Source organism: Diachasmimorpha longicaudata, chromosome 2 (assembly GCF_034640455.1).
Source record: "Diachasmimorpha longicaudata isolate KC_UGA_2023 chromosome 2, iyDiaLong2, whole genome shotgun sequence".
Classification (NCBI taxonomy): domain Eukaryota; kingdom Metazoa; phylum Arthropoda; class Insecta; order Hymenoptera; family Braconidae; genus Diachasmimorpha; species Diachasmimorpha longicaudata.
In genome coordinates this window covers 5,842-254,976 of record NC_087226.1, presented here as the reverse complement: position 1 = coordinate 254,976, position 249,135 = coordinate 5,842, and the positions used below count along the sequence as shown (strand labels likewise).

Genomic DNA, 249,135 nt, shown 5'->3' with positions numbered 1-249,135 from the left:
CGATATTTTGAATCGTTGTAATTCTGTCAAGGGTATTGACTTGTCATTGTTCAGATTGGGAATGGCCGAGATTCATGTTATCTAACTGTGAGTTGGTGAAGGAATAGCTCACCAACAAACAGATCCAGAAACAATAAGTCCATGGAAAAAATAGCCGGTACGGTTTCGATTCCTTTGGCATTGCAGTTGATAGTGCTTTTCCCAAATATTTCACCTCTGGAATTTTTATTGGCAAAGGGGTTAATTGATCCATGTAAATGAAGAAAAAATTTTAAAATGTGGCAAATTTTGAGTGGAAATTTTTATTTTTTAGGTTGATCCAAGTGTTGGAACAATCCTTTTTTCCATGTTCTAATTCTGTTAATTTTTCTTTAGCATTATGTCTGCAATTTTTTTTTATCATCCATGTTACCAATAACAAAGGTTTCTGGTTGAATGGGGAGGGGGAGGGGTCTTTGCCCTCCACCGGGGCTGCGTCCATAGATTTCAGGGTGATTTCTTGTAGTATACGGTAGCTTAGTTGGTAAGGAGTCTTGGCGAGATACTGGGAGACCCGAGTTCGATTCCCGGCTGGGTTAAAGCGGAAATTTATTTTCTCTAATTCTCTTCGAAGTTCGTTCCCCATTGGGATTCCGCCCGGTTTTATTTTATTCAAATTCTTTATTTAACATCCCAAAAAACCGTAATTTACGAGGTCGGATCTCATAGTTTACTTTTTCGAAACGAAAATTTACAGTTTTTTTAGACGTAATTTGTGTTTTTAAGGTCGTAAATTATGTTTTGAGTGGGGTATTTCACAAGTAGTTTTCTCTATGTGAATGTAAAATACGTATAAAAAATAATGAATATTTACGTCAGAAATAGAATCTCAAGGAAATCATTATTACGCCATTCGATTGCCGATTGAATACACTTTTCTACAGACTGTATCCACAAAAAAAGTGCGCAACAATTAAATGAATATATAAATCAGTATCAAATTGATCAAACTAGATAAGTTGACTCATCTCTCAGGCTTTTTTTAGCGTTAACTTGGAATTTCTGTAGTACAAAAGGAGTAGAACACCCTGGTTCAAAAAATTCAATAAATTTCCTGGCAGAACAATTAGTTGGGTCAACAGAACTATAGTACACCATTACACCTTAGCTGCTCCGTTAAAAGGGTGGGTGGGCATTGTCGATTTTTACTCCTGTAAGTGTCTGCTCTGGTTCTGCCCTGAGTATGATCTTCATCGAATAGGAGCTCCTACAAAGGGAGAAAAATCTGAACGTGAATTTGAATTTTTATAGTGTGATTCCGACGAAAATTACTGTGCTACCTTAAAATCTCGGTGTAAACAACTGTTCTCAGAAAAAGTACTATGCCGCCTAGTAAAATTTCTTTATCGGCCTCGTAAAAATTCAAAGTCTAATAGAGGACGAGGAAATGGACGCTAAGCGACTGATGCAACATGTCTCATCTCACAAGGCACAATAAAATAAACTGACCAACATCGGAATTTCTAAAAGATGTCCATCATTTTTTCATTCAGACTTACATAAACAATGAAAGACCTTCAAATTTTATAGTGCTCCTTAGTAAATTTAACGAAGGCACATGTCATTAATTTGGCAAAATGTATTACAAAAATTACGGTATTGATAGGAATTTTCATAGGTGAGCAAAATACATTCTGGTACTTTAGCATTTTGCACCTCGACTCTAGTGCCCAGTACAGTAATTTTTCGTAGCCTTTTCTGTCCATGTGGTAGTATTGCAACGGGAAGGTTACCACCCACCCTACAGCATCAGTTCTCCATCACTTCAGAGCTTGAATTGTAAAGTTCTTTTACCTGCTGACTCCTTCCTGAATTACTCTGGATTAAACATTGAAGTATATCTTCTTTGTTTAGTGAAATAAAGCAAATGGCTAGGATGGATTAAATATAAAAAAAAAACTTCAAACTGCGGGAAAGGGCTAATTTTTTGTATTTACCTTTGCTGCAGCAGGGAAAGAGATTATATAAAAAAAAATCCAGATTCCTGTAGATTGTGAAAGCAAAAAGAGGGTATACATGGTGAAGTATATTCCTCCATAAACTTCTCATCCCAAGAATCCCCTAATTATAAATATCCCCCCACGAACTATTTCGCATTCTCAAGAGCCTATTCAATTCACAACGACGCGAGCCGAAAACAGTCCGGGGGGAAGACATAAATCTCCAATTTTTGCATTTTTTCTTCTCCTCTACCTCCTAGCGTTATTTTCAGAATACAAGTGCGTATAAAATCATGTCGACGAAGAAAAAAAAGATGAAATAATTTTAAACTCTCTCCCAAGGATTTCCACGAAATAATTCGTCAAACTATAAGATAAGTCATGTCGCAGTTGACTCTTATAATTTTATACACATTTTCGAAGGAGAGATCTTGAAGAAAGACTCGGAGAATTAATGATGATTCTCCTTGACATCTTGTTTAAAATGACAAATGATCTCTCCATTCATTTGCGATTCACGATCCGACTAGGCTTCAGCAAAATCCACTAATCACTCTTTTGTCTCAGCAAAGTTTGAAAAGAAGGAGAGAATGTCATCGATCGTGGTCCCGGATGATTTATCGCGGAAACACATCCTCCTCGTTTTCTGGCTGATTATTTGTGTTCCCGTATATTTCGCTACTGCTCACTTGCTCTTGTCTATTTTTTCGATCGTCTCGTAATTGTATCCTATTTCCCGTCTCCCCTTCGGAGCAATTACTCACAGTACATTAGTTTCTACATTTCCTTCATCGATGCTTTTAAATACGAGACGCTTGGGAAACGGCCGGGGGATGTGGGGACGGGGACTAACTGGCGTGTCAAAAGAAATCCGATGACGGATAAACAGATAATTACCAGCTAAAATTTAGTGGGGGGGGGTAGAGCCACTTTATTGTGTAGAGAAGATATTGTTATACCTTAGTACAGTAGTTACCGATGGTCTCTGCTTTGGGTCAAAGCAAAAAATTGGCCGCGTAGAGTCCCTATACAATATATACGCGCGGAAGAATAAGTGAAACTTCTGAATGACATTCCAAGAAACGCGTATCATTCCGCATAATAGAAAAACACCGAGGGAGGATGGATAAAAATATAGTGGAGTGACTAACATTTTTTTCATTCACTTTTTATAAATTTATTATTATCGCTGGGTCCTGACAGATTAATGTTGATAATATTTACAATTGGATTGTCATCACTAAAGTACGATGCAAAATACATCACAGCCGAACGACTGTGCTTTTGTACTCCCTTTCTCTTGCTCTTAGCTCTCCTGGCATGAAGTATTAAACGATCAACGCTATTCCCTCTCCAAGGGAGCGTTAAACGACTTTCCAAGTCGCCTAAAAATTCTCACATCAAAAATATATTATTTGGTCTCGGGAGCCAGATAGATCTAGGTCTAATGTCCTTCCGCGATGCGTTAATGCCTTTAGATGATCCGAATTTATCGATGTAGGATTGGATGAGTATGAGGATGGTTGTGGTAAAATTGCCAAAGAATACCGTATTTGCCGATATATTAATTTAAATTCCTTCAAAAAATTATCCGTAAAATCACAAATTGTTAGATGGGCTATTCCGAGTGAACTCAATGAAGGTCACACTCTTACCTTCTTCGCTGGTATCGTCTATTTGTCCCCGTATTACATACAGACTGTTTATCAAAAATTAATTTACAGTTGGATTGAATAGATTTTTATACGATTTGTATTTCTTCTATTCTCATGTTTAGACTTCTAGATGCTTGAAAATTCGAAGAAATTTGGGGTATGATGTGTATGCTCTGTTTTCTTGGGTCTAAAGAGAAGTGCATGAGTGGGACTATTGTTAATGTGAGTCGTCAGGTCCAGGGGGTTGTGGCCCTTTAGTCTTTTTAGTTAGTTCCCCTAAGGAAACTAACCAGAGCGGTTGTGCCTTTTGAGCGTATAAAATAAAAGAGAATAAAATAACATTCCCACGTTTGAATCATTATAACTATCCCATTTCTCATAGCCCACTATGATTTTTTTCACTTTTTCAGTTTTGAAACCACAACCCCCGTAAATATTCATTAATGTAGAATTTTTTTTCAACATTTTCTTATCGCCGATAAATGAAAATGCATATATTTTTTTGTATATCATGCCCCATGAAATTTTATCAAAAAAGAGAAAAAAATCCCGCTTCTTCGGACTTGGACCCCATCATTTTTTTTTCAAAGAAATTCCGTTAATTTGTGGTAGTGAAAAGGAAGTTTTCATCGCAAAAAATTGTGGTGGTTCTTCCATTTTATCACACGCCTTTGACAGATATGTCATTGTTGAATCTTTCCTGTAACTATACTCCTGTACTATTCACGGAAATCCGTGAATAATTTTCGAGTTTGTGAGGTACAAAATTATAATTCGAATAACGATGCAATTTTTTTTTCTTTTGAAGCAGATTTGATTTCTTAGGAAAAGGAAATGAGCAAATCCATAAATTACAGGAGAAGTAGAATTAAAAAGCAAATTATATTAATTTTTAATCAAAATTTATAGTTACTTGAATCTAACAATCAATCAGAAATATTCATAGTTACCTTAGTGGATCTGGGTGTAGAGTTTTTGAATAATGGTAGATGAAAAAACCAAAACTCCATCTATTAATGGATGTCCTAAGATGAGTTATTTTTTATTCACCACGATGTATAAAAAATTGTCTATTTTAAAGATTCTGCTTCCATTTTCTCTGACGACTATCTTAAGTGTAAATAGCGACAATAAATACCATCACTCGAAGAAAATAAAACTCACAATATTTCAGTAATTATGAAAACAAATAGGTTTGTTTCTAAAGTCTAAGCAAAAATGTCAAACATTTGTCAGTTTCGAAGATATTTGTTCTTCTTGGGAGTTGTCATTGATGATACATCGAGACTACTAGGATATACGAAGAGTAGAATGATGGGTTTATGGATCGTGGACGGTCTTGATGGAGACTCTCCCATTGTCGTTGATGCCAGTGGTTACACTCTTACGAGAATGAATCTGACCGTCTGGTCCGACCCCAGAACTGGAGCTCGAGCTGGAGAAGCTGCTGTATGAGTTACCACCTTGGGACGGTAGGTCTTCGGCGAAACGCGATTCAAATCCAGGTGCGACCTAAAATTTCACACAATTAGGTTGCATTTTCCTCGGCTAGTGGGACGAAAAAAAATATTTTCATTTTATTTTTAATGGCATTCCATCCAAGTCCTTGCGAGAACTCATTATAATTGTATTTCGCGTCGCTCCACATAGTAATCTTTCTATCGATCGAAATATCACAAATTTAAAGCTAGAAACCAAAAATTTATCGTTCTTCTTTTAGTATTGTCACCTCAGAATGGATTTCTTATCCATCTTTAATGGAAAATGGTACCAGACGGTCAGGCAGACCGTCAAGTTGACTAGAACACTAATAATGGAGAACTTGAAGTTCTTATTGAAGATCGAGATAATGTAATTCGACTACTCTCATAACTCCATTAAAAACAATCTCTAAATACGATGCCCAGAAACAAAAATTTGGAGAAAAATTAGACCTCTAGAGAGCCAAACGTGGGACGGAATGACAATCAACCATTTTCTATGTCAAGCTTTCTAGGAAAAATTAGACTTAACAGAAATGTCTTTTTGATAAATCGATTAAAAACAATCGATCCTACTGCATCTTCTTTTTTAGTAATACTGCTAGCGTGGGGCGTTGATGCCGATTTTGCCTTTTGGTTTTTCATTAATGCATTATCGATTGTCAAATGATCGATAATGACTATTACATATTCCATTATCTCCATCAAATCCGCCATTTTCTATTATTAACTCGTGTTGCTTTTTATATGCGTAGACTTATTGATTACTTATATCTGATTATCAATTGTAATAAAAAATCATTTTCTTCTGATAAATTGCAAATAAGGTGACAATTAGTGATTAATTTTATTCTTCGCCATTTCCTTTTGCTTTTCATTCACTAGATGAATGTTGAATAAATGTCCACTCACCGGTCCTATCTCTCCAGCTTGTGAATTACCACCTGGTCCTGCATTGGCAACTCCCCAAGCCCAGGATCCTCTATCACCGCCTGCAGATGGAAATCCTCCAGCGGATGGAAATCCTCCAGGGGATGAGAATCCTCCAGGGGATGGGAATCCTCCCGATGGGAAACGCATATTATCAAATCTGAGCAGAGAAAAACAAAAACAAAACAATTTTAATTTCTGGGCATCGTCTTCACTAATAATTCAACAACTTATTTACATCCATAGAAAACAATTTGGAAAAAGACCATCACCTATCGTAATGATTCCCATAGTGCGTTGGATAAGTCAAGCCCCCATAACCACCAGAATATACCGGAGAATTCCCGTTACGTTCACCGATATTCATCGGCAGTTGAGGCTGGAAACCCTGATTAACTTGAGTATTGCTGTATAATTGGGAATTAGGATCAATAGGTCTGAATCCATCATTTATGGAAGCCATAGCCGTTGACCAAGAACCCATTGCCCTTGGAAAATACACAGAAAGAAAGAATGGTAGAGCCACATACATTGCCATCACCAGAAAAAAGGTAAATTAAATATTAACAATCATGTGTTATGCCCATATATTAATAACAATTACGAAAGGCTTTAGCTCATGTTCATACTATTTATTATCTATTGATGCACTTAGGGAAACATTGAATGAAAATTGCACATGTTCTGCGTAATTCCGCAGCAAAGTGGGTAATTTAAGGAAAATTTTATAAAACTTTCCCAGGTTGGAATGGACGATAGAATGAAGATGGGATCAAGCTTGATTGAGAATTGAACAAAGTGGATCGAGCCTAGACTTTCAAGGTTGAACCGAGCCTGGATAAAGTTCGATAAGTCAGGAAGTATCGAGGCTGGAATTTCCAGCCTCAACCGAGGCTTCATCAACAATTCTCGATCTATCATTTCCCAGTAATTAATTATCATTGATAACTCCTTGAAGTATTTTGGTGGAATATAATTGAGTCGATTGAGGTGCGTAATCTATGAAGCTAATAATTATATCGGCTGAAAGCAACATTGATTTGTGAGTTTGAATCAGCCATGGAATCGACAATGAAATTAAGCTTCATTCCATCCTGGCCCCCTCCAGCCTGGAAGAACAAGACGCTTTCAATATTGGATTGAAATTCGATGGAGCATATATAGTTCAAGTGGAATCAATATCGTAGTCAACGATGGAATCAAGATTGCTCGATCTCCAATCCTGCATCTACCTTGTTCCCATCGTCAGGATTGACATTTTTTATTTGGGTGTGGAACTATACCAGAATTATTTCAAAGGGTTTTCTGATTTTTATCTCACCTTCCTGTAAAACATTATGATAAGGCCGCTGAAGTTTAACTAATCGCTTTAGTACTCGGCAAGGCCACTTGAGTTCCGTCATTTTTACGGAACATTTATTTCTGTACATGCTTATGAAATTAATTGTTGAGCTATTACAAATTAGTTACCTCTGCCATATAGACAGATAAATTTTTAATAGATATTAATTAACGGTGTGCTAACAATGCTGTATTTTGGGGGATCTCGGAAAATTAGTGAACCGCTCGGTACTACATGTCGACTGCTTAGTCAAACTCCTCTAGGGTTCGAGAAAAGCAATGTAACAGATAAAAACGATCTCTTCAAGCGGTACGACCGTATTTTCATTGTTCCCCGGGACCGTCGCGTGGCTGGAGCCAAAGGCCACGGCCACTTCCGGTTCTATCTTCAAGACCTGTGACTGCGAACGAGTCCAAGACAAAGTTCAACATCTCATTATGAACTGTCCGATATAGACAATAGGGGGAATCTTCAATGACACCAAGCGACACAAGCTCTTGTCTCACCTACGGAGTGATTTGTCGCGTTCGCGGGACTTTGCAGAGCGTGCATGTGGCTGAAGTACGTACCTGTCTACGCGGTCATTGGAAAAAGCGACCTCCTCAAAAATGGAGGATATGAATGATCATCTTCTCGAGGTAACCGTGTCCTGGTTGGTGGTATGAATGACAATTAGCTTTAGAAAACATTCAATTTGGCGATTCTAGAAAGTATGCATCAGGCGCGTTGGACTGTACTTTGGTCAAAGTTTGCGGTCCAATTCAAGTACTGAGTTCAACGAGATCCTTGTGCTCACCCTTCAACATTTTGCCACTGGTGCTCTTGATTCAATAACCTTAAATTGTAAGATCTTTCCCGTTTACCTGATAATCGTTACTTTCCCACTCTCTCACTGTCAGTGTGGAGTGTAAAATATATCATGTAGTACCCACCAAGGGGGTATTTACGGGGTTAATTTGGGCCTACGCTCAAAGATATAAATCCCAGTTATCGTTTATCGCTATTTAAATTATGAAACCGATTCGATATTCCATATCGTAACTGGGACATCTGGCTGACAACAATTCAGGTTTAATCCACGGAAAATGCCAAGGCCGTATTTCAACCAGTTTTGGACCAATAATGAAAAACTTCTATGCATGACGTTAGCATGAGCTTGTGCTTTCATAAATAGAATTACCAACGTCGATAGCTCAGTGGTTAAGCGTGAGAATAGGTTTGAGAAGGTTGTGAAAGCAGGTAAATAAATGAAAGTAATGAAAAAGCCAGACATTTATAAAAATTTTCATGAAATAGAAACTCACTGAGCCTGTTGTTGTCTAATCTGCTCCTGAATTTGACGCTGAAGGGCGAGGTTTTCTTGCTGAATGCGATTCAAATGCGCGTCGAAATCCGCTGGTCCATAAGCAGCTCCTCCGCCGACTGAAAAAAGACATATTTATCGAACCATTTCGTATGAATCGAATTCTACAACACTAATTGTATTAGCTGACAAACATATGTATAGACATCCGCATAAGAAGGCCCATGTTATCGATATTCAATTGTGCACTTCGATAATGTTGATGATATTTCGTACAAAATTAGTTGTTTATGAATTGTAAATCTTTATTTCAATAATTTTCTAGTAATTTATTGTCGATTAAAAATATTGTAAAATAGTCGAACTCTTAAAACCAAATGAAGGTCAAATGAAAGCGGTGCGCGATGAAGTTTTTTTTCTAAAAGCCTTCAACTATTTGAGTAAACAAAAAATAGTTAAAGCACATGGATATCCTTAATAGGAGACTATTATAGGTTTTCAATGTCTTCGTACTTTGAATTCGTAATACAAAGATCGATGATATCGATACATACTATATATACATACATCTAAAAACAATAATAATAACTCGAAGACTGCTTGGTTGTTCTAAGATTAATCGATTTTCCCATTGTAATTCATTCGGAGAATACTTAAAACGTTTAAAATGATGTTTCTTTTGAAAATTTCGGGAAAAAAGTCTACAACCATAATAACTACTAATAGTGTCGGAAAATTTGCTTCCTCCATAATTCATTTTGTTTTTTACTATAAAAAAATACCGAATTCATATAAAAAATCTATCGCTAAAAAAATGATGTCAAAGAGTAAATTAAATGAATAATAAATAATAATAATTAAGTCAATAAATACTAAATATTGTGAGAATAGTTATTTCGCAATTTTACACGACTGCAGTTTTTTTTTAATTTTAATGAACGGCATTTGCTATCGAGAAGTTAAATTTATCGACCTCAAACTCATAGTCATCTTTTCCGGAGTACTAACTTAACAATGAATAAATATTTCGTAAACTGATGAAGACTGGAAAATTGTTATCGAAGAGTTTTTGCAGAGTTCATTGACAATAGAAGCTACTCAAATCGTTTGACACCTCAAATGAAACACGATCTTTAGTCTTCGTTTTAATCAAAGTTCCGCAGAAGAAACTGAAAATTTACTGAATATTAGAATATCTAAATGGGGCCTTTTTATGTGGACGTCTACAAATATCTCCACATTCACATGCAAAATTATTCTTAAACCGTAAGTCGAAGTGCCAACGCTTTACGCAACTTCGGCTTTTTGTCACTGAAAAAAGAAAAAAAACATTCTAAAAACAAATAAAACCTGTTTCATTCACGAGCTCACGTTCATATTTTTCAGGTTTTAAACAACGCTATAGCCGATAATTAGTTAGTACTCATGCAGATTGCCATCTCCACAAACATAAATTCATTTAATTATCATGCAATCACATTTAAGTTTCGTCATCATTCGGATGGATTAATAATCGCATGCATTAAAAGATAGAATTAAAAAAAATTTTCTCGTGCACATAAATCTACAAGTTATATTCCTCATTCCTCCCTCTTCTCTCTTCTCTCTTCTCTCTTCTCTCTTCTCGTGTCCTACCCTTCTCTCCATTTCATCTCAGAGTGTCTCCCTTGATTGTGTCATTTTTTAAAATCATTACCTGCCCCAATCCCGGTGCGTCCACCAATCTCATTGTTTCCTGGATAACTCCCGGTATTCAAACGTGATGGAAAGCTCATGCTTCCACCATTTGAATTGGCACTAGCCCCAGCACTAGCAAAACTCCCGGCACTAGCGAATCCCCCGGATGGATTACCACTGTTGTAATTGGCATTGGAATGGTCATTAGGATTGTAGCCCATTGGATTTGAATTTACTGGCGATCCAAAACCATTAGCCGGAGTGGGAGGGTAGGTTGGATAATTGGCATTGGCGTAGGATGGATTGCCTGGTTTTGTAGATGAAGTGCTTCTACAATTTGATGAAGAGCAGCTTGAACTGGAGTATGAATCTGCACCAAATGTTGATGGATTATTGGAATTGTTGGGAGCGTCGAAGGTCCCGGAGATGCTGATGATTGGTGTATAGCCGGAGAGAGGTCTTGTCGGTGTTATTCCAGTGGTTTTTTTTTCATTTATTGGAGGACATCCTGAGGTGCATCCGATGGGTGGATTCTTCGGACTGGGGATTGGGGGGTAAGCCGATGCCCAGGGATTGGGGAATGGATTGAACCCGAGTGGGAAGGCCTTGGAGGGAGCTGGATATGGTGGAGATTTTGTTGGAGACTTGACGGACTTGTTTGGGGTGATTGGTGGAGTGGAGGGTGATCCTGGAGGTTCCCAATTGGGGAGTTTTGGATTTGGTCCCCATGAGTTTTGGCTGGGACTGTATGGACTCACACCCCAGGAGTCCGACGGCAAGCCGTAAGCTCCTGCACTTGATGAGGCACTCGCACTTGCGCTGGCCATCGCTCCTGATCCCGCTCCGAAGCTAGATGCTAAACTAAGTGCATTCGTGTTTGCTGATGACGGGTCGCTTGGAATCCCGGAAGGTGCCTTGGCTGGGGAAGTGGAAGGATGACCTAGGGAATCTGGCGAGTTGCTGGAGGGTGATTTGGCAGAGTCATCAGGATCGGAGTCCGTATCTCCGAATCTAGAGGCGAACAGAGGATTCTGCCCTGGGGAATGAGGATTTGGTCCTCTGGGGGGTCTTGTTGGAGAAGTCTTTATTCCTGGTCTCCTCGTCACAACAGGATCTTCATCGTCTGGATCTGGGAATTGAGGATTTTCATCGGGGTTTTGAGTATTGTCTTCATCAAGAACTTCGGGATTACGAGGATTTGGTCTTCTGCTAGGAGTCTTTGTACTAGGAGGTCTCGTTTTGGTAGGTGGTCGGGGGGGAGTCTTCCTCGTCGATTGGGGGTCTTTTTCGGGGGTTTCGTTCTCGTCAGGGGATTCTGCAGATGCTGGATTATCTTCAGGTTCCTCTGGCTCTTCGTCAGGGTTCGGTTCCGGAGTTGTTGGTTTTGGTCTTCTGCCGGGTCTAGTTATGGTCGATGGTTTTGATCCAGGTCTTTGTTTAGATGGCGAGGGAATGACAGGAGAGTTTTCAGGGGCGGTTAAATCATCCGTCGAGTTTGGGGATTCGGGGTTCTGGGAGTCGTCCTCAGGCAATGGTTCCGGTGGTTGGGGTTTGGGTGGTCTGATGGGTCTGGGCGGCCTTGTTCTAACGTTAGTATCTGTGGGAGATGGACTTTCTGGGGGTAAGTATTTATTAGGAATTGTGCTTTCATCAGAAGGGTCTGAATCTTCCGGATTTTCAGAGTCTACTTCAGGATTAGTTTCTGGAATCGGCGGTGTTGGTCTTTTAGCAGGTCTGGATGGGGCAATTCTTGGTCCGGGTCTTTTTTTAAAGAATTGACGATCATCATCATCCGGATCCGGAAATTGAGGATTGGCATCGGAACTTTCTGGATTTTCCCCAGGAACTGCTTCAGGATTACGAGGATTTGGCCTTTTGCTAGGAGTTTTTGTGCCAGGAGGTCTGGTTTTGGTAGACGCTCGAGGAGGAGTCTTCTGTGCTGATTGTGGGTCTTTGTCGCGGTTTCCATTATCGTCAGTGGATTCTGGAGATTCCGAATTGTCTGCAGGATCCTCTGGCTCTTCGTCAACACTCGATTCTGGAGTTGTGGGTGGGTCATTGCGCTTTGGTAGTGGTTGCGATGGTCTTTTTGGACGCCCGGGTTTCGCTTTGGGATTTTCATCGTCGCTGATTGGTTGATCATCAGGATTGTTGTCAGAGTCTTCATCTGTTGGGGGTTCAGGAGGAATAAGTGGGCGACGAGCAGGAGGGAGTCTGGGAAGCGGTCGCCCTTTTGGAAATTTGGGATTTGGTGGCCCCGAAGGTCGCTTTGAGGGGGTTGGCGGTTGTTGAGGGGGTTTAAGCTTCGGTGAGCTGGGCTCTTCATTTTCGTCTTCTGTTTCTTCGTCAGGCTCTTCAGGTTCTTCCGGCTCTTTTTCGGATTCCTCAGGTTCCTCAGGCTCCTCAGGTTCTTCAGGTTCCTCAGGTTCCTCAGGTTCCTCAGATTCTTCCAGTTTGTCTTCAGGTTTTTCAGCCACCTCTTTTGGTTCTTCGGGTTCTTCCTCAGGTTCTTCCAATTCCTCTTCAGGTTTGTTTTCATCATCCGATTCTTCAGGTTCCTTTGGCTTAGGAGGAGGGGGTCGTCTGTGATTAGGCTTAGGCACCGGAATAATGTTAATGCGAGTTATACGCGTATCACCACCAACAGCATTAGGATCAGGTGGAGGTTTGAGTGGACTTTTAGGATTTGGTTTAGGTGATTTGACCAGTGGGTTCGGTATAGTGCCAGATTTATTTGTTCCTCTATTTTTCGTTGGTGTTTTTGAGGACACTGACGGTTTAGTTTTAGCGCTAGGAGGGAGAGCATCAGGAGAATTCTCATCTTCTATTTCAGAATCAGAGTCGTAGTCGGGAATAGCTTCATTAGACTTTATTTTTCTAGTATCACGTGGTAGCACACGTTTCCATGGCCTTGTTTCAAGGTCACCAGGGTCGATTGAATCCATCGATTCCACGGGTCGTTCACCTTTTTGGACAAAGGAAAGAGGAGGACTTTGTTTACGTTTTAATATGTGACTAGTGAAATCAACGCATGCTGTTAAGTGTATTCATGTGAAATATTTCTAAATTATTAGTTGGATCAGTCAAATGATTATCCGTGAAACTTTCCATTCTTTATCTTTCCTGGGACTTGAGTTTTCTATACTATGTTTTATATTGAGTATTAATTTGGTTCTAACCATCCCATCTTATAATAAACCAGTTACGACACCTTTACCATCCTACATAAACACGGCTTTTTATTTTACATACCTAAACTGAGAGAAAACATTTACTTTGTCAGATTTTAGTTTTTTGCGATGGTCGTCACATTCCACCGAATGCGAGAGAATAGCAATAGGTCGAATAGGTTTGATTGGACTAATGGAAAATGATATTTTTCGGTTGGTTCAGTTCTCTACAAAAATTATTTTTAGTTGTTGGACACTCAACTATCTTAATTATCTCAAGTTCTGATTATCTTTGGATTTGTTTTTGTATTCCGGCGCTTTCTGCCTTCTTTTCGGCTAATTCGTCCATCTTTGCAATTCGAAAGACAATAACATTCATTAATAGGGTCCATGATTTCATACATTTGCTCAAGGATTACATTCTCAACAATATCATGTCATCATGATATTATTCACCAACAATTATTGTTGTTGCAGTGTCGGTAAGTAAAGTTAAATTGTATATGTATAGGTCTAAAAAATATTAAAGAAAAGTAACTAGGAGCAGACTAGATCACTTAGGAGAGTACACGATCCATAATAGAAAGGTCCCGGGTGTGAATCCCGATCTGGAATATCCATTTTTTTTAGTATAATTCTCTTGTACAATTATATCGAGAATAATCCTGGTTCCTTTCCTATCTAGCCACAAAATCCTATTCAACAATTTCCGATGATCTAACAACATGTGGGACGCCGTATACAACTCCTAGTCAAAACAATATTCGGTAAAAATGGCGGAAGAGTTACGCACTTTTCCAGTGAACTCCCACGAAAAAGTCCAGAACGTCCAAGAAATAGTATATTTCGATACAAATTCAACGCGGTGGCAACGAGTGTGAAGTTGACAGCCCGAGGGCTGTCAATCACACGAGTTAAAACATCCAAACTATATTTTTTATCATTTACTAGTAAACGAAAAGTCTTTTCGTTGACAAGTAAATGGAAATGTACTTTTCTACACGGGCTGAATATCGGAGCAGTGTAATTTTTACTGACTATTGTTTTAATAATCAGATTACGGACGAGGCAGAGCATTTTTAAAGAATTTATTTATTTATTAGAATATTTATAGGACGATATTACGACGATATATTTCGTATCGTTCATATAACGTTTTGTCCGGTAATATTTAGTTCACTAATAATATGTATAGTAATATTCTTAAATAATATTTGGAGCTGTAATGCTCAATAGATATTCTTGTCATCACCTGTAGAATGAGGGAGATAAATGAATCATTTAATCGAAATAACAAAACTTGCTGATAATGAATAAGGTAAGTCAAATTCTCCATTCTATGTCTTGGGGAAATTGAAGATTGAACAGACTATTGTTGTACTCATTCTGTACGGCGTGAGCACTAGCGGATGTGATGGAGATATCGTCGATAAGAAAAGGAAAGTACGAGTCTTAAGGTGACAACCGAAAAAACAGGTCATGGTTTCAGTAAGCGATGACGTGGGGTCTTATTCGTGTGTATTGAATTCGTTGTTTTTGTAACGCATCGATATTTCTGGTAACAGATATCGTTTCCATTTGTTTACCTTTGCCGGTGGTATAATATTGGCGAAAGGCTGTTCCATGAATACAGGATTTTTTTATTGTTGGAATTGAGGAAATAATCGAGGTGGAGCTGAGTACGTGTAATTATGTAATTCCTCGAATTTAAACATGCCGGTGAATCTACAAGGGAGTACCTGAGAGAAGAATAGTCATTTCATCATGCCTGAATCTCTTTTTGACTTATTTTGCTTCCGAATAGAAGCCGCCTTGTATTACACCGATTTTGCCATTCTATAAACTCAATCGCAACTTATCTAGAATATTGTGAAACGCGAAGAAACCATGTTTTTTAAAGGAATGTCTGTGTGTATGTTCTGTAAAATTTGCACTTGTGAAGGCTACTTTCCAGCAAATTGTAAAAAAATACGGTAAATTTGGTAATAAAGCTAATCTGAATTTTCAACTTATATTAGCTATCATTAAGATTTACCCTTTTAGTAGTTTTAGTAGTACTGCAAGGATTTCCATTTTTCTAAAATACTCGTCTCAGTGAGCACCATACAAAGCTATGAAAATATGTATATCTGTTGGTTCTAAAATCGCGAGATATTGCCATTTTGCCTTTTTTTCATATTCTCAGTATTTTACACTCAATACTATGATGAAAAATTGGGATAGCAAGTTAAAATTTAGTATGATCACAGTTGTTACGATATGGATACATCAGACGTGTTACTAACAAGTTAAATAGATTTTTCTGAACTCCCTGGTTAATGGCAATACTATAACTAACTCACGTCCTGAATAACTACCTTTTCATTTTTGAAATCGCATCCATACGTAAGAATACTAGCAAACGAATTGCTTCTAAAAATTGAGAAAAAAATGATAACGTGTAAACTATCCATCGATAGCATTACTTCGATCGAATGGCGTCGGTCGGTTGGCTATTTTCGTATATTTACTAAGGATTCTTCTCAGAATCATTTTATTGTCCAGCGAGAATGAAAATCTTCACATAAATTTATTTCTGCCTAAATTAAAATCAAATTCCAATATCAATTCAAAGTTACGTCTAATTTAATCGAAAAAAGAAACCTGATTAATTTAAGGAAAAAAATTGCTCTGATTTCAAAAAGATGAGCCCACTATGGGAATCAGCATTAGATTCCAATAATGAATTTGAAATGATGAGAAGGTGCGGTGAAAACGAATCCTTAAAAATAATCTCTTAATCATTCAAAAAGAAATGTTTGAAGGCTCTTAGATTTAATATCTTCAGCTAAATCAACTAAACATAGTGATGCGAACCTGAAGTCTTCATTTCATAGAAGATCACCGAGGGAGTTTACTCAAACCAGCGGTCCTCCATCAGGTGCAATTCAAATGCATTTTTCTTCCCCACATTACAAATTACGTTCACATAACAAGAGCAGTACCATAACGCCGTTTTGAAAACTATTCCTGTACATAATTTACAAGCTAACGCCGGAGGGTTTTTGCAAATTTGTTAATAGTTTTCATTTTCTAATCACAAACTAGTTGATTTTTTTCGTAAAAAATTGTATTTTTTCCTCTAGAGTGTTCCAAAAGAGTGAAAAACTGAAAGGATGAAAAGCCCTAGCAGCGTTATCTGTGTAAGACTATTATCTAACGAATGAACTTTGTTTTTTTTTAATCTCAGATAATCCAACACCAAGTTACGAGGGGCAGCTCAATTCTAATCTTTTCAATTTGCTAATATTCTTCGAATATCATACTTTGATATACCATTAATTTGAGTTTTAGTGAAGAAATTGAAACTGTATCGTAACGAAAAATCTCGAAAAATATTTCTGCAATGAACAAATGATTTGCTGGACCGGAAATTGTTGTATTGTTGGTATATTATCTATAGAGGATGCTCATCATTTTTTAAAATAACAAATTGCACATTATCCTCTCAATTAAATAAATCTCCACTTAAAGTGCAATAAAAACAAGTATTTTCAAATTATGTCGTCAATTAAAGAAATGTTCCTTGATATCATCAGGCCCGATAAACCCGAATGGCAAACTTGCTTCGCCGGGTTAGATCTCGATTTTCTGGCTCAAGAACATATGGCATACGGCGATAAAAGTATCATCTGACTCATGCGATTAAAGGCCTTCGGTTCGGATTACGAAGCCACCTTCGTCTGATAATACTTTTATTGCCTGATGCCACGATATAATACAATGGTATACTATCGAAATTCTAATGTAGACCTGTCAAGTTTAAATAGTTCAAAATTTTTGTAAAATATTAGAAAAGATAGAGCCTAATGGTCGTCAAACCACAACTCCCATTTTCGATGACAAAAGTCGAAAAGGATTTCGTCATACAGGAAACAAAATGAGTAAATCAGAAAAATATTTGGTTGGACAAAGAAATGAATTAATTTTCATTTTGATAGTATTTGTGGTATTTTAGGGGAAGACATTTTTCGACATGGCTAATAATAGATCGAAGCAAACAAAGTTACATTGATTTAAAAAAATATTGTTTTTACCTTATGGGAAGAAATATTACTTTGGTTTTCACTTGTGATTTCACTCAGTGTAGCCGAACAATAGCTAAACCATTTGACTATGTTCAGCTACATTTCCTAATTTCCAAAAAACTTTCTTTTCAATTTATCTCTGTGAATGATGTATTTGAGTAATTAGACGACTTTTAGGACAATATCATTATTTGGAATTAAGTGGAATCAACAAATAAAACAAAAGAGGCTTACTTCAGTAATACTATGGTCTAACTACAGTTTTTAATTTCATTCGCGTTTTCAATGTAATTTCCAAAATCCAAAGCATTGTATCAACCGCAAGATTTCACACTCTTTTCGATTGATTATCCATTTTTATTGAATTTTTTTTTAATTGTGTAAAGTTCTGGAACCGTAAAGTTGATTTATTTATACTGTCCTCATTTGACATTTTATGTAGATTATGTTAGTTTGAAATATTAAGTATTTTTAATTCTTTAATCACCAGCTTTTCGATATTTACATATCGCTTCGATGTACTTGTGGTTCATTTAATTTCATTAAATTTCATTGAATTTTTCTAAGCATGCATTCTATACATTGTTAGAAAAACGTGAAGTTTCTTAGACAATTCATTTTTAGGCCAGGAGCATTGAATGTGATTGTGGAGTAAAAAAAATAAAATTTTTTTTTGAGTTAAAAATATAATGAAACTTCAAATTTCAAAATTGCAATAATCAGTCAAATTCCCAACATTTACGTGGCATGAAGATGAAAATTATTTTATTCAGTTCAATCTTCAATCTAAACTGAAAACGCAATGTCAATTTATATTGAATTTTCAAGGAAAACGAAAATTTACAGATTTTTTTCCGCCTAAATTTTTATTCAGTACCATGTTTGCTAAATTTGAGAATGATTTATTTTTTAGTTTTAACGAAATTTGTTGCAAGTTCCCGCGAGAATTTGCAGCTGGCCATCGCCCAAAGGTCTCCAAACAATAATTTACATTTCATGCCCAGCATAGTAATTGATATGCATTTAAGACTATATTTCCGCGAATGTTCTAGTTTTCTATTGATTTTCAGGAAAGACAGAACGAAAATTTCCAGTCGTTGTTAATATTTCTATGCAATTCTGAATTGTTAATGTGAAAAGGTTCTGAAATTTTCGTCGACCTCCAAGACTATAAAGATTTCCGGAATTTTAGTCGGAAAATTCAAACAATATTGCGCAACACTGTTCGGATAAAAGGTAATTGACGTATTTTGATCCGACGAAAGGTCCGGTCCAATGATTGATATTTCTAGCGAACAGGAGGGGGGGGTTGTTCTTTCACCTAAGTTGTGTTTTCTCCGAGTCGAAAATGTGTTAAACATTTCAATAAAATTAAATAAAAGTCAATAAAATTTTTAGATGAAGTCCAAAAATATTACTAGCGTAGCAGAATACTTTAATTTGCATCATAGGTTTAATTTGCATACCATTAGTAAAATACAAAATTTCAACCCTTAGGAATTAGGTTAAAATAATTTTAAATTCTTATCGAATATTTCCCTTAAAATTCCCTGATGACCACTATGGATTTTTTGTCTAGCCAAGTCAAATATTCTTCAGCGCCGTATGATATTGTATAAGATCCCCCTCATTGCCAGACTATGATTATGATATACCAATTAATTGTTACCATACCGAGATCAAATTCCATCTCATTCTCGTTTATTTGTTATCACTATAGGTATACGATGCTCATTTCTTATTTTCTTAGTTCCTCTTCTAGTGTTGAAATTTCTGTTAAACTTTGAAATCGAAGAGTCTTATTGTAAGCAGCAAGAGAAAGGGCTTAGGTTATCAATGTAATTTATTAGCAAAAAATACCCAATGACTCTAGCTACAAATTATGATAAAAAGTTACTATAAAGAGAAAATTGTCATGCAATACACAAAGAGAAAAATTCAATAAAAATTCTGTATCTTTTCCTTAATTTCGGAGCGATATTTAGTGGAGGAAAATTTTACGGACTTTTTTTTAAGCGTTTCATAATTTTTATCGAAATTTTCCGTAAAAAGTTGCGATATCATCATGTAAATTTTCTTAGTAACTTTTGAAATGGGTAAGCGAGCTTAAAATTTTACTGAATATTCCCTTCCGTGTATTCACCAAGACTATAAAATCAAGAAATGGCCTGTAGTCTAAAACATAAATAGAACTGGAATTTTTTTATTAAGCATAATATTGGATTTTTCATGAAATAATTAAATAGATAGCAAAAATCAATCTCATTCTCTTCTGAGTGTTTATGCTTTGAAATGAATTTGAAACATTTTTTAGGACTGGAATTGATTAACAGGTCGAGAGTGTTGTTTTCCTATGTAAATCTAGTTAGTTCTTCTAAGGTATTGGTACAGAGCGGATGTGTCTTCCAAGCACAACTATTTGAGTTATATAATCAAGTAGAGAAAGTGTTAATTATGTCCAGTGTTATTATTTTAAATAACCCCTTTTTCAATAGATAATCTCTCAATGTTTCTAAGAGAAATCGTGAACTGAGAAAAGAAATGATTTTCATCCAAAAGATACAATTTTTTGTCTTCTCATAAACTGAGGGAACAGTGTCGTATATTAGACGAAATATATCTTGTTGGGCGCATATTCTTTTGTATAAAAATACAATTCTATTGTTCCAACGTTTTAATTCTCCATTTTTCCAGTGGTCTCCCAATAAAGTGCAGACATTGAAATATTTTATTGAAAATGGCTCATTATTGCATAAAAAATATCTCTTTGCATGCGATTCCATTAATAAGTTTTCAGGTTACCGAAAGGCGACACCTTCAAATAACAATTAAAAGTCGATGAAATATTCAGGGAATATAAACCAATATACGATAGATGCGAAGCCTCATTTGATCGAAATATGAGGTTGACGTTTGGAGCCCTTGGAATCACCGATTAGAATCTACAGTTTAATCCGACAGTCCTCTAAAAGTGCCGACATATTTCAGTAGATCAATGAATTATTCTTATCCGTTGTCACTAGTGAACAGGACCATGTGGTTAGGTCAAAAAGTAATTGTTTCGCTTTACTAAATTTTTCTCTCAGTTTAAGTCTTAGCAGACGAAAATATCTCTTTTGGGCGGGAAATCTTCAGGTCAGTCGCTTCCAAGTGAACCAAATACAATTCCAGACATGAGAATTATATTGAACTGCAAGATCAGGATTCAACAAATGACCTTGGATAACGATTCAATAACCGTTATCATTATTGAGAATTGCTCTGAATTATTCCGCCGAAAAAATGACTAATTTTGGAAATTTGTAAGGTAGCACGACACAATATTACAGAGACGTTATATTATTTTAAAATCATATTATATTTTATTTCTCAACCAATTTCCGAAGATCCAATTTAGAGAACTGGAAAAAAACTGACACTATGATTTTAAAATCAATATTTTTTTTCCATCTGTGATATTTCTCTTAATAATGTGTTATCGCGTAATACTTTCTCAACAATAATTTGACGTTTGACGTATATTGACGTGTAATATTCGTCATTTGTAAAATAAAGTTGTTTTGTCAAGGTCATGTACGGTATAATGATCTCACATGTAGAATATAACAATAATAATAATTAGATAGGTACAATATAATTAATCAAATCGTTCAACATAATTAAAATATTTGGAACTGAACCTTGACTTCCTGAACATATCGCCCTTGAAGAAGTACCTTTCCTAAAAATATTTTCGTCTGTCACGAATATGATTCCTCAGCTAAAATATTGTTTTTTCTCAGCCTGTCTGTCTGAATCTGACTCGATGAACAAATTCACTTGATTTCAATCCTCATAAACTCACCATTAGCCCCTCTCCTGAGTCTAGCTCCATCGGAATTTCCCATGCACACGAGCGCCAGCACAACACAAGTGATGACCTTGGTATCCATGATCATTCCAAATGATAATGCAATTATAAAAATATTTATAATGTAATTAATAATGTGTCAGTGGTCGGCGATGTACGAGGGTATCAGGCACTTGGTGCGCACTCTTTCAAATAAATATTTCCGTACGTCGCAGTTCGCAAAATGAGAATGACTAATATCGACATCAGGCGTGTTCATCTTATATAGCGTCAGCGCCGGCAACGACAATACATGTCTCCTGATTTTCCTCTCTTCTTTATCCGAATCCTCATGATGAGGATTTACATCGATTCAGCGGTATATCGAATGTATGCGATAAAATGAGTGAGCGGAAAAGAGTTGGTCAGTCAGTCGTACACACAGTGATGATTTTTGTATTTTTCGGCCGGTGACCTTGAGATTGTCTCGTTACGTATTGTTTCTTTTCCTTCTACGACGCTTCGAGATCGGTCAAACTATTTTCAGTCGAGTCTTCTCGTTTTTTTCTTTCTTTTGGGAATAGATTTCGCAGAGAGAATTCGGTTGAAGGACTTGAATAATTGAAGAAATAATGGAGTTATTGGTGCACTAAAATTTCATTATAATCTGATGCAATGAACACCTTGGGAAAAATATACGGCGGGAAATTTTAAATTAAAAGCAAAAAAGTGAGTAAAAACGTGGAAAAAAGTAAAAAAATTAAAATGAAGAATTAATATATGACGATTAGCCATTATTTGAGGTTAGGGAAATTTTATTCTGACACATAATGAATTTTACTCTTCCACGTCGGTAATTTTTATGCAAATGATGACAATTCTAGAACTTTTGATTCATTTTATCTTACTGATCGAGTCATTTTTACTCCGCCGGTACACACTGTTAAACATTTTTGTGTAAATTTTTCGTGGCGAAATTTCGGAAATTTATATCCCCTCATGTAAATTAGGAACAATTGTAACAGTCAGAATAAATTACAGTCCTCCAAAATAATTAAACCAAGACAGCATGTACCTCAAATCTACTCATGCAAATAATAATTTTCGCGTTGAAAAGTCATTATTTTGAAAACCCCTAAAGGATCACTGGATATTTGAGTCAGTCGAGTGCTAGGTGACGGTCGTTTCATTCTTTGATTATCGATGGAGGAGCGATCGACCAACAATTGACCATCGACTGTCAATCGACAAATTATCGACTAATAATCTCCCAGCAATCAACCAATCATAAACCATCCATCGACTAATCATCTATTCAGTGATCAACCATCGATTGACTGAGTGTACCCAGCCCATCTCCTATTGCACTGACAGAAAAACATAATTTTGCCAATTAAACACTCTTCTGACAAGAATTTAAACGGCGATTGTCCAATGAAAATGTCCATCATTTGTTGGTCAAAAATAAATATAATTGGCAAAAATTATATTTTTCTCTCAGTGCGGGTCCCCATCGATCGATTCGCCAGGGTATTGTATGAAGAATTACTCAATTCAATAATTTACAATCTCGAGGGTATGACAATTCATTTTTCGCTTTGATACACTTGTCGAAAATATCCTGAGAACAGCACGTCTGGAACTATACCCCTTCCATGAAGAATATTTTACCGAATAATATTCATCATCGTTCATTTCGATCGTTACATGCATACACCGAACAAAATTTTGGATAAACATTAGACCTCTGGAGGGCGAGACGTGGGATAAAATGACAATCAATTACTTTGTAGATCAACTTTTATTGGAAAAATTAGAGTTGGGAGGCGAATTTTTGTGATTATTTTTCCCACCCAAATTTCAGCCAATAGAATTGCACCATTTGTTGATATTTTGTATAGCCTACCTCGAATATCAGCGATAATTTTTTGAATATTTTGGTAAACAAACGACACTTAACCAAATAAACCTCTTTTCATGTCATGGCACAATTCTCTTGGCCGAAATTTGGATAGGAAAAATAATCCCCTGAATACCACTCGAGCTTCAAAATTATAGAATATTTCCCTCTAGGTTCCCTGCATACAAATGAAGTCGTCAAGTTTTTCAGGAAAAATCACTCGTGCTTCGCACTCGTGATTTTTTAGCCTGAAAAACTTGACTCCTTCATTTGTTTGCAACGAATCTATCGGGAAATATTCGATAATTTTGAACCACTTGTGGTATTATATGTGATTATTTCTCTCCGAATGAGAAAAATGAAGAGAGGTGAATAAATCAATGGAAGAGAAGGAAAATAAAATATTTTATGGGTCAATGGAAGACTTAGAATTCGGTGTCAGTAATACATAAGTAAAATAAATAACTCTCCCCCCCCCCTGTCATTCTTTTTATCTGAAAAATAACTGAACGATCATTCTTGAGATATTGGAGTTTACATTTCGAATTGTTTATCGAAAATTAATTTTCATCTGGATTGAAAACGTCTTTGTACAACTTGTATATCTTTTATACTTGTGATTCCACTTGAGATTGAAAAGACATGTTTATGGGCGAAAATTTTTAAAAGTTTAGGGTATGCTCTGTTGTGTTGGCGCTAAACTGGGTTGCTTAAGTGGGGATCATTGCGAATGAGAGTCATCAGGTCCAGGGTGTTGTATCGCTTTTATCATCATTTTTATTAGTACGAATGCAACCATTTAATACACTAATCCCCAAGTTTGAATTATTTAAAACTATCGCATTCCCAATACTAGTTAGAGGAGGGCTCATGTCACTATAATGCTCTGAACTTAACCAACTAAACGCACAGATCATTTTTAAAAAACTCAGAAAACTTCATTTCCTATGAATTTTGTTATCAAAATGACGGGAAGTTTGCCTGAGTTCTGTGATGAAATTCGAGTTTCCAGGAATTTAGAAAAATAATTGAGGGTCATGGCAGGGTGTCTGCGTGACCGAGGGTTATCTCAATTAATGATAGGCAACATATTTGTAGCCATATTGGGAATGAATTTTCCTCGTTGAATGAGGGTCGAGTCTATGGTCACGGAGACATCAATGTCAAGGGCGTTTATAATGAGATTACGGTGATTGTTTTCCGTAATGTTTGCGACGAATATATATTTTTGAGATTTTTGACATTTGATGGCAATACTATACAATCTAGGGCCAACATTTTTTCGATAGGTCACCCCTACGTCCCCGTTAGTGGACGTAGTTCGTAGTCGGCCTTGGAACTTTCTGTAGTAAGCCTGTAGTGAGTCATAAAATCATGGAAAATTGATTGGGGTTGATTATCTTTAATTTTTATTTAAAAAATCTACTATTGTCTTGTATTAATGGTTGATTAATTTCCAGCTGATCAATTAAATATACATCACCTGCACGACTTAATGTATGCAATATGAAGTTTTTTATACATTATCTTGAAGGGTTTGATAGTACATTTCTATGACAATGTTATAAATAAAAAATAACGTAAATATGTGTTAATTTTGATTTGCAGTCTATTTAATTCCAAGGCCTGGTTGACACCAGAGTTCGGTTTAGAGTAGCTCGGATCAGACCTGCTTTATACTGGTGGGTCTGTGCCGGGCCTCACCCTCGGACCAAGCTCAACGTTCCAGTCTCCAGTCCAGTCAACGTTCCAGTCTTTGGTCCAATTGCTCATTTATAACGGGGTAACTCGAACAACGGACCCGCTGCAAACGTCGCAGAGAATAATCAAAATACTTCGGCTATTTATCACCTAAACAGCTTAAAACGTGGACCCACCCCAAGACAAGGGTCTCCTTTGGAGACAGACCTCAGCTTGAACGAACAGAGGGGGACTCCTTCAACGGTCACTCGAGCAAACCACATTGGATTATCAACTTGGAGATATTTCTTTACAAAATGATAGGCAAAGAATATCACTTACAACAAATAATAATAATTAGTATTACGGGTTTTGATTATATTTTTCATTCATTGGTCCTTATGGTAATCTTCATCGAGTCATTATATATTACTAAGATAGTGACTAATATCAATTTGACAATTGAACTTTCTTCTGTAATGGACATTTTGCACGCTAACATGACTGATTTTCACTACTCCTAATGACTAACTGCTTGATGGGAATTTTTCGGGTTTAGCATTTTTCCAATGAATACCGTGTAAATCTCCGTCCCTTACATTTGCCCCGAAATTTTCGGGGTACTGTATCGGAATACATTAGATAGTCACTAGTCGCACCGGCTCTCATCGTGAAAATATTGTTTTTTACCATTTAAAAAGTGACAATCTGCACAAAAAATCTTGAAAATGTAGTGAATTTTGTATATTCCGTTATGGAGCATTGGGAGTTTTATAATAATCTTGTCAACCAAACTATTCAAATTTGTGCCTCGCAGAGTCCTGAATCTCATTAGATGTTTTTTAAAATAAGACACCATTTGTGGATTTGCGAAAGGGAGCATTGAGGGGCAGTTTTCATTGCCCCTTAATGTGAAATCCTATAGGTATCTGAGTGCATGCCATGGACTCCCGCCCAGACGATGAGAGTATTTTCCCAAAGGTGGTAACATCAACTGGCAGATCTGGATTTTTCCAATACCGAAGACACCCTGTGGGGGTTCCTGGATTCGTTCGGCAACCATAACCTGCAAGGTTGTTTTCATATACAAATTGCACTGGATGTGGATTATTAAAAAAAGGAACTCCTGTCCTGTAAAAAAATTTACAGATATTCCAGTTTTTGTTTCCGAATGGAAAGACTTTTTCTTACTTCGAACTGAATTTTTCACATTCCACAACAGGAACCAGCATAAGGATAGGCCGTTGAAATTCCACATGACAGTAGCCCAAATAATATTAAATGTTAAGATTTTGCATGAGTGTAATCGATTCAATGATTTTGGCGATTTTTTGAAAATGGAAATATCTCCTTTTAAACAGCCTGTGAAATTCCATTCGAAGGATTACTAACAAGACAATTGGTAGGAATAAAAGGAAAATAAATGCTAGTTTTCATATTAATTAGATATACACTAAAGGCGCTGCATTACTCATAATTAAAAATTGTATAATCTATTTTCTTAATGATAAAATTGTTGTATGATTATTTCTCTCACGTCCAACGATGGTCAATCGCCCTGCGATCAGTTGTCGTATGATGTATTGTCGAAACGAGTTATCCTGTGGTGAACAAAGCCACAATCCATTGTAAGACTATATCCGTTTATGATAATTGTACCTGACTGGTGGATTTAGGTGGTGCAGTGGATGTGCGCTATTCATGATTATTCACAATTGCGGATCTTGAATATGTGAGATAATTGATTGTAACTCAACGCCACTGGAGTGTGAAGTTTATCGCTCATTTAAATATGTGTTTTTGTGGTGTCACGGAGATTTGTGATCATTCAGATAATCAGTGGTAACTGGGTTCTAGCTATTGATTATTGCTGACGATGTTGGATAATATCTTGAATTATTGACGTCTTTGGAATTTCCTTTTCTGAATAGATAAATCTAGTCATCTAATTTGTGGAATGACCAATTGGAATTAATTGGATTATGCGTTCTTTGAGCTAGTGATCGCGTCACTTAGAAAAACCGAACGTTAATTACATTTTGTTCGGCTTAACATTCTAATAACATTATTCGCCTATTAAAGGCCTATTTTGTCGGCAGAATTTATTATGGTAAGTTGGATCGTTTCCCCCTCATCAGTAGCATATGGGCTTCAAACAAAAACCATTTAGCAAATAAATTTTAAAGTCATTGACCCGGTGCCATAAATTACATTTATTGAAAAAACATTGAATAACCCAATCGGCAAGTCATTATGGGAAAATTGATAAGCATTGAAGGGTTGAAAGCTCTTCCAGTAACATGTACATGGAGAGAAAAATTTGTAAATTTTTATGGTGCGCTTCCGATAAAAATTACTATGCTGCCTTACAATCTTGACGCAAAGTACAGGCCTGGGAAAGAACATTATGTCGCCTAGTAAAATATCTTTTTCGGCTTAGGAAAACGTCTACATCGGTCTTGTAACAATTCAATGTCTAATGGGCGACGAGGAGATGGACATATTCGACATTTATCGCTAACCGATCATAATAAGTTCACGAAAGTTGCTATGCTGCACTGTAAAAAATCCAGAAAGACACAATAACATCGACTAATCTAGATAGGCATTTTCACAGGATTTCTATCAATTATTGATAGCAACAGATTTCGTAATGGAGTTGTTATAGATGTTCATATAGACGATGACGACGATTTTGAAAGAAGAAATTTGATAAATTCTCATAACGTCAAAATTTGAATATATTGGCAACTACTGGTCGGATTTAAAATGAAAATATTGTCATCTTTTCTACGATGAACCGTCGAATAATCATAGTGAGTTGCCACAAACATCAATGAAATTTCGGGAAATTAAAATCCAAAGACGTTTCTCACACGACTTCCCACCATTCGCTACGGCATAGATGACTCACCAGTATCAAAGAGACCCCGAGAGCAGACGAGTAAATTACATTTTCTCCCTCCTGGCCGTTTTGAGTGAACAACCTCTTCTGCAACAACGAGCCGACTGAAAATGGAATGAAATTACTGAAGAAGCGGATCGAAAATCTCGACAAGTCTCACAAGTTCACAGCCAAATCGTTGGGAATAATAACTCGCGGTAATTAAAGCTCCCTATTCCAAATAATTATGAAAACTTTTAGCCCCAATAAAATTAACCCCTCGAGTGATACAAAAAGCAAAGAATTCACCTGAAATTTCTTTAGACAAGTGAAGCCAATTCAGCGTGTAATACGAAGGAGAGCCCTCCGACTAAAAAGCCGATACTGGCACCGAAAAACGAATAAATTAACAAGAAGAAGAAGAAGATAGCGATGAAAGCTCCAAGTTCTTCAACTTATCCAGTCTGAACGGCCATCGATCATTTCCATGATGAGGTGGAGTCGACGATTCATCCGTGGGCTCAACTCCAGAGTGAAAACGGATATTTCAATTGCTAGCGAAAATACGCTAACTAGTACCATCCGGAAACCCGTGAAATACGAATGGTTTATAAGACTAAATGGTAACAACAAAAATTTATTCCATCAAAATATATTATCTGAAAATATATTTTGGCATAATTATACTGAAATATTGCTATCTTTGGCAATAACATCTTGTCATTCAATATATTCAACAATAATGCTTTATCCGAAAGTACATTTTCTCAAAATAGATCGTCATTGTTTTTTTAAACCGATAAATTCAATAATTATTTATAAAAGAAATGTCATATTGAGCGAAATCATTCTTGATTGAATGAAATTTACCGAATTAAAAGGGAGGCATATCAATATTACTTTGAAAGTCTTGAGAAATTTTTGCTCGTCAACGAAATATATTGTTATTAATAATAGGGGCGGAGAGATTATTAATTAGAGAGAATCCAGGCAATGGTCTCTCCAATATTTCTAAAACTGGAATGACGATTCAAAAGACAGTAAAAAGATCGACTTGAAATTTGGAAAAAATAATCATTTTATCACTATGACAGATGATATTGAACATAAGCTTAATTGAACTATGGTTTTCGTCGATATTCAATTTTTAGTGTAAACTCATTATCTGGAATATCTCTGAATTAAGCTTTCATTATCTGAAAATTTTAGTCTTAATCTCCCCTATCATAATCAATTGAAACTTTGGCATTCCCAATTGAATAAAATCGGGAAAAATGGTGGAAATAATCAAATAAAGATTTCATAGCCACATAATTACATATTATGTTCATTTTTTCATTTTAATTTATTCATGATACATATAAAGTAATAGCAAGAAACATATCATAAAAGTCCGTCGGAAGTTCACCATCAATTTATTGACAAAGAACATATTTCCACACATTTCAATAAGTCATTTATCTCAGTCGTATAACTGGTATTGCCTGTTCATTTTAATCACCTCATTTGACGCATGATTAAAGTACCTTCATCTTTATTTGACCCTTTATGGGATTTTTACAACGTATAGGTTTTATGCACACTTGTGTACACACAAATTACGATGGTTATGGAAAAAAATCTTGATGAATTAAAGCCATTGTGAAATCAACATCCGGGTGGCTGGAAAAATAAACTGAACAGTTTGATTATTTTTTTTTACCGTCACGGCTCCTTTTATTCCAATGACATGTTGAATCACAAGTGGGTTTTCCCCAAGGACCCAGTCGCTTCAATCGTTCTCCGTGTGTGAAACCATGTAAGAGACACTACATCAATTCATCTTAATCAACGAGGTAATGCGCCACATAAACTCAGGATCAATTTCCCCAGTTGTGTTTTATCCTCTCGATTAAATGTCCGATTTAAATTCATCCGAGAAACGGAAGATAACTATGAGGAGTAATTGAAGTGCGTCAGTTTTCGTAAGATATAGTTTCTATCATTGTAATCGATAAAGGGCGTTTCTTTGCTCCATTGAAAACGCCTTTCTGGCGCTGATGAGATAAAATAACATCATATTCACAGCGACAAAAGCGATGATAGCAGCCTTCAGCTCGGACTATAAAGCCGCATTTGTCAGAACCACTTTTGCCGTCGGTCTAGGGATGAAAAAACTATTTCCTTATTGATGACTATTTTGAGACTTTTGTCAGTCCATTTTAGGGAAGTAAGATGGCCTTTTTCTATCTTGATCGGGATCAGCTGTTTGCCATATGTTAAAACCACATCAATCGTCCTGGTACTGATGCGCAGTGCATCATACTCTTCTCTCAGACTGAACACTACGTGAAGTGAGGCGAGTTGTAAAAGACTTTTTCAAATATTTTATCTGCTTCACCGTAAATTCAAGATGAAAAAATGGATGAAGGGAGGCATCACTGAAAATCCTCAGTGGTAAATCCTTTTAGTGATATTTTGTTGGAAAATTTATCTGTCATCTATAAGAGATTGATAACACATATTAATGATAAAGGTTTCCGTGCTTTATAATCTATTCATAGTAGATAATAACCCGGTATGAAAATCAATTGGTTATCGGTTTTACCACTGAAAATCAAATATCCCTGAAATAAGTATACTTTATACTTAATTTGAGGATTTTGTTCGGTAAATGTAGAAGGGAAATAGTATATTACGTAATTAGGATGGTAGACTTTTTCTGATGAGTCTGAGAATTGGAAAATGAGCCGCAGGCGAGATTTGTAACCACTCGAATGAGATATCTGTATCACCAGCACTTGGTATACACGACACATACATATACGACACTTTGCATAACTACCGGTGTAAAAAGTGAATAACGTACGCGTCAGCGCCTAATTCGCCATTTACTGCACGGAATGATGTAATAGTAGATTAAAGTACAAGAGCCCTAATATCTTTTTCGATGATAGTGAAGTTTAAAGCCCGACTAGGCAGGACAATAAAGGATCGTTTTCCAATTTAGAAATGTGGCATTATACCCAATGTTACACCCAATGCCCATAAAAGAATTTTGTGTTTCCTTATCGCGCATTCAGGGGTAAATATGATTATGGAAACTATTCGATTATAGATAGAGATTGTTAAATGATAGCAAAATGATTCCGCCATGAACTTTAACTTTTATGTAGGTAAGTATATGTAGGATCAATATAAAATGAAGGGATTATAATTAGTTTATTTTACGAAAGTTACAGAGTATTATAAAAGTAAAACACTCAAAATTATATTAGGAGTATGAGAAGAGTATCCTCACTGGTTAACGGTCAAGTCATGACTGAAACTAACAACTAAACTCATACCACAGCTCACACCCGAAAATGCACTGCTTTTTTATCCCTTTTTTTATCATTAGTTTTCTTCCCTGAGTCCTTCGACAATGCAGGGTCTGTCCTATGAGTGATCCCACATGGCCGGACACCACTCACCATTATTCTAGAAAAAATCCTTAGAACTTGAAATATGTCCATTTCCTCGCATTCCTTATATTAAACAAACACATAAATTACATTAAAATCCTAACGTCTAAACAAAGCTTAACGTCCACTAAAGTTAAAACGACAAAGAACTCACTCATTCATTCGTCATCAATTTCACACATTCTACATATATCTTTCTCCTATGATCCCCCCAGAACAACTGACTCTTAGCAATCAAAGTTTTCATGCTCGAGCTATTTGACCAAAGGCCCTTGTTCATTCATTCCTCGCTATTTCTTCTGTCACAAAGTATCCTAAATATTTAAATGTTGATCTGAGCAACACTATGGAATACTGACGTGGATAGAAAACAGCTATGGGCATACTTTTAATTTTTGCTCACACATACCAAGTGCTTTTAATAGAAATCAAACCATTCAAACCAACCCTTCGCTGAGTGTAGAATTCCATCAGATGTTTTTGGAAATAAAAACATATCTCTTGTGGATTTGGGAAATGGACTGTTGAGAGGCCGTGAGGTTCTACATATTTGAGAGTAGGCCATGAGTTACCAACGCAAAAACTAGTGCAGGGATTATTTTTTTTTTTCTCTAAGTATTCGTCTCAGTGGGTCTTCTCTCTAGCGATGGAAATATCCACATTTTTGACCTCATACTTAAAAAATCATGGTTGTTGCCAGTTATTGAAATTTCATCGAATTGTACTAATTGACACTGTCGAAATTTCTCAGTATTTTCTCTTAAATATGAAAATTTTAACGTTTTTACCCTAATTTCAGTGAACAGTTCCCGTCTCTTACGAAAGATTTTAATCAGAAAATGAAATTTCGTGGTTTTATGGAAAAATCCATGTATCATGTGCTAATCTACAAGTCTTAGAAAATTAGAGTTCAATAATATGTTGCATTCCACGATTGAAATAATTCACTTTCTGAAATTTCCTTCATTTTAATGAAAGTATTACAATTTTTCAAAAGGGATCCACGTTACAACTGAGTACTATATTCTAGAGAACTATCTGCTAGAGTGGTCAGAATAGGAGTGATGATGCTTTGGGCGTTACAGGCGTATATATATATATGTATATATATTATTTGTCGAAAATGCTTATTTTCTAAGAGATATTATAGCGGGGTCTCTGTCTTGCACTACGTTTAGGCAGCTCCATGCAATTAGTATGGAAAATGCATTTATGAAGTTTATCTTGCTCGATGCTGAGCAACGGGCAATTCAAATTATCACATGAAATTAATTTTCAGACGTTATTGTTAAAAATTCGTTACAATTTCTGGTGAATTTTACGTGACGAGACCTGTATTTTTTATGGTTCCAAACACATGACCCCGGCTGCCGAGTTGACTCATTTCTAGTGTGTTGTCGTGACGATCGACATAGTAACAATAATAAACCTCTGGTGTACGGGTAAGATGCTTGCCTGACACGCCAAAAGTCGTGAGGTCAAATCTCGTTGAGATTAAGAAAAAAACGCTGCAGTAAATTTTACGCAACTGATTCATAAATTTTCCTTCTCGTGCAGTACTTTTTCTCATTTCGCCTTTCGCCCCACGTTTGCGTTTCTAGCGGTAAATTCTACGAAACATCTCACGTCCTCTTTTCAGTATTTTTCCTTTCGTGTAGGAGTGTTATATTTCGATTACCAGCGTATCCCCTGACACGTCATCGTGTTCGTAGCTAGCACACTAATTTTTACTGAGATCTTCAACGAGATTATCACGTATTTTTCTCTCCGCATGACACAGAACAGTTAACTTCTCATTGATTACGATGTGAACGTACCTGGTAATAAATTAGGTAAACATCGTAAAGAGAGAGTCCAGTTTTCGGGCGACTGAAGACTCTCCATGAATGACTAACATGTGAATTTTAGGTTCTCCATGAGATATATCGCATCTCATTGTGGACCGACCATTCATGAGCTGGGTGAAGTTGGCACCCCGCTTTGACTGATTAGAAAACTCAGCTGTCTATGCCAAGTAGCTTAACGGGTAGATGATGGTAATAAAGTTTTTTTATTTGTAGTCGAGCTGTTACCCTCAAAACGATTTTTTCAACACCTTATGGACGGCATTAATCGATTGATCGTCGTAATTGTCCGATCGCTTCCGGATTGACCCTTAAACTACCCTAAGGATAAAATCTGTCGGTGACTCCCTGTTGTAGGCTCCCTACAACAGATGGCTAGTTACGTACATCGGAAACGACGGTGGAACAAAGTCCTCTGATCGTCCTCTAATCTAATATCGTTTTGTTCAACTTATAGAGGGGTTTCAAATCTCTGGGCACCTTCGCAATCGACCTCTTCGCAACCACAATGCTAGCAGTCGTCACGTGGTAAGTCTTCCTAGACTCCAGCGATCAATGCGCATTTTCTCATGACGTTACCCACCCAAGTAGGAATTGACGATGGAAACCGGGCTCATCAAGCCTTGAAACAAGGCTCACAAATGCTTACTCAGGCTTGGGATTCACACGTGGATAAGGCCTCATCCAGCCTTGCAAATGATAACCCGAATTCAGGCTGGGAACGAGAGGCCTCAACGAAGCATAGTAAAATCAAATTGCGATGGCTGGAATAAGGCCCAAATTAAGATTTATGAAGGCTCCACAGCCTTATTAACGAGGGTTCTGCCAGGCTCGTTCTAAGGCTGATCTAAGCCTGACTTTCGTTCACAGATAGTGTCGTTTGACACACGTTGGCCCAATATTTATAATAGTGGACAGCTGCAAAATATGTGAAACAATTGCAAAGTCACTTTGAAGGAATTTTGGGTCCATGACTGCTGTCATTTACAAAGATAATTGACGGTAATGATACCAATGAGATGGAATTTATTTATTAGCAAAATTTACCATCGGAATGCAAGAGAGGAAAAATAAGTACATTATTTTATTGTTAAGAAGGTAATCCGAAATCAATCTCTTAATCGAGGAAATTTCACTCATATCTTGAGAATAAGGTACCTTGCATCGCTCATCCTTGTCGTCAATATTCCATAAGGGTTAATACTTATTAATATAAATAAAAAATAAATAACTAAAGAGCAGGGAAAAATGAGGACTGATTCAGCCTTTGTAAAGCCTTGATAATTTCAGCCTCAAAGTTCAGAGCCCTAGCCAGGCTTGAAATGACCCTCGAGAATTGGATCATCACTAGCCCTCGATTCAAGCCCGTTTCTGACGATGGGGTCAGGTCTGTTTCAGGCTTGTCATACGCCGGCTTGTCTAAGCAAGACGTGTACAGGTCTGTTTCGATCGTCAGCCTTGGTTTTTCTTACCTGGGTATGTATAATTAAATTGCAACATCATTAAATCCCTGTTTTGAAGAGCAATTTCGACCAGATATTTGTTTCGTGGATATTATTTCTATCGCTATTTTCTCCAAGATATTTTGACTCGGATATTCTTATTTCGGATATTATGACATGGAGCCACACCGACTACCGATAGTTCAATTGAAACAGCAACATATCACTCCTCTGGAGCCGTAAGTTCGATTCCTGTGAACTCTCAGAAGAATGAAAATTTTGAGGAGACAACGATAACGAATATTCACAAAATCCGTCCTCTAAGCGCATGAAATTCCCCAAACATGGCAAAAACTGTTTATTCTAATTTTTGGGAAGAGCGTCAGAGTCTATATTCACCAAATAACTTTTCCCCGATAAAAATCTACAAAGACGGTGAAAAAATTTAAGTGTTATGTAATTGCTCATCGATGAGTGTGTCGAATAAACGTACGGGTAAAACCGAAGAAGCAATAGCCTGGAACACTTTGCGCATCCTAATGAATCTCCTAAGGTCGAATTTACTTGTTAAAAAAGGGCGGTAGCACGTCGTTCTCCGATCAGAATGTGTTCAGTAATGGCGTGGCATAGAATAGTGGTTTTTTTGCTCATCTTGACGAGTATAACAGACGCAGGTAAGGAGATATTCAGTGTAACATTCGCAAAAAATCTTCTGTGGATTGTGTAATTAGAGATTGCAGCTATTGTGTCAGCGTGAGAAAAGTTTGAGTGATTTGTGGAATTGTTGATTTGTCGTAATTGAGTTTGCTACACAGCTTGAGGCGGATTGACTCAAGAATGGAAGTGCAATCGAAATTTTGTAACCGTTCGACTACTTCTATTTTCCTTCAATTTACTATAACATTCAATTTTACATGAATTTTATATTTGAATTCCGCGAAAAACAAAACATTCTCGCACGTTGTATTACATACAACGTATGTAATAAAACCCAACTTTGCTATAATATTCCAGACATTTAGGACTAGTGAAATAATGCATATGTGCATATGTGTTTCCTGAATAATTCGTATTAGAAAATAATAGTATACCAGCGACTTGAATAGTTATGTAACAATTAGGAACGGTAAAAAAATTTCTTTTTACAATATTTCTTTTGCCCTTTTATTCGCATTTCATCAACTATAATGGAACGCGCGCACAATGACTATTTTCGACCATATAATTCTCTCTGCAGAAATAGCTGCAGACAAAATTCAATAATGACATATCTTTCAAAAGGGTGTAATAAAATGGGAGAATCACAATTTCCTATGGTGAAATTTTCTTTTCGGTACCACAAATTTACTGCATTTTTTTCAAAAAAAAAATCCAAATCGGCATACTATCGACTGAAAACTGAAAGTAATGTGACGATTTGGATGCGGGTAGTAAATTATGACTCAGTGTCGTATCATTGAATTAAATATATATATTCGTTGGCAGGATGTGTTTGCATCGAAAGAATTCATTAGACTCTCTGTGGTGTTGTGTAGCGCACCAGATGAAATACCTTCATTTATCGAAGGTTCTAGAATCATCCGAGAATTTTGTGAGGGATAAGGAGAGATAACATTTATCTCGAGTCCCGGTGTTTGTAATGATCGAGACGCTATGGAAATAACATGTAGAAATTAATCTATTGTGAGATAGTCATCTGATGATGTGTGCAATAGTGGGACAAAGGGTTGGAAACTGTAACACATAATATATGTATGTACAATATATACATGAAAAAGGCTTAGACATGAAGTTGGCCGATGACTCGTGTAGCTAGAGTAATTTATATACTTTTATTTTCCAACTTGAGACCGAAGCAGTTTTAAAATCATGAAAATAGCAACCAGAAAAATTCAAATAAGTTCCCGTCCATCTCTTTCGTTGGACGATATTCCAATATTAAATAATCTAAAGATATTCTAGACTATCATCTCTCGGCACTCCATCCATCCACGGATTTCTGTCTTCCAAGCCACGTAATCGATTAGAGTTGAAGGGTAAAGTTCGTGATGAATAATAAACTTTTCGTTAAAGCGAACCCTCTGGGAATAACCACATGAAACATTTAATAGCGATATTGTCGATCCTCTCGTAATTGAGTTGTAGTTTATAACAACATGGACACATAATCTCCAAAGCCATTGCACGGAAAAAACAAAGACAGCTGCAAGCCCGTTTCACGAGATGCAACAGACGCGGGTTCTTGTCTTACTGCTATACGATTCGCTGACTATCACTTCAGAGTTAGTCTTGCCTGGAAAAAACCCAGACCTGTCATCAAGCTGTAGGATTTTACGATATTTAGGGCTTCATAGCAGTAAAAACTGCTACTCAATGCTCCATTTTCCGAAACTTATTATCAAAAATATCTAATGAGATTGAGGATAAAGCGAGGTACCATTCAGAATGCTGTGGTTTATATGATTATATTGACCTCCCAATACTTCATAATGAAACACACTAAATTCGTTATATTGTTAACATATTTTGTGGAGATTGTGACTCTTGGAGTGGGGCGCTATTTTGAATAATTTGACCACCATAAGGTTCGAGGCACATTGGCGGAATACATGAAGCGTAACTATATTTTGAGATGCATTCGTCAAAGCCGCGAAGCATCCGGTTATTGGAGATTCGAATTTTCCAATACCTCCTTCATTCCTCTTTCGGTTCTCCATTTCTAGTATAGGATAATAGTAAGGTACTATGTCCAGTAAGCGATCCGGAGATTTATCATTCAGTGCAGAATTATAAAAACAACCTTTTACGATTATGGTGATTTTATAATTCACTCTCCAGCACCTCCTCACCGAAGAATGTTTTGAAGCTAATTTTTATTCATAGCTCGAACCATGACAAGGCTATCTGGGGAAGATGACCAACCCCGGTTTCTGACAACGGGGGTTCGTTCATTTCGTTTATGCTCTTACTCTTCGATGACATAGTCATTTCCAATATGGCCGCGTAGACAGACACACACTTTAGCCACACCACACCACACGATTATTTCACCAATGGATTTCCACTGCAGTGCATATGTTGGACTGTGTCTTTGATTTATTCTCAGTTACTGGGTCTTAAGTCAACAAGCTACCAAGAGGGTGCCTCGTTAGGACCTGTGAGATCCAGTAGTCCCAGACAACTCATTTTGCATCGAGCAGAGATTGATGAATATCATTACGGCTCAATTGACAGTTGAGCGAATGTCTCGGAAGCTCTTTTGAGGTTCACGGAAGAATTGGGCAAGTGCCAGGAATGATCATATGCGTTATCGTGTGCGAGATTAAGCCTGCTTTCGGCCAGACATGTAATATTAACTCGGATTGACATCTCGTAGAAATATATTGGGTTGATAGTAGGCAGCGATATTAGCTCGCTGTTATCATTCCAGGGTCAGTCGACCATTGGACGCCTTTCGCTTGGGACGATTGGTATGGTCCACCGCAACTCTGGCTCGACCTTCGGAACTCACCACCGTCTCTACGACGTCATTGTTATTTTTTATCTGATTAGTTTTTTATTTTGTGTAAAAATTTTATATTCACAATCGCCATAATCGCCAACAACTCCATCAAGTTTTATTAATAACTTTTTTCTACATTTTTTTGGCAGTACACCAAAAATTGATTAACATTTTCAGAATTATTCTCTCCTATCTACAGAAGAATTGGATGGAATGGCTTCTGGCTTATAACTTACGTAAAATATTGGAATATCGATGCAAGTGGCTAGATAAATCTCGTAGAGGAATGAAACATTTTATGAAATAGTCCTTGTTAGCACGAAGCAGGCATATCTTCAACGACGAAAGGTTATCCTGAGATTAAACGCTGCAAAATCCTCACTGAGGTACCTACCGGGAAGTTTAGGACTCTAGAAGGTAGAGTCTCTCTCGGAATTTCAGCACACGTTTCAGATTAAATCGCTCTCGGGTTTAGAGTACAGCTGATCGTAAGAGAGTTCTTTCTGAAAACTGTTTCCTTGGGGATGTCAAGAATATTTGCCACGTATGTTTCATGCACCAATGAAGATTCTGTGCTCTGATATCCTAACATGAATAATTAATCAGTACATAATTTTTAGACAATATCCTAGTGCGTGTAGGTCTGCAAATATTTCAATCTCACATGTCCGCTGCCCCAGAGACGCTGTCCAGCAAAACTGTGTGACGTTAAAAGTCAGAAATTCTTGCTCTTATAAAAATACCAAAATACTAGCGACAATGATATCACATTTCAAAAAATGATCCTCAAATATTGGTAACTATTTGGAAAGTGCCGAATCCATAAAAAAAAAATGTTCTCTCAGTCCCAAACTCTCCAACTTCATACTCTGCCATAACTTTGTCATCCAAATGGAGCTTCTGCGGGAACGATAATGCCACTCGTGTAACAACACCTAGGGCACTACTAGCCATGAACAATATCCTTGCGCAGTGATCTTCGAGCTTCCCTGGATGAGAAACAGTCCATATTAATTTGGAAAACTCTCTTCAACTTGAACTTCTCTCTATGTCCTATAAAATAAATAGAAGGCATTGTCGTTAGAGAAATTTCGTGACAGAATTTTGAGAAAAAGACAGTCAAAATTTGGGATTGGGATTCTCGGTAGATCGTCGATGTTTGAAGATCTGTTGTAGTTGTTCAACGGCTAGAAATCCCCTCTTTTTAAAAAAATAAAATACGAATTTTTGATGGATGACGGGAGGTAGGACTTTTCTCCAAACTTCTCAACGAAAATCAATATTTCATGAAGCATTTTTATCGCAGGTTCCCTCAACATATCTTCCTCAGGTGAACTGATATTTCTTCTGCGTTTCTCGTACTACAAAAATATGTTTCTTTGAATATTTTTTTTATTCTAATGGGTGACGAAGCAACTATTGCATTGGCATATTCATCACTTCTTCATATTTATCGTAACCCCCAAGCATTGAATGTCCACAGAGGATGGCGTGTACTTTAATGATGAAACCGAGAGGAGGTGGAATACACCACCGGAATTAACGCCAGAGGCAGCCTCACCGAAGAATGAAAATTCATCCCAAGGAAGATTTCTACCATTCTCGGCGAGTTTCTCCCTGAGTGCTGGCGGGAGTAATGCTCATTCCTTGAGTGTCGGTAGTACCAAGGATGGTATCAGTCTATCCCAGAGCCAGAGTAGCAGTTCAGGGGACTTCGGTCATGTTGGGTGAGCGATTGACGAGGGAGACCAGAAACCTCGATCGTTTTTCTTTTCTTCTTTCCTCTCCAGTCATCTCAAGCTTTGATAGTCCTCTAGTGCTTAGTACAAGTGCTGGTTCTCATTCTCTAGATTGATACACACGTATTCTCATATGAGAATACTACAACAACATATGGTCTACCAGAAAGTAATGACATATCTCTCTCTCTCTCTCTCTCTCTCTAGATGCATGAATAGAATTCTGAAAAATTCAGACACTGTCAATATTATCTAAATTACATTTCCCAAAGTACTGATATATTTTATATTTCCTCGTTATAAACATATAATACAATTTGATTCTCAAACGGTGGATTATCTTTCATGAATTGTCAACGAATTCCTTTAATTTTTTTTACGTCTAATGATCAAAAATTGAGATTTTATTAATCTTTGTAATTTTTAATAATCTTTTTGAATTTACTGAAAGGGCAGAGCTACTTCAAATACAGAAGCTCATTTTCATCTATATCATTTCTTTCCATGATAATTTCATAAAAATAGATGACCAATATTGAATGGTTATCAAAATTTTTCTTAAAGTTATTATATCGTGGCTTCAATTTTCGACAAATTTCGATGAAATATATAAAAAAATTGCGGAACTAGTGTCAACCAATTTCCAGAAAAAAAATCTCATCTCCTCCGTCTAACGCCGACCCTTCATAAAAAATGTGTGATGTAACTATTCTTTCCAGTTATCTAATATTTAAATAAGAGTATTAGGTCTCTCACTAATTTACAAGATAAGAAGAATTTGCTGACTCTTATTCTCTTTACCATTTTCATTTAAGCTCCGGAATATCTGCCAGTCAATCCAGCTCTTTCTCTGCAGGACTCTCGGGAATATCTGCCTCGGATGCAAATGCGTTCAATTTAAATCATCCGGTATTCGGAGGACATTCTCAGGCTGAGAGTAATTCCTTTGCACTAGGTCAAGCGAATGCTGGGGCTCATGGAAATGTTGTCAATAATCAGGCGAACAGTGGGGCTCATTCGAGTGTAGGTAACGCTTACTCCTCAGCAACATCTGGGACATCTTCAGTGGTGGGAAATGGGGTTGAGTTTGGTGCTGATGGAGCGAAACGTCGCCAGACTAATCGAGGTGAAAAACCCTCTTGGACGAATATTGGCCCCAACTATGATATAGGAGGTAATGCTTTCTTCATTGATTGTGCATCAATTATCTGATGGATAATCAAATTGATTATCAAGTAGATAGCATGAAGTTTGCTGTATTTCAATGAGAATGAGAAGAATGAGTCCCTACGCACGGAGCAGGTCAAACCCCTTAGTGATATTCCAAGAAACACCTATAATTTTGTAGGAGAGACAAGTAACGAGAAGAAAAGGATAAAAATATGGTGGGGTGACTCACCGTTCTTTCAATTCACATTTTATCAATTTATTCTTATGCAAAGTTTAAATTAATTATCATCGCTGGTCTCTGACAGATTAATATCTACGATATACAGTTGTATACAGTTGGATTGTCATAACTAAAATACCATAGAAAATGTCTTACGGCTATTATTTAAAATATATCTCGGGAATACCGTATAGCCGGCTACCTAGGCTTTACTCTCTGTTTCTCGCACTCTAGCTTCCGAGTGGCGTTAAAAGTTTAGAATTTGGAATTTTTTAACACATTCACGCACATTTTTCCTTATCTATTTTCATCATTAACTTTACATAAACTGCAACAAATTCCGTTCTATTCTACATCTATATGTTTCGTTGATCATGACACTCTTATTTTCCTATGTCTAATTACTCCTAATTGACATTAAGTTCCGTTTACGGTAAGAACCATCTCGATTATATGACAAGTGTTGAAAGGATACTCTCTCCACTAGTGTTGAAAGTCGATTGCAGGATGCTTCTCTTCCCTTTATCCTTGTTCCTTCAACTCATGAATTTTCAAGAACGGAGTCTAACATTTTCAGTTGGATGTTTCTTGTATTGTGTTCATTTTAATTGAAAGCTAGTTGAAAGAGAATGAAAATTTTTATTTTGCCATTTTCTTGTTGGTCGGTGCCGGGTCCGAAAGGGTTAGTCGGCAAGGACTGAGGCCCTGTTGGTACTGAGATAAAAATTTCGAGTGCTAGGAATATTTACTAACTACAAGCATATTTACTTGGCATATTTAAATAGATTTACTAGTGGTATGTAAATTTATTTGGCAAGAGAAAATTTCTTTCTGAATGTTGTGTGCGCACACGTCTTGACACCACCTCAGATGGAGGATTCTGCGAGGGTTTTATGGCTGCAGCACGTGTTATGTTAGAGAAGTTTAGACATTTCGTCTGCTCATAAACTTGAAAATTAGAAATTTCCCGGAATAACCCTTTTTTACGAACGGTCGGTTTCCCTCATTTAGAGGAAAAGCGTCAATAGGAATAATTTATGTGCGAGGCAGCTATTTGAGAGAATCCAAGATTTTTTAATTTTAAATAACTTCATTCAAAAAGTGGAGGAAATATTTTGAATTAGACGGTAATGAAAGCTTTTTGTTGTAACACATGTTAGTTGTTATGAAAAACCAACTGAAAATCAATTTTCATCGAATTGAATTTTAAAGAATGTCAATTCAAAGGTTTGGGATTGAAGTCGATACCTTTACACGTCTCATCTTAAGGCCTGGTTAGAGATCGGATCCCGTGATCATAAAGTGCGAACGGAAATGAACAGTTGAAATAATCGTTTTATTAGAATCAAACATCATCAACAGCCTATGCAAAAACATCAATGAAGGGGGATAATAGGGTTTGGTAACTATCGAAAAAGTATTTTAGTTGCAATATAATGGCAGTTTTAAGTAATGAACTGTTCAATGGTTGCTCGATGGTTAACCGATTGGGAATTGACTTGAGCACATGGTCAATAGCTAGTGATATTTAATCAATGTCTCGGTGAAGATTAATCAATCGATGATCGAGCGCTGGTCGATAGGCCCTTGACTGAAGGACTTGTTTTTTTGGAAATTTCTGCCACAGAGGGATTTTGGTCATGGGAATTATGTTCCGGAAAACGTTTTGAAGGCAGAAGTCATTAAAAGGATTTTATTACATGGGAATTACAGCGCGGGCATTCTGACGAGGGAAATAAGTCGGGTTACTAATGTATGTTTTCTTTTTGGGTGGGGGCTGAATACTCTTCATGTCACGAAACAGTTGCACATATTATTTATACGCCTTCTCATTCTCTTTGATCGATAAAGCATTGGAGTACATCTATCAATCCCTAAATTTCGAGTACAAACTAAATATTACATAATAGTATATTTCCTCCTTGTTATAATACTTTAGATTTTTCCGCATTTATTAGTTGCCACCGTAATTAATGATTACAAATTGTTGAAATTAGGTCTGTATACTCCCTCGACTAATGATCCAGTCGTCAAGATCAACGCTCGCCCTAAAAATCCTCCCCCGCTGCGGCTTCACGTGAGCGTCAGTGATGACAGATTCACCTCGCAGCATCCATCGCTCCTGATAACCGAACATCACCCACCCACTCGTCATTATCGACCCTTTCGAGCTCCAAGACCCCAAGTGAAGTTTCCCAGCAGACGGGATCAATGGATACAGGATCCATTAACGGGCCCAAGTCCGCAAGAGTGGTCCCAACAACATGAGTTCAATCCTTCACTCCAAATATCCGCCGTTTCTGCTTCATCCTCAGCCGCTTCCAGTTCATCGGACGGGTTTTCTTTTAGTCAGTCATCGTCTCAGAGTCAGGTAGGATCCGCTAGAGAACCCTCTTCATGGTCTACAAACTATGCGGAGAGCTCAGGAAATGCTCACAGTCATGCTCAAGGTGCAGCGGCAGCTGTTGATCAGAATTCTAGAGGGCAGACTCAAGGCAGCTTCAGCTCTGGCGCAATTTCTGCATCATCAGTCGGTAATGGGTATTCTCAAGGTACCTCGCTCACTGCCAATCGAGGACAGGACTCTAGGGGACAGGTTCATAGCACATCAGTGGGAACAGCAAGTGCTCATGGAACAGCTAATACTGGTCTTGTCTCGTTCGTTAAATTTCCTACTGGTGAGCGGCAGAATATTCCTAGGGAGTTTATACGAAACGGCCTGGGAAGTTCCAAGAATCAGTCGAGGACAAACATGAAGAATAGCAGAAGACATCCTATCGATCAGTTCTTCACAGACGTTACTGATACAGTTTCTAGTATTTTCGATATTTAAATATCAATTTTTTATAGGTAATTAGCCATGAAGATGACGGACGCGATGAATTTATCTAAATCAGTCCAGTGATCAGAGATATAAATGATTATTTGTACGAGTTGCTAATTACAAATGTACATTTTCTCAGTTCCATGGAGTGCTTGTTCGTTTGATTCAAAGTATCATCTGCACAGAACTCTCATTAAAACAATAGATTATTACAATAATGTTAGAAACATATTGGTATGAAATATGCGAGCTTTCTTTGGAGATGTAATACGGAAAAAGCAGTAAAAGAATGACCGCGTAACTCATGTAATTTTAGGGTCGCGTGTATACTTCATTAATTTGCTAGAAAGGGAGACATATAAAGAATGGCTGTTCGTGGCTAGGATTTTTATTTAATTGAAGCTCATACACTTTCCATATCAACATCAGTAGTCAAATGCTAAGCCGAGATAAGATAGTTTGACTGTTAACAACTTTTCCGCCTTTGATTCTGGGCAGATGGTCCGATGGCTACTCGATGGCTAGTCCATTGGATATCGACTTGAGCAGTTGGTCAATGGTTGGTCGGTCGTCATGCAATGGCAAAGTGATGATCGATCGTGGTATGGTGAGATGCTGGTCGATAGGCAGTCGATCGTTCGTTGAACGCAGTCAATAATCGACGGCTATTCGATTACTAGTCGATTCATTGAACAGAGATCGGCTAGTGCTTGATTGAGTGAACAACTCCATCCCACTATTGAGTGATTCGATTTCGTACCTGTTTGTGATATGGTATTCTGAATAAAGGGATACGAAATTAGCATTGCAAACCACCTCGTCGAACTATCTCAGGGGTTAATAGAGTTGGCTGAAATCGTTAGCATCTGGCCGTTTCCCTGAAGTACAGAAGATTTATTTATTCTGCCGTTTGTAGATGTAATTATCTGAGCGAGGACTTCGATCATGTTCTCTGGGACTATGAACCGCGCAGAGATTCCATCGGCCAAGGCTTTTTTCCCGAAAATTCCGTAATTTTCGGCTAAAGCGATTGTGAAAATTACGATACTGTCACGTAAAATTTCTCAGTAGCTTCCGTAATCGGTGAGCGAACAGGGAGTTCCTTAATTTTTACGGAATATTACTGGCTGTGTAGATAACATGGCAAATGATGGTCTGCCAAAGTCAGCGTGGGGGAGGGTAAGATGAAATGGCTAATCTTCTGATACCCTGCACATAGATCATCAATAAAAAAACGGCTGTTTGAAGAAGCTTTAAAAAAATCTGAATTTTTTAAGCTCACTTTTATGATGGAATCCAAAATGTCTACTCATGAGAAAAAGCGTGGTAGAAAATTCGGTTTCCATTGAACGGGTACTTTAAACGATCCGTGTTATCAAGCGTTTCTTTAAAAAGCCACTTCAAGTGACAGTGATATGGGTATAATCCAAGCGCAATTGCTTTTCCCTTTAGAAAATTGAAGAACCAACAATTGGACAATGGAATTCATAAGAAAAGACAATTTCGTTGAACGATATTTCCCATCGTAAAGATGATGATTCGATTAACCAATAATATGCAAATATATTTCCATCAATAATGAAAAATTCGATGCAACCGTTTGCCAAGTTTTTCATTTTTCGTTGATTACCAGTCTCCCTACACTAGACGCTACATAACTGTTCTTCGATTAACTTTTGCCATTTCAGGGAATTCCAAGTTTCTACATTCGCACGCCTCGAGTCCTGGAAGTTTTCCTTAAACTTTACCCTTCAGCGTGTCACGTACTCACTTATCCCCATCTTAATACACTAAATCCAAAGAACAACCTCTAAAACGAATCCCCTCTCCACATGCATATTACCAGTAGACCCTCTAAATTCCGGGAAATCGGAGCTGAAAGTGGCGGGGGGGAGGGGGAGGGGGTAGCGTTTTCAAGTGTCGCTTTCGCGGAATTGCGATCGATATTAGTCGTGACGGGCGATAGTTCACGACAGCCAGCTGTATAGTCCATGCACCCACCCTAATTTTATGGTGCAAATGAAATCTCTGAAAAATGGGGGTGCTAATCCATATATTCACTGAATGAACGACAAAACAATATTAATTTACATTAATTTATCAACGTACAACACGAATATTGTAATTATTTGTTTCGCTCGAGTTGCCTGTCATATCGGCACAAATAATCCAATTGTTTGAACGATCCTGTCATGGGAATGTTTAGAGACAGAGAAAGTTCCACACAGAACATGTTTGAAAGACAAAAAGACATAATTTATCTGAGAATTCTTTCCGTGATAGGATATATGTATGTACATATAAAGAATTATCGAGGGTGGACTATCTCGCCATGTGGTGCGTTACCATTTATCGATAACTGTGATCGTGATAGAGTAATATTATCTAAACGAAACATGCTCCTCATCAAATTTCTTACGTAACTAGATTTTTTAATGTTTTTCAAACCACCAGCTAATAGAGTACTTTCAACCCAAATGAATACATAGAAATAAAATACCAAAAAAGTCATTACTATTTTTGTCAGTTAATGTGGTATATATCCCACCAGTATATTTGGTCTTATTGTATTCAGTACATCTCCAAATTATATTCTTCTTATCTGAGTGCAAGCACTACATAAAATTATTTAAAATCAGTCGTTCGCCACATTCAACAGATTGAACGAATTTCAATGGCATGATAATGAGTTTATTATTCCCCTGTTACACATGAACTAAAGGCCCGTCAGATGATATTCTTAAATACTATTGAAAAAAGGACAAACATTGATATTATCGATATCTCCAAAATCTGCCAAGCTGATTGCTCAGAGATTCACAGCTGTCTGAGACTGCTAATTTGAATTTACAGTCAATTTAATTTTGAAATTTGGTATCATTACAGCGCGCGTCCGGTCTCGTACGCTCGCATAGAACAACAATTATCAAAGCAAAATATAACCACTTGAGGCCACTAATAATCAATTATGTGGTGCCAATCTCTCTCTATATATCACCCAAAGTTTCATCATTCCCTATTGTTAAAAAAAATTTTGCAAACTAATTTTCTTTCCGAAAAGTGCCGCAGGGAAATTGCCATTACAGGAATTTTCTCGCAGAGGGACTTTTTGAGAGACAAATTACTATAAGAAAATTATTGTCTGTAAATTATGTCGGGAAATTATTATATGACAAATGAGTAGGGTCGCCGTAAAATCATGCATTTGTAATATTCTGTGTAAAGGCCACACTTTAGTCATTATTAATTTTCCAGTTTTGTCTAGTCAATGCAGCAATTAATAGACAAACTTAATGATTCAAAGTCTCTGCACGAAAAGAATGTTTAATCTAATTGATTGGGCATACTTGTTAAAAAAAAAAAATTCTCTGTGCCGGAACAGTCCTGAGGTCGCGTTTTATATTTCAATTAACGCCAAGCAACAAGATCAACGCTTCCGCTACCATGAAAAATGATTATTCAACGTTATTTTATTTTATTCCTGATAATTTATGAATAGCTTTTCATAAGGTTGTTCTGAATGTAACGATAATCATCTTCGTCATTGAAATCATGTGCATCCTGGATGACGTATTTACAGCATCAATTCATTAAGACGCTACTTCTGTTGAACACCATCAATAACACTATTGTCATAAGTTATTTATCTGTATACAAGGTAGCATGCTGCCGTTTTCAGAGGAAATCGAGGGAGCAAATTTTTTTCCAGTTCAACAGTTCTGCTGATGTACCAAATAGGATGTTCTCGGTCACTTGCATTACGACGGTGATTATGGAGAACTTGATGACGCAATTCCTCATCATCTTCGACATCTGCTTATCGGTGACTTGACGTTAGTTCCGAGAAAACGATGGCTCGTCGGATAAGGCAATTTATGGCTAAAGGAATTTATCACATTATTCTTAGAAGAAAAACACATCGATGCTAGTCTGAAACATCAATGAACATGATTGGAAAACGACAAAAGAATTATTCATTCACTGTTTTACTTAGTTGAAGGTTAACCCTAGCCACCAATTTTGTCTATTCGAATGTTGATTTCATCTATAGAAATTGTAATCCTGATATTACAATAACCCGTTCGGCTTAGTTTTACTATCGTATTATCTGAGGCGGCTATTTTGACTTCAGAATTATGTAATTTTAAAATTTTCAATCCTTTCCTCATCGAATAATAAGGCACGGGAACGAATGGGCGCTCCACGCGACTTATTTGAATTTCCCGCCTTCAATACATTGACCAATGATGACAAAATCTTACGCCTGAAGTTAGGAAATGTTTGTACTTTTTTGAATACGACAAGTTCTGGACAAGGTAGGTGTTTTTTCCAGAAATATATTTAAAAACTACCAGATAATCATGAAAACCTTGAAGCTGGATGTATTACGTTCTTATTCATTGTAAGATCACCCTCTGAAATTCTCTGCTTTTCAATCCAATAACAGACATACGGTCGTTTCCCCTCCTTCAACTCTGTTTATATGAGGGAGGTCATTGTTTCAATTTCAAGATTAAAATTGACTGATCGGAGTGAGTTACCTATCAGTCAATTTCTCAATCGAACCTGAAAAATTCTCGACGCGGAGTGTAAAACCACTTTGCTTCACAAGAGCGGGATTTTTAAATTAAATGATCGAACACAAACACCAATGTTATAAGATTATAATATAGAAATTTCTATTCACACCGTGTAGACATAGAAATATTTCTAAGAACTTAAATGTATCTTTTCCGCGTCTAAAGTCGATCTGCCCTTTTAGCCTAAGTGTCTGAACGAAGGGCCTGTTCCACAATAAGGAGTAGGGGACCCATCGTGGCCTTGAGCTCAGTCAAGGGGTTGGCTCTACACCCCCACGATTCTCTCGGCCTACTCAGCCTTGACTCTACTCGGTGGGAGAAATCAGGAACATTTCGTATTTCAGAAGGAGGAGGTTAAGTGACAAGTGTCACACCACCTCACGTGAGAATATTAATAAAGTCTCCCAATAAATTTTCGACATAGCTAAAGGTAGCCTCCAGGTTATGATCAGACAATTTCCCATTGGTAGTCTCTCTGAAACTCAAGGATCGAGGCGGAGAGCCTTCTTCGGCCGTTATGTCCTGGCCATAATTGAGATAGGAACAGTTGTACTGAATTTCTGAACAAACGGGAAAGTACGAGATGGTACCAGAAGGAGTTATAGCCCAATTTTACGGAAAATAATGCCTACCAATTTACAAATATGTCTAACAGTTATTTGTCAGCGCAAATTTCGAGGAAAAAGGTCGCTCAACTTCATATGGAATATTGATGATAGATTGTGCCATTGAATGTCCTTAAGCTTGGAATTTGTTTTTTTATTCTAAGTATCCAATTTTATTTGCGTTATTCTGCTAAGAAAATTATATATTTTGCATTCCAAAGAAACATCAATTTTCAATACTTGAATGTTTAATCCTGAGGACTTGAGAAAAGAATCAATAGATAAGAGAACTTTACGATTCAGACTCTAAAGGAATAGACTGATTCTGTAGGATGCTACCAAGAGCGTTATTCGATGACGACCATACTTGGGGCAGAACCAGAGAATGCGATCAAGGTCATCCTTGGCAGCTCGACGCTCGACGCTCACAGGAGGAAGAATCCACGAAGCCCGCCCATCTAAGGGAGCTGACTAGACTGCACTCTGGGGTGTGCTCTGGCTCTGTTGACCCATGTATTTGTTCTGCGAGAAAATTTATGGAGTCGTTTGAACGAGGGCCTTGTATTCTTTCTATAGAAGAGTCACTATTGGGGGTAATTTCGCTGATAACCAGGACGTTATCATAACTCAACTCCCTTTATACATTTCTCCTAAAGGATTACCATCGATGATAGTTTTGTCGGTAATTTGAATCTGCCGATGGTACATTTCTCAACTGTGACGTCTACTGATCCATCGACAGGACTTAAAAAAAATTATACAGTTACCGGCTGGCGATCAGAATATCATTGCCTCACCCCGTAATTGTAGATTTAATCCTGTACCTTCTCTTCTATATCGAACTTTGAACTCAGTATGAGCCTCTGAATTTATAACCATTAAAAACTTATTGAATTGTATGATTCACTTCTTCATTTTTTCTCATTCATTCAAATTGCTGAGATTGTAAAAGCGAGATTCCTTGTAATTTATTATCGACTGTTGGTACCTTCGCCTCTTATATTTCCTCTAAAATGAATCTATCAACGTATTACCGAAGATAAAGTAAATCCCATGCCCACTTTATGGCTAATTCTTTCACAAATTCCGCCATAAAACTTGGCGATGAAAATTAAAGCAAATCAATGTTCTCAACTCGCGGTTCTCTCCCATTTACGAAGAGTGATAATATGATGAATGACTCTAAGAGCTAGCTGGGGATTTCCAAGCTCTTCGATTCAAGGAGTGATCATTATTCAACTCCGATTGCACCTGTAACAATATAGTGAGCAAGATCGTTAAAGTAATCTATTGCCTATAAATTGAAAACCTTTTAATTCTTGTAATGGAGCTCTTTCAACAAATTATTTCTATTTTTACAACCGAAAGGACATCTGTCTTATATTATCTTTAACCACATCACCTCCATCGCGTCTCCTTATCAACTTTTTTTCTTTTTTTTTAGCAGTCACACTCAACAACAATGAACGACGTATTGTAATAATCGAAATCTCCTTTGTCCACAGCCACATTTTTCTCTCGCCAACTGTCTAAGTAAAAGAAAATTATCTGTGTATACTCAATCCATGTGAATGCTCAAGGTAAAATCTAAAATTAGCATTCTTTAATTGTTTCATATTAAATCGACGTTGTGCATGAGACGCCATAGTAAGTTTACGGATGGGAGGCACGTTCTCGGGAAGACGCGTCAATTCCACTTAATTTGTTATTCTTCAGAATTCATTTCCAATGTCTATGCAATTTTTTATAACGTCCTTTTATGATTTATGTGATGTTTCTCGTTTTTACAATGAAATGAAAAGAATGAGAGTGGTTCATTACGGTTTGAATTGCCTGCAGATGATTCGCTGTTGTTACATTGACTGGAAAACTTTTCTGGAATTTCCTTTGAATAAAACTAGATTAGTAGACAAGTGATGAATTTATTGAGTGGTTTAAAAAAAATTAGTTTTGACGTGCATAGATTTTAAGAGGTATAACGCCTCTGCTGCAATGTAATGTATCCTGTTGTAATGTAACACTGAGGCTAAGTTAGACATCACCTTTGACTTTGAGGATTTCCCCCATTCAATGGATCGCATTCGTTCTACTCAATAATACACTCCACTTAACAATTAGCACTTGTATCAAAACAGGGGGAAAAAGAGTTTTCCTTATTGGACATATCTGATGGAACTTTATGTTTTCTTGACGATAATACTTTCAAAAGGCTCTGACAGTGGTATGATCAGCTATGCAAACGTGTTGTTGTATCCGAAGAAAGATTGACAACACAATTCACGACAACGGTTGGGGCGCTTTCTTAATTTTTTCTTCAATTTCCACCTATACAACCTATCGGGTTGTACATTTTCTTTCCATCCCCTATATATGCTATCATGGAACGAACTTTTTCCCCAACGGTACCGTTCTGCGATGCTAGCTATAAGAATACACCGATGTCTTCCTTCCCCTGGCTTTGTTGAGTCACTTGTCTTCTTAAGCCCGTACCTATCCAAGTACTAACCTAACGAAATGTTGCTTAGCTTGGATCTCCAACGGGACTACCATTTATTCGCCCACTCATTATATTGGCGGTCGGGGAGCTCTATTAATACCCGAGTAAACTTTTCGTCAGGTTAACCCGACCAACATCCACGCCTGACCGGGATCCGCTGCGGTAATCCCCATGGGAGAGAATCTGATTGATACCCAATCGGGAGATGATCATCGGACAGGGCGCACCGCATTGAGAAAACATATGTAGAGGCATCTGCGGGTTCACCCGGCGGGACTCGGAAAAATTTCAGTAGTCAATAATGCAAATTTGTCCAATCAGTGATCGTACCCAATCAATCAATTGATACTATCGATGAAACTATCGATTAATTATGAAAATTAAAAGAAAAACCCGAGAAATCAATGATCAATGATTCAATCAATGATTTTTAATGAGCCTCATTAAAATTAACAGAGCCGACCCAAATAATCTTTGGTTTTACCAATTCAAATTTAATTAATTTGTCCAATCTTTCAATAAGTTGGACGGTTTTCAATGATGTTGAACACGGATAATGGCGCCACATAATTTTGACAATTTTTATTATTATTACCGGTAAATACGCCGCCCCCCCCCCTCCCACAATCGTGCCGTCCGAAAAGGTATACAACAGGAGCGCAAGTTGAAAGACAGAAAATTGAGCCCGAGCTTTTGCACGTTTTCATTTCGAGAACTGTCTTTAAAATCATGAAAAATATTGGAACATTTTTTGTATGGAATTTTATAAAGAATAATTTTGTATCAAATTATTTTTTGTTGGAAACGATATTTAAGAATATGTACAGAAGAAACGCTGAAAAGACCACTGTAATTTGTTTAAACAACCTATAGGGAGCAGATTTGAGAAGGTATTTTTAACATTTCAATTAGTTAGTATGAATAATGTTTGCCATCCTCGACGCGCGGAAGAACTTGAGTTGAAGCGTCTGCTTTTAATAATTTCTTGAACTCAAAGGGCGTTTTTCAGGAATATCTGAACAAGGCTTGAAAATTTTACAAATTTAACAACACTTTTGTATTCCGTCGGAACATCACTAAGATTTTCTCTCGGAGTTTACACCTCACGACGCAATAATGCTCATAAATCATTGTACATTTTAAAATCTTTTATTCCAAAATAAAAAAATATTTTTTCATTTCGTAATTATTCAAGGCCATCCACATAGCCACGTATCCAGGGTCATAATCTCTAATCACCATATTTATTTTCATCCAGTACTGAAGAATAAAATTCTCGATATGCAGTAATCGAAGGTTCACCTTCCGTAACGATATGCAATGCATTGCATTGCAAGCATTAGTTGGGATTAATGAGCAAGAGCAATCGGTTTGGTTTTCCGCCTCGGGAATTCCTAAATAGTGAATGAACCCATGATGAGTTGCTGGGAAATAAACAACAGCAAGGTGTTACTCATTGAATATTGGTTATGTAAGCTCAGAATCATACTACCACCAGTTGTATTGATGATTATCGAGCTATAAAAGAAGAAGACATCAATGATTTTTCATAGTGCACTTTCCAGTGGCTTCACACCCAGAGCCTGCGCTGGATTGACTTGTCAATATGTTTAAAGTTTTTCTCGTCCTGGTGCTTGTGCACGAGTTGTATGGACTGCCACTCACCCCTGAGTCAGGTGAGATCAGCACTAATTCTATATCGTCTACCTCGGAGATTAATCAACTTTGCGACTCGGTATTCACACAATCGCTTTCCTTTTGAAAGTGCGATTTTTTGTTGGCAAATGTGTGTGCGTGGTTACTTTTGATTGACAATTTTTTATTTAATTAAGAAAATCTATTGATGGGTCAAAATCTTCAAAAAAATTGGATCATCTTGTCAAATAGTAGGTAGGAGCTGTCTCGTCTTAAATGTAATTTTATTAAAATTGATAAGGACTGAGACAACCAAGCTACGATATTTTCACTTGGTGTTTTACGTTTGGTTTTAAACGGGTTTAGGTATTTTAATGGTTAGTAATTAATAAAATGTTCTGAGTCACTCGAAGGATCACTATTTAATCTCACTAAATTCCTTTATACACTTTCAACTACACTAGTCTTATAAGTATTATATTCTCTTAATTTTAGAATTCTAAGACTAACATGGGCTGAATTCAATAGAGTTAAAGACTTGGCTAGGTCGATTTAAAGGTGAAATTTAAGGCGCGAAGTGATTGTATGAAAGGTTCGATGTAGACTGGTTTGAAAAGGTTTCACAGGGAAGTTCTTCGTCCTGACCACGAAGAGTGGGAAGGAATTTTCCTAAAATTGGTTGGTCGAAAAAGTATTTCCTGAGCTGGAATTGGTCAATCAGAGGGATAGGGAAGACATATATAAAAAAAAGGAGAAAATGCACTTATGCCCGATGCGCTCTCGCAACGCAACGAGTGTCACCCATATGCTGACCACCCGGACAAATTTGAGTTGACCAAAAAAAACTATTGTAGAGAATTTCTCCGTACGTGCTTTTCGGAGATTTCGAGTAGTTTCCCAGAGCGATTAAAATAATTTATGGGGGATTTTACGCCTAGCCAGTCTTTTTTTTCTTAAAAATGATAAATGTTTAAATTCTAAATTTTTCTGTACTATTGGTACATATGTTGGTACGCAACAGGAGCCATTTTTACATTTCAGATCATTTTACATCTTTTCCAAGCAGAAATCAATTTTTTTTTAAAGCCCGAAGTGGACACTTGCAATTCTTCCAAGTGGAAGCAAAAATAGAAATGTTTTATAGAAATGTGAATTAGCCGAAAGATGACAGAAATGTTCGGAACATAAAAACAACAAAATTCCCATTTTGATGGCTCTAACCGCTTTACGACTAGATTTTTATTCAATAATGTTGTCAATCAAATACTTTTCTGACTCGTAATTAAAGTGCATGTTCCAATGAGGCTTACCTGGCATCTAGGTGTCTGAAACAAATATGATTAGTGACATTAAATTTTTTTGTTAGCGCTGTCACAGTAATGATTCTTCCTCACAGTCGACAGACTACTTGAACATTTCCATTTAATTGCTCTAGAGAAGCTTTTTTTTCATCATTGATTAAATTCAGATAATTTTTTTTTAGGCCGAACAACGCCGAGAATTATCGAAGAGCCAGTCTCCCTATCTTTAGAATTGCTGCCACCAAAAGAAGATGCTGAAACCATGAAATTCAATGAAGAATTTGATACAGATCTTGTCAACGAAAACATTAGTCCAGCAACTGAGTTATTACCACCTAAGGAGGCTGACCAGAATCCCCGTGGAATGGTCTTTATCGTCAATCTCTTCGCAGTGAAGAATGAGACGGATGGAGAAGACCCGGAAGAAACTCTCACTGATGACATCAAGGCCAAACTTCCCTCACTACTCGGTAATTACCTATTTAACGCATCTACATAGGCGTTAATAAAGTTCTCATCATGACGGGAGAACTTTTTGGTTAGTCCAACCACAGAGCTTGCCTTGCTGACTTATGAACTGCGAACAAACCGAAGACATAGCGAGAATGCATTGCGGAAATAATCGGGAATTTTCGATGGCTCTAGGCGGCACAAGCTCTTGTGTCATCTAGAGAGTCATTTGGTGCGTCCGCGGGATTTCGTAGAGAGTGCGTGGTGTTGGAGTGTGTAGCCGTCTACGAGGCCATCGGAAATGGCGAGCGCGTCGAAGAGTGGGGGTTTGAATGGGATCAATCGAGCCCCGCTGTCGAAGATGGGGGTCGTGGTCATCTTCTCCAGGCAACCCTATCTTGATCGGTGGTATGAATGAGAATTGACAATTGACTTGAAAACATTTGCTGCTGGCGTGGTACCGGGGTCGACCTTGGACTGTTCCCGGAGGGTGAATTCCGAAAACGATAAACCTAAATAGTTATTTTCATAAGTATGGAGTGGGGTTACTCTAACCAAGACTATTATAATACACAAATCTATTTACCGGTATTTTCCGGATGGTGAAAATTCACTATCCTTATACTAGAATATTTTGTGCGTTATTGATATTTAAAATGAGTCAAAAATAATGAGATGATGATGATGATGATGATAAATTACATCGGTTATAATGCTAGCTGCGCATTGGCAAGAGTTTTATTAATTTCTCCGCCGCAGAAAATGACCGCATCATATGTGATCATCGACAATATTCCCCTCGTTTGCTATTGAATGTGGAAATATTTGGAAAAACCCTGAGTTTGCATAATGACCGTTTGATTAACCAGAACGACTTTTAATTATAGAACCTGTGGCGACGATTCTCCTGGTGGTCGAGGAGGATGACGAAAGTGTGCCCGTCAGCCTAGACGAACTCGCCAAGGAGCTTGAGGCAGAAGGCATCAAAGTTGAAAAAATTGGAGATGAGCTGGACCCGAAAGCCATCAGAGTTGACTTCGATGGGGAAGTGTCTGGGGAAGATCCTGATGTCGAGAAGCTCCAACCAAGGAAATTGAACAGAGTTCGGAGATCACCACATCTCATCAGTAAACTGTTGCAAAAGAAATTCGGCGGTGGGGATTGTTATTCTTGCCAACAACCTCCGCCACCCTGCAATGGCGGATGTGGGGGACAGCGTGAGTTTATTTGTCTATTTGTTTATTTCTCATTCTCAGGCATGACAATGACTGAGATGATTCAGATTCAAATTAGTTTATGTTGGCAGCCATTTTCATAGGGATGCAACGTATAATCGTGTTGTCTTCTATCCGTTCAGACAAAATTATTGATTCTCTCGCAAAAGTTTGTTGACGGTTCTGTACAAGTTATGCAGCCGTTCAGCAAGAATTACCTCATTGCTCACTAAAAAGGATATTTAATGAAGAATTATCTGGCTGTGTGTTCAATTCGTTTAAATAATGCTCCATTATATGTGCATCTAATAACTTTTTTCATAAGCACCTGGAATGCAATACAATTAACAATTAATGGGGACAGTACTTTTTACTGATGATTTCTCCTCAGTCGTGGACGATAAAATCACAATAAAAAACAAGTTCAAGTAGTTGTGTAATCGATCAATTTTTGAATTTTCTACTTTGGCTTGGCCATGATGTAGAAGAGTCTGAAAAGTAAAAATACAAAATTTCAGGAGCATGTGGAACTCTTTTAGAAAATTAAAGAAATAAATGGATAGACTTGTTCCGGAAAATGTCAAATTTCGTCAAATCACAGCTATTCCTAGGGACTAAGTCTGTGCGAAAATTCAGCTCGATTGGTCCAACCGTTTTTCATAAATGTCCATTTTGTTCTGAACAGGTTTTTGGAAATATCTCACAAGCTATAGAACCGATTTCAGTTTTCCGCTTGTCAAAATATTCGTTTCGATGTACACTATCTCAATCATTCTGAACATGTGTATCCGTTCTCACGAAGTTTTCGAGCTATTCCAATTTTTCGATTTTGTCAAAAAAAAGTTTGTTAGCAACGGTAATTTTGCGGAAAATTTATCAACTTGTTTTAGTTGAAATTTTCAGATTTTTTGAAATTGTATTTCCATCAACCCATTGCATCATTACTACACCGCAATTTTCAGTAACATAATTGTTATGCATATGATGAATAATTCCTTGATATTTTGATTGTCGTAATCGACTGCATGTACGTCGTAATATTTTTTCCCACATATATTTAGGATATATTTGATATATTGGATTGTTTGCTGAAATAGATGAGCGTATACTCACTATATCTTTCACATATACCATTCACCACGTCGGAGATTTAATTTTTAATTGATTTCTATTATTCCAGAGCCATACGTTCAAGTTATTCCGATTTATGAACAGCCCCGTCCCCACTATCAGCCACAACCGCATTATCAACCGCAGCCTCAATACCATCCGCAACCGCATTATCATCAAGGTGGCGGTCAGTGTGACATCTGCAATGGTCGTGGCGGCGGTGGGTAAGTAAAGTTAACGTCATTATCGTCTATCGATAAGCTTTCTCTCACGTAGCAAACCGAGATAAGTTGGTTCATATCTCAGTTAACTCTTAGGAAAATCGCTGTGAATGTAATGAAGGTAGCGGAATTTTTATGACTATATTAGTTCTAGAGCTTAACTCGCTCCATAAGCGGTCATATGACTTACCATCAGAGGAAAGTTGTTAATTTCATCATTTGCTAAGATAAAATGTTTTTTTTTTCGAAACGAATTCTTATGTCCTCACGAATGACTTTACTCAGAGCCTAACAACTTGTCTTTCCTAAAATAAACATTTTACCCTAACAAATCATCGGATTAACAATTTTAATCTGATGATAAATTACATGGTCATTTTAAAAAATTTTGCTAGTTTCATTAGATTGTGATATATTCGTTAAAAACTATTTGAGAATATTTTCTTCTTATGAACAAATAATGCAATTGAAAAATGACAGTAACAATTAAGAAATGATAATTAGAATGATGAAAAAATAACGATTCTAAATGTGATGGAGTGTTCTATAAGTTTTGTGTAGTTTTCGATGACTTTTGAGTGTAGTCTAGTGATAGGCAATGATAATAACACCCCCAATTTCCAGAAACCACGGATCATACAGCCAGGCCTCTGCCCAGTCCTCATCCAGCAGTTGGTACGTGAATAAAAATTAAAAACTTATATTAAAAAAATTAATGGAATTGTAGTAAATATTCTTTCATTATTATAGGTAGAACAACACTCTGAGTTGTTTCATCTGAAGACTAATTTATCTCAACATCTTTAATGATCCATGATTATCCTCGATTCATCAGTGCATCACGCAAGGATTCCACTCCAGAAGACAATTTTAATCTCTGTAAAACAAATTAAATAGCACGAATTTCGGTTGGAATAAAAAAGAAAACAAACAAATTTGCGAAAATGACTCTTCTTCACTGATGAATATCATAACTTCAATGTCAATGCAATCAAAAAGATCAAATCAGGCGTGATACCAGACTCGAGAACAATTTCGTTGGATTGCCTATTCGTGCTGAGTATATTCGTAACTCAAACTTGAATTTTCAACTTGACAGAGAATAAGAAAAAAAAATGAAGTAAGAACGTAAGAACTTGGTATTGCGTAAATCCTCGTTCATGCTCGTCAACTATAATTATTTGTGAATTTAGTTGATACAGAATTAAGAGGGTAAATGACAGTGATGTTATCCATCTGAGATCTCAGTAGTTGGAATTAATCATATCGGGGCAATGTCATGACAAATTCGAAAAATATATGTTTTCAATGGATGCGATTTACTCGAAGCTTAAATCGTGGACTAGAGAGTATGAGGGGTAACAACAACATTGTGAATATGACTCTTGGCGGTGTAAACAATGGTGTAGTTGGCGGACGTTATGCAATAACATTCTAGGATGATACATCCACCAGGGCAGATGATTATCGGGGTATAAAAGTAGCAAGACAAAATACTTCCTGCTCAGTCTATCAGTGATATTTCGAGGCGATCTTTTAACGAGTATTTTTATTGAAATGTCCGGCAAAAGTATTCTCTATATTCTTTATCTTTTTGTTGCTGTCTCCTATGCGGTACCGGCTCATTACGATTCAGGTACACTCCTTGGATTAATTTTCATGGATTTTTCATGTATTTGGGGAGCCAGGGCCATGATGGGGAATACCTCGAGCACGAGGGGGCTTCACGAAAATGTTTCAAATATTGGAAAGTCGAAGATTTATCTTGTCTTATGAGGAGAGAAGACATGGAATAACTTCCTCCGCATTTTATTAGGAGAATTTTCATTCGATCGAATGGATCTGTAGTAATTCAATAATAAAAATTAGAAATTAGATATTGGAGATGAGGTGGGAAAATTCACAACAAATAATGTCCAATTTTTCGAATACAAAACTATCATTATGATTTTAAAGGGTAACTCAAACGACATCTTTAATAGTTTGATGAAATGGCCTTGTACAAAAAATTAAATAACAAGCAGATAATGAGAAAAATTCATTCAAAATCATATCTGAATTCACTATTTGGGTTTAGTTCTGCAATTAAGTTGTACTTCCGTAAAAAGAGTTCTCAGTCGGGCCTAATAAATAGCGCATCCACATTTAAATCCAATCATACCGGATGACTATATTGGAAGAGAACCATTCTGAAAAAGTTAAAAGAATAAATATGATAAATTCTCATGATCCAATCGATCTCAAGAACATCGAGGCGAATATTTTGAAAAACTATAGATAGCGAGGTGAATTTAAAGATATTGCATATAATCTATTTCGTGCAGCCGGGATCGTCGGACTTGATATTTTTGTGTTTCAGACCAGTCTACATAATTTCCAATGAAAATTAAGAAAAGTTAAAGGTGGCCCACTATTATAAAATACAATTAAAAGAGTGGGAAGGAGAGAAATTAATGAAAATTAAATAAAATAGAAAAATACACTGAATCATATTAGGAGCGAAATGGTAAACTGTAATAAGTCAATATTAAACTGTTTTCTAGTTGAGCATTTAACTCCGAAACGTGAAATTTTATAAGGAAATATTAAAAAAACTTTCTGCAGGAAATTTCATTAGATACAAAAAAGATCTTTCGATATTTTCTGACTATATAATCATGAAAAATTTACGTTTCAGTTTGTTATAGTTTTGCACTTTGATACCGAAAGAAATTCTGACTAAATCAATGTTGAATTTCGTAAATGATTGAACATTTAGATATTGAAAAAACTTTTCAATTATATAAATGTATATGAGCAAACGAAAAAAATTTCTTTTGCTGATGTAAATTTTTTTAGTACCCCATTATGCCCCAGATTGAACTAACAATACATTCAACCCTGTGAAAATTATTCATACAAGTCTATAATACATATCACGATACTTCATTCAATCATTTCTGTCTCACCGTCTTTGTTACGGCAAATGAATTTAAATGGAAAAACTGTTATTATTATGTACTGTTATTCGAAAAGTACACATTTTCACAATGAAGAAATGTTGAAAGCTTTTAGTATGAAATTTTATAAGAAATAATTTTATATTTGTTTTGCGCTGCAAACGATCTTTACGAAGATATTCTGAGAAGCCCACATATAATAAATATTCTCTTGAAATAGTGTCCATGGAAATTATTATGGATTTCATGCACTTGCTGATTTAAAATGTTTTCACAAATGCGGTTTGTTTCAGGTGACAGCGCAGAGGATGGAATCGTCTACGTTTTTAATCTCTATGCAGTAAGAGACACCAACACGAAAAACGTTGCCAAGATATTAAACGGAGAAGCTCTCTTTCAAATTCCTGCCAAATTTGGTGAGTATACCGGCCATCGAAATATTGAGTTGTATGAATTATTTACAGTTATTTTTTTATTCTTTTGAAGTTGTTTAAGCCATTATTTCAGGTTATTTACTCCATCAATATGATTACAGTACATGATATTTTTTGGTTGGATGATTATATTTTATATCTGAACATTGCAATTTTCCAGGATGGATGTATTGCTTCTGTTAAATCAAGCAGCAATTGACATAGGGTACACCGGGATATTTCGGTGAATCGCAGCTGATTTTATAAATTGAACATGTGGATATCATTTAACACTCAACAAATATAAATTTATTCGACTCGCGGTCGGTCTGAGTGCGGCTTTTACAGTATTTACAAAGATTGCGTTACTGATGAGTTTTCGATTGATTTAATAATTGACTTAATCGGTGATTTAATAGTTGATTAAGGAGATGATTTAGTAGTTGATTTCACTAGTAATTTAGTCACTGATTAGAGGATTCCAGGAAACTGTGGAGTGAGACTAAAAAGAATGGGACTGGTGGCCATTGATCGATAGGTTACAATCATTGAACTGAAATTCCGTCGTGGTTCAACAATATATTTCAAACAGTTTAATTGACATTGTCTCAATAGTATTTTTTTTCAGCGGAGAAATGTAAAATCGAAAATCTCTTTATAATTATCAATTTGATTGTTTGATGATGTTTCAGAACCAATAGGAAGTGTACTCCTAGTCGAGGAGGATGAGAGTGAGCCCTTCACAATGGAAGAAGTAAGTTCATTTCTCGAGATGGTGGGCGTGACAGTGGAGCAGTTGAATGATGGAGATGAACCCAAAGTCATTGAGATCAAAATCGCCGATGAGTTCGTTGATTTCAATGTACTCCCCGACTTTGAAGAAACAGCGAAACGCTTTCAGAAAGAGGGAATCATGGTCAGTGTGACACTTGTCAATGGCACTATGAATTTTTCATTTGAAAGTGATCCGGCAGTGGAGCATATCGATAGAGACATGACTCTTCAAGGCATTGGTGAACTCTTCGAAATAGAAGGATATCAAGTGGATTACGTTGTTGTTGGAGATATGATAAGAAAAGTTAGCATAAGGACCTCATTTTTTGATGATGAAAGTAAAGAACTCATCGAACATCCGATGGGGAAATCAAACGTTGATAAAAAATCGGAGAGTAAGGAAAATAAAATGGGAAAGGCAGAGGAGAAACCGAAAGCGCGGAAGAATGAACTTGATGAACAATTTCAAAGCCTCGATTTCACTACCAAGTCCGAGGCTATGAATAAGATCAGGAGGCGAAGAACTGCCTGTCCAGAGTGCAAAGCCATGGATTTACTCAAAACGTACATTCACCAACACGAACGTCGTTGAAGAGTTGGTTTGGGGAGGGGGGAGACGTTTTTTCGTACCAAAATTTATGATTTTTCAACACATATGACTAAATGAAAATATGTTATTTTTGTATGGATTTATCGATCAATAAAAGACATTGGAATATTATGTGATATTAGAAATTCATAGGTCATTCCGTTTGTCTTTAAGTTTGGACGGTGTAACGTACACGTCTAGAATAATATCAAAGGTTTCATTCAGAAAATAAAATCATCGGGAAAAAACTGAAAAGATCACTTCAATGAACGAAAAACCCGGACTATTTCGGATATTTTTTATTATCCCAAGTAATTACTTCTAGGGTATACTTCATTCTATTTGTCGAGTATTTGGATTTTTATTCCATCGTGATTTTGGGAAAACTAGTGGATGACACATCGTTTGAAATTTTCTTCTGAACATTCTGCGTGGTTGATCGTTTTGGAAGCGCGGGACGATACTTTATATTCTCAAAATAGAATCGACAAATGACAATACTCTTGACATCACCAAAGTCTGTCATACTGATTGCTACATACATGGGTTCATAGTTGTCTCTGGGTGGCTAATTTGAATTCAGATGTCATTTCATTTTCAAATTTTAATCATGATTTTTATAATTTCAGGATGTGGTAGGATGTTCAACTCTGGTACATTTCTTTCGTTTCCCCTAAGACTCTTATGTAATTACTTTAATTATAATTACAGGTTAAATGCATAGTTGGGAAGACATAAATTTACATCGAGATGTTTACGCCTGCACAGAAAGTTCGTGCTTTGCTCCCTGATCAGCGGTAGGAAAATCGATATTTTTTCCACCCTAAGGCGAATAAATTGACAAATATTTATTATCCTTATTCTTACAATTAGTAGCAATATTACTATGATTTCTCTCTGCCCTGGGGCGGAAAATACAGACTTTTTCCCTACTCTCCAGGTGAAAAAATACAATTTTCCTTGCAGCCATGTTGAAAAATAGCAGGATGCATATGCACCTCGGGTGGGAAAATATGATTTTCCGTCTTTATTGGGGCAAAATATAATTGCGGCATGATACACAATAAATGAATTTCATGAAATCTATTTTCATAGCGTCTCCAACATTACAAAAGCCGGAATCCGAGACAAATATTATTTATCCCTGTCCCTCACAAATTCTAGGACAATTTTCCAACCTTTGAAAAACCAAGGTATTTTAACAGGTGCACTACACGGCACCAGGAGAATGTATCTAATGCATTTATTCCATGTAAACACAACTTGCCAATGAACAAATATCTTTATTTCCTACTACGATTTCCAACATAATATTTTATCTTTTCATATTTTACTGGATAAAATATCGTCACAGTTCTTTTCATTACAGTAGACCATGCATCATGAAATAAAAAATGATTTTGTGTTTTTGCATAACAACTTGGATTTTTTCATTGCAACTTGGTAATGGGGACATTTTATATTAGTCCAGTTGAATGGACACAAATATTTGAGAAAAATTATGGTGCTAGCACAGAAAATGAAGCGCAAAGTGCTGGTCAGGTAGCAATGCTAGCAATGCAAATCTTATTAGGATTAGGTAAAACGTGAATTTTTCATAAACTTGTGTGAAAATTCGCCAGAAATCACCAGAAATTTTACCTTAACAATATTAGATTTGTTAACACTTGAAGTATTACAATATTTTCTAGTACCAGTACTGGAATTTTTATAGGAAATTTCTCTGTGTGTACTCCATTTTTTTCTGCAGAAAAAAAAAGTTTTATTGATTTTGCTGCATTTCCAAACTTATAGAGAATTGTTCATATTTTTGTTCCAGAATTTCTGATTATTTATGTTTTCTTATGTTTAAGGCACGTGTCTTCCGACATGCGAAAGCAACAGTTTTTTCTGAGATTTTTGTATTGTTTTTCTTTTTGCGGAAGCTGCCTTTTGCTTTCAAATTGGAGCTACGCGTTTGATCATCTTCATGGGATTTGTGAGCGAAAACGATCAAATTTCGTCAAATCACACGTATTAATTGGTCAAACAATTTTTCATGTATTTTTATTGGGTTCTGAAACGGTTTTCGCAAATATCTCGAAAACTATCTAATCGATTTCACTTCTTCACCTCTCAAAATATTCATCTCGATATACTTCATCTCAATTAATTAAATTACGTATATCCATGGATATTAATGTTTTGGGGTATTCCAATTTTTGAATTATCTTGAAAAAAAAACCTCGTTGCCATGGCGATGGTAGAAAAAATAAATAATTGGGTAAGTGGAGTTTTTTTTTCAAAATTAGGAACTAAAAAACTTACAATTCGATAGGGAAGTTGTGATAAATTCAGTAATGAACAGTGCACAGTGGATAATTAATATGTTGTTTGTCAATACTACTACTACTTCCGCTCCACTGATCTTGCAAAATTTTCACTCAACTCAGAATAATTTTCAGACGACCTGAAAATTCTGTTATTCAAGTCCAAAACATTTTCTTTATCATTTTGCCGTCTCAGACCACTCATAAAGGGGATGAACGGCGGCGCTACGATCTTTCTGTTTTTCGATTTTCTGTTTTGAGATAAAAATGATGCTGAATGCAACGCTCTGCAACGCAAACATACGAAACTTTGCCTTGTAGGTGGGTGTGGATGTTCCATTGGTTATTATTTTTTCTAGCTTATCTCAGCACTTTTAAGACCACCAGCAAGTTATTGAACGAAATCATTCATTTTATCAAAAGTTGGTATGAGGTCATGACGTTCACAATAAACCCGACGAATAAAAATGCAGGAAGCATTACAGTATTAATTCTATTTAAAAAGAGAATGTGATTATTTTCCGATATTATCCCGACTTTATCCTCAATTTGGGTAGAATTTTTAGTCTTTCAAGCGGAGATGTGTAGTGCAAGCTGGTGAAGGTCAACTTGGCGATCGGACGGTTCTAGGATATTATATTGAGTCGTTCAATAAATTCCTACAGACATTGAAATTTCCAAGTTGTACAACATAAAACCTCGTCATATCGCACAAGCAACCAGTAATACATAAAACTGAATTTTCTCATAGATTGTTCAGTGTGGTGCCTACGACGTCGGCGAAAATGTTTTTCGGAAACCTGTACACAATTTCTTTCCTCTATATCTCCTTTATATTGTACAATGTTGTTGAAGGTAAATTGTTAAATTTATTAGTCTTCTACATGTTCTGTTAAAGTTCCAAGTCCGCAGCTTATCGTGAAAAAAATTGAAATCCTTACAGTAGTTTTTGAGATACTGAGGAAAAACGAGATTTTTAGCTAGAAATTTTATCGTATTTTTTGACAATTTTTTCAGAATCAATCTTCAAAGTTGTGAATGTTACAGGACATGATATTACCCAGCTAGCCAAAATCCGACTTGCTGCCTTGTCACTGTCGACAAAAATTGCTGACCCACTGTCCTGGCACTGTCGACAGTGGCAAAGTAGAAAGATCGATAGTACATCGACAGTAGTAAGCGGATTAATTTCGAGGATCATTTTTTTATGGGGCCCCATTAGACCTCTCTTACGAGCCAGGCTCGATGACTCAGAAGGGGTGGTAGACCCTTTTTTGAGAGATCCACGATAGATGACACTACCGTGAATTTCGATGGACCAGTAGATGGTAGTAGGTTGGGGGATGGTAGGGAAAAAATCGGGGTCCGTTTTTCATTTAGCAAAATTCTTACAAAAGTTATGAAACAGGGCTGCTAAATGAGTTAGATGAATAGAAAAAGAAAAACAGTATGATGAGGGAAGAACAATGGATGAGGAATCATTGGAAAAATCGCCAATACCCCTGCGTCCATCCATTTACTCAAGCAGCCCGCCTGCAACTAACGCTCTGGTGTATCGACCGCCGGCGACCAGAACGTGGAGATTCGAAAAATTGATCCTACGTCATCTACTGGAAGGTTTTCAGAGCAAAAGGTCATAAAACAATAGTAGTAAAAGGCTTATGAGAGGCCTAAGGATGGACCCTTTGACAACGATACTTTTTTTTTTTTATTCTCCCTCATAATCACCCAACGACAGCGCTGGATAGCTGGGTAAAAATAGCGTTTTGTTGCGTTTCATAACATTTTCGATAATCGAAAAAATGGTCCAATACAAGATTTCCATTTGGAAGAAAAAAACATTTGAACGCATCATTTTACATGAATTCTAATTATAGACGTGTACGGTGATCGAGAACCAAGGATGGCGAATGGCGATTATGCTACAGCTGAAGAATTTCCATCAAATGTCTTCATCCGTGCTGAATCCATCCAGCGTAAACGATATGAAACAGTATTCTCTACTTCTCATTGTGGTGGATCACTGCTTACCCTCTTTCATATTCTCACTGCTGCCCACTGTACTTTGAGCTCCAATCAATCTCTTAGCTCCGTGTACCACTACCTTCCACATGAAATTTTTGTCGCACTAGGAGTTAATAGTGTGCAGGAAATTGTCGATCAGTACAGTGTCAGGCGAATATATAGACACCAACAATACCGCATACCTACCCATGCTAATCCTTGGGGAATTTACGATATAGCCATTCTCGAGGTAAATAACTCATTCACAACTTGGAAATTGACAGCTTCCTAATCGCCCGATTTTATAATTTTTTCATTGGGCGTGGAAACGATGTAGAAAGGCTTCCACCGGAAAAATACAAAATTTACTGGTGCAGCCGTTTTTTATAAATTTTTATTGGGTTTTGACCCGGTTTTCGCAAAAATCTTGAAAACAATCCACCCTTGTTTAATTTTTCATTTCTCCGAACTATCATCCCATGCACTCCATCCAAATTGATTAATACATATATCTATACCCTTTAGTATTAAGTTTTTGAAATATTCTAAATTTTTTGTTTTGTCAAAAACAAAGTCTGTCACATTGCGAAATATTCCTTCACCAACGTGAAATTTGCCATGAAGTTTGTGCTTGTTCCAGATACATGAACCGATAAATCTAGGTCCTAAACAACACATTATTAATCTGCCATGCTATGATCCAGAGGTGGGTGATGAAGGTATAGTGCTGGGATCCGGACTGACCTCCTCCGATCTCGCTTCAATGGGAAAATTGAAAAAAGGTCTATTTAAAGTAGTAAACTGCCAGGATTGGGTGATAATTGGCATTATCTGCGTTTCGAGCACAACCGCTCAGGTGATGAAAGTAAGTATAGACCTGCAGAATGGCCGCAGCAAATACCTAGCGAATTCTAAGGCCAATCCAATTATGGTTTGAGAGTGAATCACATTTTTTTCATTGAAAGTTTTCCTCATGCGAATTTCTGCCAAGAGAATTATGCTATCCGACTCCTATTTCAACGGTCAACATAAGTAAACTGATAATTTTTGACAATGCACCTGGCTTCTCTGCCTCAAACTTGGCATAAAAAACCATTACGAAATGGTAAACTTGAAGATAGCCAAGTATTCCAAAAAGTTTTCATTTGCCAAAATCCCATTCAATAGTTATATACAGGGTGTCCCAGAATTGCACGTCCAAACTTTAAACTTAAGTTGGGGGTGAAATTCTGGATCGAAAAGTCCTGAGCGACTTTTTGATCAGATGCACCCTCTTCAAGTTATTGAGGGTTGAAGTTGGACGAATCAGGGCCGTGGAATACCCAGTCGCACGTCGGTGAGAAAAACATGCGAGTGTAGTGGTGTCCCCACCATACCGTACTACTCCCCTGCAGCGGCAGAAAGAGATGACTGATGGCGGAGGGCAAGAGGAAGGGGAGGGGAAATAAAAAAAATGAACACCCGCCCGCTACATAATAGTAGATTATGACATGAGGACGATAGGTGGAGGATTGTGAGAAGTGTGAAGTTTGCAGCACGAGGCGTGACAAGTCGCAGTCGAGGTGAGCCGGAGGCTTCGCCCCCCCCCCCCCCCCAGGGAAAAACAGAAATAGACTTAATTAAAAAAAAATTATTCTTTAGAAAAATACATAAACAATATCAACTAAAGAAAACGAATCTTAACGTTTTGCTTAGGTTCTATTGTCCATGGTTGTGTTCATCGAAAGAAGAAATCATACGATTGCAAAATTTATTCACCAAAAAACATTTTATAATTTGTATCAATTTAATTTTATAAAATTTTATAATATTAAAGCATTATTAATCTTTTAGTATTTGGATTAAGGTTCGTTTTCTTTAATTTATCTTGTTTATGTATTTTTCCAAAGAATAATTTTTTTTAAATTAAGCCTATTTCTGTTTTTCACTTTTCATGTTAATCGAAATACCAAAAGATTAATAAGTGCTTTAATATTATAAAATTTTATAAAATTAAATTGATACAAATTATAAAATGTTTTTTGGTGAATAAATTTTGCAATCGTATGATTTCTTCTTTCGATGAACACAACCATGGACAATAGAACCTAAGCAAAACGTTAAGATTCGTTTTCTTTAGTTGATATTGTTTATGTATTTTTCTAAAGAATAATTTTTTTTTAATTAAGTCTATTTCTGTTTTTCCCTGGGGGGGGGGGGGGCGAAGCCTCCGGCTCACCTCGACTGCGACTTGTCACGCCTCGTGCTGCAAACTTCACACTTCTCACAATCCTCCACCTATCGTCCTCATGTCATAATCTACTATTATGTAGCGGGCGGGTGTTCATTTTTTTTATTTCCCCTCCCCTTCCTCTTGCCCTCCGCCATCAGTCATCTCTTTCTGCCGCTGCAGGGGAGTAGTACGGTATGGTGGGGACACCACTACACTCGCATGTTTTTCTCACCGACGTGCGACTGGGTATTCCACGGCCCTGATTCGTCCAACTTCAACCCTCAATAACTTGAAGAGGGTGCATCTGATCAAAAAGTCGCTCAGGACTTTTCGATCCAGAATTTCACCCCCAACTTAAGTTTAAAGTTTGGACGTGCAATTCTGGGACACCCTGTATAGAGGGGAGTTCAATATTTATTTCAAGCACAATTACAACCCAAATTTCCCTAGATTTTAGTTATAAAAAAACTCTGAAAAAATAATTATAAGCCAATTCCAATAAAGACAAAGCATTTTCTCGCATTTTTTGGCAGTGTTGGGGCGGTTGCACTTAAGTTTGTTCGTTATGTTTTCAAGAATTTTCGGGAAAATCGAAAAATATCCGTTCAGGACAAATAAGTGAAAAAAACTTAATTAAAAACTCTCCAATTTGATCAGTGGCCATATTGGATGGTTTGAATCCGGGGGCTTCATTCTTTTGGCAACATGGCATTCCCTCCTACTATCCGACGTTTTTTTTAATATGAACGTAACCCTCTCGGCTAGGTTATAATTATGTGGAGTTCGATATAAGTTAGCTTAGAGTCAAATACGGGTAGGGAATTAGGGTGAGGTACCGCGTAGGTAAAAGACCACAACGCTCATACCATCTGGCGCCACCTAATTTATTGATAATTTATGAGAAATCAATGATCCATTGATAAAATCGCTTTAAAACACTTTACATTTAAAAATTTTGAATGGTAACTATTCAGCCAAGAATAGCTCTTTTTCAGACACTATTATATGAGAGAAAAGGAAAAATAACATTGAATTTGTCGAAACAGGGTGACAGCGGTTCTGGCTTCATAATCAACAATAGAATTGCTGGCATAGTCTCGTTAGTACCACCCGGGGAGAACTATTATATTTTAACGAATACCTTTCACTATTTTGAATGGATTTTGAAAATTATTGGCCTACCGGATGAATTCGACTTCCTGAGTGGAGTTTACTGACGAGTGGGGATGCATACAGTAAAGTGAATCTTTGTCACACTGTGTCAATTCGAAATTTGTAGAGATGAATTGGAAATAAAAAACTCTTTTTGTTCCTTTATGCATTGCTATATTAAATGTTAAACAAAAGTTCTACCTGACGAAGAAAAATAGTTGAAGGAAAGGAATATTGAACAATCAAACGAGTCCACCGAAGGCAAATAAGGTAAATACTAATATATTTCATTTAAACTATATGATAAGCCTCGTTCAAAGATGATAATAATTGTAGTCACGCCAGTCATGCCTTAAATCACCGCATTTAGTGTTTTAAATTTAATTTTTTTACCGTCCGGCGCCAATTTCATTTCGTTTTCTTTGTTCAAATTCGAATTATTACTGTTCGAGAAAAAGATGATAGCACGTATTTGCAGATTTTTTGTTTGGGAGGGTATTTCCATCTTCGAATGAGACTTTTCATATAATTTAGATTCGTCCGCCTTCGGCGGGCTCGTCTGATCGTTCAATTATATTGCAAGTCTCGTTCTTGATGATCAGAATTGTAGTACTTTAGATTGTGTGATAGTTCGCAAAAGGCTCTTTATAGTGCTGTTTCAACATTTTATTCAACTTGAAAATAATAAAATAAGTATAACGAACTTATTATTATTCAGGAGTACGAATTGGTCATCGGGGGGTTGACTGGGTCTGTTATAGAATTTCAAGAAGATTTGAGATCCAGGTGTCTAACAAGCAGTGCGTCTGATTGTGTCAATATCCACTCCTCTTTTGTGCGCAGTGGATACTGCAGCATCTCTTGTGCTGTATGCAGTGAAAAGATTCATATTAATTGCTGCTTTGCTTAGTAAATTCTTGATCCAAGGACCAATCGGTTGAGCACTCACCGCTTCCGACGGCTTAATTGTTCCAATAAATAGACTTTTTGTTTTTTAGCCTCGCATGCTTTGGGTAAGGTTAATATATTCTAATATACCAGTTTTAGTTAAACTTGTGATGGAGTTGTGATGCCTACATATATAACTTGTGATGGTCCTAGTCTTTGGGAATTCGGGCATTTGCAGTTTTTGGGCCTGTGAGCGTTATCAGTCTACTTCCGGAACTGCGGGCCATAGCATCTGACGTCTTAATTTTTACTTTGAAAATGAAATTATTTAGTTTATATCTAAGAATTTCTTTAATATTCATTAAAATAGTTTTTTTTCTCTCCCCAACCAGATTAGTAAACCTTTATGCTGGCCAATGTCACTATGTAAGACATACAATAAAATCCAAATTCTCTCCATCATCCTTCTTGAACTCGGAACCCTTTTTAAAATGCACTTATGGACATAATCCTCCCTACTTTCTCAATTTCTGAAATATTTTAGGATGCCGTTCTCCCATCGGCCTATTTTACTTGGTGCTATTATTTCCCCTCATTCCTACTTGTATTATAGTTGCCCCTCCTTGACAGACGTTTCGTTGAATCCTCCAGACAGACACGTTTTTGGGGAATCGTTTCCAAGAGACATTGACCTCTATCTCTCTCCTCTCTCTAATTGCACCTCGCCTATAAATGACATTTCTCGAAATTTTCCCTTTCCATTTTCTCATCCCTCTCACTTTTGTTCCCAAGTTGTCTCCATAATTGGTACTACTCCTCAGTATCATCCCAACTTCGAAAATAGTTATCTCATCGAAGGTCTTCAATATAATTGTATTTGTTATAAAATAAATTCAATATTCAATAGAATCGTGAGTGTGATTCACCCCCTTATTAAAAACAGCTACACAAAGAATACTTCGGCGTGTAGCAGAATTGAAAGTACTCTGTTGTAGAGATTAAAACTCTAGAGCTTACAATTCTAGAGTGACTCAACAGTGACTTTAGCTTGGCCATCCTGAAAAAATACTCCCCAAACCCGAATCCCGCATCTAACAGTCAGTCTATAACTATCAATGACGATTAAAAGTTTTGAAGAGGTTATTTTATTCTTCAGAAAATGTTATGTTTCCCGTTTATGTGAATTCATAAAACGGAAAGAATTTTCGCATCGGAAAATATGGGCTACCTTATCTCATCGCTCTTAAGGCCACCAACAAGTCATTGGAGAGAATCATTTACTTCAATAGAATTTCGTATGTCACAGCGTTCACACTACATGCGACGGATACAAATGCAGAAGCATTATAATATTGATTCTAATTTGAATAAACAATAGAATTATTTTTCGATATTTTCCTGAATTTATCCTCACTTAGGGTAGATTTTTTAGACTTTTAATCAGAGGTGTTATCAGGGGTAAAGGTCAACTTGACGATTGGAGGCTTCTACTATATTTTACTGAGTTGGTTTATATAGTAATACAGACATTAAAATTTATCAACTTCTCAACATGAAATCTCGTCGTATTGCACAGATATCCAGTGATATATAAAACTGGATTTCCCGATCCATTATTCAGTTTGTTGTCTATCGCGCAGATGAAAATGTTGTTCGGAAAATTGTATACGATTTCTGTGATCTTCATATGCTTTATATTCTACAATGTTATTACAGGTAAATCTTTAAAATGATTAGTCTTACATTTATGCTATCAAAAACCAAAGCGGTTTCTCGGGTAAAAATAAGAAACATAGATTAGAATATAATAGATCCATAATTAGTCTGAAGTTTAATAGCGTTTGGAATAACACTTCGCAACAAAACAATAAATTTGTAACAACAACCGGACGGATTATACCCATCCGAAGTTTGATACTTTCACATCATGAAAGCCAATGTTTCATCCATTGATTTAGTATTAACTATTGAAAATAGTACAAAAAGGAAAAAATGGCAATATCTTGGGATTTTTATGACAACGAGTATGGATATTTTTATAGCTGTCCTTGGTGCCGACAGCGACGTGTATTTTGCAAAGAAAAAATGGAAATCCTCGCAGTAGTTCTTAAGATATTGAGGAAAAATGAAATTCACAAAAGTTGGTATATCTCAGGAACTACAAGACTGATCAACCTGAAACGACACATCAACGTTGAGATTAATGATAGCTATCATAAGTTGATAGTTCCGATTTTTCTCTGGACCGTATTACTTTGCCATTTTTTCCAAAACTAATTTTAAAAATTGTAAATTTTCCGGCAGATACACAGCCACAAGGGATAAACATTCTAATTAACTCGCAATTGAAATGAGGGAATCGGAAAAGACTTCGATTCGGAAATTAAAAAAATGGAAATCAACGTTTTTTATAAATATTAATTACAGACGTGAATGGCGACCGAGTACAGAGGATGATCAGTGCCGATGATGCCACAGCTGAGGAATTTCCATCAAATGCCTTCATTACTTCTGAATACATCCTGCGTGATCAAGATAAAATAATAGCCGTTACTTGTATTTGTGGTGGATCACTTGTTACTCTTTTTCATGTTCTTACTGCTGCGCACTGTGCAGTATACCAGAATGAACCTCAGAATTCAGTTTACTACCGTGTTCCAAATAGAATCCTCGTTAAACTAGGGATGAATAGTACAGAGGAAGGTGGCTACCAGTACAGTGTAAAGCGAATATATAGACACCCAAATTACAAGCCGATTTTCATGCAGAATCGTTGGGCCACTTACGATATAGCCATTTTTGAGGTAAATCAATTATGGCCAGCTTGAAAATTAAAAACTTGTCAAGTTTTCAGCTAAGATTCGCGGACGGTGAAAACTTTGTCATTTTTGCTTGTGAATGGAAGGTCTGTAATGGTCCGACTCTCAAAGTTTCTCATTTAGTTTGGAAATTATATAAAATGGGTGAAAACATAAAAATTCAAAATTTGAACACTATCGCTATTGGCTTACTCCTTTGGAAAAATTAAAAGAATAAACGGCGAAAGTTAAGCCGTTTCATCACATCACAGGTATTACTATAGGTTAAGTCTCCGCCATCAACGGGAAATTTGTCATGAAATTTCCGTTTGTTTCAGTTAGAGAAACCGGCAGAACTAGGTCCTACACAACAAATTATTAAATTGCCATGCTACCAGCCAGACCTGGGTGAGAAAGGTATAGTGGTGGCATCCGGACGCACAGCTCCCGACTACTCAGGAGCGGTAAAATTGGCAAAAGGTGTATTTACAGTAGTAAAGTGCGATAATTGGGTGGTATTTGGTGTAATTTGCATCTGGAGCGAAGACGTGAAACTGATCCGAGTGAGTACACACTTGCAGAATTTCTACAGGCTATACTTGGCGAATTCTCGTGGCAATTTAATAATGGTTTGAGAGCGTATCACATTTCGTTGGTTGTGTTCCTCATAAAAATTGCTGCCAAAAGAATTATGCTATGCGACAGTTTTTTTAAACAGTTAACATAAACCTTGCGAATGTATTTACATGTTTAGATAATGTCACTGCGTAGGAGAAGTGAGAATAAGAAAGCTTCAAAAACAAGAAAAAAAACGTATATTTGCAGCTTCATCACGTTTCAAGATACATTCGTATAAAATTACAGCTAATCCTTCAATGATTTCACTAAATATTCACGTATTACCTCGTCTAACCTTCTTTAGACCAATATTCAACTAATAATTTTTGACAATACGGCTAGCTTAGGTTCTTCGTCTCTGATCTGCCGTAAGAGACCATTCCCAGGTAGGAAAAAACGAATGGGCCAACCTTGGTACAAGCACGGCCGCCGAGCTGCCGTAGCTCGGCACCCGGGCTCCAGCCAAACTCGCGCCGAACTTGGCTAGACCCTGGGATGATAACACGGGGCCAGGCCTGGGACCGAACTTTGGCCAGACTTCGGTCGCCGTACTTTGGCCGCACTCTGGGCTTACCATTCGGCCCGAAATTGGCCCAGACCTATTGCCGAACTTTGGCCGCATTCTGGGCTGACCATTCGGCCCGAAATTGGCCCAGATTTACGACCAGAGCTGTGGCCAGGCTCCAACCGTTGCCTGTATTGGGTTCAGAATCACCAATAAATATATGAACGGTATATCTGATAAGCAGACATGTATTTATTACCTTCAACATTATACAGAAAACAGTTTTATTATGTGACAAAACTTATATTTAAATTTATTAAATCTATTGACAAAAAAACTCAGCCAATCAAAAACTTTTTTCCTCCTATCGACATAGTACATGTTTTCATCCGATTTTGGTTGAACAGTTAAAGATATGCAGTGTTTGTATCTCCAATTTTCATGAAAGATAATCACAACTATGAGATTTTTCCGCGAACAGAATATGAAAACTCAAAAAAATGATTGCAGGTATAAATTGTAGAAAAATCTTTTGTGGATTATTTTCATCCGCTTTTAAAATAAATAATCTACGTAGATCATTTGAATCCGAAATTTAATACGACATACCATATTAAGTCTTAATAAACTCTCTCTTACAATCTAATAATATTAGCAGTCAGTCTTCAGAATTCGAAGATTGTATTAACAAAATATCCAACAAAATAACGCACCAATGTTATTTTTTAAATTAGTAGTTTAGAATTGATAAATTATCGTGCTTCAATTCAAGCATGAAAACAGTCATTATAATAGCAATATTATGGATAATTTATTCCGCTATGGATGATAAGAATTAATTCTTATATCCATAGACAATTGCTGATACGAATTATCCTGATAAGAATTATTTTTTCATCTCGGAAAGACGTCCTTTTTTTACAATAATGTCTTCTCCATCTGCAACTCCGGAACACAGAATGATATTTAGTTGCATTGATTGTGTGCTAGTTCTATATAATATTGCTTATTATATTCACTCTTTCAAACAAACTTAGAAATATAAAAAAGTCTTGGATAGGATTACATATAACTAATTAATTTCAACCCTTAAATTTGAAATCTTTGGGGAATATGGACGCAGTCCGATTGTGAAACTTCAACCTTATAAATATTATTTGACTTGAATCACCAAATACTGAAAACAGCTCTCAATGGCTGAAATTACTTTCATTAGAATTTTTCTTAAAAATTAAAAATCCACTTATTATTTTTCCCTTTAAACTTTTGGACATAATATTTAATCCCTGAACCAACAACGGATATTTATTCCCGTGATCTAACTTATGAGGAAATGACATAGAAAATACTTTATTATGCTAAGATACATCACATTTTCCAATTGTTATTTCCATCTTCTGGATTTCCGACCTCGCCAGGAGAAATATAATAAATATAATTAATACTTCAATGACAGCCGAATACTAAACAATATTCATATATTAATATATATTCTGCCCAATGAAACGCCTCGCGATAAAAATATATTGATAATATAAACTTTTCCTATTAATCGTACCTTTTATCAAGAATATCACAACTAATACAATTACGAAAATGAACTAATGGAGTCATATTAACACAGTGATTTTACAATTCCATTTATCCCGGAAAAATGAAGTATTATCGATTGGTATCAAAGGAACAAACTGAATTATTCTCGTTATGATGACTTGACCCGCGTTGTCGTTCCTTACGCCCACCCTCTCGATCGCCAGAACGTGACAACCAAGTACTTACTTCTGACATTATCTTCTTCTCATCAGTGCTGGATCCTATTACCTCAATTATCACATCAATCAGTACTTTGCATACTGTAGTGTTATAAAAATTTTTCTTTTTCTTTCCGCCAGCTTCCTTATTTCCGTAACCAGAATAGTGCAGTGACACTGTCTTCCTCAGAACCGCAGATAGGATAGTGGAAACACATATTTTCATCTCTTTTTTATTGCTTATCAAAACTCTCATGAATAATCGCTAAAAATAAAAGAAGGGAAATTTTTTTGAATTTATGAACATGAGAAGACATCTTTGGGCTCATCGCCAGCGGGTTGGTTCTATAACCAAAGCGTTCCAGTGACGTAGACTTGAGTCCCGGTGATGAAAGATTTTTTCATCACCAGAAAACGAACCCAGTGCATGTGTCACCGCCCAATTTATTGATTTTACATAAAAAAGAAGAAAAACGATCAATTTCAGATATATTACCAGTGTTTCTACGAGATTTGGGTCCGTTGTCAATATCGCTTCGTATTCCTGGAACTTATCATCCATTTCAAATGGTAGTGGCGTAGACATCTGCTTCTGTATTTCAAGCAAGCTAGGACCAGAAGCTGGGGCTAGATTAGTGCCAATGATTGTGGTCTTGAGCTCATTCATAGACTGCTTTAAATCGTAAGCCATCCTGCGTCTTAAATTTTCGAGCTTTTCATCTAATTGCTGATCAAAGTAATCTCGAAGGGAGTTCAGGATTCGACGTTCATTATCAGCATAATGACTAGATGACAACTGGTTTTGTGGTCCCAGCATTTTTGGCATCTTAGCAGGGGGTACCATCATTGATCGTGAAGTTTTTGGAGTTCCTGGGCTCACAATCGAATTCAATCCGTCTTCAGCGCGTGTAGTAGACGATGCACGCCTTTTTCGGTTACCTTATGAAATTAAAGGAGGACCAAACGATATAAATTGATGGGTAGCAGCATCAGATGAAAAAAAAACTACCCAAGCCCCCACCAAAAATATATAATATAATCTAATTCTATATAAGTTCCGAATTTTGTAAAGAATGTTCAAAATATAAATTGGACCATTTTCAAATATTTATAAATATAAATTTTTTCATGCGGGAGGAACTTGGCCGATGATTGGTCATGGAATATCCGAGCCGATTTTACCTGAAGCGTTATGGACTAGTGGTGAAGGAGGTGTCAAATGAAGTTCTTTTCTTGTATTTCTCGCTGAGTCCATCGATTTTGTAGGTGACTGCAGAATTCCATCGGAGGAATCATTGCTCTCAGATTCATCAGTTTCGACGTCTTTAAGCAAAGTAATATTCTTCCTTGACCGCTGTTTAAATGATAAACATGCACCTGGAAATTATTGAAAATGATGATTTATCCCTGACCGGATCATTTAATTAACACGAACTTAGAATTACGTGCTACAGTCCCATATTACCTCAAAATTGATTTATTACCTGTTGGTACAGATCGCGATTTACTCGACATTTGCAAAAAGCCAGAATTATTTTGAGCCTTTGAGGCTCGAATCTCCTCAGGATTAGCTATAAGACAATCATGATTTTCGTCTTCAGAGTCAGATCCACTCTGGTAAATGCTTTGAAATCTTGTCTTTGGTTTTGCTTGTATACCTACGAAATTTTACAAGTTTGTAGTGAAGTAGTAACACAACGTAAGTTGTCTCCAGCCTTTGTTTTTTATAGCTATTTCAAAGTGGGGAAAGAATGCATGCATTTGAAAAAATATTTTTTTTGTAGAACCTATCGCTCCTACAAAAAAGGTTTCTATCAAAATTTTACCATTTTCCGTAGATGTTCACTTTGATTTACCTCTTCACAACAGAATTATAATGCTTTCCTACATAAGAGATGGTGGGGAAAAATGGAACGTTTCTCGTCCCCTCAACATTCCAATGCTTTTATGTATAAACAATCATATCAAGTGTAAATCATAAATTTTCCACTTTATCTTGTTCGCACGTAGTGATTTCTGTTAGCGACTCAATTTTTTGATGAGTAAAGAATTGCAATAAAAAAAAATAACCTAATATTTTTCGACCACAACATAATAAAAATTTTCTTATAAAATCATTCAATGCGATTCTCTCTTAAAACGATGTTTCGAGACAAATACACATGTAATGACTGCACAGATACATAATTAATATTTATTTTGTAAAAGATTTCAAAAATTCGGTCAATCTAATTCCCAATTTAGGGAACGATGGGTCTTTTGATGTTAAATACGAGAGTTGAATAAATTGGGGATGAATAATTGGGGTTAAGAGTGGTTATAATTGTTGATAATTGACTTTTACTTCATATTAACAGGACTTACCAGACTTTGGAGTTTGATTTCTAGGTGGAATCGGGATTTTAGTACTAAAGATGTTGTTTAGTTGAGACTTTGATGCAGTTAAGGGTTTTGCTGAAATTTTTGCTTTCGAGGAAGTTTCGGACCTCCCCCCCTTTCGATCATTTTCACCATCGGTTGTCTCACAGTTGAGAGTTACTTGGGCCTTTTTTAATCTTCTGCGACCCTGATCCAAATCAGCTGAACACAATCAACATATGATCCTTTAATATTGAAATGAACCCATCGAGCAATTCATCAAGTTATAAGTGGAGTCATTTCAATTTTTGTACCTGCTCCGGTGATGAAGCAAAATGGATAACTTTGCCAAGAGTCCTTGGGCGAGTGCAATTTTTCCAAGTAGTCGTCAAGTAGATGATATTCAGTTGTCGGTGGGAATTTACAGGTGTCTTCTTCTGCACTATTAAACCATTTTTTCGGCACCAAATCAATGCATGGTAGCCCTTTTTCGTTTTTCTCGAGAAATTCGATGACTGCGAATGGTTCGCTGAGATTTTTTGGATCGCGAGATGGATGTGAGGTTTCCGACATTTTAGGTTATGAAAAAAAATCACGATTCGTACAATTGAACCTGGTGTTTTCGAGTAGTTTCATATAAACTGATAACTTTGCAGAATGATGCATATAGCTTATTATTTAACAGAAAAAATTGCGTTTCTATTTCCATGTGTTTTGAACGGTTTTTTGTCATCACCCCACTGATGCTTCTTTTTTAGCGCCACTATTCCTTCAAAACGATTATATCACAAATATCTGTCAAACACTTAACACACATTTAATTCACATTAAATTCTCACTTCTTGTAATTTACCGTCAACTTAGTTGGTGAAATCCGAATTTGAGACAAAAAGCCCGATAAACGGATGATACGAGCAATTATGAAAGGTTATGTACACGGACGCCAGATCTAACCGATTTATGTCCCACTTGCATGTAACGACTCCACTATTGAAATTTTCTAACGACCTCGATGATCGGATTTTCATGTCGATTGTTGATTTAAAACATAAAATTGTTTGTTTCTTCCACAATTTTAATCACGAGTTCAACTAAAACATATACCCTCATTCATATACCCTCTTACCAAAAAAAAACTGCATTTCACAATGCGAACAATTTTTACGTTATTTTCTAGTGGAGGAGGGATATGGCGTATTGTCGTCCAGTTACATTTAATAAAGCACATTTGTGTTTAATTTTGTGTGCCTTCTTACATGTCATTTCAGCTGCCCAGGACTTAATGTAGAATATTCCTACTCGACTGGAAAAGTCTGGATAACTAAACGCCTCTTCCCTACTACTTTCCTGGTGTCCGAAAATATATATACCAGTAAGATCATCACAAATTTTGGATTTTCCTGATTTAACGAGAATTTGTGAAATTACGAAAACTTTCTCAATATCTAGGAGTACCACGTTATTTGGATGACTTGTCGTCAAGGTTAGACCATTGATGTTGATCATATTTGATGTTAAATGAATTTCCCCATCAATTATCATCGTTGTAGGCTTTCTCGCGATAACCCAATCACTCAGTATGTGTTTCTGATTAATTACCATGGTTCCTCCAGACTCCATCTCAGTTAGTCTGTTGATAATTTGTGTGAGTGGTTTTATCGAAGAATGAACGAGTTTTTTAAATAAACCAATGTAACTCTCTCCCCAAAACGCTGAGAGCTCATTCAGAGGAATTTTAAAGTATTGGGCATCATTAGCAACGTGGATGATACTATGCCAACTGAGAACTTGAGCCCCTTCATCATTATAAACATCAGGTAACGTCTCGAAACAAATTTTTAGCAGAGATCCAGCATATTCACTCAAATCCTTAACGAATTCCTTACTGTTTAAAATTCTGCTAGCAAAGACAAATAATGAGAAATGACAACGTAAAGGTTTCGGTAAGAAATCTTGTAACACGACGATACCACAATAATTAAGGAAAAACTTGAATTGTGATGCTTTCCATCTTGAGATATTATTCACATCAAATTCTTTCCTTTGAAATTCAATAGGGATATCGGCTTTTAATGACCTCATAATACCATCAAGCCGACGAACATCAGCTAATTTGATCCTCTGGGCTGAACTTCTCGTTAGCCATTTATCCAGCAGCCATTTCATATTACCAGAATAGAATAAATGCATTAAATCTAATGGCACTTGTTTTGTCAGATCGAATCTATCCAAAGAGAGCAGCGGGGACACAGAACCTTCATAATGATGTTCTGGTTGAACTCGCGTCTCGTAGGATACTTTAGTGCGTAAATTTGCATTGGTCACTGGATATATGCGTTTTCCTCGTCTTCCACAACCTACTGTAATGCCCTTGGTGAAACACCTTCCACAGGCATAGAAGGCTCCAGGAGCTTTGTGGCAGCAAATGAATGCTCGAGCTGGCGAATCAGCCACTATTGCTACAATTTTCACCTCAAAAACCTTGTCATCAATGCGCAAACCATTTTCTTGGAGTTCATTGGCCTCTTCAACAAAATCAGTCATGAATTCTGTGGCTGATAATGGTTTCCCATCCCCACAATAAATCGCGGCAGCAAAGGGTTTGGTAGTGTAATTTGGATGCTGTATTTTTATTGAAATTGGCCAAATTTCCTTCTTAGCATTCCGGTATACCTGCATACCGTCAATATGAACCAGAAGAGAAATGTCGTTTTCTCGATAAATTTGAGTTGAAATTATTTTTCTGAGTCCCGAGGCGATTCCCAAATAAATGAATTCACCTGGAATCTCATGAACTCCTCTCATGGTTGTTAGGTGTCTGCAATGGGGAGTTTGCAAAAGCTGCCGTGTAGTCTTGGGTATTGATGTGTAACCTTCACTTCTTAAAATGGCTAACAATTCATCGATTGCTTCTGCTGTTGTAGCTCTTCTGAATTTCACTGCCCATTGATTAATTTTTTGCTCCATTCCCCGCGGTTCCAATTTGTCCAGAGTTTGTGTATTCTTGTCTCCAATGCTGTCAGTGAATACTTTGTTGAAATCATTGTCAATGTCATCTGAATCACCATCACAACCTGAGCCCCCAAGAATTGGTTCATCCCTGTCTCCAACGCTGCTATTGGATTCACTGATGCAATCATTAAGATGCTTATACGAGCCACAATCACCATCACCACCCGACCAACTATCACCACAAGCACTAGCATTATCATCGAGATGTCGAACATCGACATCTCCACTAATTTGATCCACAATAGATCCACTACGGATAGTTATTTCATTGGCTGTTGGCAAACTAACCTCTTCCTCATCGGCATTATTGCGTTCACTGTAATCCGGAGTTTTTTCTTTAGCGCCTTCTACGTTTACAGATTCTTTTTTCTTCAGTTGATGAAAATGTCTGTATTTTTTAACCCGTGAATATGAACTCTGAGACATATTACAATAGTAAAAGAGTAATATTAAAATAATAAATTGCCGCACACGACACTCATGTCTACTGCCACAATCAGACTACTCAACACGCCATCTTACGGGCTGTTGTCATAGAATGTGTGGTATACGGTGATATCCACGCATATTTTCCCCTGAAATAGTATGTTCAGAAGAAATAATGGTACCTTCGGAAGAAGGAGAATCAAAGGACGAAAAATTTAGTGAAGGAACATTCCCCATGAGAATTCAATTTTTGGAATGCTGTTCCATATGGGACCCAAGCCTGGCAAACCATGCCCCTTGTCTGCCTGGCCATGTCTCGGGGCAAGCTTGGTGACCCAAGCCTGGCAAGCCATGCTCTTTACCAGTCTGGCCATACCTCGGGTCAAGCGTGGTTGCCCAAGCCCGGCAAACCGTGCTCTTTGCCAGTCTGGCCATACCACGGGCCAAGCTTAGTGACCCAAGCCTGGCAAGCCATGCTCTTTGCCGGTCTGGCCATGCCTCGGGCCAAGCTTGGTGGCCCAGATCTGGCAAGCCAGTCTCGTGCCAGACCTGGCCCGTTTCGTGGACATTGGCATTTCCTACCTGGGAATGGCGACTTCGTCAAAGAATGAGAGGGTGAATGGCAATATTCACAGCATGGATGCCCGCCCCCCCCCCGCCCATTGCAATTGATAATAGCCTAAGTCTTTAATATTATGTAAGTAGAATATATCAATAGGCTATGCGAGGTTTCCGAAAACCATAGCCTGGTAAGGTTGTTTTCATAATAACGTATTGAGTGTACCTCTTGTGAACAATGGTGAGTCCCGCTTTGCGATGATGGTAATCCATAACCGCGAGGTTTCTCGAATGGTTTTTTAATTAAGGGAAAAGGTGTGTTCCAACTGGAACCATATGGGCTAGGCAATTAAAAAGTTTTGCGATATCGGTGATAACGAATTCATCTGCCGTTCATAGAACTTCTGTTTCATTATTTGAATAAATAAGTACGGGTTGTGTAACAGCGGCATGAACTCCAACAAAACAATAAATTTTGTAATAGCTCATAGACACATACAAGATCTAAAAACGATATTTTTTGAGGTGGTCCATGACGAAAAACAATAGTTGAAGGAAAACCGAGATTCTTGTCGCGGATTCTTTCATCTCACTGTCTCTGTAAAACTATATAAGATGAATTTAATTCTGCATTCCGGACTTTGTGTCAACGCTCTTAGTTTAGTTACAACAATTTTATATTTTCATCATACAGAACTGTTGTTTAACATTTAATATACCAATCTATGAAGAAACAAAAAGATTTCTTATTTTATAGTTCATCTCTACAAATTGTGAATGCATTTTGACAGACATTCATTTTATTGTATACATGCCCACTCATCAGTAAAGCTCACTCAGGAAGTCAAATTCATCCGGCAGGCCAATAATCTTCACAATCCAATCAAAATAGTGAAAGACATCCGTGATAATATAATAGTCCCTCTTCTTTGGTATTGCCGCCGCTATTCCGAAAATTCTATTGTTGATTATGAAACCGGAACCGCTGTCACCCTGTTTCAACAACATTTATCAGATTCAAATTTTTGCAATAAATTATTGATTTTTCAGACGATTTTTTTTCTCCCATAGCAGTGTCCGAAAAACTTAGTGATTCTAGATTGAATTGTTGCCATTCAAAATATAGATCGACAAAGATTTTTCAATTTGTCATTAATATCCAACATATTATTTTTTGTTTAAATTGGTTGATCATAAGGCATCAATTCATCATAGAGTTCTTCGGTATCCTCAATCCCATAATATGAAAAAATCCAGAAGATGGAGATTTCGCTTGAGGGTTTTGTATTTTTTGTTATTTTAACAGATTCATCTGGGATTTCTGTGATATTCGGATTGGTTTAATCTGGTTTGAGAGCAAGAAAATTAATGAAACCACCAAAATTTTCGTCCCAATTTTTTTGTGTAGCGATTTGAGTTCTACGACAAATGTGATGGGAATTCTTCCGCTATCCTCCTTAGAGTCGAAGATATAACTTGTAATCTCGGCCGGGAGATGAGTCAACCTATTTGAGAATATCCAAGCAGTTACATGAAATCATATTCTTTGTTTTTGCTTCGCTATCTCCAATAAACCGGGCATTCATCATTATCCATTAATGGTGATTTTTAAATTTTCAACAATTACTAGAAAATATTTTGATTCTTTTTCTACTTGACTCTTGTTTTATCCCATGATGGATAAACACCAGCGCTGTGTTTTCTTTATGTGATTGACACGTGTGTCACCTCATATAACCTTCATATAACATTATTGTGAGACGCGAATGTGAAGAAAGTCATATGAAGGAAAAATGGAAAGGGCGTCTGGTCCAAAACTTATCTAAAGATAGCTTTTCCGAAAGTGCTACTGGAACAAAAAGCTCAAGAAAATTGGGGTAGAAGGGTGATAGACCTTTCATAAATTCGTAAAACTATTATTGTTCATGAATTAATTGTTAATGAGAATATTTGAAACATACTAATCGATGAATTTACGTTCATATTCGAAACACGTTGCGCAGTGACAGGAAATGTCATGTTGGAAAATTAGTGCAGCCCTCGGCTTCACACCATCAAATCAGAGGGTGTTCGATTAAATTTTTTCCCTTATTTCTCCGAAAACTTATATTTTTCAATATTTTTAGAAACTCTGGGGAGTGTTGGAATAAACTTATCCACTGTTATAAACGTCAATAAACGCTGTAACACTACCAAAAATGAGACTGAAGATGCGACGGCGTGCCTCTTGTAAAGAATTTGTATCTTAGAATATGTTTTTCTAAATTTTTGCTCGTATTAACATGTTCGGAAACTTAGCTTAACCATGCGCTCGAAAAAGACCTTTGATCTCTTCCATCAATGTTGAACGGAATTTTGCTAAACACACATGTTTTAGAATACTTGGATATCCTCAAGTTTGCTAGCTCCTAATCCCAGGTAGGAAATGCCAATGTCCACGAAACGGGCCAGGTCTGGCACGAGACTGGCTTGCCAGATCTGGGCCACCAAGCTTGGCCCGAGGCATGGCCAGACCGGCAAAGAGCATGGCTTGCCAGGCTTGGGTCACTAAGCTTGGCCCGTGGTATGGCCAGACTGGCAAAGAGCACGGTTTGCCGGGCTTGGGCAACCACGCTTGACCCGAGGTATGGCCAGACTGGTAAAGAGCATGGCTTGCCAGGCTTGGGTCACCAAGCTTGCCCCGAGACATGGCCAGGCAGACAAGGGGCATGGTTTGCCAGGCTTGGGTCCCATATGGAACAGCATTCCAAAAATTGAATTCTCATGGGGAATGTTCCTTCACTAAATTTTTCGTCCTTTGATTCTCCTTCTTCCGAAGGTACCATTATTTCTTCTGAACATACTATTTCAGGGGAAAATATGCGTGGATATCACCGTATACCACACATTCTATGACAACAGCCCGTAAGATGGCGTGTTGAGTAGTCTGATTGTGGCAGTAGACATGAGTGTCGTGTGCGGCAATTTATTATTTTAATATTACTCTTTTACTATTGTAATATGTCTCAGAGTTCATATTCACGGGTTAAAAAATACAGACATTTTCATCAACTGAAGAAAAAAGAATCTGTAAACGTAGAAGGCGCTAAAGAAAAAACTCCGGATTACAGTGAACGCAATAATGCCGATGAGGAAGAGGTTAGTTTGCCAACAGCCAATGAAATAACTATCCGTAGTGGATCTATTGTGGATCAAATTAGTGGAGATGTCGATGTTCGACATCTCGATGATAATGCTAGTGCTTGTGGTGATAGTTGGTCGGGTGGTGATGGTGATTGTGGCTCGTATAAGCATCTTAATGATTGCATCAGTGAATCCAATAGCAGCGTTGGAGACAGGGATGAACCAATTCTTGGGGGCTCAGGTTGTGATGGTGATTCAGATGACATTGACAATGATTTCAACAAAGTATTCACTGACAGCATTGGAGACAAGAATACACAAACTCTGGACAAATTGGAACCGCGGGGAATGGAGCAAAAAATTAATCAATGGGCAGTGAAATTCAGAAGAGCTACAACAGCAGAAGCAATCGATGAATTGTTAGCCATTTTAAGAAGTGAAGGTTACACATCAATACCCAAGACTACACGGCAGCTTTTGCAAACTCCCCATTGCAGACACCTAACAACCATGAGAGGAGTTCATGAGATTCCAGGTGAATTCATTTATTTGGGAATCGCCTCGGGACTCAGAAAAATAATTTCAACTCAAATTTATCGAGAAAACGACATTTCTCTTCTGGTTCATATTGACGGTATGCAGGTATACCGGAATGCTAAGAAGGAAATTTGGCCAATTTCAATAAAAATACAGCATCCAAATTACACTACCAAACCCTTTGCTGCCGCGATTTATTGTGGGGATGGGAAACCATTATCAGCCACAGAATTCATGACTGATTTTGTTGAAGAGGCCAATGAACTCCAAGAAAATGGTTTGCGCATTGATGACAAGGTTTTTGAGGTGAAAATTGTAGCAATAGTGGCTGATTCGCCAGCTCGAGCATTCATTTGCTGCCACAAAGCTCCTGGAGCCTTCTATGCCTGTGGAAGGTGTTTCACCAAGGGCATTACAGTAGGTTGTGGAAGACGAGGAAAACGCATATATCCAGTGACCAATGCAAATTTACGCACTAAAGTATCCTACGAGACGCGAGTTCAACCAGAACATCATTATGAAGGTTCTGTGTCCCCGCTGCTCTCTTTGGATAGATTCGATCTGACAAAACAAGTGCCATTAGATTTAATGCATTTATTCTATTCTGGTAATATGAAATGGCTGCTGGATAAATGGCTAACGAGAAGTTCAGCCCAGAGGATCAAATTAGCTGATGTTCGTCGGCTTGATGGTATTATGAGGTCATTAAAAGCCGATATCCCTATTGAATTTCAAAGGAAAGAATTTGATGTGAATAATATCTCAAGATGGAAAGCATCACAATTCAAGTTTTTCCTTAATTATTGTGGTATCGTCGTGTTACAAGATTTCTTACCGAAACCTTTACGTTGTCATTTCTCATTATTTGTCTTTGCTAGCAGAATTTTAAACAGTAAGGAATTCGTTAAGGATTTGAGTGAATATGCTGGATCTCTGCTAAAAATTTGTTTCGAGACGTTACCTGATGTTTATAATGATGAAGGGGCTCAAGTTCTCAGTTGGCATAGTATCATCCACGTTGCTAATGATGCCCAATACTTTAAAATTCCTCTGAATGAGCTCTCAGCGTTTTGGGGAGAGAGTTACATTGGTTTATTTAAAAAACTCGTTCATTCTTCGATAAAACCACTCACACAAATTATCAACAGACTAACTGAGATGGAGTCTGGAGGAACCATGGTAATTAATCAGAAACACATACTGAGTGATTGGGTTATCGCGAGAAAGCCTACAACGATGATAATTGATGGGGAAATTCATTTAACATCAAATATGATCAACATCAATGGTCTAACCTTGACGACAAGTCATCCAAATAACGTGGTACTCCTAGATATTGAGAAAGTTTTCGTAATTTCACAAATTCTCGTTAAATCAGGAAAATCCAAAATTTGTGATGATCTTACTGGTATATATATTTTCGGACACCAGGAAAGTAGTAGGGAAGAGGCGTTTAGTTATCCAGACTTTTCCAGTCGAGTAGGAATATTCTACATTAAGTCCTGGGCAGCTGAAATGACATGTAAGAAGGCACACAAAATTAAACACAAATGTGCTTTATTAAATGTAACTGGACGACAATACGCCATATCCCTCCTCCACTAGAAAATAACGTAAAAATTGTTCGCATTGTGAAATGCAGTTTTTTTTTGGTAAGAGGGTATATGAATGAGGGTATATGTTTTAGTTGAACTCGTGATTAAAATTGTGGAAGAAACAAACAATTTTATGTTTTAAATCAACAATCGACATGAAAATCCGATCATCGAGGTCGTTAGAAAATTTCAATAGTGGAGTCGTTACATGCAAGTGGGACATAAATCGGTTAGATCTGGCGTCCGTGTACATAACCTTTCATAATTGCTCGTATCATCCGTTTATCGGGCTTTTTGTCTCAAATTCGGATTTCACCAACTAAGTTGACGGTAAATTACAAGAAGTGAGAATTTAATGTGAATTAAATGTGTGTTAAGTGTTTGACAGATATTTGTGATATAATCGTTTTGAAGGAATAGTGGCGCTAAAAAAGAAGCATCAGTGGGGTGATGACAAAAAACCGTTCAAAACACATGGAAATAGAAACGCAATTTTTTCTGTTAAATAATAAGCTATATGCATCATTCTGCAAAGTTATCAGTTTATATGAAACTACTCGAAAACACCAGGTTCAATTGTACGAATCGTGATTTTTTTTCATAACCTAAAATGTCGGAAACCTCACATCCATCTCGCGATCCAAAAAATCTCAGCGAACCATTCGCAGTCATCGAATTTCTCGAGAAAAACGAAAAAGGGCTACCATGCATTGATTTGGTGCCGAAAAAATGGTTTAATAGTGCAGAAGAAGACACCTGTAAATTCCCACCGACAACTGAATATCATCTACTTGACGACTACTTGGAAAAATTGCACTCGCCCAAGGACTCTTGGCAAAGTTATCCATTTTGCTTCATCACCGGAGCAGGTACAAAAATTGAAATGACTCCACTTATAACTTGATGAATTGCTCGATGGGTTCATTTCAATATTAAAGGATCATATGTTGATTGTGTTCAGCTGATTTGGATCAGGGTCGCAGAAGATTAAAAAAGGCCCAAGTAACTCTCAACTGTGAGACAACCGATGGTGAAAATGATCGAAAGGGGGGGAGGTCCGAAACTTCCTCGAAAGCAAAAATTTCAGCAAAACCCTTAACTGCATCAAAGTCTCAACTAAACAACATCTTTAGTACTAAAATCCCGATTCCACCTAGAAATCAAACTCCAAAGTCTGGTAAGTCCTGTTAATATGAAGTAAAAGTCAATTATCAACAATTATAACCACTCTTAACCCCAATTATTCATCCCCAATTTATTCAACTCTCGTATTTAACATCAAAAGACCCATCGTTCCCTAAATTGGGAATTAGATTGACCGAATTTTTGAAATCTTTTACAAAATAAATATTAATTATGTATCTGTGCAGTCATTACATGTGTATTTGTCTCGAAACATCGTTTTAAGAGAGAATCGCATTGAATGATTTTATAAGAAAATTTTTATTATGTTGTGGTCGAAAAATATTAGGTTATTTTTTTTTATTGCAATTCTTTACTCATCAAAAAATTGAGTCGCTAACAGAAATCACTACGTGCGAACAAGATAAAGTGGAAAATTTATGATTTACACTTGATATGATTGTTTATACATAAAAGCATTGGAATGTTGAGGGGACGAGAAACGTTCCATTTTTCCCCACCATCTCTTATGTAGGAAAGCATTATAATTCTGTTGTGAAGAGGTAAATCAAAGTGAACATCTACGGAAAATGGTAAAATTTTGATAGAAACCTTTTTTGTAGGAGCGATAGGTTCTACAAAAAAAATATTTTTTCAAATGCATGCATTCTTTCCCCACTTTGAAATAGCTATAAAAAACAAAGGCTGGAGACAACTTACGTTGTGTTACTACTTCACTACAAACTTGTAAAATTTCGTAGGTATACAAGCAAAACCAAAGACAAGATTTCAAAGCATTTACCAGAGTGGATCTGACTCTGAAGACGAAAATCATGATTGTCTTATAGCTAATCCTGAGGAGATTCGAGCCTCAAAGGCTCAAAATAATTCTGGCTTTTTGCAAATGTCGAGTAAATCGCGATCTGTACCAACAGGTAATAAATCAATTTTGAGGTAATATGGGACTGTAGCACGTAATTCTAAGTTCGTGTTAATTAAATGATCCGGTCAGGGATAAATCATCATTTTCAATAATTTCCAGGTGCATGTTTATCATTTAAACAGCGGTCAAGGAAGAATATTACTTTGCTTAAAGACGTCGAAACTGATGAATCTGAGAGCAATGATTCCTCCGATGGAATTCTGCAGTCACCTACAAAATCGATGGACTCAGCGAGAAATACAAGAAAAGAACTTCATTTGACACCTCCTTCACCACTAGTCCATAACGCTTCAGGTAAAATCGGCTCGGATATTCCATGACCAATCATCGGCCAAGTTCCTCCCGCATGAAAAAATTTATATTTATAAATATTTGAAAATGGTCCAATTTATATTTTGAACATTCTTTACAAAATTCGGAACTTATATAGAATTAGATTATATTATATATTTTTGGTGGGGGCTTGGGTAGTTTTTTTTTCATCTGATGCTGCTACCCATCAATTTATATCGTTTGGTCCTCCTTTAATTTCATAAGGTAACCGAAAAAGGCGTGCATCGTCTACTACACGCGCTGAAGACGGATTGAATTCGATTGTGAGCCCAGGAACTCCAAAAACTTCACGATCAATGATGGTACCCCCTGCTAAGATGCCAAAAATGCTGGGACCACAAAACCAGTTGTCATCTAGTCATTATGCTGATAATGAACGTCGAATCCTGAACTCCCTTCGAGATTACTTTGATCAGCAATTAGATGAAAAGCTCGAAAATTTAAGACGCAGGATGGCTTACGATTTAAAGCAGTCTATGAATGAGCTCAAGACCACAATCATTGGCACTAATCTAGCCCCAGCTTCTGGTCCTAGCTTGCTTGAAATACAGAAGCAGATGTCTACGCCACTACCATTTGAAATGGATGATAAGTTCCAGGAATACGAAGCGATATTGACAACGGACCCAAATCTCGTAGAAACACTGGTAATATATCTGAAATTGATCGTTTTTCTTCTTTTTTATGTAAAATCAATAAATTGGGCGGTGACACATGCACTGGGTTCGTTTTCTGGTGATGAAAAAATCTTTCATCACCGGGACTCAAGTCTACGTCACTGGAACGCTTTGGTTATAGAACCAACCCGCTGGCGATGAGCCCAAAGATGTCTTCTCATGTTCATAAATTCAAAAAAATTTCCCTTCTTTTATTTTTAGCGATTATTCATGAGAGTTTTGATAAGCAATAAAAAAGAGATGAAAATATGTGTTTCCACTATCCTATCTGCGGTTCTGAGGAAGACAGTGTCACTGCACTATTCTGGTTACGGAAATAAGGAAGCTGGCGGAAAGAAAAAGAAAAATTTTTATAACACTACAGTATGCAAAGTACTGATTGATGTGATAATTGAGGTAATAGGATCCAGCACTGATGAGAAGAAGATAATGTCAGAAGTAAGTACTTGGTTGTCACGTTCTGGCGATCGAGAGGGTGGGCGTAAGGAACGACAACGCGGGTCAAGTCATCATAACGAGAATAATTCAGTTTGTTCCTTTGATACCAATCGATAATACTTCATTTTTCCGGGATAAATGGAATTGTAAAATCACTGTGTTAATATGACTCCATTAGTTCATTTTCGTAATTGTATTAGTTGTGATATTCTTGATAAAAGGTACGATTAATAGGAAAAGTTTATATTATCAATATATTTTTATCGCGAGGCGTTTCATTGGGCAGAATATATATTAATATATGAATATTGTTTAGTATTCGGCTGTCATTGAAGTATTAATTATATTTATTATATTTCTCCTGGCGAGGTCGGAAATCCAGAAGATGGAAATAACAATTGGAAAATGTGATGTATCTTAGCATAATAAAGTATTTTCTATGTCATTTCCTCATAAGTTAGATCACGGGAATAAATATCCGTTGTTGGTTCAGGGATTAAATATTATGTCCAAAAGTTTAAAGGGAAAAATAATAAGTGGATTTTTAATTTTTAAGAAAAATTCTAATGAAAGTAATTTCAGCCATTGAGAGCTGTTTTCAGTATTTGGTGATTCAAGTCAAATAATATTTATAAGGTTGAAGTTTCACAATCGGACTGCGTCCATATTCCCCAAAGATTTCAAATTTAAGGGTTGAAATTAATTAGTTATATGTAATCCTATCCAAGACTTTTTTATATTTCTAAGTTTGTTTGAAAGAGTGAATATAATAAGCAATATTATATAGAACTAGCACACAATCAATGCAACTAAATATCATTCTGTGTTCCGGAGTTGCAGATGGAGAAGACATTATTGTAAAAAAAGGACGTCTTTCCGAGATGAAAAAATAATTCTTATCAGGATAATTCGTATCAGCAATTGTCTATGGATATAAGAATTAATTCTTATCATCCATAGCGGAATAAATTATCCATAATATTGCTATTATAATGACTGTTTTCATGCTTGAATTGAAGCACGATAATTTATCAATTCTAAACTACTAATTTAAAAAATAACATTGGTGCGTTATTTTGTTGGATATTTTGTTAATACAATCTTCGAATTCTGAAGACTGACTGCTAATATTATTAGATTGTAAGAGAGAGTTTATTAAGACTTAATATGGTATGTCGTATTAAATTTCGGATTCAAATGATCTACGTAGATTATTTATTTTAAAAGCGGATGAAAATAATCCACAAAAGATTTTTCTACAATTTATACCTGCAATCATTTTTTTGAGTTTTCATATTCTGTTCGCGGAAAAATCTCATAGTTGTGATTATCTTTCATGAAAATTGGAGATACAAACACTGCATATCTTTAACTGTTCAACCAAAATCGGATGAAAACATGTACTATGTCGATAGGAGGAAAAAAGTTTTTGATTGGCTGAGTTTTTTTGTCAATAGATTTAATAAATTTAAATATAAGTTTTGTCACATAATAAAACTGTTTTCTGTATAATGTTGAAGGTAATAAATACATGTCTGCTTATCAGATATACCGTTCATATATTTATTGGTGATTCTGAACCCAATACAGGCAACGGTTGGAGCCTGGCCACAGCTCTGGTCGTAAATCTGGGCCAATTTCGGGCCGAATGGTCAGCCCAGAATGCGGCCAAAGTTCGGCAATAGGTCTGGGCCAATTTCGGGCCGAATGGTAAGCCCAGAGTGCGGCCAAAGTACGGCGACCGAAGTCTGGCCAAAGTTCGGTCCCAGGCCTGGCCCCGTGTTATCATCCCAGGGTCTAGCCAAGTTCGGCGCGAGTTTGGCTGGAGCCCGGGTGCCGAGCTACGGCAGCTCGGCGGCCGTGCTTGTACCAAGGTTGGCCCATTCGTTTTTTCCTACCTGGGTTTCCGATGGCCGCGTAGGTAGTACACACTTTAGTCATATGCATTCTCTACAAAATACCGCGAACGCAGAAAATGACTCCCGAGATGACCCAAGAGCTTGTCCTGCCTGGGCCCATTGAAGATCCCCCATTCTTTCCGCAATGTATTTCGGCTGTGCTGCATATATCGGTTGGTCCATAATAAAGTGTTTGACTGTTTTCTCGGCAAGACACCCGGATGGAAGATGGGATCTTAACTGCCCGAACCCCGTCCGGACCAGCGAAATCACACAGTTAATATGACCGAGTAATAAATTAAATAATTTGCGTTTTGACAACGTATTAATGGAATCCGAGCGTAGAGTCAAGACAATTCTAAATATTTCCCCCGCCGGATATAGCACATATCAAAAATATTGAGCGGTAAAATTTCATATTTCTGTACATCTACTGAATGGAATGGAAGGAATAATTAAGCCAGTCAACACAACAAGTAAAAAATATTACTGACACAAGTTAACGTCCTCCATTATCCCTCATTGGTTTCATTAAAAAATCACTGATAAGCTGTACACTTGGTCATTAAAAATAATTTTTTTTTTATCGATTTCAATTATGTTTATAGATTTTTTAGTGCACTCATACCGTCTGAATGTTGTATACACTTTGAAACAATAACATATTATATATTCACCGAAAAGGTTATTATTTAGTGAGCAATATTCCCTGAAGTTGTTACAAAATTGTTCAAACATACACACACACAGACACACAAAAACATGAGCAAAATTGCCAGTATTAATCTCCGTAGTCGTTAATGATCGTCCGTCCTGGCTTCTAGTCTCCCGCTGTCCCGAAGTGAATCCAACGTTGTCCTCTTAGTTACTTTCAATAATACGATGTTTCCTCAGTGCTGGCATATCCTGATGTATAGAATATATAGGTATAAATAATATAGTGGGAACTTGAATGACAAAATCTTTTTTCACACTGAAATATCCTATTGCAATTTACGAATTGTCGACTGAAATTCAAATTTACGCGCGATAATATTTGGAGTAATAGAAGAACAAGAGAAAGTAGATTATTTGAAATTTAACATTTTTTTAGGTTCGTTGATGACGTGCAATATCAATCCATTTCAGTCTAATTCCCATGCCCTATTTTATTTTCTGGGATACGAGATGAGAAATATTCAATTATATTTAAATTTCTCCCTAGTCTTTATTTTTTATGCCCACTTAATATAATCATTTTTACAGGCCTTCCTTTTCAATATTAATATATTGAAATATTGACTATTGAATTTTGATTGAATTAATATATTGAAAAGTAAAATTCTCCCACTATTGGTGATTCGGCCGAGAGGAATTAATTGTTATAAAATTCCTCGAGGCCAAGGTCACAACACATTTATTAAAGTAAAGAATTTTCTCCAATAAATTGTTGGTGACCCTGAGAGTGTTGTACGCTAGACCATATTTTCCGATACAGAAATTCTTTCCAGTTTATGAATTCACCTAAACGTGAAACATAATTGTATGATTACACTAACTCACCAGTAAACGAATTCCTATCATAATTGTATGAAGCATCTCTTCCTGAACATGAGTGTAGGATCAGGGTATAGGGGACAGCAATAATTTTAATTAAACTTAAAATATTTATTAATAATGAAAAAAATACATAGGGTATAATAAAGATCTACGATCTTGACTGTTCAAACTTCATCCTCAGACTGACCCATACCTCGTCCTCTCGCACCATCCATACACATTTGTTTGTTGTATTTCTCTTTCTCGCTCTGTCACATTGTTTCTCTTTCACACTCATTCCACTCATAGGATACACATAAATACACAAAGACATACCACACAAGTCGCACTCATTTCCAAAAATAATTTCTCTCTCGCGCTTAGTCTAACAATGGGTCTTTCTTCTACCATGCAACGGACATTTGACACATTCATATAAATATTCAAATCTTTGTAAATCGTTGAAATATTAGAGTCTAGGTTTATACATTCTGGCGACATACTTTCATCTCACTCATACCCACATTTGTCCTTTCATTCATTTCACACAAAAAATCAGTCATCCCACATGAGCAACATAGGTGATGAGAGTTGGCTACCCTTAATAGAATGAAAAAAAAAGGGTTGCCTCCTAAGTATCATTAATATGACACATTAGACTATGCTCTACCTCGTAATTGCATACCAGCATTTGTTCTGTCTCATTCATCGGCTTGCTCTTGTTGGCTAAATTACTTTTCCACATAATTGCTATTATTGTGGCTACAGTGTTTTTTTACCCTCGTATGCTCAGCTAGGAACACGAGTGAGCGTGAGTGAAATACTCTTACGTACCCCTACGTATTTATTTAAATAATGAGATAGAAGTTTTATAAACGACAGATGAATCCATTATCACCCATATCGTAAAACTTCTCAGTTACCCCTTAAAGCCTAATCCATATCTTTGAAGTTGTAACACACATTTTCCCTTAATTACAAAGACACCTGAAAAACCTCGTGCTTATCGATTGCCGTCATTGCGAAGCGTGACTCACCATTGTTGACAAGAGGGATACTCAATGCGTTATCAAAACAACCTTGCCAGTTTATGGTGTTCGGAAACCTCGCATGGCCTATTGATTTACTCTGAGTAGAGGATCTCAAACACTTAGGCCGTTATCTACTGCCATGGAGAGGGTCGTTGGGGAAAATCCAGCCTGTCGGCTAATTCAGATCACCGAAGGACACTTAGCAACCATGATCACGTCTAGCCACGAGTGTCAGATACAGACATGTTTCCCGCGGAGAACCTTCCGCCGGTGGTCTTTCGCGTCACCTGACACCCAGCATGTGAAAGGTCGATAAGGGTATTGGGGATTGAAAGAAATACAGGAGAAGGTGTATAATATTATTCTAAGTCTCATCCATGTCTCCATCCGGGCCAGGGTGAGTCGAGGAATATTACCAGGTCCCTGCCCCCAGACTCCCGTCTCCAACAAAGAGAGTTGGTTAGTGTTATTCATTCATTCACTCATCGTCGTCGTCGTTTCTGATTTCCGCATAAGCATCTCTGCATTTCAGCCATATACCGGGTCCCCTTTATCTTATTGCGAAAGGTGCACCGGCGTGTTTGGGGGGTGGTTTGGAACCGAAAAGTCCTTTTCCACTTTTCGCCCCGACGCACCCCTATCGAGATATGGGGGTGAAAAGACCGGCCAATGGGGCGCGAGCTTTGCGCGGCTGTCCGTCCGTGTGCCGCGGGTAAGCGGTGTGCGTGCTTCCCCTTCTCCACGGACGGACGTTCCATTCCGCTAGTGAGAGGAAGAGAGGGGGGGGGGAGATATTTCTCTCTCAATCATTGCCAATTTCAAGACAAACCTTGGGGGGGGGAGTAGAGGGGGTGATTAAATTACATAATTAATGTTTAAAATTGTCGAAATAATAATAAACACGTTAAATAATAAACGCGATTTCTTGATTATCAAAGAATCAAATTGTCTACAACAAATGTCTTATGGCGGGTCCCGTAAATCCATTTGTTTATGTAATAATTGGATGTAAAATTTAAACAACAATCCGCGATTAATTATTAAACTAAGACATCTACGCGATTTTTCGATAAGATCATTAATGTGTAAAATTGAATTTTTGGCAAAAAAACCGTCTTGACAAAATGTTGTAAACCGATTTGTTTACAGGATAATTGGCAAAACGTGTTTTTTGGTGGAAAAATTCTGAAAATCGCGGGCATCCCCCTTGGCGTTCCAAAGCTAATTATTTAAATGTTAATTATCTCATTATGCAATAGCCCTACAGTGTTTTGTCAAGAGATCTTTTTTATTGTAAATTTAATTTACAACAAGAAAGGTCTCTTGACAAAATGCTGTAAAAGAGCCCATTATCGAGATAATTAATGATAAACAATCGCGGGCAAATTTCAGAGGGGATAGCTCGCGATTTTCGCGGAATCCGGAACAATAACCGCGTTATCTTGATTATCACGTAAACAAATGGATTTACGGCCTTTTGTCACAAGACATTTTTTGCAGAGAATGAAATTATCTACAATAAATGTCTGTTTAAAAGAGAGAGAAAATTTAGCCAATTCTCCAGCGAAGAATTCGAGAGCATTCAAACTGAGGAATTCGTCTCGAACCTTCCAAATCCTTGGGTTGCTAATCCCATCAACACAACCCTTGGGTATATAAAGAGATCCAAAAACAGATATAATTCTTTCTCAATTCGTTCTCAATCAGTTTCTCTCAATCTCGAACAGTCTAGAATAACTCAACAGTCAACAGTGAATACGCAATAAGTAATTCTCGATAGAATATTCGCGAATTGAATTCGGACTCAACTTATCACAATACAGTGTTCTCCATAATTATCAAATTGTACATCACCAATTGGAGACTATCGCGATGATAACTAGCTATCATGTTTAGTTATTGAGATTTATACAGTTTCTCTCAAAATCCTATAGATGGATCAAAAACTATCACACGTTTAGATTCGTCTACTCAACGGACGTTTCTGAACCCCAGTTCATCTACAGCGTTGACGAATAACAGACGTTACAGTGTTTGTAGTTATCTCTCAATTAACTATCTCAAAGAAAGCCTCAATTTTCAATCGCGTATGTAAACTCTCTAAAGGTCTTAGTACATCACCAGCAGTGCGTGAATTGAAATTAACAAGCTTTAACTGTAAAATTCTCTCAAAGACGCGAGGTTACGCCTCAAATTATTTATAATAAATTAAACAGTGCATCCCCCAACAGTCTAACGTGTCTTGTGTCTTTTTATTTTTCCCACCGATCCCAAATCGGCACCGCATACTCGTCGCTATCTCAAACATTTGGTCCTTCGAGCCGGATTTGGGAAATCGGTGGAAAAATTACATTGTGAATTTTGTTCAGTGGAAAGTTCGTGCAGCGATAATTGACACTCAGGTACGTGCGGTCAACATTCCTCACGGGCCTAACAAAAGGACAAGGTCAAAGAACATCACCAAACCCTGGGTCTAGTGTTTACATTCAGGCGTACTCAACCATAAACACCGACACCCCGGACTCAACGTGCTTCTTCGAATCGTCGGAACACCTCGTGAAGCCGAACTCAGCCGAACCTCAGTGGGACTCAACCGACCTCAGAAAGCGGCATCACCAAGTAAGCACTCTACATTACCGACCGCAAGTGTGAATAAGTCAGCATTAGGTAAAGTAGAAATCAAATAGCTACTCACCAAGTAAGTAACCATGTCTGACTTACACCAAAAACACCCAGACGATCTCGAAGAGATTCTCGATGATCAATTTAAAGATGCGGATGCTAATTTTGCTCGTCCAAGTATTAGAGTGTCCGAAGCTACAGAGGACATGCCCACTCCAGGTCCGTCATCATTAGAGGTTAATGATGACGTCTCAGAGCAAAAGCAACCAGAGCCCACTCCAACTCGCATCAAGACGCGGGAATCATGTATTGGGGTGCCACCAATACCGGACCCGCTGAATCTGTCTGCGCTACAAAACTTCCAGCTCCAGCAAATCCGAACAAAGCTGCGTGGATTTAGTGAACTGCACAAGGAGCTGCTGGAACTGGCCACTCAAATAACTAGGCTCACGTTAGATGAACTCGAGGGCCACGAGAAAATGCTGGAAGCTGACTGGAACGAGGTAGTGACCATTCAAAAGGAATTCGCGGTCAACCTGCTTCCCACTCAGGAGTACCTGGCCTATGAGGGGTATAAAAAGGCCACCACATGGCGTCGGGAATGCTCAAAGTTGATTTATCAACTGAAAGGGCAACTTAAAAAAGAGGAGGCGAACGCCTCCACCTCAACTAAGCAGGCCAATCAACTGAAGCGAATCTCCCTCATCACGTTCGATGGGAGTCACTCTAAATGGAGCCAATTTAGAGATCTATTCCAATCACTGGTGGGCAAGGACGACTCAATCCCACCAGTACAGAAGCTGGTTCGTCTCAAGGAGGCACTCAAGGGACCAGCCTCTCAATTATTGTCCACCTTCACAATCACCGAGGAGAATTATGAGAAGGCATGGGACAAATTAGTGAGGAAATATGAGGATCCTAGATTAGCAGCACAAGCTCTATTCAACAGGGTCCTCAGTCTTCCCAAAATCACTAAGGCGAACGCAGAGAACCTCAATTCGAACGCAGCAGCTACGCTGGAGACGTTTGATCAGCTGATCACCACAACCAAGCTTCCAAAAGACCAGATTTTGGAACAGATGCTGGTTCATCTATTGAGAAGATCTCTGGACACAGAGACCCTAAGAGCATGGGAACTCAAAGTAGGGGATTCCAAGGATTTCCCATCACTCAAGGAGTTCACCAACTTCGTGGAGTCGTGCGCACGAGGCATCAACGCAGGAGAACGACTCCATTCCAAGTCGCAGACCCTACGACCACGACCAGCATCTCCTCAAGGAACAAGAAGGGTTTTCACCGCGTCAACTCAATCAGCTGATCATCGGGAAGCAACAAAGCCCAGTAACAACTGCACTTACTGCAAGGGGTCGCATTTCATCGCGAATTGCGAAAAATTCATAGCCCTGTCACCAATTAAGAGGAACGACTTCGTATCAACCACCAGACTGTGCTTCAACTGTCTAGGGCCACACGTCTTCTCAAAGTGCAAGACTCAAAAGACGTGCTTCACCTGCAAACGCAGGCATCACACTCTGATCCACGGAGGCAGCCCACACACCTCGGGAGAGGTGCACCAGAACGAGCCAGTAGCTTCCACCTCAAAGGCAGAGATTGCACCTCCAAAGAAGGAGTCGACAGATTGGAGTGAGTGTACATAAAAATCATTCACTTTAATCAGAACCCTTACTGATCGCACTCAACTCAACAGACTCGAGAAGTACATCACCAAAGACTACGCTCAACACGGCAACGATCAGTAAGGCAGAAGAGACACGCAATCAGAAGATACTCAATAATCAGCGGAGTCACCTATCAAAAGACGCTCACCAATGTGTGTTGCTAGCCACAGCCCAAGCAAGAATCCAATCTCCAAGAGGCTTCACACTGAATATAAGAATGCTCCTCGATCAAGGATCAGAGCTATCCTTCATCTCGGAGCAACTAGTAAAATCTCTCTACCTCTCAATAAGGTCATCATCAATTGAGCTCATCGGAATCGCAGAGACGAACGCAGGACGCACGAGAGGAGTAGCTTCAATTACACTCTACGCACTCGACGGGTCAGAACAAGTTGACCTTGAAGCTCACGTCCTCAAGAAACTCACCGTGAAGCTACCATCCTTCTCCTGCAAATCACCAAGGATCGACCCACTCCAAGGTCTTCAACTAGCCGATCCAGACTATCTCAAACCTGGGCCAATAGACATCATATTAGGAGCTGATACCTATGGGCGGATCCTCAAGCAGAGAGTAGTCAGCTCCAGTAATACTCAATTAGTTGGCCAACAAACCGTATTCGGATGGATCCTATCCGGACCATTCGAATGCAAAGGTTGTTCACCAAGGATTTCATTATCGGCCGTAAAGGAATCCTCCAATGAACAACTCCTAGAGCTTCTTCAAAGATTTTGGACCCAGGAAGAATTACCCACAACGCAGAACTCAGAGCTATCACCAGATGAACTCCAGTGTGAGAAAATATTTAAGTCCACGCACTCAAGAGACAAGACCGGGCGCTATACAGTTAGACTCCCTCTAAGGACATCAGCAGAAGCACTCGGCAACTCAAAGCTCAAAGCCTCAAGGCAACTCCAGTCAGTTGCACGTCGTCTCAAGGCACACGATAATTATGCCAAACTCTATAGAGACTTCATCGATGAGTATGAGGCATTAGGACACATGAGGAGAGCACCAATAGAAGAAGAACCCTCCACAGCATACTATCTACCGCATCACGGGGTTCTACGAGAAGACGCACTCACTACGAAATTGAGAGTAGTCTTCAACGGCTCAAGCAAAACCTCATCAGGAATATCCCTCAACGATATCCTCTATCCTGGTGGGAAGCTCCAAGCAGATACGATGAACGTCCTGACATGGCTGAGAAAGCACAAACTAGTCTTTGGAACAGACATAGTCAAGATGTTTCGACAGATAAAAGTTCACAAGGACCAGTGGAATCTCCAGAGAATACTGTGGTACAATTCGCAACAACAGCTCATCACCTACGAGCTCACCACAGTTACGTACGGACTCAACTGTTCTCCATGGCTATCTCTAAGAGTGCTCCAGCAATTAGCAGAGGACGAAGGCCATCGATATCCTGCCGCAGTTGAGACACTCACCAAAGGCAGATATGTCGATGACATTTATGGTGGAGCAGAAACCGCAGAAGAACTCAGAGAAATCGCCTGGCAGCTGAGTGGTCTTTGCCAAGCAGGCGGGTTTCCACTCCAGAAGTGGAGCAGCAACTGTCCACAAGCCTTGGAGACATTAGGAATATCATCAACTCAATCGATAATCCAATTCCAAGAGCCTATCACCAAAGTCCTTGGATTGTATTGGCATCAAACCACTGATACATTCCAATACAAATCAAAGGAGTTTGATTCAGCAGTGTTCACGAAGAGGACAACACTATCAGAAATAGCTCAACTCTTCGATCCATTGGGACTCATCGCACCAGTAGTCACTCGAGGGAAAATAATCATCCAGGATCTATGGAAGTTAAAACTCAACTGGGATGAACCTCTACCAGAAGACTATCAACGCCAATGGAAAGACTTCAGGCTCAATCTCAATACGCTGAATCAAATCTCAGTACCGAGATGGTTGAGAATTTCATCCAAGACGAAGAGAATCCAAATCCATGGATTCGCAGACGCCTCCACCGCAGCAATGGGTGCAGTAGTGTACCTCAGGACAGAGAACTTCAATGAGCCTACTTCAACAGTACTGGTCTGCGCAAAAACAAGAGTGGCTCCTATCAAGCGTATGACCATTCCTCGTCTTGAACTCAACGCAGCTGTCCTGCTTACGAAGTTAGTGGTCATCACCAAAGAGATGCTCGACCTCAGGGAAGTAGAAACTCACCTATGGACAGATTCTATGGTAACCCTGGCATGGATAAAAGGACACCCCTCAAGATGGAAAGACTACGTCCAAAACCGAGTCATCAAAATCCAGGACTCACTCCCAGATGCAAGCTGGAGACATATCAGCGGCAAGGAGAATCCAGCCGACTGTGCCTCAAGAGGAATAGCTCCTCAAGAACTAGCAGTACATCCCCTATGGTGGACCGGACCTGAATGGATTAATCAGGATCCCCAGGAATGGCCTTCCTCAATAGAAGACGTCCCAGCAGTAGCAGCAACCGAAGCAAGACCGTCACCGTCCTATCCAGTGGCCATGAAGATCAATGCCTTAGCCGAACTACTCAACAGGTACTCCAGAATGGAAAAGGTACTCCAAGTAACAGCGACACTGAACAGAGCAATCGAGCGATTTAGAAGACAGCCAGTTCCCCAGACGCCCGTCCTCACCATTAGAGAACTCACCGAGGCCAGGATATTCTGGGTAAAAATAACTCAAGCTCAATATTTTGCTTCTGTTCATAGGTTGCTCGTGAGAAACGCTCAAGTACCACGGAGTCATCCTCTGGCAAAGTTAACGCCCACTCTAGACGAACTCGGAATTATCCGACTAGGAGGCCGTCTCAAAAACTCACAGCTGGATCCCGAAGAGATTCACCCAGCAATCCTGCCTCGACAGTCTCGACTAACGACGTTAGTCCTCGAAGAAGCTCACCGAAAAACTCTGCACGGTGGGACACAACTCACCCTAGCTTTCACGCGACAGAAGTACTGGATCATCGGTGGCAGAGGCACTGTCAGAGCCCATATCCAGAAATGTGCCATCTGCATCAGACACCGAGGACGCCAGACTCAACAGCGAATGGCACCACTGCCGGCTGTTAGAACTTCACCAACACGAGCATTCCTCCACACGGGAGTGGACTATGCAGGTCCACTTCCCATTCTCAAATGGCGGCCTACAAACGCCCAACCATCTATGGTGCATATTGCAGTTTTTGTCTGTTTCAGCACATCAGCTGTTCATCTCGAGCTCGTGTCCAGGCAGACGACAGATGCCTTCATAGGGGCATATAAGAGATTCACCGGAAGAAGAGGAATCCCCGAAGTGATGTACAGCGATAACGCCACTACATTTGTTGGCGCAGCATCAATACTCAAGACGCTGTACAATCAACCCTCTAGAGAGAACCTCGAAATTCAAGCTGCCCTCGCCACACAGGGGACTCAATGGAGCTTCTCACCACCGAGAGCACCCCACTTTGGTGGAAAATGGGAGGCAGCTGTGAAATCCACCAAGTTCCACCTCAAGAGAGTCCTCGGATCATCAACATTCACCTACGAGGAACTCAACAGCATCCTCATCCAAATCGAGGCCTGCCTGAATTCGAGGCCAATCACTCCAATGACGGATGACGCAGAAGACCTCCAAGCACTCACCCCAGGACATTTCCTGATCGGTGAGCCACTCCAGATCATACCAGAACCAACCTTCCTCAACAGAGAGCCCAGAAAACTACAAAGATGGAATCTGGTTACTCAAAAAATCCAGCAGTTCTGGTCCAGATGGGCTAGAGAGTGTCTCCAACGATATCAAGCCATCTATAAGTGGAACCAGAGAGAGAGGAACATCGAGGTTGGAGACATGGTCCTGATGATCGACGAAGATTATCCTCCAGCAAAATGGCCCCTCGCAAGAGTAATAGAAATTCACCCAGGAGCAGATGGCCTAACCAGAGTTGCAACCATCAGGACCTCAAAAGCATCAGTTCCAACACAACAAAATGGAACTCCCATCTTAGAGAGGATCACCAGCACCAGCTCAATCTTCAAAAGACCCATCGCCAAGCTCTGCCTCCTACCGACAGACCCACCTCCAGCAGAAGAACCTCCAGAGGAGGAGCCAGAGCAAGAAGAGGATTAGACACCCACCAAAGCCATCCACCGTAGAAGAGAAGCTCAAGACAGATAATTCATCATCCCTGATGATGAATGGCCCCCGGGATGTTTAAAAGAGAGAGAAAATTTAGCCAATTCTCCAGCGAAGAATTCGAGAGCATTCAAACTGAGGAATTCGTCTCGAACCTTCCAAATCCTTGGGTTGCTAATCCCATCAACACAACCCTTGGGTATATAAAGAGATCCAAAAACAGATATAATTCTTTCTCAATTCGTTCTCAATCAGTTTCTCTCAATCTCGAACAGTCTAGAATAACTCAACAGTCAACAGTGAATACGCAATAAGTAATTCTCGATAGAATATTCGCGAATTGAATTCGGACTCAACTTATCACAATACAGTGTTCTCCATAATTATCAAATTGTACATCACCAATTGGAGACTATCGCGATGATAACTAGCTATCATGTTTAGTTATTGAGATTTATACAGTTTCTCTCAAAATCCTATAGATGGATCAAAAACTATCACACGTTTAGATTCGTCTACTCAACGGACGTTTCTGAACCCCAGTTCATCTACAGCGTTGACGAATAACAGACGTTACAGTGTTTGTAGTTATCTCTCAATTAACTATCTCAAAGAAAGCCTCAATTTTCAATCGCGTATGTAAACTCTCTAAAGGTCTTAGTACATCACCAGCAGTGCGTGAATTGAAATTAACAAGCTTTAACTGTAAAATTCTCTCAAAGACGCGAGGTTACGCCTCAAATTATTTATAATAAATTAAACAGTGCATCCCCCAACAGTCTAACGTGTCTTGTGTCTTTTTATTTTTCCCACCGATCCCAAATCGGCACCGCATACTCGTCGCTATCTCAAACATTTGGTCCTTCGAGCCGGATTTGGGAAATCGGTGGAAAAATTACATTGTGAATTTTGTTCAGTGGAAAGTTCGTGCAGCGATAATTGACACTCAGGTACGTGCGGTCAACATTCCTCACGGGCCTAACAAAAGGACAAGGTCAAAGAACATCACCAAACCCTGGGTCTAGTGTTTACATTCAGGCGTACTCAACCATAAACACCGACACCCCGGACTCAACGTGCTTCTTCGAATCGTCGGAACACCTCGTGAAGCCGAACTCAGCCGAACCTCAGTGGGACTCAACCGACCTCAGAAAGCGGCATCACCAAGTAAGCACTCTACATTACCGACCGCAAGTGTGAATAAGTCAGCATTAGGTAAAGTAGAAATCAAATAGCTACTCACCAAGTAAGTAACCATGTCTGACTTACACCAAAAACACCCAGACGATCTCGAAGAGATTCTCGATGATCAATTTAAAGATGCGGATGCTAATTTTGCTCGTCCAAGTATTAGAGTGTCCGAAGCTACAGAGGACATGCCCACTCCAGGTCCGTCATCATTAGAGGTTAATGATGACGTCTCAGAGCAAAAGCAACCAGAGCCCACTCCAACTCGCATCAAGACGCGGGAATCATGTATTGGGGTGCCACCAATACCGGACCCGCTGAATCTGTCTGCGCTACAAAACTTCCAGCTCCAGCAAATCCGAACAAAGCTGCGTGGATTTAGTGAACTGCACAAGGAGCTGCTGGAACTGGCCACTCAAATAACTAGGCTCACGTTAGATGAACTCGAGGGCCACGAGAAAATGCTGGAAGCTGACTGGAACGAGGTAGTGACCATTCAAAAGGAATTCGCGGTCAACCTGCTTCCCACTCAGGAGTACCTGGCCTATGAGGGGTATAAAAAGGCCACCACATGGCGTCGGGAATGCTCAAAGTTGATTTATCAACTGAAAGGGCAACTTAAAAAAGAGGAGGCGAACGCCTCCACCTCAACTAAGCAGGCCAATCAACTGAAGCGAATCTCCCTCATCACGTTCGATGGGAGTCACTCTAAATGGAGCCAATTTAGAGATCTATTCCAATCACTGGTGGGCAAGGACGACTCAATCCCACCAGTACAGAAGCTGGTTCGTCTCAAGGAGGCACTCAAGGGACCAGCCTCTCAATTATTGTCCACCTTCACAATCACCGAGGAGAATTATGAGAAGGCATGGGACAAATTAGTGAGGAAATATGAGGATCCTAGATTAGCAGCACAAGCTCTATTCAACAGGGTCCTCAGTCTTCCCAAAATCACTAAGGCGAACGCAGAGAACCTCAATTCGAACGCAGCAGCTACGCTGGAGACGTTTGATCAGCTGATCACCACAACCAAGCTTCCAAAAGACCAGATTTTGGAACAGATGCTGGTTCATCTATTGAGAAGATCTCTGGACACAGAGACCCTAAGAGCATGGGAACTCAAAGTAGGGGATTCCAAGGATTTCCCATCACTCAAGGAGTTCACCAACTTCGTGGAGTCGTGCGCACGAGGCATCAACGCAGGAGAACGACTCCATTCCAAGTCGCAGACCCTACGACCACGACCAGCATCTCCTCAAGGAACAAGAAGGGTTTTCACCGCGTCAACTCAATCAGCTGATCATCGGGAAGCAACAAAGCCCAGTAACAACTGCACTTACTGCAAGGGGTCGCATTTCATCGCGAATTGCGAAAAATTCATAGCCCTGTCACCAATTAAGAGGAACGACTTCGTATCAACCACCAGACTGTGCTTCAACTGTCTAGGGCCACACGTCTTCTCAAAGTGCAAGACTCAAAAGACGTGCTTCACCTGCAAACGCAGGCATCACACTCTGATCCACGGAGGCAGCCCACACACCTCGGGAGAGGTGCACCAGAACGAGCCAGTAGCTTCCACCTCAAAGGCAGAGATTGCACCTCCAAAGAAGGAGTCGACAGATTGGAGTGAGTGTACATAAAAATCATTCACTTTAATCAGAACCCTTACTGATCGCACTCAACTCAACAGACTCGAGAAGTACATCACCAAAGACTACGCTCAACACGGCAACGATCAGTAAGGCAGAAGAGACACGCAATCAGAAGATACTCAATAATCAGCGGAGTCACCTATCAAAAGACGCTCACCAATGTGTGTTGCTAGCCACAGCCCAAGCAAGAATCCAATCTCCAAGAGGCTTCACACTGAATATAAGAATGCTCCTCGATCAAGGATCAGAGCTATCCTTCATCTCGGAGCAACTAGTAAAATCTCTCTACCTCTCAATAAGGTCATCATCAATTGAGCTCATCGGAATCGCAGAGACGAACGCAGGACGCACGAGAGGAGTAGCTTCAATTACACTCTACGCACTCGACGGGTCAGAACAAGTTGACCTTGAAGCTCACGTCCTCAAGAAACTCACCGTGAAGCTACCATCCTTCTCCTGCAAATCACCAAGGATCGACCCACTCCAAGGTCTTCAACTAGCCGATCCAGACTATCTCAAACCTGGGCCAATAGACATCATATTAGGAGCTGATACCTATGGGCGGATCCTCAAGCAGAGAGTAGTCAGCTCCAGTAATACTCAATTAGTTGGCCAACAAACCGTATTCGGATGGATCCTATCCGGACCATTCGAATGCAAAGGTTGTTCACCAAGGATTTCATTATCGGCCGTAAAGGAATCCTCCAATGAACAACTCCTAGAGCTTCTTCAAAGATTTTGGACCCAGGAAGAATTACCCACAACGCAGAACTCAGAGCTATCACCAGATGAACTCCAGTGTGAGAAAATATTTAAGTCCACGCACTCAAGAGACAAGACCGGGCGCTATACAGTTAGACTCCCTCTAAGGACATCAGCAGAAGCACTCGGCAACTCAAAGCTCAAAGCCTCAAGGCAACTCCAGTCAGTTGCACGTCGTCTCAAGGCACACGATAATTATGCCAAACTCTATAGAGACTTCATCGATGAGTATGAGGCATTAGGACACATGAGGAGAGCACCAATAGAAGAAGAACCCTCCACAGCATACTATCTACCGCATCACGGGGTTCTACGAGAAGACGCACTCACTACGAAATTGAGAGTAGTCTTCAACGGCTCAAGCAAAACCTCATCAGGAATATCCCTCAACGATATCCTCTATCCTGGTGGGAAGCTCCAAGCAGATACGATGAACGTCCTGACATGGCTGAGAAAGCACAAACTAGTCTTTGGAACAGACATAGTCAAGATGTTTCGACAGATAAAAGTTCACAAGGACCAGTGGAATCTCCAGAGAATACTGTGGTACAATTCGCAACAACAGCTCATCACCTACGAGCTCACCACAGTTACGTACGGACTCAACTGTTCTCCATGGCTATCTCTAAGAGTGCTCCAGCAATTAGCAGAGGACGAAGGCCATCGATATCCTGCCGCAGTTGAGACACTCACCAAAGGCAGATATGTCGATGACATTTATGGTGGAGCAGAAACCGCAGAAGAACTCAGAGAAATCGCCTGGCAGCTGAGTGGTCTTTGCCAAGCAGGCGGGTTTCCACTCCAGAAGTGGAGCAGCAACTGTCCACAAGCCTTGGAGACATTAGGAATATCATCAACTCAATCGATAATCCAATTCCAAGAGCCTATCACCAAAGTCCTTGGATTGTATTGGCATCAAACCACTGATACATTCCAATACAAATCAAAGGAGTTTGATTCAGCAGTGTTCACGAAGAGGACAACACTATCAGAAATAGCTCAACTCTTCGATCCATTGGGACTCATCGCACCAGTAGTCACTCGAGGGAAAATAATCATCCAGGATCTATGGAAGTTAAAACTCAACTGGGATGAACCTCTACCAGAAGACTATCAACGCCAATGGAAAGACTTCAGGCTCAATCTCAATACGCTGAATCAAATCTCAGTACCGAGATGGTTGAGAATTTCATCCAAGACGAAGAGAATCCAAATCCATGGATTCGCAGACGCCTCCACCGCAGCAATGGGTGCAGTAGTGTACCTCAGGACAGAGAACTTCAATGAGCCTACTTCAACAGTACTGGTCTGCGCAAAAACAAGAGTGGCTCCTATCAAGCGTATGACCATTCCTCGTCTTGAACTCAACGCAGCTGTCCTGCTTACGAAGTTAGTGGTCATCACCAAAGAGATGCTCGACCTCAGGGAAGTAGAAACTCACCTATGGACAGATTCTATGGTAACCCTGGCATGGATAAAAGGACACCCCTCAAGATGGAAAGACTACGTCCAAAACCGAGTCATCAAAATCCAGGACTCACTCCCAGATGCAAGCTGGAGACATATCAGCGGCAAGGAGAATCCAGCCGACTGTGCCTCAAGAGGAATAGCTCCTCAAGAACTAGCAGTACATCCCCTATGGTGGACCGGACCTGAATGGATTAATCAGGATCCCCAGGAATGGCCTTCCTCAATAGAAGACGTCCCAGCAGTAGCAGCAACCGAAGCAAGACCGTCACCGTCCTATCCAGTGGCCATGAAGATCAATGCCTTAGCCGAACTACTCAACAGGTACTCCAGAATGGAAAAGGTACTCCAAGTAACAGCGACACTGAACAGAGCAATCGAGCGATTTAGAAGACAGCCAGTTCCCCAGACGCCCGTCCTCACCATTAGAGAACTCACCGAGGCCAGGATATTCTGGGTAAAAATAACTCAAGCTCAATATTTTGCTTCTGTTCATAGGTTGCTCGTGAGAAACGCTCAAGTACCACGGAGTCATCCTCTGGCAAAGTTAACGCCCACTCTAGACGAACTCGGAATTATCCGACTAGGAGGCCGTCTCAAAAACTCACAGCTGGATCCCGAAGAGATTCACCCAGCAATCCTGCCTCGACAGTCTCGACTAACGACGTTAGTCCTCGAAGAAGCTCACCGAAAAACTCTGCACGGTGGGACACAACTCACCCTAGCTTTCACGCGACAGAAGTACTGGATCATCGGTGGCAGAGGCACTGTCAGAGCCCATATCCAGAAATGTGCCATCTGCATCAGACACCGAGGACGCCAGACTCAACAGCGAATGGCACCACTGCCGGCTGTTAGAACTTCACCAACACGAGCATTCCTCCACACGGGAGTGGACTATGCAGGTCCACTTCCCATTCTCAAATGGCGGCCTACAAACGCCCAACCATCTATGGTGCATATTGCAGTTTTTGTCTGTTTCAGCACATCAGCTGTTCATCTCGAGCTCGTGTCCAGGCAGACGACAGATGCCTTCATAGGGGCATATAAGAGATTCACCGGAAGAAGAGGAATCCCCGAAGTGATGTACAGCGATAACGCCACTACATTTGTTGGCGCAGCATCAATACTCAAGACGCTGTACAATCAACCCTCTAGAGAGAACCTCGAAATTCAAGCTGCCCTCGCCACACAGGGGACTCAATGGAGCTTCTCACCACCGAGAGCACCCCACTTTGGTGGAAAATGGGAGGCAGCTGTGAAATCCACCAAGTTCCACCTCAAGAGAGTCCTCGGATCATCAACATTCACCTACGAGGAACTCAACAGCATCCTCATCCAAATCGAGGCCTGCCTGAATTCGAGGCCAATCACTCCAATGACGGATGACGCAGAAGACCTCCAAGCACTCACCCCAGGACATTTCCTGATCGGTGAGCCACTCCAGATCATACCAGAACCAACCTTCCTCAACAGAGAGCCCAGAAAACTACAAAGATGGAATCTGGTTACTCAAAAAATCCAGCAGTTCTGGTCCAGATGGGCTAGAGAGTGTCTCCAACGATATCAAGCCATCTATAAGTGGAACCAGAGAGAGAGGAACATCGAGGTTGGAGACATGGTCCTGATGATCGACGAAGATTATCCTCCAGCAAAATGGCCCCTCGCAAGAGTAATAGAAATTCACCCAGGAGCAGATGGCCTAACCAGAGTTGCAACCATCAGGACCTCAAAAGCATCAGTTCCAACACAACAAAATGGAACTCCCATCTTAGAGAGGATCACCAGCACCAGCTCAATCTTCAAAAGACCCATCGCCAAGCTCTGCCTCCTACCGACAGACCCACCTCCAGCAGAAGAACCTCCAGAGGAGGAGCCAGAGCAAGAAGAGGATTAGACACCCACCAAAGCCATCCACCGTAGAAGAGAAGCTCAAGACAGATAATTCATCATCCCTGATGATGAATGGCCCCCGGGATGTTTAAAAGAGAGAGAAAATTTAGCCAATTCTCCAGCGAAGAATTCGAGAGCATTCAAACTGAGGAATTCGTCTCGAACCTTCCAAATCCTTGGGTTGCTAATCCCATCAACACAACCCTTGGGTATATAAAGAGATCCAAAAACAGATATAATTCTTTCTCAATTCGTTCTCAATCAGTTTCTCTCAATCTCGAACAGTCTAGAATAACTCAACAGTCAACAGTGAATACGCAATAAGTAATTCTCGATAGAATATTCGCGAATTGAATTCGGACTCAACTTATCACAATACAGTGTTCTCCATAATTATCAAATTGTACATCACCAATTGGAGACTATCGCGATGATAACTAGCTATCATGTTTAGTTATTGAGATTTATACAGTTTCTCTCAAAATCCTATAGATGGATCAAAAACTATCACACGTTTAGATTCGTCTACTCAACGGACGTTTCTGAACCCCAGTTCATCTACAGCGTTGACGAATAACAGACGTTACAGTGTTTGTAGTTATCTCTCAATTAACTATCTCAAAGAAAGCCTCAATTTTCAATCGCGTATGTAAACTCTCTAAAGGTCTTAGTACATCACCAGCAGTGCGTGAATTGAAATTAACAAGCTTTAACTGTAAAATTCTCTCAAAGACGCGAGGTTACGCCTCAAATTATTTATAATAAATTAAACAGTGCATCCCCCAACAGTCTAACGTGTCTTGTGTCTTTTTATTTTTCCCACCGATCCCAAATCGGCACCGCATACTCGTCGCTATCTCAAACAATGTCTCCTGGTGGAATCCCGAAAATCCATTTGTTTATTGAATAATTGGATTTGAATTTTAAACAATAATCCGCGATTAATTATCAAATTAAGACATCTACGCGATTTTTCGATAAGATCATTAATGTTTAAAATTGCATTTCTGGCAAAAAAGCCGTCTTGACAAAAGGCCGTAAATCCATTTGTTTACGTGATAATCAAGATAACGCGGTTATTGTTCCGGATTCCGTGAAAATCGCGAGCTATCCCCTCTGAAATTTGCCCGCGATTGTTTATCATTAATTATCTCGATAATAGGCTCTTTTACAGCATTTTGTCAAGAGACCTTTCTTGTTGTAAATTAAATTTACAATACAAAAGATCTCTTGACAAAACACTGTAGGGCTATTGCATAATGAGATAATTAACATTTAAATAATTAGCTTTGGAACGCCAAGGGGGATGCCCGCGATTTTCAGAATTTTTCCACCAAAAAACACGTTTTGCCAATTATCCTGTAAACAAATCGGTTTACAACATTTTGTCAAGACGGTTTTTTTGCCAAAAATTCAATTTTACACATTAATGATCTTATCGAAAAATCGCGTAGATGTCTTAGTTTAATAATTAATCGCGGATTGTTGTTTAAATTTTACATCCAATTATTACATAAACAAATGGATTTACGGGACCCGCCATAAGACATTTGTTGTAGACAATTTGATTCTTTGATAATCAAGAAATCGCGTTTATTATTTAACGTGTTTATTATTATTTCGACAATTTTAAACATTAATTATGTAATTTAATCACCCCCACTACTCCCCCCCCCCAAGGTTTGTCTTGAAATTGGCAATGATTGAGAGAGAAATATCTCCCCCCCCCCTCTCTTCCTCTCACTAGCGGAATGGAACGTCCGTCCGTGGAGAAGGGGAAGCACGCACACCGCTTACCCGCGGCACACGGACGTACAGCCGCGCAAAGCTCGCGCCCCATTGGCCGGTCTTTTCACCCCCATATCTCGATAGGGGTGCGTCGGGGCGAAAAGTGGAAAAGGACTTTTCGGTTCCAAACCACCCCCCAAACACGCCGGTGCACCTTTCGCAATAAGATAAAGGGGACCCTGTACACAAGGGCCTGTGCCATCTGGAGCCTTGGGACATTCTCGATTATGTACGCGAGGCATTCTCGGTGTGGTGTATACATGTGTTTTCAGCTTGGTCGCACTTGCAGTCGCCTTGATCAGCAAGCCACCGGTATTGAAGATAGGTTCGGAACTGCCCGTGCCCCGTGAAGACCTGCGAAATCCAGTGGTTGCATGCGAGCCACTTTTCATCCACGCGCGCGACTGTGACAGGGAAGAACGCAAAGACATTCCTCCCGGTTTGAGCCCACTCAAACCTTCTCTTTCTAACTTAGGATTTCTGTCTTTATATCCTCGACGGCGTCGATCAGACAACCGTCGTCATGCGCGCACAGCTTCGCGGGGTCTATCTCTACAGTACCTATTGTAACCGGAATGCCTTTCTTGGCTTGATAATGCACTGCTCTTTCTGGTCATAAAAGAACTACGCACAAAAAAGAAAAAAAAAGAGTTGCCTCCTAAGCATCACTAGGTGAAGCTTTCGACTATGCTGTACCTCGCAATTGCATACCGGTATTTGTTTTGTCTCATTCATCGGCTTGCTCTTTTTGTTCTTTAAGTTTTCCCACAGGGATACTGACAGTAGTTTCGCTGTGGAGTTTCTTTATCCTCGCATTCTCATGTAAGAACAGATCCATGCTGTGCCTTTCGTGTGAAGCCGTCCTCTACGCCCCTGTAATTGTCAGTAGCGCTCTCCTGTGTGCGGTACGGAGTTGTACGCCGTGCACCGGTCCACCGACCCTTGAGCTGCATACGTCGCCGTCGCCGAACCCTCAAGTTCCGTACACGATCGCGAATGTCTGCCTGTTCCGGTGTGTTTTTGTTGGGGTCATGCTCCTCGGGTACGTGTGTGCGTGGCAGTACTTCAGCAGTCTGAGGTATTGGTAGTGTCATGATATTAGCGGTTCTAAGTGCGCTGAGTGCCGTGCATACTCTCAATTTGTCCGCCGCGTGTTTGTAGTGAAAGCCCCAGGGATTTGCATTGCCTTTGGTGGTCACGTACCCCCTCCAGCTACATTCCTTATACGTCCTAAGTCACCTACTGTAGTCCTACGGCTTAGGCTTGTGTAGTCCCGCAGGACTACACTAGGTTACTTAGCACCTATACGTTTCGGAGATGATGGATCCACTTACGTTTCCTGGTCAGCTCCTCCGTCCACCACGGATTGGCGCGATGATAGTGTTTCCTGCGCAGCATCGAATCTTGGCAGGCTTTGATGGGGACGTCATCTAGTACTTCTGCCATTCTTTCAACATCCGCTGGATTTGCTAACAGATGATCCACGAGTCTCTTACGGGCTTTCTTGTCGAGGGTCACCTCGAACTTTTCTCAGTCGGTCCGACGCACGTTGAACTGCATGGTAGGAAGGAAAATCATGTAGGAAGTTTTTTCAAGATTCCGCGCATCATAGTCATTCTTATAAAAATTGACATAAGTGAACTTTATTAGGCCTCCTGAGAGTGGGCGTGCAAGTGAGAGAGAATTTTCTTTCTGATAATTCAGCAGCAGATTTAATTACTTTCAGAGGCCCCTACTGCGGGTTGTGCAGTATATCTATTATTCCAATTTAGAGGAACTAAGAATCTTCAATCCTCAATGGAATAGGAAGCCGATAGTCATTAGATTATAATGTTATTCCGTATTCAACAAGGAAATATTCAATAGTGTTCGAGTATCGTAGTGTAAATATTCCATTTAGAGGCCTAGAAATGACTTTATTAATATTAGATACTGTTGGGAATCCGGCTAAATCCCAACCTCCCCTTCCCTCGAGTTCTACAACCGATAACCGCTCGACCCCTGGCCCAAAACAGCCCGCTGTTGCCAGGGGACCTTTTGGCATTTTTGCTTAATTGGGCGCCATTTTCCGGAGACATCAACCCCGGAAACACGCCCTTTGACCAATCGGAAGGGGTCACGTGCCATCGATCTGGATTGTTCTCGGCTGTGACCTCTCCCAAAATCGCTCTCTCGTCTTCCGGACATCACAGTCTGAACACGTGTATCGGTGCGCTTTAGTTATTCTCAATATTAGAATTCTCACCGTATCGTGTAATTCTCGGTTGCTCACTAGTAAACTCATTTCATAATCAATGAATAAAATCAGTGCTGCTCACCATTGTATCTCAATTAAATATTATGTATTTTATAATAAACAGTGACTTGATCTACTGAACTCGTGTGTGAATCATTGTGTCATATTTTCTCGGCCCCCCTCGTTCCCCTCATTCTCTCTTTAATCACCCCTCACTACCACCAGCTCTCCTCACCCACTCCTCTTACACAACCCAGATCGCTCACCCAACAGATACTATTTAACATGTATGGTTTTATATCAATATCCATTGTTCATTGGAAACTGACATTGCTAGTCATCGATTATCGTCAACTCAAGTTTCATACAAGTCTCTATCTATCGTCAACTTTAGTAATGGCTTTCAGAACGATAGAAAATGACTACACAACGTATTTATCGCTGAATACTTGAGTGAACAAAACTAATCAACTTGGTCGTCAATTATCTCTTTCTCTGATAAGGCAATGTTCATTTCTCGTGTAGCCTTTACTGACAACATAACTGACGGGAATAGCAAGAACATTGTGGTACGTATCGTTGACTGAGCCATCAACCATGAAACCTTTGTCAGCCATCTTATTTTGCATACAATTGTGCATGCTCATGGAGTTATCACAATCTGATTCGAAGAATGGCCATGGTGATGTACAATTCACGGGATTTTTCGCTCCAATTAAAAGATTTGAATGCCGATTCTTGCAACGTGTTAAGGTATGATAAAAAATGTTCTACACGACGTAATAAACTATTCTATTTTTCATGTCTTTAGATATTTATTCCATTTTTTCCGAACTGTAATCCAAGTAAGGACAATGTTGATTCCTCGTCAAGTTCTTCCTCAAGTTCCTCATCGTCATCAAGTTCAGAAGAAGAAAACGCTCAAAAATCCCAAACAGAGCCAGAACCTGCTCCCGAATCCGACCCAGAGTCGGAATCAGAACCAGAAGTAGAACCAGAATCAGAACCAGAAGTCGAACCAGAATCAGAACCAGAATCAGAACCAGAACCAGAACCAGAACCAGAAGTAGAACCAGAAGTAGAACCAGAAGTAGAACCAGAAGTAGAACCAGAACCAGAATCAGAACCAGAAGTCGAACCAGAAGTAGAGCCAGAACCAGAATCAGAACCAGAAGTAGAACCAGAAGTAGAACCAGAAGTAGAACCAGAAGTAGAACCAGAACCAGAACCAGAAGTAGAACCAGAACCAGAACCAGAATCAGAACCAGAAGTCGAACCAGAAGTAGAGCCAGAACCAGAATCAGAACCAGAAGTAGAACCAGAACCAGAAACAGAATCAGAACCAGAAGTCGAACCAGAAGTAGAACCAGAACCAGAACCAGAACCAGAACCAGAACCAGAAGTAGAACCAGAACCAGAAGTAGAACCAGAAGTAGAACCAGAAGTAGAACCAGAAGTAGAACCAGAAGTAGAACCAGAACCAGAACCAGAAATAGAACCAGAAGTAGAACCAGAACCAGAACCAGAACCGGAATCGCAACCGGAATCAGAACTGGAACTGGAACATGAACCCGAATCTGAATTATCCGGAGTCATCGGAGAACTGACATTCTCCTCAATTTACCACGATATGGAAGATTTGTTTACAGTCAAAGAAATTAGTTGCTCCGATTTCCCCTGCAGCTTCACGTGGCATGAAGACGTTAATCAAGATACCAATATAACGGTGAGCATTTGTAATGCGAGTCCTTCGACATGTAATATTCACTGGTCATTCTTTTTCATGATTCGGATGGGTATACTGAGCATTTTCAAATTAATCATTTATACATTTATTCCACAAGTTTTCAATAGTGTCTGTTTAATAGATCTCTTATACGGTTTATGGCAGTAAAATGTATGCCAGTTCTCCTGCTACAATGCTGACATTATGTGAAGCCAGCAGTGAACCTCGTGATTCTTGGGCGAAGATAGTTTGGGATTCTCTTTCACAAATAATCGCTGGAGGTGCTAGTGGATGCAACATCAAAGCTGTATGTCATTCCATCACATCGTTGTTAAATTTCGATCATGTAATAGAAAACTGATCAATTATCGATTGATATCCTTGAATTATAGGGAACATATACATTCGATGGAATAGACGCGGAGTTCTATTTCACCCCTAGAGAAAAAATCGAATGTGGAAACTTGTATACAACATTCGGTTTCTATCGTAACGGTTCGAATGGACCGAAGCGTATCGCTGGAGGATATAATGCATATGACTTACCCAACAATGGGCCTAATTGCACTGAAAAGCAACCCGAATCAGAAGATTGATATCATAGTTTGGATTACTTGTACTTCATTAACGCACATTACAGATAATTATTATTGTCAGTCAACTATTGTGTCTTTCTTTCAATGATTTTTGTATTTCAAACTATTATTACACCTCCACGGCTACCCTTTTTTGCTCCGCCTTTTGAGCTCTTCTCGGCTTTTAGCTGCCGAATGGAAGCATTGTAATCGGTCATTTTTCACATTCATTTATTTTCGTTAGAAATTATGTGGAAGGTCCAGAAATACAAAAGTATGAAGTTGATGGGCCATGGCTGTATGCTCTCTTTCTTTCATTGTTTAAAATTGATGTCTCCCCGTTAGATCAGCGTTGCAAATGCGTCAAATTCAGGCTCTTCAGGTTCAACTAATTAAGAACCGCAATTGCGTGTAGCACTGATATGTATTCTATTAAATAGATATATGTAGCAGTGATTTCCATCAACGTGCAATGAGAGCGATGAAATCAATGATTTTTCAATGTAACATCGTCTATCAGACCCCTATTGTCGGGGAACTTCATATTTTTCCTTTCTAATGAAACCATTGTAATCGGCCATTGTTCATATTCCATAATTTTCATTGGGAATGATGTAGGTCTGAAATGCAAAAAGAAGAATTTTCAAGACTATGGTGCCCGTAATCACGAATTGATCAGCGACACTTCCAAGCTGAAAAATTAATTTCACTCGAAAGAAAAAAGGACTAAATTCACTTTCTCTTTTTTTGCAATACACAATCAATGCAATTATAATCTATAAAATCTCAATGATGGGATTAATCACTGCACACACAATATATAGAATTCGCTAGTATTTTTATTACTTTTCAAAGGTGACTGTCCTGTCTACGGAGAATTGGATTTAGTTTTTCACAAGTATAAGTGACTCGAACCCCAGAGGGACGTTCGTAGGGCGGGGTTTTCCAAAAATACATCTGGCAACCAGAGATGGTCAAGAAAGAAAACTCCAAGAGGTAAGGGTGGAACCAGAAATTGTGTGTCCTCTAGAGAGGAGTTTAACATGGGTGTTGGAATTCCTGCCTTTCGGCAGGTCCGCACTCACACACATTTACATACCGCTCACCGTTAGGCAACGATCAAAACAAATCGATCGTTGTCATGGGACTAATTGGTATACCTTTGGTTTCGGGGCGCCACTTCCTGGACTCAGCTCGCTATTTTCCTGCATAGGATAATAGCCCCACCGAAGGTCACGTGGGATTGGAATTCGGAGCAATTCGGGTAGTCTCAACCACAAGACGTATGTTCAAGTGTACCGCTCAGCTCTACATTCGAACTTTCTCGAACATTCGACCCGCTCGTCAACGGTTTCTCCGGTATTGCTCATATCGAGCCTGTTAATTATTTGCGGCCGCTCAACTATTAATATTATTGTACGCGGAACCGCTCATCAGTATTTTTTATAATTGATATTGTGCAGTGACGAAGTTTTTTATAAAATAAAAGTTGACCTGTGGTAACACGTGTTGAGTGTTATTTTTTTCTGGACCTGCTCGCCCCCGACCGCACGATCTCCTCCGATCTAGGTCCCTCATCAAACAGTGGGCCTCACTAGTAATGTTCAGTTAGTTCCGTGTAAGTCTTCGTGCAGTAAAGTACCTCCGGACTGTCTAAAGTCTTATAATTTTTAATAATAATTCTCTGTGTTAAAATTACTCTAAGGGTTCATTCATTTCGACCTTCATAATCCAATAGGGCTTCTTACTTTTGGCATCCTGCTCATCGGTGGTCCAATCTGCGGTTGCACCTCCCTCTGAACCTCCTGTATTCTCCACCGCCATCTTTTGAATACCTGGCGGAGCATCAGAAGCCGCGGTCGACTCCCTGCATGCTTCAGACATTCCCTCTATGACAGCACCGTCCTCGGCGTTGAAATTTTTCATATTTGGGTTCATATACAGGGTGTCCCAGAATTGAACGTCCAGACTTTAAACTTAAGTTGGGGATGAAATTCTGGATCGAAAAGTCCTGAGCGACTTTTTGATCAGACGCACCCTCTTCAACTCATTTAGGGTTGAAGTTGGACGAATCAGGGGCGTGGGATAACCGCTCGCACGACGGTGAGGAAAACATGCGAGTGTGGTGGTGTCCCCACCATACGGTACTACTCCCCTGCGGCGGCAGAAAGAGATGACTGGCGGCGGCGGGTAAGAGGAAGGGGAGGGAAATGAAAAAAATGAACACCCGCCCGCTACATAAAAATTATTTACTCCTCCCCTAATTAATGCCAAGGGATGAAACCAAGGGCATTCGATGGAGGAATGAATTCCCCATCGATTGAGGCCCATTACATCTCTTAATCTAATTGAATAGGAGAAAAAAACAGCGTTGAAAATTACAGCGCTGGAAAAAAAAACCCAGCGATTTAATTTTCTAAAGCCCCATTGGCCCTGTATGAGATTTTCATTTTTTCTTTCAGCGAAGGAGAAAAAAAATGATCAATCGCTGATGATTTTGTTTTTTTTTGGGTGTTCATTTTTTTCATTTCCCTCCCCTCCCTCTTACCCACCACCGCCAGTCATTTCTTTCTGCCGCCGCAGGGGAGTACTACCGTATGGTGGGGACACCACCACACTCGAACGTTTTCCTCACCGTCGTGCGACCGGGTATTCCACGCCCCTGATTCGTCCAACTTCAACCCTGAATAAGTTGAAGAGGGTGCATCTGATCAAAAAGTCGCTCAGGACTTTTCGATCCAGAATTTCACCCCCGACTTAAGTTTAAAGTCTGGACGTTCAATTTTGGGACACCCTGTATGTCCCACGAGTGTCCTGGAAAAGAAAGTCCGCCCCGGCATTCCGGATACCGGTGTAAGGCATGCATACAATGGGATGTTGTCTGGCGCCCCAAGGGTATAGTTCGAGACACTGTCCTCCAGTACCACTCAGCATCGGCACGATAACTCCGACCTTCGCTCGGAAAGTTGGTTTGTGGCGGCGATTTAGAGCGCACCTGGTAGGCACTCAATCATCCCCTTCGTCACTTCAGAAGCGCGTCTGAGGCCAAAAATAATAATCATGATAATCCTGATCATCAATATTTTTGACGATAAATCATATTACGTTACTCCATCGAATATAAAAATCATTTTTGAATGAATAATTCATATATGACTGTAGATGATGAGTATACCGATCGGTTAAGGTAGTATTTCAGGGCGTTTTTCAGGCTGTCGCGTCGTATGCAGCCCACGGGTGAGTGGACCGGTGTACACCCTACGACTGGAAGAAACTCCGTACCGCACAGAGGAGCGCGCTGCTGACGGTGACTGGCGCGTATAGGACGGCCTCACACGAAGCACTCTGCGCAGCGGCGGGAGTTCTTCCTGTGGACCTATTATTGAGGGAAAGAGCAGCGTGCTACCAAGCCAAGAAAGGCATTCCGGTCAGAATAGGAGATGTAGATATAGACCCCGCGAATCCGCGCGTTGGTAACAACGGCCGCCCGATCGAGGCCGTTGAGGAAATAAAAACAGAGATCCGAAATCTCTGGCGGAGTAGGTTCGAGCGGGCTTCAACCGGGAGAAACGCCTTTGCGTTCTTCCCCGATACTGCGGCGCGCCTGGAAGCTAAGTGGGTCGAGTGCGACCACTGGGTCTCGCAGGTCCTGACAGGGCATGGGCAATTCCGGTCTTATCTTCATGACCGGTGCCTTGCCCAATCACGCAACTGCAAGTGCGACCAGGCTGAAGACACAGTCCAGCACCTCATCATGGACTGTCCGATATATGCACCACAGCGGGAGTGCATCGCGGGAATAATCGGGAATCGCCCATGGCCCCAGGCGGCACAAGCGCTAGTGTCGTCCAGGGAGTCATTCGCCGTGTTCGCGGATTTTTGCAGGGAATGTATGTGGTTGAAATGCGTGGAAGCGTACGCGGAAATTAGAAATCGCGGCGACGATGAGTGAACGAATGAATGGGACCAACCCGCTCTGGTTGACGGAGACGAGAGTCGCGGGACAGGAACCCGGTAACCTTCTCCGGGTAACCCTGTCCCGGTTGGAGAAATGAATGAGAATTAGATTCACCTCTTCTCTTTTCTTCCTCTTCTTCTTCTATTCTATTTCTTTTAATCCCAAATACCCTTATCCACTTTTCACATTCTGGGTGTCAGGCTGACACCAAGGACCACCGCCCCGAGGTTCCCCGCGGGAGCCATGCCTGCGTCAGTCACTTGTGACCTGGCGCCGTCATGGTTGCAAAGTGTCCTTCGGCCATCTGAACCGGCCGACAGTATGGATTTTTCCAAACCCCCCCTTGGCAGTGGGTAATGGCCTAAGTGTTTGTTATTATGTAAGTAGAGTAGATTAATAGGCCATGCGAGGTTTCCGAAAACCATAACCTGGCAAGGTTGTTTTCATAATACCGCATTGAGTGTAGGTGATGAGTCATATAATTATTTGATTTTCCACATATGTAATCTACGTTTCCCACACCACCCATTTCCTGTGGGAGAAAAACATTTTTTCGGGACCTTCACCCCAGAGAGCCCCCCAGCGCATCGAAGCCGTCTTGAAAGAACATGCCGACAAAAAAGAAACCTGCTCGGACACGTCTGGAGAAGGGGGAGGGGGAGAATCCCGAGTGGAAATTGTGATCAGGTCCAAACCAGGATTGGATCTAGTTGCACCTGATGTTGGATCAGAAAATCAAATGATGATGGGATGAAGCCCTGATCAGTAGTGTAACGGCGTTATGAATCAGGATTTGATTCAGTAATCAGTTTCAGACTGGATCAAGTTTCCGGTTCTGAATGGGATCAGGTTTGTCGAATCAAGGTCAGATGAAGGTTGAAAAATCTAAATTGGATTCAATTTCATTGATTTTTATTTATATCGCAAATCCTTTATAATATCAACATTTAGTAAATAAACGGCTACAATATATATAGAACCTATAGTTAAAGCATAACAACATATTTTAATTCTATAACCAATTTAAATTATTTTGATGACAAGTTTTTCGTAAAACACTTGACGTCCTAAGATTGACTGGCTCATGTTCTACAGGTCCTTAATTTTCCCTATTCCCATTGACATCTTGAATGGCATTGTTGTTGTTAGGACGTTTCTTGGAAGACTTGTAATTATTCATGGCCGTGCTCAAAGCTGAATTTAATTCCTTCTCCTTTAGTTCAGGCTTCCCCTGATGTGAAGCTTCTGCTAATTGAGCTGAAAATTATTACAAAAATCATTACAAAATCATTTGTTTGAAACGTAAACAGAAAATCACCAGGTTGAGAGTCAGATCAGTCGAGAAATTTCGGGTAACCTCGGGGTCATTGGAATTCGGGGCCAGTTCGTGTAGAACAACCGCAACGCGGACAGTTAGTTTTGGAACACTCAATCAGAGCAGTTCTTATCTATAGATTGTGTCCAGAGTCCTTATCGAGAAGTTAAATTCGGGGGTTTAGATATGTTATAAGAAACGTATAAGTTTACCGGTTTTTTCAAGTACATCATCTATTAAGACTTTATTTTGTAAAATCACCGGAGTGTTAGCATTTCAACGAATAATTAATGAGATACGAAAGGCGATAAATTCCACGCGACATAATTTGTAGAATAAGGACACAAGGCTCACGTCTAATAAAGTACTTCATCAATAGGTTTCGTGGACCATTTGTGATAATAATTCTTTTCCACCACAAATTGTCCCACTTGCCCTAATCCCAGCAAATTGCATAGCTATTCCTCATACATCATTCATTCCAAAATATTAGATTATCTTTACAAAAAAGTACCTTTTACGTACTTTCACAACTGTAAATCAGTTATCAGTCCTTTTCGTTCCGTTTTCTTCTGGGCAGTATAATGTTCGAGAATATTTTTACTCATCAAACTTCTCAGTATCTTTCCGATGCTGTATTTCAACTTACCATTGAGGTTGATTTGGGCTTTTAAGCCATAGTACTGTAACAGAAATAAACAATAATGAACATCATATGGGCATATATTTAAATGATCAATAATTTGGGCATAGCGAATATTATTTTCAATTGAATACTTACCACCAAATTGCGATATTCCGGATTATCTCGAAGCATATCATTGAAGATGGCGAATTCTTCCAGAGTCTCACAGAAGTATTGATGAAGATCTCCGATCGGAGCTCGATTCGCAGGCATAATAACGGCTTCAGCATTCTGTTGTTTTATTTCATTATTCCCCGCAAGACCGCGGACTAGCTGTGATTAAATCTGACCAACCGCTGCTGTCAAAGATCACGCATGTGTATCGATACATTGTCGACGAGTATCCTCTATCTTCTTGATGTCCTCATCACACCAGCATGGTTTCACTACTCATGGAATGAGATCTTCGTTGAAGATGAAGATAAACACGCGTACGCTTGGATAATTGAGGTTATGGATAACTATCGTCTCGGTGATTCAGGCATATAATAATTTAATATATTTATAAAATTGAGAGGTAAATAAACAAAAGTTATGAATTTGTCTGGAATGATGAAAATAATTTAATACTGAAACATTCAGATTTGTGATATTCCCTGAAACCATCTACAAAATTATATGTTCATAATTTCACGTGCAAAAGCGATTTAAAATTCACACGCAAAGTCAGCATATATACAAAATCTGGTAAATGTCTAGTATCACCCCCCCCCCCCACGGAATGTCGTTCTGATTTTTGCAGTGTCAATAGATTTCGAACTCCTGATAACGAATCTGCAAACCGTTTTGTGGGGAAACAATTAGTTTCCACATAACGTTGGAATTTGTATACCGCTCTCTGCATTACCCAGGGCCACGGCATGGACGTGGCGGTTGACGGCCCCATAACAACACATGTTGGTACATTTAGAGACAATGAACAATACAAAGAGATGTTATAATTGGCATTCACTCACCCAGGCGCAGCTAATCCCTCCAGAGGTAAACATAGCCTGTTACCTTAAACGTCTTGTGTTGATAATAAGTGTAATCTTCGCCACTGCTGCTTCTAGCAGCAAATTCAATAAATAGAAGAGAATTTAAATTTGTTTACACTATTATCACCTAAGTCGATGCCTGATCTTTATTCCTTTGGGTACGGCTATCACCTTGAGTTATTGTAGATTCAAATTCCCGTTTGCGGTGTAATGTTTGGCCATTGTTTCCCATCATTGTGTCACTCTATCCTGGAATGATACGCTCCTCTTAAATACGAATTCACACAGATATCCTTGGTAATGGTCTTCACTTGTGCCGTATCTCTGGAGTTGTCCTTCGAGGTCTCTCCATGATCTCTCAATATTTTGTGTGTGTCACAGGATCCACAAAATTGATTGAATGGTTTACTGTGAAGTGATGAAATCCTTCATAGGGCACTTCACCTCTCTCAGTAACACTTTATGTTCACGTAAGAATTCAACTAGCACTTCGTAATTCTCACTAACTACAAAGATCTCACTAAGCTTCATGTGATTCAATTCGCGTCGCATTCTATACTGATAGAGGAATCACTTTAAGACTCCTGATAGCCTCAGAACCCGTCGAGTTTACCCGATCCCCGTTGTACACAAGGATCGGCAAAATCGCCGGTATAATTCCCGGGGGGGCTATAATAGACATTTACCCAAAATTTTATAATTTCATTCTCAGGTTTTTTCCGGTTCAACCTGAAATCAATTGCCTCACATTCCAGCCTAGTCAGAAATGGTTCATAACGCCGTCTAATGGCTGAAATCATATCAGGAAGATAAGAATTTGGTCCGTTTTATTTCAGGCGACCTGACATCAAATTAAGGCCATGCCCATTAGATCAGGACCTGATCATAATTGACCTGCGTTATTTTTGATTACACAAACCAGATCACGATTTGATCAGTTTTTCATCCGGGATTACTAGCTCAGGCAAACCTGACTATTGTCGGGTCCAATATTGATCCAACTTGAGGGTCGCCTGACGAAATTTCCACTCGGCATGGTCTCTTGCGATTAAGAATGCAGTAACTCCAACCCCAAGATGGCTAGAATGGGGATAATGCTCGATGGGGGTGTTCTAAAGAGTGATGTTGGATGAAGATTTTTGGGAGTTGAAAACAAATTATATGTGTTTGTGATTTGGATGGGTTGAGTTTAAGTCACTATTAGATGCGCCGCATCTGGAAATCATCGGCTGGGGCTTGAATTCCTTTTCGTTGACGTTTCCCAGGTTTTGCTGTGCCCAATGACGATAATGTCGTCAGTGAATTCTGTAGCGAAGTGGTAAACAAGAATAAGTACATTTTTTTTGAAAATGGGTTTTTTGTTTAAATTGAAGCATAACATTGTTCCGGAATTCCTCACAAAAGGATTTAGCTGAAAATTGATTTTTGGTGCCAGTATCGAACGAAAATAATGAGGATAAGTGAAATTATGACAGCGCAAATGAAGATAAGTTGACATATCCTCGGAGGTTGAGTTGCTGGGAAAGGATAAGTTGACTTATCTTAGTATTTTTACTCGACTTGCTTCATTGTTTGAAATCAACTCAAAGCGATCCTTGGCGTAGTTTGTTGCGTGCTTACCTCTGAAAACAAGCCGCTCGAAACAGACCTGGTTCAAATCCAGCACTTGACAATTTATTCAAACAAATCATCAATAATTCGTTGGGGATTTCGGGACAGTAGTTAGAATTCACATACTGAGTTTCCCGGCGTATGAGTCGCACTATTCTCGCAGCAGAACCTCCAAGAAATTTCTACCTTCTCACTTGAGCCGGACTCAGATATTTAAACTGTATGAGGAAGCATATCCTGATCAAGCCGTTTCGAGATAGTCATATGAACAAGAGATCAAGGCGCATGATCTCTGATTCCCCCACCCCACGCTATCAGCGTTACCGACTTTTCCCTCTGCTCCGATTTTGCAGCCGTAATGTTCGGTGCCATACCGACAAGTCCGGCTGTAAAATTAGTTCCGGCGCTACCGCTAGCACATTTCGTGGTTAATCTCCCGGGATTGGCACTGCTAATCTTCCCTATGATCTCTGCTACATACGCAGGCTACAGTTCTCCCTATATATTCCAACTCCCATTTCAACTATCTATACGCAGTTCACTAGCAAAATAAATTTTACAACTTCGTCTCGTTTCAAAATACATGAGTATAATATTACAGCTAATCACCCGATGATCTCAGTCAATATCCATATGTTACTGAGTGTAATCTTGCTTAGACTAATACTCGATTTCCTGACTCAATTTCTAATACATTCTATTTGTTTTCCAGCACTATACATTCAATATAATATTATATAATAATATAATATAATGTACATATTCCTTATTTCAACTTTAAATATCGCCTACAGCACCGTCGATAATTTTCCGCAATAATGAAGTAAACGGTTTGATCACCTCGTGTTTTTTTATTCCACTCTATGATTCCAATGAAAAGTCTTATCACACACATTTCCTCAATTCCACTTCAAGGAACTTCAACATAAGTGGACAACTCTTTGGTATTCGCAGTGTTTCCTATATAACAAGTTACGTCGTGTTTACCGCTGAGTTGCGAGTACGACGATGGCGAAGTTCTTCTATTGGGTTGTGCTCCTTATAGTTCTTATACTCCAGATTGTGGCGGGTGAAATACGAAACGTAGGATGGTGGAAAAATGCTGTCTTCTACCAAATTTATCCGAGAAGTTTTCAGGATGATAACGATGATGGTATTGGCGACTTGATAGGTGAGTCCGAAAAACTAAAATTACGTTGCTATGCAAGTATTGAATATGATACAATATAAGAACGCTTCTTCATTGAGAATCATCAGGTCTGTTTATCACCATTGGCTTTTACCATATACGAACTCTTTTCCCTAAAAGAAAACGCTGATAGGAAGGAATAATAAATAACAATGAAAATAACCATCATTGTTTCTCATCTTCAAGGAATCACGAAGAGATTGGATCACTTTAAAGACGCAGGAATCGATGCAATATGGCTGTCACCGATTTATGCTAGTCCTATGGTAGATTTCGGTTATGATATCTCCGATTTCAAACAAATTCATCCAAATTATGGAACGGAAGCCGATTTCGAAATGCTAATAGCGAGGACTAAACAATTAGGAATAAAGGTATCGTCTTGATTTTTTTCGAGCTTAGTATTATAATGAGAATGCGTTATGGGCTATGGAGATCTTAATGTGGCCGTATACATTTTCTGATCCGTGTCATGGCACAACTTGCACTGCCTAGCTCATTTTCTTCACACTTATCAGAATATCTTTGCTGCACTGGATACGTAATAGAGGCTTCGAGACCGCAATACGAAATTCCCCTCTTACAACAATATAGGGAAATTACCTTTTCCACTTGCTGTGAAAATAGAATTATTACTAGTTGATAAAGATAATTCTTTGACTTCATTCTCATTATTTAGCAATATAATTGTAAAGATGAATAAATATAAATATATTAATTGTACTTCAGCTTGTTCATTTACGACAAACTACCATTGGTGTCAGTTTACACATCGCACAAGCCAACGCAGTCCCTTATTTGATTAATTAGTTGATGAGGGCAAACCAAGAAGATTAAGTTGAAGGGTTGTTATCCCTTAATACTTATTGATTTTCTTTTGTGATGTATTATTAGGTAATCATGGATTTAGTACCCAACCATACATCTGATGAGCATGAGTGGTTTCAAAAGAGTCTTAACAATAATGACACGTACAAAGACTACTATATCTGGAAGGATAAGCCGGATAATAACCGAACTATCAACAATTGGATCAGTGTTTTCGGAGGATCACCCTGGACATGTACCTCTCGACGGACACAATGCTACTTTCATCAATTTCACTACAAACAGCCAGACTTAAACTTCCGCAACGCCGATGTTCGAGAAGCAATGAAAGTGAGTATTATGCATTGACTAAAGATATTAGGTTCCGAAAAAGCACGTAGAATGTAGGTCTTGACCAAAATGGACTGACACATGGCAAAAATCCGGGTGAATCAAACAGAAAAATTGAGTTATATCGAGTCATACTTTGTTAATTGAAACAAGTAGTATTTCCAAATATATCATACCATTTTTCGCTTTAACATAAATCGATGTTCCAATGTGATTCCAACATAGGTAAACCCAATGTCGTTATACGTAAATTAAACTACTTTTAGAATTGTATCCGTTCCGATATCCAGTTTGACGCACTCGGATTCCATGGGGTTCAATTAAGGTGAAAATTGGTTCAAGGGGAACATTTTTCACATGCGGCAACCTCTACTTCATCAAGGTTTTCTAGATATTTAATCAAGGCTCGATACCTCAAATCCATTGCAGTCAATGCACAGGCAGAGAAAGAGTTGGTGTCCAATTGCACACCGCTAGAATTTCATTAAAAACACTTGGAACAGACGGTTTTTGCATGAGAATATGTGATATTTTCACAAGAGAACCAAAATTTTGCGAAGCTAATGATACGAGAATGAATCAAGTCGACTGACAAACGATGCGGTAAAAAGCTTTCATTCTGAAAGTACTTTACTCTCTGATGCGTATAATACATCCGAAGGATTAAATACCGGCATGTGTTATGATTAAGCACGTTTACAACGCCAAACGATCGGAAATATACTTTTGCTATTTTATAACGAGAGACAATGACATTCTCTTTAGATGCAAATTGCATTCGAAGGTATGAGACATTACAGCAAATGTTAGACATTCATAATGTCCCGCACATATTTTCCATCTCTCATTTAATATTCTCATCTACGCAGAATGCATATAGGGTTTTTTATATTTCTAACCACCTCAAAAAAAATATAACAATAATGATCAATATTGACGCATGAGTAGAGTAATAAGATTAAGAAGGATGATAAGATTACTTGAATCAGGCGTTAATCACTGTTTTATTGCAAAAGATAGGAGAATACGGATGAGATAGCGTTTTTTTTTAAATTTTATCGAATAAAATCAGAGTGAGTCAATGGCAACTAACGTGATTGTAGTAGGTAAGGGTACAGGAATACCGCTTTCATTGTTTACCAATGTGTAATTCTGAAGTATAGTCTGAACTCCCAGTCGATGAGAAAAAAATACATGGCCGAATGATATGCAAAATTTTTTTCAGCCCTGTATGAAAAAGGCCACTTTTTTTGTAAAGTGGGTCTTCTCCCAGGTATCTTAGAGTAGTCGAAAGCATCCACTGTTTTCAACTTACAAAAAAAACATCGAACAAAAGTGTATTATTGTTCGATAAATGGGCTGACTTGGGAGTCATTCCAATCTGGAGAACTGGGCTTTATCCACTCAATCCTTTTTGCTGAAACGATAAAGAATCGAGACCAGGAGGTCGTACTAACGTTGTCCGAAAGTTGCCCAAATTATGTGCCACGCAATAGTTCCATGGTAGTTATAGGTGGTGCCTCGATCGGTTTACTCTAGTAGTTGTGTTAGTTAATAGATGTACGTAAATGAAAAATGCGTACTAAAAATCTGAGTGAATGTAAATCTCAAATCATTTTATTTCAAATCGATGGATTTTATGGGTATGTATTCTATCATTAAATGTCGATAACACTGATGAATAAATTGTACATAAGACTTGCTCAATTTCAGGAATAATGGACAACCAAAATTCTTTAAAATTCTCCGCTGAGTAAACTAATGGCAAGTTTTAAAATTTGAAAGGATCTCTAGACTGAGGGGAACTACGTGTACCGACTTAAAGAAATTAAATCTAGACATCGGGGAAGCAATTGAATGAGCAATGGAGGATATATAAAGAAATAAAATGTCCCAAATTGTCGATAATAAACCAGACATTTTTTTTTAAGCGAAATTCGTAGAACAATACTTTCCTCATTTAATTCTGAAACATACTAGAAATGAAAACGGTTTTACAAGCGACTCTGCAGCGTGCTAAATTCCATTTATATCACAGGGTTGTAAGTGGTGAAGTTAGTTGTGGTTTGTTTTTGAAAAGCATTGTGTTTAAAAGAGAGAGAAAAATCACCCAATTCTCCAGCGAAGAATTCGAGAACATTCAAACTGAGGAATTCGTCTCGAACTTTCCAAAGTCTTGTGTTGCTAATCCCATCAAAACAACCCTTGCGTATATAAAGAGACCCAAAAACAGATATGCTCACTCAGTCTCAAATAGTTCAACGGTCAACAGTGAATACGCAATTAAATCAATAAGCAATTCTCGATCGAATATATTTATTCGCAAATTAGAACCGGACTCAATTTATACAAGAATAGTGTTCTCGATAATTATCAACTTGTCCATGACCAATTAGAGTTTATCGTGAAGATAACTAATTATCATTATTAGTTATTAAAATTTAAATAGTTTCTCTCAATATCCTATAGATGGATAAAAACCTACCACGCGCTAAGATGCGTCCACTCAACGGAAGTTTTAACCAGTTCAACGTATTCGATTAACGGACGCACAAGTGCTCCTTATTCGATTCCAAATTTAAGTGAAACTCAATCCTTAAGCGCGTAATTAATTTATCTATCAATTTGAGTACATCAGTATTACCAGTATTACGCGCAGTGAAACCAAGAAAATCACCTGTACAAAATTCTCTCAAAGACACGAGGTCACGCCTCAATTATTTTATAATAAACTAAGTGCATCCCCCATAAGTTTCTCGTGTCTCGCGTACTTTATTTTCTCCACCGATCCCAAATCGGCAGCGCATCCTCGTCTCCATCTCAGACACATTGCAAAGCTCCGACTCTTTATGCAAATATGGATAAAAAAAAGTTTTTTTCATCCCATCATATAGAACCTAGATAAGCTCTAGCCTTCATGGTAGAGATTAAGATGAGGAGACCATGATATCATCCATATCAATCATTAGTAGATGAATGCAATGTTAATATACCATTTCCGAATTCCACTAAATACACGGAGAGAACCACTTTTAGGTAAAAATTAGACCGCTAGGGGGCGAAGGTTAGCTTTATGATAAAAATTAGCTTCCCAAGTTCAATTTTTCCAACAAAACTTGAACTAAAAAGTGGTTGATTGTCATTTCGTCCCACATTTCTCCCTTTAGAGGGCTGATTTCTATTCAAAATTTATAATTGTCCGCAGGACGTAATTAAATTCTGGTTGGACAAAGGAATTGATGGCTTCCGTATTGATGCAGTTCCCCATTTATATGAAGACGAAACTCTCCCGGATGAGCCAAGGACCAATGCCATTAATGTCACCGATAGCGAATATGCTTACTTGGATCATGTCTACACCAAGGATCAGCCGGAAACATATGACCTGGTTGCGTCCTGGAGAAAAATCCTGGATGATTATGCGAATTCAACCAATAGTGATGAGAAGGTTGGAATTTGCCTAATTTTACTTATAACATCTGTTTCAAATAACTATTCTTACAAATTATTAATCGCAGGTGATGATGACAGAGGCATACACAACACTGAAAAATACCACAAAATTCTATTCCTTCGGTTCCCACGTTCCATTCAACTTTTTCTTTATAACTGGTGCAAATCAATACTCCAGTCCACATCAGTTCAAGTCAATTATTGATGCATGGTTAAATGAAACAGCACTTACCGAAGGAGCGATTGCCAACTGGGTGGTGAGTATTGGATTTGTGACAATCAATGTTACATTTTGATGTGCATGGATCAACGCCATTAAATTATCATTTTTCGTACTTTGGCTGTTTTATGTGGAGTCAGATATGGATTAGAGGGTTCAACTAAATTTATTTTTACAGCTTTATGATGGACCCACTCCAATACATTCCACAAATTCAAAATTTTCTCTAAAACCTAACGCACTGAGAGAAAAATACAATTTTTGCCAAACAAATATTTTACTGACGAAAATTTGAAGCGAATATTGGAATAAAAATTTCGGGCATTTGGTTCTTCGAAGCAAATATGATTAGCCAAATTATATTTTGTTCTCAGTGTGTAATAATGGATGATAACCAATACCAGGGAAATCACTCCCGAAAAACTATCTGCAACATAACTTTCATTGTTGTCAGATGCGGCTGCTCTTTCTTCATTGGCATGTTACAGATCATATATAATTAATTTCATAAATCGAATTATGTAGATGGGTAATCATGATCGACCCAGAACAGAAAGTAGATATCCAGGGCGAGGTGATCAGATGACAATGCTTGCCATGATCTTACCAGGAGTTACAGTTACATACTATGGTGAAGAAATTGGCATGATTGATAAAACTGACATTACTTATGAAGAAACACAGGATCCTGCTGGTTGCAGTGCTGGACGCGATAAATACAAAGAAAAGTCACGTGATCCTAACAGAACTCCGATGCAGTGGGATAATAGCACAAATGCGGGTGAGGGTCTGCACGAAGACGAAAAACAGAAAAAAAAAGCTAACAAGATAGATACTCGCAAAAAACAATTCATTTGTATGAGCTTTTCACATCGTATGAGAGTAATAAATACTATAATAATATTAATTCCTCTCAGTGATTTTAAAAAATTTATCAAACGCAAGGATAACATTACTTGAAACTTAAAAATTTACCATTCAGCCTCAAGAATTCTTCCATGAATGCTCAAATATGTGTAATTCTTTGTACACATACCGCATTTTATTTTAATGAACAATTATAGTTTCACCTAAAGGTGGTATGGTGAACTTTCACTTTTGTCCATTTTAATGGTCTTCCCTTTAGAGCTCAAAATGACTATCCTCTCTTTTGGTAAATTTTGCTGGGCAAGCTACCATCATTTCTATACATATATATCCTCCGCCAAACGATATAGTTCATTAAACGTCAATTTTTCTTCACAAGTTCTTATTACAATATGTGTTTCTATAATTTATTCTTGAGTCTCTTTTCATTTTCCTCCACTAAATCCTTCATTTTTTGCAGGTTTCAACTGGGGTACAAGCCCATGGATTCCTGTGCACGAGAATTATTCTATGCTAAACTTGGCTGCACAAAAAGCGGCAAAGTATTCACATTATAAAATTTATCAAAAGCTTATACGCTTGAAGAAGACAAAAGCAGCCCTTATGACAGGTCAAACGCAAGTTTTGGCCTCAAATGACGGGAAATCGCTTTCGGTTATAAGATCTACGGATTCAGAGGTCGTCATACTGATAATAAACTTCTCCAATACGGAGACTGTTACCGTTAATGTGCTAGACCAAGTACCCACACTTGCTGCTGCTGCTGGATTGGTGGAAGCTGCTACTCTGGGTTCACCGATCAAAGAAGGGTATGATTATCACTCTTCATAAAATCAAATCACTGAAGCTGAGTATCCAATTTGATGTTGGAATTTGACAATGAGGTAATCATTTTTTGTAGGTCGACTGTGAACCTCAGGAAGGTGCCCATCGCAGCCAAACAATCTTTAGTCTTGTCGGCCAAGAATAAAAAATAAAATGTTATGTAACGGAGGTGACTAGATTGGAACAATCGCATTATCGTCAGTCCTGTTTTTCTTCATTCAGTACTTTTCCTTATGTTGTTGCCTTATTGTTAATTACAACATGAATATATATTCCATATACCCGAGTAATAAATCTAAAAATAAGTTGACTCTAATCTTGTTTCCATAATCCCCACAGACTGTGTACTAAACATTGTTATTTGTAACAACGAGAATTAAAAGTGATGAGGAGATGGAGCTAGAGCCAGTTATTCAGGAAATAGAGAGATCAATTTCTGGCGTGATTCATGTGTAGTAGTGATGATGAGTGCTGGTGAGCCTTTGCACTTAACCAATAACTAGTAGACTGTCCGCGAAATTCACTTCGCATCATGTTACAGGAAACTTAAATGACTATCTAGACTTGTAGTAGATTTCTATCGACGATCGTTACCGGTCTCCTCCCCTTTAGCGGGTTTGAGAGTCAACCTGATCTGCAGCTTCTGGATACAAGTCCAAAGGCGTGTCCCGCTAGGACGCAGTTAAATTGTTAGCTCACCAGCCCAAGTTTGTCCAAGTCTGTTCGCTGTTACTAGCAAGAGTGGGGTCGCAACGCACCCACCCCATAACAAGGGAGGGCATCCCCCACTATTCGTCGGCATAACCGGTCAGTTGGGAGGAGAGCTCAGCACTCGCTGTCCCACCGTCGAAGGGATTGGTTGTAAGTAGGGCACTATGATCACTCTATCATCACTCCCTTCGCCATACATAAATGCTTTTTTATGATTATCAGCGATATATTTTTTTCTGCTATAATTATGCATATATTGAATCTTTATTGTTTTTGTTTGTCAAAAAATAATTACCGTGTAATTCCCCATCATTTGTTCCTCGATTTTCCCGATCTAGTTCCCCACCAGTTGTTCTATACGATATATTTTTCCCGACGCACTTGCCCGGAGATATTAATTTTCTTCTTCGCATCTGTCTTCATAAAACAATAGGAATTAGCAAACTATTAAAAATTGCTAATCCTACGCAACCACTACATCCCTAATAGTCTCCACAGTTCGTCGCCAGGATCCTAGGGAACCTTGACTCGACTCTTACGAACTTATCGCAAATTCCCCGATTCCATAGTGCCGAGCCAATCACAGTGTTTCTCTCCAACTTTTATTAACACATAAAAGCTGCTACTTTGTCATTTTTACTTAGTTCCAATTTACCACTCAAACATTCCATACAATCCACTGAATTATCGTGTATACTCTACAATTTATCATTCATTACATATATATTCGTTATTTTGTCAATAGGTTTCGTATTTTGAGTTTTAATTTAATTAAATCACCTCAATATCCGGACAAAGCTTACCGCGGTGCTCGGAGGTATCAATGTTAGCTTCAATGTTACAGATCCTTTTGAATTTCTGACTTTATCGTAATGAGCTTGGAATTTTGATAAATTTTCTCTTAAAAAAAGCTTTTATGCCCTTGCTCTTGAATGTTTTCTTATTAAAAAAAAAATAGAAAGAAAATGCTTGTTCGCGCAAAGCATGAGTTCCTCTTAACCACCTCCACTGTGCTGTGTATACGAGAGCGAGAGTCCACTTATCGAACACATTCGCGCATTGTACTCTGTATTGAAGGTTTCTGTGTAATATTTTCGAAAAGGTGTTTTCGCAGGAACACTTGACAATAATCTTCGCTAATAAAGTGACAGAAGATGACTTAGTCACGTTGGTTGATTTTTCCGTTGCGTCGAGCATTGTCGTGAATCTTATCACAACGATATTTTTTTCACCTTAATGAAGTTGAGCATTGAGTGGACAATCTTTTCTCTAACTGCACTGCTTCCTATATAAAGCGTTGCACCATCGTCATTCGTCAGGCCCACCTGCTACAATGGCAGGGATTTTTTACCTTATCGTGTGTCTCTTCACGTTTAATATCGTAACGGGTGAAATAAAGAACGTGGGATGGTGGAAAAATGCTGTATTCTATCAAATTTATCCGAGAAGCTTTAAGGACGGTAATAACGACGGAATTGGTGACCTGAAAGGTGAGTTTCCCAGCATTTCCTTCATAGTTGGATTTTCAGACTGAGAGAAACTGACTGATGGTGCGATGCGTCGAGGAAAATTTTCAGTTAAAATTTCATAACTCTTCACGCAAGTTGAACGAAAAAATATTTATAGTCGACTTTTCTATGAATAGAAGAGAATTATGAAACTATCAGTGAATTTTCTGATTTACTTTTGAAAAAGTCCGAAAATGAAACAATTTCTATGGAGCAACAACATCATTTTTATATCCGGAAATCTATCAATTTCCACGGATCTATGAGCTATCCCTACTGCGCATCTTCTAGTGCATTTTTGTGCAATCATAACAACGGAGGTGCAAGTGATAGAACACTTTTCGTGATTCTATATATATTCATGTGAACTTTTTAAAGTTAAAACAAAATCATCCTTCAATAAAAGTTATGGATTCGATATGCCAAATCGCAATTTTCACCGATTATTTTTCCCATCCAAATCTTGGCCAATAGGATTGCACCATTCGACGTTATTTTATATAGTCAACACGGTATTTCAGCGGAAATTCTTGAAAATTTCACTGGAAATTTTGCATGTTGATATATATAAAAAAAAACAAATGTTGAAGTAACCCTCAATTGTATCTGACAGATTAAATGGCAATTTGTTGAAAATTATGTCTCATGGTGCAATTCTATCGGCCAAGATTTGGATGCAAAAAATAATCCCCCGAATACCACTCGAACTTCGAAATTATCTGATATTTCCCTCAAGGTTCCCTACAAACAAATAAGCTCGTCAAGTTTTCCAGAAAAATCACTCGCGCTTCGCGCTCGTGACTTTTAAACTGGAAAACTTGACACGTTCATTTGTTTGCAACGAACCTATCGGGAAATATCCGATAATTTCGGAGCTCTTGTGGTATTATATGCGATAATTTTCCTTAAATTCAACTTTGCTCGCCGATGACGTTTCGAAATATAATGTTTACCGTCCTTCTTCGATAGTTTTTACAGTACATTTCTCTCCCTCTCCCTCTTCACACATCCGTTTTCGATGAATTAAAAAACTTTAGCCACAGTGAGAGGGGCTCATTAAACGTTTTTTCAAATCTGATTGGATATTTATATTAGCCGAAAATGTTGACTTGAACCTGTTTTGCGTTTTTCAGATTAAAACATTAATTTTTTAGATTTCCATTTCACATATTTGTAATACCGTGGGAATTGTTGATCCAAGTTATACGCTGTTAGGACATTACTCTCGAAATTGCACGTAAGGGGATCTTGAAGATTTTTACAACGAATAATTTGGATGGGGTTTTCATTGACCTTGTTTTTGATAAATTCACATCCATCTTCTGAATCTTGAATTTTTTTACAATTTAGTTCAATGAATTGCTAATCAATGCTGATGATTATTGGTGATGGATAACTTAGTGTTATCAAACTTTCACTAAGAATCGCGCATTTTATGAACATTTTGTCATTGAAAATTCGGTGAAATCTCGTGGAGAAACCAAATAGAATAGTCCATAAAGTTATTGCAAAATGAAAAATATGCTATTTGATAGACAGGGAATTGCAGTAGGCATTAGAAAAATAGGGATGTTGTTGCAATGTAGTGGAAAATTAGACAAGACCCGCAATTTCATACATCCAGCACTGTCGTTTTAGCCCCAGAAAAAATGCAAATAGTGAAAATTGAAAACTTATTCGTATTGACGTCTTTGCCAAAAAAGTCTAGTCATTTTATCACATTATAAATTATCACAAACACAATTGCCCTCGAAAACCCAAATATTGCTAATAGACGACGAAGAGATGGGCACTAAACGGCTGATCCAACATCTCATATGACGGATCCCGATCCCGATCCCGGCAATAATCGGCTATATTCAGTGATCATCGTTAACCAATCCCAGTGAGTTACCGAAAAATTGTTGTGTGGTACAGTAAAAAATGAAGGAAGGCCCAATAAAATAAACTGACTTCAATAGGAATTTTTAAAAGATTTCCATCAATTTTCATTTAACCTCAAATGAAAAATGATAGACCTTGAAATTTTATAAAGTTATTTAATACATTATACGAAGCCACATATCATTAAGCACAAAATAAGTTACAAAATTCACGGTATTTCCAGTATTCTAGCATTTTGCATCTCGATTCTAGGTCCCAGCACAGTAATTTTTCACAGACTTTTCTCTCCGTACATTACTGAACAGTTTTTTTACTTTAAATTTACGAGAAATAAAGCCATTTGAAAATTAATTATAATCGCCAACCGAAAGAAAATGAGAACGTTACATTTTGGGTCAATTAAACCATGAGGAGTAGAAGTTGTGGAGGGGTAGGTACTCCTTTAGGCATCAAATAAAACGGACTATCTTGACCAACAAGCAACGTATGACATATGACAAAATTATGAACTATTAACAAGTCAGTCAGTCAGTTACGTATTTCGAGATATTTCGATTAGGGTGAATGAGATACAACGACTGAGTTGGTCTCAGATTGTAATTTTGAAAATACTGTTTAAATGAAAATCTGAGCAATAAAGTTCTAGGACTAAATAAAATACAAAGTTGGTTATTCTTGCTATATTACTTCCTTCCTGAGCTTGGATATAAAAAAATTTTCCCTTTTTTTCCTCGAGAGGACTTGATTGAATCAAGTTGAAGTAATCGATAGAAAATTCATAATTTCTTTAATGACGGCACTAATGTTTACTGATTATTGTTTTTTCTTTACGCAGGGATAACCGAGAAACTAGACCACATTCAGGATGCCGGAATCACTGCGATATGGCTTTCACCAATTTATGCCAGTCCCATGGTGGACTTCGGCTACGATATTTCGGACTTTCGAATGGTACATCCTGACTACGGAACTAATGATGATCTTGATAATTTGATTAAAAGAAGTAAAGCATTGAAGATTAAGGTACTGTATCAACTACTTAATCCTTGGCAACTTTCTCTCCTCGAGGAAGGTAATGTATTTGTAAGAAACACATCATCATCTGTTTAGTTCTTCCATAAAGGTTTGAAAATGATGTTCATAAATGGATACATATATATGTGGCAAAGTAAATATGTATAGCCATATATGTGTCTTTTTATCTATAGTCCAAATTTTATCCAACTATTCGGCCTGAGTAAACTTTTTCTCACTATTGCTATGTTCAGCCCATATCAAAAGTGTCTTTTCCTTTACTTATAAATGAAAAGTCGATACTTGAAACCAAAAAGATATCTGGTTTATTGGCAAACGGGAAGTGGTACAGTTAACCATTCAGTGAACATACCATTCCCAATAAAAAGTATAGCTCAGATAAAGGTGTGTTCCGGTATTTAAACCCGTGTGATAGACTACCTTTGGCTTCCCTTCTCGAATCGTTAACTCGTATAGCGTTGTACTGGTATACAATAACTTTATACAGGGTGTCCCAAAATTGAACGTCCAGACTTTAAACTTAAGTTGGGAGTGAAATTCTGGATCGAAAAGTCCTGAGCGACTTTTTGATCAGACGCACCCTCTTCAACTTATTCAGGGTTGAAGTTGGACGAATCAGGGGCGTGGAATACCCGCTCGCACGACGGTGAGGAAAACGTTCGAGTGTAGTGGTGTCCCCACCATACGGTACCACTCCCCTGCGGTGGCAGAAAGAGATGACTGGTGGCGCCGGGTAAGAGGAAGGGGAGGGAAATGAAAAAAATGAACCACCCCAAAAAAAAAAACATCAGCGATTGATCTTTTTTTTTCTCCTTCGCTGAAAGAAAAAATGAAAATGTCATACAGGGCCAATGGGGCTTTAGAAAATTAAATCGCCGGGTTTTTTTTTCCAGCGCTGTAATTTTCAACGCTGTTTTTTTCTCCTTTTCGATTAGATTAAGAGATGTAATGGGCCTCAATCGATGGGAAATTTATTCCTCCATTGAATGCGGTTGGTTTCATCCCTTGGCATTAATTAGGGGAGGAGTAAATAATTTTTATGTAGCGGGCGGGTGTTCATTTTTTTCATTTCCCTCCCCTTCCTCTTACCCACCGCCACGAGTCATCTCTTTCTGCCGCCGCAGGGGAGTAGTACCGTATGGTGGGGACACCACCACACTCGAACGTTTTCCTCACCGTCGTGCGAGCGGTTATCCCACGCCCCTGATTCGTCCAACTTCAACCCTGAATAAGTTGAAGAGGGTGCGTCCGATCAAAAAGTCACTCAGGACTTTTCGATCCAGAATTTCACCCCCAACTTAAGTTTAAAGTCTGGACGTTCAATTCTGGGACACCCTGTATAATGACTTGGCGAACAGGTATTGAGCAAAATCATCTCGGTTCACGGTGCTCGGTATCGGTACTCGTCTATAGTTAAAAATGTTGTTAAACAGCCCTAAGAAAAATTCACTAAAGTTCGATGAATGCCCTCTGAGGACATCGTTCGAGATTCCATCTTCTCCTGGTGCACTTGATGAATGTCTGTAATCTTAATAAGGTCATTGGTTTGTCCCGCGTAGAATCGGTCATGTTTTGTAAAGATACGGAATCAAGTCAAACCTAGATCGGTACATATGCTCAAGGAATCCACCCCATAACTTCCTAGAATTCATTCTCCTCTTCCTTCCCTTGGACTCAGTCACCATTTGCCAGTAGCCCGCAGGATACTTGACCTTTTAAAATTAGTCAAAGATAGATTTTCTATACTCAGCCTTTTAAGAAGATTTTGTCGTGATGGAGGTGAATAGCTCGAATTTTTATTTCCTTCATTTCGTCATCGGGTTCATATTGGTTTGAGAATGTTCAGAGGAGAGAATTTTGTCACCAAGTGGAGTCATTTGGCCGGTAGGATCCGTTGTCGAAGTGCTTAGCACGTCTATATAGACTGCCGAGTGGTCAGATACATTAAACTCTACAACACTCTGCCAGATCAAATAGAATTAGTTCTGTTGTACGCTAGTCATAAATACGACTCCTCGCCCAATTTTGGACAGTGACATATAATGTGAATTTGAGCATATAGCGGGAATCCCTCCAGAAGGTCTATGGAGAATGTATCTCGAAAATTTGTTACTACGCCGTTGGAAAAAATAATGACGATCATTGCGTGCTTCATCTTATGAAATTAGTATATATGATTAGTGCTAGCTGTAAAAGATTATTGACCATTGGTGTACAATTTTTTATTGAATCATCTGTGTCTAGATAATTCTTGATTTGGTCCCGAATCACACATCTGATGACCACAAGTGGTTTGTACAAAGCAAAGCTGGAAATGAAATCTTCAAGGACTATTATATCTGGCGTTCATCAACTGGACAGGATAATCCCCCCAATAATTGGCTCAGCCGTTTTGGAAACACAGCTTGGCAATACGAAGCAAGTCGACAGGCATCATATCTTCATCAGTTCCACATCCGTCAACCTGATTTAAATTATCGAAATCCAAAAGTGCAAGAAGAAATGGAAGTAAGCTTTTTATTTGCCCCCCTCGATCGCATACTAAACACCGGAATGACTACTGAATTGTGGCTATACAATTGTATAGTCCGATACTGATAAGTGAGATAAGTGGCTAGATTATATTTGAGTAAATGAGGGTCTGTACAGAAAATTGTATTCACATTATTAATTTTCAATGAAATCATTTAATTGCTTTTACATGTGGAAGAACCACTAAATAATCATTTGTCTTCATTCTAATGGGAGAAACATGTAAACAATCCATTCAATTTTTGTGATATTTAACATTCACATAACTAGCTGCCTCCATTTACCTCAGATGTATTTCGAATGCAATTTGTTCATATACTTTTGAATCCTGGTGTGGAAAAAATATCGCAATGGGACTTCTTCCACTAAGCTGCGTCAAAAAAATATTCAATTCGACTGGCAATCACAGGAAGTCTGTCATTAGCTCGTCCTCCACTATCATTAATTATACGGTTTGTCAGCAACCCGCGTCTCATGAATTTGCAATTATCCACAGGCTATAATTAAGTTCTGGTTGGACAAAGGCATAGACGGCTTCCGTGTTGACGCTGTCCCCTTCTTATTCGAATTTCAAGATTTGGCAGACGAGCCGCGATCTAATCTTCCCAACGTAACTGCAAATGAGTGGGAATATTTACGTCATGATTATACCCAAGATTTGGACGAAACCTACGACTTAGTGAGGTCCTGGCGAAAGATCCTTGACGATTATGCAAATTCTACAAACTCTGATGAGAAGGTAAAGTCGTTGAGTTTATCCATAAAATATGTAGGGGGACCATATCAATCAAAACATAAAATAATTGTGCTCCTTAGGTGATGATGACCGAGGCATACACAAGTCTAGAAAATGCCACCAAATATTACGATTTCGGTGCGCACGTGCCCTTCAATTTTCGATTTATCACGGATATTAATCGTAGTTCGGGCCCTAATCACGTGAAAGAAATCATTGATACGTGGATGGTCCAGACTGGAAAAAGGACCGGAGCTGTTGCTAATTGGGTGGTATGTAAATCATACGCATGTACTTTTCCAATTTTTTCATCAATTAACCGTTATAACGTTCGCTAAACACAGTAACCTATGTCAAGGTCAAAAATGACTTGCCAACAATATCCTATCTATAGTCTTTTATAGTTATTTTGGAATATCAGCCAGTCTTTTCGTTTGAAAAGAAAATTTTCACTTACTGTCCCGCTCATTTGACTTAATTGCACGAATATTCACATGTACGTAGAAAAATATCCAACTGTCCTGGATGAAGGCAAAATCTTTTGAAAAAGTAGGAGATATTCGGGTCTAATTAAAATGAAATTCACTGAGAAAGTGATATAATATGTAATAAATGATGAGCGTATTAACCAAAAGGTTAATGGTTTTAACTATCTTCATTTTTGATAATGATTTTTTTCACATATAATACCACAAGTGGTTCAAAATTATCGAATATTTCCCGATAGATTCGTTGCAAACAAATGAAGGAGTCAAGTTTTTCAGGCTAAAAAATCACGAGTGCGAAGCACGAGTGATTTTTCCTGAAAAACTTGACGACTTCATTTGTATGCAGGGAACCTAGAGGGAAATATTCTATAATTTTGAAGCTCGAGTGGTATTCAGGGGATTATTTTTCCTATCCAAATTTCGGCCAAGAGAATTGTGCCATGACATGAAAAGAGGTTTATTTGGTTAAGTGTCGTTTGTTTACCAAAATATTCAAAAAATAATCGCTGATATTCGAGGTAGGCTATACAAAATATCAACAAATGGTGCAATTCTATTGGCTGAAATTTGGATGGGGAAAATAATCACATGAATAGTCAAAAGACACATAGGGTTCTCGAAGAATTCAAATAAAAAATAATATTGCATAATTTTGAGCAATAAAAAGACAGAGTAAGCTGCACCTCCTAAACATAATGAATACATGTGCCGCTATGTCAATTGGTTCAACTCTCAAGTTGAGGAATTTACTCAAGTAACTGTTTTTTAAGCTGAGTCCTCCCGAAAAAGTTGTTTTTTCTATACTTGTTACTTTTTTACTACTTCACTACTGAAATGATTACTTGCCAAGCTGAGATATCCTTCGAAATTAATTACTAGACCTACGGTGTTTCAATTACGTATGTCTGTGATGTACTTAATTATAGTCTCTCATTGGTGCAATATAAGTGTTCATTGATAAATTTGTCAAAGTAACAAAAAACTTCTCGGACCCTATGTATTTACTCGTTTTCTGTTTCAAAACGACATTTTTATCCAAATGGTCTAAGTCAACATAGTTCGAAATTTGACGGACAATCGACCAAATAAGTTTACTTATCCCCTTAATTGTACAACACATTTTGAATTAGGTTGCTTACAGGGGAGAAACAAGCGTTCGCAATGCAGTGATTTTTTTTTGACGAGGAAGTAACGCAAAAAGAAACCCATTTCTCCAATTATTTACATACGAGTTGGCCTCCTTGAGTTTCTCTGTGATCTTTCTCCAAAGACATTAGGTGTTCTTCGAACGGTCGGTGACAATAATGGGGTTCCATTCGGGTTCCATGTGAGTAACCCACTTTCATGCAATTCCACCAATATAGCCCGTCCATCTGGAGACCAGCCAGCGGGTGGCTCTCTACAAATTCTTCCTCGTCCGCTTCCGAATCCGCAACTCGGTCAACCTAAGCTAAAACTCGATGTGCCCTCGAGCCCGTCCCAAGCCCCTTCTCGAGGGCACATTAGCCTTTTCCAAATGCTGGACTTCCCCCTCCAACAACTTCTGGGCCCTTCCAGGGATCCTCGATGACCTCTCTATCGTCCATGGTGTTACCATCGAAACATTTCCCGAAGAGAGTCTAATTGCGTCCGATATGGGTCTTCTGCGTACCTGATCGTTCTGGTTTTGGAAGGGTTCGACGTGGCTATGCGGCTTTCATGAGCGTGCCCCCCACGAGAGCTCTCTTCGCCAGGTGGTAGTTTTTTCCTTTAGCTTCCGGGATGCAAAACTTATATACCTCTAGTAGTTTCCAGTGTATATATATATCTGCGAAACAAGAATTACATGACCCGTTTCCACAACACACTCATTGTGGCGTTTTGTAGTTATATACGTATTCCGCGACACTTCTGTCACTGCCCTCCAGTCTGAGATAGACTCTACACGCGCAGAAAAATATTCAGCAAAAATTACGTCAAAATTCCGTAATTCCCAAGTAATTCCCTCCAAACAATCCAAGAGTAGAACAAAGGTCTGGCAAATCGACCAAGGGCGTAACAAGACGTAAATTGCGTAATACCCTGCGTACTATTTAGGGAGTGATCCGTACTCCTGATTGAACTGTACTATTCGTACTCTTGAGTATTCCATACTCTTGGCAATTTCTGTTGGACCTTTATTTTTACTGGTAAATTACACAACTGGCGCATCATTATTATTGACCTAATACTCTCTGTACGCTCTTCTCCCGCTGATACGTCTCTCCGTGTGACAATGGGATAAAGAAATATAACTATCCCTGTAAAAGAGAGTGAAATAAAAAAAATAGAAACTGCTTATGCGTAATTTGACATTATTGTTTTACGTAGATGGGAAATCATGATAATTCAAGGACTGAATCAAGATATCCAGGTCGTGGTGATCAAATGACAATGCTGGCAATGATTCTGCCGGGAGTTGCCGTCACCTACTACGGCGAAGAAATTGGCATGGTTGATAAAACAGATATCAGCTTTGAAGACACTCAAGACCCCCAAGGGTGTAATGCTGGAAGCGATAAGTACCAATTAGTTTCTCGTGATCCAAACAGAACCCCAATGCAATGGAATGATGACACCAATGCCGGTATGAATTTTATGACTTCTTTGAATTGCATAATAACTTCTAACAACAGTTGTGAGACATTTTTCTTCTTCTTAGGTTTTAATGAAGGAGAAACGCCATGGATTCCCGTAAACGATAATTTCCCGGAATTGAACTTGGCTGCGCAGAAGGAAGCGTTAACTTCCCATTACAAGATTTATCAGAAGCTGGTTAACTTGAGAAAGACAATGACTGCACTTAAAACAGGAGATCTCCAAACTATCGTATCGTCCGATAATAAATCTCTGGCGATAGCCAGAACTGCAGATAAGCAAAGCATTATTCTGGTTATCAACTATTCTGATGAAGAGAGTATTACCGTAAATTTGGGACGACAGTTAACGAAGCTCAATTCTGCGGCAACAGTTCTTATAACGACTTTAGGAAATTCTACTAGAGAGGGGTACTGAAAATTTTTTAAATAATAGTCAGAGTAATGTTGATGATTATTTAGGTTGGTGTATTTGTACTTGTAATTTTTGTGGATGAACCTTTCTAGATGATTTTAAAAGGGTATTGCAACCATGCTAGGGTAAGTTTAACCAGGTGAGGTAAGAATTTAACTGTGTCCTGTAGGGACAGGAATTTGTACTTGCGCCCAAGACCTACAAAGTTATTAGCTCCTCAAAACCCACTAAAAAGAAGCGGTCGTATGTAGTGAGTACACTGGTGTACTGGTGAATCAGCCAATTACCAATCCCGGGTATAAAGAAGAGAACGTCCGGACTCTGGAGGTGCTTAGAGAGAGTTAGCCAGGGGAGTTTAATGCTCAAGGGCAATTGATCACAAACCGCCACTAGTGCCGCTCCTGTACGGCCTTATATGTATACCTAATCAGCGGAGTGGGACTGGGACAACGTGTGACGCAGTGCTTAACGCACGCTCCCCAGTACGTTTTCGAACCGCCGACACACAATGTACGGACTAGACGTGTAGGAAATGTAGCGAAGGTTACAACGGTATAAATTACGTAGAAAGTGGGATTCATGGAATACTTGACAATTACCAAATTAAGAAACCTGGAAACAGCGATTTGATTTCGGCCATCATATGATCTTGCATCTCCAATTTTTCTCCCACGGAGTTTCGAAAACGTAATGAAGAGCACTTAGTGTACGGCTTTCTATGTGATTGATACGTTTAAAGAAAATCGAAAAATGTTTGGCCGTATAATAGAGCCCGGGAATGATATCAGAAGAAAAATAACGTTTCTAAATTAAATGTTTTTTAAAGATAGATATTAATCCTGCCATAGAGTTATGCACACACAAGGCCACACAAAAAGTCCAATCCCTCAAAATATGGCGGTTTGGAGTTGTATTAGAATTTGAAGCACATGTTGGAGTGAATTTGTGATCATTCTCTAAGATTTTTCATTTCTATGTTCAGTGCTAATTGTTTGGAATCCTTGGAAACTACATTAATAATGAATCGAAACGTTTCGGACTTTTTGAAGACGACCCCTTTACAGAGGTAGTAATATATTGTCTTTGTCTGTTATAGAGCATCTGTGAATTTGAACGAGCTACACCTAGCCCCCAAACAATCTTTGGTTCTATCCGCAGCAGTGAATACTCCAACCACCAATACTGGTGAACCTAATGGCGCTGAGATTAAGACATTTTCCCCTATCTTAGCCATATGCTTGTTTGTCTTCGCAACGCTAGAAATCCTACATTAATATCTGAGATCATAGGTTTGCGTATAAAATAATATTGATTGTATGAATAACTGTATATTGGAAATTTTTGAAAGAGTATAGTGTTATTGAATGAACGAAAGTATTGGAATTTTTTGAACCTTAATTCATTGCTTTACCTAACGCTCATGTGGTAGATAAATTTCAAGGTGATTCAACTTTCTCGTATGTTTACGATGTTGTCACGCTGCCTGAAGTCAACGGCTAATCTGAATCAGTTCAGGGTTAAAAAAGCACGAGAACCGCATGCGATCCTAATGATCGTGAGACTATTGTAATCCGTCAAATTGAAATGATTATCAGATGGTCATATTTGGATTAGTCCTAGATTTAGGCAAGCGCTCCATTACTGATCCATTCTTGAAGATGATATTTCCAAACAAATGATATGAATGAAGAGATTACTGGAATGCTGAAGCGAGTTGAAGTCGAAAACTCAACGAGTTTACTCAATTTGTTTCTCATGATATCGACCGTATATGTGGATGAAACCTCGGGTATCGTCTAAGGTGGGTCATCAGCATAGTTTCAGAGATTGGAGGGGACATGAAAATCAAAGGAGCCACCTCAGGGGTCCAATATTTATTATAATTCACTGAATCATGTTATGCAAGAAAAAACCGAGAAACGCACCCCGCCAACACTGTTTCAATTCTACAGCTTTTGGTCTGGCTTCTGACTGAAAACTCGGTAATGGGAAAGAGGTTATCTTAGCGGGTAATGGTGTGAATCTGTTATTTAAGAAAACTCTCGTGAGAAAAATACTACAGAGAGAAAAAAATGAAGAAATTCAACTAAATTTCTACGATCACAATGAAGAAAGCGTAAATTGAAAGTCAGGATATGTGTGGTAGCCAACCGGCTAAGAATTCATTATGAACCATTTTCAACATCCCCTTACTTCCCATCGCTCTTTTACTCAACCTGCCGAATGCTCCTGCGTGCCTTGTGATGTCCTGACATCTCGAGCGGTCAGGGGGGCGCGTGTGTTGCTTAAATCACCGTGAGATTCAAATTGCATAATTAAATTTGATTTATTGGAACAGATTATTCCACCACGGCCACAGCTCACCTGGCGCTAACCAATGAAGGCCTCGATCGGCTACTCACCAGGTTCTAGGTCCAGAAAGAGGTTCCTGAGACTTCAGAGGCGCATATATATTCGGTATGGGTCCAAACCCGCATGTTCCTATTGAAGTGTACCCCAAGGTACCTCACGCTCTCCCAAAATTTAATCTTATGGCCGGCAAGCCTAATTTCGGGTGGGCGGCTGTCAAATGCCGGTTTGATATGACGGCATTGCGTTCGCGCCCTATCCCATCTAAACTGTGCCAGCGGCGCTCTCTTCTGCAAATGGCATGACAGGACAATTGCCTTTGTCTTGCTCTTTGAGAGCTCGAGCTTCGCTGATGCACACCACGAGGAGATGTGGTCAACGACAGCTTGGCTTAACCTCTCTAACTCCCTACGCGAGTCAGCCAATATGACTGCGATAAGGTCATCCGCGTATGCGACTTCGATTGCGCCGAAGTTCTGCTCGATGCTTTTGAGGAGGTCATCGAACATGAGATTCCAGCACGCGCCGCCGAGGACTGATCCTTGCGGTCAGCCCCGAGTGGCTGGCTTGAAAACCTGTTCGTCGCTTCAGGCGATCTTGACGGTCCGATTGTCGAGGTAGCTCCGGAGCACTTCAAATACATTTTCCGGGCAGTCACGATCCGCCAAAGACTGGACTACTAGGGGCCACCACACATTGTCAAAGACTCCCGAGATATCGGAAAGGGGAACAATGACGTATCTCTTGTCATTACCACGGTTTACCAAATCACGCAATTCTGCTATCGTGTCTCCCATGGAGCGTCCAGGCAGAAAGCCATATTGACGTCCTGATAGTTTGTCCTCGGTAAGGATTTTCGCCGTCAGGATACCGTGAAGGACCTTTTCGAAGAATTTCCCGACAACCGGCAAGAGGCAAATGGGACGGTACAATTTGGAGTCGGACACATCCTTGTGAACTCCTTTGAGGAGAGCACGAAGTGTGACGACTTTCCCAACTGTGGAGAAATCACCGCGCATAAGATAGACGTTGAAGAGTTTAACTTCTACTAAATCGCATGCGGGGGTTTGTCATTCTTAAGGGCGAGACCCTTAAATTGGTTGTCCGTCACGTCTGGTGCGTCCTCTGTCTGAAGCCTTAGTTTCCACGCGCGTTCGCGGATGTCTGTCTCTTGCGGTGTGTCTTCGTTGGGGTCATCGTCGGGTACGTTCGTGTCCAACAGTAGCTTAGCAGTCTGACGCATTGTGATATTCGTGCCATTCGCGGTTTTAAGTGTATTGAGTGGCGTGCCTACACGCAATTTATCCGCCGCGTATTTGTAATGGAAGCGTCAGGGTTTCGCGTTGCGTTCCGTCGTAATGTATCCCCGCCAGCTCTTTTCCTGGCACGTTCTAAGTAGTCTGGTATGGGACCGTAAGACTACACGATACCTGTTCTGCTCATTTCTACGCGCGTCAGGGTTAGTCCCCCTTCGGTACCCGTTTCGAAGACAACTGACAAACTTGCGTTTGCTGGTCGCGCGACGGTAATGTTTCCGGCGCGGCATCGAATCTTGGTAGGCTTTGGTGAGTACGCCACCCAGTACTTCTGCCATTCTCTCAACATCCGCTGGGACTCCCAGCGGATGGTCCGCGACTTGCTCACGAGCCTCCATATCTCCAATCTGGTTGATGGTAATAAAATATTATCATCAACCACGAATTATAACCCCCCATAAAAAACGGGCAATGTTTACAAAATAAATAGAGTCAGCGCCACCGACGGCAGTGGCCGTGCGGTTAGAGTGCTAGACTTGCAAGCCAACGACCCGGGTTCGATCCCGGGCACCGGCGGTCAAAATTAAAAAAAAAAAATTTATAGCGCTTTAATCTCACGGTTTCACTGTCGAGCGGTAGTCCTGTCAAAAGGGCGACTGTACCAGGGCAGGTTTTCCCTCGAGTGAGGTTTTTCCCTCCCTTTCGGCAAATGCGGTACAGGGGGCGGGGGGGGGGGGGAAGAAGAAGAGAGGCTGGGGAGGAAAGTTTAAGAGAGGCCGGAGAGGATGTAAAACAAAGTAAAACGTTTGTAACATCAAAGAAATGAACAATTTAAAAAAAAAAAAAAAAAAATTAGAGTCAGCGCCAAAAAAGTAGGAGAGAGAATATCAGGTCTATCGAGTTTTTTCTCTTCTCTACTACCAATATTACGTGGGGATAAAACAACCGACACTCAATAATTTACCTGAAAAATTGCAAATCCCCTATAACTATAACTAAATTCTCCTACCTCTGTCCGTTGCGTACAAGACCACCCACAGCCTAGGACCAATAAAATTATGTGTTACGCATGATTTCATTGCTATATAATATCCCTCCTTACGGGGGGAGGTCAGTTGAATGTGAATTGTCCGAGTGCAAACGTCGTTACGGTGAAAATATATAAGAAAATGAAGACTAACGGATCCAGACATTATCTCATCAAGTAAAGACAATGATTAAAAAGGGGTAGATATGATCAATGTAATACAATTGAAATTGCAGTCTAATAAATACATGAATAAAATTTTTCGTACACAATTCGACGGAATTTAGTAATTGATTATTGCCCTGACAACAACTAGAGGATAAGTCAACATATCTCTTTCCATTTTTATAACTTTTGTTGGCAATCATGACAGTGAGGATAAGTGCGTGAATTGGGCGTCAAATCTAGTACAAAGTCTTGGTCCCATCGTTATTAACAAATAATGGAGCACTAAATACATATCCATCATTGGATGCGTGAAAATCCTCCTTATAATGCTGCAAATTGTTTTTCAGCTCTCCTGAAAAATTCGGATTTCTGCACTTATCCTAGTTTACCACTTCACGACAGAATTATTGAGGCCTCCCCAAAGGGGGAATCTCAATCCCTATAGCAAGTTCAACTCAGGGTCCGCGGGGTCGTCATACCTCGTGTGCAAGGGTAGTTTTACCCGCCATTACACCCCCTGCGAGACATTGTCGGAATTCACCACGCTTCGGTGGCTTCGACTACTCCGGGACTCCGTCGTGGAAATCCATAGATTCTCCGACTCATCTTAGGTGGTGATGTCAGCCGACATTTACCTCAAGGTTCCCAATCGACGAGAAGGTGGTATCACGCTCGTCTGCTCCAAAACCGAGGTCACTCCGCTCAAACGGCTGACAATCCCACGCTTGCAAGTCACGGCAGCTCTGCTCCTTGTTAAGCTCATCACGTACGTGCAGGACCAGTTTGACCTCAAGAATGCTCCCACCTACCTCTGGACAGATTTTTCGGTGACGCTCACGTGGATCAGCTCACACTCATCACGGTGGACGGAATTCGTGAGGAATCGGGTTGCCTTCATTCAAGGGCTGACTCAGCCGGCCCATTGAAGGCCAGTGCCTGGCAAGGAAAATCCTGCAGACTACGCTTCTGGACGTCTCTCAGCGCAGCAGTTGACAGCGCACAACCTGTGGTGCACAGGGCCACTATGGCTGCAGATGGACAGCTCAGCTTGATCAGCTCACGTCCTCGAGAAGCACCTCAACGTGGACCTCGAGGAGAAGCCAGGAGTGCAACTCAGAGTGCTTAGCTCAGCCACTCGCTCTCTGGGGTCTCATCGGCAGGTTATCTTCATTCAACCGACTGCTCAGGATCACAGCCATCTGCCGACGGTTCATCGCTCGGCTCAGGAGGAGGCCCCACGCATCGTTCCGTTATCTGCACACTCTCAGCGACCCAGTGATCCTTCAATCCTCCAGGTGCGCCGTACTTCGGAGGCAAATGGGAGGCGGTGGTAAAGTCAGTGAAGTTTCATCTCACCCAGACCATCGGCGAGGACCTGCTCACCTTCGAGGAACTCGCCACGGTACTCGCCCAAGTCGAGGCAGTATTCAACTCACGGCTACTGGAACCGCTCCCGGATGATCCTGACGACTGCTCAGCCTTGACCCCCGGACATTTTCTCATCGGCCATTCTCCCACGACTCTTCCGGAACCATCGCTGGAAAACCTCAACGTCGCGAGACTCTCGCGATGGCATCTCCTTCGGCAGAAACCCCAAGGGTTCTGCACCAATGATCCATGGGATACCTCCAACGTCTTCAGGTGGCATTGTCTACATTTACTCACCACCAACTTTGTACAACTAAATATATTCTTCTCATTACGTATGTTTCATGCCGATCGTTTTATTTTTTATACATCAAACTTTACTTATTGATTTTACTCGGTGCTGGCCGATTGAGAAAGTGACTTAGATGTTTGCTTTGTTTAAAATCCAACCGATTTTGCACCCATGATTTATTCGATTTCGAATCCTTCCAGGGTTCATCGGACAAGTGGTCACACTTCACCCTCTCCCCACGACCCTTTAACAATGACAGTCTTTCATCAACGGTAGTCACCTCACTGTACTATGCGTAATAGCGTATAACGACTATTATAATTAAACTCAATTCACACGCTTTTTCTTCAACTAGTGTAAAATCAATGATTACGTGTATTAGGGGGTGATTGCCGGAAAATTATACATCGACGTGGCGCAAAAACGTTACTGCAAATGCAACACGTCTTATCATGACTATTGAAGCTCGTTATTATTACCAACATTGAACATTCAACACCAAACTCATCACCATCAGTGTAAATAGTTGACGTTTTGCCGTAGGCCTTGTCCGAAATAAAATGATTTACCTTCCGCCTAATAATCACGTATCACGTATTCTTCCTTCTGACCCAACTAATCCTGTCCGATTTCGTTCCTCAGCAAACAACTTTTTATTACATCAATATCTGGTAGGTTATATCTTCGCCGGTACTGAAAACAATATTGTTCGCATGCATTCATCCGAGCCTTAATAGATTCGTTTCTGTATGGATTAGTTTTTAATGAATATCTCAGAACCTGACCACCACAACACAGGAATAGATCTCTAAGCCACAGATAATTCTGTGATCGAATTGAGGAACTTTATATTGTGATCAATAAATCACATATTTAAACTATTAAATGTGGCATTGAAGACGTGCTAAAGGAGTATTTTATGAAATGTCCTCGAAGATTATCTGCTCAAAAACAAGTGAATTTGATTTTAAGCATAAAACAAACTTTGTTGCAAATGTTAGGATTGATGTTATGAAACCTCATTCAATTCCATCGTCTGTTTATCCACATAACCAATCTAAGATAATGTCGATTATTCTGGAAAACTTTAATGGTATTTTTATAGAGATTGTTCCTTGGAGATTGATCATTGTCTTGGACGGTCTTATCACTCCGGTTTATTCTATTTTATCTTTATGAACTTGACCAGGGAATGTGTGGTGTTTGCAGATACCTTGCCTCCTATATAATACGCCACACTCGTTGTCACTAATGGCCCAGTACAATAATGCAACGTATATTATCTGCTATTGTGTTTCTCATCTCCTTCACTATTGTTGTGAGTGATATAAAAAATAAAGGCTGGTGGAAGAATGCAGTGTTTTATCAAATATACCCTCGAAGTTTTCAGGATGATAATAATGATGGCATTGGCGACCTCAGAGGTGAGTTTAATCAACTATTCAAAATTAGTCGAAACAATCGAGAGCATGAAAATAAATTATGTCCCTAGGATATTTGTCTCAAACATTGACTCTTCGAAATGATTGACTTTACGTAAAGTGCTCCTGTCACGCATGTTAGGTACAAAAGGAACAACTTTATCCTCACTATATTTTAAAGTAGTACTGCAGCACTCCTACGACAATCCATGATTAAATTTCATTATTTTTTTTATTACATATTTTTCCCGTATTTAACCGATAAACCCCTGCAAATGGCAAAGAGAAACAAACATTTACTAAAGAAGTAAATCGATGGTTAAAATATGCTTTTTGAAGAGTACAGTCATTGATTGAATTTCTGAAACATTCTAGGCTTGTAAAGATTTCCGGGGATCATATTAGTGTGAACCGTAGATAATATTTGCGAAAATTTTATTACATTCAAATTTTTGTGTGATTATGACATCATATATACTAGTTTTTTCATCTGATAAGGTATCACTAAAAGGCTAGATTACTTCAAGACGACGGGGATCGATGCTATATGGCTATCACCGATTTATGCTAGTCCTATGGTCGACTTCGGATATGATATTTCCGATTTTCGGAAAATTCATCCCGACTACGGAACTGATGAAGATTTCGCTGAATTAATGGAAAAAGCTCGCCAACTAAATATTAAAGTACATCACCATTTAATACCTATTATTAACTGACAGTATGTCAAAATCGTAATCTGTATTGAGTACATAAAATCATAATTGCGAAAATATATTCAACATGAATTATTCAACTAGAGATTTCCATGACGAGTATCTTTTTTGTCAATCGCGTTGTTCATTGAGCTTAAATTTGAATGGTGAAAATTATCGAATAACATGTCACTTTAAATTACGTAGAATTTCATAGTGTTATAAAAAAGGACAGATCAGATTATATTGATACTGAATCTGATAAAAGATTGTATGATGATTGAGGATACTAATTGTGGGAATCTGATCGCAGACAAAGACATTACTCAAATTCCAGTTGTCCATATTCATTTTGTGTTTTAGACATGATATAAAAAAATAGTTATGAAAATTTAATAAAACCTATTTTTGGAGACGTAAAGATGAAGTATGATTCCACTTTTTAAGCATGATGCAAAAAATATAATTCAATCCACTTGGATTTCTTCTTCAGCATCTATCGAAGAAAATGATTAATATTTGAAAAACTATTTTCTTCCAGGTACTTATGGATTTCGTACCTAATCATACTTCTGATGAACACGAGTGGTTCAAAAAAAGTGTTGCTGGTGATGAAACTTACCAGGATTACTATATTTGGCATAACATATCCGCAGATGGTAAACCCATTAATAACTGGATTAGTGTGTTTGGAGGATCAGCTTGGAATTGTACATCTGCCCGACGACAATGCTATTTTCATCAATTTCATTATAAACAGCCAGACTTGAATTTCCGTAGTGAGAAAGTCAAGAGAGAAATGGAGGTAAATTTGTTCCATTGGAGGTCCATTGTTCATCATTATTGATATAATTCAAACCAACTGGTAGCAGCAATGTATATTTTATTGAATAACGGGAAAGATTAAGTAAGACAAATTGTATGTGTTATGCTGAGATTTAAACAAACGAGCCGGTTGCGAGTCGGTACTCGGGAAAAGATAGAGTTTACAATAAATATTCATAAGACACGCGCCCACGTAAATATTGACGTCAGTACACACAATATAATTTCGCAACAATCGTTGCTTCAGTTATGCGTAATTATTCGCAGGACATCATCAAGTTCTGGTTGGCTAAAGGGATACACGGCTTTCGCATTGATGCAATCCCCCATTTGTTCGAAGCCGAAAATCTTCAAGATGAACCAAGAACATTTCTTCCTGGTATAGTAAACGGGGAATATGGATACTTGCATCATTTTAACACGAAAGATCAGCCCGAAACTTACGAGGTTGTCAAGTCCTGGAGAAAAATTATGGATGATTACGCAGATTCTACTAACAGCGAAGAAAAGGTGAGAACCCTTCACCTATTTCTTTTGGCCACTGACATTCATTGCCGAAGAATCTTTCTGCGCGAGAATTGTAAGACGACTAATTTCAAAATTTTTCATATAATATTCACACGACAAATGTTATTAATGACAACGTATTGTGATATTCCTATCGGGGAGAGGAACACAGGAACTTGAACCACAAACTTAAAAAATGAATATTTGTGCAAACTCATAAACTCACTGAAAAAAAACAAAAACACTCGAGAATTGCATTGTGGTCTTATATACTTGTTCTCAAAAAGAAATCGTGAAAACAATCGGAAACATGAGGTTCTTCCATTTCGCGTGCATTTAACATGGCATTGCTCAAAAGTTAAAGCGCGAAAATATTTGTAGGATCAATGGTTGGAGTATTTTATGAATTATTAATTAACAATTAACATTATTAAAACTTATACAGAAAATATAAAAGAACACGTGAAAATGAATTCATGATCTGCTCTGTGCTACTCCTTCAAAATCTCTCGACGCACTAACTTTTTCACCGATTTCTCTTCTAAAAAGTTCAGTTGTCGCTTCTCTTTATTTCCCTCTCTTAAAACTAATCCCACAAAGGTCTCACTTGTAAAAGTAAGGCAATCTTTGTCCTAAACAATGACCGCATTGACACTCAGGATGACAGTCCTGCACTCCTGACCTTATTCACGCGAGAGGGGGTACTTTCATGTGAATGCATACATTTTACCACTTTTTAGGAAAATTTTTTTATACGACAACAAAATACAATCAACTTAATTTTTTAATATATTTTTATTTATATTGTGAAAAGTACAAAAAAAAAAAATTTTTTCGTTTTTTACATTTTTAATATATATATTTTTTTTAATCGAAGTAGTCCCCAACAAAAAAAATCTGTCTGAGTTGTTGGTCGCTCGCTACGCTCGCTCCCAATGTTGTTGCGTTGTGTTGGAGTCGGTGTAACCCATTACGGTTCGAACTACTAACTTCCCGACCAATTCTCAACACGATTTGTAACACGATTTTTTATTTTATTCGGCCCTTGACGAGCCTCGTAACCAACTTCCCGATAGGCTGAAATATTAACTTAGACATTTGGACACCCTCGTTCATAAGTTTTATGAAGGGTGAGAGGATTTCACTTTAAAAAATCAATTCAATCGGGGGACGCGTCTGCGCGGGAGCGTGAACGAAAGAAATCCAAAATTAACCCTTCTTTTCTAAAAAAAACTCAAAATGAGGTGGAGGGAATTCGCTCCCAACCTAATCAGATCCGAACCAAGTCAAAACCTATCGATCGTGGTCAAAACCATTCCGATCGCGTTATGTGTTTTCGCGGGAGCATGAATGACAGCTCAATATAGGCTTCATATATCGAATAATGTCAGTTGTCAATCTTTCCATTGTTTTCAACAAAAATCCCGAAAAGGGGTGGGGAGATTTCACTCCCGTGCTAATGGGATCTTGACCAAGTCCATGGCCACCGACTGCGACCATAACCGCCTCGATCGCATCACGCGCTTGGACGGGAGCGTGAACGAAAGAAATTGAAAGATCAAAATAATCCTTATTTTTGAAAAAACTCAAAAACGGGTGGGGGGATTTCGCTCCCAAACTAATCCGATCTTGTACTCAATGACATCTATCGATCGCGACCACCCCCATTCCGATCGCGCTTACCGTTCGCCTGGGAGCGTGAACGAAAAAAAGTGAGCACACACACACACACAGACGTCACGCTAAAAATCATCGGGGGGTGTTCTCCTGGTCATGAAACGTCGACATTTCATAAAATTACGATTTTTTATTTTCGGGGTGAAACCAATAACTTCCTATCGGGAAGTTAAAAAGTAGTTCACCGGTCATGGTGATAGCGGCTGTTCAGGTTGTCTGAAATAAAAAAATCGAATGGATTATTATTCAGTAGTTCTGCGGCTATCGTCCCTACCACATATAATCAATTCCATAAAAAAAAAATGCCGAACTTCAAAAAAAAGTCACGAAAATCTTGTTTTTTTTCGTTAAAAATCGTTTAAAAAAATATGAAAATATTTTCGAAAATAAACAATTCGGTTAGGGACGATAACTATAAACGAGTAGAGGAACGTATGTAAATTTTAAAGCAATCGGTTCAATACTTTTTTTTAGGACCATGACAGTTTCAGAAAATGATGATTCGAGAAAAATGCGTTTAAAGTTTAAAGCCTGATAGACAGTTGCTTACGACACGTCGGCGACTATGAGCTGTAACTTATCAAATACTATGAAGTTCGGTTTGAATTTTTCACAGCATGTTTTCAATAGGTTTTACTGTCAAAATATTTAAAAAAAACCGATTTTTCGAAGTGATTACATGAGAGTACCCGCTTAATGTGTTCCACGTTATGTGACACAAACATTCGTCGATATTCGTCACTTAAAATTTCTAAATACACACTCTTAAGAAACTAAACGAAACTCTCTCAAAACTTATCGCTCTTTTACCTAGAATTAAAACACAAGGAGTACAAAAACTCTCTTATGAAAAATAGAACACACAAAAAAAAGAAAGAAGTTCTTAGTTACTACATATAGTTTCTGCTTAAAAATATGATAGCTCAATGGAAAATGGACAGAATTAGATGAATCAGTAATTGAAACACAAAACATGCTATCAATGTAAAACAAAGTAATCAACGTGCTGATCTAGATAGTTATGCAATCGATTTTCAAGAACTACTAACAGTGCTCCTGGACAGAATTGACATTTTATCTTCTATAATATGTATAGGTTATGACGGTAGAAGCGTATGCATGGTTAAATAATACAGTGAAGTATTATGACTTCGGCTGTCATGTCCCATTCAACTTCTACTTCATAACTGATGTGAATCGCAACTCTGGGCCCGATGAATTCAAAAACATTATCGACATGTGGACCGCTGAAACGGAAAAAAGACCGGGAACTGTTGCTAACTGGGTGGTGAGTATCATGCCAAAGGAACTCTACTGAGTGTCATAGATGAACAGGAATAGATATTATCTTTAGATTTTTAGGAGTCATCAATTTCAGTCACATAATCAACAACTTTGACGTATAGTGAAAATCAATATCCTCAGTTTGACATTCCGGAAATGTTAACTGGAAACTTTTCAAAATTACATGTCCACATTTCACGATCTGAATAATTTGAAATTCCATTGCTGGAATTAGGGCTTTAAAGTGTTTTAACCTGGAATTGTACCAAATCAGGAATCAAAAGAAGTCGAATTTTACAACTTCAACATGTATAATTTTCCGATAGGAATTATCGAAACGATATTTAGCTTAATCATAATAGTTATTATTATTATTTGTGGAATATTCGGAAGTATTGGGTGGGTTGAAGAAATTATAACACGCGGTAATCGGTAGAAATTGAATACAGAATTTATTCACAGCAAGGTGTTGATGTTTACACCTTGAGAGCTAAGGCTAATCTGCCTCACGACAAAGGTAGACAATGAGATCACCCGATCAAGAATGTCCAAATAATAACCAATTGTCACGAGGTGACGTATAGGCAGTCGTCCGACAATTATTTTCTATTGGCTTTTGTTATTTCTTTCAGTAATATTTACAGAAAATCATGAAATTTTTCATTTTACATTTTCGAAATTAGATCCTTGCAGAGATTATCTAATTCTAATCCCTAATAGAATAATGAATAAAAAATTATGACAATTTAACAAGAAAAGATTGAGGGTTGTAAAATAGCGTATCGATTCGGCAAATCATTCGTTCCAGATGGGTAATCATGACGGATCAAGAACGGCGAGCCGATTTCCAGGCCGTGGAGATCAGATGACAATGCTTGCAATGATCTTACCGGGAATTGCAGTGACATACAACGGCGAAGAAATTGGCATGATTGATAAAACAGACATTAGTTATGAAGAGACACAGGATCCTGCTGGTTGCAATGCTGGACCCGATAAATACAAGGAAAAATCCCGGGATTCTGTCCGAACTCCAATGCAGTGGGACAACAGCGTCAACGCAGGTGAGAGCCCAATGGAAATGCTTGTTTGTATGGAGAAAAATTTTCGTACTAGAACGGGACAGAGGCTCAAAGATGACGAGGGGTGCCCTAGAGAAAATTCCAATGCCAGCAGTGGAATTTCCGTTTGATTAGCCGCTAATTTTTCCTCCAACTTCTGTGAAAATTGGTTGAAAATCCGTCGAAATCATAACAAAAATCGCAAGAACTTGATATTTATGAATATTGAAGAATGTAGTGACTACCAGACCCGAAATTTCCATATGGAGGACAGATTGAATTTCATTTGACCTGTATAAGTATATTATTTATATCATATATCTTTCATAAGACATTTCGGTCCAATGAATTGCATGACTTTTTCACAACCTATCTTGAGCTCTATTGCGCCACACCATTAGCGAGAAAATGAAAAAAAATTGTGACCGACATACACACGTACTTTCCGATACAATTTGTTAATTGCGCTTTCAGACTCGTGCGGTCATAATACGTCGAGATAATACACAAGAATCGACGACTTGCGTTTTCATGATTCTAATCCTTTACTCCAAGACATTATTCGGACTTTTAAAATTATAATAAGTCCACATAAAACACAACTCGAAAACTTATGTTTTCGGGATTGCAATGCTTGCATTCAAAAAAAAAAATAATAATTTTAACAAAACGATGAACTCAACGCGGGAGTAGTCATCCCAAACGAAAAAACTACACAATTAATTGATTACCATGATTTTACCGGTGAGAAGCTAGACGCTAATGGGCTATAGAAGAGAACCGACCTTTCAATAACTCTAATAACGGAAATATGAGAGATGACAAGATTGCATAACATAAACGTTTCGGAATAAAGAAAGGAAGCTGCTAGCCACATACCGGGCGCGAAATACACCCTCACGAACCGTCATCGAGGGCAAATCGAGAACAATAGATTGAATTTATTGTGTTAAAAGATTATAATCCAACTGGTTGTAGTTGCTTGATAACATGATCGAGAATTTCCGGCTAAAAAATTACGTGAAATCCGTGTGAATTTTTTAATATTTAAATTTCACACCATTCCCCTCTGATGACTTCACGATTCATTAATTAGCATGTCATTTTTTTTCGTACCGACATATACAATGTTCTAGATACCGGAATAGATGTATGATTTCAAAATATCTGTGTCATTACCACCCCGAATTATTGCAGGATTCAATGATGGAACTAAACCCTGGCTTCCTGTGAACGAAAATTTTATAGAACTGAATTTGGCTGCTCAAAAGATTGCGAAAGCTTCCCATTATAAAATTTATCAGAAGCTGATTCATTTGAGAAAAACAAAAGCGGCGCTTTTGTCTGGAAAGTTAGGGAGTTTCGTGTCACCTGACAAAAAGTCCCTGACAATCGTCAGATCTACTGACATGGATAGTATTATTCTGGTCATTAACTTCTCCGACACAGAAACTGTTACTGTCAATGTGACCAGTCAGGTGTCCTCACTGGCGGCTGGAGGAATCGTTGAAGTTGCAACACTGGATTCACCTATTAAGGAAGGGTATGAGAAACATTTCTTACTGAACATCATCATATCATATCGTGTTTATGGAATACTAATTCTGTGAGATTTTTTATAGCTCAAGTGTGAATCTGAAGAAGTTGTCGATCGCCCCTAAACAATCATTAGTTCTCTCTGCTAAAATCAAGCAATAGAATTACATGATGATGATGATGATGATGATGCTGATGATGGATAACGCAAAGCCAACTTATTATCTTACAAAAATGTACCAGTAAGCTCACACCTGAATTTGTTACTGTGTGTAGAATCACCTTCGTATATCTTATTACATCCGCCAAAATAATTTACCATATTTTGTTAACCCTATTGCCATTGAATTGGATCTATTATTAGAAGTTATAATTATGCATAAAGATTAAAATGGAATATAAAAATGATTCATTTTTAATTTTTAGTCGTGTACTTGGTGTTGTACAAAATAACGAAATTGAATAACAAAATTTAAATCGCAACAAGCCTAAAATCATTTGGGCATTGTCAGACAATATTTTTGATTATTTTTCCTATCCAAATTTCAGCCAATAAAATTGCGCCATTTGTTGATATTTTGTATAGCCTACCCCGAATTTCATCGATAATTTTTTGATAATTCTGCGGGTAGGCTATATATAAAAAACAAACTTACCAAACTTAACCAAATAAACCTCTTTTCATTTCATGGCACAATTCTCTTTGCCGAAATTTGGATAGGAAAAATAATCTCCTGAATACCACTTGTTATGTCCTATCAAGTCACTACTAGGACGGTGGCGCCATTCACGAATATTTGCGCCAAGTTTTAAATTCGTGGAATTCGTTAGCCGCTAAACCTCTAATGAGGACTCCATCGATGTCAACTCGTTGAAAGGAAATAATTGGATTCAGGTTTTTCCAAATAAAATCAATGCAAACAGCAGTGCTTAGGAAAGCACGTAACACACACTTTATTTAATAAATTTTAAATCTTAAATTGAGTCTCGAAATATTAATAAACATTCAGAGAAACTAACAAGCAAAACTAGACTGAAATTTGGCGATTAACTATTTGAAGAGAGAAGCGGCAATGAAACGAGTTAAAATCGAACTGAAATAAACTTAACTAATTTTCCAAAGGTTGGGTCCTACAACCCCCACTAGTCTAAATGTTACGCATGCAACTTGGTCAAGAAAAAGGCAAGAGGGGTAGAATAAGGAAAGCGGGGAAAAGGAAAACGCGTGACATCGCGTTTTCTCTGTCAAGGGACTCAGGCCCTCAGCTTTCGATACAATGGACAAAGAAGACCTCACACGTGTTGAATCAAAACATGAGCAAAAACAGAACTGGTACTTTACGACCTAGACTGTATTGATTCGAACATTTATGATTTCCTTCTCAAGTTTCAGGTTTGGATAAAATGTTTATCCAATGAATTTTACGGGTAAATAAATGGGAAAGTTAAACTCAAGATGTTGAGATTTATGCGTAACGATTTTTCCCACACTGGTGGTGTTGTTTTCATTGTTCATTGTATCTACTTTTTCTGCGTATTTCGACACTGATTAAAATATAAAAATGAAGATTAATTTAAATTTCGCGGACTAAGATTAATGATGTATAGTGACATCTACTGGCTATCAAGCTCAGGACATCACACACTCGAGCTTCAAAATTATCGAGTATTGCCAACTACCCGGAGCTCTTGGCTCGTGCTGTAAACTTCACACTCCTCACCATCCCCCACCTATCGTTAGAATGCCGTAATCTACTATTTTTTTCTGTTTTACTGTACCCAATAATTACCGCCAACAGTGTTGGTTATCTGGGTAGTTTTCCAGATACTCGGAACCATAGATAAGTGTCGAGTAAGATATTTCGGAATCAGGTATCCAAAGTTCATCCCATTGGTGTGATTGATTTCGACTTTAGAACAAGACTTATGGAAATTTTGAAAAATTGTGATATGTGCAATTACGATGAATACTCGGATGCCGTAATTCGATGTTCACACCTCATGATTTTCGTTGCATGGATAATGCCCTTTAACATTGAGGAATCGAAGAATTTTGTTCGCGCAGTTCACGAAAATATTCTTTCAACAAAGGAATTTTTAAATTTAAACATCACATCTTATTTTATGAAAGAAAAATCGAATATTCTTAAACACAACAAAGTACTGTGGACGTAATCAAGTGAGGGAATTCTTACTTTTAGAAATCATTAAAAACATTTTGTGAATCTACTTCCTGCGCTTATCAACATTATAATTAATTTTTTTATTCAACAATGAATAATTATTTATATGACTATCAACTTTTTCTTGTTAAAGTCAATAGCTCGGCTGCACTGTCTTCATGCTATTCTAATGGGAATGCAAGTTTCATCGATATAACTTACCTCAGCGTTGACCCCTACGAAAATATGTAACCAGCATACACTAGAGAATTAAAATATCTCAGAGAGAAAAAAAAATTCAACAACTATGGTGCATTGTTACATTGGTTCCTTTCAATGAAAACTTATGTATTTTTCTTGTCATCAATATTTGAATTTAGTTGAAAATATTCCAATTCGGTATATTTTCTGAAATTGGTCGTTTCTTTTTCAAATATTTAGGAAATTTTAAATATGGTAGTTTAGAAGCACGATGAGTATGATTTTGAAAAAAACTATACAATCTGGTAACTTTCATTTGGTAATGTTTTACGTAAAAACATGTTGGAAGAGAAGCTAGTATTCAGTATACGGAATAAAATTAAAAACTCAGCACATATGAAAATATAAATAATAAATTTATCGGTTAAATTAGTTGAAATATAACAATTCAATTCGTTTCAGAAAATCAAAAAAGAATTTATTGTACATGTTAACCAGCTTTATTTGTATTGAGGTCCAAACAATTGCTCTAATATTCTATAAGTAAATTAAATAGTGAAAAAGGATGAAAACATTACCGATATTTACCGTGGTGCGACGATTTATTCGAAGCAACAACTAAATCAATTACCTATGAATCATAAATAACTTCTATATAAAACCTTAGGATGAGTTACAAATTAAATGGATCAAATTTTTCTGAAGAGTTCAAAGAGAAGCACAACATGAGAATTATTCGAGGGTACATTATTCTTTCTTTACAACACAAAAATATTTCTTCTCGGCTGTTTCTTAGCAGTGAATATTACACTCGGAAGAAATAATTAGTATAATGGTAGTATTATTCCATTTTCTTCATTTTAGAGACTACAAATATTCATCAGTTGATGTTTTCTTAAGTTGAATCCGTTTTAGTCCTCAATTGCAATAATTCCTTTATAAGACAGAAAAAGCATTTTGGTAAATGAATTAGGGTAACGAATACACAGTATGTATATAGTTACACTTTTTTCCTTTCATCTAACTCTTGAAAACATTTCAAAAATCGAATGAATTATTTAATCTGTTCTTTACGAGTTAGACTACACTGACAAAAGAGTTTAGCTGGACCAAAGATGGCATCTTAAGTATTACCTCGATTAGTTAATAGTCGACAAATCATGGTAATACTCAAAAGAAGCCTCATTTGATGCAACTTAATCGTACTTTTTTACAGAGAGACCAGCACCGATCTTGGAATGAAGCACAATTTCTCCATAATTAAATTAATGATTTTTCACGCTATTATTAAAGGTCAGCGGCTAATCAAGTCTTCTCACTCCAATGATAAAAGCATGCCTAAAAATATCTTTGTTCACTCACCCTTCATTTCATTAGTATTTTCTTCTACGAGAAAAAGAAAAAGAACCTAGGGGTTCAGAAATCAACAGATCTCACCAGCGGCTTGTAACGACCATCTTGTCGTCCTAAGTTATACTTTTGAAAGATACTAAAAACAGGGAAGATGAATCATTGGATAACATAAGTCATTGGTCTGTCTTTTCCAAAGTTTCATTCATTTTATTTTCAAAACAAAATTCGCATATGCGCAACGAATACCCAATAATTCTTTGCAGGATCAATTTGACGACGCAGAATAATGCTATTATTCGATTCACGGACCACTTAATATTTCTATAAAAACGCGTTCTATTGGAATTCAATAAATTTATCTATAGTTTTTGTAAATAATTAGAATGCTAAGTCCACATGTGTTGTGTGTATGTGTTTTTTTTTCTTTTTTTCTATAGTTTAGTCCTAGATTTCATAAGAAGTGAAGCTAGGTTGCTTGCTGTCATTAACAATCAAGTTATGACAAACAGTTGTTCATCTTAATTTCCTTAGTTTTTATGTCTCGAATTTGAATTTAACAGTTGAGGGAAAAATAGCTATGAATATGCAACTTTTTGAAATGTTCTTCAAAGAGTTTCAACTCGGCAAATTGCTAGTTTCATGGAAATATAATAGGTAAAAGGATATTTTTGAATTTGACCTAAATGATCACGTTTCGGATAGAAGTCGAGATGTCTCTCCTAAATTTTCATCATTTTTTCCCCTTCCCTCAGCTGTTGAATTGTTAATGTCAATTAAATACCAGTTAATAATTATGATCTAGATGCTGGACGCCCACAGTTCATCATGGAGCGACTTAATCCATAAAACATATCTCCGGATTAATGATACATTGGATCATTGATTTATTATTGTTTGTTGGTTCATCTTTTTGAATTAAAAGTGGTCTCAATTTTGTTTTTTCCGTTAACCTTATTACAAGTTTGAAATTAGTGCGTAGCGCATTGGACTCGGGATGAGCCTTTGTCCTCGTCATATGCTTCGCCGCGCTCGCGCTGCTCCTGAGCATCAGCAACGGGATCAAAATCCTCAAGATGCACCTCTTCAGCTCCATCAGGAATAATTGTATGGTCTCGTGGGGGCAGAATTTTCTCAAGATTAGCTACAATTGCCGGATCGATTGTTTTTGGATACTCGAGAGTGAAGTGAATTGTGAGTTTGCCACGCGTGAATGGATCACGATAAACTGGCATTCCTTCATTGACAATGCATTTGAGATCACCATGCTTCACTACATTTCCGGGGAGAGATGTTACCAGAAGATCTCGATCATCGAGAGTACGCACGGTTTTCTGAAATCCACAGAGTGCCTCCACAAGGTTCAGGGTCATTGTCATTAGAAGATTATGTCCTGAACGCCTGTAACAGATGTGTGTCAGTTAATTAAATTGTTATCTCAAATAAATCCAATCATCGAATAAATCATCTTTTATTTCAATCTAATTTAATATGTTAGTCTCTAATTAGAAATCTTAGCAGAGTTAACTTTTAGGAAATTTTTTTCAAGCTGACTTCCCTTTGCCTTTAAATACTATGAAAGAGAAGTACGACTCTAAGGAGCCAATAGTTATTGAACTTGAATATTTTAGCAGGGTGTTTATTACTTTTTTTTCTTGACAATAAGGAAAAAATTGAAGTTCAATATTTTTTAATAGTCGCAGATAGAGCCATCACGTAATTGACGTTTTTTTCTTAAGGAAGAGTTGATTCTGTAATCTCTAACTTTCGATTTCATAAAACATAAGTTTAAGAATCAAGAACTCCTTGATTTTTCAAATTAACAATATCCTCGATCTTCATTTTATTTTTCCTACCCTGAAAAGAATCTTCCAATATTCCTAATTTTGATCACTTGAAATATATTAAAATTTACTTATTCCAGCATTCTAGAGTGATAATTCATGGAATAATTGAAAATTGCAATTTTTTCAAACTATTAGTATTTCTTTATAAATAATTGATAAACAATGCCTTTTCCATCAGAAGAATTATTGGTTTGGAATGGCAATCAATATTGCCATTTCATACTAGAGGTCTGATGAAGGCATCGTGATCCTTTCCCTTATGCCCCCCCCCCCCCATAATATGAGCTATGTAAGATGGTGTGTTTCGTGTAAGTTTTAGAAACAGCTAATTTTTCTGAAAAAATTCGAAAGAATGAAGAAAATAACCACGTATCAATAATTTCTACTACTAGTAAAGGAAAAGGCACTTTTTGTCATGGCCTGAACAGCAGGGACAAAAATGTTGACTATTTGTCAACATTTCATCTACAAAAATTTTATTCCATTCTGGAAATTTTTCAAAATTATTTCAATATGTTACTGTATTCCATAAAATAGATTTGTAGGGATAATTAAATATCCCTAAAACCACGAGACCGATTCCGCCCATTCGACGAGTCCACCTTTAATATAAAAATCATCGACAAAATTGTAATCCATCTGTTCTCATAAATTTTACTTCGTCCTCTGAGTTGTACTGTATCAAGGAGTATCGAATTAATGGATCTTAAAATTTATGCACAAGTACGACTCAATGATATGATCGAATGACTCAAATTTGAAATTTCTATCATAACATTTACGCATGACACAACTTTTCTGTATAAACAATAAATGAAAAAAAAACCTGCGGGGCCAGCGCGTGACAATAGAAAGCTAAGGAGCCCAGCAAAAAAGAAGCACTGTTCGAGAAAAGTCCGGAATTGGTCACTGAAAAAAATTGAAATTCATTGAAACCGAAAGGTTGGCGGTGGTAATGGAATAAATAATTCAATTAAATTATGTGAAAAAAAGAAAAACGCTCTGACTCTGACTGGTTATTTAAAAACGATTGCAGCAATTATTTCTTTCAAAAATTTTTTCAAAAATTACCCCTCCGAATTTGTCGATATCTCATATCATCCTCAAAATTATAAAGCTTACAAGGAGGCAAATCTCACATTACTCAAATCTCAATTTGTGTAAACGTAATCGTGATTACAAAGATTATATGAAGAATAGGAAACGCATGAAATGATTTAATAGATGTTATCACAACGAATGCTTTAGCGCCAATCAAATGCCAATTAGCGGTATAGTTTTTCAAATATCAGAGCAAAATTATTTTTCAAAAATTTGCTATATCTCAAAGACTATTGTACCAATTGAGCTGCAATTTAGCGTGCGTTTGGTCACAGTAATAAAAGAATAGCAATCCTTCTATTTTTTCATGCTCTCATTTTGGGTGGAAATGATGCACAATGATCTGAAACGTAACAATACAAAGTTTGGGGACCATGTCTGTTGCGTGTCAGCGCCTAGTCGGTGGTCATTCTTTCATAAATTTGAAAAATGAACGCGACAAATTATTACGAGAAGTGTGACATTTTTGCACTCTGTTGGTATGACTTGGGATTACTAGCTGCATGCCAAACTTCGGCTTGATCCGTCAATTAGTTTTGGACCCATAGCCATTTATTGTTTAATATTTTCTTGCGAATATTTCGGAAAATAATCTACCGATTTCAATGTTTCATCTTCAAAAACTTTGCCATAATGTTCTCCATCTGCATCAATCAAAATATCTACCTGTTCATACAACGTTTTCAAGATATGTAATTTCTTTATATTTAATTGAAAATCCTAGTTCGCGCTCCAACTAGAGTAAAAATTGAAATATTACTGGGACATTGAGTATAAAGCGGTCTCTTATCATCGTCGGAGATGATATGGAAGATAGACTTAATCGGTGAGTTCGTTTCCAAGATATTCAACTTTTTATACAAAGACAAAGATGTCTTGAATATCTTAACAACTGGTCAACTGATGTGAATAATTTTTTTTTATATTTCACTTAATTTTTTCAATCCTAATCAGTCGAAATATATACCCGTGCGTATAAAGTGCTCCAAATGTTCAGATTTTTTATTTTTACTCGAAATTCTTGTTGGCGCTCTAACTGACTTCTGACATTAGCAGCCTTCGACTTCGCCACAACTCGACAACTATTTAAGGCCCGATTCGATACACTAAACTATCTGGAATGGAAGGTTTTTATTTTTCTATTTTATCTGCATGTTTCGTGCAATCCTGCATCCAGCATGGATGCATAAAAAAATGAAAATATGCTGAAAAAAAGTTTTAAAAAAACTAATAGTATAGAACCCAGCCTTTTTAATTTATGTGTTAGGATAATCGCAATAAATGCAAACCCGATAATGCCTGACGTGGTGGAAGGGGAAGGGCTCCAAAAGTAAATGATTTCCTGAGAGGTTCTCAGAGGACTATCTTAAAATATCATTCTCTGACAAATTATTAATTATTTTTAGCAGATTTTTAATATCAATGGTCTTACTCTATAATGCCCAGAACCCTGGAAAGAATTTAATTGGGGTGGTTATCAACTGTCACTTTACTACGAGAGAAGGGGAGGGGTAGCCAAATTCATATTGCTATCTGGGGAATTGCAAAGTGATAGTTGATTATCAACTCAATTAAATTTTTCTTATGGCTAGGGTTCTAGACATTTTACAGTAAGACTAGGATAATTGAAAAAAATATTTAATAATTTTTCGGAGAACAATTTTCCATTGTCGATTTTAACAGTTGAAGAAAACATAAATAGTAACGTTCACCTAAAATAGATGCAAGCTTTCCCCACCCTTCAGCTGATTATGCATTTAATAATTTAAGCTTTGCATTACTATCGTAAGTGAGTGAAAAGGCTTTTTTGCATTTATTATAATTCCGTGGATGTGCATGTGTGGTATTATAATTTGAGAATGGACTTTCGTGTCAGTTTTCATTCAGAGTAATTCGAATATTCCATTGCGATTCTTGATTATTCTGTTTTCTGTATCGTGACAGCAAAGAAATCCATTCAATTTAGGAAGGTTACCGACAGAGTAGTTGCCTGAAATTTATTTTATGTAGCTTTATTAAAATGTTTTGTTTTGTCTCATTCATCGGCTTGTTCTTTTTGCTGTTTTAGGTTTCTCTGCATAGATACTATCAATAATTTGGCTGTGGTGTTTATTTATCCTCGTATCCTCATGTGGGAACACGAGTGGACCTACATTTTTTGAGTGGGCTCCGAACCACTCTGTAGCTTTATTAGTACTCACTTAAATAAAGGATGCTCTTTCTCGTCAAGAATGATAACAATATCACCAGGCTCCAGCCCCGGCTCTTGATCTCCCTCACCACTGAATACTATCTTTTGGCCATCAATCATACCCTTGTCAATATGCACCTCCAGAATCTTTCTGTCTCTCATGGTTTTCCTTCCATTACACTGTTTACAACGATCTCGTGATGCAAAGTATTCTCCCTGCCCTTTACAATTGGTACAGGGACCTCTGATCTGCTGAACGACTCCTTGACCAATTGGGTTAATCTGTACAATCATTCCAGTACCATGACAAGTACTACACTGCTGGGCCGAGCCTTTCTTTCCTCCGTATCCTGGTTTCATAATAGTAAAAAATAGTTTAGAATTTTTCCATGGCCAAAAGAAGGCGCAAACTTTGCGACCAAGGGATAATGGTTCGAGAAATTTTGTCGTTTGTGTCAGGAAAGAACGGGAATGTGTAGGATACATACGCATTTTTAGTGACAAAAAATGAATTTAAATAGACTTTTAATTAATAGATTGACATAGTGGAAAGATTTAACAGAGTGAGGAGACCTCATTTTTCGTCCAAGATTTGAAGCTAATTTCAAACTATTCTCTTTATGCTATTAATATTTTTTGGTGCGAGAAACATAAGAAAGCGTAGTCGCTAGCTATAAATTTCGGGAAGCTTTTTGACCTAACTCGTGTTTAGGATTCCGACCAGCATAACATAAGCCTTAATCCTCAACACGAGGAAAAATTCAATGGTATAGTTAATTTGGGAAAATACCAATAATTTTTGTAAATCAATCCATTCATTGGCTCGCATGAATTTATCAATTGTTGATGTATAAGTTTTGCACGGTGACGTTTGTTACTCATAAAAACAGTTGCAAAAACTGAAAAGAATTAATATTGAATGGCAATTTATCATCTACGCTTGCACTCATTGGGAACGTTGAGTACTATGGAAGGCACTGTTTTTTCCCAATATGATGAACAAAAGGATGCCCACACTTGCGCTCATATAAATCCACATTTCTTATATCCCGTGGGTTATCGCGAAAAAAACAATCTATATAAGAGAGTTAGAGAAGTAGAAATAAATAATTATCGCTTAAAGAGTGGCTGAATCGATTGAACTATCTGGAATGGATATTTTTTGTTTTTATATTTTATTTGGAACGCTGGGGTAGTCCTGCATCAAGCACAATTACAGAAAAAATAGGAAAAAACTAAAAATATACAGCCTTGTCTTTTTAATTTATATGTACGGATAATTATAAGAAATGATTTTGAGGCAATTTTGCATCAAGGAGTTTCAGATAAAATATAAAACACAAACTATCCATTTCCCATAGTTCTGTCTATCGAATCGGGCCTCAACGTCGTTAATTATAAAGTCGTTGTTATACCTTTCAAGGAACTTATTCCTCAAAGATATTCCATTGAAGAAATGTTCCCGTAGAAATGTAAAATGTAAGTAAAATTGACGGGGCTCAGAGAGACCTACATTTCCATTGTCCCATTAAATTTTGAATTTTTCATAGTATAGGGAACTTTTATTCGCTATTATTGAATTTCATTATTCGTATGAATAAAACGTAGATACCTCTCCTTAGGAACTCACGAAATGGTGAAGTAAATTTGAATGTCTGAAGGTAGTTTTCTAGAAAATATTTAAATAATTAGATATCGACTTGAACCGAAAAATGTAATAAAAAATCAATCTTATTATGAATATTCAGAGAAAAGCATTGAACGTCCCAAGTTCAGTTTTTTCACATCTGGAAACAATTATGTGATCTGAAAGCCGATAACCGGAAGCAACTGGTATTCTGGTGATCATTGATAACTTTGAATTGTAACTGATATAGTGAAATAAGAATAACATTATGGTTCTTATTTATGGACCCTCTTGCTATGCCATTTTTAGTTTGCGGTTTATTCAGACTAGCAGAATTCAACTATAAAAATGGAGTAGAATAGGAAAAAATTATTTCACCTTCACATTTATCACAGATTACATTCTTCTGCAATGCAAGCTTCCTAGTTGTACCCTTGTAGAGCTCCTCGAGTGAAACAGACAATCGGTGCACAACATTATCTCCCTTGTATCTCCTATTACGCGAACCACTGCCACCACCGAAGAATACATCAAAGAGATCCATGGGCGAGGAGAACCCGCTGCTCATTCCACCCTCCTTGAGGGCCTGCTCCCCTCCAGTGTCATAAATACGTTTCTTCTCCGGGTTTGATAATACTTCATAAGCTTGGGAAATTTGCTTAAACTGTAAATAAATAGACGTAAGTCAACATATGTATTTTATAGTGCTATCTAAGGAGAGAACGATTCACCCTATTCGCCGGTTCAATCTATCGTTTCATTCCCCACAATCCGTCGAGAAATCTAATTATTTTATTAAAAATAATAGTTTACAAATTATTACGTTAGGTGATAAAACCATCAAATAAGAACAATAATATACATTCATCTTTGAATTAATTTTAATATACCTGCATTCTAAAGGTATGATCTGTTAGTAATTAATTTGTAGATTGGCTCAAATATTCTAACAGAAACAAAGGTATATATTCTTAGAGAACACATTTCTCAGATGATTGTCCCCATGTTTGTAATAAATAAAACTAATATAATTTCTAACTAACTGTGCTACACGAATTAAAGATATTTCAAAGTGTTTTCTTTTACATATTATGCGGGAATGATTCTAATGGTGTTCATGAATGCCAAAATGGCGACCTTGGGCAGTCCACGAATAATTTGCTACTTTATTACTTAGACTTGATAAGTGATTTTCTCTTAGAGTAATAACTCAAGAGATAAGAAAAATCAACAAGTTATGAGATTACAATTAAGTAAATCATTTCCATTTTTTTATAGTTTATGATACTTTAGTTCAATCTTGCAAACCGTAAAATGCATGTAATTATTGTGATCTTCATCAACTTGGTATTGACTATATAATATCATATTCAATGGCAAGGTTTATTAAGATGGAAGTAATTTAGAGAATGGCTTTGGACTTTTTATTCTCTAAGGAAAATATTAATGTACTTTATGTCGTAATTTCCATCACTAAAATTTTTTAAATTTTTATATACAATTGTAACAACTATGTCAAAACTTCACTAATCTCTTAATTAATAAACCCGACTGATTCTCTATGAGTACTCCGTTATTAGAAATTGCCTCATATTTACGATTTTGGTGGTCATAATTTACTTTTCTAAATGCGATATTCTTATTTACAGTCAGCCACTACACATTACATATATTTTGGGTATCTCATCCCCTCCCCCTTGGATAGAAGAAAAATAAACGAATGAGAAGATTAATCAGTCACCATAATCTTTACATATATTTATATATAGATATATATGTATAAAGTTACCAAACTTATTAATTTCGTTGATGAATTTTAATACTAACCCTTTCGCCCTCATTTGGGTTCTTGTCGGGATGATATTTAAGAGCTAATTTCCTATAGGCTTTCTTCAGATCATCTTGTGTACAGTCAGGTTTAACCCCTAAAATATCGTAGAAAGTTGTTTCTTTGACCATGTTTCAGCGTGCAGCCTTAATGGCTCAACAATTTGGCCGGTGTCTGCGGCAGAAACTGTAACAATATAATTGAAAGAGAGTAAATAATTTATCTACAATGAAGAAAGTTGCATCTAGTTGAAAATTATTCATAAATTGCATTACATTACATTCAATTTTATTTGTCAAATCAAGAATGACACTTTAGCATGTATTCACTGTTATTTTCCGATTCTTCATGAAACCAAAGTTTGACGTCATTAGGACCGATAGACCGTGATTCTAGCCTCGCTTCGCCCGGATAAATCATGATTATTGTCGTATATCATAAAATAGGGTATGATATACGACAATAAATGTATCATTTGACTCATGCGTGATTATAAACGTCTCACCTTTGGCTCGCATTATATAGCGATAGTCGCGAAATGATAATTCATCGCCTAATCACATAATCTACTGCTTTATCCTTCAATAACATCTAAAGTCACTCGGGCTGGTGTCCTTAATGGAGTCTTAAAAAAATTATTTCAAGAGAAAATATCGACAAACTTTTTATTCTAATCGACAAAACTCTCAACAGAATAATGTTCATGATTTTTTTTCCCGAAAAAACTAGATAAATATTTACGGGGAAGAACATTATCAACTAAAGCAAGATGTTAATGATTTCAAATATGTATACAGGTATCCAATCGTAACCATTGAGACTCCAATAATTATGGCAAAATTAGGAGCTAAGCTCCTTCATCCACAAAGAACTGCGCATACACCAATAGTGATGAATTAGTTATTGAATATGCAAATCATTGGAAGCAAGAGCTTGAATTTTTAAAAAAATTTCTCCAAGGTAACTACCGAGTATACCATTACCATTATATGAAAATGGCGGACACGTTAGCGTCGGGGCATTGGAATCAGTCTTTCGAGTCCTGAATTTCAGACGAGACTAAATACATGATACTCAGTACATAATTCCACTCACGCTAAATTTGCCACACAGGGAAAGGAAAAATCACAAGTACATTTACCAATATTTTTATCGTAATGTAAGGAAAATTCTGATAAATTAGTCAAGCAGGTGACAATGCATAAAGTAGAAAAGTAAATGGAAGTACATGTGCGCACGTTTTCGACGGATCCTTCATTGTGCTCTCAATGCCACGCCAAAGATGTTAGAAAAAAAAAAGGAAAAAATTTTACTAGCGACTCACTAGTTATAATGAAATTATCGTCAACGATAAAAATTACAAATATAGGCTTTTTTTATTGTATTTAATTAAATAATGTGGGTGATAATATCTATAGATATGCTATGACAACCTTCAAATGAAGTTCGTGCGGAATATTTGCAAAGTGAAGATTTTAATTACGACACCCAGTTCATGGCCGCACACGCGTAACTCGAACGACGGCTAGATTAACCAAAGTACCTTAGCGAAAAAAAAATATAAATTTTTCCATAATGTATTGATTTCTTTCTTCTTCTTTCACTAATTCCCGATAAATTTAACGTTCAATCCCGTTGCATTCGTCGAGATAGATTTACCTGATATTATTTGATGATGCACAATTTTTTAATATCACAAAATACCGGCAATTAATCCACGAGAAAACTCAGCAACTGGGAAATGCTTAGCTTTCGTTAAGCGTTTATTTCTCAGAATATAACTAGTAGCACAGATATACCTCCGCTTCTCGAAAGTTCTCGATGGATAATGGACGTCGAACGAGCGATGAAGGAAAGCAATAGCCTTTCAAAACGGATGCCCGACAGCGCTGGCGACACCAGTGTGGCTATCTCACGAACTCACGGATAATTCAGTCCTTTTTTAACACAATGTCGAAAAAAACGTATTTCAATATTGTTATTGGTTTCCTATTAATACGGCTTTTCACTTCAATATTTATTGCGTGTTTCTTGAGCTTTCATGATAATGGAAATTGATGTGTCGATTGCGAAACAAGAGAATTTTGAAGTTGTCAATGTGCTGCTATCTTTAGTTCCTCGAAATTACTTATTTCGTGTCGAATATAATAGAATAGAGAGCAGGAGGGCCGAACTAACGTTGTTCGAAACCTGCCCAAAGTGTGTGCCACGCAATAGTTTACATGGTAGGTATAGGTGATGCCTTGATTGCTTTACTCCATGCCAGGACTGGGAGAATAGAAGCTGGTTAGTTAATAAATGTCCACAAATACAAAACACCAGCTAAACAACTGAGTGAGTGTTTATTTCAAATCGATTTTACTAAATAATTACGAGAAATCATTAAATATATCAATGGACTCCTCAAAAAGTGAAAGAATTTAATATGCAAATCGCATGAGAATAATGTGAAATAATATTGTCTGTTATATGTGTAATTGGTTGCTGGTAGTAGTTGTTATTGCAAAAGAGAAGCCTTGCTGTTTAATTGGATTAAAAGAGGGATTTGACTCGAAGTTTTTCTCAACTGCGGGATTGTACATCAAATTTTCCTGACATTAGGATTTAATTGAATACATTTTATTGAAAAATTAATTGTATATCTTCCCTATTCGGATAAATTGTATAGAATGAATTTTATCATTAATTGCCTATCACACTAGAGAATTAATTGTACATGTCATTCGTTCAAATTCACGAATAATGGAGAAGAAAAATTATTCAAAATTCTGCTTTGGGGATTTACAGAAAAATCAGCAACTTCTCATTTTTTTTCTCACACATTTCAATCAGCAATAGCAATCGTAATCGCGACACTAATATAAGGATATGGAACGTATACGAAGTGGAGTAAAGCGAATGAAGCGCCACGATTTATAATATACTATAACGACTGCACGATCAAGATAAGATTTCGTCCATGGATTCTCGAGGATCGGCCCATACCAGTTCGGCCTCTTGGTCTCTATTCTTCATGGTCACACCAGAGATATTAGAATTTTTGGTCAACTTGACGATTCTTCGATTTCTTTTCAAGGAAAAAAGAACGTTGATTGAATTATTAATGTTGTCATGGGATGATCGGTATGCGAATGTTTTACCGACCAAACAGTGTTTCCATTTCAAATTTTCCAGTGTTGTGTGGACCGTTAGTTGCCGCAGAATCAGCCAGTTGCGACTAGAATTCCCCAGATTCCTCCATTCCTTTTTGCAGATTTAAACGCGTAAGGTTCAATTTAAATATGATTCGAATAATAAACAATTAAATGACAATTGTTAAGACAAATACTAAAATAAAATGAAACTAAATAAAATACTCAACATGTGTGAGAGGAGAGGAAAATAGAAATAGTAAATTCAAGCAAAACGGGGAAATAGTAATAATTTAAGAGGAAATTTCAGAATAGCATGACTAATTGTAACCCTACACTGTAAAATCTTTGGGGAACAACTTTTCCATTTTTTTATACACATTCGTGAAACTTAATTGTCATTGGAAGGATCATAAAAGGTGGTCTCTCTCTCTCTCTCTCTCTCTCAGTTTTTGTGCACATGTGCTAGCCTTTGTTCCTGGCCCAAAGAGCGGGTTTGTGTTGAAAGTTTCCAAGTGGAGATGAAAAGTCCAACCCCTTAACTAAAACACTGTGGCTGATTGGCCCCCCAGTTTTTCTCTCTATGGTATGTTGTGGAATAAACTAGGCTAAGGTTATTCTAAGACTTGCAAGAAAATATCAGCGTTAATTTTGTATTGGAATAAGCAGCAATCAAAGATTTTCTTGGAGAACCTTCCCAACTTCAAAGTTAAATAAATTTAACTGTGTCTGCTATCAAACCTGATCATTGATTCAATTTAAACCTTCCCGCACTTGTACAGCAGGGTGGTGCAGCACCCCACGGACGACTTACCTGCCGCCTATTTTTCATCAGATCAATCCGCTCGGTACTGTCCAAAGAGGATAGACCAAAGTAGAGGCTCAGTTCTGGGGGTTTGACTGACGCCAGTTTCTCCACGTTACCGACATGCTTTCACCCCCGAGGAGACGGGGCGCCACGAGTCCTACTGGGGTATCTGCATATCGGCCAAGCCGGGGGGCTCCGTTTGTACTTATTCAAGTGTACAAATGATCAACTGTACAGAGAATTTTCAAACGGTGAGAGCACCGTTTGAAAATTCTAAAATTCTAAAAAGCTAGGCTGTACATGTGGCGCTGGGTCCACATGTACAGCCTAGCTTTTTCTCTCGACAGTTGAATCCCTTCACAGTGGTGCTCTCACCGTCTGAAAATTCTGTGTACAGTTCATCATTTGTACAGTTGAACAAGTACGAACGGAGCCCCCCCGAAAAGCCTCCCAGCCCAGTCAGCCACGTTCGCCGTATTAATCCCTTACCGACAGGCACGTTCACCATCGTAGTTCATACGCCACCGCTACTAAGGTTGTGGTTGTAGCCGCTCCATAAGCGGATAGCAATCTCCCCTATAATCTTTGTTAGTGCGGCCAGTCAGGTGGCCTTTGGATCATTTGCAGATTTTTCTGTAAATTCTCCAAGCAGCATTTTAAATAATTTTTCATCTCCATTATCCGTGAAATGGAACCAGTAATATGTACAATTTATTCTTCAGTGTTATAGACAATTAATTGTAAAATACATCGTTTTGAAATACAATTTTTGGAGATTTATACTCACTCAGATTTTTAGTTTGCATTTTGTATTTACGAACATCTATTAACTAACGCAACTACTATTCTCCCACTCCTGATACTGAATAAAGCAATAAACGCACTTCAACCTCACATACTAATTATCCATCAACTTGAACAGAGGATTTCTTCAAACGAACCACGGTTAATGACTCTGTATCTTTTAAAAAAGGCTCAATATCTTTATGACGTCAATTACGCATTGCAGCTGTTCTAAGCGGTTTGACAAAAGTAGATTCTAAGTCTTTCCAAAGCACCCTGCCCTCATACTATGATCTGATTAAGTGGTAATTTTTACACTGCGCCCTAGCGAAGTTGTGTAAGAATTGAAGACTAAGAAAGTTGAGAGTCCCGTAATAATTGTCCTGATTTCGGGTTCTATGGATTTCTTTTAACTCTCAACTGTTGTAGTAGTTGAAAGTTGGCATTTTCTATTAATGATCATTGTTTATTAATGTCATAGAGTGGAAGAAGAAGGAGGCTACCGTTTACCCTCTCACATGCTATAAAATTCTATGCCCAAACTCCTGAGACTGCTACATATAATTATGGTACATTTTATAGGTTTGTGATTAAAAGCCCCTTACAGTAAACCTTAAGCAATTTTATGAAATATTTTCGTCGCACAGCTTCGATTCTGAAACCAGACCGAAGAGATCCTGCAGGGATTTTGTGAGTTTTCATATAGGCATCGCACTTTGCGACTTACTCGTACAAAAAATTCGAAAACTACTGGAAAGACTTCCAGAACTACTCCTAGAAAAACTTCAAGAAGTACTAGTCAAAAGAACTTGATAGTCACTCCTAGGGGAATGAAATTTATAGGAAAACTCACTGTTCGATAAAATGGTTTCATTCTATACTGTAGAATTCAGAAATTTTCTTCGAATATGCTACGAAAGGATATTGTACTTCATGGTAACTTTTCTGGGGTTACCATGGTAATTGAAAAAGAAAGGAATAAAAAATCACGCGCAATCGGCACATTATTTTGCTTTTACTGAGAGAAAACATTTGCTCTGATTAAAAGAAACACAGTTCAGCAGGAGAAAATTTGAGGGGCTGCTGAAAATTTTCTCCAATAAAAATTTAATTATTAGAATATAAATAAACAAGAATTGAAATATTCCGTTGTAAAACACTTTCCGCTCAAGTAAACACTGTAGAGGATAAAAAAATTGTTTTTAGGAGTGATTTTCATTTAGAGTTAGCCGAAGAATGATTCTATCAGGCGGAAATATTTCGATATTTTTGAGCAGCATGGACATAGAGAATTTTTCAACTCTTTACTCTGTGTAGAAAATTGAATGCGTTGCCATACTTGTCTTATAGCGCCGTAATGCTCCTTGTTCGATGTGATCAAAATACTCATTCAAAGTTATTGGCGATAATGATTAGGTATTGTTCTTAGGCGGAACTAATAATGGAGATAAGACTGTTAGTCAAAATCAATACCTCTTTTCTGTTTTGTATTTTCGGTCTGGGTTTTGTAAAATACCGTCTATGAAAAATTACTGTACCGAGCGCTAGAATGGAGGTGCAATATACTGCAAAGTACGTGTTTTACTCACACATAAAACTTCGTATCAAAATCGTAAATTTTGTAATTAATGACATGTGGCTTCGTAAAATTTACTAAACAGTACTATAAAATTTTAAGGTCTATTTTAAGGTAATTTTATCATTTTTATCGGAATCACATTATAAAAGTTGTCCGATTTTTCTCTCCGTGAAAATTGATATTTTAGAACTTCATAACAAATTCGCATCCATCCCATTTTCCAGTCATATATATCCTCGATATTATTATAGGTATCATCATTTCTCTCATCTATTCAACTGAGGTGCAGTTGGAATAAGCAAGAATCACATTGACCCATCTCCTTCCATTGAAATGATTAATGCGAATATTTTTTTTTCACGAACAGTAAAATTTTCAATGATTTCTATTGAATGTATTATATTTATACATAGACAAGCAATTATCAATAATGTAACTTTGGAGAAGCACTATATGAAGAGTCTTTCGAAAAATATCCAAAACCATAAAAATCAAATGAATAATGCGAACCCTAATAACCATTTTTCAACTTAGACATGAATGTATTTGAAGTCGAATCTACAAAGACATCGATGAAATTGATTAAAAAAAGCGATATATCATCTCCAACTTGGTCGAGAAGTTGGTCGAGAAGACATCAAAAGCATTTTTTCAACCGCGATTCAATTGGTTCGAAACCTTTCTTTAGTTATCATGAGAAAACAATTTTTTAAAGAATTCAAAAATTTAAGAAAATCAATGAATAAGTTGAATTTCGATTGATGGTGATAGATCGGATCCAGTGATACCTAATGAAAAAAGAATTGTTGCATATACATACCCACAAGCGCGCCTACGCTGCAAGACTGACATTTTCAGACGTTGAAATCACAGTACGTCGATCTAATACACAAAAATCGTTATCTTTAATTTTCATGATTCCAATGCTTCCATTCGGGGGCAATATTCGGATTTTTGACATTAAAAAGTGCTTAAATCTCTTTGAGAGAAGCGGTAGTCAGATTATTTACCCAGATTAGGGACAATGCAAAATTTAAACAAAAATAAGGGAAGACACGATTGACAGATTACCTGAAAAAATGGCACAATTAAAAGCAATTACGCCACTGATGACGATATCGAATTGTCGATGCTATGAACCCAATGCGTTACGCCCTTGGTGGGGGGAGGGGGCAGTGTTGGGGTGTCCCTAAAAATACCGAATCGATATCGTTGACTGCCCCCGAACGACTCGACCGGTCACCATAGACCAGATAAGCAGACTTTGAGTTGGATATTTAATAATTATTCTCTTACACTGAAGTTCATTCCTCACAGTCGATGCATCAATGAAATCTCCAAATTCACTTGCCGGGGGTATTCTCTTTTGCCCCTGAATGTTGTTAACCAAACATTCCAAAAGTCAGCTCGTTGTTATTTTCAAGAAACTCGGTGAAATCCAACTTCAAAATGAAATTCTTCACTCGTCCGTGGCAAAAGGCTCAGGATAAATTTATCCTACTCTAAAATTCCATTTTTCTAAAAATACTACTTCTCACTCAATCGTGTACGGTGCCTTTATATATTTCCTAAATAAAAATGTTAACACACGGGGTTTCTCCAGAGGGAGATAAATATTAAATAAAAATTATGTATCTTGTCCATCATTCTGGAGTGATCGGGTGGAGGGAAATGCAACCCAACATTTACAGAATTTTCTCACAGAGTTCCGTCACGTAAATGTTCATAGTGACTTTTGTGCTTGGCAAGCCAACTTAAGTTCCATAATTTTTACTAAATATTTCTCTTCTTGCAATATTAAACTATAGTGGACAAGTTTAACATTTGAACACTAAAGAAAAAGTTGAAAGAATTTTCATATAGTTCCGTTTTCGATGAGTTTGGAATTTCACGCTCATCCCTTCTTGCGTACATGAGAACATCGATGGAACCCCTGAATGTCTTCAGATCATTATATTGTCATAAGTCTCTTGAACAAGAAATTACATCAGACTTGCGTTTAAATCCTAAATGAAATTATATGAATCGTTATATTCAAGCCTTCCTCCATAGTTATTTCTTTTGGTACTCCCTCTGTCTCTGTCTACTGTTTCTATCAAATTATCACCGAGAATTAAAACTTAGCTATTGATTATTTGTTCTTGGAATAAAAATAGTGGCAGGGGTGCAGCAGAAGACCGCATTAAGCGGGTAACTCAAAAAATGAAGTATTTTTCATTTTTTCCCTTTTTTTTTTCTTTTTTTATGAAAACTGGGAAAATCGATGGCGTACCCACGCATAGTGAGACACTTTCACGAAAACAGCACCCTGGTTCGTTGGTAACCCAGGAGGGGCTACACCATGGGTTGGATAAAATTGCCGGGGGTTGCTCTGCACAGCACGCTGAAGCGGAGGGAAAGACGGAGTATAAAACGTGAGGGAGACAGTGCGTTTGATAGCACGGGAGCCTGGCTTGCCTCGCGCCCCATTCACTTGATAGGGAAACACTGAATTCGGGGCGAGGGTGTAAGGAAGGAAACAGCGAGTGTCTAGTGCTTGAAACACGCAAAGGGGAAAGAGATGGAACGACTAACGTGAAAGGGAGAGTTACGTGGGGTAGAAAAATATAGAAAAAATAGGGGTGAAACAGGAAGAGGAGAAAGAAGTAGGGCGAAGAGAATAAAAAAAAACACATCTAAAAATTGAATCGATGCACGCACTAATTTTTCTGCTCTTTTTATCATTAATTCAATTGATGGGAAAATTGAAAGGATGCCTTTGCAATGATAAGAGCTAAAGAACAATGATATGGGCCACCAAATATCTACGTCCCAGTTTTTCAATAGTAATTTGTGTGATGGATAATCAAAGATATTTTGTGAATATTTTTTGGGTTGTTGTTCCAACACTCCGGGCACCCATAGTACATTTGATACTTTGAAGCTCGATTTAATAACACATAAAGCCCGTGGGGTTCGAAAAACCCAAGAAGAGAGGCGAATGAGAGGGAGAGAGAGAGGAAAGTGTGTGTATCGCGGGCAGAAACACGCGCGTCTACAGGCAGGCGAGGCCACCGCGTGGAGGCGTGGGGGGGTGCCGCCCCCCGTGGGGCTCGGTTCGCTCTGCCTCTCCCTGCGGCCCCCGAGAGTCCCCAGTCGTCCCCCTGCACTGATATCAGTCGCGACTCGAGCGAGGGAGCCACAACGTGTGCCCCTTGTGCTTACCGTATACTTTATAACTCTAGTGAGCTGATGAAAACGCAGTTTGTTACATTAAATATATTTCCCGCACATTATTATTATTATTATTATTATTATTATTATTTCCTTAGGTTGTGCCCTAAAGATTTGAACAAGTGTTTGGAGATACTTCTTCCCTTACTTATACTTAATATCAAGGTAAGTGCGGATCGAAGAGTGATGATACATACAGCGTCAAAGTCAAAATATTTCTTGTGAAATATTGAAATTTTTTTTTATATATTTATAATGAAAATATTAATAACAGTACAGCAGGTAGGTATATAAAAATATTAGAGAAATCCAAGGAGCACCTGAGACTCCGACTCTTTGTTTTTCTTAACATTGAAGGTTAGTCCATGAATGAATGCGTAATATTGAAATTTTCGCGTATGCGTAAATACGTTAGTGTATAGACATAGGCAAAATGGTTGAGTATACACAGTTTTGTCGCAAGCGTGTGCCAAGCTCGATATTAATAGACAGCTTAGCTGTCTGTTGTGTGCACGCGGGTCGCACTGTTGAGCCGTAGGCAGGGGCACGGGCCATTAACCCACTACTGGATATTAGACAATTCTTGCATTCTATAGAAGAGACATTATTTCAATCATTTCTTTCGGTTGAATTTCATTAATTTTTGTCATATTCAAAAAAATGACATTTCCTGACTATATTATATCGAGAGCAGTTTTCCTTGCGAAAAAACATAACAAGCCTTTTGAAGGAAATCAAATTCATTGATACATCAAGCCAGGAATCAACAACTCACAGTCTTGCAAATTCGAGTGGAATGTCAGCGATGAAACATTTTATACTGAAAGGCTTCACTGCAGGCATGAACGCTGCTAATTATAGTCACCTTCAGCACCTCATCTAAACTGCCACTTTTTCTCCAATACGTATGCACCATTCCATTATTATAATTCATAATTCTTCTCTTCTGGAATCAGGAAAAATTTCTTGGGAGTCATTTGCTTTGGGAGAGCCCCACCCCTCCCTCGTATATTTCTTCGGAAAATTGAATAGGAAACGGACGGAGGATTCTGGGCTTTAATGCATGACAGGGAAATAATTATCGAATAATTTGTTATTCATTCATGAAGCATTTAATAATTTATAACACGTGAAAAATATCGCCATTTTTGAGGATCAGAAAGAATAGAAGGCCAAGTTGTGCCGAGGGTAACAAGGGAATTATGGATCGAGCCGATGAAACCTCTCTTTTGCGCATGAGCGCATGGTCCTTGCGTTTATTCCCCCCTCAGACCCCATTCCTCCCTTCATCCAGCCGTAGACACCGAATAGCGTTGACTCTATCAGTATTCCCCCTTTTCTTTCCTCTGAGTATCCACAAAGTTTAGTTTACAAACATAGAGGAAGATCGAGGCGGAAGAATGTGGCGCAATGCTCGTGGTATTATTTCAATATCTAGCCACCTTTTTTCGTAAACGCGCGCATATAAAATTCAAGCAGCACAGTAGAATACCTAATTACTAGTGGTTCTAAAAAACTGGAATTCAGCCGCATGATGACTTAGGATGAGGAACTGAGGAATTGATATTGTATTGGTTTTATTGCATCATGTTGTTCGGACTGGTTTCAATAATTGAAACGTCTTTTTCAGGATTGTTTTACAAATAGAAAGAAAAATGGGGGAGAAAACATTCAATTTGACTTGGAACAATCACTTGGCGAATCTGTCTGGACTGTTCGAAGGACTCTATAAAACTGGATCTCTCACAGATACAACACTGTCTTGTCAGGGGGGTATGCTACGTGCACACAGGCTGGTACTGGCAGCATGCAGCCCATATTTCGAGAGGGTTTTTAAAGAGCACTATGGAGACCAGCCTATTCTTATTCTTAAAGGTAACGTATCAAAAAACATTCCATCTCCACCGGCGAAATATCTGATGTAACTGACATTGAGTTCATATGATGAAATTACTGCTCTCTTGACTTGAATTTTTCTTCAATCTGCCATTACTTTTACTGCGAATTATTGAAATTTTATACATAACTTCGTATGAGTTTCGTCCTTATTCAATAAGCCTAACATTATCCAACTCGTCTCGAATTTATTGTACACAGTTTTCAGCTAGTGCTATTCTGTGATGTTAATAACGGAAACAGAAAAAAGCTAGAACAACAACGCAAGTGTGATTAAGTTATTCATAGTGTTGAAAGGAAGAATGAACAAATTGAGATATTTCAATGATTTTTTGTCAATACTAAGTCACTGTGGACTATTGGCCAGTTTTTTTTAATGAATATCTCGGAATCTAGGAAAGATGGAAATTTTTTAATAATAATCAGTTGTATCGAGTGCATTGAGTACTACAGTACTACTCTCTTCGATTTGGAAATATTGCTCAAAAATTCGACCCAAACATAAGTAACTTGCCTCGTCTTATGGCTTCTCTGTCGATTTCTGAAGTGGTTCCTTATGCATGAGGTTGTATCTGATCTATTGATAATTCTAACTTGTCCCTGCATTATCGACGTGTGGACAATACAGAAACAATGCTGAAATTGCAAAGAAAACAGAGCTTACAAAAAATAAACCAACATAATTGGTGAAATGTAATTGGGCGAAAAATTAGCAAATAAATTTAAATGCATGACTGACATTAGAGACAAATTATACAAAAAATATTGAATTTTTATTCAATATAAACCAAATTTTCTCTCTAATGGCATGTCAAAAACTATGTTTATTGGGTAGTCTTCCCGTAAACGACCCTTTCCCCCAGAATTATCCATGTTTTTTGGTAATTTAAAGGAGGATTTTAGTGCTGGGTACCACGGTCTTATTTAAAATTTTGCACAAATGGTAATTTCAGAGAGGTATCTCGCTTTTATAATTCTTGCAGACCATCGGAGATTTTGTACATCGTTCGGCAACATTGCCAAGAACGTATTTATCGAAAATGATCAATTTCTTCATTTGAAAAAAAATATGTGTATAAAATTTATGCACGAAAGAAGTGAAACTTCTTAGCCATAGTTTGTTGAAGAATGTTGTCTGAATTTTTTGTGATTATTTTTTTCATCCCAATTTCAACCAATCAAATGGTGGCATTTCCCGTCACGTGGTACAAGTAAGAGAGTTTTACTTCGGATATTTTTCGGATATTTCCCTGTTTGTTGCTAAGCAATGAAAATATCCGATAAACAATTTGTACGCGTTTCAAACCCCAAAACTGTCATTACAAAAAATCAAGTTCAAAGACTTTACCTCGACATGAGCAGATTTGGAGGAGAATCCTTGGAGATTATTGATCAAAAAATTAAAAATAATGTTCCTAATAATACAGTGAAGACAAAAGCCACAATTTGGAAACAATTCTCTGAATTTTGTGCCGACAGAAAATATACGCTGGAGAAGCCACAACTACGAGTGAAAAACCATACTATATGACGTGAAATGCCACACATTCAATTGCTTGAAATTGGAATAAAAATAATAATCCAGCCAACTACCCCTCGACCTTCAAAATTAATCGGATATTTCCCATCAGTTTCCCTGCGTTGCACCGATCGGGATAAGTTTCGCAGAAAAACCCTCGCCCTTCGCGCTCGGGATTTTTAACCTGCAAAACTTATCCCTCTTGTTGCTACGCATCGAAACTCTCGGGAAATATCCGATAATTTTGAAGATCTTGGGGTATTACTACTGATAATTTTCGGAAATTTTTATTGAGCCACACAGGAAGCTTTCAAAACATTTTATCATTGAAAATTCGAAATCTCGTGGAGAAACCAAATAGAATAGTCAATTTCTGTTCCATATTTCTCTGAAAATGAACAGAAAACAAGGAAATTGCTGTCAATGCATCTTTGAATTCGGGGAACAGTGACACCGGAGCCCATTTAGGACAAAAAAATCAGGAAATTTAGGATTTCATTGAAAATATATAACATATTAGAGTATATATTTAAATAAATTACGAAATTCTCATTTTCGTACCGCTTACAATTCGGGAATTTTACTGAAGGATAAGTTAGATCGGAGGTTTCATGCTTTTCAAATGTGTAAAAAGCATTTGATGCCACTGAATTGGTAATTCCCAGTTAACTATCCCGATATTCATAAAAAGGTGTTATTAGTATTGTTCGTCATATTAACAAAATGAGTAATTTTCTTACTCCGAATCTATCGCGTTTTCGTTTTTCTCCCAAGTCTCGTTCCGTCTCCCTTTTCCTGTCGCTTTTTCGTTACGTACGATATTGGATTTACAGCCCAACGAGCGCAAAGAAGTTTCACTCCAAAAAGAAAATTCCATACCACGCTATAAATTCTGTAGAATAGCATTGAGTCTCTATTTCCTAATACGTAGTAGCGTATAAATTTCTTCGATTACATTTTACTAGTGACGGATAGCAAACCAATAACGAAGGTAACAGCAAGACGGATAATTAACGGTTCTGAGCATTTGATCAATGGTCGAATTCTGTACTCTTTTATTCTTAGAAATAAACAGCGGCTCCCCATTGCATGGCATGAAATGAGGGCATAAATATTCACATTTATTTCTATCTATATAGATATTGAAAAAAAAGATTGTTTATTCACCTGAGTGGAAAGAATAATCAACGGTCAGCTGTCAAATCGAATTCCACCTAAAATGTTGCAAACATATAATCTATTATAATTGTATACTAGTACCGCAGTAGCTGCGACGTTAATGCCCTTTTATTATCCTTTTTCCTTTTTGCAACTCATCAGCCTTCTTATTATACTGAGAATTGTGATTTGGGAAATCAATACATCTCAGTTGATCGACTATTCAATTTCAGTACTTCCGGGAGTGTAAGATATTCCCACCCAGTATCTTAGTTGATGTGCTCATCGAATGCAGTTCAATGGACTGACGGTTCCAGTTGTACATAAAATGGGTATTCTAGTCAGAGTGTCAAGCACTATTCGCTAAAATTTCATGTCACTCCTAATTTTGTATTTTTATTATATCCAATTAAGCAAATAAGCACTCAATTATTTCCCTGAGACATTTATAAAGCGATTGATTTTAATCTCTCTTAGCTAATCTAAAATATCTATTTTATTGATAATCTTCATAATTCCAGTGGAACATTTTCTCAATTATAAACTTTGATAAGTGAATAATCTGACATTTTTTCCAATTTCCTATAAGGTCCGACATCTTATGAGTTTTTTCAACGTTAATCCGATTTCCTATAAAAGCGCGGAGAGAATTGAGTAGATTTTTCAATTTTCTCAAAATCATTTTCCACCTTTTTCATTTTAATCAGTTAGAGTATGGGAAGGACGCTGATGTCCATTCGTTATAGATTTTCTTTTGCTCCATTTATTTCAAAATATTGCATTCCTAGCGCTGCCACTGCCGTAGCTGGCTACTTCGGTGTTGTTTCTTTTACATTTGCTTTTTCACAAATCGTTTATCAATTGTCAAGTTATCGATTATGGCAATAACATAATCCATTATCTCCATGAAATCTGCCATGTTCGTTTAAGGCTCCGTGTCGCTTTTTATACATATAGGACCCTTTGTTCTCATTATGATGAACTTTGAGATTGATGAAAAAGACGCGTCTGGATTTATTAGTGGTTCAATTTAAAAATTTTGCTATAAGCAATTCACAAATCGATAACCCGATCGATGATCTTGCACCTGCAATCGTCACAAACAAACTAATAATAAACGAGGTTACCTTCGCTGATGAAATTCAAAATTATTCCGCGGTCATTACAGAATATCCCAGTGAAACCATAAAACAAAACTATATTGCTGGCCAAGTTGGTAAATTCAGCCATCGCAAGTTTAAATTAATTAAGTCAGAATTAACTACGAAAAGTGAGTGGCTCGAAACAATAGAGCAATCGAAATATCAATAGTCCGATACGACGCTAATCCCATGAGAACCTGTACAAATTCACAAATAACACTCGGCCCTCCCCACTACACACAACGAACCTCAAAATCACCCCAAAACTTACTAAATTTAGCGATTAGGGATCTTTACTAAGCTTTCAAACATTAAATTATACCGCCAATTTTATAGTTAAAAGGTTGGGACTTATGCTTCTAATTATGCGACAGAGAAATTGAGTGATAATTGACTGATCATAGTAGCGATAGATTGGCCAGGCCAGGGAACGGCAATATCTAACATTCCTCGCAGATGTATACGCCGAGTCTGACATACTCAACAAACCAATGTCTGTCTACACCATTTACAATATCTCCAATCCAATAAATGCTCTAGTTTTAAATTTTATTCACTGACAAGTTATTTATATAGGGAAAATCATTTTAAAAATGCATCACAAAGCTGTTTTCCCTCCGATTTTCAAAGAAAAGAAAATTCAATTTTTTCCAATAGAAATGAGCACGGAAACAATACTTATGAGAAATGTAAGTTACCATCTTCGGGACTAGTTTATTTTGATTTAAAATCTCAAGAATACTCCTTCTATTAGATTTATACTTCATTTAAAATGGTATCACAGAATATCCCGTTTTTCTCAGGGAAAAATGCAGTTGCGAGAAAATATATTCTCAAAATTGAATTTTTTATCCTTAAAAAAAAACCATGTAACGTTTTCTGTCAGCTTTTTGCGGTGCATCGCTAAGCTATACACACCAAAGAATATATACACTATAACATGATATATTCATTTATTTCTATTTTCGATTTTTTTTTATATTAATAGTATAACATATATAATAGATATATCTCCATATACATAAAATTAAATTATTTGGGTAATTCAATAATTTAATGAAAAATTTCACATTTTTATCATATGGTCATCTCAAAGTTGACCAATGGTTGATCAATTGGTCCAATGGACCAAAAAAATCCTTTTGATTAACAAGAGAAAAAAAATTAGGAACAGTTGTGATTTAAATTCAATAAATTCATAATAACAATAATAATGATGATAGCTACTCTAAATAAATTTCTTTATACAGCGGTTACCACTAATTTACCAATTTATTTATTCTTTAGTCCATCAATTTAGTGTAAAGAAATTTTTCCTTACATTAGGCAAAATTAATTTTCACAGCATCCTATCTAATTTACATCGAATTATAATTTTTTTATTTTGGAATTTGAAGGAAACTGCACTTACTTGATTATTTATGTTTCGCAACATTGCTGTATTAACAAAATTTTGTGGCAAAACGGAAAAATTGAAATATTCTTCAAATTTAATCTGAATGGGTGTATATATTTCAATCAATTACCATGAAGTATATCAACATGAAAATATTGAAAAAGGTTGGATAGTTTTCAAAATGTTGAAGGAAATTGATTCTCATATAAAGTTGAATATCTTATGAATTAATGATCCGATTCAGACGTTCTTCAAAACCATACATTTAATTGCCAAGACGAAATTTTATGCTAAACTTCAAAGTCATGAAATAATTATTTGGCAACGTAACTACGTTAAAAAACTTTTTTTGAATAACACTGAAAAATTGGAATATCTGGAAAACTTAATGACAAATAGACATATATTTTGATCGGTTGAGATAGAATACATCGAGACAAATATTTTGACAAGTAAGAAATCGAACGCGGTTTGATAGTTTTCGAGATATATACGAAAATCGGTGTAGATCGAAATGCAAATTTATGAAAAACGGCTAGACCAATCGAGCTGAATTTTGCCACAGCCTATAGCAATGCTTGTGATTAGACGAAATGTAATGTTTCTCGAAATACCTGCAGCTGTTTATTTCTTTAATATTAAAAAAAAGTAGGCGAGACAATGCCCCCCGTACATGTAAGGTTATATGGCATATGACCCGCCATTTACCCCAGTTCAATGAAATTTACACAACTTAAAGAGAAGAATATCAATATAATGTTGTGAAAAGTCATGACAAACTTTTGCCGTCCAACGGCAGCAATTACAAGTCCGCCATGATATTTATGTATTAAGACAAAAGTAGTCAATGGAACAAGAAAATCGCTGATTTCTTGTATAATGATTCGTGGAGATGAGAGAACGATTGATAACTACTTCAAATACACTGACAATTTCACCGACCTTTTTGTGTTTTTAGTGATTGGAAGAGTATTATTATCAAATACAACAGGAAGTCTATTTTCGCGTCGAAATTGTACGCTTGGATAACCCTTGCGGTATACTTGCCCTTGATTGAAATTTGTTTGCACAGGACTTGGGCTCGCATTCGACTATTTTCTTCGCTTGCCACTTTTCATAGTCAATGGTATATGACTTTTTTTACTTTCGGATACTTAAGTGAGTGATGGCATGCTGTGGATTTTGTGTAATAAAGAAATTCCGTGTAACACTAACTCCATGCAAGTAATTAAAAGTGACGGGCAAGTGAAAAAACCTAACGGAGCTGGATCATTGAAGAACCAAAACAAAGAAAATCAAGTTAAAAGAAGTATTACTCAAGTCCAAAGGAACGTGACGCTGGAGTTCATGCAAAATAATCCTGAACTTCACGGTGTGACATTTTCGTCTACAGTCACCCATGCTCATGCTCAACAATTATGGGAGCAATTAGCACAGTTACTGAATGTACTCGCTGGCCCAACCAAAAACTGATAACGATGAAGAAAGGTAGAGGGAAAAGTGATGTTAACTCAGTGTATATTTATTGGAATGATTTCGTTCCAGCGCCATCAAGATTGGAAGGGGAAAGTGAGAAATGCAGTTGCATCAGGGAGGAAAACACGAGGAGGAACCGGAGATGGAAAACCTCCATTGGAAACATTGCAGGATCCTCCTGAGCAAAATCTCCCTGATACTCTCAATCCTTCATGCATCGATGCACTGCCAGAGATTGAGATTGAATCCAAAGGGGAATTCGTAATAACCATTCACTGGTCTTCATATCTTGTTTGATTAATGATTAACATTCCAATAGAACTTTTTGCTGAAATTCAACAGAGAAAAACGATAATTCTAATCTTCATTCCTTATCGTAGGATTTCCCTGATGATTCCAAGGGGGAAGAAGACCAGGTTGGGGCTCAGCATTTTCTGGAGAGGACTATCTATGATGAAAGTATCACTACCGTCGTAAAAACTTCTGTTGATGACCTTCCCGAAGAAAAACTCAATGATAAACAAATAAGTGATGTGAAAACTCATTTCACAGACATTGTTGAGAACAACTGCCATGAAATATAGAAAACTGAGGATGTGACGATCATTTCCAATGTTCTCGAGAAGCGCATTAATCACATTGCTGAAAGTTCAAGATAAATGTTCCCACTCTTTGACCAGGATATCGTCTTCAAAAATAATAATTTCTTCTAAAATCATGCAAATAATTATGAAAATTAGGACGGAATAAATGAAGATGATGGCATTGGTATAAATTTTGGAAATGAGAATGAGGTGAACGATGCAGATCCTGAGGATATACCGAGGGGAAACCGAAAGAAGAAGAATTAGAGAAGAAGACAATAATAAACCAGATGAAGATAATTTCATAATTTTTTCAGGTCTTTCTTCGTAACAATATAATTATTGAATTTTGGAAAATACGAGGGATTAACAAACATACAAAAAAGCATCCAAGAGGCTGTAGAATGTCATTGATCAAAGTAATTGGGCATGGCTTCAATCATGTTCAACGAAGTCTCATTGAAAAGTGCATATTAGAAGAGAAAATTGGAGATGAAACGACGCAAGAGGGCTTATGTCTCAAAGCTCGCAAAACACGAGCATTTGAGAGAATGGCAGAGGCGTTAGAGAAATATGTTCAATTATAGCTTATGGTTGTGCCTTCCACATAACATGAGGTTTGAAGTTTTTGAATGGGAGTGATAATGAACGTTCTTAATACAAAGTGCAATGATATAGCCAAAAAAAACTTCCATCTTCTGCTGCAGTCAACGATTGTTTTTTTTTTTTCATTGTGGGTCATCAATACCTTCCCAAACATTGATACATAACTGGAAAATTCATGTGCAGTTGACAATCAAAATGCAGGAAATCACCAATAGTAATGTCTGTTGATGAGCATGAAATTTTTCTTTACTTGTTTCACTGCCTGAGAGTTTCATAGCACATGAAATCACCGAAATAAAAAGACAGAGTGAGAAATAATGCTGTGATTTAATATGTTCGAAGTAATCAGTACATGCATAGCAAATGTAATAAAAAGAATATTCATTTTCTACCACGACTTAAGTGGAAAATGTTGATATTAATAATTACAAAAAAGCATAATTTTGTTACTCCCGCTTTTGTTACTAGCCACTAGGGTTCGTTTCATCCATCGATTGCTTCAGATCTTTAGGTTGTTTTTAAAGCCGACGAATTGATAGAATGCATTAATGTAACGAGAAAATCAATTGAACACAAGTTTATTGTTCAGTGAAAGTAATACTGTGATTCAGTATTTTTTAAGTACTTCTTTACTATTCTACATACAAAATATGATTGTTTTCTCATAACGACTAACGGTTGACACGTTAATATCAATAAATAAAACAATCACGTTCGGTCATATCATTTCCGTTCTTTATTGTGCAATACAACTATTACTGTGGGTTATTAAACATTTAAACATTATGTCTTTGTCTGATACTTTTTTCCGGTCAATCTCGTTTTAATCATTATTTACAGTCATGTCTAAAAAATTGAATTAATTGGCTTTGACGGGTTCTTTCTCTGGCTAATTATGGATTGATTCGTCTAATAACTGGTGCAGCTTCTTCATGATGAAACGGTCGGTGGAAAGCAAAATCGATAATTTGTTTATTTTTTCGTGGTATGATCGATGGCGAAAGATGATTTTTAACACAATTGTTATGCAGAAAAATACATGAATTGTTCTGCATAACATTTGTTAACATGAATTTGTTATATTTGCACCTACAACAGGATCATAACATAGAAAAGGCTCTTTTATTAAACATCTGAAACGCTCCTTCATCACTGCATTTACTTGTACAATTAATAAGCGAGTATAGGTTGATCGAGAACTATAATGGTTCTCTGGAGATTCAGGAGTTGCATTGAGAATAGGTGTCATGAGCCTAGGCCGTAGACCATAGTCAGAATCTCCTACCAAAATCATTAAAATTACTTGTTTCCGAAATTCCATACAATATCCAGTATTATTCATAGATATATACGAAGACGATGCATAAGTGGAAGTACCTTTCGATTAACATACAAATACTCAGTGCCATGTTTTGGTGCAGCAATAGCTACGTGCGTGTAGTCCACACATCCAATGTGTACGGGGAATCCAAATTTTTGATAAAACCTTTGCAACTAAAATAGACAACTGTGCAAATATCATTTTTGAAAAGCTCAATATATATGTATGATGTTGAGCTTCCTTGATCGTATTATCAAGGACATCCAATAAATAAGGAGCAAAATCCATTTTTGGTGTCGCCTTCTAATTAACATGCAACAATTACAGATAAAAGTTACGAATAAAGCAATACTAATTCCATTACTATTTTTATATCTAACGTTTAAAAGATCCTCCGTGAGATCATATTTTGCAGTAAACAAATTGTATGCCATCGACTATGAAATGTGGCAAGCGATCAAAATCGTCCCATGTCAGCCAAAATCGTATGCGAAAAAAAAATCAACTGAACGGTTCCGATGGTATGCGGCAACGGTTATCCGAGTTCACAATTTCAATTTGAGAATAGATTTCCAGGGCTCTACACCCTACGACAATTGAAATAATGCTTGCTTCAAATTATCTGACTGATATTTATGTTATTGTAGAAAAACAGGGAGAAAGCAATAAATATACTAGCTGACCCGGCAAACGTTGTTTTGTCATATAAATAATTTCCTAGTAATTTCGTTCTCATCCCTACTCCGTGCTGTTTACTGGGTCAGAAGTGACACCTGTAGACATCTGGCGGGGATAACTAATTAAATGACGATTGATCAGTTTTCGACCGGAGAGGAAAAATGATTAAATTACTAAAATGGCTATTAAAAAATAAGGGTTGGTCGTAGAAGGGTGAAAATTGAGGATTGTATGTTTTTTTGTATGTTGTATGTTGTATCATAAAAAAATAGAAATTAAAAATTTTGTCTAAAAAATAAAAATTTAGGGGTGGACTACCCCTAACATTTAGGGGGAAGAAAAATAGATGTTGGCCGATTCTCATAGATACCGGATAAGCACAAAAAATTTCATTTCAACTGTGACACGAGAACTTTATATATTAGAATTAGAAGATTTAATCGGTTGAAGGAACTACTACTCTCATGCACATCAATGCTAATCATGTACTTAGAATTCATTGCGTTGAAATTCTTTTATAATATTGGATTATGGACAGGAATTTATTAAATAATATCAAACGACTTGGCTATAAACTTCAATTCTTTATTATTGCATACAGAAGGCATATCTTTCTCCTATGATGCCTCCTGAGCAACGGACCCTAAGTGAGCAAAGATTTCACACTGTGGGCACATTCCACAAAAGGCCCTTAGTCACTAATTTCTTTGTTTCCCTTCTCTGGGTCCGTTTATTAAAATTATACTAAACATTCTGGCACTGTTCTGAGAAAAAAAAACTATAAAATACTGACATGGACTAAATACAGCTGTGGACAAACGGTTAATTTTTACCGTCTGTCCATACTACTAAAGATCCTCTTACGGTATCCTTTTTAGTAGTATGGACAGATGGTAAAAATTAAAAAGATCCGTAAGAGGATCTTTATATGTATTGTGCAGCCAGACTAGAGGACGATGATCGAACTAACGAGAGTTAACTAACTGGTAGCGAAACCAATAAGGCCGAAAATATTCAACGCCAAATAAAATTGCGAGGATCTCTTTCTTGGTTGTGGAATAGTTTAATTCCATATCTTTTAGAGGACGGGACACATATGGAATGAGGAGATTTTTACCAATGGGGCTCCGACTCAGAAGAGCGCCATTGGCATAATCTTATGCATCGGTTGTCACGGTGAACGAATTCCGGAGCGCTGTATCCCGGAAAATCGCATTTTCTTTTTTCAATAGTCTAGTGGGTGATTTAGCGAGTTTCGCGATAATGGAAATGAACCGACTGTAATAGCATGTTTTTCCTAGTCTTGGGGATAGGAAATTTCTGAACGGCTGCGGCATTCATGGGATCAGGCCTGACTCCTTTATCCGTGGCATTTACTGGGTTGAAGACTTAAATCTGCATTTTATAGCCGTGTCAATCAATTTTTTAAATTTATCACAATGGTCTTACAATGAACTACCATAGATGACTATGTCATCCAGGTAAACAAATAGCTCAATGCCCTATAATCCGGAAAGAAATTTGTCCATCATTCGCTGGAAGGTGGCAGGGACATTCGTTAGACCGAACGGCATTTCGCTAACGGCATTCAAACAACCCGAAAGGAGGAGAAAACGCAATCTTCTCTTTACATTTATCATCCATCAGAATTTAGTCAAATCCTGACTCTCATATGTCTGTGATGTTAGGAAGAGGATAAGCGTCGCTAATTATTCAGGGTCCGTTAGCTAATAACCATCCGACAATAACATTTGTTTGAAGAATCAATATTTTTAGGCACAATCCATACGGGTGAATTTCAAAGTAATGTTGACGGAGAAATTACATAATCTTCTAGTAAACTTGCCACTTGGAAGGAAATCGATATTGTTTTGTATTTGTCAGGATTTCATCTGTAGTAAAGAGGGTGTGTTTAGCAACAGAGGTGTGACCTTAGTTTATAACCAGGTTAATGAAATTGATAAGGAAATTGAGAGATTATTTCGAGAATACTAGTTTGCTTACTCTCATTCAGACCTCACAGGTTCAAAGCTTTCATTAATTGGAAATCCTTTTAGCAGTTTCTTCCGCAAATGACGATTTTTAAATCACATTCTGTTAGGGATGGGGAGTACAACGTCCAAATCCTTCAGCTATGTAGGACGACAAGTTAGAGTAATATGACTCCTGGTGGAAATTGCTGCAGAGATTTTGGTAAGTCCACTTTTCTGTTGGACCCCAACTTCACTCAATTAAATTCCAGAGCTGCAGTCTACTCTTCATCTATATCCCGATTGTCTGTGAACGTTTTTGATTGGGAGGCTAATCAACTTTTTTGTTGGAGGAAACCTTAGAATCAAAAGGGAACTTTTGGTTTTCAAGTCAAAGAATAATTGGAATGTTCTTCTGGAGTTGTAGCGTTGCCTGCTGTCTAATGAGAAAATCAATTCCGAGTATTCCGTCTTGTTTGATTGGAAATTTGTTATCCACGAGTTGGACTTTGATATCGATATTTTCAATTGAGATTATGATTTCACGAAAAGTCGCAAGCATTCCACGTTCCATAACAGTTACATTATATTTAATTTCCCCATTGATTTTCAGGCCAGATTGCAAGGCTCGGTTTTCAATGAAATTGAATTGTGACCCCTAGTGATCTAGTTTGATTGCCCTATCAATTGCATCTTCTAATTAATGGGGTTTTTTCCGAGTTAAAAGTTTGGATAGATCATCGGTCAACGCCCAGGTAAAACAGGGGATGGCTGACTTCCTCAAATGAACCTGGAACCCGATGGTTTCCGTCTCACTATATTGTTCTTTCGCTGCTTCGAGTTGACAAGTTAAAACTTGTAAAAGGCGTATTCCGGAAAATTCAACTCCTTCATTTTCTGCCTGGACCAATGAATGCAATTCCTGCATGCTGGGATTCAAGGGGTGTGTTTTGAGGACACTGTTGTAATACCCGTTCAATACAATTTTTATACAGGTAGTTGACGCTTGTATACCACTGGAACCGTAGTAGGTGCAATTTCCTTCCCGTTGCAAAAGCTGCTTATAGCTGATTAGTCATTGAGGCAGTGAGAAATCTGCTTTTTCTGTTCCAAAATTTCATATGGTCTCTTATTCGCTTGTGATTTCAATAACCCTGTGATACGCGGTAACTGATGAAACCACCCTTTTCCGGCATTCGCCCTTAAAAACCGTCCTCAAATGACCCAGGACGGAAAAGTTGGATGAAGTGACAAACTATTATTGCCAAGATATTACTCACACTAATGAGCTAGCACTTTCACTTGAAATTCAATTATTCAAATGATATTGATATTTTTTTATTTTGCGTTCCAATCTGGTTCTCGGAAAATCCAAGTGGCGTGTCCCCTGCTTGTGGACTCCTAAACCACTCTGCTTCACAAGTGGGGAAATTTCAATTCAAATTAATTAACACAATTACTACTTTTATATTAAACCAGTTTTGTGGTTTATAATTTACTCTTAACTTGCTTTATTAATTACAGTAACAACTTAACATTTTAGATAATGTTTACAAGTATTTCGGGCTTGGTGGCGTTCACGTAAAGAATGGATCTGCCTTTTGTCGTATCCTAAAAATTCATCCAAGTGTCGAAGTACTATCTTCGACACTTGGATTCTCACCGCACAAAGTCATCGGAGTAGAGAACTTTGTCCTACTGAATTTACAGAGAAAATTTAACCAGCCCCGAACAATAGTAAGCGATAAAGAGAGCCAGATTAGTTCCAAGCATAAAAATAATACCGAACGAAATCTGTTTTCCTTTTCTAACTTTAAATTTTTTCAACTATGAAAAATTTGTACTAAAAAAACTTAATAAACTGTAGGATTACTTTTTAAAAGATAAATCAGTATATTTTCAATGAAAAGTGTACAAACGATTTTAATACTAAATTCACTATCGGCTATTCTTCACACAATATTCACTCCTTGATGTACTATACAAAAACCTCTAACTATTTGTCTATCTAAAATACGGCTAACGTCTACAAAGCGTCTATCGTCTACGGTTGCTAAAACACGACTCTGGCCCTGTCCCTCTTTGCAACCCTGGACTGGGCCCTAATCATGTCACGTGGTCCTAACATCCCTGGACCACGCTGGCAGCACCGATCTCCATCTGGCACATCTGTGGGCCTCATAAACCCACAGACCCTCTAAGTGCATTTATGGTACAGGCTTTCATTCCTGTACCAATCTATGCCTATTTGTGGGAAAACCCCACAAATAGCACCTACGCTAAAACTATCGTATAACTTATGGCTCTAGACTATCTTACGAAAAACATCTATCTATATTATTATTTCTATTATGGGGATTTCCCCATAATTATTCGCGATACTACAAAACATTTCCATATTGCCACTGACAAAAATAATTTGATGGGGAGAAGGGGAAAGGATGAACTCCAATATTTTCTAATACTACGCACACGCGTCATTAATCCAAGGAAGGCTGGATGGAGAAATTGGAAAAAAATGTAAATATTTACGCCCGATTCTATCAAGGCCCACTCACCACTAAACACTTGATTGGATATTATATTGTCATTCGGTTATCACTTTAATCGATTCAGGGGATAGTGATATGGATATAATCCCCTCAAAATATATTTTTCCTCAAAAAAATTGAAGAATCAACAATTTAACAATGGAAACTATAGAAACTAGATATCTGATGTTAATTTTATTCAAGATCCTCATTGAATTGCGCAATCAATTATTAACTGTAAGGAATGATAATAAGTTTTATGTCACCAAGGAAATATTACTGGACGAAATATCAAGTTTTAGTCGCCGATCTACCCAGTTCTACATTACGAAATTTCACCTTTATCACCCGGAGGGGCTCCAAACTCCAATTTTTTTCATTACAAAAATACCAAACGATTAATTTCAAATGATTCTCAAGAACGTTTTAAGGGAGGAGCCTGCTTTAGAGGCTTCAAAAAATCGATATTTTTTTTTTGCGTAAATCACTTCCTAAACTATCCAAGAATATGTCTCCAAAATTTCAGAAAAAAATTCTGATTATTTCCGGAGATACAGACGAAATAGTGAGCAAGCGTTGAGCAGGTATACGAGCATCACGAAAACTTTGACACGCGATTTCTCGGAATTCCATTTTTATGATTTTTTCAAATTGGTGGACAAGTTAGGAAAAAAAGTAAACGTCCTATCGAAACGACTCAAAATGCATTGAATTTGGAATTAAATTCTCTTCTAGGTGAACCTAACATATCTTAAGAAAGTTAACATTAATCCGGTTTTTGAACGATTTAAAGTAAATTTTTTTTTTCTAAAAATGCATTTTCTTTTCAATCTGCGAAAAATTGTTGAATTTTTCACTTTTTGTTGAACTTTCTTGGTTCACCTAGGAATTACACTATTGAAAATTAAAAATTTCTTTTGTTTTTTTGTTTCACATGAAAATTGCAACCTGCGTCTTGCCTGACACACAGAAATTGCACACTCGAAGCACTTCCGTAAATTTCTTCAAACATGAAGAATATCTAATGTATAATAATAAAAAAATTTTAGAAGACTCTTCAAATATATAAGAATAAATTCTAAGAGTTTCATTTCAATCAGACATTTCTTTCCTTTCCAAAAAAATTCTTGAAAATATAGATTTTTTGAAGCCTCTAAAGCAGGCTCCCCCCTTAAAGGTAATGATGAGGGCTTTCTACGGAAGAAATATCAGCAAATGTCGAAAATTTACTCCAGGCGAGTACAAATTTAATTCAACCATCTCGAAAGTCCTACTAGAAGTATCACTTCCACAATGTCAAAATAACATTGAAAAATCAAGCTAAATGCCAGACATGCGTCACCTCAGCATCCGGGAGATAATTCTTTATCATACGCAAATAGAACTCATAGCTCTCCGAGTTTGACCCCCAGGGGGAGAAGAGGGAGACTATCGTCAACTGCTCAGTTCGCCAGTGCGCTAATTCATCTCCTACCACCCTTAATCCATGAAAGGCTTCACAAAGGAACCGGGTCACTTCCCTCCTCCAATCATTCATCGCCACGCTTGATAACTTAGTAGACTATACATATGTATACTGAAGCTGACAGTGCCACGCGTTAAAAATCATTATGAATCACTAATTTAGAAGAAAATCAGCAACAATTCGAAAGTACACAAAATCCAACGCCAGTCGATCATTTTCTGATGAATTATATTGAGCTACTAGAATGAGGAAATGTTCAGAAGAATATTTGAATGAATTTTTTATTCATATGACTTTCTGAAAAATTTAAAAAATGTAGGATTGTGCATGAGATATTTCAGAAAAAAATGTAAAGAGTTATACAACATTTGTGTGTTGTGTGATACACGATATTAATTACTAGCAATTGTAAAGAAGAATCTTTGTTGATCTTTGTTCTTTCAATATTATTGGGCAACTGGAATTCTTTGTAACATTTACCTTGACGATAAAGTGAATATTTCCACTTCCAGACGACTCTATCGACAATAAATATGGACAATTTTTCACAGGTGTTCCAATTGAAGAAATGGAGTGTCTCTTAGACTTTATGTATCGAGGATCCATTAATGTTGCTGAAGAACACTTACCGTCCCTGATAAAAACAGCTACGGACCTTGAGATTCGTGGCCTCTCGGGAGACCACCAAACTGAAAGCAACAATGTTTACTCTAGGATTGAGTCAAGAGGACAGGCTTGTCAGGTGGAGACAAGATTGCATCAAATGGAATTCAGAACTACTCATTCTATGCCATTCTTATCGAAATCTGACTCTGGTAGTACGACCGTTAACGATGTTAAGCTGGAGGAGATTGAAGTTGAGGATGATCCCATGATCATGGAGGGCCATGACGAAAGTTTTGAAGAATCCCTGCCAATAGCGAAAGAGCAAATAGTACGTCAATTAAAAATTACGTACATTTTTATGTTATTTTGGGAGGAAATTGAGGTGGCATTTTGTTGTGATTTTTCAGAGACATATACCACCACCTATGTTCACATGCCAAAGCCGATTTGATGGACAGAAACGTGGAGTTAGTCGCGTTATGAAAAATACAAATAGGAGATATCACGCGAATGAGGAAGCTTATGACAACGAGTCAGAATGTTTGACATCTGAAGGAACCTTCAAAAGTAGTCAAGATCCAACAGTGCCAGCTATACAGATGAATGAAGACCCGATGGATCTAGGCAGAGCAAATGGAGTAAGGAAACTATTTTCATTCTATGAATTATGACGAGACGAATAATTACTAGTTTTGCTTTTCTTTGCTTTCTGCCGATTAGAAATTTTCCGATTGCTCAAAGTCAACTTTCTTCTTTTATGTTTACGGTTATCAGCTGTGATGCCAACAAGGAACAAACATGCAAATTTGGCAATGGTGTATCCATATATCTATTAAAAAAATCTTTATCCCGTTATCATTAATAATTTTTCGTAATCCTGGTAGAATAAGTGCAAAAGGTGGGAAACTACGGAAAGTTTTGGTTTTCCATTAAATTGTAAATGCATCTACCGTTCCTACATCTGGGTCTGGAAATCCAGAACAATGTATGCGACATTTTGCATTGATTCGAGAAGCGAATCAGTCAATAATGAAGGGGCCATATCTGTCGGAATATTTTCCTTGGCGAGAATATATGAAACTGTTATCCATATTTTTTGTCTCTCGCACCATTGCCAAATTTCCCTGGATAAATCATTAAAGTGATTGAATTTTATGCCTGTCCCTCCCCCCCCCTCGGTTTATTAATACAAGCCATTGTCGTTGTATTTCGTCAATTAGCAATAAAATCTCACAGCTTGGATAATCCGACGTCAAATATTTTCATGTAAAAAAAGCTGCCATACGTTTGGATGATTTAAGAGAGCTTTTTTATGCTCTTCATCCCAGAAGCTACATGTCACTATCCCATTCGCATTAGCGCCCCAACCTACTCTGGAGGCGTCAGAACTAATAACCGAATTATAGTGTTGGATTTTCATCGGGTTCACGCCTATAGTGATGTTTTCTTCCACCATGAGATATCTTCTAAGGAAGCTTGACTGATGAATACGGTACTCTCATAATTATTGATACTTTTAGTCAAAGATAATTGACTAAAGTAGACTCAGTGCTGGGGGTTTGGATGACGTCATCGCACGGCATGGTAATACTTCACCACAGAAGAGGCCGGGAGCCAAACGCAGTGCTGGGATGTCTGCCCGTCAGTCGACTCAACAATTCCGCAGTAGCAGTCCCGTTGTCAGAGGAATTAGTTAAACATGGAGATGTAGTCTTCTGCGTCACCGAAATGTTTTTTTTTTTTCAATGAAATTAGGTAACACCAGGATGAGCAGGGAGGAGAAGATAAGGATGCTTCATTTAACATTAAAGAGGTTGGGACGAAGGTGAAAGGCATCATTACAAAACGAACCACTGAGTTCGGTTCTACCATTTTCCATTTAATTGCAAATAATTCTTCATCTGTATCTTACTACACAAAATCCTCAGTGTTTCTTTGAAAGCGCGAATAAAGAAACCATTCGCTTGTTCTGTGAAAAAGTTGAAAAAAATGGTAGAACCGAATCCGGTAGTTGGGTTTGGAATGACGCCTTCCCATTCTCATTAATTTTAAATGAAGTATCTTCATATTTTCCGCTCATCCTAGAGTTAGCTAATTTCAATGGAAGAAAAAACATTTCGATAAGTCAGTACGCGGAACTGCTACTGAGGAATTGTTGAGTCGGTTGTCGGGCGGACACCCCAGCATTGCGTCTGGTGTCCAGCCTCTTCTGTGGTGAAATACTGTGATACCGCTGGCGTCGCTCAAACCCCCAGAACTGAGCCTCCACTTTAGTCAATCGTCTTTGGTGAGACCGGTGGTGCCCTGGCAGGAAAAATGTCCTCGTTTAAATTCTAAACGTTGTGTAGTTTGACCGAACTACATGTTAAGAATCATCGAGAACGAGACGCATAGTATAATTACTTTCCATTCGGCATATACTCAATATATGAACGGTTCTAGTTCTACAGTGTATATGTGACACCAGACATTGTCATGGAAAATCTTTTGTCGGATGTACTGGAGCACTGTTCAGTCTAAGTTTCGGTTGCCAAATCTACTGAAAGGCAAAAAATCTCTGATGTTCAAACATATAACGTTGTAAAGAGAACCGCGTGAAATACATTTATCCTGACGCTATTTCCGAAGATTCTTTTCCACAATTGATAATCTTTTATTTCAATTGCAAGTTATGTAGAATGTTATGAAATGCGAACAATGATGTTTTTTATATCATATGCGTATGTGCAGGAAACGTTGCAATTTAGAAAACATCCTACATCAATGCGGTCACATTTATAATTAAAAATGTGAATTTTCAACTTATGATAGGTATCATGAACCTTCACTTTGAGGCGTTGTGTCAGGTAGTGTTATAATGTAAATTTCAATGAAAATATTCAACGATATGAACGGTGCGAACCTTGTAGCATACCGCCACCAACCTTCTCCACTGGTATAAATTAATCATTTTAGTTTCAATAGTTTCAATTTATTTCTGAATTGAGTATCGAAATAGGTTCTTGATTCATTTTGGTACGAAAACATTTTTTGCTTTTGTGTGTCTATGCTACTGTAGAAAATTAATTTCAGATGGATATTCTAGTAAACAACCCCCCTTAATGAGTGTAGAATTTGTGGGATGAATGGTGGATTCATTTTATTATTACATCACTCTCTATATATGTACATGTAGAGCAAAATTTATCTCATGAATGGAGAGTAGAAGACTGGAATTCACGCACTGAAATTAGATGTTTTTTTTTCAGAACTCACCACTAGAAGTAAATATGGAAGTAATACAAAAAAAAATGGAAATCAAAGACGAAAGTGATACGAATAAGGCGGTAACCAATCCTGGAAATACCGCGAAGGATCGAAAAACGCAGACAAAAAATAAATCGCAGTATAAACCGTTCCAATGTGATAGGTGCACTTTAGCGTTCACTCGAGCTTCTCACCTTGCACGACATCATCGAGTTCACACTGGAGAGCGACCATTTGGCTGCAGTCTTTGTCCACGTATGTTTGCTCGTCAAGACAAGCTCAAACAACACTTGGACTCTCACTTACAGTGGCCGAAGCGGAAGGCACTTAGCCTTGGTGGAACGCACCAGCAACAGCATCAGCATACATCATCGAGTTTACTTGGCAAAGGAAAACGTGGAAGGCCAAGAAAGGTGAACACGAGAACATCTATAATTCGCGAAGATCCGGCAGGACGTGACGACTGAAAAACCCCCCTGGGACGTCGGATCGTGACTGCGACCGGTAACAATCGGCGACAAAGAATTTCATATTTTCTTAGAGCTTTCAACTTTGCCATCATTGCCGAAAGGCTAGTAACTATGAAAATCCTAGTATCACGTGTCGATGAAAGTCACAATTTACTTATTTGCAGGCATTAGGATTTGCGAAATTACGAGAAATATAGATTTGATCGATTGATGACAAATTTGGAAGTCGACTTCCTTTATAAAGTAAACCATTATAGAATAGATTTACTAACCCTAATTTGGTCACTATACGCGATCGAACGACCCTGGTTATATTAAAAATCATTTCTATCTCCAATAGAATCACTAACTGAGCGTCCTCATATTCCGATAAAAACGCTGTCATCAAATGCACTCTGTAGGGTCTGAGCACATTTCGCAAGTCTCTACAAGCGTCGCATCTCGGGTACTTTAATTTAGTATAGAATATTAGTGCCCTTATTATTACGTTTCGATCTCCTGGTCGAAGCCGTGTAGCAAACCCATGGTGACCCTAACATGATCTACGCAGATTACGGCACCTTAACCTCCGAGTACACGTGACACAAGGGAGACATGTGCATCACGCCACGATAACCTCAGGATACACCGAGACGACGCAGTCCCCTAGGCTTCGGACAGTGACGGGACCAGAACGACTCGTTGATCGACCTCGACAACGACATCTGGCAGATCCATGTCACGTTATCCCACGACATCGCGATCACACTTTTCAGCCCCAAGAGGTATGTACACGTACTACGCAAGGTTTGGGGACCAGGTACGTAAGTGTCACAAGCCCTGGAACTACGTGTTCTCCACACATGGCCAAACAACGCACAGGGAAACTAAAACCACTGTCGTCAGTTCTGGCGGTAGGCGACAGTGACTCAAATAACAATAACCCCAACACCAAGGAACACCGCCTATTCTTCACCGATATCAGCTCTAATATCAAGTTCTTCGTGGATTCTGGGTCGATCATATCGATAATTCCACGAGAGGGCGACAACACCGTGAAAAATCCACTGATTTTCATCTGTATGCAGCCAACGGGACCACCATTCACACGTATATACAGCGACTGCTCAACCTCAATCTCGGTCTCCGTTGTGCAGTGAAGTGACCCTTCATCATCGCTGATGTGAAGACAGCCATCATCGGTGCAGACCTGCTGGCCTACTATGATCTGCTCATCGACCTTTAAGGCCGCTGTCTGGTGGCACCGGCACCTTGTTCGAGACTTCAATCTTCAACATCTCTCCAGTCGACAAAGCCCTTCAGTTGCCTCCATTCTACACGGTACTGCTGCAGAAGTACATCGATGTTACCAAGCTTGCACCGATTCCCACGATCAGCATCAGCAACCCAGTCGCACACCACATCCCTACCACAGGCCCACCTGTAGCCGAGCGCCCAAGTCGTCTAACTGAGGAGAAACTTCAGTCTGCCAGGCAGAATTTCGACCTGCTCCTACAGTTCGGTGTCATCAGAGTTTCTAGTAGTTAGTGGGCCAGCCCCATACACATGGTAGCTACGAAAGACGGCGCATGGCGAGCAAAAAGGGATTACAGACAGCTCAACTGACAAACAGCCTCTGATCGTTACCCCATCCCGCACACAGAGGACGTGATCCAGCGCTGTCATGGTAGCAGCATCTTCACGACCCTAGACCTGGTGCAGGCTTATCACCAGATTCCTGTAGCCGAAGAGGACATACCCAAGGCTGCGGTGACCACTCTGTTTGGCCTTTTCGGCATGCCACCTGGATTATGCAATGCCGCACATACCTTCCAAAGGCACATGGATAATCTTCTGCAATACTGTAAGTTTGCTGCATGTTACGTTGACGATACCATCATCTATTCCAGGAGTCCTGAGCAACATCAACTCCACATCGAAGTCATTCTCAAGCTGCTTCGCAACAACCACCTCTCGATCAACCCAGGCAAGTGTCAATGGGCTCAGGAGGAGGTCCAATACACCATCAACAGGCATGTGTACCGTCTACCAGCATACAAGGTGGAAGCCATCTTGACCTACCCCAAGCCAGGGACCATCGAGTACTTCCGGAAATTCCTCGGCATGGTTAACTACTATCGCCGCTGTATCCCTCTAGCCGCAGTGATCAAGGCCCGCTTGAACGAGTACCTGAAGCAGGCTAAGAAAAAGGACAAGCGCAAAGTCCCTTGGACCCCGGAATCGGAAGCAACCCTGGAAAACTGCAAGCAAAGTGTGGCCAAGACCACCAGAGCATCTTTCCTGTCTCCATCAATCCCTTTGTCTATCTCTAGGGACGCTTCCGATTCAGCCATTGGTGGTGCTCTGGAGCAGCTTATTAATAACACCTGGTAACCATTAGAGTTCTTCCCGAGGAAGCTGAGTTCCACGGAGCAGCGCTACAGTACGTATGACCGAGAGCTACTCGTCATCTTCTCAGGCATCAAGTACTTCAAAGATATAGTCGAGTACAATCCTCTACGCGTCTACGCGTTCCATTAGCGACTCAAGAAGGCATTACCCCGACAGGTCAATCAATCAAGCTTCATCCCTAAGTTCATGACCACGATCGTGCACGTAATGCGTGAGGACAACATCGTTGCCAATGCTCTGTCACGAGTGTGCACCATCGACATGTCCAAAGGCCTTAGCAGTGACATCATCTACGAGGCCCAACAAAACGATCAGGAGCTGGTGCGGCTTGCCAACAACATCAACAACGCGTTGAAGCTCCAACCTCTCCAAGCCAATTTTAATCCAGGCTGTTTACTGTACTCGCCCGGATGATAGGAGCCAACACGATCCACACTTCCCCATGCCGCTCTCAGGCAAACGGGATATTGGAGAAGTGGCACCGAACGGTTAAGGCTGCACTTATGTGTAATGCGCCTACACCATGACCAGAACTGCTGTCAACGGTCATGCTCGGGCTCCGGACATGCATGAAAGAAGACCTTAATGCCTCCGCTGCTCAACTCCTGTACGGCACCGAGCTCAGGATTCCAGGTGAATTTTTCACCACCGCCGACATGCCAGCAGAGGTAACCTTCTTCCTTGAGAAGTTTAGGGAGCATACACCTTCTCACACGTTTTCGTCCCAATTGACGCCGTGACGAAGCCTCTTGAACCACCATACTCAGGCCTTCGCCAAATCATCAAACGTTTCGACCATCGAAACTTCATGACCGACGTCGATGGTCTTGAAAAAAACATCTCGGTTGACAGGCTGAAACCAGCATTCATCGCGAAGGAGTCGCTCCCAGCATCAGGAACATCAACGGAGCCTACTACCTCTACATCACCACTGCCAGTGCCTGATCCTCTGCCATCAACTAGTATGGACAGGCCCCTCAGGGGGGGGGGGGGGGGGCAGTAGATGTGGCATACTCGTCGTCAACAGCAATGCGCCCATCAGCAGGTTTACCGACGGAGTCTCAACAGCGCCGCGGGCGCAGACAGGAACTTATCCCTGGGCGCGACGACGACTGGCTTCTCGCACCCTAGAAACCATCACTATTCTAAGTAGCATGTAACGGGCCACAGCTGTAGCCAAAGTTTGTAGTAGTGTATTTCAGGGTTAAATGTAAAATAAATATATTGTGGTATGTTTGGAAATATTAGTGCCCTTATAATTACGATTCGATCGCTCGGTCGAATCGTTGTAACAAGCCCACAGATTAATAGTTGGTGGCACCCTCCTGCATCATGGGGTCGCAACGCACCTACTTTGGGGTCACTCGAGTCGGCAGAACTGAGGCTCTATTTAGTCAATTCTTGTTGGATAGAGCAGTCGGATCCTTCAACTAATGCCCTTGGTTCTATCCCTTAATATTGACTAGGAGAGCGACAACTAATTTTTAATTCACGGGCGATTGATCCGGTTGATCGAGTGCCTTCGAGTGATCATATATTTATACTTTTCGTCTTTTTCTCTTCGTACCAGAAATTCTATTTAAACACGTAGTTTCTGTTCTGAGTATCGTTATGAGTAATCGACAACATAACAATATACTTGATTTTTTTTCTATTAAGGTGATTAAAATGAAGATCATCATTGATATAAAGGGGAGAGATTATAAATGATTTTTTATTTATTTATTCACCATTTTCCAAGAAGTAGGTGTGCCTTATGATTTTCTACAATATGTGGTGTCGATAGGCCTCAAGACGATTTATAGGTGCGTGCAGCGTGTCCTTTTTTGTAGTTTGCAGAAAATAAAAAGTTGTCAATGCGGCTGACAATAGAAAAAAAGCTTCAAGCTCGCCCATTTTTTTGCATAAGAAGCTGTATACTTTCTTGAATGTCTTAGGAGGATAAAGGGGTCAATATATTATGTGTATCTTAAATTCAATATATTATTCACTTATCACTGAATAAATTGTACAAAATTCTTCTAGGTTACGATGGGACACTCTGCAATGGAAGAGATTCTCAAATTCGGGGAATTCAGCTCACTCCTGAATAAATCATCATATTCTACTGATGCCAATGAAAGAACCAGGGAATATGATCATAATTCAAGGGAGGATGAAATTGAAGACCTGCGGTCTGTTGGGAGGGAATGCCAGGGCCGGGACTATGACGTTGAGGCTGGAGTAAAAATTGAATAGATGAATTGTTCAGGTAAAATGTCGGTTAAAATTATTCTTCCCCCTCTGTAGTTACACTAAGAGGAAATAGTGAGTACAGTAAATTGGAGCATTTCTTGGGTCAATCAATGGACGTACCTGAAATTTATAATGTGCAAAACTAAAATGCAGGGTTTCCCATAACGTGAAGGTAATATTCGTGGAAAAATGTTTAATGAAATCTCGCATTGTTTATTAGGAAGGCCTTGTTAATCAACGATTTTTTTAACAGATGAACGGTACATCTAGAGAATTAAATTATTAGCATTGAGTCTTATTTGAATGAAATCAAATTCTTTGTTTAGAGTCTTTCTGTTGATTTCAACGAAATGGTGATTGGGAGTAGATAGCATCATATTTATATCTATGAGATTTATTTAATGATATTAAATTAGAAACTCACCAATGGCAAATAAATAATCTATTGGATTCAGTTCTAATAAATTATTCTTGTGAAGCATGATTTCATTTCTAACTGATGAAGTCTTCCTTTGGGTCTATCATACACTGATTAATATTTCAGTAACAAAACGATAAAATTATTGAAGTCGAGGTCAATTACTGACCATTTTATAATGAATATCTTAAAATGTAGGAAACAGTACAATTTTGGTTGAATCCTTTTTCGTGTCCCTCACTTCGGTCTACAAAAAAGTTCGAAAATATCATTGTCTTCGTTTAATTAGGAAAAATTGCTCTGAATTTCTAGTAAAAGCTAAGTAAACTGAAACGTTTCTATCAGATCTCTATGCATCGCCAATGTTATTCATTTCAAACAGACAAAACGAAATGTAAATCACTTCTGAACTCGAAGTAGAGTGTCAGTACAAACTACTTGGATAAACACATTTATTTTACTCGAAATAAACCATTTTTAGGTTTTATTCGCATCTCTCTTCTAGACTGTTAGCATGAATTTACAATATTGAATTGAATTTAGTTCAATCGATTTTGATCAACTTCATTGCTCAATAGACAGTCCGAGGGGAAACATTTTTTTTACAATTAATAACGCATTAACAAAAGGCAGAAAATAAAAAATTGATCGAAGAGTTTGCCTTGAAATAAGCTCTTCAAATTGCATTCAAATATTTTTTTTGCCTTTTGGGATATCCTGCAGTATACTGAAATTCAATCGAGTTCCAAATAGTTCATTGAAAAGAACAAACTTGACCAACATCGTTTTGAGAAAGAATAAACAAATGTATCAATCTCCAAATGAACCAAAGAAATATTAGCAAATATTTTGTTATACGCCATAACGTCAAGTACAAATCTCTAAATATTGAGAGAAAATTACATTATTCGTAAGTGTGTGTGACAGTGATAAGATAAGGATTTTTCTTTAATCTCATCATAAGAGATCCATCTCATTTTTTTGCCAAATATTGCGTTGAATATTTTTTGTTTAAAAATTGGTATTTATGAGTTGGAACTGGTCCTTTGATATGGCTTGTTAATGTAAAAATACATTTTGTTGATTAGATACCATTATTGTTGCTTACACATTGAGTTACGAATATTAGTTGATCATGAATCATAAGAAACCCGTGCAATTACACGATGAGTGTCATTACTTAGGACATTTGTGTTTTAGATTAAGAGAATTGGGTGAGAAAGTGAAAGAAACGTAGCCGAATTTGGGAGTTTTAACAATTGACGTGCATTGATATGCAATCATTGGTAAAACGGCGGATTAAGAATACGGATGAATTTCATATCGTATTGTACAATTGTGTAGTATGTGTAAATAAAAGATGCAAAAAATCGCTTGGCTTTACTTTCTAACAATTATATTTACTGAAAACATTCCAATTTCTTAGACCACGCTGTTTCATATATGTATGTTTTCATTCCCTTTTTCATCAGAAATATACGGAATAAGATCAATATATATTAAGATGCATTAGCGTTATCAAGTTCCTTATATCAATATCCATGCTTATGTTTTCGATCTTTATAAACTATATTTTGACACATTATTCAATGTCTCACAATGATAGAGAGCTATATACAATTCTGATCGAGAAACAAATGAAATTTCTAAAGACACCAACTACCTGAAGGCCTATGATTGTTCGTACAGGATTGAAAAACTGTTCCGGAGTGACTTCCCTCGAAAAAAAATCAACTTGGCCCGTCCAAATGTCGCATATTCAGGCTTATCAGACATGGATTATCTTCACTCAGCTACTGAAATACTAATAAATTTCAGTTGAAATGCAATCAGTCGTTACTAATCAAAGAGAACACTGCAGCAATTACAAACATTATTGATGGATCATCCGATAATAGCTATTAGATGAACCCATAGGATGGATTATGAAGGTACCATCTACTATTACCACCGAGGGGTCATTCAGGGCCGAATACACAGAGTGAGAAATTCTTTAAAAAATACATGCCTGTTTTGTAATCAGACAATCAAAACAGTATTGAGTAAAAATTACGGAACAGTTACCCGCTTTTTCACTGAATGTCCTATCCTTTTTCTCGAAGATTTTGACTTTTTTCTTGAAAATTCAGACAAAAAGTGCCTAACTGTTCCGTAATTTTGACCGACTATAGGGCTTGACTGGCAAATTATGGAACACGCACGGTTTTTTAAAAGAATTTTTCGCTGCGTGTATCCTAACAGTGATCCCATATTCCAAGGAATTTCAGAAAAACTTCAGAGTGTAAAGTGATGGGAGAGATAGGAGTGGATTACGGGAGGAGCGAAAGAAGGTCGAGAAAATACTTCACACAACTCAAAAAAAGTTACTTTTATTAAAACAAAACGGTCGAATTGCAGATACAAAAAGTCACGGCCAATGTCGGTCAAAAAATGAGCCGAGCAAACCAAAAAGAAATTGAGCGCGTTATAATTAATTCCCACAATGGTCAAAGGTATTTTATTGAGCAGAGCATAGAAAATTACCGATTGGCACGCGAGATCGGTTGAGGCTATCGCACCAAAATCTGGAACAAATCTGAGAGCGATAACGAGTCTTTCCGATGTTAAGTGCCCTAGTTCCGAGGCCACTAGGGTCACCTGGGATCTTTGAGACGAATCGACGAGGTGTCCAGGACGTGGCGCCCCAGGTGTCGAACTAATGAAAGCAGTCATCGCAGGTAATCAGCCGTCACTGATTTCCGATAGCCCCAGTGAACAGCGCAAATCAGTGGGTGTGAATTCGGTGCCGCACATTCTCCCATGCTGTCAGCAGCTGCTGACGTCAACAAACTGATTTGCAACAAAAAGAGATCGAGAAAAAAGAAGATGGTCAATATCACCACTGGAGTCTATCAGCGATGTTCAGGGACCACTGCAGCCAGGATCGTCGGAGGCGTAAATTTCGCAGGTCTTGGGTGACTAGCTTCCGTTTCTGGCCAGGCTTCAAGATGAAGGACGTCAATCTTCAGCGAGACCTGGTCCAAACGAACTTAGCAATAAATCCAGTTATGGAGATGAGGGAGATAAGCTGCCTAGGATGAGCCTCAATCGGTGCTGGCCGAGATGGGCCATGGAGCCCGCTCCGCGATAGGCCGTTGGCAAGTGCTGCTGTCCGTCTTCATGGTAACCACCCTGACGAGCCCATCACCGCCAGAATGGAGAGCGATGATTTTGGGGAGAGGCCACCTCGTCGGGAGAAACTTTTCATCAGTAAGAAGGACTATAGATCCGATCTTTACATCATTCGATGGGTGATGCCCCTTAGAGATGGGCTGGAGGTGCTGCAGATAGTGGATCACCTTTTCCAAAAGCACTGGACTTCTGACAGATGAGCTGCCAACGAGAGAGACGAGTGATGTTCTATTGTTCCAGAGAAGGTCCAGGGGGAGCTCAGAGCTTGTTCAATTAGAAAATCTCCTCAAGTCCACTGCGGCTTCCCATTTTCCCGTCGGTCAGCAATAGGTGACCGAATTTGTCTGATTCCCTGGACGCCATGGAGAAGAGCTTCTTGAGTTCTTTATTAGGTCCGAGGAAATTTATCCCGCAATTCGAAACCAAATTCCTACAGAGCTCGTGCCGGGAAACAAAGCGACGATACACGGCTGTAAAGCCGTCGGAGGAGTAATCCAAGACGACTTGGAGATGAACCACGGACGTAGCCATACAGAAGAAGATCGTGAGCCGTCCGTTGTAGGACTTATGGCCATGTCCAAACGAGCTGGTCATGTGTGTTTACATCTCCAGAGATATCGTCAACGTATCTACTTTTCACGATCGGATCAACGGGCCGAAGGTCGAGAAATCACTGCACGTGGCGATGGTCAGCTAAAGTCACTTTTTTATTAAAAATAAATGTCAAATTAAACACTGCACAAACAACCACTAATGTCGTTACGAAAAAGGAGCCATCGAAGCATAGTTTAGCGGGTTATGGTGAGAAATAGCGATGGTCGAAATTAGTATTGAGAGCGAAGCACAGAAAACTAGAGATTTGCAAAGGAGATATCAGATGTTATCGTACGAACTTCGTCAAGTAGATTGATAACGGTTACTGGCCCAGAGACGGCAAATGTTGGAATTCTGGGGTATTAGAGTTCACTAGAACCTTCTAAAAGGATCGTTTATCCATGCAGGACCTGGCGCCTCAGATGCTAAATTAATTGACCACCGATCTTCGGTGGTAAGTCACCTGTGCGCGTTGACGGATAACCCGCTCAGCAGTGCCAAAGAGTCGAAGCGGGCGAGGGCTTCGGTGCACAACCGACCACACTCTCTATTTTATTCTCAAAGTTGTCTTGAGTTGGCTTGACAACGTCAACTTCGATGAAATTTTCAATACGCGTTTAGCGGCTAACGAATCCATCTTCAAGGAATGGTATTAAAAAATTTCAATGATGCTACCGTTCTCCCAGTAATATTGGCAGGAAATAATATGCACACCATATCAGCTGAGAAATATCGTAATGACTTTTCTAGTATTTTCATTATCAAATTATGTTCAAAATGCTATACCAAGTCTATTAGCTGGTGATTTGCAGATAATTTTCGTCGCGTATTTTCGTAGGCATTTTCGGTGCCGCATATTTCCGTCGTGATGAATTTCTTTATGTGTTTATCTTTGGTGATCTATTTTGTGATGGGAAAGGTGACGCTGGTAATAATACGGAAAATCAGCTCTTTATTACAATGTAATATAAGCGAGCTTGGCACATGGAGGTGTTGTGAGAAAAATATTAACGTAGGTACTAGTCAGGAAGAACAATAATCAATATTACAGCCTAATTTGTTAATCGATTATTATTCATGCTGGCATTCATTGGAATAGCTATAATATAAATCTGATAAACTTTTAATATACATCAGCTTCAGGACCGTCATGTACAGGAGATAAATTCACAGTAGAGAAAAAAAGTTGTTCTAATGAATATTTTGTGGTAAATATTGAGCTATTGTAATTAAGAGCCTTGGAACGTGTATAGTGGATTTTCAGTACGACGTAATTCTTGTGATAAAGTTGACAATAATTTTAAAGACAGAGAAGATCCATCCACAGTTGTCATCGATCTAAGACACTGTTTCAACCTTGAGCAAGCTTGAAACGGAGGATGACCAGGATTGAGCCAGATTGATGAACTATTAAGGGAAGAAGGCCAATTTTTGCCGAGAAACTCCAGCAATTTTTCGAAACCGCAGTATAATAATTTCGTATCTGGTACTGGTGGATATCCGCTATTCTGACACTCTTGAATGGCGCTACTTAGCCAATCCCAATCATTCCACTTGTCCTTGTAGTCCACCCTTTGATTATCCAGTTGCCATGTCAAGAGTATTCGGTACCTGTAAATACAAGATCGAGTTACCTATTGAGACAATTCCAAAGGAAAGCATATTGTTTCACGTTAGGCTATTTAGATTTTTTTTCCGTGAATATGTGACAATATTTTGGACATATGGAAAATAATAACTAACACATCATACTTTTCATATGTAGAAATGGGACCGTTTCTTACATCTAAATTATTATCGACTAAGGGGAGAGGAATTATGAAGAACCAAACGAAACGAGGATTAGACGAATATAGCGAGATCATTCGAGAATATGATATGAAAAGCCGTGTTTTTCGTATCGTGTTTGCGATTATGAATGACTCACTCGTCTCGGCCATGTTCCTCGTTTCTATTGTCATATATCCTAATATTTTTCTCCACATTTCCACATCATCCCTCCTGCATAGACTAGTCAGCATAACACAGAAAATTTTCATGTTCAAGAAATCATAGACCTACGCTAATGAGTGAAGTGTTTCACAGTATTAGAAATAAAGGCAGAAATATTCGCACATTTGGTGCTATTAATTCCAAAACATTTTAAACATATCTCAGTCAACCAACATTAGGAAAAAACCTCTTATTTTAAGATGTTTGACATTTCTATCAATTAAAAGACGGTTATACACCATCGTTTTAATATTTCAATCCTGAAATTATAATATTTTCCGAACCCCATTTTTTCAATCAATTATCTATCATTTTATAACTGATTCAGTCACGTTAAATAATTAAAATACTCGGACATTTTACACTTTGAAATACTTACGACCAATCCAATGGATTATTTCCGAACTCAATCTTCCTCAATTGTGTCATGAGCGGCATCAAGTTGTATTCAATTGTCTTGAGTTTGTTATTAGCGATATTGAGAATATTCAAATTTGGTAGTTTGTAGTAAACATTGTAATCAATAGCGTAAATGTTATTAAATGATACGTCCAAAGTTCTCAAATGCGTCAGATGAGTAAACCAGTCACCTGGTATCCACGTCAAGTTGTTACCCCAGAGACTCAGCTTCTGCAAATACACGAGACCCCAAAGTGCAGTAGCCTCGATGGAGCGAATTCGGGAATTGTGAATGTCCAGTGATGTGAGAGTGGTGTAGAAAGTTGAAAACGGATAGCTGGAAAAAATTGAAATTTCAACATAATATCTAATAGGTCTTCGGCAGGATTTGTATCTTCATCTCATAAATATGTAATTAAATGATGAAGTGAAGTAAATAACTTCATCTTCAGGCTTAGTGTATAATAGTTTATCCCAAAATCGAGAATCAATAGACAAATGTTCCCATCTCAACAGACCTTTTTCCTTTACGAAAGAATTATGATGATCATTCCGCCATTGCCCCCATTTTTCAGATATTCATCAAGATAACTATCTAGAGTAAGCTCGTTTTACTGCTTTTCTACGAAGATCGAATATTGGTCGAATATACCTGAATAGCGCTCCCGCCACCGTAAACGATCGAGCTATTGACGATCGTTCCTTACAGGGTTTTCATTTTTTTTTCTTCGTCAATTTATTTCCCGAAGTCATAACTCATGTTGCTTCTCATTGAAGTATATGCTATAATTTGGTCCTTTTCTTACATTCTATGTGACGTGTTTATGATAGGCCATCGTGTGAGATTGGGCTTTTAATTACTGGCCACGAGACCATATGCTCAACTTCCTTTCCACGACTCTCATTAATCTCAATTTTTGAATTCATTTTAAAAGTTGAGTCAACATTATGACGTGCAGTCAGCCATGCCCGTTAACAGAGGCCTCTATAAACATTGACCTTTTTGATGCCTACATGGTGAAGATATTCCTCAACCATCATCTTTTCTCCACGGGGCTGTGGCAAGTCATGAGATGTCTACTGAACAATGAAGTACGGAATCAAAGCATTGAATAAGTGATCATTTTAAACAACGATCATTAAGTAAAGTCGTCAGGAAATAAAAAACCAGTCAACGCACGATCAATGATTTCAGTCGGGAATTTCATCACTTATTGTCTCATTCTCAATCTCTCTTTTTTTAAATTGGCGTCAAGGGGGGCAGTTTCATCTCTACTAATTGTTTAATCTCAGGCACGATTTTTTTTTGTTCTTTTATTTTACATTTATGATTTACATAATGGTTTCATTGCTCACTTGTCTGGATGTTTTTCACAATTTCGGTAAAATTGGTAGTACTCAAGACTGCGTCGTTCCTTTCCTTAAAAGCAACCACACCACTTTTTTCCATAATTTTTTCTCAAAAACATATTGTTTTAGTTTCTTTGGAGGATCATGCCGGCCTGATCAACACTCGTTAGAAGAAGAAAGTTACACAAACAAGATTAATTTCGTATTTCAGGTGGGTCTGAAGAAACTTCTGTTATTACTTTCTATGTATCTGAAGTAGATCATGGTTCAAGTACTCACCCTGAAATAACCATCAAATCTGAATCCTGAATCGTAATGGCAGTTGTATTTTTATAAGCGTGATCAATCTTGTGATTCAGCGTTGATAGTCCAACACATGTGTACTCGACACCAATCGGAAAATAATAGACAGAAACCATGCATTGCTCTTCACTAACCGAAAAACGAAACCATCCAATAAAAAGTAATATCTTCCAAAAATTCTCCATACTCTGACTGAAAGTTATCAATTCACAAAAATAATACTGAAGGATGGTTGAATGCCTTCGGGCGATGGCCTATTGTACGAAATTTCCCTTTTCGTGAATGCTCTTCTGCGATAGAGCACGTTTAAAGCTAAAACTCAAACTAACATTGAAACTCCAGTTATCATCCACTGTCCGATGTTACAATGACCAGCCTCATGGTACATCCGGTATTTATAATCATATCTATACTTCTTCCTGTCAGTCATTCCATGAAATTCCATAAAAATCAAACAAAATTGCATTTTTTACAAGAAGGTGATGGGGAAATTTAAGCCAATAACTATACTATTTTACAGTATCAACGCTATTGAAATTTTCCTCCAACCAATTTTCACAGAAACATCCAAGCCCTTTGAAACTCCCTAGAAACGTTGAGAAAATTACAAAATCACATATCAGCAGTTCCAATCGTAATATCTAATAGTGAAATCTCATGCTGTTTCCATGAGATTTATGGATATAATTATCTCGTCGGGAGTATGGATTGAAGACAGGATAATTGAAATAGCAAGCAACATTCCCATTATTCTGAATATTCTAAAAAATATTGTTTCCACCATTGTATTGCCATTTTGAAACAGATAGTATAAGAGGCTAGGGTGATTGTTTCAGATAGTATCTCACGTAACTAATTTCACAAACAATCGGGAACCCTCAAGTCTCCAGGGCAGCCTAGAATATAGGTGGTATACATATTGTTTACACCTCCGCTGTGATTCACAAGCGACAACGCATCAGTCAGAAGACACACATCTATAAGCCTTACTATGTTTTGCAACGATTTCTTTTTCTTTTCATTTCTATTAATTTGAATAATTAGTGTACTTCCGGTTGGGCTTGTAGTAGTTCTATTTGAAAAATATGAACCTGTGATTTCCATTTACTATCCACAATGTTTTCTTAAAGCCATCCCATTATTATTTTATATGTCTCAACTCTTCTCCTATTGAAAACGAGTTTTAATCACTGTTTCGAGCGAACTTTTAAAAATATTAGTAATGACTGAAATATATGGGGAATTCCATGTGACCTTGACCAGGCCCAAACCCTCACCATCTTCAATGATATTGACGATTTTTTTTGTGGTTGTACATTAGGCACGGTGGTCTTAGATAAAAAGACGGCATTCACAACGTTGATTTTTCAAAAATGTGAAGGAGGGCTCCATGGGCTTGGATGTTGTTTTTTAATTTTTTGAATTCTTTCAAATGTTTGTTTTTTAGGATATCATTCCAGTAAAGCGCATTACTACTCGCACAAGAGAGACGAGGATGGTCACAGCGCGAATGGGCAAAGACCATTGTATTCCTTTAATATCAATGATGTATAGAAAATGAGTGAACAAGTACGCTTAATTCTCTATAATAAACAATATTAGGTAAATACCAATAAATTATGTTGCGATTTAGTTTTTTTAACATAGAACCAGAATAATAAGAAGTACCCTTCATACTGGATACAACAAATGTCTTTTTAAGTTATGGAATAGTCCATGGTCGCGTGTCTTGTGCGTGCCAGTTGAAACGTTGAATGGATTTCGGTCAGGATAACTTGGACTTGGCTTTAGAAAAAAAGAGGAATCATTCCTCAATAAGATGAATTTGCCGAATGTCAGTTATAGTCATGCATTTATTGGTTATTGAATTATGCTGACTAGCCGATTATTATTTTTTATTGTTACTCTTAAAAATTTGTGATGCATCATCGTTTCATTATTAGTATTAAGATCAGTGTTGATACGTTTTCAGAATATTAGATATACAATCTTAACTAATGCAAAATAATTATATTTTTTGTGGTGCGAGCCACAATAAATTAATTTCTCTATTTCTTTTTCCGTAGTATCTTAAACATTCCAAACGTCGGAATTCGGGACAGATATTGCCTATCATTGTCCCTCACACAACTCTATGACAATTCTTGAACCTTCGATAAACGAAAGTATTTAAACTGGCGTGCTACATGGTACTAGAGAATCTAATACATTCATCCGATGTAAACACATTATTCTGAATTCAAACATTTAATATTGAATGAAAATATTTGTTTGAATTTTCTTGAATTACTCAATGATTATTGTCGAACATTTGCTCAAAAAAACCCATCAGTTAAGCCTTTAATAACGATTTTATTTTTGCAAATGATTGTATATATCTCCGTCTTAAGACTTTGTTATCGAATTATAGTCGTCTTCTATTGTCATCCACAAAAATGTCTCCACATCTGTTCAATCTTATTTACCAATAGGACACATTTAAATTACTAAAGTCTCCTCCAGTCTCATTCCTGTCCTCTCTTTTAATCCAAAAAATCCCCACATTCCAGTCATCAAAATAAACGAGTCATTATCGTCGTAAAATACCCCAACTTCAATAAACCCATTTCCTCCGGACCACATTTGATAGCGCTCAGTTTTATCTTCCTACTCGAGTTCCAAAAGGAATCAACGAGGTAAAATCGTTAAAGGGAAAAATTGTCATAATAATTCAAAGGACCCCTTAAAATCACTAAAATTCACAAAAATCACAAATTGGACGTAGAAGTAGGTAAAAAGACTACCAGATACTATACTAACCTCCTGAAATGATATTTTTCAGATAGTTCTGAAACTCCTACAGCTTCTCCTCCCTTTCCTTCTAGTTGATTGCTCTTATTACAACATTCGCTCTCTAAATGGTTCCAATGCAATACTTTTCAATGGAAAAGGAACAGCACAAATCTCCAATTATAAATTAACACTCGTAACTGACATCGATTATACACATCTATATCAAGCTTCACAAATATTAATACCAAATTGCTCATTAACACGAACCTTTTTCAAAACGTTTTTAAAAGATTTATCTGAAATAAACCCTGGCCATTTTCATTGTAAATGCAGTTTACAAATAATTCCCGAAGAAATGAATAGAATTGAAAAGGAAAAAGAAATTTTACAACAATCGGTCATAAATTCAGTTAAACAAAAACGTGGACTCACCACTGGGGTATCCCACGTATTCAACTGGTTGTCCGGCATACCAGATGCTGATGATGCCAGCTACTGTAGTGATAATATTGAATTATTCTTTCACAATGACCATGAGATACAAACTTCCGTGAAATCACAAATTCGGATTATAGCGAACACCGTCAAAAAAGTTAATAACTCGTTCATTCATCTGACTCAAAGTCAGGAGATGGCAATGAACGATAATTTAAGAAAAAATGATCATTTTTCAATCAGACTTTCTATTATTAACTTAGATAACTGAATGATCAAGTCTCTGGACTATTTGCTATCTGTTCACTAATTTTACGAGGCTACACTCGATTTATCAATGCTGTCCAACTTGCTATATATAACAAAATCTTGTTATCAATCATCACCCCACAAATGTTTTACGCAGAATTACAAAAATACGACGATCAATTTGAATTTTTCACAAAAGCAGATCCACAAAATATTACGCTTTCCTACAATATCGCAAATCTTCAAGTGTCAACAGCAAAAAATGAAGTAACCTGTGCCTTGCATATTCCCGTAGTTACAAAAACGATTTTCAACATGTACCCTTTAATTGTATTATCAATTTTCAATGAATCATTTTCCAATTTCATATATATCTTACCGAAATCCGATTATCTCCTTATGTCCCAGTCCGATTCCCAATTCCTTATATCCAGTTTCTTTTTGGAATGTGAAGAACCTCTTAGCAAGAAATACATTTGCTATGGACAACCCATCATCAATACATCTGATTAATCCAACTGCGAAATCCAACTCCCGCTGTCTCACATCAAACGTCCTCTGAGTTCCTGTATCACTAGAATTTCTAAAGTAATCATTGAATTCTGGCATTACTGGGAAGCTAATCAATGGATCTGCATCCTTCAGAAACCCATCACTTTAACTCTAATGTGCGAGACAAAATCGCAGAATCACATTGGAAATATCAGTTTGTAAAATTCCGGAATTCCTCAACTCAACGACAAATTGTAAGCGCTACACCAACTCTCATATTTTGGAGACTAGTAGTAATGATGAAAAGAACACAACCTCTATAATCAATCTCGAAATTTCTCAAACCCTAAATTGTGAAGAAAATAAAGAAGATCATCCGATTCCGTTGAATCTGGAGCTGATGCTATTTATCAACATTGATTCCAACGATATCAAGGTACCCAACGGGAAACTGAACAAGATCAATAAAATTCCATCTACAAGAATCAATCAATTTTCAACGAGCAAAACAACATCATCCTGGATTACCACTACCTTCAGTATTACGAGCTTCATACTCTTTATCATCATCACCTACTGCTGCGATCGATACTAGAATTCTTAAAACTCATCAGGCGATTCTGCCTCCAATATGGTTGATATGGGAACAGAGTCTATCGTGCTCGTCATTAAAAACTTCGTCAATGGTAATAGTGGCTGTGACATCCGCCTAGAACCTTTGCAACAATCATCAGAAGTCATCATCAACCATGGTAGATCCCTAGCACCAATCTCGAAACGACTCCAAGAAACCTCTGACGATTCAGACCACAAACCTCCGCTTTCGTTGAGACGTTCCAACCGCATCAAAGGACGAAAGAGCACAACTGTATTATAATTAAAAAAAAACAACTACGTATACATATAGTATAATTTACTACCATTTCTCTATTGATTAGTAGATCACAAAAATTCCATTATCTGGATTTATACAATACTCAAGTATTTTGATTACTTTTGTAATTTTTTTATACTTTTGATCGAAAATTGTATTTTCAATTTTAAGTGGGGGGATGTCATACCCTAATATTTTCCATCACATTTCCATATCATCCTAATCCCCTCGCTTTTCCCCAATTTAATTTCAATTACCTCCAATGACATCTAATCCATCGAGGAATGCCCAACCATCCTAGACTCTACGATACAAGTCCCATAAACCTCACTCTATATTTTTCTCGCAGATCCTCAAGTGCAAAAAACTGAGGACTCGTTGATTTTCAGGCAGTTCTAAATTGACACATCAAGTAGGGTAGTTCATTCGTGCTCCAAAATTTTCAGACAACTTGGCTATTGAAACTAGTGTTTCAGAAATAACAGATCAATTATTTTAAGAATAAATCTGTGTTTAAAATTTCATTTATTCAGAATCCAACACTTCTCACTGGAAGAAAAAAAAGCAAATATTAATAAGGCATAACGTACTGGCTACATGGCTCTTGTCAAATAGGCTACGGTGCATGTTTTTTAATAAGTGTCAACCAGAAAATGGAATTATCAAATATGGGCGTACATATACTTGATGAAATTGTCTTCCCCTTTCTTGAGTATTATACATCATTCCACAGTAAAATTAGAACATCTGAAAGTTTGACAAATATCACGATTTAGTTCAGAAGCAAAAAAGATTAAACTATTTCTTTCAATTCAGAGACAAGGCGGTGGCGTACGTACGTTGGTTCACTTTCCAGATGAGTTTGCGAAGAGTATTCTAGTCAAAGTCTAAGAAAAATAGGACAAAGCCCATTTTTTATTTTGTATTTAATCATTGGCTCTACAAAAAAGATTGCATGAGATGAACGAAGAAGGTTGCAATAGAAGAGGTCCAGTTTGTCAAAATCAAGTGAAATGCATTTACCGTTTGCCAATACCCCGTACCATCAATCTCCAATGTAGGAAAAATGTCATTCCAATAATATACTATTTTCCGAAGCGATAGTCACCAGCCGTTGAATTATCGATAAAATGAGATAAAACTCTATGTTAAAGTGATTCTTCAAGTGATTCTCGTTTCATGAATGGTCTCCATTCACTCACCTGGACTCACCATTGATGATGAATAATGTCTAGCATCCGCAAGTGGTGGCGTCGAAGCTGCCACGTGAGTTATAGTATCGATGGCCGGACTATTCGATCTCTGACCATTATCCGCACTGTGGGTTGTGGTCAGAGATCGCATTAACGCTGCCTCTCCGATATTCGGCTGATTCCCAGCTGGTTGCGTTGAAACTGAATGCCTAAACATAAAAGTGTTGAATTTTCCAATCTGTCGCACTTTTTTCAGCATCCTCACTATTATTACCATGCCAAGTACAATTGAATACGAACAGTTGTTGCGTTTGTTGATCCATACTTAGTTCTGATGAAGCTGAGTTAATAACACTCTTTGGTGACATTGAGTATGTCTCATGGATTGTTCCAGCGCTCAAAACATATGAGTGATTGTGGTCGATATACAGAGAGAGATCAACACTCCCATTAGTGGTCCCAACCATTGGAAAATCTGATATCTTATTATTTGAGACCATTGTTGTCTGCTGCTGTACAATTGTGGTATTCTGTTGAACGAAAGTGGTATTTTGCTCATTTGATGCAGAAGAACCAGCGAGATTCTGTTCAGTTGCACAGGGAACCATAAGAGTCTGTTCATTCATTTGAATAAACTCCTGTTGCTCCTGAATATTGGGAGGCCGTACTTGAGATGTGTTCAACATGACTTGTCGATTGGGGCTAACATTGGCTACCATCGGACTTAGTTGATTCCCGAAAGAAGCCTGTTCATTGACGAGAAATTGTCCACTATTCGGAGAAAAAAACTGAACCCCTGGAGTGTGTTGTTGAATGATTTTGCCATCCCCAGTTTGAGGCGTTCTTATAACCATCTCTACAGCTCCAGCTGCAAGGACATTTTGCACTGGATTCAAAATGTTAGAATGACTCTGCACGGGTGTCAAAACGTTCTGACCATTGACATTCTGAATCTGAAGCTGCATACCGAGGTTATCCATATTCTGTAACAAAGTCGCCGTTCCATCAGCAGACATTACCATACTACCCAAGCCCGGTAAGGTGAACTGCTGAATAGTTGAGAAGTTGTGGACCATGCCAGTAGCACTGTTGAGCAGATTAATCGGTTGTGAGAGGCTAATGTGTTGTGTGGGTTGTGAGTTAGTGATGATTTGTTGTGTGTTGAGCTGCGATGTTGCATCGGTTTGTCCATTCATAACTAGTTGTGCAGGTACTCCGCCCTTTTCAGGTATAATCGTCAACGCCTGGAACATTGGGGCTCCGACATTTTGCGTTTCAAAATTTTGTTGTGCAGAGTGTGACTGAGCTTGTATGAGCATGCTCGTGTTTTGTGGTGATGGAGCAATATGCAGTATAGAACCTGCTGTCGATGGATTACTCTTTCGTTTTTTGTAAACCTTCTTTTTCATTCCTGTCTCAGGCGATAGTAATGTCGGCTGTCTATTCGCAGTACCAGTACTACCAATTTTTCTCGTCACGTCCTGATTCGTTTCGCCTATTGATTGTGTATTCTGGAGGCCATTGTTAGTAGTAACTGTTAAATGCGGTATTACAACATTCTGCCCAATTTCATCTACAGTCATAACACTTGGCTGTATGAGCACAGGTGTTTGAATGGTATTGACGAGAACCGTAGGCTGACCTATCACTTGGTGTGCTACATGAACTGTAGGTATTACTTGGCTGATGGCCCCAGTAATACTCGTTACCATTGGCGAGACTGAAATTGGCACCATTGAACTGGTATTTGAAATTATCTTAGTTCGAGCAGGAGTCATGATACCACTAATTTCTATGCCACTATTAGCCATTATCAATTGACTAACGCTGGGAACTAAGATGTGACCTGCGGGGAGAGTGGATGAGGCTGACTGTTTCAACATTCCCGTTGACGTCAACATGTTGTGAGCTTGAAGATTCGACTGTTGTTGTTGTTGTTGTTGTTGTTGTTGTTGTAGCTGGGACAATTGATGTGTTTGCTGCTGGTGCTGTTGTTGTTGTTGTTGCTCCTGTAGATGATGATCACGATGTAGTCGAGTCAAATGAGCCTGGTGATATGCTACAGTGGGTTTGGCGCTCACTGGAGGTAATTGAATACTACTAACAACACTCTGTGCCATTTCCAAAGGAGACTTTGAAAGGACCCTATTTTTCATGTGACCGTAATTGATTGTAGATGAATTTGTGGGACTTACAATTGTTGATGTGACAATATTCGTTGACGTCGTAATTGGATGCTGATCTTTAGTTGACAGAATATTCGGAATCACCGTCTTGCGAATGCTGGAGGGCATATTGATCGATACAGTCACCGTATTAGCTTTACCAGCTGACACCGAAGTTAGTGTGCCAGAACTGAATGTGTGGCCACTAGCCATGGTTGTAATTGCTGTGGAACTATGGAAGGGCATCATTGGTAAATATACTGAGGCCGTGGTATAAGAATGGGATTGATAGCCATTGGATGTTCGTTGTCGTAATGCGCACTTTTTTAATAAGGGTGATGAAGGATTTTTAGGGCGAAGTGTCCTTTGGGAGCAGGGGCTTGACGATGAAGTACTTGACGCTGACGTTATAGAGACTGGTTGTTCTTGAGTTTCAGTAACAAAAGAATGGGATGGTTGTTGACTGACTGGTGTCATTAATTGGGGAGAAAGTTGATTTGTATAAGGAGTCGGAGGCTGAGAGTAACTGCGGGGAGAGGATGGTTGTGATGATATAAGACTTTGAGGTGATACAGGTGAGAAGATACCAGATACTGACGAGGAAGGGTTATCAGAGTTTGCTGGACTGTTTATACGAACTGGTGACTCATGACTTGTGCTAATGGTTTCACCTTGGATCGGTCTCGGGTCCATGTGTGGATTCGTTGACAATCTTTCACTGAAGGTGGATGACGTCACTGGATCTTGATTCATATGCTGGTGCTTATACTGGTCCTGCACATACTGAGTATTTCGACTTATTAGACATCCCTGGCATGCATTGTCGTCTGTATCATTGGAATTAACACCGACCGACGTTGGAGTCATGCTGCTGTGCACAATAATGGGTGATGTATTATAATACTTGACTGAGTTCTTTGACAAACTGATGGGACTTATTGCTGAAGATCGCTCCGGCTGTGGAACATACTGTGAAGATTTCTCTTGGTTGTTGTTAATCCGTGTAACTTTTGGAGTGCTTAAAATCATTCGTGAATTACTGACCCCAGTTTGTTTCGATATCGTATTGTTCAGCAGAGCAGTCTGTTGAGCTAAATAGCCACTGGGATCTTCCAGGAAACTTGGTGAATTGCCAACTGTTGATCCAATCTGATTATTCGATGGAGACCCATCGAGGTCTTCTCTGGAACTAGTATTAGATTGTTGAACGTGATTACTTCTAATCTCTGCTACGTGATGTCTCGGTTTCTTGATCAGAGATTTAGCCGGTTTCTCCTTTTTTCTGGCCACTTCATCGGGCCATGTTGGAATTGGAGGTATATGATGATGAAGAGGAGGTACACGATCCATATTATTGCATGTGCCGTTGTTGACAGATATCGGGAGAGAGTGATGAGAAGACTGAGGGTGACGATTCTCTTCCCACATTGGGGTTCGTTGGTTGAAATGGGAATTATTAGGTTGCCCAGAAGGTGCATTACTTTCAATAATATTGCTCACCGTCGAACATTCACTTGCTTGACTGACAATCATATACGGCTGATAATCTTTAATCTCCATATGAGAACGTTTTACTTCATCGTAATTTCTTTGAAATTGCGAGTGGTGCTGCTTATATATTCCTTGCATATTATCATTATTTATATTTTGCAAATTTCCACTTTGTACGTGATGCCTCTGTCTTCCGTGATTGTGCATTAACAGCCGACGTTGATATATTTGTTGAGTCATTTCTTTGCTTCTAATATCCTCCTCATTGACACTATGTATTCGATGATGCCCTCGTCGATCTTCCGATGAATTTATATTCGGAGCTATCGATCTGTTCGGTTGTATAATATCTATATGAGGGTTTATAGCCGAGTTATTGAAACGTTGTTGCTGATGCGGAAGCTGCATATAAAATTGGTCTTGCGATTGATTTGGCGTTCTGTGGTAATTCTGACCCTTCGGATGTTGTATGGAATGGTGGTGGCAGTGACGCATCGGCGAGTGTAACAACGTCTGTGCCCGATTTCGGTTCTGTGTATTCTCAACAAAAGTGTCATTGCCATGATGACGGTCATAATTCTGCATTGGTTGTAGAGAAGCGTCGAGAGAACTGACTTGATGCAGTTGAACATTATGTCTTTGCATTTGCTGGAAACGTCTTGGTTGCTGATTCATGTGCTTCTGCTGTAACGTTTGTACAGGCTGATCATTCATTTGATTAGCGTAATGAAAATTCTGCTGATGATTCAACTGATTTGTTATAGCAATTTGATCATACTGATTCTCCGGTTGTTGCAGCTGCTGTTCGTGCAGAATTTGCATTTGTTGCATCTGCTCAGTATACATGGATTGCCTTCCATTTTGTTCTTCATACTGCGATATGTGTTGTTCCATCAACTGTTGTTGCTGCTGCGCGTGTGGTTGCTGGTTCAGTATCAATTGCTGCTGCTGTTGGCTCATATTATTCAAATTTGTGATTTCTTGATTTATCACCATAGAATCACTCATCAACAGACTTGTCATATTGTATTAATTCAGTATCCGTTGGCTATTGCTCACTATACAATATTATGTCGAATACATTAAGTGATTATAGGCCATATGCAAACGGATTCATTCATCAAAATTCTTTCTCTCCATTCCTGTGAAAATGATGTATAGTAATTCATGTTCTCATTGGTGTAGATAAGTCATTTCATTGAAACATACCTGTGATTCTTCTCTCCGTGGTAAATTTTCACCTCCTCCAACCCTTGAACCCCTTAGTTTTATGGCTCCTTCGTTCTGTGCGAGGAGTTGTGTCACTGATATACTCGAGTATATGTTTCTCACACTATTGAGTTCCCATTTGTTCTTCCTGCTCCGGCTGTCTGTAAAAATAAAAAAAATGAAATTATGATTTTACCCTGGATTTTTCGAACGATGGTCAATAACCGAAGACATAGATTGTTCCTGTTAAAAGAATTTAAGACAACATAATGACCCGCTCGAAATGGAATTCTCTCCAAATTTCGACCTATTCGTGAATGTCTGAGAATCAGTCAAAATAATTGATTTTCTGATAAACGCAATAATATCCCAATTTCAAGATAAGCGAAAGAGGAAAGGCTCGAAATCGTGCTTATTACAGCGGTTGTAATAATATAGAGGATAATTGGGTTTTGAATATGTTCCATTAATAGGAGTAACTAATTCATCACTGGCGCTACAACAATGCCTAAGAGATTAATTGAATATCCTGTACAGTGGCAATCCCAACGATACCATTATGGAGTGTTAACACAATTACGAGGATTAACGGTGATATTTCTGCATAGAGTGCACTCTCCAATTGATAACAAATCAAAGTGATGGAAGATTTAAATTATTTAATGTAGTCAGCAAATACAGATGAATAAAGTGAGTATCATGGTAAATGAAAAAAAGGTACTACTAGTAAGCCTGTCGTCGGCATGCCTACCGCCAAGGATAATTGCTCTTCCGTGAGAAGAGCTGATAAGCTGTCAAAGAGGGGTCTCAGCGAATGTAACCAATCTCGTGTCAACAGCGCACATCATCGCCTTTCTAATAACGTAATTCACCGTGAGAACGACTCTGCGGAGATGGAGATTGAGGATTGAATATAGCAGCAGCATGGGAAAAGAGAAAACATGACAATCATATTTCGAGGTGGGCCAATTCAGAAAGGAACAATGAAACTTTCCTGTTACCATTGCATGTCATCTGAAATGATAAATTTCTTATGCATATTTTCTACGAAACTGTATCACTGCATTATCTCTCACAATTTACATTCACTCATTACAAAGTAAACAATAAATACTCAGACACGGCTATGCGCAAATTAGTGAGTAATCACCCGGTTAATTAGGTATGATTGATGTAAACGTTAAGCAGAATAACCGTATTCAAATCAGTGGTAGATTAATATCAATATCTATAATCAGTATCATGAGAATGTTAGAGACAGGTGTTAACCTGGTGATCCAGTCGATGAGACTGAACGAAGTCAAGTACAAGAGCGCAGGCGCTTGTAATATGAGGATCATAAAGGCGCGCGCAGTCAGAAGTGAAATCAGAGCAAAGCGGAGGTGCATTGTGGTTGTGGTGGTTTAATATTCGAATATCGTACATCCTTTAGGAGTGAGCGATCTCATTCCAATCCACCAGCATCCCTCGAAAATCCCCCCGCACCGCATTAATCTCCACCAATTGAAAAGCTCTTCGACATTGTGTTACACTATTAGAGGCGCCACTCACTGTCAAATTCAATTCCTTTCTCGTGTTCTGAACGAATCAAGTCTTATCATTGCTGGTCTACTGGGTTATTGTAATGAGATTATTCCGATATTAGCAGTAATATCAATAATTTATCAGTTAACTCTCCTCCATTTACTCGATCTGATGAATGTCACTAGATGGAGTATTAATACACCATTAATCACCATCAATCTTCTCCACAATTATTCGCAGAAGATCCATATTTACGTAAATGAACTATCTTACACTAACTGACCATAATTAATTCCCCTAGAATAAAGCAGCTTTCATCCCATATTTTTCCTTTACTGTCGAGGTGATGATCCGGAAAAAATGCTGGATATTGGTATAATTGAAACCTTCCGTTCCATGCTGAAAATGTCAATGCTTTTATACCGCAGACGTTTTCGAAAAAAGAAAAATCCGCTGGAAAAACGAGGTGCAGAAAAGCGCAGGAAATGCCGCCATCTCATCTTCCTAAACCTGAACCACTTCATGAACCTTTGACATTTTTATTATAAATTCCATTTATTAACTTTTGTTTGAGGCTATGATAAATCATTTTCCAACTGAGCATTCCGATTAAATACATTCAATACGATTTTAGCCCCCTTTACAGCCCTTCAATAGTCATTGCTACGTTTATTCTCTATTCCTAGCACCATACACTGGGAGTGACGTGCGTATACTCGCCAGTGTTTCAGTGGAATTTCTTCTCCGCCTAGCGGGACTTATTGATCGTTTGGGTGCGATAAGAAGCTGGTTGATTGGCCTCCTCTCTTCAAACTAGACAGTCGTGCGCAGAAGAACAGGATGGGACAGTCGGACTTGTTTTATGAAGCGGCAAGAAAGGAACGGAATGAAGAGAGATAAAAAGAAAACAAATGGAACTCTTCCAAATGAAAGTGGCCGCTATACAATCCTCATCCCGGGGTGTATGCCAGCGTTAAAACTTGATTACACTTCAACAGCTTCAGCTTCTTGGACTAGTTTCTTCCGCCAGTTTGGAATGCGATATAGAATAGAAACAGGAAACATAACGGTACAATCGAAAAAGAAGTTCCGATAAGGGCGGCACTAAGTCCTCATGAATTCAAGATTAATTCTGATATAAGCGTATCATGGATTTAATAATGATTACCTCTTGTTTAAAGAGTTTCTCTCGAACGATTGAACTTAAATTTGAAGAGGTTTCAGGGAAACTTATTTAGGGAAAGTGTTTTAACATAAATATGGAACAGATTGTTGTAAGATTACATAGAAAAGAGCGGTAATTGTTGTTTTTTTATGGAAGAAAACCTTTTCATTGCAATTTTCAAATGTCACAATTTGCCCCACATACCACACATTTTACAGCAGGTGATGCGCCAACCGTAACCATGAAAAGCCCATAAACCGTTTTCCGTAGCCTTATACTTTTATTTTAGTCTGTATCACAATTCCCAGTTTTCATCATTTTCAACATTAAGGCCCGGTTGGAGGGATTTTTTTCCGACAAGTCCCTAGGAAATTCCCTAGGAAACTGATAAAAATTGACCATTTCCACTTTCCCAAATTACGACCGGGTTATTGGACGAAAAAATCCAATTTTGGTCACAAAAATTGAACGTTTATTTCCCATGAATCGGAAATTAGGTGTGAAAAGTGTCCAGTGTCTGAAATAATTATAATGAGTGTTTTTTCAAGTGACAGTTAGCCACGCCATATTGACCGGGTGCCTTGGTGTGCTAATTTGGACAGGGGGCGAGAATGGTGTTTTTTTTGTGTGATTTTCCAATGACAAAAAAAAATACTTCCATTCATTTTCCTCCTTCCAGACCTAATTTCCGATCCATCGGAAACAAACGTTCAATTTTTGTGACCAAAATTGGATTTTTTCGTCCAATAACCCGGTCGTAATTTCGGAAACTGGAAATGGTCAATTTTGATCAGTTTCCTAGGGAATTTCATAGGGACTTGTCTGGAAAAAATCCCTCCAACCGGGCCTTAATATCGTTGTATGCAGTGAGACAACATTTTGTACCGCTGGAAAATTGGAATCGAAGTGATGGGGTAGGCGCTTCACTCCCAAAATTCTTCTAGTGCTGGAGGAGCGAGGAAGACAGCGCATAAGTCAGAAAACTTTTCGTCCGTTGTTTTTGGCTCTTTTGGCCGCCTTCAATTTTTTAAAACATTTTTTCACAGTATGATTTTTTAATCCACACAATTCTCATTTATTTGGCGGCTTCTCATCATTTCTCCATTCATTTTGCTTTGGATGATTATTTTGATCGAGAACCCGTATAGCATGTCCTTCTAATGGATCTGCCGTCGTTTGAAAAACGCGTGCGTGACATTTAAATCTATCGATGTATCTTCTGTGATTTCTATAGACGACTATTGCGCTAGTATAGGTCGGTTCAATCGCGTTGTGAGACTGTAGTTTGCATTCTGTTCTAAGCAGAGGGGGGGGGGGGTACCCTTTAAGAAAGCCACAATCGCATTTTCTAATTTCTTTTTCTCTGAAATAGTCAAAAGTTGATTTTTCTACTGCTTTGAATTTTTGCCTAATTAATGCAAAAAAAGTAGGAATAACGGGCTCCGGGAGCATAGAACATGTTCGATCACATGCCTCGATTAATATGGAAACCTCTAGATTAGCACCGTCAAAAGTGGGGAATATACACGAGGACATCTTTGAGGGTTATGTGGGTCTTTGTTCTGATATAAGGGACCTCAGAGCCACTCTCTTAACGTGGGGCTAACTCTTCTTGGAGTTCAGTTACTCTAAAGTGAATCGTTCGGGATTATTATCAATTTCTTTTGCTTATGTGAATGACTCTTTTGGGCGTGTTTCCTTTCTACCAATCAATCTCACTCGTTTAGCTCACTCTTTCTCAATTTGTGTGAATGTCTCGACTTTCCTTTGCGCTACCAGAATGTCTCCTGCTCCATTTTCTAACGGTGCTTCTCTGTTATCTAATAACGTTTGTTTTACTTTTAATTGCTCCGCGAGTGTCATGAGTTAGTCGTGATCCATGAGAATTTTTCAAGAAAAACTTACAATGGAAAGAAAATGTAACTATCCTACCGCTGCCACCAATTGGTGATGTTCAATTTTAAGAGAACGTTGATTTTATTTTATTTTTGATACTTTATCCAACGTAACAGGGGGAGGAACTTCTTTCTCTCTATTATTTGATGTTTTCAAAAAAACATTTTCTCTCTCTCTCTAACCTTTACTCCCATTTTAGGTGTTGGAGTCTCCACTTAAAGGCTGGAAGAAATTTCTAGATCGCCGGGGTGATCCTTACCGGATGGATCTCAGGAGCTAACGTTTGACGTGCTGTACTTTCGATACGTATTCCGTGGTGTAATACCCGGCGTTTGGGCCTGGTGGATAGGTCGATGCGAGTTCGTCTCGGGTGGTGCCAATTTTTGGAGATGTTGGAAATATCCTTGAGAATCCCTGGCTACGACGAGCTTGGCCGGAGCGCAATCTGTCACAATAGGAGCGGGTGCACGAGCGCCCAATAGTCCAGCCACTTCCACGTCGTGGAGACCCTTGTATATTGCCACCAATTTCCGGAGGTGGTACTCTCTTTCCGATCGGCCCGGTTTCTTCGGTATGGGTCCCGTAGAGCGACAATGGGATGCGCAACGGGAATTAGAAAGATTGAGCAATTTTCTGACTCAGTTTTCCTATAGGAGAAATAAATAAGCTTGAGCAAGCTTCTGCTCCAATCTTACGTTTGGAGAGGATCTCATTGCGCAATCTTCTGTTGCGGTTCATTATGGTGGGTAATAGAATGAGACCAATCTTCTGCTCCACACGTAAAAATGAGTTGACTACAGGATGTTCAGGGTAAGACAACTAATTTATTTGTGAACTTTTAACCGTGTATATGAATGTGGAATGCATGAAATGAATGCAGAGTGAATGAGTGAGTGCTTTGTTCTTTTGGATATTTGCGCACATGTGAGAGAACAATGTGACACTAGTGAACATTAAGATTTATTTAGACGCTAAGTTTTCAATGAGATTTATGTGTTTGTTTTAATACAAGGAATGCGAGGAAAAGGAGATGTGTCTGCAGGACATGACAGTTGTATGACGGTTATGTTTCGAGTTTTGAGGATTTTCTATATAATATAACGGTGCGTTTTGTCCGGCCATATGGGGTCATTCTCAGGACAGACCTTACATTGTTGAGGACTCAGAGAGAAAGCTAGTGTTAAAAGAAAAAAAGTAAAAAACAGTGCATTTTTCGAATTTGGAAAAGCCGTACGAGTCAGTTGTGACATGACCGGTTGCGCGAGAGGATACTTTTCTCCTACTTCTAATATAATTTTGAGTGTATACTATTTTAAAATAAACTGTTATCCTTATACAATAAAGAAATCCTGTCCTTGTATATTATTAATCCTACATGAATTTTACATCCGGTGCCTTATCAGCTGGAAGCATTTCCGGTCGGTGCATCCCATCAGCGCAAAATCTTTGTCCGCTTCCTGACCTTCGTGACCCTCCGTAGGCACAGGTGATACAGCTACATGGCACGTCCCCAAGTGGCGGATAGGGGAGTGCCCGGTTGCTCCGTAAGGAACGCAGGGAAGAGGCGAAATAAAATAGTCTCCGCGAACCAAACTGAAACCTTTGAGAGTTATGGATCAAATCCAATCAAAAAAGAGTACGGTGTTCCAGTACCCGCGGTCGAGGGTGCCTCAGCTTTAGGCAGCATGTGGAGTACTCCAGAGTCAAGGCCGCTGACCCTGGCTGTGGGCGTCGGCGATTACATCTGTGCTGACATATGCCATTCCCATTTGGGCGGGGGCCCTGGAAGAAAAGGAAAACAGACGCAGGGTGGCGTCTGGACACAGGCAGCGTGCCCTCAGGGTTGCCAGTGTTTTCCGCACGGTGTAGAAGAGTGCCATTGGCGTCATAGCTGGAATGATGCTAATTGAAATACTTGCGCAAGAGTGCGGAGCGCTATACCGGTGGAAGGGGACAGGTGGATCGCAGGTGACGGTGAGAAAATCCGCAACGAGTCGAGAGGACACGCTCGACGCGGAGGACGTGAGTCGCAGGGGCATGGAGGAATGCCAGAGGAAATGGAACACCCCGACGAAACAGAGGTGGACCTATCGCCTGATCCCGGAGATGAGCGCCTGGGTACACCGGCAGCATGGCGAGGTAAACTACTACCTCACGCAATTGCTGTCGGGAGATGGGTGCTTCAGGGAATCCCTGCATCGATTTGACTATGAGGATTCTCCAGACTGCCCTGCCTGCCCAGGCGCAGTGCAAGATGCAGAGCACATCTTCTTCGTTTGCCCGCGGTTTGTAACCAACCTTCCAATGGCTGCCTGGGAGGCAGCTAGCAACTTCGCGGCGGAAGTGATGACGGATCTGAGGAGGGAAGAGCGGCTTTGGAGAGAGTTTACCTATCAGGAGGAGGAGGAGGAGCAGGATCCACTGGAGAGACGCTGAGGGAGCCTGCCCTTCCGGATAGCGGGTGCTGCGACGTGGTACCTCGCCGATGCCCCCCCCCCCGTGAAGTGACGCCTGACGGCAGTCCCGTGACCCTCGTGTCCTGTTACGTCGAATTTTGTTTTGGGCGTGTAAATATTATTTGGCTACTTTTTCAAACGCAACAGGTTTGAGGGATTTCTGTCTCTTACGTTTGTTAAATTAATTTTCTTTATGAATTAATTAATTAAGTCTTACCTCATTTTTCTAGTTGTCGGAGTTTCTGTTTTAGTCCACTCAGAAACTTCTGCGTCGAAGGAGTGATTGGGGATAAAGGATGATCCTTGGTAACTGGAGCGTGGGTTTGCTGCCGTTTAACCACGTATTCAGTGGTGAAATATCCCTTCGTCTGGGGAGATGGTGCAGCTCCTAGTGTCTCCTGCTGGGGTCCGGTAGCTGGTTCACAATGTTGGACCAGTCGGAAATTTTCCTGATAGTTCCTGGTGACTGTGATGCTGAGAGTGTCGCAACTAACCACTGTCGGCACTGAACTTTTATTTGACAATAAAATGTTTAGATCGATTTCTTGGGGATTTTTATATATAGCGGCCAACTTTCGAAGTTGATATGTCCTACCCGCACGTCTGGTCCTTTTCGGCATCAGGATAATACGAGGAAAGAAGGTGAGTGATTTTAGGATAATATTAAAGATTGAGCAATCTTCTACTCCAATCTCTATATTTTGTTTGGATAAGATTGAATGAGCAATCTTCTGCTCGAATCAACCAGGTAGAGGAAATAATTTTAGGAATAAAGACTAAGCAAACTTCTGCTCCAATCATTATGTTGATTAAGGGTAGGATTGATTGAGTAATCTTCTGCTCCACACTTCGGAAAGAAACACACGGTATTGAGTTGGGATTAGAACTGATTTTATTGCCAATTTTTTTGACTATTTTTATTAATTTTGTTTTCTGTTGGATTGTCAGCGAAAAGTCCTCATCTAGTGTCTTCCTGCTCAACTCAGCGTTTGAATTCGGCATATGCGGCTGTTGACCCTGATCTGGAATTTTCCTTTACAATTATATTACCATATTGTTTTTAAATTCTTCATTATTATTTTATTATTTATATTTATTATTACTTGGAATATTATTGTTAACCTTAATTAATTTAGTCCTGTTTTAGTTTTACTACACGGAGGATAATTCAAGGCAACAGTCGATCACCACCGGAAGATCAGTTTACCGTGCACTATGAAAATCCTACTGTTGGTAACCTGACGAGAACTCACGCAGTAGGTAACCGGCTACTAATTTATTCGTTACCCTCTGCTATGGTAACTGTTTTTCGTGAATTTTCTCACTGTTTTATTTAAAATAATAATTCTACAATATAAATTAATAGATAATATTCATTTTGGGATCATCGGCAATGGGAATTCTTTAATTATTTAACATTTAGTATTTTATATGCATATTACTGCTATTGACGATGATCTCCTTATTTATACATTAAGTTTGATAATAATTTTAACAAGTATGTATTAGTTTAAATTTGTTACTAATTTATTCGTTTTTCTGAAGTTGTGTTTCTCTTCTTCCAGGCCCTCTAGATAATGTCTGCGAGAAGTGGGTACGTGACAGTCCTTCGTGATCCTCGTAACCCTCCGTAGACAGAGGTGATACTGCTGCACGGCGCGTCCCCAGGTGGTGGATAGGGGAGTGTCCGGCTGCTCCGTAAGGAACGATGGGCAGAGGCGAAATAAAATAGTTTCCGCAAATCAAACACGTATATCGATGGACATGGATCAGCCCAAATCAAAACAGTTTACGGTGCAGGGGAGGGATACCCCAGTGCAGGCGTGTGAGGGTGCGGAAGTAGGCCCTCGCTCGTCTTCATCAAGCGACTGCAGCGTCATGGAGGTGGAGTGTTTGGCCTCCTTGGCGTTAAAAGCCACAAGTGAGAAGAGGAGCAAAAACCCGGATAAGGGACAAGAGAGGGTGGAATTTACCCTGCGCGGGATAGGCCAGGCCGGCTCATCACAAACCCAGCAAAAACTACCCTGGAAGGGGGCATTCAACAGGCTAGAGGGACTCATAGGTGAGCTTTATGAGATCATACAGCCGAAACAGAATGAAAGACCAGGGAGATTCCGGAGACGGGAGCGGCTGCTAGTCGGACGGACTCAGGCCTCAAGCTACCGCCTCTGCGGGTAGACTCGGACACGACCACGAAGGATACAGATGTGAAGCCGGAGGATGAACGCCACATCCGTAAGGGACTGAGGAGGAAACAGTCCAAGGAGTCGCCTGGATCGACAAATCAAGTCGAGAAAAGGAAGAAGCCGTAGACGCCCGCCAAGCTCAGGGTCACACCCCCCCGAGGTGGAACCGCCGAACAGGCCTACCAGCCATACCGAATGGGTGGTAGTTGCAGGGAGGAAGACGGGGAAGGGAGCTGGTGCTAGCCAGCCTGTGGGCGGCCAATTGAGAGAATATATTTAATTGTCATGTTTGTAATTAATAAGATCATAATGTCAAATATGGGTTTCAATGCCACGATACCGAATTTGAATGATGATGGCGATAATGGAATTGAATTTTTTAGTGAATAACAGGAATGATACATTTTATTAGCCACAAATTATGTCAATTGAAATGACAGTCAAAAATTAATAAACTAAATCCATTACAATATACCCATAATCATTTTCATTACTTACTATACAACTTGAATAGTTTATTTCCAAAATTGGTTGCTTATTTTCGAGAAGTTAACATTAAAGGATTATACATGTAAAGTCGTGACATCGGTCACTTACGATAGAATAAGTTGGAGAAAAATTTTGATATTTGTCGTGAACAGAATCTACGGACATTTTTATTTTAGAATTTGTAAGTATATTTTTTAGGCATGTCGTTAGATATGAGCAATATAAAAATAACTTGTTATTCCACCAAGGAGAAGTGATGTAGGGTAACAATATGGAGCACGTATATAATGACATTGTATATGATAAAAAAACTTGCTAATAAAGCTGATACAGTCCAGGTAAGATTATGAACGTTTATTCTGCTATTTAAAAGATGAATGGTTATGGTAGTTTGAGGAGGACCGATCAGGAACTCACAGGCATCGAAAGGGTTAAAGTCATTGGAGGCCACTTTAACATCCTCTGCCTATTTCTTAAAAAACAAGAGAATATAGTCAGAAGGGGAACAAAGTTTTCCAACAACTACCGCACAGCCCTTTCCGACTCAAAAGTAGTTTCGATGCCCCCTGAGGCTCCGGCCGGTCTTCAGGTCAAGCAGGGCCATAGCGGTCAAAATGACACGCAGGGTTATGAACACCAGAAGATTCATAAGAGCCCTCAGTGCACAAAAATCATAGAAGTTACGAGGGGCTTCGATCTACAAGGATTGTAGTGGTCCCGAAGTTCGTAAAGGTCTACAGCATCATTCAGGTCATAAGGTCATAAGAACCATAGGGGTCATTATGATCACAGCGCTTTGCAGGTCTTGAACGACAACGAGCGTAGTTTGTCTTTCAATTGCGGTTTATTTCATTTATAGACATCGCATAGAAGGGGATAGAACCCTGACAATCGACGAAAGTTTTAAAAAAAAAGATTGTGACCCTCTCCTGAGAGTTCCAAAGACCACCCTTGTGTTTTATCAGCCCTCAGAAAAAAAATGAATAAAATTGACTTATATGAGAGGAAAAAAAAATTATATTTTCACATTCAAATTTAAATATTAATTTGATTTTCCAGGAATCTCATTTTAGTTTGGTGATACATAAGCAGCGGTATAATTAACGATGGAAATGCAGGAGTTGTATGTATATAAAATATCTGTTGTTCAAAGTTAGCTAACCCAAGGCTGAGGCAAGAAAATTAAAGGGATTCGCCTTAAGACTTCTTCCGAGAGAAGAAAAAAGTATTTTTTTCATGTTTTTCCGTATCTTACGGCCTTATTGACATTCAGGGGACTCTCAAGCATGAGACTCCTCTGACCAGTTCACCTTAATGCTCACCTAATAACTTAAAATCCAATTTAATTATTAGGTTTTCATATGTCCACAATTAATATTCCTAGTATCGCTTTTTCCCAATAATTTTTAGTATTTAAGTAATGCTTCTCTGAATTAAACTACATTAGATTAAATGAAATTGAATATGGGTGTTTGAGTTTTCGTACTATTTATCTTAGTAAACACAAAAATGAAAATTTTGTGGCTAATTGATTTACAGCCACTCATTGTCTTATGGAAGCTGAACGCTCTAGAGAAGAAGCCCTTGGTGTGACCAGAGCGACCTGAAGAAGTACGAGCAAAAGTTGGCCAGGGATCTCAGAAAAAAGTTCAAAACCCAATCCACGCACTCTCTGAGTTCCAGAGTCCAACTGGGAGTGTCTAAATTGGAAAGTTCTATTGGAAAGTTAAGATCATAAAACGATTAAAGAAGAGAAGTGGCTGTTATTTCTGCTGTTTATTATTTTTAAAAGCAGCAGAAAAAAAAAGTTTTCAATCGGAAGGAGAAAACTTTTTAGGAATATACATATTATCCTCTCAATTTAAAACTAATTCATACACTGTTCCACTCAAACTATTCAAACATCAAATACCAAAAAAAAATAGAAGGAAACCATGATTAGCAATGTACATAAATCAGTGAATTATTTGTTTTAATTTACCATTTAGAAAAATGTATGTGGATGTGACTAAGTGTTTTGCAAACCACAATGAAGAACGCTATGCAATTAAAAATTGAATTGCACTCTGGAATTATATTAGACTTGGACAGTCATTATAATCATGAGAAATAAAAGGAAAAGAACCATTGCAGCAGGGCTAATTGATTTATACAATTTTCTACTGGGTTTTATATGAATATTCGCTTTGAGATCATGACACATCATTTTGTTATTTGTAACCATCAATATTACCTGTCTATATGATGTATTTCATGTCCAATGACACCGGCAACATTTTCATCGCAATTGGTATAGAGTACTCTATTCTATGCGTCACAATATTTATATTTTTATTTGAATATTAATGCAGACATAATGAATGGATTCAACAAACATTTACAAATTGAAAATTTAAGTGCTTAATTAGGTATTGTTATGCATTAAAATGCTTTTTTGTGTACTAATAAAACAATTGGGAAAATGAAATTTGTGGCGTAATATTGACAATTGTTTGAGAGCCTAGTGATTGACATACTTGATATATTTCAATCACGTTATTATTATTTTCCCCATTATTCCTCCTACGAACATGGGGTAATGTGAATAAATGATGATATTTAATGTGAAGATCAATTGCATATAGTAAATGTAATCAAGCATGAATGCACAATATCTCCGTTAGTTCTTTGCTGCATTATTAATTGTACCGTATTTCGACATTTTACTTTTCCCTTCAACAAGAATTTGTATTAGCAGAATTCTAATATGATGTATGAGGGAACAATAATATAAATAAAAGAATATTTTGCTATTGATAAATTATAAGCTGCCAAATAGGAGATGTTTTTTTTTGTAGTTCATTCCAATGGAGGATTTAGATGATTAGCTGGTTCACCTGTATTTTATTATACAACAATTACAGTATACTAGTATTCGCATCATTTTATTTGACAATGTACGGTTTTTTCAAAACAATGTTGTGGAGAGTGTTATCAATTGATTTCGTGATGTAGGTGTAAAACGAATTATCAATGCAATGTAATCAGAGTAGTTTGGAAAATAAAATTTTATACATAAATATTTCGATTCAATGGGATGCAATTTTTTTGAGAATTGTGTATGATGTCCATTAATCATGATAATTATAATTTTTCCCACCTAATTGGCCGCCAGTGTGGATTTAAGTAGGTATTCTATATTATAATAAAAAAATTTCATATCTTTTTGGGTACAAAATTATTATATATTTTTATTGGCCAGTCTAACTGTTAACGGCATTATCGTAAATGTGACGTTGTGTATGTGTGTTTTTGATTTTATTTAACCGATAAGACGGGAGTAGAATTTCAAATCGTCCGCCAAGGAAAAAGTCCCTAGCCGTGCTCATGGTGGGGGGAGCGTCAGTGAGCTGCGCGCTACGTGGCTTCAGTATGCTCTGAGATGGCGGCTGCACGTGGATGCCTTTCCCAGCGTCTCGCGTATTTCGCCTAATTTATTTAATAAAATGTGGAGTTAAGATTATTAAAGTCTTTAATTAAATGTAAATAGTTTCGGGGCGTGTAATTAATATTGTGAATATTGTTTTTGAAAGGTTAATAATAAATAGTGAAGGAATTTGTGGGAAGTGTGCATGAGGACGCTTGGGCGTGGCTCGTTGGTGGGTTGGTGATGAGGCCTAATTTGTTAAATAATTGGCCAAATTGTTGCTAAAAAGACTGGTATATTGTGCATTGAGTGGGATTTTGTAAAATAATAAAATGGTAAATGGACTAAAAAACGAGTAGCGTCTCCACAGAGCTGTGAGACGAAGGGATGGTGCGGCGAGGGGGGGCAGCCGTACGTGTTCGTGTTTGTTGGCGGCATAGTGATGACGCCTAATTTATTAAATAAATAGTGAAATATTGCTAAAAAAGACTGGTACATTGGGTGTAAATGGATTGGCCCAGGAAAGTGTGTGCATTCAATGACATTTTTTAAAATAATAAAAAGCTAAATGGATAGTTGAGAAATGGGTAGCGTCTCCACAGAGCTGGGTGACGAAGGGATGGTGCGGTGAGGGCGGGGCAGCCGTACGTGTCCGTGCTTGTTGGCGGCTTGGTGATGACGCCTAATTTATTAAATAAATAGTGAAATATTGCTAAAAAAGACTGGTACATTGGGTGTAAATGGATTGGCCCAGGAAAGTGTGTGCATTCAATGACATTTTTTAAAATAATAAAAAGCTAAATGGACAGTTGAGAAATGGGGAGCATCTCGACAGACTTGGGTGACGAAGGGATGGTGCGGTGAGGGCGGGGCAGCCGTACGTGTCCGTGCTTGTTGGCGGCTTGGTGATGACGCCTAATTTATTAAGTAAATAGTGAAATATTGCTAAAAAAGACTGGTACATTGGGTGTAAATGGATTGGTCCAGGCAAGTGTGTGCATTCAATGACATTTTTAAAAATAATAAAATGCTAAATGGACAGTTGAGAAATGGGGAGCATCTCGACAGACTTGGGTGGCAAAGGGATGGTGCGGCGAGGCGGGGCAGCCGTGCTTGTCGGCGGCTTAGTGATGACGCGTGACCTGTTAAATGAAATAATTGGATAAATTGTTGGTTAAAAAAAAGTGGTAAATTACGTGTAAATGCATTGGCCCGGAAAGGTGTGTTTATTGAGTGACATTTTTAAAATAATAAAATGGAAAATGGACGAATGAAAAATACGTAGCGTATCTACAGACTTGAGTGGCAAAGGGTGGGGGGGAGTTGTGCGCGTTGGTGGTTGTTGGTGCGTCGGTGAAAAGGTGTAATTTGTTTAAAAATGGTTAAAATTTTAATTTAAAAAATAATCAGTCGGGTTGTAAATACAGTGGCCTAAAAAAGTGTGTGCATTTTATTTAAATTGTGGCATAATTAAATGGTTAATTGGGTAGTGATAAATAAGGAGGTATATTCAGTGAGCAGTGCGGTGAAGGGTTGGGGGGGGGGCGATCGCTACCGATACGGGCGGGCAGCCAGTGGTGTGTGACATTTGTAGAAAAAAAAATGAGTGCAGTGATGTGGGGATAGTGTTTTTTTTTTTTTTTTAATGTGAAGTGAGCTGTGGAAAAGGAGGAATGCTGAGACAGTATTCAACAGCAGGCGACAGTTTGCAGTTTGCAGTTGGTATCTCGGTGAGTCAAAAATTAAAAGATTTTTATTTAATGTTAAGCATTTGTGATAAATTTTTAATTATTTGTCACAAATGTTTAACGATGCTCATGATGAGCTTCTAGTGGATAAGAGGTACGTTTATCAGTTGTGAGAAATTAAAATTAATTAATTAATAAAGTGAAGCTAGTCAGAGTTGGGGTTTTTGAATTAATTAGAAAATTAGCTCTTAATTGGGTTTTATATAATTTTTTTGTGTCGTCAGTAAAAATAAAATGGTGAAAAAGTTTTGTTGAAAAATCAATTTTTGTAATTTGTTTTTTTTTTTTTTTTTTAATGTGAAGTGAGCTGTGGAAAAGGAGGAATGCTGAGACAGCATTCAACAGCAGGCGACAGTTTGCAGTTTGCAGTTGGTATCTCGGTGAGTCAAAAATTAAAGAATTTTTATTTAATGTTAAGCAATTGTGATAAATTTTTAATTATTTGTCACAAATGTTTAACGATGCTCATGATGAGCTTCTAGTGGATAAGAGGTACGTTTATCAGTTGTGAGAAATTAAAATTAATTAATTAATAAAGTGAAGCTAGCCAGAGTTGGGGTTTTTGAATTAATTAGAGAATTAGCTCTTAATTGGGTTTTATATAATTTTTTGGTGTGGTCAGTAGAAATAAAATGTTGAAAAAGGTTTTTTTGAAAAAGTAGTTTTTGTAATTTGTCATGCACTGTTGGACTCAGCTGTCACATATACTGGGGGTTGTAGGAAGGGGTGTTTTTTTTTTTTTGGGGGGGGGGTGCGGTGGGAAATGAAGACGGGCGTTGCTGTAGAATTCAGCGGCCGCCGTCAGATCCCGCACTTTATCCGTCGGACTCGGACGTGCATTATTGATGATACCCGTCGGAGTGCGACCTGTATCCTGAATTACCCGTCGTACTTGACTGTGGTGAAGTGCGACGTGGAGTCCCGTTTTGTATATGCCCTGTATATTGGGCGGTAAAAAGCGCGTAAATTGAGGGTGGAGGGGAATGAAGACGGGGGGACCGTCCAGAATTCGACGGCCTCCTTGTCGGAGCCCCCGGGGTTTTGTTCCGTCGGAGTTGGACACCGAGGAAAAGGTATCTGATTCCGACGAATCGTGTTGACCAATTGAGCCATCGTGTATTATATAGGGGTGGAAAATATTTTTTGGACAAGCCTCGACGCATTGAATTGAATGCGGAGGTTTAGTATATGCGGCGGCGGCTAGTTTGGGTGGAATGGTAAATTATAAGAAATGAATATTTGAAGAAAGCTTTTTGACGATGAAATGAATAATTAGTAAAAAAATAATTGAGTCGGATGGTTAGCTTGACAGGTGTATATTTGTTAGTCGGAATTTAGTAATTTGCATTGTAAATGATTTCTCACAAATGATGAATAACCGTAAAGAGAACCTCGGGGGGAGGAGCATTTAAATGTAAAAGTGATAAGGTAGTAAAAATGTTTAACAGCTGTTATGCTGGGAGGCTGCGGTTGATGGGCGTGAAAATTATAACGTACTGTTATTGGGAGAAATATGAATTTAAAATGTTTTTTTCATTGCTATTTCATCGAGCCTGAGAAATATTTAACAAGGCTGATAAAGAATTGCGTTTTTTTTGTGGGGGATTTTAGTGATGAACCCGGGGGTTGATCGCTGTGATAGTTGTAAGGTACTGTTAATGGTATAAATATAAATTTGTAATTTTTTTGAATTGATATTAAATGGCGTGAGCATGTTTTTATGAATAGAGAGAGTTAGAAGCGAAGTTTTGCAAAGCCTAGTCATAATGAAGTTGTAAGGGTTTCGCTAGATGGTGTCAGTCAAGAAATTGGTGGCCCTGTGAAACTTGTCACCCTTCAGACTAGATTTGTTTACCTTTGCAATAATATTGTTAGACTGGTTAGGATATTTTGATGAATAGAGATTGAGAAGAGAGAGAGTTAGAAGCGAAGTTTTGCAAAGCCTAGTCATAATGAAGTTGTAAGGGTTTCGCTAGATGGTGTCAGTCAAGAAATTGGTGGCCCTGCGAAACTTGTCACCCTTCAGACTAGATTTGCTTACCTTTGCAATAATATGGTTAGACTGGTGAATATATTTTTATGGATAGAGATTGAGAAGAGAGAGAGTTAGAAGCTAGGTTTTGCAACAGTTAGTCAGAATAAAGTCGTAAGAATGTCACAACAGGGTGTAAATGAAGGAATACTTAGCAAGACGTGTGAAAAATAGGGTTTTTAAAATTGATTTGAATTTTTTGTGGGGTTGTCAGCTGTTAAATTCGTAACGTATTGAAAATGGTTGAAATAAAAATTGAAAAAATAGCTTTAATGGATATTAAATGGTGTGAGACGAATAATTAGCAACGCGTGTGAAAAATTGCGTTTTTTTGATTGATTTTAATTTTTTTTGGGATTGTCAGCTATTAAATTTTGAACATATTGAAAATGGTTGAAATAAAAATTTTAAAAATAGTTATAATGGATATTAAATGGCGTAAGACGAATATTTAGCAATGCGTGTGAAAAATTGCGTTTTTTTTATTGATTTTAATTTTTTTGGGATTGTCAGCTATTAAATTTTGAACATATTGAAAATGGTTGAAATAAAAATTTTAAAAATAGTTATAATGGATATTAAATGGCGTAAGACGAATATTTAGCAATGCGTGTGAAAAATTGCGTTTTTTTTAATTGATTTTAATGGATTTTGGGATTGTCAGCTATTAAATTTTTAACATATTGAAAATGGTTGAAATAAAAATAGAAAAAATAGTTTTAATGGATATGAAATGGCGTGAGACGAATATTTAGCAACGCGTGTGAAAAATAGTGTTTTTGTTATATTGATTTTGATGTTTTGTGTGTTTGTTAGCAGTTAAACTGGTAAGTATTGAAAATGGTTAAAATAAAAATACTTAAAATAGTTTTAATGGATATTAAATGGTGTGAGATGAATATTTAGCAACGTGTATGAGAAATTGCGTTTTTAAAAATTGATTTTAACGTTTTGTGGGATTATCAGCTGTTAAATTTGCAAGATATTGAAAATGGTTAAAATAAAAATACTTAAAATAGTTTTAATGGATATTAAATGGTGTGAGATGAATATTTAGCAACGTGTATGAGAAATTGCGTTTTTAAAAATTGATTTTAACGTTTTGTGGGATTATCAGCTGTTAAATTTGCAAGATATTGAAAATGGTTGAAATAAAAATTTTGAAAATAGCTTTAATGGTATTAAATGGTGTGAGACGAATATTCAGCAACGCGTATGAAAAATTGGGTTTTTTTTTATTGAATTTAATGTTTGTGGGGTTATCAGCTGTTGTATTCGTAACATATGGAAAATTTTGAACCAAGTCGGTAATTGGTTAGAGCGCGGGTGACTTTTTCCACACGTCGATAACTAGTCTGTCGGTAAGAGTATTGGACGGTCGGTATCTCGGCGATGGGTAAATAGTCGACGAAGTGTAATGACGTGACAGGGTTATCAGCCGTCAAACTTTTACCGTATTGAAAATAGTTGAAATAAAATTTTTAAAAATAGCTTTAATGGATATTAAATCATGTGAGATGAATATTTAGCAACGCGTGTGAAAAATAGTGTTTTTGTTATATTGATTTTGATGTTTTGTGGGTTTGTTAGCAGTTAAACTGGTAAGTATTGAAAATGGTTAAAATAAAAATTTTGAAAATAGTTTTAATTGATATTAAATGGTGTGAGATGAATATTTAGCCACGCGTATGAAAAATTCCGTTTTTAAAATTGATTTTAATGTTTTGTGGGTCGGTCAGCCATTAAATTTGTAACATATTGAAAATAGTTAAAATAATAATTTTGAAAATAGCTTTAATGGATATGAAATGGCGTGAGACGAATATTCAGCAACGCGTATGAAAAATTGTGTTTTTTCAATTGATTTAAATGTTTTGTGGGGGTGTTAGCTATTAAATTTTTAACATATTGAAAATAGTTAAAATACAAATTAAAAAAATAGCTCTAATGGATATTAAATGGTATGAGACGAATATTAAGTAAGGCGTGTAAAAAATAGTGTTTATTAATTGATTTTAATGCGTTGCGGGGTTGTGAGCTATTAAAGTTGTAAATATGGAAAATTTAGAATGAGATCGGTAATCCGCTAGAGCGCGGGTGAGTTGTTCCACACGTTGATAACTAGATTGTCGGTAATCCGATTGGTCGGTCGGTATTTGGGCTGTTGGTTAAACAGTGATAATAGTTTTAGGGGTAGCCGGCTCGAAGAGTCGATAACTCGACTGAAGGTAATGACAGTCGTCGGTCGGTATGTCGGCGATGGGTAAAGAGTGATTACAGCTTTAGGGGTAACTGGTTTGAAGCGTCGATAATTGAGCTGATGGTAATGCGATTGGTAATTTTTTACGTATATATAAAATATTAAATTGAAATAAATATTTATAATTAATATACAAAATGGAATATTAAATTAATATATTAATTTATTATTTAAAATTAAATGTAAAAATACTTTGTTTTTTGAATTAAATTGAATTGAAAATTTTTTAATCTAATAAATTTAGATTAGAAAAATTCTATTTAATAGTTTTATCTATTTGTAAAAATATGAAAAAATGTTATGTTTATAACGTTAAAAGATATAATTATTTATATTAAAAATAATTGAAAGTTATGTTTTTTGATTTATATAAAAAAATATAATTGATTTTCTATGTTTATTTTATTAATTTGAAAGAATTCTTATTGAATATTAATTTTTCTTAGAAATAAATTGATTAACTTTTATTGTTTGAATAAAATAGTTATTAATAGAAGTTATGTAGGGGCTAAATCTATACAATATTATTTATTAAATAGATTTAGTTGAATAATCTTGTTATTTTTTATAAATTGAAATTTCCTTATTTAATAATTATTATTTGATATAAATTATAAATTTTATAATATTAATAAAATTAGGAGTTGTTCGTTTTGGGTTTTGATTTATTGATATATTAATAAATTTAGATTGAATAATATGTTTTATTTGAATTGTTTGATAAAAATAAATTGCAATAATAATTAGAATTTCTATTTATATTGTAAATTTTTGATTATTG

The 249,135-nt window shown here is 38.1% G+C and overlaps 19 protein-coding genes and 3 long non-coding RNA genes across 51 annotated transcripts; 15 read left to right on the top strand and 7 right to left on the bottom strand.

Moving 5' to 3' along the window:
• Window positions 1-4,647: 4,647 nt before the first annotated feature.
• On the bottom strand, window positions 4,648-21,702 carry LOC135159747 (basic proline-rich protein-like). 2 transcript variants are annotated; one of them, XM_064115756.1, is made up of 6 exons: window positions 21,449-21,702; window positions 10,387-13,332; window positions 8,692-8,809; window positions 6,318-6,533; window positions 6,028-6,205; window positions 4,648-5,146 (listed from the first exon to the last, which is right to left on the bottom strand). In XM_064115756.1, exons 1-6 carry the CDS (start codon window positions 21,540-21,542, stop codon window positions 4,955-4,957), a joined length of 3,744 nt encoding a protein of 1,247 aa, XP_063971826.1. In that variant the 5' UTR covers window positions 21,543-21,702; the 3' UTR covers window positions 4,648-4,954. The 2 variants fall into 2 exon arrangements, with proteins under 2 accessions (XP_063971826.1, XP_063971827.1); XM_064115757.1 differs by lacking the exon at window positions 6,318-6,533.
• A 1-nt stretch (window position 21,703) lies between these two features.
• LOC135159748 (uncharacterized) lies at window positions 21,704-29,674 on the top strand. Of its 4 annotated transcripts, none has more exons than XR_010298448.1 (3): window positions 21,704-22,162; window positions 24,942-28,115; window positions 28,222-29,674. It is a non-coding gene; the product is annotated as an uncharacterized LOC135159748 (long non-coding RNA). The 4 variants fall into 4 exon arrangements; XR_010298447.1 differs by lacking the exon at window positions 21,704-22,162 and adding an exon at window positions 22,554-22,963; XR_010298446.1 differs by lacking the exon at window positions 21,704-22,162 and having other exon boundaries at window positions 26,779-27,123; window positions 27,631-28,115.
• A 5,568-nt stretch (window positions 29,675-35,242) lies between these two features.
• On the top strand, window positions 35,243-45,893 carry LOC135159746 (uncharacterized). The gene is made up of 4 exons (XM_064115754.1): window positions 35,243-35,300; window positions 39,612-39,855; window positions 40,683-41,041; window positions 43,255-45,893. Exons 1-4 carry the CDS (start codon window positions 35,243-35,245, stop codon window positions 44,088-44,090), a joined length of 1,497 nt encoding a protein of 498 aa, XP_063971824.1. The 3' UTR covers window positions 44,091-45,893.
• A 7,387-nt stretch (window positions 45,894-53,280) lies between these two features.
• Window positions 53,281-58,629, top strand: LOC135159850 (uncharacterized). Its single transcript, XM_064115943.1, has 6 exons — window positions 53,281-53,439; window positions 54,882-55,169; window positions 56,037-56,366; window positions 57,544-57,697; window positions 58,319-58,369; window positions 58,445-58,629. Exons 1-6 carry the CDS (start codon window positions 53,370-53,372, stop codon window positions 58,446-58,448), a joined length of 897 nt encoding a protein of 298 aa, XP_063972013.1. The 5' UTR covers window positions 53,281-53,369; the 3' UTR covers window positions 58,449-58,629.
• A 542-nt stretch (window positions 58,630-59,171) lies between these two features.
• LOC135159851 (uncharacterized) lies at window positions 59,172-62,541 on the top strand. Its single transcript, XM_064115944.1, has 3 exons — window positions 59,172-59,330; window positions 60,927-61,049; window positions 61,739-62,541. The coding sequence occupies exons 1-3, from the start codon at window positions 59,252-59,254 to the stop codon at window positions 62,410-62,412; spliced, it is 876 nt and encodes a 291-aa protein (XP_063972014.1). The 5' UTR covers window positions 59,172-59,251; the 3' UTR covers window positions 62,413-62,541.
• Window positions 62,542-65,416: 2,875 nt separating this feature from the next.
• On the top strand, window positions 65,417-70,251 carry LOC135159852 (uncharacterized). The gene is made up of 4 exons (XR_010298464.1): window positions 65,417-65,573; window positions 66,596-66,972; window positions 67,363-67,587; window positions 69,981-70,251. It is a non-coding gene; the product is annotated as an uncharacterized LOC135159852 (long non-coding RNA).
• Window positions 70,252-72,588: 2,337 nt separating this feature from the next.
• On the top strand, window positions 72,589-74,987 carry LOC135172909 (trypsin-1-like). Of its 3 annotated transcripts, none has more exons than XM_064139415.1 (4): window positions 72,589-72,690; window positions 73,402-73,778; window positions 74,111-74,335; window positions 74,738-74,987. In XM_064139415.1, the coding sequence occupies exons 1-4, from the start codon at window positions 72,615-72,617 to the stop codon at window positions 74,750-74,752; spliced, it is 693 nt and encodes a 230-aa protein (XP_063995485.1). In that variant the 5' UTR covers window positions 72,589-72,614; the 3' UTR covers window positions 74,753-74,987. The 3 variants fall into 3 exon arrangements, with proteins under 3 accessions (XP_063995485.1, XP_063995484.1, XP_063995483.1); XM_064139414.1 differs by having other exon boundaries at window positions 74,733-74,987; XM_064139413.1 differs by having other exon boundaries at window positions 74,527-74,987.
• A 446-nt stretch (window positions 74,988-75,433) lies between these two features.
• LOC135172904 (uncharacterized) lies at window positions 75,434-79,578 on the bottom strand. The gene is made up of 6 exons (XM_064139409.1): window positions 79,319-79,578; window positions 79,011-79,226; window positions 78,131-78,304; window positions 77,829-78,023; window positions 77,143-77,585; window positions 75,434-76,911 (listed from the first exon to the last, which is right to left on the bottom strand). Exons 1-6 carry the CDS (start codon window positions 79,575-79,577, stop codon window positions 76,558-76,560), a joined length of 1,641 nt encoding a protein of 546 aa, XP_063995479.1. The 5' UTR covers window position 79,578; the 3' UTR covers window positions 75,434-76,557.
• Window positions 79,579-80,878: 1,300 nt separating this feature from the next.
• On the bottom strand, window positions 80,879-82,998 carry LOC135172907 (uncharacterized). The gene is made up of 2 exons (XM_064139412.1): window positions 81,092-82,998; window positions 80,879-80,901 (listed from the first exon to the last, which is right to left on the bottom strand). The coding sequence occupies exons 1-2, from the start codon at window positions 82,440-82,442 to the stop codon at window positions 80,894-80,896; spliced, it is 1,359 nt and encodes a 452-aa protein (XP_063995482.1). The 5' UTR covers window positions 82,443-82,998; the 3' UTR covers window positions 80,879-80,893.
• Window positions 82,999-88,850: 5,852 nt separating this feature from the next.
• Window positions 88,851-92,364, top strand: LOC135170291 (uncharacterized). The gene is made up of 6 exons (XM_064135995.1): window positions 88,851-89,124; window positions 89,217-89,432; window positions 90,139-90,312; window positions 90,420-90,614; window positions 90,858-91,300; window positions 91,532-92,364. The coding sequence occupies exons 1-6, from the start codon at window positions 88,866-88,868 to the stop codon at window positions 91,883-91,885; spliced, it is 1,641 nt and encodes a 546-aa protein (XP_063992065.1). The 5' UTR covers window positions 88,851-88,865; the 3' UTR covers window positions 91,886-92,364.
• Window positions 92,365-98,923: 6,559 nt separating this feature from the next.
• On the top strand, window positions 98,924-104,633 carry LOC135172588 (uncharacterized). Its single transcript, XM_064138733.1, has 2 exons — window positions 98,924-100,481; window positions 100,546-104,633. The coding sequence occupies exons 1-2, from the start codon at window positions 98,924-98,926 to the stop codon at window positions 104,631-104,633; spliced, it is 5,646 nt and encodes a 1,881-aa protein (XP_063994803.1).
• Window positions 104,634-105,895: 1,262 nt separating this feature from the next.
• On the top strand, window positions 105,896-111,605 carry LOC135172587 (uncharacterized). Its single transcript, XM_064138732.1, has 2 exons — window positions 105,896-107,453; window positions 107,518-111,605. The coding sequence occupies exons 1-2, from the start codon at window positions 105,896-105,898 to the stop codon at window positions 111,603-111,605; spliced, it is 5,646 nt and encodes a 1,881-aa protein (XP_063994802.1).
• Window positions 111,606-116,100: 4,495 nt separating this feature from the next.
• On the top strand, window positions 116,101-118,012 carry LOC135172905 (germ cell nuclear acidic protein-like). The gene is made up of 4 exons (XM_064139410.1): window positions 116,101-116,378; window positions 116,437-117,351; window positions 117,494-117,658; window positions 117,744-118,012. Exons 1-4 carry the CDS (start codon window positions 116,223-116,225, stop codon window positions 117,945-117,947), a joined length of 1,440 nt encoding a protein of 479 aa, XP_063995480.1. The 5' UTR covers window positions 116,101-116,222; the 3' UTR covers window positions 117,948-118,012.
• Window positions 118,013-122,902: 4,890 nt separating this feature from the next.
• LOC135172910 (uncharacterized) lies at window positions 122,903-127,277 on the bottom strand. 3 transcript variants are annotated; one of them, XR_010301210.1, is made up of 5 exons: window positions 126,482-127,277; window positions 125,033-126,166; window positions 123,981-124,926; window positions 123,714-123,882; window positions 122,903-123,141 (listed from the first exon to the last, which is right to left on the bottom strand). It is a non-coding gene; the product is annotated as an uncharacterized LOC135172910 (long non-coding RNA). The 3 variants fall into 3 exon arrangements; XR_010301211.1 differs by having other exon boundaries at window positions 123,725-123,882; window positions 123,981-126,166; XR_010301209.1 differs by having other exon boundaries at window positions 122,904-123,141; window positions 123,981-126,166; window positions 126,482-127,276.
• A 179-nt stretch (window positions 127,278-127,456) lies between these two features.
• LOC135172903 (maltase 1-like) lies at window positions 127,457-134,494 on the top strand. Its single transcript, XM_064139408.1, has 8 exons — window positions 127,457-127,643; window positions 127,848-128,035; window positions 128,556-128,819; window positions 132,025-132,267; window positions 132,338-132,529; window positions 133,018-133,273; window positions 133,820-134,168; window positions 134,261-134,494. Exons 1-8 carry the CDS (start codon window positions 127,481-127,483, stop codon window positions 134,334-134,336), a joined length of 1,731 nt encoding a protein of 576 aa, XP_063995478.1. The 5' UTR covers window positions 127,457-127,480; the 3' UTR covers window positions 134,337-134,494.
• Window positions 134,495-134,879: 385 nt separating this feature from the next.
• LOC135172906 (maltase 1-like) lies at window positions 134,880-147,482 on the top strand. The gene is made up of 9 exons (XM_064139411.1): window positions 134,880-135,045; window positions 136,191-136,385; window positions 139,123-139,310; window positions 141,567-141,830; window positions 142,351-142,593; window positions 142,671-142,862; window positions 145,428-145,683; window positions 145,759-146,104; window positions 147,205-147,482. The coding sequence occupies exons 2-9, from the start codon at window positions 136,229-136,231 to the stop codon at window positions 147,380-147,382; spliced, it is 1,824 nt and encodes a 607-aa protein (XP_063995481.1). The 5' UTR covers window positions 134,880-135,045; window positions 136,191-136,228; the 3' UTR covers window positions 147,383-147,482.
• Window positions 147,483-153,804: 6,322 nt separating this feature from the next.
• Window positions 153,805-165,978, top strand: LOC135172900 (maltase 2-like). Its single transcript, XM_064139395.1, has 8 exons — window positions 153,805-153,992; window positions 154,488-154,675; window positions 155,226-155,489; window positions 155,777-156,019; window positions 158,790-158,981; window positions 159,786-160,041; window positions 161,236-161,581; window positions 161,661-165,978. Exons 1-8 carry the CDS (start codon window positions 153,836-153,838, stop codon window positions 161,734-161,736), a joined length of 1,722 nt encoding a protein of 573 aa, XP_063995465.1. The 5' UTR covers window positions 153,805-153,835; the 3' UTR covers window positions 161,737-165,978.
• LOC135172902 (dnaJ homolog subfamily A member 1) lies at window positions 165,471-175,820 on the bottom strand. 4 transcript variants are annotated; one of them, XM_064139404.1, is made up of 7 exons: window positions 175,541-175,701; window positions 175,315-175,424; window positions 173,881-174,067; window positions 172,432-172,717; window positions 172,039-172,095; window positions 170,437-170,776; window positions 165,471-166,688 (listed from the first exon to the last, which is right to left on the bottom strand). In XM_064139404.1, the coding sequence occupies exons 3-7, from the start codon at window positions 174,010-174,012 to the stop codon at window positions 166,259-166,261; spliced, it is 1,245 nt and encodes a 414-aa protein (XP_063995474.1). In that variant the 5' UTR covers window positions 174,013-174,067; window positions 175,315-175,424; window positions 175,541-175,701; the 3' UTR covers window positions 165,471-166,258. The 4 variants fall into 4 exon arrangements, with proteins under 4 accessions (XP_063995474.1, XP_063995476.1, XP_063995473.1 ...); XM_064139406.1 differs by lacking the exon at window positions 175,315-175,424 and having other exon boundaries at window positions 175,681-175,820; XM_064139403.1 differs by lacking the exon at window positions 175,315-175,424 and having other exon boundaries at window positions 175,541-175,703.
• Window positions 175,821-183,195: 7,375 nt separating this feature from the next.
• LOC135172901 (zinc finger protein 16-like) lies at window positions 183,196-211,875 on the top strand. Of its 8 annotated transcripts, none has more exons than XM_064139402.1 (7): window positions 183,196-183,405; window positions 183,494-183,560; window positions 185,026-185,270; window positions 201,689-202,071; window positions 202,151-202,381; window positions 204,977-205,402; window positions 206,010-209,869. In XM_064139402.1, the coding sequence occupies exons 3-7, from the start codon at window positions 185,051-185,053 to the stop codon at window positions 206,022-206,024; spliced, it is 1,275 nt and encodes a 424-aa protein (XP_063995472.1). In that variant the 5' UTR covers window positions 183,196-183,405; window positions 183,494-183,560; window positions 185,026-185,050; the 3' UTR covers window positions 206,025-209,869. The 8 variants fall into 8 exon arrangements, 6 of the variants coding, with proteins under 6 accessions (XP_063995472.1, XP_063995471.1, XP_063995468.1 ...); XM_064139401.1 differs by having other exon boundaries at window positions 183,202-183,405; window positions 204,977-205,493; XR_010301208.1 differs by having other exon boundaries at window positions 183,203-183,405; window positions 204,977-205,560.
• Window positions 211,876-215,321: 3,446 nt separating this feature from the next.
• LOC135170198 (uncharacterized) lies at window positions 215,322-218,650 on the bottom strand. Its single transcript, XM_064135790.1, has 3 exons — window positions 218,289-218,650; window positions 216,640-216,996; window positions 215,322-215,879 (listed from the first exon to the last, which is right to left on the bottom strand). Exons 1-3 carry the CDS (start codon window positions 218,495-218,497, stop codon window positions 215,498-215,500), a joined length of 948 nt encoding a protein of 315 aa, XP_063991860.1. The 5' UTR covers window positions 218,498-218,650; the 3' UTR covers window positions 215,322-215,497.
• A 77-nt stretch (window positions 218,651-218,727) lies between these two features.
• On the bottom strand, window positions 218,728-229,125 carry LOC135170161 (mucin-2-like). 12 transcript variants are annotated; one of them, XR_010300324.1, is made up of 5 exons: window positions 224,628-229,125; window positions 224,337-224,536; window positions 222,148-224,219; window positions 221,517-221,579; window positions 218,728-221,226 (listed from the first exon to the last, which is right to left on the bottom strand). XR_010300324.1 is itself a non-coding variant. In XM_064135750.1 (4 exons), exons 1-4 carry the CDS (start codon window positions 229,004-229,006, stop codon window positions 224,065-224,067), a joined length of 4,650 nt encoding a protein of 1,549 aa, XP_063991820.1. In that variant the 5' UTR covers window positions 229,007-229,125; the 3' UTR covers window positions 218,728-224,064. The 12 variants fall into 12 exon arrangements, 5 of the variants coding, with proteins under 5 accessions (XP_063991820.1, XP_063991834.1, XP_063991812.1 ...); XR_010300327.1 differs by having other exon boundaries at window positions 218,728-223,683; window positions 223,813-223,881; window positions 223,974-224,219; XR_010300333.1 differs by having other exon boundaries at window positions 218,728-223,881; window positions 223,974-224,073; window positions 224,158-224,219.
• A 6,548-nt stretch (window positions 229,126-235,673) lies between these two features.
• Window positions 235,674-236,213, top strand: LOC135172586 (uncharacterized). The gene has a single exon (XM_064138731.1). It carries the CDS (start codon window positions 235,674-235,676, stop codon window positions 236,211-236,213), a length of 540 nt encoding a protein of 179 aa, XP_063994801.1.
• The last annotated feature ends 12,922 nt before the right edge of the window (window positions 236,214-249,135 follow it).

Bases quoted from the DNA above. Each gene is read 5' to 3' on its own strand.
- LOC135159747 (XM_064115756.1), bottom strand. From the start codon at position 21,542: ATGATCATGGATACCAAGGTCATCACTTGTGTTGTGCTGGCGCTCGTG. The intron at 13,333-21,448 runs GTGAGTTTATGA...TTGTCCAAAAAG, and splicing joins ACTCAGGAGAGGGGCTAATG to GTGAACGACCCGTGGAATCG. The intron at 5,147-6,027 runs GTGAGTGGACAT...GTGAAATTTTAG, and splicing joins AAGCTGGAGAGATAGGACCG to GTCGCACCTGGATTTGAATC.
- LOC135159746 (XM_064115754.1), top strand. From the start codon at position 35,243: ATGGCGTGGCATAGAATAGTGGTTTTTTTGCTCATCTTGACGAGTATA. The intron at 35,301-39,611 runs GTAAGGAGATAT...GAATGTCCACAG, and splicing joins GACGAGTATAACAGACGCAG to AGGATGGCGTGTACTTTAAT. The intron at 41,042-43,254 runs GTAATGCTTTCT...TGTTGAAATTAG, and splicing joins CCCCAACTATGATATAGGAG to GTCTGTATACTCCCTCGACT.
- LOC135159850 (XM_064115943.1), top strand. From the start codon at position 53,370: ATGTTTAAAGTTTTTCTCGTCCTGGTGCTTGTGCACGAGTTGTATGGA. The intron at 53,440-54,881 runs GTGAGATCAGCA...ATTTTTTTTTAG, and splicing joins GCCACTCACCCCTGAGTCAG to GCCGAACAACGCCGAGAATT. The intron at 56,367-57,543 runs GTGAGTTTATTT...CTATTATTCCAG, and splicing joins TGGCGGATGTGGGGGACAGC to AGCCATACGTTCAAGTTATT.
- LOC135159851 (XM_064115944.1), top strand. From the start codon at position 59,252: ATGTCCGGCAAAAGTATTCTCTATATTCTTTATCTTTTTGTTGCTGTC. The intron at 59,331-60,926 runs GTACACTCCTTG...GGTTTGTTTCAG, and splicing joins ACCGGCTCATTACGATTCAG to GTGACAGCGCAGAGGATGGA. The intron at 61,050-61,738 runs GTGAGTATACCG...ATGATGTTTCAG, and splicing joins TCAAATTCCTGCCAAATTTG to AACCAATAGGAAGTGTACTC.
- LOC135172909 (XM_064139413.1), top strand. From the start codon at position 72,615: ATGAAAATGTTGTTCGGAAAATTGTATACGATTTCTGTGATCTTCATA. The intron at 72,691-73,401 runs GTAAATCTTTAA...TATTAATTACAG, and splicing joins ATTCTACAATGTTATTACAG to ACGTGAATGGCGACCGAGTA. The intron at 73,779-74,110 runs GTAAATCAATTA...CGTTTGTTTCAG, and splicing joins ACGATATAGCCATTTTTGAG to TTAGAGAAACCGGCAGAACT.
- LOC135172904 (XM_064139409.1), bottom strand. From the start codon at position 79,577: ATGTCGGAAACCTCACATCCATCTCGCGATCCAAAAAATCTCAGCGAA. The intron at 78,305-79,010 runs GTAAGTCCTGTT...AAAATTTCGTAG, and splicing joins AAATCAAACTCCAAAGTCTG to GTATACAAGCAAAACCAAAG. The intron at 77,586-77,828 runs GTAAAATCGGCT...TAATTTCATAAG, and splicing joins ACTAGTCCATAACGCTTCAG to GTAACCGAAAAAGGCGTGCA.
- LOC135172907 (XM_064139412.1), bottom strand. From the start codon at position 82,442: ATGTCTCAGAGTTCATATTCACGGGTTAAAAAATACAGACATTTTCAT.
- LOC135170291 (XM_064135995.1), top strand. From the start codon at position 88,866: ATGTCGGAAACCTCACATCCATCTCGCGATCCAAAAAATCTCAGCGAA. The intron at 89,125-89,216 runs GTACAAAAATTG...GATTGTGTTCAG, and splicing joins TTGCTTCATCACCGGAGCAG to CTGATTTGGATCAGGGTCGC. The intron at 90,615-90,857 runs GTAAAATCGGCT...TAATTTCATAAG, and splicing joins ACTAGTCCATAACGCTTCAG to GTAACCGAAAAAGGCGTGCA.
- LOC135172588 (XM_064138733.1), top strand. From the start codon at position 98,924: ATGTCTGACTTACACCAAAAACACCCAGACGATCTCGAAGAGATTCTC. The intron at 100,482-100,545 runs GTGAGTGTACAT...TCAACTCAACAG, and splicing joins GAAGGAGTCGACAGATTGGA to ACTCGAGAAGTACATCACCA.
- LOC135172587 (XM_064138732.1), top strand. From the start codon at position 105,896: ATGTCTGACTTACACCAAAAACACCCAGACGATCTCGAAGAGATTCTC. The intron at 107,454-107,517 runs GTGAGTGTACAT...TCAACTCAACAG, and splicing joins GAAGGAGTCGACAGATTGGA to ACTCGAGAAGTACATCACCA.
- LOC135172905 (XM_064139410.1), top strand. From the start codon at position 116,223: ATGAAACCTTTGTCAGCCATCTTATTTTGCATACAATTGTGCATGCTC. The intron at 116,379-116,436 runs GTATGATAAAAA...TCATGTCTTTAG, and splicing joins GATTCTTGCAACGTGTTAAG to ATATTTATTCCATTTTTTCC. The intron at 117,352-117,493 runs GTGAGCATTTGT...TCTGTTTAATAG, and splicing joins ATCAAGATACCAATATAACG to ATCTCTTATACGGTTTATGG.
- LOC135172903 (XM_064139408.1), top strand. From the start codon at position 127,481: ATGGCGAAGTTCTTCTATTGGGTTGTGCTCCTTATAGTTCTTATACTC. The intron at 128,820-132,024 runs GTGAGTATTATG...AATTGTCCGCAG, and splicing joins ATGTTCGAGAAGCAATGAAA to GACGTAATTAAATTCTGGTT. The intron at 134,169-134,260 runs GTATGATTATCA...CATTTTTTGTAG, and splicing joins GGTTCACCGATCAAAGAAGG to GTCGACTGTGAACCTCAGGA.
- LOC135172906 (XM_064139411.1), top strand. From the start codon at position 136,229: ATGGCAGGGATTTTTTACCTTATCGTGTGTCTCTTCACGTTTAATATC. The intron at 142,594-142,670 runs GTAAAGTCGTTG...TGTGCTCCTTAG, and splicing joins CTACAAACTCTGATGAGAAG to GTGATGATGACCGAGGCATA. The intron at 146,105-147,204 runs GTACTGAAAATT...TGTCTGTTATAG, and splicing joins GGAAATTCTACTAGAGAGGG to AGCATCTGTGAATTTGAACG.
- LOC135172900 (XM_064139395.1), top strand. From the start codon at position 153,836: ATGCAACGTATATTATCTGCTATTGTGTTTCTCATCTCCTTCACTATT. The intron at 155,490-155,776 runs GTAAATTTGTTC...AATTATTCGCAG, and splicing joins AAGTCAAGAGAGAAATGGAG to GACATCATCAAGTTCTGGTT. The intron at 158,982-159,785 runs GTGAGTATCATG...CATTCGTTCCAG, and splicing joins GAACTGTTGCTAACTGGGTG to ATGGGTAATCATGACGGATC.
- LOC135172902 (XM_064139406.1), bottom strand. From the start codon at position 174,012: ATGGTCAAAGAAACAACTTTCTACGATATTTTAGGGGTTAAACCTGAC. The intron at 172,718-173,880 runs GTTAGTATTAAA...ATTTATTTACAG, and splicing joins ACCCAAATGAGGGCGAAAGG to TTTAAGCAAATTTCCCAAGC. The intron at 172,096-172,431 runs GTGAAATAATTT...AATATTTTCTAG, and splicing joins AATCTGTGATAAATGTGAAG to AAAACTACCTTCAGACATTC.
- LOC135172901 (XM_064139398.1), top strand. From the start codon at position 185,051: ATGGGGGAGAAAACATTCAATTTGACTTGGAACAATCACTTGGCGAAT. The intron at 202,072-202,150 runs GTACGTCAATTA...GTGATTTTTCAG, and splicing joins CAATAGCGAAAGAGCAAATA to AGACATATACCACCACCTAT. The intron at 202,382-204,976 runs GTAAGGAAACTA...CACTGAAATTAG, and splicing joins ATCTAGGCAGAGCAAATGGA to ATGTTTTTTTTTCAGAACTC.
- LOC135170198 (XM_064135790.1), bottom strand. From the start codon at position 218,497: ATGGAGAATTTTTGGAAGATATTACTTTTTATTGGATGGTTTCGTTTT. The intron at 216,997-218,288 runs GTGAGTACTTGA...AATTTTTTCCAG, and splicing joins GATTTGATGGTTATTTCAGG to CTATCCGTTTTCAACTTTCT. The intron at 215,880-216,639 runs GTAAGTATTTCA...TTGTATTTACAG, and splicing joins AATAATCCATTGGATTGGTC to GTACCGAATACTCTTGACAT.
- LOC135170161 (XM_064135716.1), bottom strand. From the start codon at position 229,006: ATGACAAGTCTGTTGATGAGTGATTCTATGGTGATAAATCAAGAAATC. The intron at 224,537-224,627 runs GTTCGTATTCAA...TTTTATGTTTAG, and splicing joins GATCAACAAACGCAACAACT to GCATTCAGTTTCAACGCAAC. The intron at 224,220-224,336 runs GTGAGTGAATGG...TTCGGAAAATAG, and splicing joins ATCATCAATGGTGAGTCCAG to TATATTATTGGAATGACATT.
- LOC135172586 (XM_064138731.1), top strand. From the start codon at position 235,674: ATGATGCTAATTGAAATACTTGCGCAAGAGTGCGGAGCGCTATACCGG.